The sequence below is a fragment of the Leucopleurus acutus genome, assembly GCF_964270905.1.
Source record: "Leucopleurus acutus genome assembly, chromosome: 16".
NCBI classification, from domain to species: Eukaryota; Metazoa; Chordata; class Mammalia; order Artiodactyla; family Delphinidae; genus Leucopleurus; species Leucopleurus acutus.
Window position 1 is genome coordinate 57,613,534 of NC_139158.1, and position 277,936 is coordinate 57,891,469.

The following is a 277,936-nucleotide window of genomic DNA, read 5'->3' on the forward strand; positions in this document are numbered from 1 at the left end:
TAGGAGTGATGCAGGGGCTACAAAGAGGACAGAGTGATAGAGACCTAATCTCTCTGGGGCCTGAGGATTTCAGGGTAGAATGTCAGGAGACATCTGCTTTGGGCCACTCTGGCCTGGGATCCTGGGTCCATCCTGATTCAAGTTTTTATGTGACTTTTGATCTGCACATGTGGGTTTGCCCACAGGGTACAGAGGGCCTGGTCTGGCTGGATCCCCACCACTACAGATAGGCTGGGGCTGAGCTGAATTAAATTTGAGTTGTGAAACAAAGAAATGTGTTGTCACTTGGATCCAAGATTGCTTGGAGCAATTAACATCTGCCCCACACACCGAGTGCCTGGCACATAGTAGGCCCTCGATAAAATGGGCTCCGGTATCATGACAGTATCGCAGCCATGACAGGGTCTTTCCTCTGCTTCAGCGGGGGTGGGTGGGGGGTGGGGGGTGCTACTGAAATCCTGTGGGGGGTGTGGGGGGAGGGACAGTGGGAAAGGGGAGAGGGATTAGAAGCACTCCTCTAGCCTGAGGTTGGGGTCCCTGTGCTCCCCACAACTAGAGCCTGCTTCTTGGAGGGTTGTCCCCAGAGTAGCCAGGTGCAATGAGGGTGCTGGGAAGGTCCCAAAGGGCCTGGAAAATCAGCACCTTTGTCTAGGTGCCCTGTCACGCTCCCCCACCCCAGGCTGGGCTTGTCTCCTTTCCTGTTGTTAGGAGGAACAGTGTGCAGAAAGCTCCCTTCCTCCTCTCTCAGACTCCCTAAAAAGGCCAAGTGGTGCCCAAAGAGAGGGGTATGGCTATGGCTGGTGAACAGGACCCCTCAGTTCCCACTTTGCTGGATAGGAGGCTCCCACAGGGCCCAAGGTCTCACTTCTGCTTGCTCAAGTCCCAGAGTCCCAGGCCTTGAGGGGGCCTTCCCCTGCCTGGGAGGTCTTTCTGGTCTTGGTGTTGTGCAAGGCCAGCAGCTTCCTCCCTGACCAGCCTCCTGGTTGGGCAGTAGGGCTGAGGCTTTGGGAAAAGAGGAAGCAACGCCGAGGCTGGGTCTCCTCTGCAGGAGAGCCAGCAGCACCTCGAGCTCCTGGCCCTGCCCCCTCCATTCTTCTCTCCTGCAGTTTGCCAGCCTTGCATCCATCTTCCCCTGTGGAGCAGGTACTCCCATCCCTGGGCCCCGAGGGCGAGCGGAGGCTTGGGAGCAGGGCTGGGCTGGGATTTGCTGGGGGACACCTGGGTGTCCAAGCCCAAGACATTAATCAAAGCTGCACTAATAATCCAAACCCCTGCACAACCCCAAACCACCTCCAACCCACATCCCAATCCCCATCCTAACCGTCACCTTGACTCCTGCCCTGCCCAGCCCCGGTACTTATTCCAACCTTACCTCACCCTCCATTGCATCCTATCCCCAGCCATTTAGTAACAATCATCTCCATCCAGCCCCGGGCCTGACTTGCACGCTCACCCAACACCATCACTCTCAACTCCGTGCCAACCCTAATTCTATTCCAGATCCCAGTCTAACCATTACCTTCACCCCTACCCAACTGCAGCCCAACCCTCACCTTCCCCCCATTTCACTTCATTTGTTACCACTTCATTCATCTGAGCGAAGGCCCCCAGCACTGCCCAGCATAGCTTGGGGGAACGGGCATCCAGGCTAAGAGCATTTACAGTCAGATTCAGGAATGAAATGTGAAACTTTTACTACCCATTTCAAAGCCAATAGACCTCATTTATGGATAATATGGCTTTCCAAGTTAAATGTTTGGCCTATGTTTGAGGCTTTTCACTATTACGAAGATAATGTACTCCCGGAATTGCCCATCTGTACCTGATTTCTGATCTGTGGAGTAGAGCACTCCAGCTGGCTGTGTCACCCCATTTCCCTCCTTCTCCAGCCTGAATAGGGAAGTTGGGGAGAAGCTCTGGTACTGGGAAATAGAAACTGAATCCTGCACCCAGGCACAGCTGCCTACAGTAAAACTGCCTCTGCCCTTTCTTCCCCAGGCCAAACTTGGCCTCTAGGATCAGAGGTCAGGGACCTGTGGCCCAGCCGGCCCTCCCAGATGTCCTGGGACACTGGCTCTCATATAGACTTTACCCACTCACTTGCTCTCACACAGGCAGCAAACATGGGTGTCCCCCATGTGCCATCCACCCCAACCCAGTGCTGATGCAGTATATACCAGTTCTGGGAGTGGGATTTTAAACTCTGTCTTCAGAGTGCCCAAGACTTGGAGATTGGAGGATGAACCCGGGAACTGTGCTCTCCCAGATGGTCATTGCCTATGGGCTGCAGTGCTCCCTGTCCCCAGTACAGCCACCCCCTCCCCCAGGACCTGCAATCATCCCTCTGCCCCCAGGAGGTGCTGGGTGTGGGTGCCCACCAAGACACCAGCTCAAACCAAGCCCTAGGGGTACCTGCCCCTCAACACCAGGCTTTAAACAAGGACAAGGAGCTCCCTTCCTGGGGTTCTTCTTGCCCTCTCTTTTTTCCAGGAAAGTTCTCTGGGCTGAGGGTGGTCTTTGAGGTGGAACAGGCTGAGCCAATAAGCTGGACTTTGGTGGGACTGACTTCTTGGGTATTGGGACTGGGCTAAGTATAGGTGACATCTACATGATGTGATTTGGGGTGGTTCTAGAAAGGGTCCTCTCAAAAATTCCTGCTCCATTCTGGGGTCAGTATGTCTAAAATCCCACCATTCCTCCTGTAGCTTCAGCACTGCCCCTTCCAGGGCCCCAAATGGGAACATCAGGGGAGCTGGGGACAACATGAACATTGGTGACGCCCCAGCTGTAGAGGAGCTGACCTTGATGCCCAGTGTGGCTCTGGGCCCCAGGGCCACACATGCCCCCAAACATGCCCAGTAGGCTGCTGCTCAGTCCAGCATCCAGGCCATAGCATCCAGGTCATGGGCCCCAGCCTGGGCCAGCATGAGCCTCTCCTGTGGCCAAGGACCAAGTGTGGAGGGTGTGGATACATCTTCCTGGGAGAGGAGCAGGACTAGGACTGCCCAAAGAACTGAGGATGAGCCTCTGGGCCTCAGCAAATGACCAGACCTGTCTGCAGGAGCAGCCTAGCCAGGGACCCAAGTCAACTAAAGGACGGGGCTCTGCCTGTTCTTCCCTCAGTTTTGCCTTTACTGTGCTCCCTCTCTTCACACTTGGCTAGTCATCCTGACAGGCAATTCAGGCCCTATCCAGGCTCTGGGCATCTGTTCAGCCTCTCCCCAGGTGTGCCCCCTGGCAGCTACCAGAATCAGCTGGGCCCCACCCCTGAGACAGATAGGTTAGGGGCTGGGAGATGTCATGAGTTTCCTGTTCCCACTTCCAGCCTCCCCAGGCCCTTCCCGTCAATCTGTAGAGTCAGCATTTAGGACCAGGAAGGATTGCAAAGTTGGCAACATGGGTTTTTTATGTGTATGTTGTAAAATATACATAACCTAACCATTTTTTAAGTGTTTTAACCATTTTTTCAGTGTACATTTCAGTGACATTAAGTACATTCATAATACTGTGTAACCATCCTTACTGCCTATTTCCAGAACTTTTTCATCATCCAAAATAGAGACTCTATACCTATTAAACATTAACTCCCAGTCCCTCCTCTCTCCAGCCCCTGGTAACCTTTATTCCACTTTCTGTCTCTACGAGTTTGCCTGTTCTAGGTACCTCATATAAGTGGATGCATACCATATTTGCCCTTTTGTGCCTGGCTTATTTCACTTAGCATAATGTTTTTAAGGTTCGCCCATGTGTGTAGTATTTGTCAGAATTTCATTCCTTCCTATGGCTGAATACTATTCTGTTGTATGGATATACCACATCGATCTGTTGATGGACACTTGGGTTGCTTCTACTTTTTGGCTATTATGAATAACTCTGCTATGAACATATGTGCAAGTATCTGTTTAAGCCCCTGTTTTCGATTCTTTTGGGTATATAACCAGGGGTGGAGTTGCTGGATCATATGGTAAGCTATGTCTGACTTTTTGAGGAAACACAAAACTGTTTTCCAGAGGGGCTGCACAATTTTACATTTCCACCAACAGTACCTGAAGCTTCCAATTTCTCCACAGCCTTGCCAACACTTGTTATTTTCTGGTTTTGTTTGTTTGTTTACAGTGTGAAGTGGTAGCCCATTGTGGTTTTGATTTGCATTTCCCTAATGACTAATGATGCTGAGTATCTTTTCATGGGTTTATTGGCCATTCGTATATCATCTTTGGAGAAATGTCTATACAAGTCTTTAGCTCATTTTTTTGAATTTGGGATGTTTGGTGTGGGGGGGTTGTCCTTGAATTGTAGGAGTTCTTTATATATTCCAGATGTTAATCCCTTATCACCTATATGATTTGCACCTATTTTCTCCCATTCTGTGGGTTGACTTTTCTCTCTCTTGATAGTGCCCTTTGATGCAAAAAAGTTTTTCATTTTGATCAAATTCAATTTATCTATTTTTTCTTTTGTTGCTTGTGCTTTTGGTGTCATACTTAAGAAATTGTTGCCTGTTATTAGGTCATGAAGATTTTCACCCACTTTCTTCTAACAGTTTTATAGTTTCAGTTATATGTGTTTCTGGCAACTCTCCCCTTTGGATTCATATCTGTTGCACCTCTTAAAGCCCCCATCTCCACCAGGGGCACTCTATGGCGGAGGGCCTGCCTTCTTGTGCATGGTATACAGTAGGCATTTAACTCCTGTTTGTAGGATATATGTTGGGCAGGGTCCTTGTGACCCCTGTCACACCTAGACTTGCCCTGCCACCAACTCTAAACCACCAAGGACCACACCCTTCTCTTGCCCACTACTGCCGGGGGGCTCTGCACTGCTGCAGGACACATGTCCTCAGTCCCAGGTCCTGAGAAATGGGTGCTCACAGCTACCAAGGACAAGGCAAGCACAGAGGTGGCTCTGGAGTGGCTAAAGACCCCAAAGGGGAGGTTTCAGCTAGAAGCCACCTTGAAGACTGAATAAGATTTCAGCAGGCTAAGATCATTTGTGGTGAGGCCAGAGCTGGTCAGCTGGAGAGCTCATGGGCAGACAGGATTGGCCCCACAGTGGGAACTGGTTCCAGGGTGGCCCCAGGGGGAGCAGGAAATGGGGGCAGAGCTGGGAGTAGGAAAGGAAGAGCTTTCAGGGTTGTATGGGGAACCACATCTCACGGGCAATGGGGAGCCACAGAAGACTTTTGAGCAGGGGAGTGACTCTTAAAGGCTGCACTTTCGTAAGTGCTCAGTCAAGCCCCATTATGGTCTATAGCTGGTAAGACTGGTGGTAGGGAGACAAGTCTAAAATAAGAAACCATCATTTTTGCTGGATGCCTTGGAGCAAGTCACTGGGCCTCTCTGGGCTCCAGTTCCTGGTGACTTGGGTGGCAGGGAGGGGGCAGGGAAGTGGGGGAAAGGAAGAAACAGCTGTTCATCCTTGAGGGGCCTGGGAAAGCAGAACTTAGGGCGGGGCCAAGAGACAGACAGAGGACTTTCTGGGGCATGCCACCAAGTGAGGGCATTCCTGGGTACAGCCTGAGCTGGGAACACGGGCTCCTGGCTTCCAGTGGCAGCTGCCCTGCCCTCTCACTGGGTTGGCCAGCATACCATGTGAGGAAACAGGGCTGGGCTCCCAGCAGGCTCTGAGATTGAGGTTCCCCAGGAGGCCTCTGTGTGCCCAGCCAGCACAGTGCACACCACCCTCTTAGGCACCAGAACCAGCGTGAGAACCTGCTATGGACTTCCCGCTCCAGCTCCTCCTCCTGGCCTCATCCATCCCAGCAGGTAACGTTGCTGGCCTTTTTCTTCTTAGAGGGCCTGGCTTCAGTGAGTCCAGCCCTCTGTTGGCCTGGGCAGACTGGACTGTGTCTGGTCACAGGTTTAGCTGCTGACGTTGAAGGAGGGCATGGGAAGGCAGTGACAGGGAACAGTGACCCTCTTTGGGGTGCCCAGAGGGGCTGCATTGCTGGGGGCACATCTGGGGCACCTTCTGTGGGGCAGAGCATGGGGCTTTGCAGTGACCCCAGGCCTGCATCACGCTCCTCCCTGTCCCGCCCCCCAACTCAGGCCTGACCTCATGGGGCGTCTCCAGTCCCCAGGCTGTGCAGGGCGTAAGGGGTTCCTGCCTCGTCATCCCCTGCATCTTCAGCTTCCCTGCCAGCGTGGAGGTGCCCCACGGCATCACAACCATCTGGTACTATGACTACTCGGGCAACCGGCAGGTAGTGAGCCATTCCGGGGACCCCCAGCTGGTGGAGGCCCGTTTCCAAGGCCGTGCCCTACTGGTGGGGCGTGCCGAGCACAAGTCGTGCAGCCTGCTGCTGAGAGACCTGCAGCCCGAGGACGCGGGCTCCTACAACTTCCGCTTTGAGATCAGTGAGGGCAACCGCTGGTCAGATGTCACAGGCACAGTGGTCACCGTGACAGGTGAGGAGCAGGGCCACTGCCTGGAAGGGACTCCCAGACTGCTCCTGGCCCCACTGGCTCACAGACCCAACGCTGGTCCTAAATCCAAATGCAACCTCAATCTTGGCCACAGTTCCAGCCCCAGCCCTGTGCCCCCTGGCATTACCCCCAATGAACCCCTCGCATCCTCCTTCCCCTTGAAGCCCCCCTGCCCCAGGCTGGAGTTTCTAGGGCAGGAGGTCTCAGGTGTAGTGAAGGGGAGTCCCTAGCCTCCTGTCTTTTTCCTCAGAGGAGCCCAGCATGCCCACCATTGCCTCACCAGCTGAGCTGCGCGAGGGCATGGAGGTGGACTTCAACTGCTCCACTCCCTACGCGTGCCTGCAGGAGCCAGTCAGTCTGCAGTGGCAAGGCCAGGACCCCACCCGCTCCGTCACCTCCAACCTCCAGAAGCTTGAGCCCACGGGCATCATCCACCTGGAGACCCTCCACATGGCCCTGTCCTGGCAGGACCATGGCCGGACCCTGCGCTGCCAGCTCTCGGTGGCCAACCACAAGACTCAGGGCGAGATTCACCTCCAAGTGCAGTGTGAGTGTGCTGGGGGCCACGCCCTCTTTACTGAGCACACGTCTGTGGCTCCCTCGTGGAAACAGTCCCTTCTCCAGCCTGTAGAAACAGCCAAGCTGCACTCGGACCAAAGGGTGGGGCAGGTGGAGAGAGACTACTAAGCCCTAAGGGCCACATTGAAAGGCTCTCTTCCACCTCCAGTCCCCGAAGCTGGGCTGGGCAGAGAAGAGGAGACACAAAAAGCCAGAGAATTGGGGGTCGAGCAGCAGGGGCCCTGGGATTTAGCCCAGCCCTGGAGGTTGCCACGGAGGCAGGGGTTTACCCCTTTCCTGCCTAAGGCCACTCATACTCGTGACCAGGGTAACACCCAGACATGGCAAAGAGGCAGTGGGAGAAAGTCCGAGTTTTCACTTGGTTATGCAACTTCCCATCACAGTAAAACAGGGCAGCCTGTTCTAGAACGACTGCTGTACACAGGCATCAGGCTGGCCGCTGGCTCCGCCATCAACTAGATGAGCAAACTTTGGGCAAGTTACTTGCCTCTCAGAGCCTCTGTTTTCTCATCTGTATAGTGGAGGTAATAGTAAATTCTTTCTATCTCACAGGATTGTTATGAAAATTAAAGGCGTGCTTGGTACCTATTAAGCACTCAAAAATATTAGCTTCTATTATTTTCATATTTACATAGATTAAGCACTTGAAAATATTAGCTTTTTTTTTTTTTTTGGCCACACCTCACAGCTTGCTGGATCTCATTTCCCTGACCAGGGATTGAACCTGGGCCACAACAGTGAAAGCCCAGAATCCTAACCACTAGTCAACCAGGGAACTCCTGAAAATATTAGCTTTTATTAGTATAGTTACATAGAGAGAGGCTTTGGAACAAGATTTAAAGAAGTGCAGTTTCTTTGTATTGTATTTGTATTTCTTTGTTGTAACTCAACAAATGAGGTAAACATTCTGAGTGAATTTGACTCTGCCTTTGGCCCCTCCATTAGGTGGTTGGTCCCTTGCCAACAGCTACCACAAGCCACTAAAGCAAGCAGTGTGTCCATGACTCTCAGATAGAAGAGAGGTAATGGACATGTCATGAGGCAGAAAGCCATAGAGGGCAGCGTAGGCTGGACGCTAGGCCAAGCATCACAGCATCAGGCTGTCAGTGGAGAAGGAAGGGATCAGGACTCCTCGCAAGGTGGGGGGCAGTGCCTGCCCTGGACGGGGGAACTAATGGGACTTATGATTTATCTGGGTGGGCTTCCTTAAGGCAGAGTGTTGAAAGAGGAGAGGAAAAATGCCCCCTGCCTTCCCTGAGCACCATATTCGACACCCCCCATCATGCCTTGCAGATGCCCCCAAGGGTGTGAAGATCCTCCTCAGCCCTTCGGGGCGAAACATCCTTCCAGGTGATCTGGTCACACTCACCTGCCAGGTGAATAACAGCTACCCTCAGGTCAGTTCCGTGCAGTGGGTCAAGGATGGGACGCACCTCAAAGACCAGAGTCGTGTACTACAGCTGCCCCAGGCAGCCTGGGCCGATGCTGGCATCTACACCTGTGAAGCTGGGAATGGCGTGGGCTCTTCGGTCTCACCCCCTGTCAGCCTCCACGTCTTCAGTGAGTCCTGGGTGAGCCTGGGTCTTGACCAGAGGGCAGGGAGGTGTCCAGGCCATGGCAGCTGAGGGAAACCAGGCCAAGGTGCCTCCTGGGATGCCGGTAAGGAGTCCCAGCCTTGTGTCAGACAGATGACAAACCTCCCTGGCAGTGAACAGGGCAAAGAGATGCGTGGCCATTCCAGGAGGCTCCTCTGCAGAAGGGGCGTGATGTAGAATGGGCAGAGATTTAGGCTGATTGGCTGCAGCCCTGAGGGTTTTGACCTGGAAGTCAGCTGGGTATCCCCCAGTGTGCCCTATGTTGCCCCCCCAGTGGCTGAGGTCCAGGTGAGCCCAGCAGGCTCCATCCTGGAGAACCAGACAGTGACGTTGGCCTGCAACACACCTAAAGAAGCGCCCAGCGAGCTGCGCTACAGGTGGTACAAGAACCACGCCCTGATGGAGGACACTCACAGCCGCATCCTCCAGCTGCGCTCAGCCACCAGGGCTGATACAGGCTTCTACTTCTGTGAGGTGCAGAATGCCCAGGGCAGCGAGCGCTCTGGCCCGGTCAGCGTGGTGGTCAGCCGTAAGTGGTGGGGGGGTGGGGCACTGGACCTGGGAGCAGGGCTAAAGAGTAGAGCCCCCTGCAGAAGGGTTGGGGTCGTGGGCCCAGGAGCCCTTGAGCTCACATCTGGTCAAGGCTTTGACATCCCCGGCCTTCAGTTTCCTCCTATTTAAAAAAACTTTTGGGCTTCCCTGGTGGCGCAGTGGTTGAGAGTCCGCCTGCCAATGCAGGGGACACGGGTTCGTGCTCCGATCCAGGAGGATCCCACGTGGCGCGGAGCAGCTGGGCCCGTGAGACATGGCCGCTGAGCCTGCGCTTCTGGAGCCTCTGCTCTGCAGCGGGAGAGGCCACAACAGTGAGAGGCCCGCGTACCACAAAAAAAAAAAAAAAAAAACTTTTTATTTTGAAATAAGTTCAAACTTTAAAAAAGTTGCAAGAAGAAAACAAAGAATTACCATATACCTTTAACCTAGATTCCGCATTTGTTAATATTTTTGGAAAATTGATTTTCTCTCTCTCTAACTATATATTATATGTGTTTGTATATATATGTGCTCACACATGCACACATATACATGTATGTATGTATATATGCACATATATGTGTGCGTGCATGCACACATTTTCCTCTACATATATACTCTCTATCCACATGCATACATACATATGCACTCTATAGGTATACATACACACATATTCTATCATCTATCTATCCATCCATTTGTATTCCTGAAGTTGCAGGCATAATGCCCCTTTACCCCTTAATTTCTCAGCATGTATTTCCTAGGGTCACTCTCATGCATAATCACAGTACAACGATTGTATGTAGTCAGGAAACTTAACATTGATACAAGGCCATTGTCTAATCTACAATCCATATTTAAATTTTACCAGTTGGTCCAATAATGTCCTTTAGGTAATTACTTTTTTTCTGGTCCAGGATTCAATCCAGGATCCTGCATTGCATTCAGTTGTCAAGTCTCTTTATTCTCCTTCATTCTGGCATAGCTCCTCAGCCTTTCCTTGTCTTCCTTGACATTGAGCTCCAACGAGCACAGGCTAGTTGTTCTGTGATGCTCTCAGTTTGTGTTGGTCTGAATGGAGCAGACCGAGCCAGTGCACGTGGGCAGGGACACCGTGGATGTGATTCTGTGTCTGTCTCCCTGTGTCACATCAAGAGGCACATGGGGTCAGTTTGTCCCATTGCTGGGAGTGTTCACTTTGATTATTTGGGGCAGTGCTGCCCACTGCCAGGTTTCTTTGCCAGTTTTCCCACCTTTAAAGTGGGGTCCCTGGATCCCCACTCTCAGGGTGGCCACAAGGATTGACTGGGATGACAGAGTGATTTGCCCAATCCGGGATAGACACTCAGGAGCTGCTGGGGTCACTGCCCCTTTCCCAGGGCATTATGGGACAAAGTGGGTTCAGGAGTCATAGGCTATAAGGGGAGATCCAGGAATGCCCCTGTTGAGGGTAACAGGTCTGCCCCTCATCTTCACACAGACCCACCCCTCTCCCCGGACCTAACTGCCTTCCTGGAGACACAGGCAGGGCTGGTGGGCATCCTCCAGTGCTCTGTGGTCAGCGAGCCCATGGCTACTCTGGTGTTGTCACATGGGGGCCTCATCCTGGCCTCCACTTCTGGGGAGGGTGACCACAGCCCACGCTTCAGTCTCTCCTCTGCCCCCAACTCCCTGCACCTGGAGATTCGAGACCTGGGGCCAACTGACAGCGGAGAGTACACGTGCTCAGCCACCAACTCTCTTGGGAATGCGTCCTCCACTCTGGACTTCCATGCCAATGGTAAGATGGCCCCAGTGAGGCTAGTGGAAGGAGTCTGAGGAGAAGGCCTTCTCTGGCACCTTCCTCCTGGGAGCCCAGAGGGGTCAACTGAGGGCCTGAACTAGTTGGCTAGAAAAAAATCACATCAAAGATATGAGGTATACAGTCATCCCAGCCTCAGAGGTTCCTAGAAGTCAAGGCAAAAAGGGAAACATGGCAGATTGAGTTATTCCTTTAGTACCCATTCTGACTCTGAGCTTGGAGGGTTCTTCAACGCGCATTCATTTGTTTTTTATTTATTGAACATTTGGGGCAGACTCCGTGCTAGGAGTCAGATGCAGAAGGCCAAATAGAGAAGCTGGGTCTTGGTGCATGTGCTGCCCTTCCCTCCTTCTGAGGCAGACATAGCTAATTGATCAAGCCAGGTTTTTGACATAAGCCTGGGATCTGGCTCAGAATCCTTCCCAGCCATGCTTTAGCCAGCTACTACCAATAAGAGCTGAATTGGCATTCAAGACCAGACCCTCCTGGATCATCAAGAGATTCACAGAGCTGATGCCACGATGCCCAGAGCTCCCTACAATTGAGTTGGGAGAGGGGAACCCGGGGGCGCTTCCTGTAGTGGGTGGCATGAAGCCACAGGCATGCAGGGGAGCTGAGCCTTCCTCTCTCCCTTTCCTGCTAGCAGTCCGCCTCCTCATCAGCCCGGCAGCAGAGGTGGCAGAAGGGCAAGCAGTGACACTGAGCTGTAGGAGCAGCCTAAGCCCGACACCTGACACACGCTTCTCCTGGTACCGGAATGGGGCCTTCCTTCTCAAGGGCCCCAGCAGCAGCCTTCTGCTCCCCGCTGCCTCCAGCACTGACGCCGGCTCATACCACTGTTGGGCCCAGGATGGCCATAGCACCAGCGGGCCCTCCTCACCTGCTGTCCTTACCGTCCTCTGTGAGTAGCCTTCCCACCAGCCCGTGGCTGCCGTGAGGAGGATCAGCCCATTGGAGTCCATCAGCCACCCCCACCTCCTCCAGGCTCTCCTGGCCCCGTCCTGCCCTGGGGTCTAGATGAGGAAGGCAGCCACGAGCCTAGACATCGCGGACCTCGACACCCAGGAGTGAAATTTGGAGACCGAGGCTGGGGAATCTCATTTCCCAGCCCCAGTTCCATTAGGGCTCTGCCTCTAGCCTCAGGCCCATCATTGACACCATGTCCAAACTTTGTCCTCCAGAGCTGGGCCCTGGGACACTGTACTCATATATGTGCACACACCCCATAGGCTGTGCCCTCACAGGTGCAGACACGAAGGCAGAGCCTCTCCGCACAGGGACTGCGTCCTGTCAAGGGTGGATGCTTTTGAGGGGCTGACCAATGTTCAGGACATACTTAGCTTCCAGAACACTTTCCCTGACATGTGCAGGAGTCATGTCCGGGGACTGTCAGGAAGAGCAGGTGCCTCTAGGGGGTTTTCTAGTGTTCAGGGTGAGATGACATGGGGACTTTGGCCCCAATCTTCAGAAACTTCTAGGAAGAGGGCATTTTAGGCATTATCTATTCTCACAGGAGCTGGCTTGGAGATCAGAGATAAGAGGCAGGAAGGATCTTGGGGGAAGGGATGGGGTGCAGAGTGGAAGCAGAGAGCAAGACACCCATGGATTGCTAGGTAGGCACCTGCTCAGGAGCACCTGGAGGTTATGCAAGGTGCTTGCCTATATGGTACCTCTGTCCAAGCTAGAAAATGGCACTCCTTCTTCTGAGAAGATGCAGTCCAGTGCTAGGGCATAGCTTAGCACAAGGGGCATGGGCTGAGGTCCTCCCACCCTTGTCTGTTTGTCCTTGTGTCGTGCACAGCCTGCACAGCTGTTTGCGGCAGCTCTGGGTACCTGCCTTTGCTCGGTGTGTTCTGGGAGCCTCGCCAGCCTTTAGCGGACCTGTGGGACCCTGGCAGAGGCTGTGGGAGAGTGCCCATGCTCCTCTCCCTACAGATGCCCCACGCCAGCCCATGTTTACCGCCCGGCTGGACCTTGATACTGCAGGAGCTGGGGCTGGACGGCGAGGCCTCCTCTTGTGCCGTGTGGACAGTGACCCCCCCTCCCAGCTGCGGCTGCTCCACAGGGACCGTGTCGTGGCCTCTTCCCTGCCATCCGGGGGCAGCTGTAGCACCTGTGGGGGCTGCTCCCAACGCACAAAAGTCACCAGGGCCCCCAACCTGCTGCGTGTAGAGATCCAAGACCCGGTGCTGGAAGACGAGGGCATGTACCTGTGCGAGGCCAGCAGTCTCCTGGGCAATGCCTCTGCCTCGGCGACCTTCGATGCCCAGGGTGAGGCGGGTCAGGGAAAGAGTCACTCAGGGTCAGGGGCTGGTACTCGGGACCCCATTCCTTTGCAACCCCCAGCTCTAAGGTGGGTCTATTGGGCGAAACCACCTTTGGTCAGCAGTGGGAGATTGCTTTCCTCCCCATGCCCCATGGGCACCCCAGAGGGCCTCCTTCCCACCCCCTCCAGGCAGGGAGGCTGGACCACTGGCCCCGGGGTCTGGGGGGAAGACATCAAGGTGAGGCCTGTCTCAGTAGGCCTGTGCTGCCTGTTCTCCAGCCACTGTCCTGGTCATCACACCATCGCACACGCTGCAGGAGGGCACTGGAGCCAATCTGACTTGCAGGGTGGACCGGGAAGCCGGTGGCCCTGCCAACTTCTCCTGGTTCCGGGATGGGGCACTGTGGGCCCAGGGCCCCCTGGAGACCCTGACGCTGCTGCCTGTGACCAGAAGGGATGCTGCCCTGTATGCCTGCCGCATTCTCACCGAGGCTGGTGCCCAGCTCTCCACCCCTGTGGTCCTGAGTGTGCTCTGTGGGTGATGGGCAAGGGCAGGTCTGGGCCCTTGGAGGGTGGAAGGGATGGTCTGGGGGAAACAGGGCTGAGGTTGGGTTTGGGGAGGCAAGAACTTGGCTCGGGTGTGGGCAAGTGCAGGACGGAACTGCGTGTGTGTGTGTAACGGAGTGTGGCAGGTGAAAGGTGATAAGCTGTGCTGAGGGTGGCCTGAGCTCCCCACTGTCCCTGCAGATCCCCCAGATCCTCCAAAGCTGTCAGCTCTCCTGGATGTGGACCAGGGCCACACGGCTGTGTTCATCTGTACTGTGGACAGTCGCCCTCTTGCCCAGCTGTCTCTGTTCCATGGGGAGCACCTCCTGGCCACCAGCTCAGGGCCCCGGCTCTCATCCCGTGGCCACCTCCAGGCCAAAGCCACGGCCAACTCCCTGCAGCTAGAGGTCCAAGACTTGAGCCTGGCGGACTCTGGCAGCTACCGCTGTGAGGCCACCAATGTCTTGGGATCAGCCAACACTTCCCTCTTCTTCCAGGTCCGAGGTGAGTGTCAGTCCTCTGAAGCTGTGGTGGACCCAAGTGCCCTGGGGGCCACTCTGCATATTTATGTATAGATGTATAATATATAATATACAAATGTGAGTATATATACATATATATACACATGCATATGAATATATTCATATTCTTCATTTATCTATCTATATTCTTCTGTAATAATCCTCCTTAAGTGAATAAACCAGAAAAAAGGAAAGTTAATATCAATAATGCTGCAAAGGCCAAAGAAAAACACATTTTTTTCTACCACAATGACAAACATCAGTTTTTGAACATTTTCCTTGGGCTTTGATTCTGTAGAGAAATTGAAGGGGCTTGCTCATGGTCACGTGACTGGTCCCTGGCACAGTCTGGGCTCTCAGTCACCACTCCGGCTGTCCCTCCTTTTTACTCCCTCAACCCTCGTCTCCTCGTGCCTCAGACCCAGGGGGCACTAGGGACAGCCCTTTGCCCGGTCCCCAGTTCCTGGGCTCTCATGACTTAGAGGTTGGGTGCAGAGTTGGCTGGAGAGAGCTGAAAAGAACTCAAGATTACACAGCTGCTAACTTCCCCTTTTAAGCACTTGGTCACCCATGCTGAGGCCAGCTCATGATAAGGACAATGGCACTTGGCATGACCTAAATCCCTACCATTTCAGTGCTTTATGGGATCAAACCAACATTTGTCAAGAGCTAACATGTGCAGGTGCTGTGCCTGGCACTGGGGTTACAGGTCACACAAGCTGAGGGGCCAGGTGAGGCTCACCCTCTGGTAGGTGAAATACGATTGACAAAGCAAAACCATAACTCAAGGTGGTGGGCAGTGAATGCTAGGTCAGAACCAGGGCACGAGAGTCAGGTGCAGGAGAGGAAGAGGCGTGGAACTGCAGTGGGGCCCTCAGTAGTGGTCTGGTTGGGGAGCTGTGGCTCTGGGACACGGGCTTGGGGTCTTGCAGTCCTCATGTGGACACACATGTAGTCCCAGAATGTGGGACGGTATGGCGGAGGGCCCTCACCTGCTCTTGGTTTCTCCCTGCAGGAGCCTGGGTCCGGGTGTCACCATCGCCTGAGCTCCGAGAGGGCCAGGCTGTGGTCTTGAGCTGCCAGGTACCCACAGGGGTCCTGGAGGGGACCTCATACCGCTGGTATCGGGATGGCCAGCCCCTCCAGGAGTTCACCTCGGCCACAGTCCATTTTGCAGCCATAACTTTGAGCCAAGCTGGGGCCTACCATTGCCAAGCCCAGGTTCCAGGCTCAGCCACCACGAACTTGGCTGTCCCCGTCAGCCTCCACGTGTCCTGTAAGCACTTTTATCTCGTTTGTGTTTCCTGGGGGATGAGGGAGCCAAGGGCATGACTGGGGAAGGAGATGCCGAGCCCCAGGTCCTGGGCTCTGCCTCCGAGAGTCCTAGATGAGGGACCACCTGGTTGGGCCCTGACCACTGCCTGCTTTGTGTAGATGCCCCTCGCCAGGCCACACTCATCCCCCTGATGGACACAGGCCCTGGGCGACTGGGCCTCCTCCTGTGCCGTGTGAACAGCGACCCTCCAGCCCAGCTACGACTGCTCCACGGGGACCTCCTCGTGGCCTCTACCCTACAAGGTGTGGGGGAGCTTGCAGGCAGCTCTCCCCGGCTACAGGTGGCTGTGGCCCCCAACACGCTGCGTCTGGAGATCCACAATGCAGTGCTGGAGGATGAGGGCGTTTACACCTGTGAGGCCACCAACGCCCTGGGCCAGGCCTCGGCCTCAGCCACCTTTGATGCCCAGGGTCAGTGTAGGGGTGTGAGTGTGTGTGTGGGTGGCTCCTTTAAGAGAAGAGGAGGTTGGAGAGGGTTCTGGAAGCCTGGGGCACAGGCAGGAGGGTTGAACATAGGACAGTCTGCATTCCCACCCTCCTTAAGGGCAGCAGTCTCCAGACCTGGTTTTCATGGAAAACCTTTTTTATTTTTATTTATTTATTTTAAAAATTTTATTATTTATTTATTTTTGGCTGCGTTGGGTCTTCGTTGACTGCGCACGGGCTTTCTCTCGTTGCGGCGAGCAGGGGCTACTATTTGTTTCATTGCAGGGTGCAGGCTTCTCATTGCGGTGGCTTCTCTTGTTGCAGATCACAGGCTCTAGGCGCACGGGCTTCAGTAGTTGTCGCGCACGGGCTCAATAGTTGTGGCTCACGGGCTTAGTTGCTCCGCGGCATGTGGGATCTTCTCGGACCAGGGCTCCAAACTGTGTTCCCTGCTTCGGCAGGCAGATTCTTAACCACTGCACCACCAGGGAACTCCCTGAAAACCTTTCTTAAAAACAGAATTTTACATGAATGCCCAGTGGATAAAACTAATCAGAAAGGGGGCACTCAAGGAGAAACCACAGCAGGGCAGATGAGGCCTGTAGGGGTCAGGGTGCCACAGGGAGAACTCTGCTTGGGACCACCTGACAGATGATGAGCCATTTCCTAAGCTCCATATCTGAGCCCCACTTACAGGTGGGTCACCTGTGCCTCCCAGAGGCCGAGGGGCTTCCCACCCTCATGGAGACAGTTGGCTTGCTTTACACAGCCTTCGGTATTCCCTGGTGTCCCCATGCCCTCCTTCTCTCCCCAGCTGTGAGTGTGCAGGTGTGGCCCAAAGCCACGGTACAGGAGGGGCAGCTGGTGAACCTGACCTGCCTTGTACGGGCTACCCACATGGCCCAGCTCACCTATACATGGTACCAAGATGGGCAGCAGCGCCCAGGTGCTGTCCACTCCATCCGCCTGCCCAACGTCACGGTCATGGATGCTGCCTCCTACCGCTGTGGCGTGTTGACCCCTGGTCAGGCACTCCACCTCTCCAGACCCGTCACCCTGGACGTCCTCTGTGAGTGTGGCTGGATGCAGGGTGGAGCTGGGAGGAATGACAACAGCTTGCAGGGATCAGGGCATGGCCAGAGCCTCACAGGCATCCACCCCAGGAACTCAGTAACGAGCTGGCTGATGGAGTACTGGACAAGGAGTTTGGGACCCCTGGGGCAGAGAAGCAGTGCCCCAGATTGGGCAAGTGGAGGCCTTTGGGGGTGGGGAGCCAAGGTCCTCTTGGTTAGAATGCCACCTGAAAACTGGCCTCCTCACCACTGTGGTCCCTGAACTCCTTCTATGCCTTCGTGCCTCCGTAGATGCACCCCGCGGCATGCGCCTGACCTATCTCCTGGAGAGCCGCGGCGGGCAGCTGGCCCTGGTGCTGTGCACAGTGGACAGCCGCCCACCTGCCCAGCTAGCCCTCAGCCACGCTGGCCGTCTCCTGGTGTCCTCGACCACAGACTCTGTCCCCAACACCCTGAGGCTGGAGCTGTGGGAGCCTAGGCCCAGTGATGAGGGTCTCTACAGCTGCTCGGCCCGCAGTCCTCTGGGTCAGGCCAACATGTCCCTGGAGCTGCGGCTAGAGGGTGAGGCAGGGCCCTAGCCAGGCCCACCAGGGGTGGGATCAGTTATGGTGACTGGCCAGCCCAGCTGACCATGTCTTCTTGGTACAGGTGTGCAGGTGACCCTGGCTCCGTCAGCCACTGTGCCCGAGGGAGCCCCTGTCACAGTGACTTGTGAAGACCCTGCTGCCCGCCCACCCACACACTATGCCTGGTACCACAACAGTCGTTGGCTGCAGGAGGGGTCAGCTGCCTCGCTCTCGTTCCCGATGGCTACACGGGCTCACGCGGGCGCCTATACCTGCCAGGTCCAGGATGCCCAGGGCACACGCAGCTCCCAGCCCACAGCGCTGCATGTCCTCTGTGAGCGAGTGTCCTTGGCTGGGGGTACCCAGGGTGGATGGAGGGTGCTTCTGGGCCCTGGTGTGGGTGGGCATAGGACTGCAGGGAACCTGGGAATGGACACTTGGGGGAAAGAAAGACATAGGTGATGAGGGAAGATTCCTTAAGGTCCTGTGAACCCTGTCTGGAGGAATCTGCCCACAGGACTCCTGAGAAGCTGTCACTTCCCAGAAGTGACCATTTTCCCAGAGGTTTCAGCCTCACCAATGCCAGGCAGGTGGACAATGGATAGCACAGGGTTTCCAAGCAAAGCCCTCAACTCTGCCCTGCCCCACAATGCAGATGCCCCTCGGGATGCTATCCTGTCCTCCTTCTGGGACTCAAGGGCCAGCCCCATGGCCGTGGTACAGTGCACTGTGGACAGCGAGCCACCTGCCGAGCTGGCCCTGTCCCGCGATGGCAAGGTGCTGGCCACCAGCCACGGGGTCCACGGCTTAGCAGTGGGGACGGGCCACGTCCAGGTGGCCCGCAACGCCCTGCGGCTGCGGGTGCAAGATGTGCCCTCAGGTGACAAGGACACCTACGTCTGCACGGCCCGCAACTTGTTGGGCTCAATCAGCACCATGGGGCAGCTGCAGGCAGAAGGTGAGCAGGCCAGAGCGCAGGAGGGGTGCCAGTGCTGTGGGGTCTGAGTCCATGTGAGGGGTGGGGCTCCCACAAAAGGGGACTGGCTGGCCTGACCTGGTGGGGAGGAACAGCTCCCCCTGGAGGGGGTTGCCCAGCCTGAGGGGGAGAAACAGCCTGGCCCTTGGAGAGCTCCCTACGGAGCGGGCGGGGCGTGGAGGTATGGCAATGTCCAAGGGGAGCTTGGGAGCAGGGGAGACATAACCTTGCCCTCACAGGGCCCAGACTGCAGGTGGGAGCACTGATCTGCCCTAGGGAAACGAGGGATGGGAAGACAGACATAACCCTACCCTCAGGGAGCTCAGTTTGAGGGACAAGGTGCAGCCCCACCTTGGGGAGTCCAACCTGAGGGCAAGACACAGCCTCATCCATCGAAAAGCTTGAATTGATGAGAGAGGGAGGCAGAGCTTTGCCCCGGAATTCCCCGGGGCAAAGAGGAGAGATAGCCCTGTTCTCAATCTGATGGGGGAGACACAGTCCCACTTTTGGGGATCCAGATCCCAAGTCAGATCAGGCTTTCCCATCATGCACAGAGGCCAACCCAGAGACTCCGGCTCCTACAGGCCTACAGATCCCTAACCACCTCTGGTCCTGCAGGTGTGCGTGTGGTGGCTGAGCCAGGGCTGGATGTGCCTGAGGGCACAGCGCTGAACCTGAGTTGTCACCTCCCTGGCAGCCCTGGGCCCATGGGGAACTCTACCTTTGCTTGGTTCTGGAATGGCCGGCAACTACACACAGAGCCTGTGCCCACCCTCGCCTTCACTCATGTGGCCCTCGCCCAAGCTGGGATGTACCACTGCCGGGCTGAGCTCCCCACTGGGGCCACCACCTCTGCTCCAGTCATGCTCCGGGTGCTCTGTGAGTGTGACATCCTCCCCCTGCCCCAGTCTCCCCACATGTCACACGCCCACTTCAGGTCTTCCTCCTCTTCTGTCTGCAAAGAGCAAGGACTTCATAGGAATGGAGTCCTGGGTCAGAGGATTCCCAGTGACTGATGTGTGATCTTGTGCATCCCTGCCTTGGCTTCCTTATCTGTAGAATGTCAGTCCCCTCACCTTGTGAGGAGTACACAAGATAGTACACAGTAGGCCCTCATTAACATTGGCCCCCTACTTTATTCTTCACCGGGGACCCATACCGTATCAGTAAGCTATTGCTGTGTAATAAGCCACCCCAAAACCTAGTGCTTAAAACGACAGCCATTTTTCATTTGCTCACAATTCTGTGGGTCAGAAATTTGGGCTGGGCTCAGCTGTGCAGTTCTGCTAGTCTTACCTCATGTGGCTGCATTTGCCCAGTGGCTGAACAGAGGCTAGATGGTCTAGGATGGCTTCACCCTCATGGCTGGCAATTGGGGCTGGCTATAGGCTGGGCCACATGTATCCAGCAGGTTGGCCTGGGCTTCCCACATGGTTGTTTTCCAAGGACAGCAGAAGATGCAAGGCCCCTTGAGGTCTAGCCCTGAAGTCATACAATGTTATTTCTTCTGCCTTCAAAGTGAGTCACAGATTTAAGGAGTGAGGAAACAGGCTCTCCCTCTTAATGGGTGGAGCAGCAGTCATCTTGCATGGGGTACAGGGAGGGGAGGAATTTGTGGTTGTTTCTGCAATCACCACACTCCCTGTCTTCCCACAGACCCTCCCAAGACACCCACCATGACGGTTTTTGTGGAGCCCGAGGGTGGCGTCCAGGGCATTCTGGACTGCCGAGTGGACAGTGAGCCCCTAGCCAGCCTGACCATCCACCTTGGCAGTCGGCTGGTGGCCTCCAGCCAGCCCCAGGTTGCTCCTGCCGAGCCACACATCCACGTCTCAGCCACCCCTAATGCCTTGAGGGTGGATATCGAGGAGCTGAAGCCCGGTGACCAGGGGGAATATGTGTGCTCTGCCTCCAATGCCCTGGGCTCTGCCTCTGCTGCCACCTACTTTGGAACCAGAGGTGAGGGGAGCTCTATCTCTCAGGCCACTCTGCGCAGAGGCCCAGTTCTCAGGTCCAAAGGCTTCCTTCTGAGGTCTTTTCTGAATCACTTCTGCTGCAATCAGCTTGTCTAGTCTAGACTGATTTCTTGAAGCTCCTTTGCATGGGGATGCTTCTGAGAGAAAGTGAAACTTAGGTTTCATCTTGGGGGAGTCACCTTAGGAGGGAGCATTGGAGGCCTGGAGCCACAGCCACCCCTAAACCCCACCCCTGTGTTCCAGCCCTGCATCGCCTGCATCTGTTCCAGCAGCTACTCTGGGTCCTGGGGCTGCTGGCAGGCCTCCTCTTCCTACTGTTGGGCCTGGGGGCCTGCTACGCCTGGAGGTGGGTCTGGAGCTAGAAGGTGGACAGAGTTACCTCATCCTTCCCCCATGTTCCTCCCACCAAATTTACAAGCTCCATACTTCCTAGCCTGTCCCTCTCTTTGCTCCAAATTTGGAAAGCCCTTCTAGAATCGTCTCTAAATCTATCTTTCTGTAGTTTTCTTCTTTTCTTATCTCTGCCCTCTCACTGCTGAAGAAAGGGCTGGGGAGGAAGAAAGTAGCCTACTCTCCACAAATCTCCCCAGCGCTCTGTGTAGTGAGCAGTCTGGGGTGAAGCTTACAGGGTGGGGGAAGGGAATGGGGGCAGGCGGGGGAGGGGAGAGGCTCTCTGAGTCCACTTTTACCCTTGCAGAAGGAGGCATTTTCATAAGCTGAGAGTGGGTGAAAATTCAATGGAGATGGCTTCTCAGAAGGAAACCACACAGGTATTCGTTCACCATGTGGGCACATGCAGACACAATGCTCGGCTAACCCGCACTGCGGGGCTGGCACCGAGAGATTACTCTCATTTATAGGATGGTATCTGGGGCTAGGCAGAGACTAGGGAGAGAGCATAGTGACCCAGCGCCCCCTGAGAAGACAGGGGGAGCCATATTCTGACTGGGGCAGAGCAGTCACGTGCTTGCTGCATGGCTGCCTGAATGACTGGAGCAGACATTCTGAACTGAGCAGTATCACCTCTACTTCCAGGACACATCTTGTAACACGGGACCCCACCTGGGTTTTAGGGTCTCTCTTCCCCACTCCTGATTCTGCCCATCACCTGGGCAGGAGTGAAAGTCTGTTTCTCCTCCCCTGTGATGTGTCCCCTTCTTCAGATAATCCATTTGGTGGGCCAGGGCTCCCAGCCACATTTCCAGTCATGCACACTCTCACCAATCCCCTTGGGACCCCTACCCAAGGCTGGGGACCTGGGGGACTGCCCTCCAGAGTTAGAGGTCAGGTGATGACTACTCCCAGAGTCCTCCAGTGACCAGAGTTTTCTCTGTGGGAAGCTCATTGATCCCGGTGCAGCCACATTTGTGACCTCGTCCTGTGCTCTGCCCCTGAGCTGACCTGTAGCATTTCCTGCCTTCAGGGGGAGGAGGTTACCGGAATCTGTGACGACTCGGGCCCTGTGAACAAGGCAGCGTTGGGTCCTGCCTGCCTCCATGAAAACAGCCCTGTGGCACCTGACTTTCTATGACCTGGCTCCAAACCCCAAGAAAAATGGGTGGTGAGAGGTGGAGGTGAACATCAATCTACCAGGAAAGGTGTTGACCCTGGGGGACTCTGAAGAGAAATGAATTGACCATGTCCATGTCTCTTTCTCTTTTCTCTGGATCTCATCTCTCCATTGATATTCCAGTGCATTGCCTCTTCATATCTTTCTCCTCCAAGCTTACCCTGGACATTTGAGATGGATTAGAATAGAAGAAAAGCTTTCTACATCATCACAGGCTGGTCAAGGCACTCTGTACTAGCTAGAATATAAGCTAGGCTACTCTAACAAGACCAAATACAGTAACTTCAACGTGAGAGAATTTGATTTTTCTCTCCCATACTAGTCTGGGAATGTTATGGTGGTTTAAGATGTTGGAGCTCTGGATCCTTCTATTTTGTTTTTCTCCATCCCTAAAATGTTGCCTTTGATTGTGAAGTTCACAGTGATGCCATTGCATTCACACTTCCTCCAGCAAGAAGAGGGAAGAGTGGAAGTTAAAGGCATGCCCATTCCCATTGTGGCTACAACCCATTAGTTGCGCAGGTAATTTCCACTTACTTCCCATTGGCTGGAATTTAGTCATATGGCCATGCCAAGCTGCAAGGGATTCTGGGAAATGTAGTTTTTAATTATATATTCAAAGGACTCCCAACTATCAACTCATCCCTGAGACTTTGACATTGATGGGAATGCTGCCAGCAGGCCACGTTCTGTCTCAGTGCCCATCTACTGAAGGCCAGGGTGCGTCTTTGTCTATTCTGGTCATGGGCTTCCTGGAGGAGGTAGTCTCTCTCACACATTAAGACTGGGAAATCAAGAAGGTTTCATGGTCCCTAGGGAGAGGGAATCCCAGGCAGTTGGGTTGCCTGAACAGGCATCTTGTGCCAGATCTGGCTTCTGGAAGAAGAGATGCCCCCATTCCCACTCCCCCAGCCCCAGAGAATGGGGAGCAGAAATGGTATCAGCAACCTTGTTTCTGCTCCAAGTGCATTCCTGTCCATGATCAAGTGAGCTCATGTCCTCTTCCTGGAAGCTTGTGCACCAGGGGCTGTTAAGACAAACAAGGGTCACTAAGAAAGAATAACATGCCCCTAGGGAAGTCAGTGCCTGAGGGGAAGCAGTTCTCAAGTGGGCTAGGGACTCCCCTGGTATCCTGGTGGCAGATGGTGGGAGGAGCAAAGAGCCCACCACTCTGGGATTTGAGTTGAGAAATGTGAAGAGAAGTGGGGAGTTGGCATAGGAGCTAACAGGTTGGGAAAAAATTGGAGGCCAGGTGAGATTTATGTAGCCGTGGCTGGACCCTTCCAGTCCCAGGTCCTATACTTATTAGTGCCTGATTGCCAGGCTCTTCCTGAGAGTCTATCAGGCATGTCCTCCCAGTAAACATCCATCCTGTGACATAACTGGAAAGAGTCTCTTTCTTGCAATCCAAACTGTTGGACTGGAACACAGAGGATTCGAATGTGAGTAGGGTTTATTCTGGGACACCATCTGCTGGAGGTGGCAGTGGGTGCAAATTATATGAGCTTTACCACAAACTACTTTATGCTCAAGCAATTCGTGCCCCTTCCTTCTCCGTGAGGCTCTGGGCACTGCTCACCTCTGCTGCACACATGACCAGCACTGTGCTTGGCATGCAGTAGGTAAGCATTTAATAAACACTGTTTTTTCTACATTGCTCTCAAGTGGGAGGGTGGAAACTGTGGGCTAAAACCAGAGATGGGACAAGGAGAGAGCAAGCTAGATGCAGCCGGATGTTTTGAAACTAAGGAAGAGAGGGTGATGGGAGGACCACGGGTAGCCACAGAAGGGATGGCTACTGGAGGATTTGGGAACATTTGACTTGGAGTCTTCATCTGCTTCTGTGCACCTCCAAGGGGACGTAGGTCCACCTGGGATTGGAGGGTTCTCAGAGGGGTTAGTTTTGTCCACCCTTAGTGGTCTGAGGCTCCTCAAGGCTTTTAAATAAACTTTTAATTCAAGGGTAGCACACATACAGGAAAGTGCACACATTTTAAGTGTACAGTTCAATGACTTTTCACAAAGTGAATATACCCGTGTAACCAGCACCCAGATCAAGACACAGACCATTACCAGCCCCCAGAGTCTCCCTTGTGCCCCTCTCTCCAGTCGCAAGCCCCCAAAGGTAACTAGTCCTGACTTCTAACACCATAGGTTTGATGTGTCTGTTTTTGAACTTTATGTGGGAACCATACAGAATGCAGGACGACTTTGGAAAACTGTTTGACATTATCTATTAAAGCTAAAATACCCCTGTCCTATGACCCTGAAATTCTACCCCTGGGTATTTGTTCAAAAGGATTAAGGGCTTATATCTGCTGTGAGACTTGTACCAGAATGTTTATAGTCACCGTTTTCCGGGTCACTCTTCAGAATGAGTTCTGTTTACAGATGGTGGGTGTTGCCCATTACACAAACACTTCGAAGGCTTAGCTCTCACTGGCTTTCTTCCCAGGACACTTCCAGATGCCCCTCTGGAGAGTGACACTAACACACCATCTGATAAATCATCTTTCCCACCGTGTCATTGGTCACGAACACCAAGCTGATGAGTGGCACTTCTAGGACCCTTCTTCTTCAACTTTGGTCCAATGACCCCAGCCCCTCCTCTGCAACCTCCGAATGTAAACAAAGAGTTGCTCTGAGATTTTAGCAGAAAATTCCTCTTACATGCTTGGACACAGCTTATCTGAGTTTGGGAGGCATCCACTTTGCAAGGACTCCAGTCCCTCTATGGCTTTTAAGCTACGTGTCCCCCTCATTTTATTAGCACTGACTGTGTGCCAGGTCCTGTGCCAGGCAGCGAACATTGTCCCAGAGCCTACAGAACTTAAGGTCTGGAGGAGAGAGACAAGGCAATGGGCAAGTGCATTGCTGTGTGAGATGTGGTGCAGTGAGAAGGATAGTGCAGGGGACAGTGGCCGGCTTCGAGTCAGGGAGGGCCCCTGGACAAGAAGACACCAAGGCCACGGTCTGCAGTGTGAGTAGGAGTCAGCCAGTGTGCTGAAGCCTCCCCTCTGCCTTCAGAGTCTGGCTGCCCTGGAGGTTGCTCTGCTTCCCTGGCCCCCAGGTCATGGGACATGCGCCACCTCCGGGCCAGGGTGCACATTGGTGTTGTCCTGCCCCTGTGACCTCTGGAGCTTTCTTAGCTGCCCCTCTCTTCTTCCTCTTCAGGACTGTTTCCTTTATCATGGTCGGCACTTGTATCTTCCTAATTTGCCCTCTTTCAGGATCCACATTCTCCTTTGGGATCTCCAGTTGAGCTCCTGTTTCAAGACGGAAGCCTGGTCTCTCTGTTCACCCCTACTCCTCCCCAAAGCCTCTTCGGATGAGAAAAGAGATAGCAAAATGGACCAAGAGTGTGACAGGATGCCTTACTCTCTGCCTCTTGGTCATCCAGCAGGAATATCAGGAATTCTGTCCTGGAGGGGTGGCCTCTGCTGCTGTCAGTCCCCAGGACAAAAAGAGCCCCTCTCTTTCCCCGTTCAGGGAGGATGTGGGGAAGAGTAGGGGTGGACAGAGAGGCCCAGGCTCTTTCATCTTGAACCAGGAGCACAACCAGAGATTCCAAAAGAGAATGTGGATTCTGAGAGAAGGCAAATTAGGAAGATACAAGTCCTCATCCACAGGGGGAGGGGTTGATGCCTCTCCAGCCTGTCTACACTGGAGCACCCATCATGACCAAAGCCATCTATGTCTGTACTAGGTCTCGTTCCCCATTACAAGGTTTCATGTGCAAGTGACCTATTAAGAACGTGTTCCCAAAAAAAAAAAAAAAAAAAAAGAACGTGTTCCCAGGGGAGACCAGTAAAGGGGTGGAGGAAGCAGGACAGGCAAAGGGAGGAAGCTAAGGACCCATGCATATGAATGTCCACAGCAGCATTTTTTATAACATCTCACAACTAAGAACTACTCAAAGCTCCAGCAACAGTAGTGTCAGTGAAAGAAAAGTGTGGTTATAGTCACACAATCAAATGTTACTCAGCAATGAGTATAACTGAGCTGAAGCCACACACCACAGGCTGGATACATCTCACAAACTGGGGAAAATATTTGCAACTCATACTCCAGACAAAGGGTTCATCTCCCTTATATACAGAGTTCCTTCAAGTTGTTAAGAGAAAGACCCAACAGAAAAATGAGCTGTGGATATGAACAGGCAATTCAGGGAAAAAGAAATACAAACGGCTCTTAAATGTTTGAACAAATATTCAACCTCACTCATAAGACAAAATGCAAATGGAGACTGCGCTTTCACTTTCAGACTAGCAAATATTACATTTTGATAATTGTGTTGGTAAGGTTGTGGGAAAATGAGCACTCCAGATATTGCTGGTACAACTGTGAATTGGCACAAATCAGAGGGCAATTTAACTCTATCTACCCAAATCACAAACACACATATCCTTTGACCCAGCAATCCTGCTTGTAGGAGATCATCTCACAGATGAAGTTGTGTATATAATTATCCATTACAGCATTGTTTGTAATAGTAAAGGGACTGGAAACCATTTATATGCCCAAGAGGAGACTATGAATAAATGATAGCATTCAGCTATTAAAAATGATGAGAATGCTGCATACTCATTAGAATGGCTAAAATTTAAAAGGTTGGGGACTTCCCTGGTGGTACAGTGGTTGAGAATCTGCCTGCCAGTGCAGGGGATACAGGTTCGATATCCGGTCCAGGAAGATCCCACATGCTGTGGAGCAACTAAGCCTGTGTGCCACAACTACTGAAGCCCGTGCGCCTAGAGCCTGTGCTCCGCAACAAGAGAAGCCACTGCAATGAGAAGCCCGCACACTGCAGCGAAATGAAGAATAGACCCCGCTCACTGCAACTAGAGAAAGCCTGTGTGCAGCAATGAAGACCAAATGCAGCCAAATAAATAAATAAGTAAATAAAAATAAAAGGTTGACAACACTAAAATGTTGGTGAGGATATGGAGAACTCTGACACATTGCTAGTGGGAATGTAAAATGGTACAGACACTTTGGAAAATAGTTTCTTTAAAAAATTAAACATGCCCTTTACTGTATGACCTTGCAATTCTACTTCAAGGTATTTACAGATGAGAAATGAAAACACGTTCATACAGATTTACACAGCAATTTGTAGCGGCCATATTTAGAAGAGCCCAAACAGGAAAAGAACCCAAATGCCTAGCTGGAGAATAGAGAAACCGTGCTTCCCCCTTACCATGGAACATAGCACTACAAAAGAGCAAATTACTGCTACATGAACCAATGCAAATGAATCTCAAAAACAAAGAGGGAAGGAAACCAGACACAAAAGAGTACATGTTTTATGATTCTACTTGTTTGAAGTTCTAGAACAGGCAAATCTTATCTATAGACAGAAAGTATATCAGTGGTTGCCTGGGATTAGGAGTGGGAGAGATTGACTCGGAAGGGGCACAGGAAAACTATTTGGGGGTGATGGAAAGGTTCTATCTAGATTGTGGTGGTGATTACATAGGTGTATAAATTTATCAAAACTCATCTAATTGTACACTTAAAGTAAGTACATTTTATTGTAATTTTAAAATCCAAAGTAATCATAGTAGAATAATAGTAATAATCATAAGAATAGTGTTGGGACTTCCCTGGTGGCACAGTGGATAAGATTCTGTGCTCCCAATGCAGGGGCCCAGGTTCGATCCCTGGTCAGGGAACTAGATCCCACACACATGCTGCAACTGGGAGTTCACATGCCACAACTAAGGAGCCCACCTGCTGTAACTAAGACCCAGCACAACCAAATAAATAAATATTAAAAAAAAATAATAGTGTTAATGTGGACTTCCCTGGTGGTCCAGTTGTTAAGACTCTGCACTTCCACTGCAGGGGGCACAGGTTCAATCCCTGGTCAGGGGAACTAAGATCCCATATGCTGCATGGCAAGGCCAAAACAAGAAAGAAAAAGAAAAAGAATAGTATGTTAAGGAGACCACTGATAGGAAGGATCTCCAATGGTATTAAGTGAAAAAACTCAAGGTACAGAAAAAAAAAGAGGAAAAAAAGTGTTTGTATTGTCGTGGACATGCATAAACTAATCTAAAAGCCTATACAAGAAGCTTATAATAGCTTCCTGTTGGAGGGGCGTGGTCTGAGAGGATGGGATGTCCCCTATACCTCTCACCATACTATTTGATGTTTGAATGAGGCCAACATAGGTTACCTTCCCCACTGCAACTCTTACTAACTGAACTGGCGCATTTTGAATTCTCATAAACAAACAGATTTGCTTAAATTTAACATCCCTCGCTATCGGAATACTTGCTATTCGCTATCCGAATTTACTACTCAGTACACAAACTTTTTAAAACAAGAAACAAAAGCCAAAAGGCTCCCGCACGTGTGGGAGTCTATGGCTTTGCGCCATTCCTCGCCCCACCCCCACCCCCCGGCCACCACCAGGGACAAAGGGTTGCACCCCTCTCCGCCCGCCCGCCTGTTCCACCGCCTCGCCTTTGCCGTGCAGGGATCCCGCAGGACCGCGGCCTCCGCTCGTCCTCCCGACCGACCCGCGCACCTCGGGCACAGGCGCTGGCGGCCACCACGGAACAGAGACTAACTTGGGGCCTGGCCGCACCTGCCTGTCGCGGTCGCCCGGGCATCCCTTCTCCTAGGGCCCGCCAGTCTCTCACCCGGGCGACTCTGGGCGTGACTGGTGTCAAGGCGAGGACAAAGGTCCGATCCAGGAGACCATGGAGGGGGGCGCTTCCTGGGCAGACCGGAGCAGCAACAGGTGGCCCCCTAGCACTGTCCCCGCCTCCCCGCTCTGGTCCTCAAAGGCCCTTCCCGAGGGTCCCTGCCCCATCTCCACTTCCCACCCCAACGAATAGGGGGCCCTCTGAGACCTATGCGGCGGGTTGGCTCGCGAGGGTCTCCCGCCCCACCGAGCTCTAACCCCTAGACGCGACAGGGTGGTCCCGGCTCCCCGAGGGCACACGCCGGCCGGGGTCAGGACTGATGGGCTGAGATGGTGGCGCGGGCAGGCGGGGCTCCGTGCGGGGTCGCGCGAGAAGGGGGTTGCGGGCCAGGATGGGGGTGCGGGAGGGTTGGGAGGCGGCGGGACGGCTGCAGAGGGCGTGGGTCGGCCACGATCCAGCCGGGGCGGAGCCGAGAGCTGGGAGCCACAGCTCAGACGCTAGGCGCTCACAGCTATGCGCCCGGGGTATCGGAGAGCTCGAGGGTCGCCGGCGTTGGGGCTGCTGCTGCTACTGCGACTACCGTGGCCGGTGTGGGGGGCTGAGGCGTTTCAAGGTGAGTGGGAGTGCGCCGCGAGGTCGCTGTCGGGGATGGAGGGTCGGAAATCCCCGGGGATCGCGCGGTCCAGGAGGACAGGCCATGGGGAGGGTTTGGGAGAGTCTCTGTGGGAATTGCCCAGGGACTCTCAACTGCAGTTGTGCTGGCCTCAGGGCCCAGACTTGCACACTGTGCCCAGATACCCTGTGTCAATGGCGAAGCAGAGTGGCAGGGCCCCTTCCCTTCAAGCAGCCACTTAGCAGCCCCAAACCCCTCTGGATTCTCTGTTGTGGCCCCATCCGCCAGTATGAAGGTTCCTGCACCTTCATCTCCTAGGGTTCAGCGGGCCTCCATCCTCCAGGAAGTCCGAGACCACCGGTGCCCTGGAGTCCCTGTTGCGCCCTCACACTAAGGGACTAGCTGTGGCCTCCACACTCATGCATCATTCCATGTTCACCCCCTCATCCCAGGGCCTTGGGGCAGTGTGTATATTGTTTATATTGTTGCCTTGTTTGGTTAGATAGAAACGGCTTCAAACAGAAGGTGTCTGTTTAGCAGGGCCCTGGGGGAAGACTGCAGCTCTGTCTCTTCTCAGTTTGACCTCTACAAACTCTGTGAGATGGGGCTGATGAAAACCTCTCCCAAAGGGTGGGAGGATTGGCGGAGTCCTGTACATCAAGTGCGTGACAAGGCGGGCAGGAAGGGCCGGGCAGCCTGGGGACAGTGGGTTCCAGAGCACTGTGCAGGGGTGGGGGGGCGGGTGGCAACAAGGATAGGGTCCTGCCCTGTTCTGGGGCGTGGAGGGGGAGGGATGACAGACCTCATGCCTTTGGGGATGGTCCCCAGGCATTCCGCTGCTCCCTCCTCTTCAGCCTGGGGTCAGGGGAGGATGAAGGGACCCCTGGGAGGAATGGAGAGGGACTCTATGCTCCCCAACACCACACTGGCTCCTCAGTTTCCACTCCCATCCACCTAGTCACCACAGCTCCATCTCTGCCTCCTTGTCCCCGTCAAGGTGCCAATGGCCAGCGTGTGTGCACAGGGCCAGGAGGAGAACCCACACTCACACATGCACACAGGCACACCTTCCCCTCTCCACCCTGGGAAACCCAGGGCCAGCTGGACCTGGTGTTCCACGCCGAGTTAAGTCCTCTCTAGCCTGAGACCGCCCCCACCCCCCACCCCGCACTCAGACCCCTCCCTACACTGGCCCTTCAGCCTCAATTCCAAGGCCCTGCAGCTCCCCACCCTCACCCCCATCTACCTGATGGAAACTGCTGATCCAATCAAGGAGGGCTTCTTGGGAGAAGGGGACTTCCTGAAGTGGCTGCGATTCCAGGTCTTTGATGATGGGGTCTGCAGGAGGAGGTGGAGAAGGAGAAAGGAGTCGGTGTGGCCTGGCAGGAGTTGAGCCACTTCCATGGGCAGCCATCTCAGCCTGGGCAGGGCTGGGGCCAGGGCTGGGCGGGAGTTGGGGAGCTGTCAGTTTTGGGAGCTGGGCTTCCCCAGTGATGGAGGGAAGGCTGCCTGTAGGCTCTGGGCAGCCTGAGGTCTGATTCCTGCAGGGCGGGTGTGGTGAGAGTTTCCGGGGTCCACTTGGCAGGGGGGCTGGGAGCATTCCAGGGGAGCATTCCAGGCACTTTCTGAGTAATGAAATGCTTCACTCTGGTATTCCTCCTGGAGCCCCCCTTAAGCATTCCCGTCCTGGGAGCACTCAGGCTCTGTCTCCCAAACAAACCCCCCCACTCTTGAAGACTCGAGGAGGGGGCTTCTGGGCCAGTGTCCCTGGAAGCCCTGCCCCCAGCATGAAGCCCCCAGAGGGAGCTTTGGGCAACATCTGGCTGTTGTTTTTCTCAGGTGGTGGGGGAGACACAGGCGTCCTGTCTTCACACATCTCTCACCCTAAAAGCATCTGCTGCCCAGTCTAAAAATACCTGAAGCTGCCTCCCATTTCCTTTCCCCTCTGTATTAGGGGCCTTGGTCTCTTCCTTGTGATCTTTGACCAATTCTCCCCTCCCAAGGTCAGTGGGTCTCCCAAGTGCCCAGCTGAGCAGTTCTTCCCAGGCTCCTCTGTCTCTCTTCTGCCACCTCCCTGGTGGCTCCTCAGTTCCAAGGATGCCTCATGGGTGGCCACCCTTCTCCAGGCTAAACTTTTTTTTTTTTTTTTTTTTGTGGTACACGGGCCTCTCACTATTGTGGCCTCTCCCGTTGCGGAGCAGAGGCTCCGGACGCGCAGGCTCAGCGGCCATGGCTCACGGGCCCAGCTGCTCCGCGGCACGTGGGATCTTCCCAGACCGGGGCACGAACCCGTGTCCCCTGCATCGGCAAGCGGACTCTCAACCACTGCGCCACCAGGGAAGCCCCAGGCTAAACTTTTGAGTATTGAAGATGGAGTCTCCTGTTCCTGCCTGCTGACATCCTCTAACTCTATCCCTCTGTTGTCTCCAATTTCCCTATGTCCCTCAGGTTCCCCTCACCCTGTGCTCTGTCCTCTCCCCAGGAAACACCCCTGGAGAGCCAGTCACCCTGCACTGGGTTCTGGATGGACGACCCCGGCACATGGTCACCCTGGAGCAGCCGGTCAGTGCCAGGTCATCCCTTACTCTGCAGAGGCCCAGGGTCTCTCAGCCCCTTTGCCCCTCCCCAGATATCAGCGTGGCAGTTTCGCTGGGGTCCCTAGATCCCCAGAGTCCTTCAGGCCCCTCCCCGAAGGTTTGGCAGGGGCAGGTGGGAGACGTCTAGCTGGAGAGAGGCTGCACACATGGAAGTCATTTTCCAGTTTCCTCTCCCCCACCTCCTCCTTAACCATCTCTTCCCAGTGTTATTCAGGCCACCTCCACCCCATCAGGCAGAGGTGGGGCCAGAAGCTTTTCAAGGACCTCTTTAAGAAAACACCAAAATATCTTCCTTTTGCGAAGTTTACCAGAACATGTGACCCTGTGGATGAATTGCTGTCCTCTCCAGGACCCTGCCATTTAGGGGCCTGAAACTTGTCTCACTGGCTCACGCCACTTCTGCCCAGTAGTCACTCTCTCCTAGTGCCCCCAAATGCAAGCCCACCCTGTTTTGCTTCTTCTGGATGCTCTGTCCCAGTCTCCTCCCAACGGCCATCCATCACACACTTTCAGAATAACCTTGCCCCCATCTGTATGTGCCACACAGCTGTGCTGCATGGAGACCAACAGCCTTTGTATGCCCATTTCACAGAGGGGCAAACTGAAGCCCAGAGAGGCTGGAGAAACTGCCCAAGGTCACACAGCTCTTTAACCCAGAAGAAACCATTGGCCAATGTTCCCCAAGCCTGGAGCACCCTTTTCATCATGAATTTTCAGGAAAGAGAAGACAATCCACTGTCCAAGCCTGCAAGGAGGAAGGCAGGAGAGCACTGCCGTGTAGGCCGGGGGGCCCCCACAGGCCCAGCAGCTCTCAACCTAGGGCCCTCACTGGGTCCCCCAGACCCTCAGGGCCCCCATTCAAGGGGTCAGCATGGTGCCAGCCCGAGCTTTGAGATTGTTCATCACTGGCATAGGGGAAGGGACATCACATGCTGAGACCACCCTGACTGCGGACGTCCCTCTGGGCCTGGCCTGGGCTGTGACCAAATAGGAGGGGAGTGCCAGAGGGAATTTGCTTTCCTCAATTTTTCTGTCCCTGGGAAGCCTGCCAAGATGAGGACAGCAGACAGAGTGGCAGGGTGTCCTGTCCCAGAGGCAGGAAACACCTACATTTTAGGTTGGAGATGGAGTGCATGGTGAAGGGCAGGGTCACCAGGAGGGCAAGAAATGAGGACAGCAGGGGCTGCAGAGGGACAGAGAGAGGGATGGGGGTGGGGCAAGAGGAAGCTTTCCATCTGGGCTGCCTCCTTTCCTCTGTGCAAATCTTTCTCCAATAAAACAAGTGGCATTCCGGCCACATGAGCTCATGCTTGGGGCCTAGGGCGGCCTTTGGCTGGGGGAGGGGACTATTTGCTCCCCACCTGCAGAGGAAGGCCCCCTCCATAAGACTCTGAGCCTCTTGGCCTGGGGCCCAGGCCAGTGCATTGTGGGATAAAAGGGAAGGGCCAGCAAAAGTGGGGGCCAGCATTCCAAGGACACAGCTGCTCTCCAGGAGGCTCCTGGCCCGCTCCAGCTCTGGGCCCCCAGCCAGGGAGTGGACAAAGCGGGCAGATGGGGTATTCCCACAGGGTGGAAGCGGCAAAGAGGGTAGGCGAAGGAGAGGTGGGCAGGCTGGCCCAGGCCCACCCTCCTGACATCTAGCCAAGAAAACCAGAGTTTTTCTCTTGGCAAGGCGTGTGAGTCAGTGTTTACCTCACGGGCTCAGTGAAGCAGGTGTGGGGTGATCCTGCTAGAGGCGTAGGAAAATTTGGGGGGGTGGGCAGCTAGTCAGCATTGGAGGTGGAGGTACTAAGTCTGAATTCTACAGGGAGTGGGGAACAGCAAGGTACAGAAAGGAGAGGTTGTGAGGAGGCCTGAGCCGTGGCTACCCCACTCTGCCGCATCAATGTCTTCAGGACCCCACTCTCCTCCCTGCTTAGAGGAAGGCTTCTGGGCATGAAAGAGGAGGGAAGACCAGAGGAAGAGACCAGTAACCTTGGGCAAGGCATGGCATCTTTCTGAGACCACTTGTCTCTCCAGGGAGGATGTGGAGTGCACCTAGCAGGCTCTGTCAAATGGCTGCTGTCAGAACAACAAACATTCTGAGTTTGAAAGCACCTTTGCAAGTTCTCACCCCACACCCATCCACACCCACAATGGCAAGTGGGGGCCTTCTGCCCCGTGCCCCTGTGCTCTCCCCATGAACTCCCTCGCCAGTCAGCTCCACATCCTTCCTGCTTCCTGGCAGGCAGGGGACCTGGATGCCCGCCCTCTCAGCCCTACACTCCTTCTTGCCCAGGTCTCGAAGCTAGAAGTGGGGCTGGTGGTCTTGAAGGCTGAAGGCCAGGAGCTCCTGCTAGAGCTGGAGAAGAATCAGTGAGTACCAGGCCGGGGAAAGAGCTGGGAGCCAAGAATAGCCCCTCTCTCTGGGGAGGGTTCAGTGCTGGGGACAGAGACTGATGGGAACCCTAGATGGAGGCTGGATGGGGTGAGAACCCCAGAGGAGGAGGTGCAGGTGACAGGGCGAGTCATGCTAGCCCATGACTGGCTCCCTCGAGGCTGAAGTGGGCTATTGAGGCTGGGTCAGCCCTGCTGTGGGGCACATCTCTCATCCCGGCCCCAGAAACATCTTGTCAGCTTCCTGCCAGGAATGAGTGAGCATCACCTGGTGGGTGCTCACAGGGTGTGCTGAGTCAAAAGAGAATCCAAGATGGATTCCAAAGATGGGTGGGTGCTCCAGGCTTCGGGAATGCCAGGGACAAAGGTACACTGGCTACATAGGTCAAGGCACATTCAAGAGGGCGTGCCAATTTGTCTGGCTTGCCTGGGGAGTCTCCATCTGAGGGAGGGGAGCAAGGGGAAACAAATTTGGGGAGTCCTAGCAGGGCCAGATCACAGAAGGCCATTTTGTTGCTGAGTGTCCAGGATGGTGCAAAGCCAAAGATTCTGAGCTGGTGAATGAGCAGGCAGAGCTGGGCTGGGTGAGGTGAATGTCTAAGATGGAGCGTGGGTTCGTGAAACCATCTAGACTGTGTTATCAACAGCTATCATTTATCAAGTGCTTATTTCATTGCAGGCACTGTTCTGAGCACTCTACACATGTTTTATTCTCCCCCATGCACTGGGAACAAACTCAGGTGGAACTCAGGTTCCACCATGCCTAACCATAGTTTCTCTGGGGTTCAATGTCCCCATGTGTTAAAAAGGGTGATCAGGGCTTCCCTGGTGGCGCAGTGGTTGAGAATCCGCCTGCTGATGCAGGGGACACGGGTTTGTGCCCCGGTCTGGGAAGATCCCACATGCCGTAGAGTGGCTGGGCCCGTGACCCATGGCCACTGAGCCTGCGCGTCTGGAGCCTGTGCTCCGCAACGGGAGAGGCCACAACAGTGAGAGGCCCACGTACCGCAAAAAAAAAAAAAAAAAAAAAAAAAGGGTGATCACATCACCTCCCTCCTAAGGTTGAGTGTGTGGGTGGAGTGGGGGAGCAAAGCTGGAGGAGGAAGTAAGACTGGGAAGTGGAGAAGCAGGCATCACAAGTCTTTGGGGGCAGTCTGCGGGTAAAGAGGCCAAGGTGAGGTGGGGTGAAGGATTTTCTTTAAAGAAGAGAAATTTACTTATGGTTGATCCATCTTCGTGGGAAGGATCCTGATGAGATGGAGCCCAAAGATGAATTCAATTACTTGAGTGGGGTCTGGAGAAGGAAGGGAGGAGGATCCCTGCTCAGACGGGCAGGGCAGGAGCAGGTGTGGATTCTGTTTTCTCTGGAAGCAGGGGGTGAGCATCAGTGAAGGACAGGTGGGGAGATATGTGGGACCTGGGGGCCTGAGGAGAAGATTTGAAGGAACTCTGAATGGGAGGAGGTGGGCTAGAGGGTTGTCCAGATGCCCAACAAGGGTAGGCAGCAGCCAGGGCCACCTAGGGAGTTCACACACTTCCTTGGCTCCAAGTCGCACCTCCTTGGCAGTGTCTCTTGACTCCTCTCCTCCTGCCCAGTCTCTTTCTAACACCCCTGACCTGTGGATCCAGCTGCCTGTCACAGGTCCTAGGGGAGCCACAAACGTTCCCATGTTCCTGTTCCTCCCTGGTGCTTCCCACACGCCCATTTCCACATCTAAGCCATTACCAAGGCTCCTTCCTGACCTTCACCTTGCTCATTCTAGCCCAAGATTTTTCTGAGCTGAGCAATGCACAGTCACTCCTGTCCCTTCCCTAAGACGCACTTCAGCTGCTTCCTAAGTGCTAGCCCTGTGCCTCACTCATAGAGCTACTCAATTAGCTGTCAGGGAGGAAGACCAGAGGGCATCCTGGAGGAAGCAGGGCTGGATTAAGTAATTTCTGCAACACTCCCTCCCAGCAGGCTGCTGGCTCCAGGATACACAGAAACCCACTACAGCCCAGATGGGCAGCCAGTAGTGCTGTTCCCCAACCACACGGTGAGATACTTCAATGGACTCTGAGGACAGGGTGAGGAGTGCTGGGGTATGCACCCACCAAGGGCCTCTCCACCATTTCCCCCATTCTCCTCCTGTTCCTAAGGAGAAGCTGGAGCCAGTCCCCCACCATGCTTTTTTTCTTGCCCCTCCCACCTCAGTCCTGGCTGAGATTTGGGGCTGGGTCCTTTGCTCTCCAGGATCATTGCCACTACCATGGGCGTGTGAGGGGCTTCCTGGACTCCTGGGTAGTCCTCAGCATCTGCTCTGGGATGAGGTGAGGAGTTCTGGGGGAAAGGGCTGGGCCTGGGGCTAGGGAAAGAGTTCCCTTACTGCCCACCCCTGTACCCCTTTGCACCCTAGGGGCCTGATCACACTCAGCAGCAATGCCAGCTATTATGTGCATCCTTGGCCAGCTGACTCCAAAGACTTCTTGACCCACAAGATCTTCCGGACGGAGCAGCTGCTCAGCTGGAAAGGGGCCTGTGGCTACAGGGACCCTGGGGACAAAAGGGACATGGCCAGGCTTTCGTGTGCCACCCAGATCAGGGTCAGGAGCACGGGCAGGGGTGGGGGTAGGAATGCAGTATCCAGAGCCCTTTAAAATCAGAAGAGACAGGAATGTGCAGCCCCAATTCAGGGCCTCCTGTCCTAACATTTTTATTTGGAGGCTGAAGGAACAAGTTCTAGCAAAATTTTATAGTTAACTTTGTGCTTTCTGGGAATTGGGGTTGGTGGTCAGGGCTCAAGCCCAGCAGCCTGCCACTCAGGGTCACCATTGCCGCCTCCCCAGGAGAGGCGGGAGTCCTTGGGGAGCCCGAGGCACCTGGAGCTGTACATAGTGGCGGATCACACCCTGGTGAGAGAAGCCCCAAGGGGGTTGGCAGGCCTGGATGGGGTGAGCGCAGCCCATCCTCACACGCGGTATTACTTGCTGTTTTTCTAGTTCTTGACCCAGCACCGGAACTTGAACCACACCAAACAGCGTCTTCTGGAGGTCGCCAGCTATGTGGATCAGGTTGGGTCGGTGGGGGGAAGAGCACTTGTGGGGTGACCACGACAGGGGCAGGCTTGGAGATGGGGAGAGGGAACGGAGGGGAAGAAAGAGGGGCGCTCCCATGGAGGAGCACGGGCACCGCGGCGGTCCCCCACTTCAGCCCTGCCCCGCCGCGCCCGCAGATTCTCAGGACTCTGGACATTCAGGTGGCGCTGACCGGCCTGGAAGTGTGGACCGAGGAGGACCAGAGCCGCGTCACGCCAGACGCGAACGCCACGCTCTGGGCCTTCCTGCAGTGGCGCCAGGGACTGTGGGCACGGCAGCCACATGACTCGGCTCAGCTGCTCACGTGGGTGCCTCCGACCCCTACGCGGTCCCGGCCGGGCGGCCCGGACTCCCGGCCCGCCCGGTCAAGCCGCGCTCCTCCCTCAGGGGCCGCGCCTTCCAGGGCGCCACCGTGGGCCTGGCGCCGGTCGAGGGCATGTGCCGCGCGGAGAGCTCTGGAGGCGTGAGCACCGTGAGCGCCACCTGGGACGGGAGGAGGAGGAGAGGTGCCGGGGGGTGGTCTCCACAGCCCGCAGTGACCGTCCCCACGCCCTCCCAGGACCACTCGGAGCTCCCCATTGGTGCTGCAGCCACCATGGCCCACGAGATAGGCCACAGCCTCGGCCTCAGCCACGACCCCGACGGCTGCTGCGTGGAGGCAGCGGCGGAGCAGGGCGGCTGCGTGATGGCCGCAGCTACCCGGTACCGGCGCCGGGGCGGGGGCGGGGCTGCAGGACAGGCTTCGCGGGACCCGGGCCTTCCTCAGCTGCATTTCTTTGGGCGAAACGGTTATCCCTCAGTTTCTTCTTCTGTGAAATGGGGATGATGATAATAGTGCCTGCCCTGAGGGTTGTTTATGAGGCTGAAGTGTAGGGAACGCAGGCAAAGTGGATTCTCATGATATGATAAATTATTTTCGGACAAACTTGCGAGGTGACTCCAACGCCGGGAGGAGAGGCGCTGGGTTGGGATTCGACCTTGGGTCCTGGGCTGCTCGCTCTTGGCGTCACACGCTCCCGCCTCGCGCTCGCCGTGTGACTTTGCGAGAGTTACTTACCCTCTCTGGGCTCTGCCTCTAGAGAATTCTAGCCGCCAGTTGCTCAGGCGGTGTTCGCGCATCCGGCGGCTGCGTAGCCAAGCACCTGTGTGCCGGGGGGAGGGGACTGGAGCCCAGCAGGGGTTGGCAGGGGGTGGTCCCCGTATGCCCGACGCCCTCCCCCGCCCGTAGGCACCCGTTCCCGCGAGTGTTTAGCGCCTGCAGCCGCCGCCAGCTGCGCGCCTTCTTCAGCAAGGGAGGGGGCGCGTGCCTCTCCAACGCGCCGGACTCCGGGCTCCTAGTGCCCCGGGCGCACTGCGGGAATGGCTTCGTGGAAGAGGGCGAGGAGTGCGACTGCGGCGCCGGCCAGGTCAGGTCCGCACGACCAGCCCCGGGGGACCAAGCTGGTCCCCGCCTGCCCCCTCCCCGGAGGTCTGGGCGCTGCACCCTCACCTGGTCCCTCCTCGCCTTTCCGGCTCCAGGAGTGCCCGGACTCCTGCTGCCATGCCCACAACTGCTCGCTGCGTGCGGGGGCCCAGTGCACCCACGGGGACTGCTGCGCACACTGCTTGGTGAGGGTATGGGAGGCTCGGGGGTGAGGGTTGGGGGCACTTGGGAGCCAGCCTGTTGGTCTTGGCTAATCGGCGCCCTCCGGTCCCCCTTGCGGGTGCTGGCTCTGCTCTGTGCGTGGGTTCGCCTGGACCTCCCCACAGGGCTCTCTCATGTCCGATTGGCGCTCTCGAAGTGGATCTCTAACTGTTCGTTTTCTCTCTATGCCTCGCCGCCTTCCCTCCACGCGGGTCACCTGCGTAGCTGAAGCCGGCGGGTGCGCCTTGCCGCCGGTCAGCGGGCGACTGTGACCTCCCTGAATTCTGCACGGGCGTCTCCCCCTATTGCCCCCCCGACATTTACCTACTGGATGGCTCGCCCTGCGCCAGAGGCCGCGGCTACTGCCGGGACGGCGCGTGTCCCACGCTGGAGCATCAGTGCCAGCAGCTCTGGGGGCCTGGTGAGACCAAGGGCGCGCCCTCCGCCCGCATCCTCGGGCCTGCTCAGTTTAATGCTCTAGGGGGAGGTGGGCGGGGGAAAACTGAGGCAGAATGGGAGTGGTTCAGGTCTGGGCTGCCGCCCCTAGTCCCGCCCATGCTTCCTCAGGCTCCCGCCCAGCCCCGGAGGTTTGTTTCCAGGTTGTGAACTCTGCGGGAGACGCCCATGGGAACTGCGGCCAGCAAAGCGACAGCAGCTTCGTGCCCTGTGCGCAGAGGTGGGGAGCAGAGGGAGGGGAAGCTGGGGAAGAGGGTATGGAGAAACTCCACGCTGTTTGACTACCCTGCACTTCGTCCCTAGCGATGCGCAGTGTGGGAAACTGCAGTGCCAGGGCGGGGAGCAGAGTGCACTGGCGCCACACATGGTGCCGGTGGACTCCACCGTACCCCTAGGCAGCCGCCAGGTGACCTGCAAGGGAGCCCTCGTGCTGCCCGGCACCCAGCTGGACCTGCCTGATTTGGGCCTGGTAGAGTCAGGCACCCAGTGTGGACCTAGAATGGTGAGCCCTGCCCACCCGACCCCTCCCTGCCACTTGAGTCCTGCAGGCCAAAGCATCACTCCCCCTCACTGCCCAGTGCACACACTGCCCATAGGTGTGCCAGGAAAGGCGCTGCCGGAACACTACCTTCCGAGAGCTGGAGCTCTGCCTGACCGCCTGCCATGGTCGCGGGGTGAGTGGCCTGAAAGGTGTGTGGGGGGTGACCTTGGAAGTCCCTGATCTCGTGGGACCCTCCGTTTCTCTTTTCCACTGCAGGTTTGCAATAGTAACCGTAATTGCCACTGTGCTCTGGGCTGGGCTCCGCCTTTCTGTGACAAGCCAGGGTTTGGTGGTAGTGTGGACAGCGGTCCTATGCAGCCTGAAAGTGCGTCCATGGGGGGCAAGTGGGGAGGGCCCCTGTGATGCACCTCAGGACTCAGCCATGCCCTGTCCTCCACAGACCAGGACACCTTCACGCTGGCGGTGATCCTTAGTTTTCTGCTGCCTCTGCTCCCTGGGGCCGGCCTGGCCTGGTGCTGCTGCCGGCACCCGGAACTCCGTCTCCAACAATGCCTTTGGGGCTCAAGGAGGGACCCCACGTGCAGTGGGTAGGCATTGAGGGCTAAGGTTCCTGCTCCTCAGAGCTCTGCTGGACCTGGGGCAGCTGGGGTGGGGTCCTCAGGCCTTGCCCCCAGGTGCACAGAGGCAGGCAAAGGCAATGGAAAGAAGCATTGAGCAGAAGGCCCCAGTGGCCTTCCAGTGAAGCCAAAGGCGTGGATCCATGCAGGGCCCTCTACCCTGGTCCCCACTGCTGGGATTCAGTACCTCTTGTCCATATCTTTTCTCCCACCAAGAGGCTGCCTCATCCTTGACTTTGCCCTGTTTTTTCACCAGCTTATAATGCAATTCCTGCTCCAATGTACCCTTCAAGGCCTCTCCAGCTTCTCTCTCATGAGCTTTCAGCCTTCTGGCATTTCCTCTTCCTAAATCTCTGCTGTTACCCCTTCAAGTTCCCAAATGCAGGGCCCAGCACATCTTTCCTTTCGCTACCACTGGGCAGCTATGGTGCTGGCTGCCCTTGTGCCAAGGGCCTGCCCCTAACCCAGTTCTCCACGACCTGGGATGAGGGTCACATGATACCAAGCATGGTCAGTCTAGGGCTGCCCCTTCACTGGGCGCTGGGCAAGGCATGAGCCCTATGACCACATCTGACACAGCCTAGCCTTGGGAGCGTTCTGGGCAAGCTGAGGGAGAGGGCAAAGTTTGGGCTGGAGATGGAGGAAGAGGGCATCCCAAACAGGGGCAGGGCACCAGCTGAGAGGGCCTTGACACAATTAGTGTTGATTGTGGGTCTGTGAGCAGAGGATCAAGGTGGTCAGAGCTTGGTGTGTCATCACTGGGGGCTTACAGGGGGGGGCAGCAAACACATGTCATCAGCCAGGTGAAGTATTGAGGAGACTGTTTCCAAGAGACATCAAAGGAAGTGGTAAGGCCCTGGGAGATGGGATGTGAGCAGCTGAGCATAGCTTGGAGTCATCAAGGGCAGCAGGGCCACCCAATGACAAGGAGCACAAATACAGGTACCACTGGGGAAGGAAGTCCGCCCCTCTTTGGGACCTGAGTGATGCCAACATCTGGAGGATGCTGGGGTGGTTCCAGAGCTTAGGAGAAATATCAGGGCTGGAGAGAGGAAGTGTCAGAGGCCCTGGGAAAGCATGAGTCTCAACTGGAGCCTGGACCCCAAGGGCTCCTCTCAGGAGGGAGCAGGAAGTGAGCTGGACAGAACAAACTGGGTGCAAGCCTCTGGCTGCAGGGAAGAAGCCCCAGGGTCCCTACTAACGGTCACTGTCTCAATCTCCTGGCCTCTCATCCACTGCTCAGACCCAAAGATGGCCCATGCAGGGGCCACCTCTAGGCAGTGTTCACCCAATGGAGTTGGGCCTGACAGCCACTGCAGAGCCCCAGGCCCTGGGTGCATGAGGCACAGTGGGAGATGGGGAGGGAAGGAAAGGGACACGCTCTTGTCTTCTGCCTCCTTCCAGATGGGCCCCCTCCTCTCCACTTAGCACCCAGCCACCTTGAGCCCCTGTGCCCCACCCTGCATCAGGGACTCCTGCCACCTATGTTCACAGCACTCTTCCCCCACCTATTGCTCCGCAGACCTTGAGAACTCTGTCAGAGCCCAACAGCCACCTTGAGAAGCCTGTGACCCACGGCCCTGCTTGTACCCCCAAGGTAGGTGGGGCCCTCCACTTCCCATTGCTCACCCATCCACCTCTTGCCCCTCATCTCACAGTCCCTTACTCTGAGTTTTTTTTAATATTTATTTGGCTGCGTTGGGTCTTAGTTGCGACATGCAGGATCTTTGTTGTGGCACGTGGGATCTTTATTTGCAGCATGTGAACTCTTAGTTGCGGCTTGTGGGATCTAGTTCCCCGACCAGGGAGCGAACCAGGGCCCCCTGCAATGGGAGTGCAAAGTCTTAGCCACTGGACCACCAGGGAAGTCCCACTCTGAGGTTTTTGAGCTTATAGTATGGAAATGAGACAGGCCACGTGGAGAAGCTGTTGTCTGGGGCCAGATGCTGGAGGCCCCTGGGGCAGGGGAGGAAGTTCTGGCTCTTCCTGGGTCACTGGTTTTCCCTGAGGGAGGACAGGGGGTCCCTGACGCATGACTTGCAGTCTGGGGTCCCAGCCCTCAGGGGATGATGCCCCCCCCACCCCATGCCATTCTCAGCAGGTAGAGTCCAAAAGCCAAGATCCTGTCTCTGGTGAAAAGTGACTCCTGAGATGAGAAGACTTAAGGACAGGTGGCTACTGACAGCCACACCAGGAACTTGGACCCCGCCCCCCAGGGGCGGAGCCAGCGAGTCAGCAGACCTCTTGCACCTTTGGGCAGCTTCGAAATTTCTTCCCTGAGTTACCGCCACACCACCTACTCCAGGACCCTGGAGCCTCATCAAAATTTGCGCAGTGCTGTCCCCATTCCTTAGGGCTGCGGGATCCTGCTAGGGTACACCCTCCAGCTCAAGCGAGAATCCATCAGTCCCAGGAGGGAAGGTCATGTAGTCACTGACCTCCTGTCACTAGGGGGCGCTGGGTCATGCTGGGCACCCAGAGAGGCCTGTGTCCTGGCAGCCTAGGTGTGTCTGCTACACTCACTTTATTCGGACCTAGCTCTTTGGAGGGCAGTGACTGCTGGGACAGAAGCCTGGACTCCAGGGGTCCTACATTTCAGACTGAGTCCACTTCCCTGGAGCCTGGCCCCTGCAAAACAAACAAACAAAATCCTTGGGACCTTCCTTCCTGCCATCTCCTACCCTCTCTTTTCCCTCAGATGCTTCCTCAGCCCCACCCCACTCCTAGTCCTTAGGTGAGGTTTCAGAGAAGCATGGGGCCTGCTGCAGTCCCCTTACTTTGGACATTAATCAGCCTCTCCTCCATTCCATGGGAGGGGACAAAGGAAGCCATTTTCGAAAGGACACCTAAGTAGAAGTCAGAAGAGAGACATGTTGCCCTGGGACTTCTGTCTTTTCTGTCTGTAAATTCAACACCATGGCGCTCCCTGAGGGTGACAAAGGGTGGTGGCTGGTGGGTGGAGCCTCAGATGACAGCCAGGCCCCGTATGTATGGGGCATAGGATGGTGTTGCCTAACTTGAATGTTCCCTTTGCTCCACCTCTCCTGCCTCCCCTGGACACCCTGAACAGCCATTTACTCTCTCCCCTTGCTTCATGCAAAAGTTGCTGAGTGACCTTCTTTATCAGCTGTTGCTACATAACAAAACCACCCCAAAACTTAGTAGCTTAAAACAATAACCAATTCTGTGAATTGGCAAGTCAGCTGGTGGTTCGATTGGTCTCAGCTCAGCTCACTTATACATTTGCAGTCAACTGCTGGTCGCTGCTTCTGGGGTTGGCTGGCTGTTGGCTAGGGTGATGGGGATGAGCGGGCTAGCCCAGGCCTGTTCACATAACAGCTGGGGAGGGTTCTAAGCGAGCAGGACCAGGATTAGAGTGAGACAAGGGAGGCATTCACCGTGGGCACAAAAAGTAATCAAGATAAGAAATATTTTAATGTAATATTTTTAAAGATCAAAATTAATACAAAAGTCCACGATGAACAAAATATCAAAAATTTAACTAAAGACAGGATCAGTTACCATACCAAGGCATTTCTGGAGCCTGAGGCAAAAAGAAAAATCAGTAGTTGTGATCCTGAGGCAAGTACCTCACTCATCTCCTCTTGCAGAAGAGTATGTGGAAGCTTGTCAGGCTTCTTGAGAGCCCATGACTGGCACATTTACTTCCATAACATTCTGTTGGCCCAAGCAAGTCACAGGGCCAGCCCAGGTTCTAAGGGATTGGGAGGCAAACCCCACCTCCCCTCCAGGGAGGAGAAGCAAAATCATATTTCATAGGGTGTGAAGAATTGGGGAATTTTTGCAATCACCCACTGGCAGCAGAGAAGTAGCCCCAAGGCTCAGGCCTTGCTTTCACTCTACCAGCTGAAGGCACTGAATGAGACTGTTTGCTAACGCCCACTCCTGTGTTCGCTGTGGGATTCTGATTTATAGAGACGACACAGCAATGAGACAGAGAAGTTAATGCCACTGAAAGAAGTTTTTATGGCTTGCATTTCCCTCGAGAAGGGGGACTGCCCACCGTGCAGGGCCACATAGGGAAGCACCCAGTTTGTAAGGAAAGACTGAGGAACTACCACAGATTGGAAGAAACTAAGGTGACATGACAACTAAGTGCAATGTGGGATGCTGGATGAGATCCTGGAACAGAAAAAGGACATTAGTGGAAAGACTGGGGAAATTCAAAGTGGTCTATAGTTAAGTGTCTTGTACCAACATGAATTTCCTAGTTTTAATAATTGTACTATGGTCAGGTAAGATGTTGATGTTAGGGGAAACTGGGTGAGGGATATAAAGGGAACGCTAGCATTTTTGCAATGCTCTAACTTTTTTGCAAGTCTAAAATTAGCTAACAAAAAGTTAACAATAAAACTATAAGAGACGGAAAAGAACAGTGTTGTTTCATAGAGTTAATGGTTTAGCGTGGGAGAGACAAGGTCTCCTTGGGTTGTTGTGTGGGCGTTGCTGTGTGTGTGTTGGGGGGGTGTGGTGGGATCCATCTAGGCACATTCTGGCACTGGATTCAGTGGCTCCCAGATCTGCGTGAAGGCGCAGCCTGGGTGGGGACTCATTGGGGGCGGGGAGTCATTCCTGATGCAAAGGCTCCTCCCCCCCAGAAGAGCACGTCAGCACAGACACTTGGGTTTCCATCTCGTTATGGCTCAGGGGAGCTGGGAAGGAGGCACCTGTCTGACTGGGGCTCTGCCTCTCGTCGTCCTCTCCTCTGTTTGCTGCCCAGCATGGCCAGCTGCTTGGCACCCCCGTTGCTGCTGCTACTGCTTCTAGGTGAGTGCCTGCCTCCTTCCCGAGACCTCTGAACCTCGGCTTCTCTGTCCCTGATCCTCTTCCCTCCTCAAGCAGAAGGCAAGAAGGTGATTCTAGGAAAAGCTGAAATGCAGGAAGGGGCACCAATGAGACACCTGTGCTCGAGGTGTGGGGACACAGCACCCCGCCTCCAGCTTTTGGGTCCCACAGAGCCACGGCCTCCTAAGTCTCCCAAGTCTCACCTTGGTAGCTCTGCCCCAGAAACTTTCTTTTTCCTATTGCCTGCTCTCCAGGCTCTATTACCCTTCCCCCAGCCCCAGCCCTCCACCTTCAGTCTTGCAGCTTCACATTGATTCCTTGCCCTGCATCTTCAGTGTCTCCATGCCATGCATCTGCTGTTCCACCTGCTTGGACTACCCCTTCCTCACCTGGGTCATCATGGAGGGAGGGGTCACTTTACCAGGTGGTGTAGGTTGAAGAGAAAGGAATCTGGCAAACGTTCAAGGCAGAGGAGATTTTGGAGCTGAGATGTGCTGTTTTGAGGGTGAACATGAAGTAAGGGTGCTCCTGGTGGAGGGAAACAGGTAAGCAAAGGAACAGAAGTGGAACCAAGATCTCAGGAGACACTAGGTGCTGCTGTGTGTGGCTGCGGCCTGGGGATGGGAGGGCTTGGCTGAGAGAGAAGGGCAAAGTTTGCCTGCTGCTCTGGAGTCCTGGAAGGGAGGGAAGGAGACTGGAGGGGAGGAAAGGAGAGAGAAAGGAAAGGCTTCCCCCTCTCCTGTCCATCCCGTCCACTTACAGACCTATTCCAAGCCCTCAGTGTCTATTCTACCTTCCTCCACAGCCACCCAAAAGAGACGGCCAGTGCCAGACACACACACACACACACACACACACACACACACACACACACACACACACACACAGAGCGAGATGGGTGTTGAACCAGGTTGCGAAACTTCCCTCAAACTTTGGTGCCAGAGGCTTCTCACCTGAGCAAGGTTCCTGGAGGCTGAGAGCACCGAGGGGCGGGGGTAGCCTCGTTTTGTGACTGAGGTCCTAGGAAGGGGCTGCCAAGTTCTGACCTCCAAAGACCCTAGCTTGGCTGGATTTAGATGTGGCCCATAGCACTTCTGGATAAAGCTCACCCTCTGCCCAACAGACCCCTGGTGTGTGACTGGGCTGTGCCAGGCACACTCTCTGCCCCCAGTGGAGTGCCCTGTGGCTAAGGACAGAGCCCTGTGGCCTGCCATCTGGGACTTCTCTTGAATCCACACCCTGGCAGCCAGGCCTAAATTGCTCCAGTGCCCAGAGCCCTAGTGGGGAATCTTTTTATCTGGCTAGTGGAGAGTGGAGAGCCCAGGAGGAAACCAGAGTCCATCCAGATGGGGCAGCAACAGTTAGATCGGTGAGGAGGGAGCACCAGAAGAGGATGGAGGGGGAAGACGCAGAGGCAGGGGGCAGGAGGAGGCACAAGAGAAGGTCAAGAAGAAAGGAGAACCTGAAACCTACAGGCCACTCAAAGGGTCTCCAAGGGGGAGGGGGAAGGAGAGGAAAGGAAGAAAGGTCAGGCGTCCCGGCATGTCAGAGCAGAAGAGGAGCGGCCACTGTCCTCAGCACCATTTCTGATAAGTCTCCATGAGTCAGGTCCCAGAAGCCTTGCTGTTTTCCGTGTCAGATGGGGCCCAGGAGAATGAGAGGAATCTCATGGACCCCTCTTTGGATGGGCGAGGGGTGGTGCCTGCGGAGGGTGGGCCTCAGCTTCTGCGGGAGGCCAGGCCCAGCCTCGACGCGCCCCATCCACCCCAGACGTGCTGCAGGAAATCCCTGACCCCGCCACTGCCCAGCTCCACAACGGAAGGTCAGTCAGTACCAGTCGCTCACGCATTCGGGTCACATTCTGCCCACCTCGAGTTTTGAGCATCTTCGGAGGCCCTGACTGGGAGGCGGAGGTGAAGTGTGTGTGTGTAAGGAACGTCAACAACCACAGCCTGCCCGCCGCTCCACCAGGGTCACCGAGCGCTGTCGCACCGAACCGATGCGTGGACGCGGCCGACGCGTGCACCGCGGATGCGCGATGCCAGCGGTTGCGCACCGCATACGTGGTGCAGTGCCTGGGTCGGGCCGCGCCGGGGAGCTGCCCCCGCGCCCGCTGCCGCCGCGCCCTGCGCCGCTTCTTCGCCCGCGGGCCGCCCGAGCTTACCCACGCGCTGCTCTTCTGCCCGTGCGGCGGCCCCGCATGTGCCGAGCGCCGGCGCCAGACCTTCGTGCCCTCCTGCGCCTTCTCGGGTCCTGAACCGGCCCCGCCCTCCTGCCTCGCGCCCTTAGACGCCTGCGAGCACAGCCGGGTCTGCAGGTGCTGGAGGAGGTGGAGTAGAGGGAGGGGGCGGGGCTGGCGGGTGGGGGGCGGGTCCCACTTACCTCCCACTCACCGCCTTCGGACCGCCCCGCGCAGGCCCCGCCTCTTGGCCTTCCAGGCTTCCTGCGCGCCTGCCCCCAGCAACCTGGACGGCTGCCTTCGAGACCAGATCCCCAGCTGCCTGCGCGCCTACGCCGGCCTCGTGGGTATGCACCGCCCAGATCCCTGCTGGGGCGGGGGCTCTCCTGGGAATGCCTCTATCCGGGTGGGCCGATTATCCTGCTTTCGGGGTCTCGGCAGGCACCGCCGTCACCCCCAACTACGTGGACAACGCTAGCGCGCGCGTGGCACCCTGGTGCGACTGCGGAGCTAGCGGAAACCGGCGCGAGGAGTGCGAAGTCTTCCGGGGGCTCTTCACAAGGAACCGCTGCTTGGGTGAGGGGCCCGGGCGGGGCGGGAAGGGAGTCCAGTCGGGGCTTTCTGCCCCCTCCCAAGCTGCCTAGCTGGCGCTGAGGAAACTGAGGCCCCCAGAGGCAGCCTTGTAGGCCCACTTACCCCCTCTGCTGTCGTCTTGCCCCTTGGGCAATCTGCGCCCAGCTGGTTCCGAAGACCAAGTCACAGACCAAAGTAGAATCCTAGGGTAGTCTAGGCTGGTGCCCCTGCGGGCAGGAAGTGGGGGCGGTTAAAACAAGTTTCCGAGGCCCTGGAATGGAACAAGGCGAGATTCCTGCTTCCGCCACGCATAGCCAACTCCCCCCATTAAAGATCTTGCCTTTCGGGTCTGAGTAGCTGGGTGGTTCGCTGACCACTTTGGGAGTTAGAGGGCCTGGGTTTGAAGGCTGACTCTGCCACTTACTTAGCTGAGAGTTAAATTCCTCTAAGCCTTTTTGTGTCCATCTGTAAAATGGGGATGATAATTGTCAGGCTCCTGTGAGGATAGAAGACTACAGTATGTAAGGCACTCTTAACACAATTGTTTTTATTTTGTTATTCCTCGCCCAGCACATTCCATTCCAAAAGCCTTGCGGACGTCCTATCTTCCCATTTCTATCTGGGGAGGGCCCACGCAGGATGCCAAGGGTCTCAGTTTGTCCTTCAGGAGCTGGGCCCTGTGCTAGGGTTTCTCAGCCAAGCCCATCCTGCACCCCTCCCTCCATAGATAGAGCCATACAGGCCTTTGACGGTGGGTGGCCCTCAGTCCTACACGACCAGCTGGACCCCCACCAGGACCCTGAGCACAGCCTCCTACAGGTAGGTTCAGGGAGGGGATGGTGAGGTGGCAGCTCCTGCACTGCCTCTTTCCACCCTTCCATGCCAGTTGGGCCTAGATGGAGGCGTGAATGGCCTGGGATAGTGGGGGTGGCAGAGAGCAGAGCCAGGCTTTTGCCCAAGTTCATACTCTGCTCTCATCTGCCAAGGTGTCCTCTGCAGATGCGTCCCTGGAGGGGAGCTCCATGCTCTCCGTGCTCCCTGTTCTGGTTCTCCAGCCCCTGCTCTGATGAGAACAGCAGACCTTGGACAACAGCCAACTGTCCCACCCTGCCTGGGATACTGGGCCTCATTGGTGACCTACTGCCCCACTGAAAAGGGACTGGCTTACCTCCCAAGCTGGCCCCAGTGCTCTTGCCTTACTGCCCTTTGCAGGTCTGGACACTTTTATCATGCTTTAAGGGTAGACTTAAACAGACTTGTAGGCAAAACTCCCTCTGAACAGACTTGTAGGCAAAACTCCCTTTACTACTCCAGCCGTCATGGCATCCTCCCAGTTAGGCACCACCCATCATGATAGCCACCTGCACCCCATAACTAACGTTGTCAGAGTGTTTCCTGTCCACGATATGCTGCTTGTGGGACACCACCTAGAGTGAGAATCCAGTTCCCTACATTGCACTGGTCATATGGCCATCTTCCCAGTGGTTCAACCTGGCACTAGGAATGGCATCCATAACTCAATAAATCCATGTGCACTGAGACTGGCCTTGCTTTCATGTGATCTGTGTCCTGGGAGGCTGGAGACCAAGGTCAGCCACAGGGTGTGCCTCTGCTGGCCTCCAAGAACTTGGGTGGCCTCAGAACCTCTCCAGGCATCATCTTCTCACCTGTGGATGCTGAACTGAATCACCTCTCAGGTCCTAGTGGCAGGGACTTTGGTTGCTTTTGTTTATTCTTTCATTCTCTGCTAGTAATCAGATAAACACAGTACATGTCCCAGCCTCCCTTGCAGTTAGGGGGTGTTCATGTGACACATTTCTGGCCACTGAGTGAAATTCACAGACAAGCCTTCCCGGAGAGCTCTTTAAAAAGGAGTAGACTTGCTGACTGGGCCCTTTAGCCTCTGGCCTCAACCCTCCCCTTTTTTTGCCCAAAACTTGGAGGCAATGCCTGGGAGCATGGGCACCATCTTGAAAGTGGAACCATATGACATTGTGGCTCACCAGCCCGTCTACCTTCCTCTGGACTTTATTATGTGAGAAAAATTATACCCCTAATTTGTTTAAGCCAGTTTCTCCCCAGGTGTCTGTTATTTGCAGCCAAACATAGGCCCTGATTGACACACTTCCACTTATGGTGTTCCTGGGAGCCCCGGGATCACGTGCTGTTCTCACTTAGGGAAGCCCTACCTCCGTGCACACAGAGCCTCGCCCTGATAGACACTTGAAAGATGGTGGTTTTGTTTTTTGATTTCTGCATAATTTATGTTTCTGTCCACTTGGAGCGTCAAATTCTTTCCTTGAGCTGAGGGAAATTTATCATAAAGCTTTTTATAAACACTGTGGCCAGTGTGGACCCAGAGAATACCAAGGGCATCGTGTTAAATTGCAGTTCTGTGGAGGAGTTTTGGGCGGAGAGGGCAGAACAATGGGGGCAAGGTACTAAGCCTTCCTCAAAAGCTTGGGGACTCCTGATGAGTTAACGTGTCTCTGGACTGCTTCTTCTCAAACTTGGTTGAGATTTGGCAGGGACTGTTGCCAAACCTTGTCTCCCTATGCACCGATGCTGAATAGAAATATGGAGACAGAGATTTGGAAGATAAGAAATAGAGAGGCTTTTTTCTTTGCCAGGCAAAGGGAAGATACAGTAGGCTAGCGCCTCAAGAACTGTGCCCCACCTTCCTTGGGGAATTACAGGGATTCTTATAGGGGGAGTTCACAGTCCTGAAGTGAGTGATAAGTATCAAAATACTGAAGTTCTTGCATTCTTCTTCTTGCACTATTTCAAAACAGCCACTGCTGGCGTCAGGCAACCCAGTAATTGGGTCTATTAGTCTCTGGGTTATCAGCCTGCGACCTCCTTTCTGAAATGCAGACAGCTACAAGGGGTGATTTGCTACAAGGGAGTGCAGGATGTAATTCACATAGTGTTAAAGAGTGATAGGTTAGGACTTTCCTGGTGGTGCAGTGGCTAAGAATCTGCCTGCCAATGCAGGGGACACGGGTTCGAGCCCTGGTCCAGGAAGATCCCACATGCTGTGGAACAACTAAGCCTGTGCACCACAACTACTGAGTCTGTACTCTAGAGCCTGCGAGCCACAGCTACTGAGCCCGTGTGCCACAACTACTGACCTCGTATGCCACAACTACTGAAGCCCGTGCGCCTAGAGCCCGTGCTCCGCAACAAGAGAAGCCACCACAGTGCGAAGCCCGCACATGGCAACGAAGAGCAACCCCTGCTCGCAGCAACGAAGACCCAACACAGCCAAAAAAAAAAAAAATAGATAGGTTAGCTTTGTGAAGTACAAATCTAGTTACGCACTACAGATTAGTAACAGTTAAAATAAAACTAGGAGTGATTAACTCTTTCAGGCCAGGTTATGTTTCTTCTCTAGCCTCTTCACTGTTCCCTTTATTTTCCTTGTTCTTAGGAGAGGGAAAACATTTTTAATTTTGCTGTAACAGGATCACAAGACAGGTTGAAGTGGAGGCTTTTGGTGCCTTGCTCAGAACTCTCTGGGCCAGTGCAACCCATCCACAAGCTGCTGGGGATGTTGGCTGCTAACACAGCTCACAGCTGACCCCTTTTCTAGAAGAAGTGCCTATAAGGTTACACTCTGCTCCCAGAGGTGGCCAGTGACTGACTGAGGCAGGAGTTCAGAGGCTTGGCCTGCGTGCCTCGGGGGATAGTTATGTGTGCCAGTCATGCTTCAGAGTTCCCTCTGGGATCAGGCTGAGGCTGGATCCCAGCTGAGACCACATCCTACTTCAGCTCCTTCCCCTGCCCACTCCTGCTTTCCTCACTTACAGGTTCCCCTGAGGGCACTCCCTCCAATAAATCATGGTCTGAGAATCCCTGTCTTGGGCTTCACTTCTGGAGAACCCGACCTAAGCCACAGGGGTTAGGTACAGACCACGCCGAAGCCCAGGCCTGGGGCTGCCCTGACCAGAAAAAGAGCCACTGGCTCTGAGACTGTAGTTAACAACTCATACCAAACCCACAGACACTGCACGGGGCAGCTGTCAACCAGCCTCCAGGTTCAGCCAGTACTCTCCTGATTGGAACCAAACAGATCAAACTGGCTTGGGCATCTGAGCAATTTGGGCTTCAGGTACAGCTGTCTCCAGGGGTTCAAATGATGTTACCCCTGCTGGTCTGTGTTCCCCTCTGAGGCCAGATAGGCTCTCACCACAGGGTAGGCAAGGATGCTACCAGCAGCCCCATATCTACAGTCTCTCCTTTAGCACTCTGCAGCAGAGAAAGGCGCTTCTCTTTCCAAGGATTTGTGGCCTGGAGAGTGATGTCAGCCCACCAAGATCACATGGAATGGGAAGGACAGTTTTCCAGTGGAAAAAGGAGGGGTGTTGGACAGAGCGAAGCTCAGAGTCTAACCTGTTCCCATTTCACAAAGGAGGAATGTTCTCAGCCACCTACACCTGTGTGGGAATGGACACCTGGAGCAGAGTGGGGGGGGCAGGGGTGTGTGGTCAAGTGAAAGCTTTGCCTTACCCTGTTTACCACCACTGTGTGGTAGCCCAAGCACACAATGCTAAGTTATGTGCTTTATGTGAGAGTGTGTTAAACTCTACTACTTCCATTTCTTACTCAGATAGAGTGAAATATAGGCATATGCCTTTCAAAAGACTGGGAAGATAAAAGTGAGTGGAACGTAATGGAAAATAGCAAAGTTGTTCCATAGCAGCTGGCTGTCTTCCTTCAGTACTTCTCTCCAGCTCAGGCATGGGGTTTAATCAAATGGAGCCTCTAACATCAGACAACGTGCAAGGAAAATAGGCTTCCTTGTTGGGTGCAGGGGGAAAATGAAAGGTCACAGGGCCCCCGTGTCAGCCTGGCTTTCTGGTTTTTTTCCCCAGAGTGAACATTTCCTGTGGGAGGCTTGAGGCTGTCTGGGGCATGGACCTAGCCAACTCTGGAGATAGAAGCCAAAAGAAGGGACAAGGCCCTGTGACATGCAGAGGCCATCGTCTTGCCACCTCTGGGACAGTTGACTTTTGTAGGGTTTTGTTGCTGTAATGGGCTGAATGGTGGCTCCAAAGATTTGTCCTTACCCTAATCCCTGGAACCTGTGGATGTTACCTTATTTGTAGGCAAAAGAGTGAATATTACCTTCTATGGCAAAAGATGTGATTGAATTAAGGATCTTGAGAGGAGGCACTTATCTTGGATTATCAGAGGGAGCTGTAAATGCAGTCTTGTGCATCTTTGTTAAAGAGAGGCAGGGGGAGATTAGATAGACATACAGAAGAGAGGGTGCTGTGAAGACACAGGCAGAGACAGGAGTGATGTGGTCACAAGCCAAGGAATGTGGGCAGCCACCGAAGCTAGAAGAGGCCAGGAATGGATTCTCACCTAGAGCTTCTGCTCTGGGAGGAGCGCAGCTCTGCTTACACCATGATTTTGGACTTTTGGCCTTTAGAGCTGTGAGAATAAATTTCCGTCATTTAAAGCCACCAAGGTTGGGTAATTTGTCACAGCAGCCTCGAGAAACTAATGGAGTTGTCTAAGGTGGTCTGAGTTTGGTTTCTGTTGCTTCCATGTAAAACGGTCCTGACTCGTAACGTGTAGAGTCTGGCCAAACACCTCAAAGCTGAGTCCAGTGGCCCCCACAACCATGAAAGGGTCCTGCCTTGCTCCACATCTGAGTATTGGCCTCTGTGTCCTGCCAGGTAGCCTGCTTGCTATCACTCTTTCACATGCATTCTGGGAAACTGTAGTTCTGGCCCTGGCCTCATCCCCGTGGCTGGGTCTCTGTTAGCTGTTGTCAACACTGAGCCTCTAGCTGGCAGGTGGCTAGGGATGGGACAGGCAGAAGGGCAGGTGCTGGAAGCATCCATGGATTTATGAGTGGAAACTTCATGGTTCATGAATGCCGGCTCTGGCTTGGAGCCTGTTGTCTAAGGTGCAAGGTTGGTACGAAGCACTGCCCCCCTCCTCTCTCCACCCACCCCAACTGAGTCAGGTGCGGCCAAACTCACAGAACTGGCTTATCTTTACAGGAATTGTGGACACTGGTGGGTGAAATTTCCAGAGAGGCAGGAGGGAAGGGGCTATGCAGGGCTTCAGGAGAGGTCCCCAGCTGGATGGCAACTTGCCAGTAAGCTTGGCTTGCATGTGAAAGGAGGCAGATATGTGGCCCTGCCTTGTTGGGTTGCAGGCCTGGGAAGGCCTGGGTTGAAGGATGTCTTGGGAAGCTGTCCTGCCGGGGACATGTCACCCCACACCCAAAGGAGCCTCCAGTCCAAGGCAGAAGATACAGAGGAAAATCAAGATGAGTATATGCACAAGAAGATAAAACATGTACAAAACCTCAGAACCTGAGCCCTCCAGGGACTAGGATTACACAAATGAGGAGGAAAGACCTACAGCATATGGAAACGGGCCCCAGCAGCCAGGGTGGATCCCCAGCTCCCTGTGCAACATGCTTCATACAGTCATCAGCATCATCTAGTCTAGTCCCTTCCTCAGGTTGGGGACACAGGATGCAAGAGAATCCTTGCCAGGCATGTCACACAGCTAGTAATACAGGGCTGCAAGGTGTATGTCTGTTCAGATGCAACCCACAGAGATGTGTGGGGTTGGGGACTCAGATACTAGGAGTGACATTGCAGTTGGTGACAGAATTTTTCAGGCCCACCAACTAAATCATAGTGGTGCCCCTCTGAATGCAATAATCAAATTGCCCCTCGTCTTTCCAAGATGTCCCCTAGGGGAAGCTCTGTACCGCTGAGAACTACTTTCCTGCAGGACCTGGCTGGCCCCAACTCCTACCACTGCTCTTGGACCCATTTTGCCCCCACAGCCCCCATGCCTTGCTGCTGCGCACACCCAGCAGGCACGCTGCCTCTTCAGGGCCTCTGTACCTGCTGCTCCCTCTACTTGGAGTACTCTTGTCCCAGGTGTCCATGTGCCAGCTCCCTCCTTCAGTGAGCTCTACCCCACTGTCACCTTACCACAAGAGCCTTCCCCAGCCCCCCCAGCACACCCCCCAGCACTGTCTACCCCAACCCCTACCCCATCCTTGATTCACAGAAATTATTACCTGGCCTTGTCTTTATTTTTGTCTCTCCTACTAGATTGTAGACTGCACCAGGACAGGGATTTGGTCCGCATTGTTCACTGTTAAGTCCCTGGACTCCAAACAGTGCCTGGCCGACACACAGCGGCCGGATGGGCAGGAGGAGGATGGCCGACACACTGCAATCACTGGCCTACAGGGACTTTGAAATCCTGCCTCGAGGTGGGGGAGGTTCCCGACCAGGCCCAAATCTGCTCTCTGGCCACATCTGAGGTGGCACTGGGTGGTGGGCCTGCCTTGCACAGCTTTCACAACCATCTCCCGCCTGTGGGTGGTTCTAATTAAGACTCTCGATAGTCACAGGGTTGGCTGTTCTCATTTTTTTATGGTCAAGCTAATGGTTTTCTTGGCAACATAATTCCCTCAGAAACCTACGCTTTTTATTTATTTACCAGGCAGGCCCAGGGTCAATGACAGCATTCCTGGTTCTTTCCTGGGCACAGTTCTCAGGTTCGCTTTATTTCTCTGCTTATCCACATGACTCCCCCTCAAGATGATGGCCTTAAGGTTATGAGGCTCAAGCAGGAAGACCACACCCTCTATGTGATTCTTACTCGGAGGCCAAGTCACTGTCTCCCTGGGCCTTTTTTTGCTCATAAGCATGTCTTACTGTTTGGAGACTGGAAGCAAGACTACTTGGCTTTTCCAACACTTCACAACTCTGGATTTCAGGATTCTCCACCCCCTTCACTTCTGCTTGTAAACTGGCTAATTTTTTTCTGGAACTCAACTCTGTCTTGCCAAGTAACAATCAACATATACCACATTCTGTTTTTCTTCCAGCTTCTTCCCCTTGAACAAAAAAACTCAGTAAACACAGCAAAAAAGTAGTTTGCTTTAACAAGCTATCCACACCATAGCCATACCAGATGTTTTGCCACCACCTGACAGGGATCCCCAGCTGTTCTGCCTGCTGTGTCTGTTTTCTCATTGCTGCCGCCTCACCACTAACTAAGCCAACGCCACATACCTTAGGCTTTGGTTATAGTTGCCTTGTACTTCAAGGTGCCAGTTTGTGTATTAATAAGAGTAAGAAAAGCTGCCAAAATGCCAAATCTCAGTGGGTCGGTAAAGTTTGCTTTTCAGACGCACAGGCCAGCACACAGCTCTTGCTGGTCAGGTGGTTTGCCTTTAAGTGGTGACTTGAACCCTTATTATCTCCAGTGTCTTTAACACGTGACCTCCAGGGAGTCCCATGTGGGAGCATGGTGTTTGTGCAAAGTTTGGAACTTGAATATATCACTTCTTCCAACATTTCTTGGCTAAAGCCCAGTTTATGGCCCCAACCTAACTGCAAGGGGGCTGGGCGATGCTGTTGATGCTGCTGTAGCAAACTGCCCCAGTATCACTCAATCACAGGTTTCTAGCCAGAGACACTTGATGGCTCCCACAACCCTCCCCGGAACAGTTTCAAGGTCCTCCCCAACCTGGCAGTGGCCTCTAGTTCAGTTCTTTCCCACCCTGGCCGAGGCCCAAGCTCTGGTAGGCAGGCCTCCTCCAGCCTCCTGGGCTGGACCTGGTGCCTCACCCACCCTCCCCTGTATGAACCACAGCCCTTCCTTGTGCTTCTTCTGGACTTTCTCAACTTACTTTATGCCGATCTTATCCTTCTAGACCTTTTGCACTCTGTACCAGGGCGCTGAAATGCACTGTTCTGACCCTGTTCTGAGGGCAGGAGCCGCATAACGTGGGGCTGGGCACGCAGAAGGCCTACAGACAAGACTCTGTGAATGGACATATAACTTCATCAAAATTCAAGACCAAGGACAACGCTGTGGCCATGGAGGACTAAACCTATCAGCATACCTGAGGTTTAGCAGGAGCCCATGAGAGTACGAGTAGCTGAATGACCAAGGGCAGCTGGCGAGGCACTGGCATGGGCGTGATGGTGCCTGGGCAGAGCTGTCCCACACATGAGTCTCTGTCCCCAGCACTGGTGTGTTGAGGGCAATGTAGGCCACAGTGGGGATGTTGGGGAGTCTGCTCACAAGCTGCTCAGGGCTCCTCCCACACCCCAGGGCTCAGTTATGCGCAGAGGTGTCTGAGGTGCCCACCCTGTTGGTTTACACCTCAATCATGGACTGCCAAGTGCTTCCTCTGAGGCAGTCTGAAAACTGGTAAACTTTTTAAAACATGTTTTTCCCCTTTTCTTAAGGTTCTAATGACCAAATTGTAAAAATAATTGAAACAAAATCAAACTCTTAGAACAAAACCCACATTTTTATCAGATCTACTTTTATTTCAGAAGGAAGTTTGTATTATAGTATTTACTTTTGTTTATATACAGGTTCTTCACATTTGTGTTTAAAATGCACAGACCTCCCTTAATTCTCTTGTTCTGGCTTAAATTAGCTGTTATTTTACAATACAAAAAATACCAAAAAATTGCAGTCCTAAATGTATGTATAACATCCACAATCCCCAGCAATGAAATAGTTTACAATACTTACTCCATATTTACATGAGTGCAAGAGATGCTAAATTATACATATTAACAAACTAAACTTGAATCCAAACCAAAAACCCCCGAAACAAAACCGTAAATAACTATAAAACATTTCCAGAGCCAAAATTAGTTCAACAAAACAGGCTTCACTAGTGTTTAGAATGTTTTGTGCACAAATTCAGTTATTGAAAGTCGATTCCATTATTGCCTTTAAAAGAGAAGGTGCCAGTTTTCCTCTGCACTCCCAAATCGTCTCCCTGCAGGCGAGGGTGTTTATAAATTTGGACAACTCAGGGGAAATGTCTCTTGGTGGGCTTCGCTATTTACAAACCATCACGGTGATTTTTATGGTTTGAGCCATTTGGTAAATTTGGTAAACATTTCAGGCTGAGAGCCGGTACATGGCCTGAGGCCAGACCCTCTGCCTTCCTGGGTCTATCCTCAGGTGGCCAATTCTCACAGAAACCACGAGGAAAGTTCTCCTGGGATGACAGGTTTGAGGAGCTGGATTCTGTTGTAATTCTGAAGAGCAGCTTTTCCATCTCAGTCACTGCTCTAGTGTTAGCTTAGGTTGTTAGTAAGTAGTGAATATTTGTTGAATGAATGGATGAATGAACGAAATGTAAGGATCAAAGGTGTTAATGAAAAGGATACCACCACCCAAGGAAGTGAATCACTCCCATCCCATCTCTGAATATACTCTATTAAATTGAAGGAGCAAGATTTGCACTGAAAGATAAAATGTATTTTTCTACAGATAGTGCTCTGGTCTTTCCATTTGCCCCAGATTTCCCGGTGCATCTCCAATCTTGCACATCAGGCCTTTTGCTAACAGTCTCTGTCCAGGGCTGCTTTTCTTCCAGGTTAGCTCAGGGAGTATGTGGTTGCCTTCTCTGCACACCTCCTCCCACACTTAGAGGTGATCCTCACAGGGAAGCACAGACCTCTCCCCAAACAGTGTAGGAAGGGGGCAGGAGGTGGACAGGAGGCCAGGGTGAGGTTCTCCATGGGGAAACAGGAGCTATTTATCAACAAAGCAGCCACGCCCAATCCCACTCCCAGTTTTCAGTATAGTAAACTATGGTCCTGGGAAATGGTCATTAATAACTTAGACAAAACCACAACAAAATGCAGCCCGGAAAAGCCCTTTTTGGAAAATCTGACTAGATCTACAGGTATAGTCTTGGAGTCTAAAGACTAAGAGGAGCATTTCTCAGGACAAGATTGGTCTTCCCTGGGCACCCACTGCTCCGAGAAGCTGACAGGAGAGTTACAATGCACTCCCAGAGCCAATGACAGGGGCAGAGACATCCCGGCTGCCTTTGAGTCTCTTCACACACTGCCCGCATTTTCATATGTGCACTGACAGATGATTCCTACTTTAGAAGCTATCCAATCAGTCCCATTTGAACACTTGGGCACAATGGGGATGCCTTTCGTGGCTTTGTTATCGTATCAGGGCATAACGAGAGGACTTCTCTGAACCTGGATATCCAATATATGGCACAAAAACATATTAGGTCAAACTCAGACATCATTATGTTTAATAAAAATACATTAAGATATTTTTCTGTTTTATGTACACTCCAAATGTCTGAACATTCAGACACTACTGTATAGTTATGTACAAGTGCAATATCGATGTTTTCATAACTATTTTAATTTATATACAGGCTCTGAAGTTCCACATGACTTCCTCTTGATAACTGACTCTAAGCTGAGTGCCTCCTTCTCCTGCCACCCCCTTCCTCTGGCCCAAGCCTGAAGGAAGCTGTTTGCTACTGGCTGCAAAGAAGAAGCAGGTGGATTCAGTTGTTTCTCCACTGTTGGAGCAGAATTAAACTTCACTTGCTCTTTCCTTCCTTTTAAAAAATAAACATTATCTTTTAGAAAAAAGAAAATAACCAGGTGGCTATGGGACATGGTGCTTATTATTTCAAGGCATGGGACTACCATGGGGAGGAGGCTTCTTTGCCAAGGAAACACCAGTCCTTTGAACAAACAAGGACTTCCCTTGTGGGAGGGTCCTCTCCAGTGGCCTTTTGGTAATCACAGGGGTGAAGGGCCAGTCCCCAGCAGGCTCTCTGCGGGTACTGTGATCTGGGGCAGGGACATGGGGAGCTTGTAAGAGGAGGGGTCTTTTCTAGAACCATCTGCTCTTTAACAATAATGTGAAAAAGCAGCATTTTGAGAGGCAAGTCTCAAAGTAGAGGTGTTTTGTGCATCAGTGTTTTATGGTTCAACATCCTTGAAAACATCTTTCCAGGCAATTCTTCATGGGAGTGGGGTTAATGTTGGGGAAGAGGTCATACTCCCTCTCTAGGCACTGCATATAAAGGTGAAATGCCACAGTTTTTGCTCTTTTGAGTATTGATTTCTCCGAATTCACAAACTTGAGCATTGTTGTCTAAAGGTCTACGCCCCCAGGGTAATGCCATAGAACACTGGGTTTTGAAGCATAAGAGAGATCTTGGGAGGCTGCTGCATAATGCCAGAATACAGAGCACCATGGACGGGGACAACACACCATCCAGGCAGTGCCCTGGGGAGAAGAGCAGGGACTGGCCTGCTCCACTTCAATTTGGTCACTACTTCAATTTGGTCACTTTTCATTTGGCATAGTTTTCTCCCCTTGTCCATTTTTCCCATGTGCTTTTCATCCTTATCGTTCACTGCCCTCCCCACAGCTACCCGTTGGGTCTGGGAGGGAGCATGGGAGGCCTAAGCCCCTCCTAGGGAGGAGGAGAAAGACGGCAAACAGCTTCAGGTTCTCCTCCAGGCTTTGGGCAGGTTCTGCCCGACAACAGGAGACCGACCCTCTCCTGGCACTCCACCTGAGCCTGAGAATGAAGAATGACCCACCAGCTCAAGCAGACTACAGGAACAAAGAGTTGCCCTTTGATTAAGGGGTCCCAAGTGCTGTCATGCTCTTTTCGGCTCAAGGGAGACATGTAACATGAGTGAGCCCCTCCCTCTGTGATGCCTTGGCAGGAGCACCCAGAAGGGCTGAAGCAAACATCAGGCCTAGAGTGACCTGGGGCAAGGAGGCACGTGGGAACATGCCTTATTTAGTGTCCTTTTTGACAACAAAAACAGGAGCTTTGACAGTTAGGTCATTTCTGTTTTCCTCTCAATCCCTGCTGCTACGTTAAATGTTTCTCGGGGTGAGAAAACTGTTTTCTGGCGGCAAATTAGGTTTTAGAAAAAGAGCAGATTGCCAATGATAGCTATTTAAGTTTTATAAGAATGTAGGAATGCAATTATGTAAAAACTTATGCTTACTAACTTTCCAATTGCTAGATCTATTTAAAGTCTAGGCACTTAGTGTGTGTGTGTGTGTGTGTGTGTGTGTGTGTGTGTGTATGAGTGTGAGAAAGAGAGACAAAGACAGAGACAGAGAGAGATAAAGAGGAAGTGAAGGAGAGAGAGGGAGGGAATGAAAGAGGAGAGAGAGAGAGAACTTCAAATGGATTCAGACTAAATTAATCAAGTTGCTACAGAAAACTACCCATTATATCAGTTGGCATTCCAAGTAACACTGCTGACCTTGACATTTAAAATAGCCTCTTCTATCTTATGATTCAAAAGAGAGGGACCATTATTAATTCTCAACTAGAAAAAAAGTTACTCCCTGAAAGAGAGATATTTGCCTAAATTGTGCAAGAATAAATAGCACATCTTTTAAAAAAGATAGCAGGCTTCAGATGAAAACAAGTTAATTCATCTGACTAGTTTTTAAAAGACCATGTTCAAGAATGACTGATGACAAATGTCTACTTGTAAACACTACATCTTTGTTTTTTGCACTGTTGAGACAGTCCCAAGAACAGTTTTCCACACGTGAACCTGAGTGTCATTCCTAGCTCTCTCACTCGCTCTACACCGGCCTCCTCCGTCAACAACTGGATCATCCCTGGACCTGTAACTAAATCAATTATTTCCTATATGAAAGTAAAAGGTTAGATGCTGGAGCACAGTTGGGAGAAACTGTCAAAGAAAGCTTGTGAACATGCGGATGAGGTGGATGTTTCGAGAGTTTCCAGTCTTCTGCCCTGCACAGTGTCTCCCTGCCTGCTCCCTCTTTGCAGACGGCTCTGGCACGCCACTCCTTGCTCACAGGGAGTCCTGGCCCCAGCATCAGATGCAGGTCCCAGGCTGTGCAGGGGGCTGCTGTTTCCGGTTTCTCACTGCTCCTGACTTCTCTTTGTATACTATTGGCATCTGCTGAGAAATGTCCACCAGGGCGCTGGCCACTGCGAGACCTTGGGAGAACCCACAGAGGGAACACATGTTAAGGGGCAGCTCGCTTTTATTAAAAAATAATTTTAAAAATTTCTTCTTACATTCACATGGTGCAATAAATAAATAAAGTACATACATGGGAAAAATCTTACCTCTAACCTGTGTCTCCCTCCATACTCCCCACTTCCATCAGAGTAACTTCTTTAGTTTGTATATATTCTTTCAGGGTTTATTTGTATAAATACAAATACATATTCTCCTCCTCCCCCATTTTTACACAAAAGGAGTACCTTACTTTTCAGCAGATCTACCAAGCAAAGTGCCCTGCCTCGTGGTGGGAGCATCTAAATAAGATTGCAGACATGCTTTAAGCACTAAGTTTCTCCTGTCTTTTTCTCCAAGAAAAAGCTTCACTCTTTATGATGAAATTCAGATTCATTCCACACTGCCCAGATAGCACTAGTTATTTTGATATCTACACCATGATAAGGGTTAGGATAGACTCTGGGGCCAGACTTTGGAATAAGCAAGGTTCTTTAACTTCCCTGTGCCTCAGTTTCCTCTTCTGTAAATGGGGAACAGCACAGGGCTTGTGTGAGAAGTCAATGAGTGAACTGATGTAAAGTCTTAGAATGGTACCTGGCTTATCACCCCACCACCCCCGCTACCACCTTTGCTTTGGGGACTGGTGGGTCCATTCTCCTTTTTGTACTGGTAATTGATTAACTTGATGTTCATTAGGGAAGGCACAGTCCTGGGGGAACTGGATTCCTATGCATGGGAAAAGGCCGGACAGGCTCAGAGCCCTGCTGAGGCCCCCAGGAGCCATGTTAGAGGAGCTTCTTACTCCACCTCACTGAGCCTATAAAATGGGGGAGGGGGGTAGCTTTTAAGTGCCAGGTTTAGTACCTGGCATGGAGTGGGGAATCCACACCAGTGACCACTGTAATAGCAAAGACAGAGCCAGGCGCTTCGGGAGTCCAGAGAAGGGCACCATTTAAAACGGGGGGTAGATCCTAGTCACAGCAATCAGATGAGAAAAGGAAAGAAAAGGCATCCAAATTGGAAGGGAAGAAGTCAAACTGTTACTATTTGCACATGCCATGATACTATATATAGAAAACCCTAAAGTCTCCACCAAAAAACTATTAGAACTAATAAATGAATTCAGTAAAGTTGCAGGAGACAAGATTAATACACAGAAATCTGTTGCTTTTCTATACACTAATAATGAACTGTCAGAAAGAGAAAGCAAGAAAATAATTCCGTTTAAAATCACATCAAAAAGATGGGCTTCCCTGGTGGCGCAGTGGTTGAGAGTCCGCTTGCTGATGCAGGGGACACGGGTTCGTGCCCCGGTCTGGGAAGATCCCACATGCCGTGGAGAGGCTGGGCCCGTGAGCCATGCCTGCTGAGCCTGCGCATCCGGAGCCTGTGCTCCTCAACGGGAGAGGCCACAACAGTGAGAGGCCCGCGTATCGCCAAAAAAAAAAAAAAAAGAATAAAATACCTAGGAATAAACTTAACCAAAGAGGTAAAAGGGGCTTCCCTGGTGGTGCAGTGGTTAAGAATCTGCCTGCCAATGCAGGGGACATAGATTCGAGCCCTGGTCTGGGAAGATCCCACATGCCGTGGAGCAACTAAGCCCATGCGCCACAACTACTGAGCCTGTACTCTAGAGCCCGTGAGCCACAACTACTGAGCTCACACGCCACAACTACTGAAGCCTGTGTGCCTAGAGCCCATGCTCTGCAACAAGAGAAGACACCGCAATGAGAAGCCCACGCATTGTAATGAAGAGTAGCTCCAGCTCGCTGCAACTAGAGAAAGCCTGCGCGCAGCAACGAAGACCCAATACAGCCAAAAATAAATAAAAATTAAAAAAAAATTTAAAAAGAGGTGAAAGACTTATAATCTGATTAACTACAAAACATTTATGAAGGAATTTGAAAATGATACAAAGAAATGGAAAGATATCCTGTGTTCTTGAATTGGAAGAACATTGTTAAAATGTCCATACTACCCAAAGCAATCTACAGAGTTAAGGCAATCCCTATCAAAATAACCATGACATTTCCCACAGAACTAGAACAAATAATACTAAAATTTATATGGAACCACAAAAGACCCTGAATGGCCAAAGCAATCTCGAGAAAAAAGAATGAAGCTGGAGATATCATGCTCCGTGACTTCAGACTATACTAAAAAGCTACTACAGTAATCAAAACGTCATGGTTTTCCCACAAATACAGACACACAGATCAGTGGAACAGAATAGAGAGACATGAAATAAACTCATGCACTTATGGTCAATTAATCTATGACAAAGGAGGCAAGAATATACAATGGAGAAAAGTCTCTTCAATAAGTGGTTCTGGGAAAACTGGACAGCTACATGCAAAAGAATGAGATTAGAACATTTCCTCACACCATATACATAAAGACCTAAACCTAAGACCTGAAACCATAAAAATCCCAGAAGAGAACATAGGCAGAACACTCTTTGACATAAATCATAGCAAATATTCTTTTGGATCTGTCTCTTAAGGCAAAAGAAATAAAAGCAAAAATAAACAAATGTGACCTAACCAAACTTAAAAGTTTTTGCACAGCAAAGGAAACCCTGACAAAATGAAAAGACAACCTACTGAATGGGAGAAAATATTTGGAAATGATATGACCAATAAGGGGTTAATATATAATATATAAATAGCTCATAAATTGAATATCAAAAAACCAAACAACCCTATTAAAAAATAGAAGACCTGAATAGACATTTTCCCAAAGAAGACATACAGGCACCATACAGATGGCCAACAGGCACATGAAAAGTTGCTGAACATCACTAATCATAAGGAAAATGCAAATCAAAACTACAAGGAGGTATCATCTCACACCTGTCAGAATGGCTATCATCAAAAAGACCACAAATAACAAATGTCAGTGAGGATGTGGAGAAAGGGGAACCCTTGTATACTGTTGGTGGGAATGTAAATTGGTGAAGCCACTGTGGAAAACAGTATGAAGGTTCCTCAAAAAAATAAAAGTAGAACTACCATATTGCACTCCTGAGTATACTTCCAAAGAAAACAAAAATACTGATTTAAAAAGATACATGCACCCACAATGTTCATAGCAACATTCACAGCATCATTTATAATAGCCAAGATATAGAAGCAACCTAAGTGTCCATTAACAGATGAATGGATAATGAAGATTTTTTTTACACACACACACACACACACACACACACACACACACACACACACACTGGAATACTACTCAATCATAAAAAATAATGACATTCTGCCATTTGCAACAATATGAATGAACCTAGAGATTATTACGCTTAGTGAATAAGTCAGACAGAGAAAGATAAATACTCCATGTTATCACTTATACGTGGAATCTGAAAAAAGAGAAGAAACGAATGCATATAATGAAACAGACTCACAGATATAGAGAACAAAGTGTTGGTTACCAGTGGTGAAAGAGAAGGCAGGAGGGGCAAGACAGGGGTATGGGATTAAGAGATACAAATTACTATGTATAAAATAAATAAGCAACAAGGATATATTGTATAGCACAGGGAAATATAACCATCATTTACTTATTTATTTAAAGAATGATTTTAACTGCAGGCGAATGGCTGGATGGAGGTGTGGGAGGGGGTTGGGGCTGTGATTTTAGAGGTCAAGGGTAGAAGAAGCAGACTACAGGGGAGAGATGGCAGCTGAGGTTAGATGAGAGACGTGGTAGAGTAAATGAAACAACGTGGAAGAATGAGACTCCAGATGTAGGACCAGCAGAACTCGCCCGTGAATTATACATAGAGAGGTGAGGACTGCCTAGGATGACTCTTGAGTTTCTGGCTTGAGCAACTGGCTGAATAATGAATTCCTTTACTGAGATGGAGATCAAAGGACCAACTGGTTAGAAGGAGGGCAAGCTCCATTTTGGACATTTTAGGCTTGATAAGACCTTGAGGTATCCAAGTGGACATTTCAAGTAGGCAATCGAATAATTGGGTGTGAAGCTTGGCAAGGAGGACAAGAATTAGAGATATTAACCTGGGAAAGACAGTGATTACTTTATTTTTGGGAATAATAAGCTCACAATGAAAAAGAAAAAAGCCCAGCGTTTAGCAGGAGAAACCTTAAGGTGTAGAGACTGGAAAGGAGATTAGCCATTATTTTGTAATAACTTTAAAGGCAGTACCATCTATTAAAAATATTGAATCACTATGTTGTGCACCTGAACCTAATATAGTACTGTAAATCAACTATACTTCAATAAAAATGAATGAATGAATGAATGAAATGGGGGATACAGAAGGGGTGGCAGGGATGGCCCCACCCTTGGGGTAGCTCTCAAGTAGTGAGCAGGTCTTCGTCAGGAGTCCAGGGGGTTGGGGCACATCAGGCAAAGTCTGGCGCAGGAAAGGCCACAGTGTTGCAAGCCTGTCACCGCTCCCCTCCCAGCCCCAGCCAGTACCTTGCCCTCAGGGAGCACCAGTCAATGTCTGCTGAGCTGGGCAGGAGATACTGCTCCAGAGTGTCAGGTTAATGGGTCATTCTGCCCTCAACATGGACAAGGCCAAGTTAGGGGCTGAACTCACAGGAATCCCTAGATGAGGGCAAATCAAGCCATTCGCTTATGAAATGAAGACAATAAATCCTGACCTGGCCACGCCTAATATCCTCCCTCATAAGAACACCACGGACACAGACCTTCTGAAAGCTGAGTCGAGTGGAGGCCTGCAGAATCATCTCAACTGAAAGTTGTCTAAAACATGTCTGAGGCATCCCTCCAAAGTACTCCATGATTAATCAAAATACTTCCAAAACTATATTCCATATTTCCTTCATGTTCAACAGTAAAAGAATGTTTATCTAAATTATGATTCAAGTATTTCATGGAGTAGTGTAAAAGATGGATAAAACACTATATAGTAAGTTGTAAAAATGTTTATGATAGTTACATGAAAAAAGAAGAATAAAAATTAGTTATACAATCATTGCAACTAAATTGCTGATAAGGGCTGGAAAGGAAACAGAACGGTGAAAATTGGTGGGTGTTGGATGGTAGAATTGTGAATAAATTTTCAAAAACTTCCTTTAGGATGTTATAATTGTTGTTTGTGCCTTATACTTAGAGTGAAAAAGAAAAAGAAATACATAAATACAGAAAAAGAAATAGTGTTAGAAATACCAATTTGAGAGCCACTAGCTTGAGGGAGCTAGCTGGAAGCCATGAGAGTAAGTAAGATGATTGAGGAAGAGCATATGGAGTGAAGAGGGAGAAAGCCTACATTTAGAGGCAGAGCAAGGAAAAAGATAGTAAAGGAGCAACACAGACGCGGGGGACTGGAAACACTGGCGGCAAAGAAGGTTTGGCCAGAAGCATCAATACCACTGGCAGGCTGAGAAGGCTGGGGCAGTGAGGAGATCCAGATTTTTCCCAGGAAGGAATGGTGACCTCAGGAAAGATAGGTTAGGAATACAGTGGCAATGGGATCATCTCTCCAAATCCTCACAACGACAGGAGGCAGGGCCTACAGGTATACCCCACTTTACTGTGCCTCACAGATACTGTGTTGTCATTGTTGTTTAACAAATTGAAGGTTTATGGCAACCCTGCATTGTCAGATAATAGTTAGCATTTTTAGCAATAAAGCATTTTTAAATTAAGGATGTACCTTGTCTTTTTAGACATAATGCTATTGCACCATAACAGGCTACAGTATAATGTAGACATAACTTATATGCACTGGGAAACCAAAAAATTCATGTGACTCGCTTTATTGTGATATTTGCTTTATTGACGTTTTCTGGAACCAAACCTGCAATATCTCCGAGGTCTGCCTGAATGCAATATCGCTTTTATAACCAAGTTCTCTACAAAAGGGAAGGAGCCTTCACACATCTAAAACATAAACCTCATTTGTCAATGACCCTCATCTACTCACCCGACTGCCCAGGAGGAGGGATTCCACCGAGGCCTCGAGGGAGCCTCACAAACACAGAGAGGACAGCAGCTTTGTTGCCAAAACATGGCTCCAGGGCAATGGGCTTGGGAACAGTCTGGTGGAAAAAAACAAAGAATTACCTAAAGCAGCGTTTCTGAAGAAACACCTTCACCAGCCTTTAGATGTGATTTTTTTTTTTCTTTGCGGTATGCGGGCCTCTCACTGCTGTGGCCTCTCCTGTTGCGGAGCACAGGCTCCGGACGCGCAGGCTCAGCAGCCGTGGCTCACAGGCCCAGCCGCTCTGCGGCATGTGGGATCCTCCCGGACCGGGGCACGAACCCGTGTCCCCTGCATCAGCAGGCGGACTCTCAACCACTGCGCCACCAGGGAAGCCCTAGATGTGATTTTTAAAGATGCCCCTATATTAGTTTCTATTGCTATGAAACAAATCACAAACTTCGGTGCTTAAAGCAGCACCTATTTATTATCTCAATTTTGTAGGTCAGAAGTCCAGGCAAGAGCTCTGTAGGGCTCTCTGCTTAGGGATATAGGTCCTATTCATGTCTTCTATGAGTTCTGGAAAAATTCTCAGCTCTATCTCACAAAAGTCTCAAGGGTCTCAGCTCTTGTCTTCAGAAGGTGGAAGTCAAGTTATCAGCTGCATTCCACTTTTACCAGGAGGCACTGGGGAAGAACCTGCTTCAAAACTCATTAAAGTTGGCAGAATCCAGTTCCTTCCATCTCTAGGTCTAAGGTCCCCATTTCCTTGCTAGCGATCAGCCAGGGGCCACTCTTCTCTTGGAGGCCACTCACATTCCCCCCTACCTGGTCCCTCCAGCTTGAAACCACTAATGGTGCTCAAGTTCTTGTCATGCTTCCTCTTCTGCCACCAGCCAGAGAAAGCTCTCCTTATATCTTAATATCAACTACCCTCAGACTTTAATTACTTCTGCAAAATCTCTTCATAGCAGAACCTGGAGTAGTGTTTGATTGAATATCCATAAGACAGGAATCTTGGGAGCCATCTTTAGAATTGTGCCATCAATTTCTTCAAATTGAAGAAAATCATTTCCAGAACCACTGTGACTACAGCACAGGGAAATGAATAGATGAGTGAAATGGCAGAAGTGGGGAAACCAGTTATGAAGCAACTGCAAAAACCTAGGTGGAAGAGGATAATGGCCTAGATCAAGGTGATAGGTAACAGTGGTGGAGGTGGTACACAGTGGTCAGGAAATATTTTTGAAGATAAAGTCAAAAAGATTTGCTGATGGACTGGCTATCCAATGAGGATGAGAGCAAGGACGAGTCAAGGACAATTTTGGCCTGAGCAACTAGGATGATGAGTTGGGGAAGTTACGCCAGAGGAGCAGGTGTGGGGAACAGTATTTAGAACTCAGTTTTGAACATGTTAAATTTGTTAAGATGCTTATTAAGACATCCAAGTGGGAACACTGAGCAAGCAATTTGATATATGAGTTGGATACTCACAGGAGAGGTTTGAGTGGAGAGGTTTAAATATCATGGTGTTTAAATACATGATGGATAAGATCACTGCTATGGTCTGAATATTTGTGTACTCCCAAAATTCATATGCTAAATTTTTTTGGGGGGCTGCGCTGGGTCTTCGTTGCTGTGCGTGGGCTTTCTCTAGTTGCGACGAACCGGGGCTACTCTTCATTGTGGTGCGTGGGCTTCTCATTATGGTGGCTTCTCTTGTTGTGGAGAATGGGCTCTAGGCGCAGGGGCTTCAGTAGTTGCAGCATGTGGGCTCAGTAGGTGCGGCACGCAGGCCCGAAAGCAGGCGGGTTTCAGTAGTTGCAGTACGTGGGCTCCACAGTTGTGGTGCATGGGCTTAGCTGCTCCGCAGTATGTGGGACCTTCCCAGGCCAGGGATCAAACCTGTGTCCCCTGTACTGGCAGGTGGATTCTTAACCACTGAGCCACCAGGGAAGTCCCATATGTTAAATTATAATACCCAATGTGATAATATTTGGAAGTAGGGCCTTTGGGAGATGATTAGGTCATGAGGGCACAGCCCTCATGAATGGCATTAGTGCCCTTAGAAAAGAGACCCTGAGAGCTCCCTCACCCCTCCTACAACGTAAAATTACAGCTAGAGGGAATTCCCTGGTGGTCCAGTGGTTAGGACTCTGCACTTTCACTGTCAAGGACCCAGGTTCAATCCCTGATCGGGGAACTAAGATCCCATGGTGCAAGCTGTATGGTGTGGCCAAAAAAAAAAAAAAAGATTACAGCTAGAAGTCACTATCTATGAACCAGAAAGCAAGCCTTCCCCAGACACCTAATCTGCCAGCACCTTGATCTTGGGTTTCCCAGCCTCCAGAACTGTGAGAAATTAATTTCCATTACTTATAAGCCACCCAGTCTCTGATACTTTTTATAGCAGCCTGAACAGACTAAGACAATCACCAATGGTGTAGGTGTAAAAGATGTGAGAAGAGGCGCAAAGACTGAGCCTGAGATGGCTACGACTGTTAAAAGATGTTGGGAGATGAAGAGGGTTGAACGAAGAATACAGAGCACAGAACAGCCAGAAGGTGTGTGGTGTCCTGACAGGAAAGTCAAGACAGCATTTTAAAGAGCAGCCGGCTGTGCCGTATGTGTGACACGGGGTGTCACTCAGGCTTGTCTATTCTTCTCAATCCCACAAATTATCACTATTTTATCAGGACAACGTTTGCTTAGATTTAGGCACATGTTTACCATCTGATTTACTCACTATTCCCTCTTATTCCACCCTCCTGGGGTAATTTCCCTCCTCTCTAGCACATCCTTTAGACATTTCTTTTATACACGCCTGTTGGTGGCAAGTGCTCGGTATTTCCCATAATCTGAGGATATCTTTATTTTATCCTTGTTCTTGGAAGGTAGTTACTGGGTACACTAACCTAGGTTGGCAGTTCTTCTCTTTCAATACTTTGAAGACATTCTTCTCTCTTGTAGCTCCTGAGAAGTCAGTCAGCTGTCACTCTGTCATTCCTTTGTAGGTGATCTGTCTTTTTTTCCCCAGTTATTTTTTAATGTGGTAAAATGCACATAACAAAATTTACTATCTTAACCATTTTTAGGTATACAGTTCAGTGGTATTAAGTACATTTATATTGTTGTGCAACCATCACCACCATCCATCTCCAAAACTCCTTCATCTTGGAAAACTGAAACTCTATACCCATTAAACGGCAACTCCCCATTCCTTCCTCTCCCAAGACCCTGGCAACTACCATTCTATTTTCTGTCTCTATGAAGTTGACTACTCAAGGTACCTTATATAAGTGAAATCATACAGTGTTTGTCTTTTTGTGACTGGCTTTCACTTAGCATAATGTCTTCAAGGTTCACCTATGTTCATCTATGTAGCATTGGTCAGACTTTCTTTCCTTTTTAAGGCTGAGTAATATTCCATTGTATATATATACCACATTCTGTTTATCCATTCATACCTCAATGGACACATAGGTTGGTTCCAACTTCTAGCTACTGTGAATAAAGCTGCTATGCACACGGTGTGCAAATATATCTTCAAGACCCTGCTTTCAATTCTTTTGGATATATACCCAGAAATAGAATTGCTAGATCATATAATAAATAATTCTATTTTTATTTTTATTTTATTTGGTACACGGGCCTCTCACTGTTGTGGCCTTTCCCATTGCAGAGCACAGGCTCTGGACGCGCAGGCTGAGCGGCCACGGCTCACGGGCCCAGCCGCTCCGCGGCATGTGGGATCCTCCTGGACTGGGGCACGAACCTGTGTCCCCTGCATCTGCAGGCAGACTCTCAACCACTGCGCCACCAGGGAAGCCATATTTTTATTTTTTTGAGGAAGAGAAGTACTGTTTTCCACAGCAGCTGCATCATTTTCATTCCCACTAACAGTACACAAGGGTTCCAATTTCTCCACGTTGTAGTGATCTTTTTTTGTTCTGGCTAATTTTAAGACATTCTCTTTGTCTTTGGAGTTCTACAGTTTCACTATGATAAACCCAACTGTAGTTTTCTTTCACCCCTGCCTTCCCTCTGCTTTCTTTCCTTACTCCTGCTTACAATATGTTTTGCTAGAATCTGTATAATCATGTCTTCCATCAGTTCTGGAAAATTCTCAGCTCTTTGAATATTGCCTCTCCTCCATTCATTTGTTCTGGGACTGTGATAATATATATGTTAAGTTTTCTCATTCTATCCTCCATATTCTCATTATCTGTCATATTTTCCATCTCCTTGTCTCTGTTCTGCAGCCTGTGTAGTTTCTTCAGAGTCATCTTCCAGCTCAAAAGCTCTCTCCTTACTTGTGTCTGATGTGCTGTTTAACATGTAAACTGAATTATTTAAAAAATTTCAACTACTGTATTTTCCATTTCTAACAGTTCCATTTGGTTCTTTTTCAGGTGTGATTGGCCATTCTTGACTCTCATGGCTTCCTTATCTTTATGATTCTATCTTTCGTTTCTTTAAACATTTCATACAGAGCTATATTATATTCATTAGGTGCCACTTCTGTTGCTTCTGCTGACTCTTATTCATGGCTTTTCTCTTTTGTCCTTGGTGATCACTGATTCCTTGGTCTTGATCTATGGGAGTCCTACATGGCTGAATTGGGTATGTTTTCCCTCAGACAGGATCTGCATCTACTTCAGCTGTGAGATGTGGGGTGTTACCAGTCTAGAACCACTTTAGACCACACATGGCTCTGGTTTTGGTTCATGGTTTGTTCTTTTTTGGAGGAGGGAAAGGAGAGTGGTCCCTGGAAATCTCACATACTTCCTGTAAGCTCAGTAATGCTTTAATAAGTATGTTAGGACATACAGGTATATATATATATATATATATATATATATATATATATATATATATATATATATATATATATATATAAAATATATACACATACATATACATATGTATATATGTGTGTGTATACATATCTCCACGAACATATAGCTGTTTCCCAAGAGTATCTGAAATATTTCATCATTTTGTTAAAAGAGAAAGTCTTATCATTTTCTTCATCATGGTGGGGGGATCAGAATTATTTATTTTGACTACAGAATTCATAGTCAATCATGATTTTTCCCCTTTTAAAAAATCCCCCAAAATACTTATAAGGAACAATGGTTCAATTTAGCTATTTTCAAGTTTTCAAGTATTACGCCACAGAAAACTTACAAGAATATCAGACAAGTTATTTACATTTTAAAATTCCCTGAATATGAGACTGCTTAACAACATGAATCAAAGATTAGAAAATGAAAGCAAAAGAATACCTGACACTTTCAGTGTGTGGACTTACTGTTAAGAAGAAAGAGGGAGGATAACATAAGAGGCAACAGAATGAGGCTCTTGCTCTCTCTGGTTCCCCAGACTTAGAAGCATGAGTTTTGATAAGTTAAGTCACAGGGACTTTTGAAATACAATCTCACCTTTATACTTCCCCCAATAAGATCAGGAGGCTCTTCATCTGTTTCCAAGGCAACATTTACAGAGGCAAAGGGACGACTGGCCATCTGCTGCATCTCTCGAAGAAGTTGCTGATAAGTAATACAGCAATCATTAATGCAAAGAGTACTGAGGGGATTTTATTAGAGAATACTACATATTAAAAATACCTCATCCTCCCTGATTCAAACAAATCAAGTCCAAAACGATATTTTTGAGACAGCTGGGGAAAACTGGACATGGACCAGGTATTAACATTTTAATTTTGTTGGCTGTGATGACAGTATTGTTATATTAAAGAAAAAGTCCTTATCTGTTAGAGATACATACTAATGTACTGATGGATATAATGCTATGATGCCTGCTTATTAAACACATAAAATAAATTATCCTATCTCCTTACATTTTTATTACTAGATTAAAGCCAGGCTTTCTTTTTTCCTGCTGAAACTTGAACCAAGTATTTACACAGCAACAAAAACTATCCTTTGTTATACAGTAGATAGGAACTGAAAGAGCTCTTTATTCAGAGAGGTGGTATAAGCTAAACACAAAAAACCATGAAGTTTTGCAGAGCAGAGGGACAACTAGGGGCTCTGGATTTAGGGAGGCTTGGATATGAATATCTGCTTCAACACTCTCCAGCTGTGTGACTTTTAAAAAGGTGTTTAAAGTCTCTGGGTTTCAGTTCCCTCCTCTCTGAAATGGGTTTTTAATCCCATAAAAGTATCAGTAGGGTTAAATGAGATGCTTTAACTAGCACAGTGCCTAGTACGTGGTGTGTTGTCAATCATATATCATTAGGGATATCAGAAATCTGGGCATGTCACTGAAGCTCTGAGGTCATGCTGTGGAAGACAATGAGGCCCTACTTCGACCACTTCCTTGGAACTATTGTAGGAGACAGAATCTTGGGCTGGATAGATCATGGCTCTGTTTTAGAAGGGCATTTTTATATTAAACATTGTGTTAACATGTCAATAATCACATTCCTACATCTCACAAAGCTATTGGTCCATTTACTCAACAAATACATATAACAACAACCCTCCTCTGGGTTCTCTGCTATTCTAAGTGTGGAGTCACAGTGAGACAGTTCCCAGTCTAGTTCCTTTATGACAAGGAGATAATGTGAGTAAAGGCACTTAAAATAGGGCCTGGTATGTAGCAATGACTTAAGCAGTACTAGCTGCTATTATTTTTGTTATAAAAAATATCACATCACTTTTCTACAGTTCTGAGAGGGATAAATCATGAATGATATTTTAGAAAAGATAAAATATATTTTGAATGGTCAGGTTCACAGTAACAGAGAAATTTTAAGTCACAAAGGTAAAAGCTTAGTTTATTGGTTGATCAACTGTGTAATAAGCATACTTTTTTTGGGGAAAACCTCTTCTCTGCAAGGTGTTCATCTTATTTTCTTTCATGTACACTGCAAATATTTTCCAGTTGGTTGTTTGTCTTCTATGTTATTCATTTGTTTATTTTTTATATACTTTAGTAATTTTATGCAGGTAAATCTATATGATGTTTTAATCATCTTATATGAAAATAATAATTTTATTCCCTTTCCGAAAGTGACAAAACTTCTTATTTCTATTTCTCTTAGTGCAGAGTCTAGAATACCCAGAACAAAAGTAAGTGACTATGGGGACTACTTTGTGATTAGAAACATGGTCTGTGAAGATAGAAGTCCTAAGTTTAAAGCCCAGTTTGGTGTCTTTATTGTAACTGTGTGGTGATGGGTAAGTTACTTTGCCTCTCTGAGCCTCAGTTCCTCTATCTGTGAAAAAGGACTAGTGTCACTATTTTATAGGGTTGTTGTGAGGATTAAATTAGTTAATCTATATAAAACCTCTTACAACAGTGCCTGCAATTTAGAAATGCTCAAATGTCAGTTCTTAATATGACTAACTTGTCTGGATTTTATTGGATACAAACTCTAGTATTTTTTTATCATGGGTGATGTTGGTTATCTGGTTATTCTTCAGAGTGTTGAGGAGGTATTATTTTTGAGTTTACTAAGAGTTTTGTTTTTAAACTAGGAATGAGTGTTAATATCAATAAATGACTAAATGATTACTTGGCCACAACCGAAAATTTAGGTTTTATTTTTTTACCTACTGATATAACATATCCTAGTAGGTTTTCTGGTGTGAAATGATCCCTTTTCTACACTGGTAAACTAGACTGCTGCACGTACAGTCATTATACAACTGGTCTTTACTTTTTGGTGTTACATTTCTCAGGTTTTGGTTTCAAGGTTTCGAAGCATAAAATGTATCAGGATTCTTTTACACTTCCCATCTTTTCCTTTACCCTGGAACCGTTTATATATTTTGGAAATAATTAATTCTCATAAGCACCCAAGAAGAAATAGACTATTATTATCTCCATAAACTCATCTCAAATTGAAACTCCTTGGGTCTAATACCCTTTGTGGAGAGAGTAATATCTTGACAAGTTTTTGATTCCTTCCTTGGTACTAGTTATGGCTTCTCACTTTTTTATTACACATTTGGATAACATATTTTTTCAGAATACTGTGCTATTTGTTGAGATTTTAAAATATCTTAGTAATAGAGCTATTAAAAAGAAAAAAACCTCTGAATAAGTTATCCACTGAATTTTTAAAATCATAATAAAGAGGGTGTAACGCTACCTCTATGATAACATCACCTTTACATGGGTCAGAAAAGGTGTCACGGCCCCCAGGAAGAGGCTCATATCCTGAAGCCTATCTTAACCCCATTACAGACACTAATGTTCTATGAACAGTGCTGCATGCTTGTGAATTTTGATTTTAGATATTTCTGTTCTCCTCTAAATCTTGTCTATAGATCAAGTTTTATATAGAAAACCAAAGAGCACAAAGTCTAGATCTTAGTGCACTTCTATTTAGCAACAATGCAATAGACATGATGACTAAAAGGCAGAGTAAATACACAAGTGAAAGTTGCAATAAGCAGTTTTTGTGTTGTAATTTTTCATCAAGTTTATTTGATTTGCCAATTATAAATATTTTCTGGACTTATTAATATTACTTTCGGAATGGAGCTCTGGAAATAAATCAACACTCATTAATAAATAGAACTCAAGCAAATACTTAATTAGACACACATTTATCTTTCCTTGAATAATGAGAAACTTTTGATACTTTACTCTCATCCTCATGAAAGGCTCCTGTAAAGGCTGTGCTACTAAGCCTTCAGATCTCCAGCCTGAGTTAAGGAACCAGCTTCTGGTAGGAAGGATAAAAAAACTGACTTCACCTGTAAGTCAATATGATTCTTAGTTTCCTTTTAGAAAGTTAAAACCATGTGGTGCAGAATGAACTATAGCTTACATAGCACTGATTGAAGTCTACTGACCATACATTACTCTCTCTATAGATATATCCATCAATTATCACTAAATAGCAAAACTGACTTGCTTAAGGGAAATATGAAGGAAAAAGTTCTTACAGGGATTCATTAATCTTTAACCACTGAGGCTTACCTCTCTACGTCTGGAAGCCCAACAACTTTGTTTGATCTTCCAAACCACAGCAGCCACCAGGAGCAAAGAGAGGAAACAACTGTGAGAAAGGAAAGGAAAGTACTGAGTTATTATCCCAACCCCCAGAATCAGCACACTGTCATCTACACCCCATGTCAGGCAGGGAAACAATCCCCCAAATACCAACTCCAAGCTCCTTTCTGATGAGTCATCACAACCATGTCCTGGTTCACAGGAAACAAAGTGTGAGAAGACTTTGATAAGCTGGGCTTCCCGACCCAACTAGACAATACTGTCTCCACAAGGTACTCTGAGAGGAGAGCCTTGATTTCCTGCCGGCCTTTATCAGAATGGTCCATCATGGCTTATCCCAAATAATAAAAACAATTCTATGATAATTATGACAAGTAACAAGCATGCTATTTAATCAAATTAGCAAAAATCTACTGGTAAAGTCTAAAAAAGTGAGAAAAGTTAACTATCAAAGTAACAACCAGCTTTTCATAAGGAACAATAAATTTATATGTAGTAATATATATTCAAAGTAAATACCTATTTTTTAAATAAAATAAAACAACTAAATTCAAGCCAACAACTTTCTTAAAAGTATTAGGAGAAGACGAAGTCCCAGTGGTCTTATAACTGCAAATGATTTCAATGTTCTCTCAAGATTCAATGCCTCTTAAACCAGGCACCGAATGGTTTGAAAAGCTACTGTGACAGCAAAGAGAATGACTGACTTCTGATTAAAAGGACTAATGAGCCTAACAAATAAACCTCTTAGTAACCGCTAAATAATTTTAAAATTGGCATTTTCACTCATTAACTTGTAAAAGGGGCTTGTTACAGAGTACTGTTCCAGGGTGTTACAAGCAGACACAAGGCTTTCCGCCCCTGTAGTTGGGTACTCTCTTGCTGAGCTCTGTGTTTGCAGGATGGGGTTGGCTTTACGAGAGGCAGCTTCAATGCACAGATCGCTGAAGACAGGCCTCCACAGCTGGCTGGTAACAGGTCCTCTAAGGTGCTAGGAGGACTGAGCTTCTGCCCTTTCAGAAATAGAAATTAAGCCTCCCTCAGCCCACCACTTCCCTAAGAGGCACAGAGTGCAGACCCCTCCACTGGGTCCCCTGACAAAAGAGAAGCTCCCCAGGTTATCACTCAGTGGAGAGTCTTCAGTTCCTATCTTGCTGGTCCTCCCGGCTGTCCTGACACTGATGATCCTTCCTCCTTTCTGACAGTTTCTATTTTTCTTTTTATCAGTACTTTATTGAGGCAGGTCCTGTTCTAGGCTCATGGAATACACCAGTGAACAGAACAAAAGACCACTTTTCCCATGGAGTTTACATTTCAGCAGATGGAGGTAAACAGTAAACAAAATAAGTGAGTAAATTATAGAGCATGTCAGAAGGGAGTAAATACTACACAGATAAAAAGATGTTAAGGGTAAAGAGGTTCAGGAGTGACAGTGGCACTCTAAAGCAGAATGGTCAGAGTGGGTGGGCCTTAATTCTTGAGAAGGTGACATCTGAGCTAAGACATAGAGGATGTGTGGGAGGTGGCTTGTGAAGGTCTGCAGAAATGCACCTGGGCAACCAGGGTCAGCCAGTGCAAAGCCTGAGGCAAGGATGTGCCTGGGATTTCTTGAGGCACCTCAGGAGGCCAGTGTTACTGGAGTGGGGGAGGGAAGTTAGGCCAGGGATTAAGACACAGAGGTAAGAAGAGGGCAGATCACGAGGGCCCGAAAGGCATTATAATGGTGTTGGATTTTACTGAGTGAGATGAGCCAGTGCAGGTTTTTGAGCAGAGAAGTGTCATGATTTAATTTATGCTAAGGAGACCATTAAGGTAGCAACGCAGAAATAGAAAGAACAGGAGTCTAGGTGAGAAATGAGGGTGGCTCAAACCAGGATGGTGGTAGCAGGGGTGTGAAAAGCACTTTGGAATCTGGACATGACTTGAAGGTCAAGGCAATAAATAGGATTTCCTGATGGGCTGGATGTAGGGTATAAAAGAGAGAAGTCAGGGTCTGAGGAACTTGCCATCAAACCTGGACAGGGAAGACTCTGAGGGGAGCAGGTGCGAGACAGCAGAGAGTTTAGTTTTAGACATGTTGAGTTCTGAGACATCTACCTGAAAGCTACTGTGGGCTGGTTACCAGGTCTGGGCTGGAGACAGCATTTGAGAGTCATCAGCATATACATGGTATTTGAAGTAATGAATCTGGATGAGGTCATCAAGGGGATGAATACAAATAGAGAAGAGTGTCTTAGGGGCACCCCAACACTGAGAAGTTGGGGAGAATAGGAAGAAGCAGTAAGGGAGTCTGAGAAGAGTAACCTTCTTTAGTCTTTCATGGTTTCCATGCATAATCCTGCTTTTTCCCCCCCATCAGCTTGCTTTCTGGTACTTTTATTCTAATAGATAGATAAACACATGGTGGCAGCAAATCCACATGGAAGAACATGAAACACATGAGTTGGTCAGGATGCTGCTGATGCAGCTGAATACAGGGCTGGCCTCAGAGGCAAGGAGTCTGGTGTCACTCAGGGGCCTCTCTTGGACTACCCTCAACACAGAACTGTGAAACAGTGCAGCTCAGAAGGTCTGTGCCCCTTATCCTTGAGGGGCTTCTGTCTTCAACGCAGACCTGTTAGAAACACCAACAACCCAGTTTCTTCCGCCTGTTCCAGTTTTTCTGAGAGACATAAACAGCATACCGACACACAATGATTGTTCCTCAAAGCTGACATGTGCATGATTTCTCCAAGGGTAACACAACAATGAAGAATTTACTAGTTATTTCAAAAAAGGTGGCACTTGCTGATACCCCTCCCTTCTTTTTTTTCCTACCACTAATCTGGGGACAGGTGGGGCTGTGACTCTGTTCATCTTACTGCAGTTCCTCTTATCAATTGTTTTCTATAGTTTTTAATACAAATGTAATTTTTTAAAAAATCATGGAAATTTTCAAACATACACAAAAGAAGAGAGACTGATCCAGTGAATCTCTATGTGTTCATTACTCAGCCTTGCAATTATTAACATTTTCCTATGGCATTCAAAGATCATTCTTAAAGAAGTGTATTTCTCTCTTTCAACACAGGGACACTGGCCCCAGGCTAAGGGTCTTTCACTTCTTTTCAGCTCTGTACCTAGGAAAAAACAAGAATCCTTTGTCCTTTTTTGTCCTAAACCTGTCCCTGCTTATCAGAGGCTTACACTTTCCTGAGACTATGCTCAGAAATCCATGTCTTGACTCTAGGTCTTTCTTTCCATCTTTTGTATCAATATATATCTTTGAAAACTCACAATATTTTCTGAGAGCTCTGTGTTTGGGGATGTTTTTCACCAGCTTAACTGTAATTGTGTAAGTAGAATGATACTTTTGAGAGTGTACTGAACTTTGCTTTTCCTGTCCTTGCAAGTCTAGCCTTTCTAAAACTACACATTCGGGACTTCCCTGGTGGCCCAGTGGTTAAGAATCTGCCTTCCAAGGCGGGGAACGTGGGTCCGATCCCTGGTCGGGGAACTAAGATCCCACATGTCGCGAGGCAACTAAGCCCACGCACTGCAACAACTGAGCCCGTGCCACAACTAGAGAGCTCGCATACTGCAACTAAGACCCAACTAAGCCAAAAATAAAAATAAATAAAATAAAAACAAAAAAACTACATATTCACTTCTTGGCCTGGCCTTGACCTCCCAACCAATCTAAAACAGAGACACTGCTGCTTCTTCCCAAGTTCCTGTGATGTGCACTTCACCATTCTGGTTTGAATTAGATCCAGAGTGGTAGTACCCCATATCACTTCCATCTTCTGGAAAATGAAATGATCAACAAGACATGGATGTGTCAAAATGTCTGCTGTCAATCTGGCAAGGACCTAAGCAGAAGTTCAGATAATTAAAAGTTTTACAAAAACATACCTTGCCAATATCAGGAATTCCCATTACAGTCCCTCCTATTGGTCAGTGCCTCCTATTGGACATCCCTTGCTTCTCCTTTTTATTCTCACCCAAATGCTATCTTCTAAGGCACCTCTAACTCCAGTGACACAGATGTTCAGAGTGTTAGTCTGTCTCTCCCTCTTCTACTAATAATCATTATCCTGACCACACTACCACATCACTTTCAGATACAAAGCTCTTTCACACGCATCACCTCATTTGATTTTCAGAGAAAGCAAGCAAATGGGTCTTATTATTTCCCCCTTTATACACACAAGGCTCCTACTGGAGTCTGGGAGAGCATCTCAATTAAGACACAAAGAGGGCTTAATGGATTTATCTGGATCTAGAGATTACTCTTCACTGTGCCCAAGTCTGGGAGTCCTTTTCTAACTTATCTCACACTGATATTTTCTCATTTGAATCACTGAGCTATCCCCTTCTACCCCCACCCCAACTCTAATTCTCTCTTCTGTATTCTATGAGCTATTCTTCAGAGTGCTTAGAATTATCTGTATACCTTTCCTTCTCTCATGTTTCATGTATATCCTTTTGGACCTGGTTAACTTGCTCTGGGAAAATATTTTCTTCCTCATGCTCATGAAAAGGACTCCATTCTCAGCTAAAAGCTCATCATTTCTACTTCCCAAACAAAATCCAGAAAAACCAAAGTTCTGCAGTCTTTTTTTTTTTTTAATATTTAGCAAAAGTCCTTTATTTTATTGTCTTTGAATTCAATGGAAGCTTAGTGGAAATTAAATTAAGTTTAATTTTTTAAAATTAATTTTTATTGGAGTTTAGTTGCTTTACAATGTTGTGTTAGTTTCTATTGTACAGCAAAGTGAATCAGCTATGCGTATACATATATCCCCTCTTTTTTGTATTTCCTTCCCATTTAGATCACCACAGAGCACTGAGTAGAGTTCCCTGAGCTATACAGTAGGTTCTCATTAGATACCAAAGTTCTGCATTCTTTTCCAAAGGTTCCCACATTCAAAAAAAGGGAGAAGTGATGAGAACACCATCTGTCCTTGTTTTCTACACAAGATTCTGTGGTCCCTGATCGATTCTGATGGTGTCATTCAGTCTTCCACCAATCAGCTGAGGTGACTAATCCTCACTGGGTTGGTACTTGGCAGCTGAGTCACCTCAGTCTGTACACATGGTCCAAGAACATAACACACCTGCTAATCGGAGCTACTGAGTTAGCATACGGCCTCCGCATTCCTATCAGCAGCACCACGAGCTTTTTTCCCCTCAGAGAGGTTGGTGTCTATGGTCCCTCATGGCTCTGCGCTTCTCCTGAAGGTCTGCTTTACTTTTCACATATATTGGAGCATGACTCTGTGCTAGATGCTGAAAGTGTGTGTGTATACAGGGGTGAACAAAAGAGACACTGTACCTGCTCTCCCAAAGCTTAGAGTCTCACTGTGGAAACATAGTACGCAAGTACAGAACTGTGATAAGTACCGTGATGAAAAATAATACAGTTCCCTGGGAGGGTAGAACAAAGGGAGAGAATTTAGTTTGGGGGTTCATTGATGGAATCTTGGAGGAAGTGACACTGTGCCGAAATTTGAAGGATGAGTGTGGTATAGTAAGAAATATACATATGGTCTTTGTCCCAAGTTCCTGGCACAGGGCTCCTAAAACCCTTGAAATCTCCTATGTGATAGGAGCATCCTCTCCCCTCTTTTTTACACAACTGTTCATAATGGCTTTATTTGTAACAGTCAAAAACTGGAAATAACCTAAATGTCTATCAGGAGGTGAGCAGATAAATTGTGGTTTATCTTTACAGAGAATATTACTCAGCCTTAAAAAGGAAGAAACTATCTTTTAATTTTGATTTAAAAAATCTTTAAAATGTATCTTTACCAGTTTTCTACACAATGTAATTTATATAATACAGAAGGGTATAAAAAAACGACAGTGGCTTTGAGTCTGAATTAACTTTTTTTTTTGTTTTTTTTTTTTTGCAGTACGCGGGCCTCTCACTGTTGCGGCCTCTCCCGTTGTGGAGCACAGGCTCCGGACGCGCAGGCTCAGCGGCCGTGGCTCACGGGCCCAGCCGCTCCACAGCATGTGGGATCTTCCCGGGACCGGGGCACGAACCCACGTCCCCTGCATCGGCAGGCGGACTCTCAACCACTGTGCCACCAGGGAAGCCCTGAATTAACTATTTTTTATAACACGTTTATGGAGATGTAATTCAGGAGTGTCTTTTCTCCCCTCATGGGAGGGAAGGACCTAAATAGCTTCTGGACGGGGCTGACCACCAGAAAAACGAATTATGTGATTAAAGGGTTAGACCATTCAGCCCCCCAGCACACCTCCCCTCCACAGGAGGGTAGAGGGACTGGAGATTGAGTTCAATCACCAATGACCAGTGATTTCACCAATCATGCCTACTCAATGAAACCTTGATAAAATGTGGAATGATGAGGTTTGGGGGGCTTTCAGGGTTGGTGAACACATCGATGTGCTGGGAGTGTGTCATGCCCAGAAAGAGCATAGAAGCTCTGTGCTCTCCCTCTTGCCTTCATACCTTGCCCAATGCAACTCTGGGTTGTTGAACAACCACTGGGTTGCTCCTGAGTTGTATTCTTTATAATAAACCTGCAATTTTAAGTATGGTGTTTTCCTGAGTTCTGTGAGGCAACAGCAAACTGTTGAATCTGAGAGGGGTCACAGGAACAACCCAAACTTGTATTTGGCCAGGCAGAAGTATGGGTAGCCTTGGGACCCATTTGTGGTTGACGTCTGAAGTAGGAGCAGTCATGTTGGACTGAGCCCTTAACCTGTGGGGTGTGCACTGATTTCACGTGTTTAGTGTCAGAACTGAATCGTAGGACAGTCAGTTGATGTCAGAGAATTGGTTTTTGTTTGGAAAAACAAAGCAATGGGTAAAAGTATACAGGTAAAGGGTAAGGAGAAGAACGTTCCAGAAAGAAGGAAAAGTATGTGCAAATGCCATGAGGTGGGAAGGAGCTTGGTGCTTTCTAAGAAACAGAAGGAGGCTCATGTAATGGGAATGCAGAACAGAGTAGCGTAAGGTGAAGGTGGAGAGGTGAACAGAGGCCAGTTCATGCAGGACCCTGGTTTTTATTTTAGATACAATGCAGAGCCACTAGATATGAGATAAGTGGTTAGATACAAACTAATTCATGGTTTTAAAGGTCTCCTCTGGACTTTTTGTGGGTTGTAAAGGAGCTAAAATCAACTGAAATAGTACTAGCGAGATTGTGATGGTTAGGGCTAGGGTGGGGAGTAGAGGTAGGGCAGGTTGCTAACCGTAACTGCTGGGATGTGGCGACGGAATGCCTTTTGGGTGTGAAAGGGAAAGAAGTGACTTGGAATCAGCAGCATGATTTGCCAATTAGTGATGTGGGGAAGACTGGTGAGGAAGGATCAAAAAGTTCATTTCTGGGCATGTTATGCTACAGATGGGGATGGCAGACTTCAACCTGAGAACACACAGTAAGGAGATGGCCAGGGTCAAGCTCTGGAAGAATAGCAACAATTATTAGTTGAATAGAAAAGATAGTTCAGCAAGGGAGGCCAAGAAAGAGCAGCTTCAGGGCAGTATGGACTCACAAAAGGCAAGAAGAGTCTCACTGATGGGGTGATCAGTTGACTGATACTGTTGCAAAGCCAAAAAGATAAGAACTAAAGACTAACTTTTGGATTTAGCAATAGAGATGTGCTAGCTGCCCTCAACAACAAAAAAATTAGATGCGGTGTTGGGATGGAAGCCAGATTAGAGAGAGCTAAAAAGTAAAAAAGGGGCTCCATTTTTAGGGTAGTAAAAATACTCTGATATTATGAAAATGGATATGACATTACACATTTGTCCAAACCCCACAGATGTACAACACCACCAAGTGTGAACCCTAAGGTAAACTATGAACTTTGGATGATTGTGATGTATCAGTGTAGGTTCATCTTTAGTAAAAAATGTTTAATTCTGGCAAGTGATGTTGATAATGGGGGAGGCTATGCATGTGTGGAGGCAGGGGGTATATGGGAAATCTCTGTACCTTCCTCTCAATTTTGCTGTAAACCTAAAATTGCTTTAAACAAATAAAGCCTCTTAAAATTAAAAGAAAGGAAGGAAGAAAGGAGGGAAGGAGGGAGGGGGAGAAAGAGAAAGAGAGAGTGAGCGTATGAGAGAGGGAAAGGAAAGGGGGGAAGGGAGGGAGGGACGGAGGGAGGAAGGGAGAAGGAAGGAAGAAGTCAGTCAGTCAGTCTAGAGTATACGGATACAAGGAGGGAGGGGGTTCTGGAGAACTGCCAGAGTGCTGGGGGGGAGCTGTATTCAGTGTGGCCACACCAGATGGTTTTTTCCCTTCTCCCTGCTTGTGCTGAGCAATGGAAGAGAGCAACTAAGGCAGTGAGCTCTGGTCCTGGGGCTAGAGAGGCCAGGCAGGATGGATACTCTCTTATACATAAGACAGACTAACAATATACCTGACCCAGCAGCACACTCTGCCTCCATACTCCATACTCACTGGAGGCTGTGACAGACGGAAATGGCAACCATACAAAGGTAAACACAGAATCTTCAACATAATCAAAAATCAGACATTTTGAGGAAAACCAGCATTGTGAAAGAGAGGTACCAAACAACAACAAACAGCATCTGAGGAGACAATTATTAATAACACAAAATAAGACTTCAAAATAAAATAATAACATTTATTAATCTCACAAAGGAATATGAAAGTAAATTGCATTCATAAAATTGAAACAGGCTACAAGGAACATATATTAGAAATAAAATGCAAATGTTAAAATAAAAAAAACCTAATCAGATGACTCAGTAAAAGAAATGGACCCAACACTAGACTAAATTAATGAGTTGAGGAGCTCACCAAGAATGTAGTGGAAAGGAAAATGAAAAAGAAATGAGAGTTCAGTTAAGAAATATGGAGGACAGATCCAGAGCTGTACTCATTCATCTACTAGAGAAGTCCAGAATGCAAGCAAATAGAATTAAAGGTGAGGAAACAAAGAAATAGAAGACAATGTTGCAAAACTCAAGACTCCAGTCTTCAGACTTTATAAAAGGTCTTCCCCAAGTATCAAATTCTTTCTCAGGTCTTTTCTGAGAGAATGACTCTAGGATATAGTTCTGCATAACAACAACATCCAACAAAGGACAGGACATGGGACACATTCAATGGTGCAAGAAAAAAACCAGTAGAACTTAAAAAAACTGTTCCTATATTATGTAAAATAATTACAGTCTAGAATTTAAATTCCAGATAACCTCTACCCAGGTGGTGGTCACTGGCTGGTGGTGGGGGAATAATTACAGGGCTCTCTCAGAGCCCTAAAGCCGCCTGCTCTTGCAGGAACGGGAATCACGAAGCTGTCAGCTGAAGCCATGCTCACATCCTCTCAGTACTTAATGATCTTTTCCATCTGACCTTCTATGCTTTAGCTTGCATATTGATGGATGTAATACTGCCCCAGCCCCTGAATCCACACAACTTTCAGCTAACTCAGGGGTTTTTAATGCCAGCTGAACATAAGAATCACTGGAGAGCCTTTAAAATACCATGATGATAAGGTCCCATACCAGACCAATTAAATCAGCATATCTCGGGGCAGGGCCCAGGCTGCTGCTTCTTTTTTAAGCTTCTCAGGTGAATTCTAAAGTATAGTTAGTGCTGAGAGTCATACAAGAACTGTTTCAGGCTCTCAGAACCCAATTTAAAACTTGTAGGAGAGGCCTCTAATTAGCCCTGTTCATCTTCGCATGTCAAATTACAGGTTCATTTGTATATGGGCTGCCCTTAAGTGCCAGACTGTTAAATAACTGCATTAAAGCATGATTATGTGTATAATAAAAACATGGGTAGGGTGGAGTCCAAGAAGAGGTGGACTATGGGGTGAATGTGCCAGAAGAAGACTTCATAGAGCAGACAGGCTGGGTTCTGAAAGAGTAAGAATATGACAGGTCAGTGGGATCAGGTAAGTACCCGTGAGGCAAATGCAGAGGAGAACTATTTAAGTGGGTCACCCTCCCAAGCCCCGATGCTCACATGGCCAAAAAGGAAGGGGATGACAACTATCTTGGAGGGACTTATAATTTGGTGGAAGTCACAGTGCAAAGATTCAAGAAATATTGAATTTGCAAGAATATAGGAGGATTCATTGGTTCCACTCTGGAGGAACTGTGGAAGATGGTTGGTGTCAGTGAGTGAGCATAATAAAAAAATGTTGGGAGGGGTCAGAAAAGATTTTGAGATTTTAATTTTTCTGTGGTTAACATCAGAGAGGGCAATTTCCTTTTGAAACCTATATTTCTGTGGAAAGACGATACCTCCTTGTGAATGGGAGAAAGTGTAATCACATTTCCAGCATTCCATATTGCTGGCATTGCATCATTTAGGACAGAGCTCCAATGAACTAAGATGGGCATACTCTGAAAAATAAAACAGAGAGTGAATTCCTGGCCTAGTGGATGGTGTGGCTTTGGAGTTGAGGTAATTAATACCCTTCTTTCATTCACTGACAAGTTTCTGAAGCCTATCCATATGGAAATATAGTAAAGCTATAATTCAAACAGATTCAAGAGAGATAAAGGAACACCTAAAAATAAAAAAAAAAAAAACAATAGATTAAATGCTCATGAAGAAAATATAGGAAAAAACTGACACATCTGCTTGGTGAAAAATACCATAAATGGGGTTAAAAGATGGTCCTAAACTTCATTAAGAAAAAGGTGAAAAGCCCAGTAGAAATATAAGCAAAGGATACAAACAGATAATTCAAAACAAGAACTATAAGGTATAAGAGATTAGTAAACATCACTTATAAATAAATACAAATTAAAACAAGGTACCAATGACACCTGCCTGATTGGCAAAATTAAAAATAATGAAAAATAGTTAATGGTAGTAAGAGAAAGAGGCAGAAATAGTAAGAGAAATTACATTCCTGTTGTAGAAGTGTAAATTCATGCAACTGTTCTGAGGGGCTATTTGATAGTGTTTTTGCATTTTGATATAGCAATTTTAGGATGAAAATTATCTCAGAGGTATCACAGAAAAATGCAAAGACACTGGCAATAAAAATTAAGGACAATCTGGGCTTCCCTGGTGGCACAGTGGTTAAGAATCCGCCTGCCAATGCAGGAGACATGGATTCGAGCCCTGGTCCGGGAAGATCCCACATGCCTTAAATCTGTGGTTTTTTCGATATTGAGCTGCATGAGCTGTTTGTATATTTTGGAGATTAATTCTTTGTCAGTTGCTTCGCTTGCAAATATTTTCTCCCATTCTGAGGGTTGTCTTTTCGTCTTGTTTATGGTTTCCTTTGCTGTGCAAACCTTTTAAGTTTCATTAGGTCCCGTTTGTTTATTTGTTTTTATTTCCATTTCTCTAGGAGATGGCTCAAAAAGGACACTGGGTACTGGTAATACCCTAGGGGGAAAAAAACTCTTGTCCTGGGTAGTGGTTACATGAGTATGTTCAATTTGTGATAATTCACTGAGCTAGACATTAATGATTTCTAAGTGTTTCTGTAATTTTATATTATACTTCAATATATTTTTTTTAAAGAGAGAAGACAGATCCCATATAAGGAGTGGTTATTATAATGGCACTAACCTTCTCAATATTAATACTAGAAACAAGAAGAAACAGCAAAATGCTTTCTCAATACTTTTTTTTTTGGCCATGGTGCGCAGCATGCGGAACTTCCTCGAACAGGGCTTGAACCCATGCCCCCTGAACTGGAAGAGTGGAATCTTAACCACTGGCCCATCAGGGAAGTCTGCGCCTTCCAAATTTTAATGGAAGATGTTTCTAACCTAGAATTCTGTATTCGAATTTTCAATCAAATGTGAGGGTAAAATTAAAACATTTCCAGACAGGGAAGGTCATAGAAAAGTTACCTCCACACGTACCTTTTCTCAGAAACTTCCTGCAGAATGTGCCCCAATATAAGGAGGAAATAAACAGGGAGACAAAGACATGGGATCGAGGAGACAGAGACTTTAATATAAGAGGAAGACAAAAGAAATTCCCAAGATGACAGCCTGTTGTGTCGCAGGCCTCAAAAACAACTAGTGCACTTGGGAGCAGCAGGCTAGGGTTCTAGGGCAGAAATCTCCAAGAGAAACTAAAACCAGGAGAGTACTTGCTTGTGTTTGACCATACTGAGAGATTGTTCAGTTCTGTCAGAGTACAGGGGTATATCAGGAGTAGCCACATAGAAAACCAAACAATAAAAATCCCCAAATATGGCAAATATTACATTTAGGATAAGCAAAGAGTGATTCCCCATCCAAAAAATGGGGAAGTATAATTATAGTTCAACTCAGCTGCAAACAGGAGTTTTTATGATTATAACAACATAAATAGGGACTCCTGATTTAGCCAAATATTGTGATGTAACTATACTACATGAGTGGGAGGAAGGGGAAGTTGTATGTGTTTATAGTGTGTGGGGGGGTCCTGGCAGAGGTAACATAAGATAATAAATCCTTCTACAGTAGGACATCAAAAGATAACTGAATTGAAAAACCAAGAAAGAGTGTAAGCCACTGACATGGATGCCTCTAAAGGTTGAACATACTCAAAATCCATTAGGCAGAGCAAAACGTTAGGAAATTATGTTAATTAGGGTAAAACCTAGTGGGATTTGTCAGAAGATTGGGCAAAGAGTGGGTAAATTGAATAAGTTTACCCTATCTGTTCCAGCCATGAAAGAAAGTTATATTGTACCCAACTGCATAATTCCTTGTCTAATGTTGAAAATACTTTATGGTAATAATGACTGTGATATTAAGTGGTGAAATAGAAAGGAATGCAATGCTTTAGATTAAAAAAAAATCAGCATTGGATTTTGAAATATATTGAATATCCATTTTTGCATTTATCTAAATTAAATAAGTTTTCTCCTTTGGAAAAAAAAAGTATAAGCATGGAGAAGTAAAAAACAATTAAAATAATTTAAATGTGGACAATGAAGATGGGAAGGTGTGGGGCAGGATGCTGTCACTTTCTCTTTGCACTGTAGCACTTTTTCAATTATGTGTAATAGTATTTTCTTAAAAATAAAATTAAACTGAAAAAAACCCTATAAAAACAAAAGAACCTCAGGGCCTAACAAATCACTTTTAGCTTTAAAACTCTAGATAATGACCTGAAACATCTTGTGAACAAGAAGAAGCATATATGTAGCACACACCAGTAATCATTATTATTTTTTTTGCGGTACGCGGGCCTCTCACTGTTGGGGCCTCTCCCGTTGCGGAGCACAGCCTCCAGACGCGCAGGCTCAGCAGCCATGGCTCACGGGACTAGCCGCTCCGCGGCATGTGGGATCTTCCCGGACTGGGGCATGAACCCGTGTCCCCTGCATCGGCAGGCGGACTCTCAACCACTGTGCCACCAGGGAAGCCCCAGTAATCATTATTAATTACATGTCATTTCAACCCCAAATCCTCCCCATATGAAGAGCTAAACTACCTACATTTAGTATAGGGTACATGAAAAGCTGCCTCAAAAAGCCAGAACATACAAACCAAATGTCTTCATTTTATCAGATTAGATTGAATTCACAGTATTGTAACTGACATGTAACTTTTCAGGAATACATATAAAGTTAGTTTGATCAGTTGTGCAAACATAGGATTATTCATTTATCTTTTATGGGTTGATAATTAATGAAATTAAGTGCCTGAATCAAAAGAACAGATACAGTTTGTATAAGTGAAATTACCTGAAGAAGGTCACGAAGAACTGTACCAGGTCCATAAAATTGCTGTGCTGGGAGAAGGCAATCTGTGACAGAAAAACACGTAGAGTGATTGGGTTATAAGAGAGCACCATTAACTCAGCCTTCTCGTTGAAGCAGAAAGACGTTAACATTTCAAGAAGAGATTAATGAAATTTTTCACTTGAGGAAAAGCACCTTATCCCTTTAGTTTTTCTTGCTTAATTGCCACACAAAAGTGATATTCTGAGACTCAACACAAACCCCTACAGTCCCCCTGCTCTTGACAGCAGATCTCAGTTTTTAATCTGACCTCGAAGACTTCTCAGACTCCTGCTAATGACCCCAATGACAAGCAAGTCAGGTTACTTCCTACCTCCTTGTGCCCTTTTCAAGACAAAATACTCTCCTTGTTTGCTTCAAATTCCAATTCTTGGATCTACCGTCAGGTGGGCAGCTTCCTTTTATGCCGTTCATCCCTTTGTCACTTAATGTACTCACTTCAAGATAACATCCTTTTTAAAAAAAAACCTTATCCCAAGCTTCACTACACTGAATATCATCTGACAATATAACACCAATTTGAACTTAAATAATTTTATACCAAGAATATTATAAAATTCCTAATGTAGTTCATCAAATCTAAGACACCACTAAAACAGGCATTATTTTGTGTACTATTAAGAAAACACTGCCAGTTACACTATGACACATTGCTTTTAAAATCACTGTAAGATGTATCATGATTTCAGAGAGATTAGAGCATGAAAAAATATACACCTTAGAATTTATTAGTAAGTATGATAATTGTGTCCTTACTACCCTATGACACACATGGTGCTAGCCAGATGTTATGGTGTGTTCTCTGCTTATTTTTAAGGGACCACAGCCCTCCTTGGAGAGATAATGGTACTATAAATGAAACAATTATTGAATAAGATGGTAATTATTGAAATGAAGGCAGTAAGTATGACAACAGTCACATAAGTAAATGATTAGCGTCTTCTTTTCCTAATCCCACCCTACCTGCCCCCCCCAACCTACTCCTGTCAACTCCCATCCTACAACAATACAAGGAAAGTGCTACAGCCTAGGCCCCAGCACAGTAACAATCCAGTGCTTTGCACTTCTTTTATAGTCAGACTCAACAGAGGCAGAAGAGAGGAGAAGCTTCCACTGCTTTTCTTTTGAATGCTCTTATTTTCTTTTTGACATTTAAATAAAGGTCCAATATTACCTTTTCAGGCCATAGAATACTATGGGGCATAGAATCTAAAGTTTTTGTATCCTCCCTCTAGCCACCATTTATAATCAGAAATACAAAGATACATAGATTTGATATCATAGACAAGGAGAAACCATATTCTTTGCTTTCCTTCATTTATTACAGTAATCATCCTAAATAAGAAGGCTCCTTGAGAGAAGGAAAACTGCAGAATATAGCTACAGTCCTCTCATAAAGGTTTTTAATAAAACTGGGGAAAATCAATTATATAAACGAGGTTACTCAGTCTTGAGGAAAGAAGAATCCAGGTTACAAGACATAAAGAAGGAGAAGGAAACAGATTTTAGTGCATCCAATTCTGTTTAGATTTTAAACTTTTAAAACATTAGTATGGGAGGAATCGGGAAGATGGCGGAAGAGTAAGACGCGGAGATCACCTTCCTCCCCACAGATACACCAGAAATACATCTACATGTGGAACAACTCCTACAGAACACCTACTGAACGCTGGCAGAAGACCTCAGACCTCCCAAAAGGCAAGAAACTCCCCACGTACCTGGGTAGGGCAAAAGAAAAAAGAATAAACAGAGACAAAAGAATAGGGACGGGACCTGCACCAGTGTGAGGGAGTTGTGAAGGAGGAAAGGTTTTCACACACCAGGAAGCCCCTTCGTGGGCAGAGACTGCGGGTGGTGGAGGGGGAAGCTGCGGAGCCGAGGAGAAGAGCACAGCAACAGGGTTGCGCAAGGCAAAGCGGAGAGATTCCCAAACAGAGGATCGGTGCCGACCGGCACTCACTAGCCCAAGAGGCTTGTCTGCTCACGGCTGGGGCGGGCGGGGACTGGGAGCTGAGGCTCCGGCTTCGGTCGGAGCGCAGGGAGGGACTGGGGTTGGCGGCAGGAACACAGCCTGCAGGGGGTTAGTGCACCACTGGCTAGCCGGGAGGGAGTCGGGAAAAAGTCTGAACCTGCCGAAGAGGCAAGAAACTTTTTCTTCCCTCTTTGTTTCCTAGAGCGTGAGGAGAGGGGATTAAGAGCGCTGCTTAAAGGAGCTCCAGAGACGGGTGCGAGCTGCAGCTAACAGTGCGGACCCCAGAGACGGGTATGAGACGCTAAGGCCGCGGCTGCCGCCACCAAGAAGCCTGTGTGCGAGCACAGGTCACTATCCACACCTCCCTTCCGGGGAGCCTGTGCAGCCCGCCACTGCTAGGGTCCCGGGATTCAGGGACAACTTCCCCGGGAGAACGCACGGCGCGCCTCAGGATGGTGCAACGTCCCGTCGGCCTCTGCCGACACAGGCTCGCCCCGCATCCACACCCCTCCCTCCCCCAGCCTGAGTGAGCCAGAGTCCCCGAATCAGCTGCTCCTTTAATCCCGTCGTGTCTGAGCGAAGAACAGATGCCCTCCGGGGACCTACACGCAGAGGCGGGGCCAAATCCAAAGCTGAGCCCCCGGAGCTGTGCGAACAAAGAAGAGAAAGGGAAATCTCTCCCAGCAGCCTCAGAAAGCAGCGGATTAAACCTCCACAATCAACTTGATGTACCCTGCATTTGTGGAATACATGAATAGACAACGAATCATCCCAAATTGAGGAGGTGGACTTTGAGAGCAAGGTTTATTATTGTTTTCCCCTTTTCCTCTTTTTGTGAGTGTGTATGTGTATGCTTCTGTGGGAGATTTTGTATAGCTTTGCTTTCACCATTTGTCCTAGGGGTCTATCCGTCCGTTTTTTTCTTTTTTAAAAAATTTTTTCTTAATAATTATTTTTTATTTTAATAACTTTTTTATTTTATCTTATTTTATCCTCTTTCTTTTCCCTCCCCCGCCTCCCTCCCTCCCTCCCTTCCTTCCTTCTTTTTCTCCCTTTTATTCTGAGCCGAGTGGATAAAAGGCTCTTGGTGCTGGAGCCAGGAGTCAGTGCTGTGCCTCTGAGGTGGGAGAACTGGTCCACAAGAGACCTCCCAGCTCCACATAATATCAAACGGTGAAAATCTTCCAGAGATCTCCATCTCAACACCAACACCCAGCTTCACTCAAGGAGCAGCAAACTACAGTGCTGGACACCCTATGCCAAACAACTAGCAAGACAGGAATAAAAACCCACCCATTAGCAGAGAGGCTGCCTAAAATCATAATAAGTCCACAGACACCCCCAAAACACACCACCAGACGTGGACCTGCCCACCAGAAAGACAAGATCCAGCCTCATCCACCAGAACACAGGCACTAGTCACCTCCACCAGGAAGCCTACACAACCCACTGAACCAACTTTAGCCACTGGGGACAGACACCAAAAACAACGGGAACTACGAACCTGCAGCCTGCAAAAAGGAGACCCCAAACACAGTAAGATAAGCAAAATGAGAAGGCAAAAAAACACACAGCAGATGAAGGAACAAGAAAAAAACCCACCAGACCTAACAAATGAAGAGGAAATAGGCAGTCTACCTGAAAAAGAATTTAGAATAATGATAGTAAAGATGATCCAAAATCTTGAAATAGAATGGAGAAAATTCAAGAAACATTTAACAAGGACCTAGAAGAACTAAAGATGAAACAAGCAATGATGAACAACACAATAAATGAAATTAAAAATACTCTAGAAGGGATCAATAGCAGAATAACTGAGGCAGAAGAACGGATAAGTGACCTGGAAGATAAAATAGTGGAAATAACTACTGCAGAGCAGAATAAAGAAAAAAGAATGAAAAGAACTGAGGACAGTCTCAGAGACCTCTGGGACAACATTAAATGCACCAACATTCGAATTATAGGGGTTCCCGAAGAAGAGAAAAAGAAAGGGACTGAGAAAATATTTGAAGAGATTATAGTTGAAAACTTCCCTAATATGGGAAAGGAAAAAGTTAATCAAGTCCAGGAAGCACAGAGAGTCCCATACAGGATAAATCCAAGGAGAAACACGCCAAGACACATACTAATCAAACTTGCAAAAATTAAATACAAAGAAAACATATTAAAAGCAGCAAGGGAAAAACAACAAATAACACACAAGGGAATCCCCATAAGGTTAACAGCTGATCTTTCAGCAGAAACTCTGCAAGCCAGAAGGGACTATCAGGACATATTCAAAGAGATGAAGGAGAAAAACCTACAACCAAGATTACTCTACCCAGCAAGGATCTCATTCAGATTTGATGGAGAAATTAAAACCTTTACAGACAAGCAAAAGCTGAGACAGTTCAGCACCACCAAACCAGCTTTACAACAAATGCTAAAGGATCTTCTCTAGGCAAGAAACACAAGAGAAGGGAAAGACCTACAATAACAAACCCAAAATAATTAAGAAAATGGGAATAGGAACATACATATCAATAATTACCTTAAATGTAAATGGATTAAATGCTCCCACCAAAAGACACAGACTGGCTGAATGGATACAAAAACAAGACCCATATATATGCTGTCTACAAGAGACCCACTTCAGACCTAGAGACACATACAGACTGAAAGTGAGGGCATGGAAAAAGATATTCCATGCAAATGGAAACCAAAAGAAAGCTGGAGTAGCAGTTCTCATATCAGAGAAAATAGACTTTAAAATAAAGACTATTACAAGAGACAAAGAAGGCCACTACATAATGATCAAGGGATCGATCCAAGGAGAAGATATAACAATTGTAAATATTTATGCACCCAACACAGGAGCACCTCAATACATAAGGCAAATACTAACAGCCATAAAAGGGGAAATCGACAGTAATACATTCATAGTAGGGGACTTTAACACCCCACTTTCACCAATGGACAGATCATCCAAAATGAAAATAAATAAGGAAACATAAGTTTTAAATGATACATTAAACAAGGTGGACTTAATTGATATTTATAGGGCATTCCATCCAAAAACAACAGAATACACTTTCTTCTCAAGTGCTCATGGAACATTCTCCAGGATAGATCATATCTTGGGTCACAAGTCAAGCCGTGGTAAATTTAAGAAAATTGAAATTGTATCAAGTATCTTTTCCGACTACAACGCTATGAGACTAGATACCAATTACAGGAAAAGATCTGTAAAAAATACAAACATGTGGAGGCTAAACAATACACTACTTAATAACAAAGTGATCACTGAAGAAATCAAAGAGGAAATAAAAAAATACCTAGAAACAAATGACAATGGAGACATGACGACCCAAAACCTATGGGATGCAGCAAAAGCAGTTCTAAGAGGGAAGTTTATAGCAATACAATCCTACCTTAAGAAACAGGAAACATCTCTAATAAACAAACTAAACTTGCACCTAAAGCAATTAGAGAAAGAAGAAGAAAAACCCCCCAAAGTTAGCAGAAGGAAAGAAATCATAAAGATCAGATCAGAAATAAATGAAGAAGAAATGAAGGAAATGATAGCAAAGATCAATAAAACTAAAAGCTGGTTCTTTGAGAAGATAAACAAAATTGATAAACCATTAGCGAGACTCATCAAGAAAAAAAGGGAGAAGACTCAAATCAATAGAATTAGAAATGAAAAAGGAGAAGTAACAACTGACACTGCAGAAATAAAAAAAGATCATGAGAGATTACTACAAGCAACTCTATGCCAACAAAATGGACAACCTGGAAGAAATGGACAAATTCTTAGAAATGCACAACCTGCCAAGACTGAATTAGGAAGAAATAGAAAATATGAACAGACCAATCACAAGCACTGGAATTGAAACTGTGATTAAAAATCTTCCAACAAACAAAAGCCCAGGACCAGATGGCTTCACAGGCGAATTCTATCAAACATTTAGAGAAGAGCTAACACCTATCCTTCTCAAACTCTTCCAAAATATAGCAGAGGGAGGAACACTCCCAAACTCAGTCTACAAGGCCACCATCACCTTGATACCAAAACCAGACAAGGATGTCACAAAGAAAGAAAACTATAGGCCAATATCACTGATGAACATAGATGCAAAAATCCTCAACAAAATATTAGCAAACAGAATCCAACAGCCCATTAAAAGGATCATACACCATGATCAAGTGGGGTTTATTCCAGGAATGCAAGCATTCTTCAATATACGCAAATCAATCAACACCATATCAACAAATTGAAGGAGAAAAACCATATGATCACCTCAATAGATGCAGAGAACACTTTCGACAAAATTCAACACCCATTTATGATAAAAAACCCTGCAGAAAGTAGGCATAGAGGAACTTTCCTCAATATAATAAAGGCCATATATGACAAACCCACAGCCAACATTGTCCTCAATGGTGAAAAACTGAAAGCATTTCCACTAAGATCAGGAACAAGACAAGGCTGTCCACTCTCACCACTCTTATTCAACATAGTTTTGGAAATTTTAGCCACAGCAATCAGAGAAGAAAAGGAAATAAAAGGAATCCAAATCGGAAAAGAAGAAGTAAACCTGTCACTGTCTGCAGATAACATGATACTATACACAGAGAATCCTAAAGATGCCACTAGAAAACTACTAGAGCTAATCAATGAATTTGGTAAAGTAGCAGGATACAAAATTAATGCACAGAAATCTCTGGCATTCCTATATAGTAATGATGAAAAATCTGAAAGTGAAATCAAGAAAACACTACCATTTACCATTGCAACAAAAAGAATAAAATATCTAGGAATAAACCTACCTAAGGAGACAAAAGACCTGTATGCAGAAAATTATAAGACACTGATGAAAGAAATTAAAGATGATACAAATAGATGGAGAAATATACCATGTTCTTGGATTGGAAGAATCAACATTGTGAAAATGACTCTACTACCCAAAGCAGTCTACAGATTCAATGCAATCCCTTTCGAACTACCAGTGGCATTTTTCACAGAACTAGAACAAAAAATTTCACAATCTGTATGGAAACACAAAAGACCCCGAATAGCCAAAGCAATCTTGAGAACAAAAAACGGAGCTGGAGGAATCAGGCTCCCTGGCTTCAGAGTATACTACAAAGCTACAGTAATCAAGAGAGTATGGTACTGGCACAAAAACAGAAATACAGATCAATGGAACAGGACAGAAAGCCCAGAGATAAACCCACGCACATATGGTCACCTTATCTTTGATAAAGGAGGCAGGAATGTACAGTGGAGAAAGGACAGCCTCTTCAATAAGTGGTGCTGGGAAAACTGGATAGGTACATGTAAAAGTATGAGATTAGATCACTCCCTCACACCATACACAAAAATAAGCTCAAAATGGATTAAAGACCTAAATGTAAGGCCAGAAACTATCAAACTCTTAGAGGAAAATATAGGCAGAACACTCTATGACATAAATCACAGCAAGATCCTTTTTGACCCACCTCCCAGAGAAATGGAAATAAAAACAAAAATAAACAAATGGGACCTAATGAAACTTCAGAGCTTTTGCACAGCAAAGGAAACCATCAACAAGACCAAAAGACAACCCTCAGAATGGAAGAAAATGTTTGCGAATGAAGCAACTGACAAAGGATTAATCTCCGAAACTTACAAGCAGCTCATGCAGCTCAATAACAAAAAAAACAAACAACCCAATCCAAAAATGGGCAGAAGACATTAATCGACATTTCTCCAAAGAAGATATACAGACTGCCAACAAACACATGAAAGAATGCTCAACATCATTAATCACTAGAGAAATGCAAATCAAACATACAATGAGATATCATCTCACACCAGTCAGAATGGCCATCATCAAAATATCTAGAAACAGTAAATGCTGGAGAGGGTGTGGAGAAAAGGGAACCCTCTTGCACTGTTGGTGGGAATGTAAATTGATACAGCCACTGTGGAGAACAGTATGGATGTTTCTTAAAAAACTACAAATAGAACTACCATATGACCCAGCAATCCCACTACTGGGCATATACCCTGAGAAAACCATAATTCAAAAAGAGTCCTGTACCAAAATATTCATTGCACCTCTATTTACAATAGCCAGGAGATGGAAACAACCTAAGTGTCCATCATCAGATGAATGGATAAAAAAGATGTGGCACATATATACAATGTTATATTACTCAGCCATAAAAAGAAACGAAATTGAGTTATTTGTAGTGAGGTGGATGGACCTAGAGTCTGTCATACAGAGTGAAGTAAGTCAGAAAGAGAAAGACAAATACCGTATGCTAACACATATGTATGGAATCTAAGAAAAAAAAATGTCATGAAGAACCTAGGGGTAAGACAGGAATAAAGACACAGACCAACTAGAGAATGGACTTGAGGATATGGGGAGGGGGAAGGGTAAGCTGTGACAAAGTGAGAGAGTGGCATGGACATATATACACTACCAAACGTAAAATAGACAGCTAGTGGGAAGCAGCAGCATAGCACAGGGAGATCAGCTCAGTGCACTGTGACCACCTAGAGGGGTGGGATAGGGAGGGTGGGAGGGAGGGAGATGCAAGAGGGAAGAGATGTGGGAACATATGTATATGTTTAACTGATTCACTTTGTTATAAAGCAGAAACTAGCACACCATTGTAAAGCAATTATACTCCAATAAAGATGTAAAAAAAATAAAAATTAAAAACAAAACATTAGTATGTCTTCAGTGTTTTAACGAAATCCACGAGGTGATTTTATACTGACTGTAGGGTGCCAAAAATTTGGATGCTAATTGCACCTTCTGGAGACCCATCCGGTGTCTGTGTGCCCTGTGCCACATAACACTCCTAAGGGCATATGGGATCCCAACCATTAGCCTGACTTCTTGCTAAAGTAGAGCCACACCACATTCACGTCCAAGTTAAAATCATAAAGAACCTATATAGGGCTTCCCTGGTGTCGCAGTGGTTAAGAATCTGCCTGCCAATGCAGGGGACACGGGTTCAAGCTCTGGTCCAGGAAGATCCCATGTGTCGCGGAGCAGCTAAGCCCATGAGCCACAATTACTGAGCCTGCGCTCTAGAGCCCATGAGCCACAACTACTGAGCCCGTGTTCCACAACTACTGAAGCCTAGAGCCCATGCTCTGCAATGAGAAGCCACCGCAATGAGAAGCTCCCGCTCGCCGCTGCTAGAGAAGGCCCGTGTGCAGCAATGAAGACTCAACGCAGCCAAAAAATAAGATATAAATAAATAAATAAATGTATTAAAAAAGAACCTATATAAACTTGCTGCCAGTGTGGCTGGTCCCCAAGACTCACATTACTCTAAAAGTGTTTTTCTTTTGTTGAATGTTTCTCATGTAAGTCTCCAAAGTTACAAGGTTTCAAAGAGAAGCAAAGGTTCTTTTTTCTTCCTTCAGAAAATGTCTGGAGTTTATATTAGCTATACAATTTTACAGAGCAAGAGCAGTAGTTACAAGCTCTTTTCAAATCAAATCCCTGTCTTGGAGTATTTCTGCCAACATTTCTTTTCTACCCTCCCAGTGGAGAACACCCCTCTGCTACTGTGAAACTCCGACTGACGGTGACAAATGATCACTCAGTACCATTCGATGAAAAGGTGGCCCTGGAATTCTTCTGGTTCCCTGTTTGGTTCTTGCTACCTTACACAGGATGGGAAGCCTTGCCTTACGTCCTGGGCACTGGGGTGGGTGTAATTAGGAAAATATAACTGGGTGTGGGAAAGCCAGGTGTGTTGTTTCCTTTAAATAAAGTTTGCTCCACAGATGGGGCATCTTTGCTTCCTCAAGGCAAAACAGCAGATGAACCCAAAGGGGATCAAAACGATGGACAAGAAGATGCCCAGGAAGGTGAAGGAGTCCTCCAGAACCCCGAGCCTGCAGACAGGGCAGCCTCCAACGACAACGATGGAAGTGGCAGGGTGCCGGGTGACATTCCGACTGTGGATGTTGCAGACCCTGGGGTGGTGGATGGGTAGCCCTGTGAGGAGGTAGGGGTAGGGCGGTGGCTGGGAGGGCGCCGTAGTGGTGTGGGCTATGCACAAAGTAGCCCTGGCCACCCTACAGGTTGTAGGCGGGAGGCTGCTCCTGCAGCAGGGGCTTGTGGTTCATGGCGGGCGGCGCCCACTGCGCCCAGCCTGGTTCCCGCTAGCGCCCCCGCTCCCTTTCGGACTCGGCTCCAGCTCGGACTCACGGGGACTCCCAGACGCCCGGCAGCGGATCTTCCCCAGGGGTGGGTGTGGGGTGAGGAAGTGGGGGTAGAGGAAGATGGCCTGGCCCAAACCTCAAAACCAGGAAATGGAAGGAAATGAAGGAAATGGAGAGGATGTTTTAGAGTTTTGAAAGTACAGAGAAATAAGGAGTAACTGCACGGTAGGCCTTGGTGAGGCTCTGAAGCACCAGCGATTATTCTGCACCCAAGCCTGTCACATATGGGAGTGAGGACAGCTGCCTTCAAACCTCATGGCCATGGGCCAGGGCACCAGGAGTAGCAGTCAGTGAATGAAAATCTCTGGACTCAGAGATTTCTGCATGTCTCTGAGGGAAGGGGACGGGGCTCTGTGGATACAGGCTGAGAATGAATTTCATCAACTATGTTGGGTATAGGCTGAGCCCAAGCTTACTGTAAAAATAAGTGAATATGACACTTATCATGCTCAACTGCCACAAAACAATTTTTTTAACACTGGTGTTTTGCATCTATACGTACAATCCACAAAGCAGTTACAAATGAATGAATGAATGAATAGGGAAAGATCACTGTTTAATATAGAAGGTTTGAAAAAGGAGAACCTCTAATTTGCCTTTATCTTCTCCACCAAGAACTATCTTCACTGTTACAAGCATTTAAGTCAGGGAGAGGATGGGAAAGGATAGCTGGCTGCCCCGTGAGGTGAAGTTTTCTAGCTTCAAGGCAGCACTCGTCAGGCTTTAAGAAAACCCAAGGTCTATATGCACATGGCAGAACCTCTGTGGGCTGCTCCCTTGGCCGCCTGAGGCCAGCAGCTCCACCAGGGCTCAGCTCCACCTGGCCAGGGAGCCCTTCCCGACTATGGCCCATCTGCTCCTCAACTCTCCCCAAGAGGCCAGGCTCTGCAGATGCCGAAGACCTGACATTAGGACCAGAGAGGGCTTATAAGTGGTCATGGCTGCCCTCTGGCTCCTGGCTCCTTGCCAATCTTGCCACGTAACTCTGAACACTGCAAGGCCAGGAGAGGACTGATTCCTCCCATAAGAACTTAGGCCTGTTTACAAACAGCTTTCCAGTCTAGGCCTCAGCTGTGCCAAGGATGGAAGATTTTATGACTACTGGCTGAGCATATCCTAACTTGAGTCTAGTGCTGCTACTGCCGTGAGTTTTGCCGTGACACAAAACCACTTTCTTTTTTTTTTTTTTCTAAACCTAAGTTCTATATGGAACTCTATGTTGAGACCATAGGCCCTGGACTGGATCCCAGTGACCATCACCTAGCCTCACACACCACCCACCTAATGCTGGTTTGTGCAGGCACAGAAACTATATACCCAGGCTCTGGTCAGAGCCTCAAGACTGGGTAACACTACCAACCCGCTCATTCCTGACATGTAAGCTAACACTCACCATCTGTCCACTGTCAACCTCTGGGCTCTCTTCCTCAAATTTCCTTCCAGCCATTCATTTTCACCACTCTCCAGAATCCCTATTTCATTCTATCATGTTCATCAATAATTTAAAAACCATTAAGAACTACATATACCTGGCTGAAATATCAACAATCAATGATTCCTCCCCACCCCCTCCTCTTTTTCTTTCTTTTTTTTTTTGCGGTACGCAGGCCTCTCACTGTTGTGGCCTCTCCCGTTGTGGAGCACAGGCTCCGGATGCGCAGGCCCAGCAGCCATGGCTCACGGGCCCAGCCGCTCCGCAGCATGTGGGATCCTCCCGGACCGGAGCACGAACCCGTGTCCCCTGCATCGGCAGGCGGACTCCCAATCACTGCAACAGCAGGGAAGCCCCTCTTTTTCTTTTTAATTAATTTATTTATGGCTGCGTTGGGTCTTCGTTGCTGCGCACAGGCTTTCTCTAGTTGTGGTGAGTAAGGGCTACTCTTTGTTGCAGTGCGCGAGCTTCTCATTACGGTGGCTTCTCTTATTGCGGGGCATGGGCTCTAGGCGCGCGGGCTTCAATAGTTGTGGCATGTGGGCTCAGTAGTGTGGCTCATGGGCTCTAGAGTGCAGGATCAGTAGTCATGGAGCACGAGCTTAGCTGCTCCACAGCATGTGGGATCTTCCCGGACCAGGGCTCAAACCCGTGTCCCCTGCAGTGGCAGGCAGATTCTTAACTACTGTACCAACAGGGAAGTCTCCCTTCTTCTTCTTAAGGCTTCTCTCCAGAGGCCCTCACCTTTAATTAGATTTCTGTTCAGTTCTTCTGGGGGGTTACCTTTTTATCACTAATAAGTTGGCTTTTGTTTTGTTTCATTTTGTTTTTTGTTACTTCTTGATCTAGTTATTTTAGACATCACTTACTAACTTCCTACTAGATTAGAAGGTGATTTAGGCCATCACCCCCCCACCCCCCAATCCCCCAGTAGAATTATATCACTATTTTTACTGCCTCTGTTATAATTTATAATTTCTATGTTGTTATCCTGAGGGTGATGGTGATGGAAAGATGCCAAAACAGACAGGAACTGGATATAATACCCTTGGATTCAGGGAGAGGATGTGCCTTGCACCCACAAAGGGCTGTAGGAGCAGAAGACAATATAGCTATGCCCACTGGAAAGCAGCTTCCCAAACCTCACAGGCCCATGGGGAGAAGCCCTCAGGCCTCTGATGCACCCTTGCTTGTGAGGTGGGGAGGAGAAGTCAGTAGTTTTCAGGGAAGCTCCCTTTGCCATTTTCACCAGGGTGAAGCATGCTGGGCTGAGGGAGAGGAGGTTTTTCTCCTGCCCTCTGATTGTTCTAAAACTGCCCGACAGGGGCTAATAACTGGTAAAACTCTACTACAGTGCTGTGTGCTTCCTGCAAAGGAGAACAGAATGTCAGTTCTGAGATATGTCCCAGCTGGCCTAGGCTGCAGGCCCAGCTGAGGCATATTCTTGCAGCTAGTTTTGGGAGGTTAAATAATATATTTGGACCTTTATTTCTTGTTCAATCATCTGTATTATCCCTAAAAAATTTTTTTTATTGTGGAAAATATTAAACTTTTTAACAAGTAGAGAGAACAGTATAATGAACCCCATGTGTTTATCACCCAGCTTTAATAATTACAGCTCATGGCCAATCTTATTTTATCCATCCATACTCTACCCATTTCCCCGTGATCATATTATTTTGAAGCAAATCCCAGACTTCCTATCATTTCATTCTTAAGTATTTCAATATAGCCAGTATTCCTTAACTACCCTCTTTGTAAAATTAGGGATGTTTGTGTCCTCATCCTTCCCTTTTCTTCTACTTCTCAACTCTTTTGAGAGTTTGACAAGATTCCAACCTAGAACAATTCAATCTTCTAACACCACACTATGTAGACTGGGACAATAAATTCTTGGTCTCTAACCCCTGCTGGCTCTTCAGCACTGGTCAACAATCATGCTGACAATATCAGAAAAAAGCTGCCATTACCTATATAAATGTTACAAAAGTTGCCAAAAAACCCAAAGTTCTGATACCGAGAATAAAGCTCTCATCTACAACTATGCGTTCATCTAGTGCACATTTATGGAGTGTCTACAGTTGATTAACACTATGCTATGACACAGAGGACACAGAAATATAAAAAAGCTCTTGCCCTTAAGGAAATGTTTGTAGAGTGAAAAACCAGACACGTCTATGACTGCAGAGGCACAGACGAGGAAAAGAAGCTGCTATGGGATATGTCGAAGGGTCATCAGAGGGACCTCTCCCCTGGGTTTCAAAATAAGACTCCCCAACCCAGCCCTGGTCCTTCCAATCCATTTTCGTAACTGCTGCCAGAGGCATCTTTCTAAAACACTGATCTTGGTCACTTCTTGGCTTAAAGCATTTCAATAACTCCCAGTGGTTTTCAGGCTACAGTGTAAATTCCTCAGCTGAAGCCCCAGTCTCTTCATGACAGCTTTGGTCTGCCCTGCTCTCCAGCTCCTTACTCACAGAACAGGCACTTCAGCTCAGCTAAACTCCTAGTAGTTCTGGAAAGTGACTGGACATGCCCCTTCCCCACCCAGAACACTGAACTCATGTTTCTTAGGGCTCAGCTCTGGTGTTGCCCCAGCTCGTGCAGACTCAGGCACCACAGGGCACTCCCTTCTCCTCCCAGGGTGTCCACGAGCACGGGGGCACCTCCCAGTATCTGGCATGGCTCCTGCTGTCCCCTCATGGCTGCCTCTCTGTGTCAGAAAGTCAGCTAAGTGAGTGAATGTTAAAGGAAGTCTAGTGGGTCCTAGCTATGGAGATCACAGGAGAGAGTTCTACTAGAGAAAGATTTGCCCATCCCAGCCATAGGTGGGGTTCATAGATGGTGTGGATGGGACTATCCAGGGAAAAGGGCCCAGAGGAAACCCAAGGGAACAATGGCACTGAACTGAGAAGAAACATCAAAGCCACAGCTGAAAAGTAGAAGAGAGGAGACTTTTCAGAAGATGGAATAATAAATAATGATCATGATGAAAACCATGAGGTTGTACAGGAAATTTAAATGCCATCTGAAACTAAGAGAGATTTATACTTTATTTTAGTTATTTTTTTTTGGCTGCACCGTGAGGCATGCAGGATCTTAGTTCCCCGACCAGGGATCGAACCTGCACCCCCTGTGTTGGGAGCGTAGAGTCTTAACCCCTGGACTGCCAGGGAAGTCCAGATTTATACTTTAAGTTTAGCTCTAAATGTATTTCGTGGCTTTATAATTTTTTAAATCCTTAAGGTACAGACATCTAATACCAGAAGCTATGTGTATACATTACTATCATAAAATAAATATAAACTTTAGAAGTATATCTGACTATTCAGAACAGCTAAAGAGTGAAAACAACCCAAGTATCCATTAACAGATGAATGGATAAACAAAATGTGGTTTATCCATACAATAGACTATTATTCAGTCTTAAAAAGGAATGAAGTACTGAAACATACTACATATGGTTGCACCTTGAAAACACTATGCTAAGTCAAAGAAGCCAGTCACAAAGGACCACCTATTACATGATTCAATTTATATAAAATGCCCCAAATAGGCAAATCCATAGAGAAAGAAAGTAGACTGGTGGTTGCCAGGGGCTAGAGGAAGGAAGAAATGAGAAGGGACTGCATCTGGATATGGGGTTTATTTTGGGGGTGATGAAAACATTCTAAAATATTCTGTGAATATATTAAAAACCACTGAATTGTACACTTTAAATGGGTGAATTGTATGGTATGTGACTTATATCTCAATAAAGCTGTTACTAGAAAAAGTACATCTGAGTGAAAACAAACAAAAGTTTCATACATCCTTTGCTTAGTAATGCAATCCTATTAGCATCCATAAACATAACTCTGACATCTAAATGAATGCCCAGTTCTCAATATAAATTCTGTGTTGCCTTTACTTGTGAACACTAGCCTCTCACATAAACGAGCAAATGAAACACCCAGCATGGAGAGGACTTTAATATTAGCTCTACATTACAATAACCACCTCTGTTGCAGAGCTTGTAACAAGCCAGAATCCCAGCGCCACCACCCATCTTCCCACCTCACACACAATGTCTACCTGTGCATTCTCTATTTTGAATACCTACCCTCCCAAACTATAACCATGGCTGAAGCCAGGTGAGTCCTGCTGACTCGGGGGAACATCTAGAATCACGTTTTGAAAGCAGAGGCTGAGCAAGGGGCACTCACCCACAAGAGCAACCAACCAGAAACCAGGCACAACTGACCCAACACACCCACCACCCTCTGACACACAGGCCTTTTCAGTCTGGGTGGTTTTTTACAATTTTAAACTGAATCTACAAAGATTTTTATAGTTAGTTGCAAACTCCCTCAGTTAGCAGTTGTAGGTTTTGATCTGTTCCTAATTATGGAAAAGAATCCTGGGGTCAGTTCAGAGTGAAAGAACTTGAGTTTACCATTACCATTTTTAAAACACTAATATTTACATGAATTTCTGAGTAGAGAATTAAATTGCCTCAGTTATTTTGCTTTAAAAAATGAGAATCAAAGACAAAAAAGGCTTTTGTCTGCATTGAAAGCCGTACTGAAATTTAACTGCATGACCTACATTGAACCATTTAGACATTTTCCTATTCTCTTCCTTAAATAAGTCTCTACATTTTAACTAAATCTATATGGTCTCTAAGTGTGTATTTAAAAGCTAACTACACCTAGAAAGACTAAGGCTCTGAGGAATATAAAGCAATACAGAAAGGTACAGCCCCCTCTGTTGAGAACATACCCACATCTGCCCAGGAAGATGCAAGCTCAGCCTGCCACACAGCACACACCCAGATACAGTCCCAAGTATAGAGAGAACCAGCATTGATCAGGTTCTTTTGAGAAGACACCAAGAATACATGATGCCAAGGGTCCAGTCACATTGTTCGTGAATACTGCAGCTATTTGTAACAATGAGCAAAATGACATATTTTCAACAGAACTTACCTGTTTTTTCAAGGGAAGCCTGGCAAACTAAATGGTGAGCATGCTATCATTTATTTTCGAAAGTGCTCCTGAATGCAGCTTTCATAAGTGGATCTTATTCAAGTGAGTGATCCAGTCCAGGTAAAGAGGACCAAAAAATCAGGTAGAAAATCATCTCTTTGAGTCTTAAACTTGAAAAAAGTATTTAAAAAAGTAAGTGTGGGGAAGAGATCCCTCCAGAAGGAAATGCCCATTTCAGTGACTTTCAGAGGGTGGGGAGCAACAGGGCAATGGGAGGAAAAAAAAAAACTGGAAGTCAGAATTGGCAACAGCAACGCTATCTCCAGCACAAAAGCCTGTTTATACGCACAGAGCCCTCTTTCCAAATGGGAAAAACACCAGCAATATAAGTCAAGGTTTTCACTAAGAATCTTAAAAATATTAATCAGTTTTCAACTATAAGAAACAAAGCTTGAAGTTCAATCGGATTTGGAATATAATAAGGTATGTCAGTATGAAAACAACCTGAACTTAAAACAAGTCAGTAAATTATATTTACTAGAACCCAAATAAAATATTTTACAATTGTATGTGATCTGTAACTTGGCAGTGTTAGCAGACATTATCAAATTGAAATTGTACTGACTAGAGCCTAGAGCTCAAATTCCCTGGGGTTAGAGAAACAACCTAACCCTGCTAGCCCCACTCCAAATATAGCCAGTGGCAGAGAAAATTCTAATATGGCTCCTAAGATTCCTACTATATTGATGTGCATATCCTGTATAATCCCCTCCCCTTGAGAGTGGGTGAGTCTGACCTAATCTAATGAACCCTTTGAAAAGAGGGTCAAGAAGAAGTCAGAGAAAGTTGAAGCTTCAGTAGGTCTGTATCTATTTTTGGTCTAAAATTTTTATTTTCAAATGTTACATAAATGGAATCGTGCAGCATGTACATTTCTAAGATTTTTTTTCCACTCAGCAAAACTTCCTCAGATGCATCCAAGTTGTATCAATAGTTTGTTTCTTCTTATTGCTGAGCATTACTCCATGATATGTATGTAGCACAGTGTGTTTAACCATTCACCTGTTGAGAAATACTTGGGTTGTTTCCAGTTGGGGCTATTATGAATGAAGCTAAATATTGCTGCTGTACAGGTGCTATAAACATTGGTATACAGGTGTTTGTATGAACATCAGTTTTCATTTCTCTGGGATAAATGCCCAGGAATACAATTGCTGCGTTAAGTATAGTAAGTGCCAAACTATTTTCCAGACTGGCTGTGCCATCTTATCAGCAATGCATGCATGATCCAATTTCTCTGCATTCTCTCTAGCATTTGGTGTTATCACTATTTTAAATTTTAGCCATTTGATAGGTGTGTAGTGATATCTCATTCTCACTGTGGGGTGGTTTTTTTTTGGCTATGCCTCGTGGCTTGTGGGATCTCAGTTCCCTGACCAGGGATTGAACCGGGGCCCTCGGCAGTGGAAGGGTGGAGTCCTACCCACTGGACCACCAAGGAATTCCCTCTGATTGTGGGTTTTGTTTTTTTTTTAATGAAGATGTTTACAATAGTTTATTTTAGGTTATTTCCAATTTTTCACCAGTTTAAAAAATTGACCAACTCAATGAAACCTTGTGAATACAATGTTCTCATTGTGGTTTTCATTTTTTTTAATGGCTTTTAATACTGAACATCTTTCATGTGGTTATCTGCCATACTTATATCCTCTTCGATAAAATGTCTCTTCATATCCTTTGTCCATTTTCTAATTGGATTGTTTATTTTTTTAATGTTGAGTTTTGAGAATTCTTTTTATATTCTAGATGCAAGTCCTCTGTCAGAAATATTTTTCCAAATATTTTCTCCCAGTATATAGCTTATCTTGTTTTTTTCTTTTTTTAAAATTAATTAATTAATTAACTAATTTACGGCTGCACTGGGTCTCTGCTGCTGCACGCGGGCTTTCTCTAGTTCCAGCGAGCAGGAGCTACTCTTGCGGTGTGCGGGCTTCTCATTGTGGTGGCTTCTCTTGTTGTGGAGCACGGGCTCTAGGCACGCAGGCTTCAGTAGCTGTGACACGTGGGCTCAGTAGTTGTGGCTCACAGGCTCTAGAGCGCAGGTTCAGTAGTTGTGGTGCATGGGCTTAGCTGCTCCGCGGCATGCGGGATCTTCCTGGACCAGGGCTCGAACCTGTGTCCCCTGCATTAGCAGGCAGATTCTTAACCAATGCATCACCAGGGAAGCCTTATAGCTTGTTTTTTTTCATCCTCTTACCAGTGTCTTTCACAGAGCAAAAGCTTTTTTTTTTTTTTTTGCAGTACGTGGGCCTCTCACCATTGTGGCCTCTCCCGTTGCGGAGCACAGGCTCCGGACGCGCAGGCTCAGCGGCCATGGCTCACGGGCCTAGCTGCTCCGCAGCATGTGGGACCTTCCCAGACCGGGGCACGAACCCGCGTCCCCTGCATCGGCAGGCGGACTCTCAACCACTGCGCCACCAGGGATGCCCCAAGCTTTTGATTTTGATGTGGGTAATTTATTAATTTTTTTCCATAGGTCATATTTTTGTTGTCAAATCTGAAAATCTTCTGCCTAGCTTGAGGATATGAAGATTTTCTCCTATTTTTTTCCTAAAAGTTTTAGTTTTGCATTTTACATTTAAACCTGTGATCCACATTGAATTAATTTTTGTGTAGGATGTGAGGTTTAGGTCAAAGTTCATTTACTTGCCTATGGTTGTCCAATTGTTATAGCATTATTTGTTGAAAAGGCTATCCTTCTTCCACTGAATTGACTGCATCTCTGTCAAAAAACAGTTGGATGTTTTTATGTGGTTCTATTTCTGGGTTCTTTATTCTGTTCCATTGATCTATGTGTCTATCTCTCCAACAATAACCACAATGTCTTGATTACCATAGCTAAATAGGAAGTATTATTAATATTTCATATAGCAATTCTTCCCACTTTATTCCTCTTTTCAAAACTGTTATAGCTAATCTAGAATCTTTGCTTTTTATATAAATATTAGAATCAGCTTGTCATTGTCTAAAAAGAACCTTGCTTTTTACAAAAAACTTTATTTTTTTATACAGCAGGCTCTTATTAGTCATCAATTTTATACACATCAGTGTATACATGTCAATCCCAATTGCCCAATTCATCACCCCCCCACCCCGCGGCTTTCCCCCCTTGGTGTCCTTACGTTTGTTCTCTACATCTGTGTCTCAATTTCTGCCCTGCAAACCGGTTCATCTGTACCATTTTTCTAGGTTCCACATATATGCATTAATATACGATATTTGTTTTTCTCTTTCTGACTAACTTAGCTCTGTATGACAGTCTCTAGATCCATCCACGTCTCTACAAATGACCCAATTTCATTTTTTTAATGGCTGAGTAATATTCCATTGTATATATGTAACACAACTTCTTTATCCAGTCATCTGTCAATGGGCATTTAGGTTGCTTCCATGACCTGGCTATTGTAAATAGTGCTGCAATGAACATTGGGGTGCATGTGTCTTTTTGAATTGTGGTTTTCTCTGGGTATATGCCCAGTAGTGGGATTGCTGGATCATATGGTAATTCTATTTTTAGTTTTTTAAGGAACCTCCATACTGTTCTCCATAGTGGCTGTATCAGTTTACATTCCCACCAACAGTGCAAGAGGAGGTTCCCTTTTCTGCACACCCTCTCCAGCATTTGTTGTTTGTAGATTTTCGGATGATGCCCATTCTAACTGGTGTGAGGTGATACCTCATGGTAGTTTTGATTTGCATTTCTCTAATAATTAGTGATGCTGAGCAGCTTTTCATGTGCTTCTTGGCCATCTGTATGTCTTCTTTGGAGAAATGTCTATTTAGGTCTTCTGCCCATTTTTGGATTGGGTTGATTGTTTTTTTAATATTGAGCTGCATGAGCTGTTTATATATTTTGGACATTAATCCTTTGTCCGTTGATTCGTTTGCAAATATTTTCTCCCATTCTGAGGGTTGTCTTTTCGTCTTGTTTATGGTTTCCTTTGCTGTACAAAAGCTTTTAAGTTTCATTAGGTCCCATTTGTTTATTTTTGTTTTTATTTCAATTACTCTAGGAGGTGGATCAAAAAAGATCTTGCTGTGATTTATGTCAAAGAGTGTTCTGCATATGTTTTCCTCTAAGAGTTTTATAGTGTCTGGTCTTACATTTAGGTCTCTAATCCATTTTGGTTTTATTTTTGTGTATGGTGTTAGGGAGTGTTCTAATTTCATTCTTTTACATGTAGCTGTCCAGTTTTCCCAGCACCACTTATTGAAGAGACTGTCTTTTCTCCATTGTATATCCTTGCCTCCTTTGTCATAGATTAGTTGACCATAGGTGCATGGGTTTACCTCTGGGCTTTCGATCTTGTTCCATTGATCTATGTTTCTGTTTTTGTGCCAGTACCATATTGTCTTGATTACTGTAGGTTTGTATTATAGTCTGAAGTCAGGGAGTCTGATTCCTCCAGCTCCATTTTTTTCCCTCAAGACTGCTTTGGGTATTCTGGGTCTTTTGTGTCTCCATACAAATTTTAAGATTTTTTGTTCTAGTTCCGTAAAAAATGTCACTGGTAATTTGATAGGGATTGCATTGAATCTGTAGATTGCTTTCAGTAGTATAGTCATTTTCACAATATTGATTCTTCCAATCCAAGAACATGGTATATCTCTCCATCTGTTGGTATCATTTTTAATTTCTTTCATCAGTGTCTTACAGTTTTCTGCATACAGGTCTTTTGTCTCCCTAGGTAGGTTTATTCCTAGGTATTTTATTCTTTTTGTTGCAATGGTAAATGGGAGTGTTTCCTTAATTTCTCTTTCAGATTTTTCTCATTAGTGTATAGGAATGCAAGAGATTTCTGTGCATTAATTTTGTATCCTGCTACTTTACCAAATTCATTGATTACCTCTAGTAGTTTTCTGGTGGCATCTTTAGGATTTTCTATTTACAGTATCATGTCATATGCAAACAGTGACAGTTTTACTTCTTCTTTTCCAATTTAGTATTCCTTTTTCTTCTCTGATTGCCGTGGCTAGGACTTCCAAAACTATGTTGAATAACAGCAGTGAGAGTGGACATCCTTGTCTTGTTCCTGATCTTAGAGGAAATGCTTTCAGTTTTTCACCATTGAGAATGATGTTTGCTGTGGGTTTTTCATATATGGCCTTTACTATGTTGAGGTAGGTTCCCTCTATGCCCACTTTGTGGAGAGTTTTTACCATATATCGGTGTTGAATTTTGTCAAAAGCTTTTTCTGCATCTATTGAGATGATCGTAAGGTTTTTATTCTTCAATTTGTTAATATGGTGTATCACATTGATTGATTTGCATATATTGAAGAATCCTTGCATCCCTGGCATAAATCCCACTTGGTCACGGTGTATGATCCTTTTAATGTGTTGTTGGATTCTGTTTGCTAGTATTTTGTTGAGAATTTTTGCATCTATATTCATCAGTGATATTGGTCTGTAATTTTCTCTTTTTGTAGTATCTTTGTCTGGTTTTGGTATCAGGGTGATGGTGGCCTCATAGAATGAGTTTGGGAGTGTTCCTTCCTCTGCAATTTTTTGGAAGAGTTTGAGAAGGATGGGTTTTAGCTCTTCTCTAAATGTTTGATAGAATTCACCTGTGAAGCCATCCGGTCCTGGACTTCTCTTTGTTGGAAAATTTTTTATCACAGTTTCAATTTCATTACTTGTGATTGGTCTGTTCATATTTTCTATTTCTTCCTGCTTCAGTCTTGGAAGGTTATACCTTTCTAAGAATTTGTCTATTTATTCCAGGTTGTCCATTTTATTGGCATAGAGTTGCTGGCAGTAGTCTCTTAGGATGCTTTGTATTTCTGCGTGTCTGTTGTAACTTCTCCTTTTTCATTTCTAATTTTACTGATCTGAGTCCTCTCCCTCTTTTTCTTGATGAGTCTTGCTAATGGTTTATCAATTTTGTTTATCTTCTCAAAGAACCAGTTTTTAGTTTTACTGATCTTTGCTATTGTTTTCTTTCTTTCTATTTCATTTATTTCTGCTCTGATCTTTATGATTTCTTTCCTTCTGCTAACTTTGGGTTTTGTTTGTTCTTCTTTCTCTAGTTCCTTTAGGTGTAAGGCTAGATTGTTTATTTGAGATTTTTCTTGTTTCTTGAGGTTGGCTTGTATAGCTATAAACTTCCCTCTTAGAACTGCTTTTGCTGCATCCCATAGGTTTTGGATTGTCGTGCTTTCATTGTCATTTGTCTCTAGGTAGTTTTTGACTTCCTGTTTGATTTCTTCAGTGATCTCGTGGTTATTTAGTAACGTAGTGTTTAGCCTCCATGTGTTTGTGTTTTTTACGTTTTTTTCCCCTGTAATTCATTTCTAATCTCATAGTGTTGTGGTCAGAAAAGATGCTTGATATGATTTCAATTTTCTTAAATTTACTGAGGCTTGATTTGTGACCCAAGATATGATCTACCCTGGAGAATGTTCCGTGTGCACTTGAGAAGAAAGTTTAATCTGTTGTTTTTGGATGGAATGTCCTATAAATATCAATTAAATCTATCTGGTCTATTGTGTCATTTAAAGCTTCTGTTTATTTATTTTCATTTTGGATGATCTGTCCATTTGTGTAAGTGAGGTGTTAAAGTCCCCCACTATTATTGCGTTACTGTCCATTTCCTCTTTTACAGCTGTTAGCAGTTGCCTTATGTATTGAGGTGCTCCTATGCTGGGTGCATATATATTTATAATTGTTATATCTTCTTCTTGGATTGATCCCTTGATCATTATGTAGTGTCCTTCCTTGTGTCTTGTAACATTCGTTAAAGTCTATTTTATCTGATATGAGTATTGCTACTCCAGCTTTCTTTTGATTTCCATTGGCATGGAATATCTTTTTCCATCCCCTCACTTTCAGTCTGTATGTGTCCCTAGGTCTGAAGTGGGTCTCTTGTAGACAGCATATATATGGGTCTTACTTTTGTATCCATTCAGCAAGGCTGTGTCTTTTGGTTGGAGCATCTAATCCATTCACGTTTAAGGTAATTATCAATATGTATGTTCCTATTACCATTTTCTTAATTGCGTTGGGTTTGTTTTTGTAGGTCCTTTTCTTCTCTTGTGTTTCCCACTTAGAGAAGTTCCTTTAGCATTTGTTGTAGAGCTCGTTTGGTAGTGCTGAATTCTCTTAGCTTTTGCTTGTCTTTAAAGCTTTTGATTTCTCCATCGAATCTGAATGAGATCCTTGCTGGGTAGAGTAATCTTGGTTGTAGGTTCTTCCCTTTCATCACTTTAAGTATATATGCCACTCTCTTCTGGCTTGTAGAGTTTCTGCTGAGAAATCAGCTGTTAATCTTATGGGAGTTCCCTTGTATGTTATTTGTTGTTTTTCCCTTGCTGCTTTCAATAATTTCTCTTTGTCTTTAATTTTTGTCAATTTGATTACTACGTGTCTCAGTGTGTTTCTCCTTGGGTTTATCCTGTATGGGACTCATTGCGCTTCCTGGACTTGGGTGGCTATTTCCTTTCCCATGTTAAGGAACGTTTCAACTATAATCTCTTCAAATATTTTCTCTGGTCCTTTCTCTCTCTCTTTTCCTTCTGGCACCCCTATAATGTGAATGTTGTTGAGTTTAATGTTGTCCCAGAGGTCTCTTAGGCTGTCTTCATTCCTTTTCATTCTTTTTTCTTTATTTTGTTCTGCAGCAGTGAATTCCACCATTCTGTCTTCCAGGTCACTTATCTGCTCTTCTGCCTCAGTTATTCTGCTATTGATTCCTTCTAGTCTAGTTTTCATTTCAGTTATTGTATTGTTCATCTCTGTTTGTTTGTTCTTTAATTTTTTTAGGTCTTTGTTAAACATTTCTTGCATCTTCTCGATCTTTGCCTCCATTCTTTTTCCGAGGTCCTGGATCATCTTCACTATCATTATTCTGAATTCATTTTCTTGAAGGTTGCCTATCTCCATTTCATTTAGTTGTTTTTCTGGGGTTTTATCTTGTTCCTTCATCTGGTACATAGCCCTCTGCCTTTTCATCTTGTCTATCTTTCTGTGAATGTGGTTTTTGTTCCACAGGCTGCAGGATTGTAGTTCTTCTTGCTTTTGCTGTCTGCCCTCTGGTCTGTTTTTTTAAAGTTTAAAAAATTGGGGCAAATATATATTAAGATAAAATTTACCATTTTAACCATTTTTAAGTATATGATTCAATACACTTAAGCACAGATGCTGCCAAGATAAGAGGACAGTGTGAACAACTTTGTGTCAATGCATTTGAAAACATATGAAATAAATTAACATCTAGAAAAAATTATCTTAAGTAATGCAAACAGAGAGAGAATATCCAAAACATCCCGTAACTATTAAAGAAGTTGAATCAGCAATTAAAAAAGAAAAGAAAACTCCACAAATAAAACACCAGAATCAAATGATTTTACAACAGGGATCTATCAAGTATGCAAGGTTCATATATTCATATAATTCTAATCTTATATAACGTCTTTCAGAAGTGAGAAAGAGAGATAACTCCTCAATTTATAAATAAAGGTTAGTTTAACTTTGATATAAAAACCATAACAAAGACAGGAAAGGAAAATTACCAGACTTTCTCACTCATGAGATAGATACAAAATTCTAACCAATATATTAGAAACTGAGTCCAGCAACAGATAAAGTAAAAAATCATATATCATGCCAAGTCAGGTTTATTCCAGGAATGCAAATAATTTCCAGGGTCCTGGCTTATGCAATAGGACAAATGGTGGTGCCATTCACTAGAAAGGAAGCAGAGGGTTTGGGGCTAAGATCACAAGAATAACTAACTCCCTGAGTACAGGGAGCCTGTGAATGTCCAGGTAGAGATGCCTAGGCAGCAACTAAGAACACTGGTCTGGAGTTCAAGTGTAAGCAGGGCTGAAGACAGAGTACTGAGAATCAAAAGTACAGAAGTAGTACAATAAGTCTTACAAGTGGGATAAAGACAGAGGAGAACCATGGCCTGAATCTCAGACAACCTCAGTGTTTAAGGAAGAAGATTCCTTAAAAAGACAGGCTAGAGAATCAGGGAAAGGACCAGGAAGGCAGGAAAGATGCTGACTCAAATCATGCAATGAGAAGGAGAAGGGGACTAAAGAATTCAGTCACTGGAGTCCACCGTGGCAGTCAGCTTCAGGATGTGGTGAAGGAGGAAGGTAGACTGTTGCGGGCTGATGGGTGAATGGATAAGAGGAAACAAACAGGGAGTGTGGTCAATGCGTACAAGAAGGCTAGCTGGGAAGGGAAGCAGAGAGTGTGCAAGAACAAAGGAAGAAGCAGATTAGAGGATAAACAAATCTGTGGACCATCTAAATAGAAAAAGAGGGTGGTGAGAAAAAAATACAACACAGAGCCTGTCCTCCACATTCCAGAAAGGAAAAGAGTGACTGACTGTTCTTTAGTTACAGTCCCAAGGCATGAACACATACCCACCAGAACAAGATTTCAAGCCCATCCCAAATGATCAGTGGCGACTTGCTTCACTTGATCACACTACTGAAAGTTGGCAAGCAGCCAGAGCCCCAGTCTAGTGACCACGTTTCCACGGCTAAAGGTGAATCAGTCGTTCCTAAGTCCACCCTTAGACACAGATGTAGAGAACAAACGTATGGACACCAAGGGGGGGAAAAGGGTGGTGGTGGTGGTGGGATGAATTGGGAGATTGGGATTGACATATATACACTAATATGTATAAAATAGATAACTAATAAGAACCTGCTGTATAAAAAATAAATTCAATTAAACAAATAAACAAAAGTCCACCCTTCCCGGAACTCCACACCTTTACCCAAAATGAAGGGGGTTAAAGCAGAAAGTACTGAGGCAAGGCCTCAAAGACATAGTGACAGATGATTATAAAGAGCATAAATGGGGCCATGGGTCAAGCCTGGATAAGAGGGAGTGCACTGGTCCCCTGGGAACAGAGAAAAGGGGCAGGTTGATAGCAGCAGTGGCTGCAGCAGGCAACATGAACCCTTAGACCTACCCTTTCAGGTCACATGTACAAAGAATCTGAGTCATGGAGAGCCTACAGGAATTGTACAAGAGCAAGCCAGGGCTCAAACCTGCATCTGTCTGACTATAAGGCCTAAACCCTTAAGGTGACCTTATACTGTCCTCCACTGTGTCCCCATTACCCTCCATCCTATGCTCCTTTAAGACCTGATAGCATTTTGGGGATCTTCTCATATGGCACTTTCCATACGCCAGCTTTCACTGGTTATGTGTGTTTGCTTCATTTATATGCACCTTACTCATTCCAGAATTGAAGCTCTTTGTGTAGCTCTAGAGGCTTTTTAGTGACAAGTCCTTAATGAAGAAATAAATACAGTTGTAATTACCAAATCTGTTATATATCACTTGCTTTCAAAAGTGCTTACAGGGACTTCCCTGGTGGCACAGTGGTTAAGAATCCACCTGCCAATGCAGGGGACACGGGTTCGATCCCTGGTCCAGGAAGATCCCACATGCCGCGGAGCAACAACTACATGCGCCACAACTACTGAGCCTGTGCTCTAGAGCCCACAAGCCACAACTACTGAGTCCACGTGCCACAATTACTGAAGCCCACGCACCTAGACCCTGTGCCCCGGAACGAGAAGCCACTTCAGTGAGAAGCACCGCAACAAAGAGTAGCCCCCGCTCGCTGCAACTAGAGAAAGCCCGTGTGCAGCAACAAATACCCAACTCAGCCAAAAATAAATAAATAAAAATAAATTTATTTAAAAAGTGCTTATAAATTTCCTTCATAAGTGATTTAAGGCAGCCCCACTACAATCTTCTTTTATGGTATGTGCTCAGCACTCCTTTACCACAGATATTACAAAGGCAAAACAATATTAATATTGTACATTTCGTTTACCGCAAGTTACAGATTAGTGAATTTAGTTTCACTACAGACATTTCACCATCTTTGCAAGTATGAGACTAAAAAGCACTTCTTACCTGAATTTTGATGGGCCAGGTGAAATTACTGACATAAACAAAGAAAGTGATATTTGGGTGGTTGCGAAAATCAAACTTCTCATTAGAGAAACTATCTTTGTACTCCTTAATGTTTGTTTTTGAAACAACAGGCATCTCTTCTCCAGCCTGGGTTCCAGCTGTTAGGAAGAAAAGAATGAAATAAAGAGACTTTTTAGGGGACCGAATCTGCCCTCACTAATAATAATGATAATAGCATTTATTAAACACTATGTTCCAGAAACGGCCTTTAAGAGCTCGATCTCATTTAATTGTGACAACTATTATCCTCATTTACACATCAGAAAACTCAGGTTCAGGAAAAATAAGTAACTTGGCTCAGGTCACATAGCCAGGAAGTAGAGTTGGGATTTGAAGCTGGGAGGGCTGATACACAAGCCTATGCCCTTAACCCAGATGACTTTACCAGGATCCCCTACAACTCCTCCCACAGAAACAGGCTACATGTGGCTTTGAAAATCCAGATACCACTAGAATCCTATTAACAAGCAATGGCATTCATTCTGCCCACAACACTTCACTTGCTTTGCACTGCCCCCTTAAAGCTGTTTGGCAGTGCTCTAGATCCCCCATACCAGGGACACGGATTCAGCCCTCACTTTTTAACTAGCAGTGACCGCAAGTCTCAACAGCAGCAGGGAGGAAGGAGCTCTAGGGGTCACTCAGTCCCTTCTGCTACCAGCTACAACTGACTCTAAATCCCTCCAATCTGATATAAACCTATCCTATTCCCAGGCAGTCCTTCAACATTCCACATTGTCCCTCAGCCAGGAATTCTAGTGTTTATAAAGATTCATGAAATAGGCTTTTCCCATGTCTGAGTTAAATCCTGTGACTGAAGCCAGATTGGCTGGTCCTCATTGAGACTGTCATTGTAAATCAATCACATACTCAGGGATGCTACCTTTCTCCAAACAAAGGCTTTGATAATTCAGACTTTTTCTTAAAGACCTCTCCTCACTGCAAGTTTCTGAACCTTTTCTGAATTCTACACAATCTTTTAAGATATGATGAACACAAAGTGATGTGCAAAGTAATGTTTTTATTTTGTTTCAGTCTAACTGATTGTGTTTTGACCAAAAAACAGTATTGTGATAGTAATAATGATGATGAAACATAATTACCATTTGATGAGAATATCCCATGTTTCTAGCACTTACACTGAGTACTTCATTTATTATCTCATTTAATTCTCAGAACATTCTACACGGCTGTTTTTATTATCCCATTTCATACCTGCGGAAACTGGCTCAGAAAACAAGTAACAGGGAGAATTCAAATCTAGGTCTGCTGAGCTACATTCTTAACCACTACATCAGGGCCACCCTTTCTTTCTTTAGATTTTCTGCTCAGAGGATCTTTAGTAAATCACTGTAAGATAAACAAGACAGCAAAAGCTGTGCTCTTAGAGTTTTATTTAATTCCCAAAGTACATTTTCCCCTGTACCTACTAAAATCTCATTCTATTAAAAATGTTTCCTTTTCTTGAAACTGAGTCAATTGCATTTTTCACTTCTGAAGCATGGATGGAGATGATGATGGCAGCACCACAGCAGAGGCTGCAGCAATGGTATTAATGGTGGTAGTAGGGCAGGGGTCGTGAGCATGTACTGATCTTGATACCATGGCAGGCACTGACAGGTATAGCCAAATTTAATCTACAGTATAAGTATTATTACCTTCTCTTTAAGATGAATAACCCTAAGGGTCTAGAGATAGATTTTAGAAACTTGCTCAAGGTCTTCCAGCTAATAAGTGGCAAAAGTGGGTTTCAAACCCATCTGTCTGTCTCCAGAGCCCCTTTTCTCAACTCTTTCTCAATCAATTATCTCCACTCGGAAGGTCTTCTCTAGGTATGTCTTTACCTGAGAAGCTGGCAGCCCAGGTGATGTTGAGGTTGAAGTTTTTGGAGGCATTGATGAACATGTCCAAATCCCTATTTTGCTAATGAGATGTACAAATAATTAGAAAATGAATTACTGTAACAGTTTCCTGATTTTAAAAGAAAGCAGTAGTTAAATTTTACTACTCTCAACTTTCTTAATTACAAAAAGATACTTTAATGTCTTAAGAGAAACTCATGCTTATAGAACAGCAAAATTTCTAAGCTTAACATAAGCAATATACCCCAAACAAATTTCATTTCCCTCCCATAAAAGTATATGGGATTTAGGGACTTCCCTGGTGGCACACTGGTTAAGACTTTGTGCTCCCAATGCAGGGGCCCCGTGTCTGATCCCTGGTCAGGGAACTAGATCCTACATGCATGCCGCAACTAAGAGTTCTCATGCCACAACTAAGGAGCCCGCCTGCCATAACCAAGACCCAGTGCAACCAAATAAATAAATTAGTTGAATTAAAAAAAAAGTATATGGGATTTAATGCTTTATCAAATGCCTAACTCCATGAAAAAGTATCTTTTAAAAAGACCCTCACCAGAGCACAGTGACCTACATCCCGTGACCTATGTTAGGGAATCAGCCTCTTAAGGATCCTCTGGGCAGCCCTGTCCAAATGTCTGAAGAGTAAAACACTTGGTCAAGTGTCTCAATTTATATTAACTTATAAATCAAACCTATGTACTTCTGAACCCATAGATTATATACAGTGTAAAGTTCTCCAAAATGGAAGTGGTTTTTTTTTTTTTTGTTTGTTTGTTTGTTTGTTTGCAGTACACGGGCCTCTTACTGTTGTGGCCTCTCCCATCATGGAGCACAGGCTCCGGACGCGCAGGCTCAGCGGCCATGGCTCATGGGCCCAGCCGCTCTGCGGCATGTGGGATCTTCCCGGACCGGGGCACAAACCCCTGCATTGGCAGGTGGACTCTCAACCACTGCACCACCAGGGAAGCCCAATGGAAGTGGTTTTTAAGGAATAGCACATAAAGCTGAAATAAACTAAATTTAAAAACTTTAAATTGTCTTCATCCATGATTAAGAACATTTTTCTCTCACTAAAAATATTATTTCAAGAGAAATATGACAGAATATGTCTTATTACCTTTGAAAACTTTGTATACCACTTAGAGATACAGCAGTTTGAAGAGCTAGTTTAATTTATTGTGACTCTCGGTTTTAATGACTGAAAAAGGTATCTCTGAGGAATGTGTTGGGCCAGCTGGAAGAAGAGCACTGTCAGTAGTGTTGGGTAAATCATGATACTAATTTTTAGTTTTCCCTGAAATTTGGCTAATAAATCTCTTTCTTGGGGTCAAAAAATTGTTTTTCCAAATGAGTCAGATGTTGCATTTTATATTTTTGAATCCAATCCTGCTGAAATTCTTCACATTGAAAGATTTTTAAAACAGGTTAGAAAATTAAGATTTTAAAGAGCATTCTTTTGATAGTTTTTACAGCACAAAAATTACAACAATAGAAGCATTTCCAAACAGCTATTTCCAAAACGTGATCTCCAAACCAGAAGTTTCTCTCATAAAGCAGTTACCTTCTCATTTATTGATAAGGCCTCACCATCCTCTTAAAGGGACAGCTCAAGTGTTTATTTATTTATTGAGCTGCATCACGGCACGTGGGATCTTAGTTCCCTGATCAAGGATCGAACCCGTGCCCCCTGCAGTGGAAGCATGGAGTCCTAAACACTGGACCGCCAGGGAATTCCCTATTTTTTAATGTTTGCTGGTAGCACATTACTAGCAATTACTTCTTTCCCTGGAAAGGATTAATAACCTTGAAATCTTGATGCTTTTGTAAAAGACAGGACACATACATTGTGTAACTATTAAATATTCTGTCATAAGAGAAACAAGGCAGTAAATAAATTTCATGTGTGGTACTTTTGCTATAGCCTTATCCTAAAAAATTTAAAAAAAATTCTGGTCAGTACAGCCACTGAAATGATATACCAACACAATTTTTCCACAAAACATTTTCATTGAAAGTCATTTATTATTTTTACTTAAAAAGCTATTCACTCATGAGAATGTATCTTCTCTAGTACATCTCTTCTTAATTTTATCATTGAAGTGGAATACAAAAAACAAATCTTACTTTCATTTAATTGTGAATATCCCACACTGGACTTCATTTTACTACTGATTTATTATTTCTTAAATTTAGCAGTGCTTGTTGATAACATCTGTTATCAAAGGAATGCACTTTGGCTTATTATCATATTGTTTTCCATGTATTATTTGTTACATTTATTGTAATTTTTGTTTTGTTTTGTTTTTTTGCGGTATGCGGGCCTCTCACTGTTGTGGCCTCTCCCGTTGCGGAGCACAGGCTCCGGATGCGCAGGCTCAGCAGCCATGGCTCATAGGCCCAGCCGCTCCGCGGCATGTAGGATCTTCCCAGACCGGGACACGAACCCGTGTCCCCTGCATTGGCAGGCGGACTCTCAACCACTGCGCCATCAGGGAAGCCCCATTCATTGTATTTTTGTAATGGTAAATGGCTTTGTGTATGTTGATGAGAAATAAGAAACCTCCAAGGAGGCCCCTAAATAATTTACCATTAGGTTTAGTAAAATTTCATTATGTACCAGAGTAGGTATTAAATGACTTTATGTTTCACTGAAGAAATCATATAGGTGCGTGTTCATATTCTAGATGCTTTACTTTTAAATGTCATACTGTGTTGGCTCCCTTTTACCTCTAGGTAATACCTTATGGCAGGTTGGGGTTTACCATTAACAACAGTAGATATAAAAATACATTTCAAATAGTTACCTTAGTAATTTCAATTATTTCTGGCTTACTTCTTCACTGTTTTTACCTCCTAATGAGGATAGGAACTCATTCTAGGAGCATAAATGTCACCTCTGTCTTGCATCACTGGTATTAATTTCCATTCTGAGAGAGTAAATCTCGGTTCTGACACTGCCCCCCTAACAGGGAAGTTCCCCTTGCAGTCTCCTTTCCTTTCCTGTATGGGGCTGTGATGGGCTGATGGGCAAACCAAGTATGTGTGGAGTCAGTGTCACTCTGTATATCAGATCATGGTAAATCTTAACAACATGGGGCTTCCCTGGTGGCGCAGTGGTTGAGAGTCCGCCTGCCGATGCAGGGGACACGGGTTTGTGCCCCAGTCCGGGAAGATCCCATATGCCGCGGAGCGGCTAGGCCCGTGAGCCATGGCCGCTGAGCCTGCCCGTCTGGAGCCTGTGCTCTGCAACAGGAGAGGCCATAACAGTGAGAGGCCTGCATACTGCAAAAAAAGAAAAAAAAATCTTAACAACATGGTAAATCTTACCTTTTAAATACAAAGGAGATAAATGTAGATTCTAACATTTCTTTCCTGTACCTCTAAACATCATCCTGTGGACTCCACTTCTGGAGACCGCTGCTAAGGCAGTGCTTCTATCCATAGTGACCAAGAAAAAGTTCCACACAAATTCAAAACAAAGTAAGAAGACTTTTAAATCTTACTTCATCAGGTGTAGCCACAAAATTGATGGCTGTGTAATAGCGGTCATCTTCCTGGGATAGGCTAAAGGTGAACTGATAGTCAATAAGAAGAGTATCTATGGAAAGAAAGAAATGTGTATTTAACAACTGAAACAAAACAAAACAAAATAGGTCTCTAGAGATACAGATTGATTTTCTCATAAACATTCAACAGCCAGGAAAGCACTTTTGGCAAAGTCTGTGGGTAATGTCATTTTGTTTGAGTTAACACCAAAACCTCCTTGTATCATCACCCTGGTTGAGATTTTAGGCTCCAAGCTAACTTACCTAGAAATATTAATTGAGCATCTATTTATGCTTAAGGATACAAAGCTATAAATTAATGGTATAAAAGAAACCAAGACTCCAAGTAAAAATGGTTGATTTCAGGTTTGGGGCAAGGAATATGTGCCTCAGTTATCTTATTCTAGAAAGCAAGAAAGCATTCAAAGACTAATGTAATGTAGCAAAAGAACATAGCTTGAAAAAGAGCCTACTGGCTAAAGATGGTATAATTTAATTCTAAGAAGTACTGTACAATTCAACAACCCGATTTAAAAATGGGCAAAGACTTGAATAGATAGTTCTCCAAAGAAGATATACAAATGGCCAATAAGCACATGAAAAGGTGCTCAACATCAATGATCATTAGGGAAATACAAATCAAAACCACAATGAGATAACACATCACCTGTAGTAGGATGGCTACCACCGAAAAAAGTGTTGGTGAGGATGTGGAGAAATTGGAACCCTTGTGCACTGCTGGTGGGAATGGTGCAGCTGCTGTGAAAAACAGTATGGCAGTTCCTCAAAAAATTAAAATAGAATTACCAAATGATCCAGCAATTCCACTTCTGAGTATATACCAAAAGAACTGAGAGTAGGATCCTGAAGGGCTATTTGTACAACCATGTTCATAGCAGCCAAAGAGATCATAGCCCAATGGTGGAAGCAAACCAAGTGTCCATCAACAGACGAATGGATAAACAAAATATGGTATATACATTCAATGGAGTATCACTCAGTCTTAAAGAGAAAGGAAATTGTGACACATGCTACAACATGAATGAACCTTGAGGACATTATGCTAAATGAAATAAATGAATCACAAAAAGACAAATACTATATATTTCCACTTATATGAAGTACCTAGAATAGTCAAATTCATATAGACAAAGTAGAATGGTGGTTGTTAGAGGGTAGGGGAAGAGGGAAATGGGGAGTTGTTGGTAAGTTTATTTTTAACTGTTCAAAAAACTGCCAAATGATTTTCCAAAGTGGAAAACCATTTTATATTCCCACAAAAAATTTAAAAGGGTTTCACTTTCTCCACATCATTGCTAAAACTTGGTATTGGCTTTTATTTTTCAAGATAGAGAAATATAAGGTACCAGATTACAAAAAATTAATTGATATGGTTTCAGGTTTCACATTATAAACTAACCTTTCTTTTTTTGGCTGTACGTGGGCCTCTCACTGTTGTGGCCTCTCCCGTTGTGGAGCACAGGCTCTGGACGCGCAGGCCCAGCCGCTCCGCGGCATGTGGGATCTTCCCGGACCGGGCCACGAACCCGTGTCCCCTGCATCGGCAGGCGGACTCTCAACCACTGCGCCACCAGGGAAGCCCTAAACTAACCTTTAAGATATGACCAGTTGCCTGGCTTTGATATGGTATCAAAAGATAATACCCAGTTACCTGAAAAGGTTATTAAAACACTCCATCCATTTCTAACTATATGTCTGGTGGGGCCAGGTTTTTTTTGTGTGTACTTTAACCAAAGAGACATAGTGCAACAGATTGAATGCAGAAGCATATATGAGAATCCAGTTGTCTTTTATTAAGCCACTGTATTGGCTTTTGATTCTAGTCATTCTAGGGGTGTATCTCACTGTGTGTTTGGTTTTTTTTTTTGGCTGCGTTGGGTCTTTGTTGCTGCGTGCGGGCTTTCTCTAGTTGTGGCTAGCGGGGGCTACTCTTCGTTGCGGTGCATGGGCTTCTCATTGCAGTGGCTTCTTTTGTTGCAGAGCACGGGCTCTAGGCAGGCGGGCTTCAGTAGCTGTGTTGCGTGAGCTCAGTAGTTGTGGCTCACGGGCTCTAGAGCACAGGCTCAGTAGTTGTGGCACATGGCCTTAGCTGCTCAGCGGCATGTAGGATCTTCCCGGACGAGGGCTCGAACCCGTGTCCCCTGCATTGGCAGGTGGATTCTTAACTGCTGCGCCACCAGGAAAGCCCCCTCATTGTGTGTTTTTTTTTTAATTTATTTAATTTATTTACTTTTGGCTGCATTGGGTCTTCGTTGCTGTGCGTGGGCTCTCTCCAGTTGCAGTGAGCGGGGGCCACTCTCCGTTGCAGTGCACGGGCCTCTCGTTGCGGTGGCCTCTCCCGTTGCAGAGCACGGGCTCCAGGAGCGCGGGCCTCAGTAGTTGTGACACGCGGGCTCAGTAGTTGTGGCTCGTTGGGCTCCAGAGCGCAGGCTCAGCAGTTGTGGCGCATGGGCCTAGTTGCTCCGCGGCATGTGGGATCTTCCTGGACCAGGGCTCGAACCCATGTCCCCTGCGTTGGCAGGCGGACTCTCAACCACTGCGCCACCAGGGAAGCCCCCTCATTGTGGTTTTAATACACATATCCCAAATGTCTAATAATGTTACACATTTCTTCAAGTGCTTATTGGCAATTCGTCTATCTTCTTTGGTGAAATGTCTATTCAAATCTTTGTCTGTTTTTAACTGAAATTGTCCCCTTATCCAGTTGTAAGAGTTCTTCATATATTCTAAATATAAACTCTTAATCAAAGATACGCTTTGTAAACATTTTCCTTAGTCTGTAGCTGGTTGTTTACTTTTTTAAAAATTAATTTATTTATTTAATTTTGGCTGCGTTGGGTCTTCATTGCTGCGCGTGAGCTTTCTCTAGTTGTGGAGTGGGGCCTACTCTTCGTTGCCGTGTGTGGGCTTCTCACTGTGGTGGCTTCTCTTGTTGTGGAGCAAGGGCTCTAGGTGCGTGGGCTTCAGTAGTTGTGGCATGCAGGCTCAGCAGTTGTGGCTCGCGGGCTCTAGAGCACAGGCTCAGTAGTGGCGCATGGGCTTAGTTGCTCCATGGCATGTGGGATCTTCCCAGACCAAGGATTGAACCCGTGTTCCCTGAACTGGCAGGCAGATTCTTAACCACTGCACCACCAGGGAAGTCCCTTGTTTTTTACTTTTTAAACAGTATTTTTTAAAAACACAAGTTTTAAATTTTGATAAGTCCCAATAAATGAGTTTTTCTTTTATGAATTGTGCTTTTCGTATCACAACTAAGAACCTTCCCATATACAAGGTCATGAAGTTTTTCTCTTGTTTTTTACTAGAAAAACACATTTATAGGTTCTAGCTGGACATGAATTTTGAGTGGACATTATTTTACCCAGAAAAGCCAGTATATAATTATAACAGAATGTGAAAACAATAGCTCATTTTCCTTTGGTTCCATAATCTGACCTAGTATGTGGATTCTCCTACAGGAAGAAAATGCATTTACCCATAAGGACCTGGTCACCTTTCCAGATTTACTGTTCACTGTAAGTTAGTCACTAGATATTTTATTTTACATATTAGTTCCTAGAGAGGTGGTTAACACAAATCAGTTTCAGAGGGAATAACTTCAACTATATTTTAAGAATTCTGTTTTTGATCGATCCTAAAATATGACATACAATGACCCCAACCACATAATGGCAAATGAAATAAGGTTTCAAGAGAATATAAATTAGGAAAGCCAGAGACGTATATCTCTGTACTCTTCCCTGATATCTGCTATGGACATACTGATATAAACCATAACCAGAATTAAAGCAGCCTAAAATAGTTTACATATGTATTAAATTTAATAGACTGTAACACATCAAATTAGGCGACACTTCTATGGGTGGTTACTATATTCCTATAGCACTTATCATTCTCAAACCATGTTAAAGAAAATAATGTTTTACTGAACTACTTTGCTTCTAGACAAATGAGAACTGCAAAAACACTTACAGTAACATGTTCCTTTGAGAGGGTTTCCTTGGTATCGATTTTCTACTTCACATCTAGGGGGAAACAAAATGAAGATTATTTTCTGTTGTTACTTAAAACAGAATCAACATTCACTTTAAAATCAAGTAGATCTTTTTATATAAACTACCAGTTTTTGAGTCAGTACAATTACATTCTTCACTGTTACTCAAATCAGATGGACTAACAAGACTTTGCATTCATTTTCAATGCTGACTGCCCAGCAGTTCACACCACCACCAACTGATAAACATTTGCCAAAGCACATGAGATAAATTCAAATAAAATAAAATTTAGATCCTATTATCACGAAAAACACATGTTCACTTTTGTATGGACTAAATATTCTTCTACAAGTGCAGTTAAAACATTTTTCAAATTGACTTACCTGTGGTTAGTTGCTAATAAAGTAATTAAGTTTTTATCCATTTTGGAATGTGTGGGTGTGGATGAGACTGTGGCAAAGGCAAACTGTTTAGAAGAGATTATGCCAAAAGATGTAAATGGTGGCTAAGTGGAAGAATGGCTATCTTACATGTGTTTTTCTCCTAGGGCCATCTAGCTGTCTGTTTTTATTACTGCAATAAAATCAGAGCTGTTACTGAAAAAAAAAAAAAAAACATTTTTCATATATTCATTTTTCACTTTTCCTGGATAAATTGAACCTGTTCTTTAAATACAAGTGAGAGAAGGCTAAAAACCAAGAATCACTTAAAAAATAAAAAACCAAAAACAACCCTTGGACATGGTTCATCAGTCTGGAGAAAAAAATAAGTTCTAGTAAAAAAGAATTATTAATTTCCTCATAAATATCATCTATGAACATCAGTAAAACCCAGGCTCCCACTTTACAAAGTGATTCAGGCAGGCACAATAGCTATGAACTGTGAGGAAAGGAGGGGAAAACTTGGGTCAAGTACTTTTGCCAGATAAATAATACAAGGATGTTGTGTCTTTTTATCTAGAGTGATTATCAGCACTTGTTTATATTTAAAATTTCCTAAAGAGAAAGTCTTTCACTAGACCTACACTTCATTTCTTTGTTGTATACCATTAACTGAAGGCAGGGGTGATTAATTTTGCTCTATTACATTTTTCTATTTAAAGGAACCTAGATTTAAAAATTAAATTTAGAGCTTATTTTATGAGGTTTTCTGGTGAGGGAGAGAGAAACTGGGGAATAATCTCTCTTGTTTCAACTCACCAGGACACTAAAAACAATTACCACTAGCCTCACTATTGATAGATGGGGAAAATGAGGCTTAACACCTCATTTTAAGTGATTTGCCTCAACAGCACCCTACTCAGTGGAGGCACAGCCAGGGCTGAATCCCCACATCTGCCTGATGCTGTTTGCATCCTCATGGATGGGAACTCCAAACTCTTCCCCGAAACATGTTTGACATACTTCACCAAGGAAAATGCTAGAACAGGGAGGGTGTGTTAAAGGCAAGATGACCTCTCTACTATTAGACAACCAAAATGCCAAATAAAATACTGTCCTGGAATACCAGCTCTTCTAACTCTATCTTTTAGGAAAATCTCCTGACATGACAAAAATCAAGTCGTTACTGAAGTTAAAAGACTAATCCAAGTCAGCAAGCAAGGAACTGTCAGTGTCACTCAAACATAAAATTGTGATTTAAAGAGCCATTAAGGAATTACTGCTAAACTGACAAACTTCCCAGTACGAAGGGTGACTAAATTACACCTATCTGAAGTAGAAAGGGCAATTTCAAATCAGTCAACTTGGGGATCCCTCAGAGCCCACGGCAACAAGGCCCAGAGAAAAAAGGGTGGCTCTTGGGGTTCAGGCAGTTTCACAGCCCCTCGGCCCTCCCTGATGAGGTGTGGCCTGTGGCAGGAGTCCCGGGAGTGTGGTACTCACAGCTGGCACTCGTCCCCCTTGACACCCTTGGTGGTGCAGAAGCACTTGCCCGTGTTGGTATTGCACAGCGACGCGTGCCCATTGCACTTGCATGCTGGGGAGAAGGAAAAGGAAAGCAGGTGGTCACAACTGGCTTAAAAGATTACCACTATTAGAGACTTTCCCTAAAACAAATAACATTATCTCAACTGGATTCAACAGGAAAGGCAGGTAAAATAAATGCATTCATTTAAGGGGTACAATTCTTGTTTTTTAGCTAGTGATTTATCTCAAATAATGTCAAGGCAACAGTAAAGAAGCCAAAGTCACAGGCCAGGAGGAAAGAGAAATGTCAGTGTCTGCTGCCAATGAGGTCATCCCTCTGCAATAGACTTTGCAAACATCTTTGCAATAGACTCTGTTTTTCACTATCACCATTCTCTCATTCACTCAATAAACATTTCTGAAGCATCTCCAGTATGGCACACAGACTAAGTCCCCGTCCTCAGAGACCTCTGAGTGATGACTGCCCTCTGGGGGGAGGGTTGGTCTGGCTAAGCTCTGACTTAGCTGAGGAGACTTCTCCACAATGGCCACGCTTCTGAGGCAGGATTCCAATGGCAGGTCAGTGTTTCAGCGGCCCTCTAGGATTCACACCCTTGTCTGCCTTCTTCTTCCTTAACAGCAAATGACTCTTTTCATCTCCCTCATCTAGCCACCAACACATCTCCACCTTCTTTCATCCAACACATAGGTGTGAGCTATGACAAACTTTATACTCCAGGTGAAATAAATGAACCCTTTTGCTCAATACCTTTTCACTCTACAAACTGTTTTTCTGTGAATAAATTAAAAGTATTAGGCTGGAGATAGGTGTACTTTTAAAAGAAATCCGGTGGGGAAAAAAAATCCAAAGAAACCTATGAATAGAATAGTGCAGTGGGGAAGAAAATTTATGCTGGAGTAAGAAACACTAGCGTTCAACTCTGGGCTCTACTGAGGATGGAGAGAGGTGCAGTGTGTTAACAAAAGCAAAGGCCTAAAGTTCAGTTTGCCTGAGTTTGAATTCAGGTCCCTCCACTTAGCTCCCTTTCTAAGTCAGCCTCCTCATCCATGTGACAGGGATAATAACAGTGCCTATCCTGTAGGGTTTTGGGGAGGATTAAATGAGATAACACATGAATAAAACACAGTAAGCATTCAAAAAATCATCGCTGTTATCCATAGCTTAAGGACTATACAATTCTAAGAAGAAAACATTAAAGACTTGGTGTCACTCACAGTATTTTTAAATCATGCTTTCTATTATGGATTGCGACTCTGAAAAATAAAGCTACCTCTGAGTTCTGAACAACTGTACTCGGGCCCCACAGATGCCACAGAGGAGAATGTAATTTTTCTAAGATGAGAGCTGAAGATATGGGGACGATGGTACCCTCACAGTGGCACAACCAGGCCCAACAGCTAAAGTCACACATCCTGGATATGGTTCTCAGCATGGCCAAATCTCAGTGAGACCCTGGGCAGGCTACTTGATCCTGGGGATAATAAAAGCAGCACTGTCTCAGGTAGCTACCAGCACAATGCCTTGTATATACTCACCACTCAATAATGTCAGGTACTCTGATTTCTGTCTAATGGATGAAATCTATTCACAAAGAGTGAAAAAAGTTTTACTTAATACCTTTTAATCTGAGCAAGAAATTTTACTTAAGAGTGGTAAGAAAGGACATCAGAAGAGTAATAATAATTGCTCACATCTACCTGTTATGTCCTGCTGACTGCTTTCATTTCAACAACCACCCTACTATCCCCATTTTACAGATGAAGGAACTAAACCCCAGAGAGGTTCCACTAGGACACTAACTCTCTTCTGGATGCTCTGGGGTCAGATTCTCAAGAACCATGCTAAGGAGTTTGGAGGTGGGATGTGACGAGTAGGTAGAGATTTTCCTTTCTTATTTATTTTCCTACTCAGACCTGATGGGTCTTTCCACTATAAACTAGAACAAACCAAAAAGTAGTTTATTGGTATCACTTGTCATTTTAAAAAATATAATTTGTGTACTAACAATAAAGTGTCCTACTACTTACAGGAATCTATTTGACATGTATGGGGAAACATGGGACTACTTAAATCTTTAAAAATAGTAGAAGTATTGAGGAGTCCAGCTCCTGGTTAAAAACCTACATGTGATTTTTGAGGCCAAACCATAGACAATGACAAAGGCTTTCCCTGGTGGGCCATACCAGGAAAACTGCCCTCCCCACACCAGCCTGGGTGGAAGTCTCTGAGGGGGGCTGAATCAAGGTCTCAGATCACCTGGCCAGCCACTCTCTTTCACATATTTGCATTCCTAGCTCAGGAATCTTCATTCCTAGGTCTCTTTATCTGAAGCCTTGGGCAGAGGTCTTCTTCAGTCACCTCTGCTGAGTTTCCATATGGAGGAGGAGGGGAACCTCAAAGAGGCTTTACCCACTCAGTCCCAGGTACTTTTCCACTCTTAGTCCTTCCCCTTCACCCTCCCTCCCGACCCCAGGGGCCATAAAAGGCTTTTTGCTGGGCCTTTTGGTTCAGGGCTCCCTTAACAACAAGTTTTCCCTGAAGCCTATGCTGATCCACTTGACGCTCAACCAGAGCACCATTCCAGGAGGGATAGCGGAACAAGGGGAGTCAGTGCTTTCTCCAGTGTAAGCCTCTTGCTTATACCATCAGAGTAAGTGATTAAAGGCTTAACTTCCTCATTTTTTTCTTTTTAATATTTATTTATTTGGCTGCGCTGGGTCTTAGTTGTGGCATGCAGGATCTTCGTTGCCTCACAGGGGATCTTTAGTTGTGGCATGCAGGCTCATGTTGCGGCATGTGGGATCTAGTTCCTTAACCAAGGATCAAACCCGGGCCCCCTGCATTGAGCGTGCAATCTTAACCACTGGACCACCAGGGAAGTCCTTCATTTTTGACTAGTTGCTTTAATGGCTACTCTGACACCAGGCAGCTCTGCTCTCTCTCCCCCAACTCAGCTGAGCTCCTGACAAGTATAACTTAAGAAATGCAATATCTGAAACCAAGTGGCTTTTTTCCTCCAAGATATACAAGTCAAACAGATGCATTATGTGCCACCTGGTTTGCAATCAGTAACCCTGAAAAATTTGACTTACGTTGACATTTTCCCCCATTGGTCGGATCACCATAGAAGCCAGATATGCAGGTCTCACAATGCTTGCCCGTGGTCAGGTTTTCACACTTCTCACAGATACTCTGATTAATGCATTTGCTGTGGCCATTGCACTGGCAAGCTGAAAGAAAGAATTTTAAGGGGCTTTTCCTATGGTAGAGCTGGGTGGAGTACGTTCCACAAGATTTATTTGCAACTATCTAAGTTCCTTATTGCTTCTAAATAATCATCAAAACTACTAAAAACTAGTTTGAGAAATAAGATCAAAACATCAAAAAAGAGCTAATTCAGGAAAATCAGAAATATACCAAGCAAGGTGAAAGTCCAGAGCCATTAAAAAAAAAGTTTTTGTTGTTATTAATTGTAAAAATAATATATGCTCATGATAGTAAATTTGAAAAATACAAGGAAAGGGAAAAAAAATCATATACAATTTCACCACCCAGAGATCACTGTCCACATTTGGATCCTTCCTTCCAGTATTTTTTTCTATACAGTTTTACACAGTTGTGTTCATATTAATATTCAATTTTGATTTTTTAAAATGTAGATCACAATTATTTTACCACATTATTTTACCTATCATAAACAAAACTTTAAATGGCAGAATGATTTCTATGAAGCCAGTCACTTAACCATTACATTTTGATATTTAGTTTGCTTTCAATTTTTCATTTTTAGAAAAATAACCATGTTTATATGTAAACATTTCTATAAGTGGAATTACTGATTCCTGATGCATACAGGAGTTTACAACTAGAAAGGCATATGAGGCCTGGACCTCTCAGGGCTGCTCAGGACAGTTGTGCACTGCATACTTCAGGTGGGGCCACTCATGTAGTGCACAACCTGTAAGCAGACCTGTCTTTTTTTCTCCTTAGCTCTATTGAGACATAACTGACATATAACATTGTGTAAATCTAAAGTGCACATTTAAAGTATACAATGTGTTGATTTGATACACTTACTGCAAAATGATGACCACCATAGCTATAGCTAACACCTGCATCATGTCACATAATTACCATTTCTTTTTTGTGGTGAAACATTTAAGATCTGCTCTTTTACAGATCTGTCTTGGTTGGTCAATGTCATACAGTCTCCACCTTGACAACTTTCCATGGCCTTGCACCTGTTCTGTTTACCCACCTGCTTTCTACCCCATCCCTGTAGGTATTTGAGTTGTTTTAAATAGACTGCAACTGAAGAACTTAAAAATGACTACATCAAATATTCCACCAAAATTGCTTAAGATCTGGGGACTATACATGTTTTTCCTGTGAAGATGAGCAACTGTGCACATAGCAAAAGGGCAAAGCACAACACACAAAAAATGTAATACCTAAAATCATTTACCAAAATATCTGTATTCTGGTTCAAGATAAAAAGATTGAACAAATGCTTCTCTCTCTCTTCCCCTTCAAGATCTCACTGAAATTACAGAAGAAACGTAAAAACAAGGGTTAGGGATAAGAGGAAAAGGCGCTATGAGAAGTACTGAGAGATACTTCTGAAGCACTGAATTTCTAGCCAGAACGCCCGAAGTGGGGAGGCACACGGCACAACCATGAACATGCCAAATGCATCCACACACCTGGTCCGTTGCTCCTTCCTTCCTCCACTGTGTAAGGAATGCAGACCATTCAACAACAGCCAGAGCAGACCAGAGCTGGAGAGCCCTGGTACTAGCTAGTCAGCCTCTCCCTTAGGATATCACACCACACCTTCACGACACCCAGTACGCATAAGCCTAGACATTCAGTTATAAATACAAATCAACCTTGAGGAATCACTAGTATGAGAAAATCATCAACCTAAAAGCACCACCTAGATAAACACACAGAACGACTAACTCTGAAGGAAGGATTAATGCAAGAAACTTAAGAGAATGAAAAATACTAATTTTAGCAAATTCAAGGAGGTTTCAGAGATCACTGCATTCATAAAATAAGAAAGCAAGCTCTGGAACAAACCTTCACAATATTTAGAGACCTTGCAAAATGAAAAGGATAAAACAAAATCAGATGCAAAACAAAAACCCTTCAATAGATTAAACAGGAGAACACATATAGCCAAAAAGCTACTTGCCAGAAAATAACAGGAACAGCTGTATGCCAACAAATTTGATCACTTAGATGAAATAGAAAAATTCCTATAAAATACAGGTTACCTAAACTGACTCAAGCAGAAATAGAAAAGCTGCCTGTATTATACTTTACTTACCTATACTAAGAGATTGAATGAATAATCAAAAATCTTCCCACAAAGAAAAATCCAAGCCCAGATAGCTTCACTGGTGAATTCTACCAGTACTTAAAGAAGAATTAATACCAATCCTTTTGCAAACTCTTTCACAGTAAATACAAGAGGAGGGAACACTTCCCTACTCACTCTGAAGCCAGTACTACCCTGGTACCAAAGCCAGACAGTCATAACAAGAAAGAAAATTATAGAACAGACCTATATCTCTCATGAAAATAGACACAAAATACGCACCTAGCAAACTAAATCCAGCAACACAGTAAAAAGGATTATGCATCATAAGCAAATGGGCTTTATCCCAGGAATGAATGACTGGTTTGATATCCTTAAATCAATTAGTATAACGTAATATTAATAAACTAAAGAACAAAACCACATCACCATTGTGATACAGAAAATGCATTTGACAAAATCCAGCACCCAATCATGACAAAAGCCCTCAAAAATCTAGGAATAGAAGTAAAATTTCTCAACCTGATAAAGGACAAGTACGAAAAAACTAAGGCCAACATCATACATAATGGAAAAAGACTGAATTCTTTCCCTCTAAGATCAGGAACAAGAGAATGATGTCCACTCTCACCACTTTTATTCAACATTGTACTGGAATTTCTAGCCAGGCCAATTAGCACCCCCAAAATTTTTTTTTAAAAAGGTATCCAGATAGGAAAGACAGTAAAACTGTCTTTCTTAGTAAACAACACAACCTTGTATATAGAAAACCCTAATCCACTAAAAAACTAGTAGAAATAATGAGTTTAGCAAGGTTGCACAATACAAGATTAACATATTGTATTTCTACATATTAACAATGATCAGAAAACTAAATTAAGATAATTCCATTCACAATACCATGAAGAAGAATAAAATACTTTGTATAGTAAATTTAACAAAATAAGCATAAGATATATACATTGAAAACTTTATAAAACACTGCTGAAAGAAAATAAAAAACTAAAGAAATGAAAGACATTCCAGGTTCATAAACTAAAAGGCTTAATTAATATTGTTAAGATGGTAATATACCCCCAGTTGGTCTACAGATTCAATGCAATCTCTATCAGATGTCAGCTGGCTTTCTGTTGATGTTACTGAAACTGACAAGTTCATCCTAAAATTCATATGGAAATTCAAAGAACCCAGAACAGCCATAACAATCTAGGAAAACAAGAACAAAGTTGGAGGACTCAGACTTCCCAATTTCAAAACTTACTACAAAGCTACAGAAATCAAGAGTGTGATATCAGCATAAGGACAGACATATAGGTCAATGCAATAGAAATGAGAGTCCAGAAATAAGTTCTTACGTTCAACTGATTTTCAACAAATGTGCTCCCAAAATTCAATAGTAAAAAAATAGTCTTTTCAACAAATGGTACAGGGACAACTGATTAACTACATGCAAAAAGATAAATTTGGACCCCTACCTCACACCATACACAAAAATTAACTCAAAATGAATTATGGAACTAAATACAAAGAGATAAACCTATGTAACCTTAAAGAGAAAACACAGGAGTAATTGTGATTTTTGGGTTAGTTAGGCACTGACTTCTTAGATACAATACCAAAAGCACATGGGATAAACGAAATCTTTTGTATTTCAAAAGATACCATCAAGAAAGTATGTAAAGCAATTATACCCCAATAAAGATGTTAAAAAAAAAAAAAAAGAAAGTAAAAAGAGGGCTTCCCTGGTGGTGCAGTGGTTGAGAGTCCGCCTGCTGATGCAGGGGACATGGGTTCGTGCCCTGGTCCGGGAAGATCCCACATGCCGCGGAGCGGCTAGGTCCGTGAGCCATGGCCGCTGAGCCTGGGCATCCGGAGCCTGTGCTCCGCAACGGGAGAGGCCACAACAGTGAGAGGCCCGTGTACTGCACCCACCCCCACCCCCCCCCCCAAAAAAAAGAAAGTAAAAAGAAACCCATGGAATGGGAGAAAATATTTGCAAACTGTATAACCAATAAGGGACTTGTATCTAGATTCATAAAGAACTCTAATACGTCAACAGTAAAAAGATAATGTAATTTAAAACTGGGCAAAGAATTTGAATAGACAGTTCTCCAAACACATATAAATGGCCAATAGGATGCTCAACTTCATTAGTCATTAGGGAAATGCAAGTCAAAACCACAGTGAGATACCATTTCTCATATACTAGAACAGCAACAATCAAACAGACACATGTATTGATAAGGATGTGGAGAAATCTGAACCTTTCTATACTGCTAATGAGAATGAAAAATGGTACAGCTACTTTGGAAAACTTTGTGCCCATTATTCCCCATTTCTTTCCCTGGCCCTAGGCAACCACTAATCTACTTTTTGTCTCTATTTATTTGCCCTTTTTTGGACATTCCATATAAGTGATATCATATAATATATAGCCTTTGTATCTGACTGCTTTTGCACAGCATATTTTCGAGGTTCATTCATGTTGTAGAATATATCAGTACTTTATATTCCTTTTTATTGCCAAATAGTATTCCATTGTATGAATGTACCACATTTTGTTTATCCACTCGCTGGCTGACAGACATCTGGGTTGTTGCCACTTTTGTCTATTATGAATAATACTTCTATGAGCACTCCATACAGGTTTTTTTTTTAATTAATTAATTTATTTATTTTTATTTTTGGCTGTGTTGGGTCTTTCTTGCTGCGTGTGGGCTCTTCTCTAGTTGCGGCGAGTGGGGGCTACTCTTTCTTGCGGTGAGCAGGCTTCTCACTGCAGTGGCTTCTCTTGTTGCGGAGCACGGGCTCTAGGTGCACGGGCTTCAGTAGTTGTGGCTTGCGGGCTCTAAAGCGCAGACTCAGCAGTTGTGGTGCACCGGTTTAGTTGTGCTGCGGCATGTGGGATCTTCCCGGACCAGGGCTTGAACCCGTGTCCCCTGCATTGGCAGGTGGATTCTCAACCACTGCACACCCAGGGAAGCCCCTCAGTACAAGTTTTTGTGTGGACATATATTTTCAATTCTCTTGGGTATATACTGGGCTATATGATGGATCTATGTTTAACTTTTTGAGGAACTGCCAAATTGTTTTCCAAAGTGGCTACAGAATTTTACATTCCTACCAACAATTTATGAGGATTCCAGTTTCCTAAATGATGTTGAGCATATTTTCATGTGCTTATTTGAGTTTAAAGAGTTCTTTATGTATTCTGGACATTAGCTTCTTATCAGACATATAATTTGTAAATATTTTCCTATATCCTGTGTATTTTCATTTTACCTGATATATTCTTGATATTAGTGGAAAAGCACAAATTTAACTATTTCATTAATCAAACCACTAGTAGATTAGAAATACAACTGTAGATCCTCCAAAATCTTAGGAAAAAAGGAACAAAGAGAATTTAATCCAGTTCTGTAGATAAAAAGCTGGTTTCTCATTTTATTTTGCATTTTCCTGCTCTACTTCCTTTTCTGAGAATGACTTTATATACTTTTGATAGGAACAGGATAAAGGGAGAAAGTAGGTGATTAAATAGTTAATCCCACTAGGGGACTGTAAGTGGAAAAAAAAATGAGAGACCCCTGTAAGTTAATGATCACTCAAGAAAGCAGGTTTGCTTAACCACAAAACTAAGCAGGCCTGCTTAGCAACAAAACCATGCAACAGAAGCATGAGACACGCCCCAAAACAATAAAACAATGGTGGCATGAGACCCATATCCTGCCCAGTAAGCTCGTAAGTTAATGACCCCTAAGACATGCTCTCTGCACACATAAAAAACAATAATTTATGGAAGGGTGACATTCAAAGTGAAAGACCCTTATTGTACTGAAACCTAAAATAATTTTTCTATAATGTCATGACAGTCCTGGCTTGACCATGTAGGGACAAGAAAACTCCCCTGCCCAACCTGGAGGAGGAGCTTATGATGGAAGCCTGATGTCTACTCAAGAATGAGGAAGAAGGTGGTCTTTTCCCCCACCCCATTTTTCCTTTGATTATAAATCTGTAGCCCACTAAGTTCTCGGAGTGTGGCACCCTCTTGCCAGCTCACTTGTAAGCCTCGCAAGTGTCCTATTCTAATAAATCCCTTCTTATCTATCACTTAGCACCTAGATGAATTCTTTCTGTGCTGAGACATAAAGGACTGGAGCTCCTTGGAGCGCCACGGTGCTCACCCCCAACCCCCGGGGGAAAAGACACCTAGCAGTTTCACTTTGCCCACTTTTCTGTTGGGTCCACATTCAGCTTTATTTTTCTGGAGGGTAGAGGTTTACATACTCTGGATGATAATCATTTGTTATATACCCTGCAGATATTTTCTTCCAGTCTGCCTGTGGCCCTTTATCTTTGTTTACAGTGGTCTTTCCCTTATAGAAGTCCTCACAAAGAACCCAGTGCTCAGGGGCAATGTCTGGCAGGTTCTTGGAGATATTCTTATCCACTCATCTCTTGGGAGTCTTTGCACCTGCTTAGCATCTCCCAACTGCTCTGGAGGCCCATCAGTACATTCCTGAGATTTACTGAAAGTTTGAATCAAAGGTCAATTTTTCAGGGTTGGTTTCTCAGGACAGCTACCATAGCAGGTCTAGGATCAAGGTTTAGGTCAACTCAAGGTCTGTTCCTTCTGGCATCAACCATTGGAAAGGATAGGAAGGAAGGAGAAGGAGAAGGGAAAGGAGAGAGGGAAGGAGTGGGGAGGGGAGAAGAGGGCAAAGAGAGGGGAGGAGGGAGAGAGGGAGGCAGGCAGGCAGGCTGAATTTTTCCTTTTTTCTTCATGTCAAAGGGAAAGAGATGGTTTTCCTTCTCCCTTTTCTTAGAGCATTTCAGTAAGAAAACCTGTATTAAAAAACCCTTCCTGTTCCTTTGATATGTATATGTATGAAAATTTTTAAACCTAAATAAGCCTCTAGTCAGCACTACAAAGCAGAGATGTTTTTCTTAAGTGCTTAAAAGCCATCTCTTTGAAATGTACACATCAAGGGAGCCAGCCCCCCTCCCCTTGCTGTGGGAATGGGTCCAAACTGTAACCACCTGCTTGCCTTAAAGATACAAGTTTGTTTTCTCCTTTGGGTAAAGGCAATTAACTAACCTAGGTGGCCTCCCCAATTACCAGGTAAATTCAGAATGAACTGTGAAAGAATGTAGAGCAAATAGTGCTGTCAAATCCTCACATGAAGACAAGTTATCTTCATTTTGAGAACATGTATATAATGGATTATATACGCTGGGATATTTAAAAGGGTAGAATTTCCCTCTGTTTTTGCAATCTCATTAGTGGATTGCTGCAATGTGGGCCACAACCTGGTTTAATGCTTATTCAATAATAAAACTGTTTCTTTCTTTTCTACATCTGTGGAGTGGAATTTCTGGGTTGGCAGTAGATTTTATTTTTAATTTTTCCCTACAACTGCCACAATGTATTTTTAAGTAAAAAGCAAACTGTAGAACAATATATCATATGCATAGTGTACAGCATAGTATTTTTATTTTAAAAACTATACATCTAGAGGTATCTATATTATACTGTTAAAAGTTTTTCCTTCTAGAGACGAGAAGAGGAATTCTAGTTTTTATTTTACCTACATCTGTAATAGTCGATTTTTTACAATGAACTCATTTCAATACTTTTGTAATGAAAGTTAGCAAGACAACTCACTTAAAGTCCTTAGTATTTTCATTAATTGACATTAAAAATATTTTTCACATGAAACAAATAGTTTCCTAAACTATCTGTTATTTTTTTCTTAAAGAAATCCATATAAATAATGTAGCTTTCAAGGCTTTATTCTTTGTAAATAGGTAGTGAAACACTTGATTTTGGATACACAAGACATCTTACCTGGACAATGAATGAAAGACCAGTTGTATCTGCTGTCCTCCAGACACATGCTGGAATTGAGAAGGGGCTGTGGATAGGAATTTCCTGTAGGGGCCTGAGAAGGCATTTTCACTGGTCCTTTATAGGAGCCCTCTGTGCATTTCCCTTTGCCAGTATTGCTGGGATCAGTACACCAGCCACAGCCTGGTTGCTCCAAGCAGTGACTACAGGTACAGTAGCCTGAACAATTTTCAGCTGTAAAAAAACATACGTTACAATTCACTATCATATGTAGTCTTAAATTCATTGTATTTAAATTACCTTTTTCTTTAACAGACTATTCAACTTCTGTGAGTCAAAATTCCTATTCTATTGTGATTGTTTAAATGACATAATAAAACTTTAAAAAGCCCAATATCTTGTCCAACATATAATAGAGACTCCTCCCCTCCTGTCTCAATCTCAGGATGTTTAGAGATCATCTCCTGGAAATCACTTCTTTATGAATTAGGAGATTAAGATGTCGAGATATTACATGGCTTGAGCAATACTGAGGCTGGGCAAATTATTTCTGTACTCTGTGATCCATCCTACAGTTGTTTACTTGTGTCATTGTTCTTGGTTCTGTATGCGGGTTCACATCAGGCAGTCTCTGGACAGTCCTGAGCAGGAGGTCAAGTCTGGTCTCATCCCTAGAATTTTCAGAGGCTGACAGCACTGCCCTACACACAGGAGTTGTCACCCATACTGCCTAGAGCTCACTTTTCACTCACGGGGGCAGCTGCTCATGGTATACCACTCCATACACTGGCCAAAAGGGAAGGAGGCCACGTAGGCATTGGAGTCCACGCACTGCTTCATGTTGCTGCACCACATGCACTCGGAGCTGCCGCTGGTACACTCCCCACATGCCGTCCGCAAGGCACACGGTGTCCGGCACTGCTTGGCACTGTGGTTCGCTGGGAAGTAAACCGAAGAGAGACACTTAGAGCTCCCACTATGTCAGCTAAGGTCAAAGGTTTTTCAATGTGGGTTGTGACCCACTAGTGTGTCATGAAATCAATTCAGTGGGTTACACTAAATGCAGAAGAAAATAGAAAGTCTTAGGTCATCAAGTACTATTTAGTCAAGTATATTTATATACTTGGGGGAAAAACAGTTTTTCTTTTCCAAGAGCATTAAGGACAGACATGAGGGAACAAGCTAATCTTTCCATATGAGTAGAGGTTCTAAAGCTCCTTATAATATAGGAGACCCAGGATGAACTTCAGGGGTTTTACAACCCACCTGAATATACAAAATTGCATCTTTGTATATTCTGGGGGAAAAAGAACCACAGCATTCATTAAATTCACCAAAGCACTCAGGATCCAAAATGGCTGAAAAGTTTCCCTAGATATTACACTTTAAGGTGACCCCTACAGTGCTATGAATTCTCTTCCACACCTCTGTATTCCTCAGACAAATGACAGTACCTTCCTAAAATAAGACATGATGTCAATGGAGTCCAGTCTCCCAAAAGCAGCCACAGAATTCCAACTACTGCTTGTAAGTACCTCTGCAGGAGGAGGACACTGGTCTAGGGCTGCAAATGCCACCCCTGTGCCTGCCTTTAGGAAGCCTAAATGTGCCCAGAGAGCTTCAAGCCTGTGAAGCTACTCCAAGTGTCCGGTCCTTCAGCACCCTCCTGCAGCTTTATAATGCTGAAGGTTTGCTTCTGCTTCCTGACACAGAGCTACTCCCATCATTTTTCTCCCCACTGACACTATCTTTCTGCCCATTGTCCCTGCAGTGATCTGCTTGCTTTTCTGATCTTTTCTTTGGATTTTTTGTTCTTTCTTCCACAATATTTCCCTGCCAACACCAAGAAATTTGCCTTTCAGAGAAATTATCAATACTTTTTGTGGTCAACAAACCAATCAATCTCATGGTTAATCAGAATATTAGTGTTAGTTGTTTTTGGTTTTGTTCATGGCTCACACTATTCAGAGTCAAACACTATTTCCTTCTGCTTTAAAAATTCTGTGTTACACTCTGCTTCATATGCTTGAAATCAATACTCCATCGGTTTTTCATGAAAATTTCATAATACTTAACTATGCCTTCTACAGTTTCTCTTTCGACGAACTTCCAGTAACGCATAATTCACCCATATACTTACCAGGTCTTTCACAGACACTACCATTGAGTGGGTTGATGCAGGTTGCAGCTTTTAAGCCCGAAGTACTGGGTTCGGACAAAATTCCACAGAATCCAGCATCACTGGGCTCAGATGGCATCCACTGTAGCAAACTATTTGTGAATGGGGACATATCTTCCCAGCACCAGTAGGACACATTGATCTTCCGAAGGCCAACCCACGGGGTTAAGGTGAGCTTGGACTGTAGGCAAAACAGGCACAGCTATGAATATAATCAATGTCTTGACCAAAACTGGATTCTAGACAAAAACCATTAAGTTACATACATCCAAAAGATAAAGGAAAACCTCCCTATCCCGATTCAGCCATGGTAGATTACTGCAGACCATCATTTTTCTGTTACATATCATGCCTGGCACTTTAATATGGCCATTTTACAAAGGACAGAAATATAGTTCGGAGAAGACATCAATATCAAAGTAATAATCAAGTTCCTAAATTTCTACATGCTATGACAAATGCTATGAAGGAATGACCAAACCCAACTTGGTTTAAATGTCTATTTATACGTGAAATCATTGTATCGATATTTATGAAATACCGGTTATATGCCTATCATTATCTAAGCCTGTTTTGGAAGCTCTGGCTAGTTCAGGCTTAGATAAATGATGATTAAAGATTCCCACCTTCAGCTGGGGAGGTGGGGGGTATTGGCTGTCACCGAATTTATAGAGAAAATAGGAGAATGAATTCCTGGGAAAGTCTGTCTCAGATGCCACATGTAGCCAAAACCCAGACCCCACTTCCTATGTCCTTCCCAAGGAAGTGCTTCCCATTCCTCCTACCTGCTTGACATTTCCCCCTAACTGTTCTATACCAAAGACAATGTTGTTGAAAGAGCCGTTGTCTTGTATCTACTTGACTGAGGGTAGGACCACAGTTCTAGGGCTCTGGACTAAAAAAGACAAAATGTGACTGTGGAATATCAACTACAAGCTGCCTGAGAGTACTGGGTGGACAGGAGGAGAACTTGGGGACTTTCTGTGCTCAGAAACTCCTGATAAGAAGATGCCCTCTCCTTTTGGCTTGGTCAGACCTAAGAAAGACCCAAATGGATGTCTATTTCTTAGGATGATTAGCATTAAATCATATTACACACTGTAATAATACCTGAAATCTGAGAGACTCAGGTGGCTTAATTCAGCTCAGCTAATTAGTAATGGCATTCCCCTCCCCCACCCCAACAGAACCTAGGGATAAAACAGATATGAAATCATCTACTGATGTCACAGGATATGTGCATATGTAAACATGCTACTGTTCAATACACATGTAATTATTGATATATCTTATAATTTAATGAAATATGACTAATAAAAATAAGGTGTTGGAAATTTAAAGATAAGAAAGAATTTATTAAAAGAAGAGAATTTGACAGTGCAGTTCCATAGTGTATTACACTGCACCTACTAGCATTCCTCCTGCTGCCAAGCACATCACAGGTAAGCTGTAGTCATGCTGTCAGTAGAAGGATGGATACTAGAAACTTAATTTCCAAAGATTTTAACTCACCATGCTCTGCGATGACTGCATGATTCGCAGCTGCTTAAGGACAAATTCCACCTTCTTCTGGGTTGTAAGAGAAGCCAAAAAGGCATTGTGGTTCCTACAGGACAATTTTGCATTGTCATAATTCTCTTTGGCAGTAGTAATTTTCAGACATGAGTTTCCAACCAAATGCCAGCCAATGCCACAGATATTTTCTTTATTAAAGAGGGGAGAGAAAAACAAAGAGTTTTAGAAATCACACAAAACTACGTATATTAGCAGCTTGAACTGCTGAAAACCTAAAGGGCTTTTGTGAGCTGAATTCTAGATACTTCATTCAGATGTGGTGAGTGCATCAGACACATTACTAAGAACCAAATACAGAATACACACAAGAATTTTTTAAATGTTTATCAGTCATATTTCCTGGATCTCAAGATGCATATTCTGAGGTCAACCCTCCTATGTTTTAGAGGAAAACATTTGTTTGATGTCACTGTTAAACTTATAAACCTCCTTTTGAAGAAAAATCAGAAACAAGGCTAAAATCCTAAGAGCAGAAAAATGAATATGCATTATTGGAAAGATGGGGTGGAAAACTGCAAGAACAGAAATGAGTTGGTGAGTGAGCAAGCTGCACTGTTTTCACATCAAGTGAAACAAAACATCCAAAAAGTGAGGTGGAAAGAGGATTTTTGGGAAATAAACCGAAGTGCTACAGTACACCAGGTAAGTTTGTAATCTGCTACTGTGACCTCCCTGTACCCACCCAAGGAACTGCAGAAGCTATACATGCTTCCTGGAAGACAGTGCACAAGCAAAGCAACTTCACTGGAACCAAAGTACCCTGGAGATGCCCTCAACAATGTTCATCAACAGCCAGTGAGATAAACGGAAGGTGCCACAGAAAAGGGATCATTTCAGAGCAGATAAAGACTTGTTCCTCAAAGTGTGGCATCAGTGTCATTGCTCGCTGAAATGCAGATTCTAGGGCCCCACCACAAATCTGTGCCAGAATCTGGCTTCTAGCAAGACCCCCAGGTACTCTGCTATGCCCTAAAGTTTGAGATGCAATGAGGTAAAAGAACAAGAACCCCACTCTAGCAAGCTGAATCAAGTACTTCCGAAGGATTTCAAGAGGGGCCCCAGTAGACTCCAGCTACCCTGTACTTGTGTTGCACAGAGCCAAAGAAGTCCCCTTCCTGGGCTTCCTGGTTGAGCAAATATATCATACAGTTTCAGCCATGGCTGGCTGGCTTCAGGCCCCCAACTCATCATCCTGAACCTCAGAAGTGCTATAAATTGAGGTATCTGGGGCTGGGGTCATCCCAGGAGGTGCTGCTGACAGAGACATCTCTCCTTTCCTTCTTATCAGAAGGTGCTGAAAACCTGATCCCAGTGGTCAGTAAGAAGTACTCTTCATAAAGTGTACAGCAGGGGCTTCCCTGGTGGCGCAGTGGTTGAGTGTCTGTCTGCCGATGCAGGGGACACGGGTTCGTGCCCCGGTCCGGGAAGATCCCACATGCTGTGGAGTGGCTAGGCCCATGAGCCATGGCCGTTGAGCCTGCATGTCCGGAGCCTGTGCTCTGCAATGGCAGAGGCCACGGCGGCGGGAGGCCCGCATACCGCAAAAAAAAAATAAAAATAAAAAAATGAAGTGCCCAGCAGACTGGCTGCTGAGACTGCTGCTTTCTACTCCCAGGTTACCGTAGAGTGGGGTAGGGACAATGGAGAGTGGGGTTGGGACAAGAGAGCAGGCTCAATGACACAGAGTCAAGCTGTCCTTGATTCTCCACAGCAGCAGATGACGCTTCACTTTCTTTCAAAGGATGGTAGAAGTAAATACTTAAGAACTGTATTTCTGCTTTAAAATATAACAAACCACAATAGTGGTGACGGGGAATGAATGGATAAAATGAGTTCGCCCCTTTTGCAGGGTTCAATCTAGGCTGCACAGTACTGAGGGTGTGTGCGTGTGAAGTCTTTGGACCCACACACATCAAGATGCCCCTGGCAAGGCCTACCAGGCAGGGCAATGCACTCCTGATTCCGAGGCTCCCACTGGCAGTTCTGGTCCAGGGCACAGCTCCTGCAGCTGGTCTTCTTGTTACAGTAGTACATGGGGTTATCCTTGGGGCAATGATCGTACCTGGAAATGGAGATCTAGAATACAATGGACAAAAGCTTTTCTCTTATATCCACAGAGAGAACTCATGGCAAGAACAAATAGGATACTAAAAACAACAGTCTAACTGAGGAAGCAAACTACAAATACATACATACATAAATAAATAAATAAGATGTAGATGAAGCAGCACTGCAGTGGAAACACTATAGTGAAATGTTCTGTTCAAGGACATGCCTTTACCTGGCAAGGAAGCAGTGCATTCTTTTAAGCACCATGCTTCAACTTGCTTATCTGCAGAATGGGAATGTTGAACTTGCTGCTTTTTAAATGTCTCCCAAACATTCTAAAAGTTTTTAATTTTATGAGCTGCTTTACAGACTGACAAATAATGTCTTATAAACAGTCAAAAATTATAAACGTTGAGTCATCATATCTTTTTTCCCTTATAACCTAAATAAAAAATCATAAATGGTAAGCATAAATTATGTTGAGCCAAGATATAACATAAGACAAGGAGATTTTGCAAAGTCTATTATTTCCACAATTCAGTTTGGCTGCTGCTACACACCTGTCTCACTTTCACTCTCAAGTCCTAAATTGCTCCCCAAACCCTGCATATGTAGAGGGAGCACACCATTACAAACTTCATGCCAAGAATCTAGTACTTAGCCATAGCCATGCATAGGGACTGGGGTGTACTCAGAATAATAATCTTGCCTTCTTCTAAAACACCACACATCAATCCTCGTGGCTAACAGAACCTTTGGAATTAGGACATACAGAGCATCCCTTACTAAAAGAAACTTGAGCAATAATAAAATCCAAATCTACACTGAAGGTTTCAAAGATAACTCTGGGCTATACCATACGCTCTAAAATATACATCTAATCCCACTCAGGATTTTTCTATCCTCTGAAATCCTTTAGAAACAGCCTCTGACCTGGCCTTCTGTGCAGCTGTGGTTCATAGGGACACAATGGTCATGGCACCAGTGGCAGTCATTTGTGTTGGCCGTGCAGCTGTAACAATCCGTGTGCTGGTCACATCTGTCATGGTCAAGAGCTGTGAAGAGAAGAAAAATTCATCAACTGTGACAGCTTCTCCTCAGAAATGTCACAGGCCATTACAACTGCTGTTGAGCAAGATATGACACTGAGGCAAAAAAAAAAAAAAATAAAATAAAATAACAAGCCTTGGGAAGTAAAATGAGGAGTGAAACTGGCAGGAAAATATATTGGTGTGTTCAGGTCAAAACAGTAAATAAGTAAACAATCTGAAGAAAAGTAAATAAGTAAACAATCTGAAGAAATGCCATTTTGTACTCCACCCTCCTAACAAAAGTACACAGAAAGTGAAAAACAAAGATAGAATAATTCAATGATGTGATATAAAGGAAATAGGTCTGGTTCTTCCAATATTTTTCTTTTCAAGAAAGAAATCAACTAGCAGTTGAATGAACACCAAGAGCAGCCCAGGGGCTAAACAAAGAAATGTAGGAGACCAAGCCATTCCTCCAGCTATAAATGCAAGGCTGCTCTGGGCACAGGAAGCAGGCAGCACCACAGAACCCCAAAGAAGGCAATACACATATATGTAAGTCCAAGAAATTCTGGGCTACTAGAGACCTGTTGATCTCCTACTGACCCTAGACAGGTCAAGGTCAGCAATGAAAGACAAGCCACACAACAGTGCTGCCTCATCTATTGAACCATTCATGGACATGGCACATGGTAGAATCCATGGACAAGAAAAGGCAGGGCCACCCTCACGAAGACCCCAACAACCTGCTCCTTAGGCTGTTCTTCCTGCCCTGGTCATCACCCCATGGACTGGGCCCACAGAGAAAGCAGAGTGAACCAAGGAAGGTGACATCTGAGATGAGTTCGTAGCAAATGGGTTCATAATGAACCACCTAAGGTAATTAAATATTATTTCCTATAAACTTGCACATTTAATTTGAACTTTTTAAATATGGTTAAAAAATAACTATTTCACTGATCGTATCCCTTTTAGGAGACAGTGACTAACCCTACCAAGTTCTGGTCATGTTAGTTCTCCAGCACTCACCAGCCCACCAATGAACCTGTAAAGCTGCCTGGGTGTTCTTACTGAGGATTTATGTTCAGCTTAATTTGGAGCATTCCAGGAGAGTGAAAGCTGCCTCTATCCATCATAACTCTCAAGGTAACTGCTACACCAACCCTAATAGTTAAGAGATTCAGTCAACATAGTTTAAATTAATTGAAGTGAAACAATATTTTTCAGAGACATTTTTCTTACTTTTAAAGGACTTTCTCACATATGACTTCATTGTATTGCACTGTGCTATTATGTCAGAGCAAAAGGGTAAAAGGAGCTGAGTAGGTAAGATGAAGAAAGCTTGGACAATATAAGGGGTGATTCTAGAAGGAGGGATCACTGTTCATCCTCAGCAACTGTCTGCCTTGCTATCACTGCTGCGCCCAACTAGAGAAGCTAGAAAAGAATAATACCTCTATCCACTAGAACAATCTACTCCAACATAGCTTTTCTGGATTGGCCCTCTTAATCTCATCCTTAATGTTAGAACTGCATAATCCAATATGGTAGCCACTAACCACATGTAGTTTTTATTTATTTATTTTTTGGCCATGGTGCGTGACATGTGGGATCTTAGTTCCCCAACCAGGGTGGAACCCATGCCCTCTGCAGTGGAAACGTAAAGTCTTAACCACGGGACCGCTGGGGAAGTCCCCACATGTAGTTTTTAATTTAAATTAATTAAAATTTTAAAATTCAGTTCTTCAGTCACACCAGTCTCATTCCAAGTGTTTGATAGCCACATATGGCTAGTAGCTAACATATTGGGACAGCGCAGATATAAAAAGTCCTACCAGATTGCAGTGCCTCAAAACAGCTGAAACTAGGTTCTGGAGTTGGTATACAAAGGCTATACAATGCTAAAAGGTTTTGTCTTCATCATTAGCAAACAGCATACGTGGCACGTTCCTATCCATTATAAAGATGTTTACAATCCAATTTTCAAACACCCATAAAGCATTTGCCCAAGTTATTACTGAATAATTTTGGATAATAAAATGAACATTAAAAGTACACATTGGATGGGCTTCCCTGGTGGCGCAGTGGTTGAGAGTCTGCCTGCCGATGCAGGGGATACGGGTTCATGCCCCGGTCCGGGAAGATCCCACATGCCGTGGAGCGGCTGGGCCCGTGAGCCATGACCGCTGGGGCTGCGCGTCTGGAGCCTGTGCTCCGCAATGGGAGAAGCCACAGCAGTGAGAGGCCCGCGTACCGCCAAAAAAAAAAAAAAAAAAAAAAAAAAAAAAAAAAGCACACATTGGATAAGAGACTTCACAATTCAGATAAAATGAGATCTCAAAGTAATTAAATTTTAAGAAGAGATAAAAACATACTTCCTTTCGAAAAACACTCTGATTTTAACTTTTCTTCTTGTGCTTCAGTCGCCAACTCCCAGGAGACACACTGAGATGACCCTGTGTCCCACACACACCGGATGCCAGGTCCTGCTGCTAGACAAGCAGCTTCACTCTGGTGTGCTTCACACTGTTCTGAAGTAAATACCAGGATGTCACTGAGGAGGAGACTATTGAAACCACCAAATACATACATGGTGCTAAAAGAAAAAAAAGAGAGAGAAAGAGTTCACTGGAAACTTACATAAACAAATGCATGATATACTTCTTATAATCTTTAAACGAATCTCACATATCAAAAGTCCTGTAAAAAAGTTATTTTCAAGACCTCAAAAAACATTCTTATACCTTTACTTCCCAAATTCCAACCTTTCACAATGGCCTGTGACTACCCAGAATAGTTCCAATAATCTACCTCCTCTTTACAGCTACTATATTAAAAAGTTCTCATGATAAGTGAGTGACTTTTAACCAGGATTCTTCAAAATATTTTAGTGACAGGGCAAGCTAGCATATTTTAAAATTATACACATAATCCTATATCTACATGTTTTTAAATATTAAAAATAAGTATGTACAATTTAAGAAGTATAGATAAAGGCTCTCTAATCAAAACTGTGTAATGAAAACACAGACCAATAAGAAAGAGATAAAAGTGCATATGAAAATTTAGTACACAGTACAAGTCACATTTTAATTAGTGGAACAGATGATTTCAAGCATTTCTTTCAACTCTGAGATCCTATAATCCACCAGGAAGTTTAGTACTAACCCACAATGAGGTATCAAATAATTCACTCTCACTGTGCCTCAATTTTCCTCAATCGACAGAGGATAACTAAAGCATAAATATTCTGTGGTTGTATTTTTACTATATCTGAAAACTGACATATTTCAGTAACCAAAAATGAACACCAGGTTTAATTTTTAACTTCATATTGGTTTACTTAGTATCACATTATATAGTCTGGTTTCAGCTAGTCAATTTATTGCTTAAACCAAATAAGCTCCATCGGCCTCTCAGTACAGCTGGTGTTCTTAGCAATTCTGAATTCATCTGGTCACATCGGCTATGTGAGGGTAGGCAAAGTCCTTCAAAGAGGCTTGGAGCAGGGAACTGAAAAGAACAGCTGCATCTGCAGCAGTCTCAATGCCTCACAGCCCACTCTTCTTCCTGCCTCCCTCAAAAACCACAAGAACAACGACTAAGTGAAGCACAGCTGGCCCAATGCAGATGCTCGATTAAGGGAACCATCATTCAAAATGTAGAAATCACATGAATCAAAGTTTCTCTTTAGGTAAGTTACTTCACAAAATTAAACTAACCATTACAGCAGAAATTAACACAACACTGTAAATCAACTATACTTCAATTTTAAAAAATTGAAAAAAAAATTAAACTAACCATGGTTTTTTACTACATGACCTCCCTTGTCATGCCCTGTCCCCCTCCAACCCTGGCCCATTCATACATATACTCACATATAGGCTCAAATACTCCACTGGAATTATACAAAAAGAAGCAGATTATTATAACGCAGGCAAGCCATTCCCAATTTTGATTCATGGTTAAATTACATCTTACGGTAAACTTCTGTCAACTTCTCTGACTTTATATAAAACCTCCGAAATGTTTTGATAGAAAATCCATTTATTTGCTAATTATCATTATGGTACTAACAGCTGCCATTTAGCAAATGCCTATTATGTGCCAAATCTTATGCTAGGAGAACACCATGAATATAAAGATGAACACAGCTGAGGCCAGGCACTCACAGGCAAGATGATGACAAAATGGACCCACTGTTTTTCAGATGAAGAACATCAAGAGGCACTTACTAGAAAACTTTAAGCCTTTTCCTTACTGAGGAAATATCAAATTACAATTTAAGATAAGACTTCAGGGACTTCTCTGGTGGTCCAGTGGTTAAGAATACGCCTTCCAATGCAGGGGACACAGGTTCGATCCCAGGTCTGGGAACTAATATCCCACATGCCATGGGGCAACTAAGCCCACATGCTGCAACTACTGAGCACGTGAGCCGCAACCAGAGAGCCCACGTGCCACAACAAAAAAAAGATCCCGCACGCTGCAATGAAGATCCCACGTGCCACAACTAAGAACCAACGCAGGCAAATAAATAAATAAATAAATATTTTTAAAAAAGATAACACTTCAAATTAGTAGTCAAAAATTCTTCCATTTAAATCTATACCTATCAAATATTCCCACAGTAAAACCGTATTTATTGTTAAATTTCAGCTGTTTACTTTGTGAAAGATGTCCCTTTTTCCAGTATCTAAGTGTTTGAATTCTGTCAATTCTTCCTTCACATCTCCACGATAGGTTGCTTTCTTATCTTTCTTAATCCAAGGTGAATTACCTCATCTAACTTTCATTATCACAACAGAAATTTTGAAAATGAAGGGAATCCTAACATAATATACATAGGCATTATGGCATTTAAATAGTTTCAGGATTGATAAGGCCTAGAATTTTAAAAGGTGAAGTAAACAGTAATCAGAGAAGAAACAAAATGAGAAAAAATTAACAACATGATTAGACTATTTTAACAAATGAAAAAATCGGTAAAGCACACTATAAGGTATAGGTCACATGGCCACTCTGGAGCTCCCTTATATGAAAGATGCTTCTCCAGGGGCAGATTTGTGAAGAGCTCTATTAGTTTGGGCCAGGCACTTCTGAATGATGCAATGAAATGCAGTGCAGACTTCAGATTATCCAAAGACTTGATATATATGAAGCACCACAGACTTGACCTATATGAAGCATCAGAATCTCCACCTCTGTTCCCATATCTTATCCCTTACCTAAAGTGCCCTCTCTCCTTTTTTTCAAATCTTTCTTCACCACTCAGACAAAAGCACCACAAACAATAGCAAATAGCAGAGGGCCTAAGACAGTAACTGCACACAACTTTTGTTGTCCCATGCACTCAGACAACACCAAACATAGCTTACTCCGGCATGCTAACAAAACTACATCAACAAATATGGCATTAGAAGTAATTCAAATCCACATCAAATATTTTAAATATAGATCAGGAAATTCATACCTAACATAATGCTATGAAAAAACAATGGGATAAGGTAATCCTATGAATAATATGTAAGTCCAATATCACTTCATATTTTACTTCATTTTCATTTTAAACACAAGAGAAAAGGAACAAGCACTTCTTCTTCAATTACCTGTTGTATAAGACTGCTGAATGGCCAAATCTGTTGACATCATGGTGGAGATCAGGTCTGGGAAGCACTGACCATCGGTCACAAGCTAGGAGCAAGAAAAACACATTTCAGAAGGGACTGTCACTCATAATCAATAGGGACTGGCATTTTCTTTGGGAAAGAAGACTGTAATAAACACAAATATATCTCTCAGTTTTTCTTAGTCACACCATTATTTCTGAAGTAAAATGCAGCAGCAACAGAACAGAAGGGCAAGGAAGAACGGTAGGACTCTATAGCAATTCTAATTAGTGAATGCACATTCACATCACTCACTCTGTTGCCTATCAATATTACCCACTAGAATGTTTTTTTTTTTTTTTGCCATACGCGGGCCTCTCACCGCTGCAGCCTCTCCCGCTGCGGAGCACAGGCTCTGGACGCGCAGGCTCAACGGCCATGTCTCATGGGCCCAGCCGCTCCGCGGCATGTGGGATCTTCCTGGACTGGGGCACGAACCCGCATCCCCTGCATCGGCAGGCGGACTCTCAACCACTGCGCCACCAAGGAAGCCCTAGAATGTTTTTTAACTTAAGCAAATTTTACATTTTTCAAAGCTTACATAAGTAAAACATGTGAATTCCATAATTATTTTTCATTCTATATTGCTTTGCCCAAACTCAGTAACTAAAATAGAAATGTACAGGTGGAAAATTAAAACTAAAAAAAAAAAAAAAACCAAACTTTATCTACTTTTTAAAAGGTCCTTTCCTAGACCCCCTAGATCTACTAATTTCCCTTTGTTCTGATTCACGCTAGCAACTTCTCTTCTGGACCTCAATACCAACAGGTGCTGCTGAACCATACCAACCTCTGACTCACTGTCTTCTGTTCCCAGACACACAGACTTTCACACTCACTAAACAAAGGTTCTTCCACTCAATCTGGACATTTATTCAACCCTGACAACAAAAGCTTTCACTTTCTTCTCCTACCCAGCCTAAACTCTGTGGTCTTCCTCACATGCAGAACAGAGGCCATCAACTCCCACAGCTTCCTGACCACCCACCTTGCTTCCTTCCCTAAAACCAGTGTGGCAGGAGCCCTTCCTCTTATCCCACCTGACTTTTACCATAGTATTTAAATATGCCCAAGGAGGCACTCAACTTACCCCTTTTCTTCCCTTCACAGACAAGGGTTTTTTTTTTTAATTAAAACGGTCAACATTCACTGTGTACATCTCACCATATATTACTTCTCAGCCTCCTGTAATCTGGATCATTCCTCCATGTCCAGAGGGTAGTAACTGATCTCTTTGTTGCTAAATGTGAAATACTCTCCAGTCCTTATTTTACTTAATCCCTCTGTAGCCACTGTTAACTGCTACCTCTCAGGTCCCCAGTTTTGCCTCACTTTCCTCCTATTCTCTGACATGCTTCTGCAATCTCCATTCTCTTTAAGACTTCTTTATGTATCTATTCCCTGGCTCTTTGCTTGTCCCTGATGACACATGCTCCCTACAGAAGTTCACCCCCTCCTACAGCTCCCCACTGATCTCTGTACTGCTCTGTCCCACAGTCATCTCCAGCTGAACATGCCCCCAAATCCAATTTACTCACTTCCTCCCAGACCCTGTCCCTCTACTTCTATTTCCAGCCTTGGTAAAAAACACCATCTACTGTGGCCCACACCAGATACCAGATAAGGATGCTGTCACAGCTCTCAAAACACACTCGGGACAATCCTCGGGTTCCCAGTAATTCTCAAACACATATGTCTCTTTATCCTCATTGCCACTTCCACAGTCTTTGCTCAAACCCTCCTCAGGACTTCATCAACAGCCTCCTAACTCCCATCTAGCCCCTTCCCAACTACTCATCACAATGCCACAAAAAGATCTTCCTAAGACACAAATACAATTCTATCACCTCTTCTGTAAGATTCTTCAAAAAGCCCAAACCCCTCAGCATGACATAACAGGTCCCTCAAGATCTGACCAGACAACTGCTTGCTTCTAGTTCCACTTAGAGCCACTCTTCGCTGATGTGCTACTAGAATACAGCCAAAACTAAATACTCATAGGCCCAAAGTATGTGGCATGGTCTCTTTCCACCTCTGTGTCTCTAAACATGGGCTTCCTTTGCCTGATAAGTCCTGCCTAACTTGGCCCAGCCAACTTCCCAGTGCTAGGACCCAGCCTGGATGGCCTCCTCAAAAAGGCTTTCCCTGACTGTACCCTTTAGCCCTCATGAACTAAGGGATGCTCACAGGTGCTCTCATATGTTCTTCTCAGAGCAAGTAACACCCTGAATGCAATTATATTGTCTGCTCAGTTCTCTGCCTCCCCCACCATGAGGCCAAGGACTGTAACTTATTCCTCTTATGATCCCCAATGTATAAGTTCAGTGGCTGGCACATAAATGTCTGTTAAAAAAGAACATCTGATGATATTTATATTTATATCATATGATATATGATATTAAAGAATTTCTAATATCTGTTTTGCATGAATCAATATTGCCCTCTTCTGGTCAGTACATTACCACACCAAATTCTTAAAAAATCGCTGTCCAAGTATTACATCAAGAATGTGTGAAACCAGTTTCAAGGGAATAAGATAAACTTAAACCAACTTAACACAATGCTGGTGGTCACAACTACGTAACACATATTACTATGTAAGGCTTTTATCTGTGACACAGGAGAGCCCAATCACCCCAACTCATCAAAGGAGGGACTTCAAAAAGAATTTAATATAGAAGTAATGCTTTTTAACAGATTACAATATCAGTCAAATTAACATAAAAAATTCCATTTGGACCTCTTTCAAATAGCTTGACCATTTTTAACTAGAAATATTTTGTTTCTTTTAAAACGTTGCTTACAGACAAAAAAGATTCTTAATGCTAAAATGGCTTTGGGAAACATACCAATGTCGTAAGCCATGAAATCTGAAGAGAAGCATTTGGCTCCATGGCTCATGGATGTGTCATTGTGTGTGTTTCCTCCAAACACCAGCATGGTTCCACTCACTATCACAGCTGTGTGCAAGTAACGGAAAAATCGGCTGTCCTTAAGAATAGTCCTTTTAAGTTTATTTAAAAATAATAAATACAAGGTTAGTTCTTTAGAATATTTATCATCTATTTGCTAATACAAACATAACCATTTTCTTAACTTCAGATCCAAGTGTGCAAATAATTCTAGATTTTTCTCTGTATATAAGTAACTTTCTCAACAATAAACATGTAAAATTGAAAGACGTATGAGAATTTTGATAAGATATGTTAAGAGCCTTAAAAATGTTCATACTCTATGTTCATACTCTATAATTCCAGTTTCTGAGTAGATATTATGTGAAATATGGATTGAAGCTTACATGTTTTATTAATAAGACAAGAGCTAGAAACCAAAACTTCCAACTGTATGGGCTCAGGATACCCACATGATGGAGTATTACACAGTCACTAAAAATGAAAATTTTAATGACAGACAATGTAAAATGGTGTCCACAGCATGGTCTCAAATATGTAAGGAAATATGAAAAGAAACCATTGCTTTATAATTATATTATTTCATAACTCAAATGTGCTTTACATTTTTTAAGATTAGCATACTTTATATAGACCAGTATATAGTAGAGTGAGGACAGCTCTAATCTTTTAGGTACTGAGACCACCTCTGTTTGATGATTTCATGGAATGATGCCAGTAACTGACCCTAATGATAACACCTTGGTCAACAAGAAAAGGTTAAAAAGTGGATATATTCTACTTAATTACAATAGTGTGCATAAACTCAGCTATGTAGAACAATTTATTCCTTAGGATTCTGAAGAGCTAAAATTTTACAGTGGTACTGAGTGTATGAATATTGAAAAACAGAAAAAAAAACCAACAAAAAAAACCAAGATTCTAATCAACCTACTACAAAATTATAGATACTACTACTTTATTACCTTCTGCTTATTTCACAATTTCTGTTTACAACGATGAAGAGAATTATCTGCAAGGCCTGAAAACAAAAATGTAGCACAATTTTCCCAGCAACTGCCAGAATTCCCACCTTAAAGTGAAAGCTCAAGAAAAAAGCACCCACCACATCTGGGTGTCCACATTGTATCTGTAGAGATCATCTGCAAGCCGGTATTTATTGGCACTGAAAGCCTTGTAGCCTCCATGAATATACAGGGACCTGGTCCTGTGGTCATAGACACTGCTATGGCCATAGCCCCCTTGGACAAGGGCACCCTGGGTATGTAATATACTCCATGTGTTCTTACCTGGAAAGGGCAAACAGTTAAAGGCAAATGTTGCAGGCTCCTCCTAATACTTAAAATTACCAATTAGCTTAAGACAAGAGAAGAGATTTCAGGAGACTTGATACATGTAACTTTCTTTAACCATTTTATTTTTAAAGGAAGGCCATCTAAAACTTGTAACAAATCCAGGTGGCCAAACTTCAACCTGTTAAATGTTCTGATGTTCTAATATGTAGGAAAAGAATTACATTAAATTTAAAAGACTCAGATCCCCCTCAATTGAACACTTAATTCCCCATGACCTTTACGGACCAATTTGCAGATGTACTTTACGGGCCTACTTTCTTAAAATATCATCCACATCCACAAAAACAAATATAATAAAATTTAACCAAAGGAAAGATTATATACTAAGGGGAAATCACACTCCATTAAACCAATCTCTAAAGGGCTTTTCAAATATTTTTTTTTCTTCAGAAGTATTTGTTGTTTCAAACCCTTTTTATTTATTTTATTTTCAACACTCATAGCATTTAGTGCTATTTTTGGCTCCTTGCCAAACTGACAGTAACAAATATATACCACATAGCACCATCAATAATCTAAACTTCACTGGCAATTCATCAATGCTAACTGTATCTCAAGATCAAGTACTGGGTCAATGTTAGGTTGAATTTTGTTAAACAGTCATAATAATAAGAGTAAAATTTTAAATCTGACATTCAAAAACGATTCACTGAAAAAAATATACGTACCCAAGTCATACTCCTGCACATTGCTAATATATCCATAGAGAGGGCAGTGACCAAAGATAATCAGCATGACCACTTGGCCAGTTTTCAATGTGACAATGTGTGCTGAGTGCCCAACCACTGCATACTGCTCCTTTGCTTTAGGGGACAACAATCCCCATGATTCATTATGAATATGAAACACTCTCAACTCATTGGTCACATTCCCTGTTGAATCAATTTTTCCTCCGTACATGTAAATTTTATCCTATGGAAAAAAATGTAAACAAAATTCTAAAAAACATCAAAAGGGTCAAATCTAAACACAGAAAAAGGAACAGTTCAAAACCTCAATATTATTCTTAGCTTAAAAAGTGTTAGTGAAAAGCACCTTTCAGTGAATTATTAGGTAAAGGATGTAGAAAGAACAAAATAAAATAAATCTAACCTATATCCCTAATACTTTGCCACTTTTCTTGGACTTCCTCACACAAGATCTTTTACAATATAAAATGGCTTGGAAAAATAAAGTTGAAATAAACTAAAAAACAGGGAAATGAAAATGATTACTCAGTTACATTGTAAAGTCGCTATCCTTGGCTAAACTTGCTAATGAATGTAAAAGCTAACCTATACTAGATTAATTTTTAACCATTTAGTATCACAATCATAATATCCCAGTTTGAATATGAATCCATTTAAATCTCTCGGGTTAAAGTAGTTTCAACTTTAATTTCCACTTATAACTTAGCCAATTATATACCCCCCACATTAGAAAGTTTTCCCCCAATTAAAAATCAACATGGAAGTCAAAATCAGAGACAGAAAGTAGAATGGTGGTTGCCAGGGGCAGGCAGGAGGAGGGAATGGGGAATTATTGCTGAATGGGCATAGAGTTGCAGTTTTACAAGATCAAAAGAATTACAAAGATGAAAAACAAAGCAAAAAAAAAAAAGAATTACCAAGATGGATGGTGATGATGGCTGCACAACATTATGAGTGAAATTACTATCACTGAATTGTACACTTAAAAATGGCTAAGTATGTTATACATACTCTACCACAATAAAAAAGATTAGAAAAAAAAATCCAACACTAAATAGCTATTTCAATCACATAATATGAGAAAGTGAAGAGTTCAGTTTCTAGCTTAGTACAGAGTGGAGACATTTTACCTTGTATAATGCTAAAGAATGACCATATCTAACAACCACATTGTTCACAGAACGGTTCAGTGCAAGCCACTCCCTAGAAGCAAGGTCATACCTACAAAACAAACAGATCATATTTTCACCCAAATGACAAAACAGAACATCTTGAAGTCTTTATTTGTGATCTAATCCACTTTGGAGATGCTCGTTAAATCTGCAATGGATATAGTGAGGTACCTGGGCAAACAAACCTAACATCTGGGCCTATGGGGCACATGAGAACTCAGGAAGGGGGAGCTGGGTTCCACAGCTCTGGGATGAGAAAGAAAATCTACTGGAATTTTCTAATGCTTCCTGAAAACCTCTTCTACACACTAAATCACTTGCAGGTTTGCATTATACTCAAGGAACTTTTATTACTATAACTTTTCTTTCATTTAACCATGCAAAAGTAAAGACAAATACTGAAAAAGGGATGATAACTAAGTTAAAAAAAATTCTTAGCCTTTCCTTTTATCTAATTTATTTTAAAAAGTAATATTTTCAAAAAAACTAGAATATCATTATAGCATTTCAATTATACTATGAATACACTTAAAGACCTTTAAAATATAAAAATGCCCAGAAGAAAATCATTTATACTCTTACATTGCAGCATTAATCACATTCAATATCTTAGAATATTAGTTTTGTTTTTGAGGAAAACATCATTCTATTGTTTTTATTAAAATTATACATACTCACTATAAAAAGGGTAATCAATGCAAAAAAAACAAAGAGCCAAAAACTTAAAAATGACCCCAGGGCTTCCCTGGTGGCGCAGTGGTTGAGAGTCCGCCTGCCGATGCAGGGGACACGGGTTCGTGCCCTGGTCCGGGAAGATCCCACGTGCCGTGGAGCGGCTGGGCCCCGTGAGCCATGGCCGCTGAGCCTGCACGTCCGTAGCCTGTGCTCCGCAATGGGGGAGGCCACAGCAGTGAGAGGCCCGCGTACCGCAAAAAAATAAATAAATAAAAAATAAAAATGACCCCACATTCTGTCATCTAGAAATGAATATCATTAAGTAAACATCATTCCAGACATTTTCTATGCATACATACAAATAGAAGAATAGACTGATAATATACATTTATACAAAGAGGATCCTAATATAGGTGAATTTTAATAAACAGTGTTAATTTTAATTTTATGTAATTTAATAGAAAAAAGAAACCAAAGGAAAACCAATAATACTGTTATATTTTAAATGTTTTTCTATAAGTTTCCCTGAATACAAGATTTTTAAATTATGAAAAACATTATGTAAACAAGAACATGTAAGAAAGTTTTATCACAACGTAATAGCAAAAAAGGGAAATAAATATCCATCAATAGAAAATGGATTAATAAATTATAGATATCTATATAACATTTATAGAGTGAATATACTCAAGCACTGTATTATTAACACAAATCTTGAAAAAATGTTAAGCTAAAAACGCAAACTGCAGAATACTGTTCCTGTAAAGACTAAAACAAGAAAATTTATTAACTCTAATAATGTTCATATATATTAAAAGTCTAAAGATAAGTATGTGAACAAATGACATCACAATATCAGGATATTGATTATCTCTGGGATTTCAGAGGGGCATGTGGGATCTTAACTATATTAGCAATGTTTTATTTCCTAACCTGGATGATGAATGTATTAGCATTCATTATTTTTCTCTAAACCTTTTCCTTTGTTTTAAATATTTTATACATGATTTGAAGAAAACATAAAATAGTGACATTCATTAAATATGAATAACACTTAAATCAATACCAGCTATTATTTTATGTATTTTTTTGAATATGCTACATTTTTAAAATACATGAAAAGTTATTTAGAGAGTAAACTCCCTTTAGTTTTAAAATTACATGTAATTTAATTTTGGACAGACTCCACTAACTTCCTACTTTGAAAGTTGAAAACATTAGCACCCACATTTCCTCCCATTTCTTCTCCCAATTTTTGTTATATAATTTTTACATTGTCCAGGTTCAAAACATGCACATCCCATTCTATAATTTCATAGTTATTTAGTACTGGATCTGTATTTTAGTTGAATCAGTCTCCTCACAGTCCTCTTACCACAACTTCTCCTTCTTGAGTCTTTAATTCTTAATTGGCTAGACTGCACTGTCAAGTGGTTATTCCTAGTGGAGATTATACGTGCTCCTCCCCGTAAATTCTTTCATGTTGAAGAATATCTGCTTGCTAGCTTTAGAGGTGAATGACATCTTGGCTGCATATAATACTCATGGGCCATCCTTTCTTTCCCGCACAACTTTGCTGACGCTGCTCCCTTGAATGTTGCTGGTATTGAATGCTGCCAGTGGAGGTCTGAGGCCAATCTGATTTTTTTCCACTTTTGTGTGGTTTGCTTTTCTGCTTGGAAGTCAGAAGTCTCAACCATTCTCATTCTCTCTCCCCCTCCTTTCTTCCCTCCCTCTCTCTAAATAAATAAATATACATAAATATATATATGTATTATATATAAATATATATGTATTTCTCTCACTGTTTTTTAAAGACACAATATTGTACTTTACTTATGGTAGAAATAACTTAAATCCATCCAGGTAAATGTTTTAACAAAATGGACTGCATACTACTGCAACTTTTATGGCATTCTGGAAAGTGTTTCCTAAGAAGAACTAGCATGGCTTCTGAAAAACACATATATACCATATGTTCCATATGTTCAAGCCAAAGGCCTGTTTCTTTAATCTTGAAAGAAAGGAAAGAAACAGAGGGAGCACAGAAACAAGTCTCCACGTGACCCAATCCATATCTCTTTCAAGTAACATGGAAGGTGCTCAATCTGTATCTTAATGCATTTTACTCTTCCTCAATCAATAACGTGTCAGCCCAAGAGCTGGTCAGAGACACTAAGGTGCCGGCAGGTGCTCAAATCTGGTTAAGATGAACTGCCAAAAGACACTTACATAACAGGTTGTCACTCTTTTCACAATACAGAGAAGCAAACACAAGACAAGAACAATGTTGAGGCAATAAACTGTAAGAAATGCCACGTGCCAAATAAACGCTCCTTCTTCTGGGAGCTGAGTCCAAGATAAAGGAATATTGAACAATTAGTTCTAAGATCTGGACATGCAGTTAAGCAAAGACAAACCTCAGGAATTCAGAAGTAGGTGTCTTCCATAAAGGTGCAGCCACCTCTCTCACAAACTCCTCCCTGATGGCTGGTAACACAATGTCCATCATGCCACAGGGCACATCCTCTGCCCCTCGCAGTGGCCTGGTATTCCAATTACAGTGTCTGGCCATCCAAAGACCACAGGAAAGGCTCTACAGAAATTGAACTTGACCCCAGCCAGCAGGAGTCAAGAACTACCTGAGGCTTCCCACCCAATAATTTGCCGTTTATCCTACAAGTTCAATAATTTGATCAAATCAGGTTTTGTCATTGAACAACTATAATATTTTTCCTGAAACATCTTGTACTATTTCAATCCACTTGTTCTATTTGTTAGGTTCTTTTCTTCAGTGACAGCAATTATCTGTATTATATTGGACCTTCTGTCTCCCATGTCTTTGCTTTTTCAAACTATTTAACTTTTTCATCTGTATTCATTGGAATCATGTCTACCAAGCTGGCAGCAGTTCGATTTTCATTGTAGTTTTTGCTGTGTGTAACTTATTTATATTTCTTTACATGTGTACTCTCCCATTTCATCTCATTGTTATTATCTTCTTGCTTTTCAGCTTGTTTTTCTGAATTCAAATTCTCATTATATTGATCCATAGCACAAAGCAGTTGGAAGGAATACTTTTCCTCTATGATCAGTTGTTGTCAGTTTTACAGGCTGTGTTCTTTCCTCTTTACCTTTTCACCATAGATATTTGCATTTGCTACAATGTCACTTCTTTTGTCTTGCTTGTGGTTAGACATTGCTATCCAGACATTACATTTGCAAACTGTGGGTGATTTCTTAATTCCTTTTCTACTGTATCTAAGACAAGTTTATCTTTGCATCCTAGCTTTAGTGTGAGAGTTGGCATTTTATGTTATGTCCACTTTTCTGAAGTCTGAAGAAATGCTGGGGCTCAGGTGGGGGTGGGGGTGTGCAGTCTATTTGAATAAAATATCCAGAGTCTATTCGCCTCTGAGATTTTGTTTAAGTGTCCTATCCCAGGGTTCAAATTTTGGGATAGCCAAATTACATAGGGGCCCTGACTTCTGGGCAGACTCAGCCACTTGATCAATTTCCCCCTTTTTCACTTGATCCTCCTTAGCAACTATTTCTTACACTACTCAGTTAAAAGGGCAAGAAAACAATGATATCCACTCAGTTTGCTTCTCTCTAGATTTGGGGCTATTAGTGAGAACTCTCAGAATTTCACTCATATGGTTTCTGTGGGGGCTTGCTGTTTCTGTGTGTCTGTTTTAAGTTTATCAGATTAGGTGATACTCCTTACCTTGTGTGGTTACCTGTTGCTCAAATTTCTTACTATTATTTTTTTAGCTTAAAAAAACCCTATTTTTTTGCTCAAGGGAAGGAAATTCAGTGACATTTCAATTGGAAATCTTAACCAGATGACCAAGATAATTTGTTTTGCAAGAGGACCCTTGGGTGACATAAAATGGGAAATGCTTTTTAATGCAACTTAAAAGTTTTGGGTTAACAGGGTTGTGGAGAAAATAGAGAGGGCAATTCCTGCAATATGCTTATATAAGAGTATAGACAATGATAAAATTTATGATCTAAGTTCCAGAAATACTCCCTCTAAAAGGAGTCACTATATTCACTTTTCATGAGTTAGTAAAAATTTATTTGAAACTATATTAGTATTTACACAAAATACATAAAGCTGTAAAAATCATGTTTTGATCAAGTACAAGAAGAGAAATGTTAAAACCTAAAAAATAAACGTGGAGATACATTCGTTAGATTACTCCTTTCTGCACGTGGACGCCGCCGAGTAAGCATCATTGACATCTTCCCTCTCCACTGCCGTCATGTCTAAGTCAGAGTCTCCCAAAGAGGCCAAACAACTGCAGAAGCTCTTCATCGGAGGTTTGAGCTTTGAAACAACTGATGCGAGTCTGAGGAGCCATTCTCAGCAATGGGGAGCGCGCACAGACTGTGTGGTGATGAGGGATCCAAACACCAATCGCTCCAGAGGCTTCGGGGTTGTCATGTATGCCACTGTGGAGGAGGTGGGTGCAGCCATGAAGGCAAGGCCACACAAGGTGGATGGAAGAGTTGTGGAACCAAAGAGGGCCGTCTCAAGAGAAGATTCTCAAAGACCTGGTGCCCACTTAACTATGAAAAAGATTTTTGTTAGTGGCATTAAAGAAGACACTGAAGAACATTATCTAAGAGATTATTTTGAACAGTACTGGAAAACTGAAGTGACTGAAATCATGACTGACTGAGGCAGTGGCAAAAAGAGAGGCATTGCTTTCGTAACCTTTGATGACCATGACTCCGTAGACAAGACTGTCATTCAGAAATATCACACAGTGAACGGCCACAACTGTGAAGTAAAGAAAGTCCTATCTAAGCAAGAGAAGGCTAGCGCTTCATCCAGCCAAAGTCGTCGAAGTGGTTCTGGAAGCTTTGGTGGTGGTCGTGGAGGGCGTTTTGGTGGGAATGACAGCTTTGGTCGTGGAGGAAACTTCAGTGGTTGAGGTGGCTTTGGTGGCAGCCACGGGGGTGGTGGCTATGGTGGCAGTGGGGATGACTATAATGGATTTGGTAATGATGGAAGCAATTCTGGAGGTGGTCGAAGCTACAGTGATTTTGGCAATTACAACGATCAATCTTCAAATTTTGGACCCATGAAAGGAGGAAACTTTGGAGGCAGAAGTTCTGGCCCTTATGGTGGTGGAGGCCAGTACTTTGCCAAACCACAAAACCAAGGTGGCTATGGCGGTTCCAGCAGCAGCAGTAGCTATGGCACTGGCAGAAGGTTTTAATTACTGCCAGGAAACAAAGCTTCGCAGGAGAGGAGAGCCAGATAAGTGACAGGGAAGCTACAGGTTACAACAGATTTGTGAACTCAGCCAAGCACAGTGCTGGCAGGGCCTAGCTGCTTCAAAGAAGACATGTTTTAGACAATACTCCTGTGTATGGGCAAAAAACCCTCGAGGACTGTATTCGCAACTAACTGTATAACAGGTTATTTTAGTTTCTATTCTGTGGAAAGTGTAAAGCATTCCAACAAAGGGTTTTAATGTAATTTTTTTTTGCACCCATGCTGTTGATTGCTAAATATAATCGTCTGATCATGACGCTGAATTAATGCGCCTTTTTTAAAAACGTGCTCTGTAAAGTTAGTCTACTCTGAAGACATTTTGGTAAACGACTGCAACAGTGTGAGGTCAGAATTTCTTCAGGGTGATGCCAGGTTCCATTTGAAATTTATTCACAACCTGCTTGTGAATAAAGCCAGCATCTTCAGAAACTTGGTGTAGTTGAACTGACAGTTACTGTGTTGTGACCTGGAGTTCACCGTTAAAAGGGTCACCCAAACAAAGTCATGAAGTTTTTTGGTTATTAATATGATTGTTGGCACATCCTATGTAATATATCTAAATAGAATTATTATGGTACAAGATAAAGTTATAGATGGGAATGAAGCTTGTTTATCACCCATTATCATGGGTAATCAATAAACTATTTAATACCCTCTTAAAAATAAATAAAATTAAAAAAAATAAACATGGCTTACAAGGTACACCTGTCAAAAGTAGTAGGTAACATCTATATTTCTAAGAACAAATATTTGTGAAAGAAATAAGATAATTCATTTACTCTCTTATTCATTTGATAAATACTTATTTGAGCACATTCTATGAGCTAAGCCGAATTGAGTAAACAAGGTCTCTAACCTTGGAGAACATATAGTGGAAAAGGCAGAAAATGAGCAAGCACAGCAATGGGCACAAGTAGAATAAAAATTATGAACACTGCTCTAAAGGAAATGAGAACTATGAAAAAAACCAGGGAGCACCTGTCTGAACTAGCTGATCGGGGAGGATCTCACTATGGGACATTTAACTGACAGGATACGTAAAGGAAGAAACCAGCCCTGAGGTACAATGGCAGGAACAGTCTAGATAAAGGGAAGAGCAAGCATAAGGAGTTTTAGGTAAGGAAAGAGGGCTGATGGGGCAGGAGGGGAGCAAGTTGAGTATGGGAAGGTAAGCAGCAGTCACATCAGGTAGGATCATTAAGTCCCATGGGAAGTCACTGAAGGGTTTTAAGAAGGTAGTAAATGATAAAATGTATACCCTAAAAAATCACCCCAGTTGATATTTAGAAAATGGATTAAGCAGAATGAATGGAAACAGACAGACTTTATAGGAACCTACTGCTGAATCCTAGATGAGAGATATTGGCAAGCTGGTCTTAAGAGAGAAAAGAATGAATATGACATGTATTTGGTGACAGAGTTGATGGGCTTGACATGAGATTATGCTATGAGGAGGTAAAGGAGAGGAAGTATCAAAATGACTCCCAGATTTCTTACTTCAAGGGAGGATGATGCCAGGAAGAAGTACAAAAATCACATAAATGGTAGAATATATGACTCATAGTATCTAGTATAACAGTGGAAGGGACAATCACCTTTACACCTTTAATTTTACCTTTACTTCTCAGGGTGGCAACACTAGAAGTAGTGAGAAGTGGTTAGATTAGGGATAGATTTTTTTTTTTTTTTTTGGCAGTACACGGGCCTCCCACCGCCGTGGCCTCTCCCGTTGCGGAGCACAGGCTCCGGACGCGCAGGCTCAGCAGCCACAGCTCACGGGCCCAGCCGCTCCGCAGCACGCGGGATCCTCCCAGACTGGGGTACGAACCCGCATCCCCTGCATCGGCAGGCGGACTCCCAACCACTGCACCACCAGGGAAGCCCTAGGGATAGATTTTAAAAGAAGAGCTAACAAGATCTGCTGACATATTGTGGCAGACAGACACTAGGGTGGTCTTCATGATCCCTGCCTCCTGGTGTTCATACCCATGTATATAATATCCTCCCCTCGAGTGTGAGCAGGATCTATGACTTGCTTCTAACCAACAGAATATGGCAAAAATAATGAGATGTCATTTCCATGACATCTATCCTGCTAGCAGACTCAGGCCAGAGACTCTCCCTGTGGCCTGATAAGTAAGCAGCCATACTGGGGAAACCCTACCAATAAGGAACTCTGGACAGACAGCCTCCAGGAGTTGAGGTGGCCTCCAGTTGACAGACAGCAAGAAGCCAGGGCCCTTAGTCCTACAACCACCAGGAAATGGGTGAGCTTGGAAATGGATTCCTGCCCAGTTGAACCTCTAAATTAGAACACAGGCCAGGTAACACCTTGATTGCTGAGAACCCAGTTAAGCCATGCCTAGAACCCTGACCAGCAGACACTATGAGGTAATAAATGTGTGTTGTTTTAATCTGCTAGTTTGTGGTAATTTACACAGCAAGAGATAACTAATACATATACTGATATGGAGTGTGAAAAAACAAGAAGTCAAGAATGACTCTGAAATTTTTGGCTTAAGCCAAATAGAAGAATGGAGTGGTCGTTTACTGAGATAGGGACTTCTGGGGCAAGAACAGGCTTGGAGGAAAGATCAGTTTGGGACACATGGAGTTTTAGATGCCTATTGAGATGTCAAATAAAGAGGTGGGGATATGGGAACAGGTGATAAGTCTAGGATGCAGATATAAATTTGGAAGTCACCAGCATAAAGGCCAAGATATTACATGAGATCACCAAGGGAGTGAATACACACTCTCACGGAAGGGGACCAAGGACTGAGCCCTGGGGCACATCATCAGGCTAAGGAGCCTGAGAAGGAATGGGAAGTTAGAAAAAATGTCAAGGAAGTATGGAGTCCTGGAAGCCAAGTGAAGAAACTGTTTAAAAGAGGAGGGAGAGACTAGTTTTATCGAATGTTTGTGAAAGATCAAGTAAGATGAGGAATAAGAACTGAAAATTTAAAATCCACTCCTTAGTCATACTAGCCACATTTCAAGTGCTCAATAACCACATGTGGATAGTGACATGACAGTGTAAACACAGAGCATTCCCATCATAACCAAAACAGAAACTGTCCACTGAACAGTTCTGATGTAAAGAAACAGAAGACAGAAAAATGAGCAATATGTAGGTAACTGCTAAATGTGGTGGTGGGAGTTTGTGGAAGTCCTCTTTTGATAACCTTTATCTTTCAAAACAGAAATGGGAAACAAGGCCACTAGCTGAGCAGGAAAACAGGAGAAAATGTGGTGGAGATCTAAAAAATGAAAAGACAGTATGACAGCTGAGCAGGAGAATGAGAGATGGAATAAGAAAGAATTAATGAAATGTAAACTCCTGTGGGAGTTGGGATTGTTGGAGTTCACCTAACCTCTTGACTCTGTACATGCATATCTTTTGCCAAACTTGGGCACTTTTCAACTATTATCTCTTCAAATACTTTTTCATACACACCCTCTTCCTCCTCTTCTTCCAAGGCTCCTCTGGTGACAGAAATGTTAAGATTTTTTGTTACAGTCCACAGGTCTCTGAAACTCTGTTCATCTTTTAAATGTTTTATTTTCTCTGCATTGTTCAGATTAAGGAATTTCTATTGTTCTATCTTCAAGTTCACTGATTCTCTCCTCTGTCCTCTCCATTCTGTTGTTGAGAGAACTGCTGAAGCATTTTTATAATGGCTGCTTTAAAATCTTTGTCAGATAACTCTAATATATGTGTCACCTTGGTGTCAGTATCTCTTGATTGCCTTTCTCATTCAAGTTGAGATTTTCCTGGCTCTTACCATGACAAATGATTTTCAATTGAAATCTCAACATTTTGGGTATCATGACACGAGACTGGACCTTATTTAAATCTTCTGTTATAGCAGGCCTCCTCTGACACCACCCCAGTGGAGAGAGGGAAAGTCTACTCATTACTGCTGTTGCTGCCAGACAGGCGTAGAAATCCAGGCTCCCCACAGTGTCTCCACTGATGTCACAGGGGTGGGGGAGGCCTCATTAATGCCTGGTGGAGAAGTAAATCTCAGCTCCCTATATGGCCTTCTCTAACCCTACTCTGGTGGGATGAGGGGTGGTGGTTGGAGCACCTCACTTTATCCTGGCATAAGTGGAAATCTAGACTCTATACTAACACTTTGCTAGCAGGGGTGGGGGTGAAGCCACAGTCCTTTCTGTGCTGTTTGTCTAAGGTCGAGTGGTTATTTTCTAAAAGTTTTCTGTCTTGCTAAGCTGCCCCTTTCCTGGTCCTCGGGCTAGAGAAAACAGGGTTTTCTTGGGGCTTTTTCAGCTTATACCTATTAACATTTCCAGACTGCTGATTTTTCCAACATCAAGTCTGAGATATATGAGACTAAAGGAAAACGCTTGGAACTTACGATTATGTCATTTTTTGGGTCTTGAGGTCCCTAATAAGACTGCCTTCTTCAGAGTTTTCTTATGTTTGTTTTATATATAATGTCCAGGTTTTTTAACTGTACTTATCATACAAAGAATAGGGGAAAATGACCTTCATTTATTTATGATTTTTTAAAATTTCCTTTTTCATATTCTATTTCTTTTTTTTCATATTCTATTTCTAAAGGAGTATCTTTTGTGTTTATTTACTCTGTGTTCCTTCTAGGTTTGTCTTTAAATCTGAAATTATTTTAAAATTCTTTCCTAACTTCTATCATCTCATTTCTGAATTTTTCTAGTCTTGGTTATATTGTTCTTTCATGTATTTTATCATTTTCTTATTGTATGTTAGCTTACTTTGGAATACTAAGTTATAATTTTTGTCAGTTTTTCTATTATGCTTTCACATTGAAGGGGTATTATTCTACTTATTCTCTTCTTTTTTATAATAACTTTCTATGAGATTTGACCTTGATATTTTTTCTGTTGCTAAATTTTAATTTTTTTAATTTAATTTTTTTGTAATTTAAAAAAAATTTTCCTGAACCCTTATAGGAGACGCTTGATTTAGCTAGTTTTTCTAGCTTCTCAGCTCACTAGCTCCTCTTCTGTTGTAGTGTAGTGTCCAACTATTTGGCACCTTACTTGAGATCTCCTAGCTCTGTTCCCCTCTCAGACTGTTATCTGGACTTTCTTTCTCTGCTGTCCCTGTCCTGTTCAATTTGAATTCTATTCCCAGCAGCTTTTCTTCAGTGTGGGACTTTCTCCTACAAAGAGTCTTTGGCTGGTTTTTTGAAAGTTAATAAGGCACAAACTGTTCCAGCACCTTCAGATCCTACTACAGATCCCTTGAGCTCATCCCCACTACTAGAACATGCAAAATCTTCCCAATTCCAGCTGCTGTTCTCAAAGCAGCTTGCTGAGCTTTCCAGCGGGTCTTTGGGTTTACTGCTGGTGGGCCCACCGCTCCCCTTTGCTTACTCCTACATAGATACTGATAGCACAAAGGTCTTGTAGCTGTCAATGGTTTAACCCCACCTATTTGTGTGGATGCCTTCTGACCAAGTTTGTTATAGATACTATCCATGTGTTTTTTATTTTGCTATCCTAGTTGTTCTCTGTGCTTTAGTGACTATGTTTGGGGGATTCAGAAACTATACTATTACTGCCATATTTCCAGAATTCCTTAAAGAACAGATGCTGATTTTTGACAATCTTCATTAGTAGAAAATGTTTAGAAAAACTTTCCAGGGCACAAAATCAGCACAACTGTAGGTGTTCAAAAATTTCTCCCCAAAGTCAAACTCCATAGCTAATTCCACTGTGAAAACATACTCTCCCTTCAGGATGAGCAGCATGGAACCAGCAAAAGACCTTGAACCCTGGGAAGTATTAAAGAATGGCATAATTTCCACTAGCAAACTATAAATGCAAGCCGTTTAACCTATAGAAATGTTAATTAAATTAAGAGGCAAAGCAATCCCCTATTTATATAGAACCTATTATATATATCTAACACAAAATCTGAAAGACAGTGTCTGGAAAAGATGAATTGTTCTTTATTACAGCAATGAATTCTTTGTGGCTCCCAATTTCAAAAACTAAGAATATGTCCCCAAAAGTCTAGAATACAACTACTAAAATACTAACAGAGATTTTCTTCAGGAATGCAATTACTAATGATTTCTTTTCTTTTTACTTATCTCTACTTTAAATATTTTCAAAATGGAAAAGTAAGCTTCTTGTAAAAATTTTAAAACAACTTACGCTAGAACCATGTTGTAATCTGAGTGGTTGAACATATATCCTCCAACAACCCACATTATATTTCCATTGACCACAGCTTTGTGAGAGGCTCTGGGGAGCTTTAGGTTAGAATATTCCTCTTGTGTCCAAAATGACTGGTTAGCTGGTACAGGAACTGAACATCCAGGACCTAATAAAACATAATAAATTAGCTTCACAAAATGCAGCTTTAAAATTACTGCAATTCAGGAATTCCCTGGGAGTCCAGTGGTCAGTGTCCTGCACTTCCACTGCAGGGGGCCTGGGTTCAATCCCTGGTCAGGGGAACTAAGATTCCCACATGCAGTGCAGCAAGGACAAAAAAAAAAAAAAAAAGAAAACTACTGCATTTCAAGTTTGAATCATCTAAATACAACAAATTATCTAAAGAATATTTACAGTCTTTCCTTTAGCATCTAAATATCAGACATATCCCTTTAATTTGTGCTTTCAATTTACTCAAAGGTAGTGACCAAGGGTAATCTCTAATAAAATTCAAAATCACATACTTTCTAATGAAGACCTGACCATATCTAGGTTAGGATTTTTTAGTAATGAAATACTTGCTTAAGCAGCTCTCAGAGGAAAGAGTGTACAAAGGAATTATTAATTCAAATGAAAAACTTTAGGGACTTCCCTGGTGGTGCAGTGGTTAAGAATCTGCCTGCCAATGCAGGGGACATGGGTTCGATCCCTGGTCCAGGAGGATCCCACGTGCCGTGGAGCAACTAAGCTCGTGCGCCACAACTACTGAGCCCGCGCACCTAGAGCCTGTGCTCCGCAATAAGAGAAGCCACTGCAATGAGAAGCCTGCGCAACGCAACAAGGAGTAGCTCCCACTTGTCTCAACTAGAGAAAGTTCACATGCAGCCAGGAAGACCCAACGCAGCCAAAAATAAATAAATTTTTGAAAAAAAAAACAAAAAAAACTTTAGAGCTAAAATGTAAAGACTAGTCCTGGGAGTATTACAAACCATCCATTTCCAAAATCAAGAAACTCCTTTTTTGAGAGGTTTGGCTTCTGCTCCAACATTTGCAAAGTGGTAGGTAGTCAAATACTTCAATTATTTAACTGCTCAATGTCAGCCAAACCGAACAAACTAAAGCATCTAAACAAGCACATTTCTGGAAATTCAAAATAAATGTGTTCAAGAAAGGGGTAAATGTATTAAAAAAAACCCAAAAAACTAAATCAGTAACAGCTGCTATCACCCACCCCTTGAAGAATTTGCTAAAGGGCTTCTTTAATAATCTGTATCTGCAGATAATTCCAATAACTGACTGCTTTAGGATTCTACTGTATAATCAACCCCAATTTTCTCTGAATTTATTGAAAGTTTCTGTGGAGAGACCATTATTGTCAGCTCTTGTTCCACCTCCCAGCTTGGTTCTCTATGTCTTATGGCTGAGACCAAGTTCTCTAAATTCATGAATGAACTGCAAAGACTGTTAAACTGCTCCACATCTCTAGAGACCACAACCATACATCTATGAATTCAAGGATTTGTAAGAAGCTGAATAAAGAGATATGAAAATTTAAACGCTTCCTGATATTTGATTAACATAAATGGTACAGATATTAGGAATAAAGTCAATCTACAACTTATTAAACTAGAAACATTCTGTAAATTGAAAGAAAAAAAAAGAAACAAAGAAGTTCCTACCCTGCCACTCTGAGAAGCAGGAGCATCCTCTGACATCACTTGAATTGCAGATGCCTCGATGAGGAAAACCACAGTTATTTACACAGTGAGGGATGTCACATGCTTCACCTTTCCAGTTTTCAGAACATTCACATTGAACAGTGTTGCTGCTATTACTGATCTTACATTCTCCTCGGCCTGAGCAATTATTCGGACACATGTCAAAACTATAAAAATAGTGGGGGGAAATTAAATCAACACAAAGCAACATTTTGATTAACTTAGCAGAACTTCCTCCTACACAAGGCTTAAGAAATCTTACTGTCTAGCCAGTTCATTCACAAGCGTAATTGCAGTACTTACCATTTAGCCTAAATGGGATCACTCAACCCTGCAGAACTAGGGCAAGTAATAAAATCAAATTAAACCTGTTGGATTCTCATAAGAGGAGACAGTTAAAGAGATTACAAGAAGAGAAGAGATTCTTGCAAAATATCCAGGCTTAGCTCCTTAAGGACAGGATGACTAAACTAATTCTTGGTAGCCCACAAATGGTGAGCATTATAAAATTGCCAAATGCATGCTAGCAAGGCTGGAGAAGAAAAGGATAAAACAAATTGCAAACAATACACTACCATCCTCATTCCTCTGGATAGTCTCTAAAAGTTTACAGAATTTGCTTAAGATTATTGCTCAGATTGGTGTGTATTAAATTCCTTAGCAAGTTTATCTACCCATCTCAGATGCAAGAAAAGGGAGGGGTAGTTTAACTTAATACATGAGTTTAACTTAATACATGAGTTTAAAGTGTTGCATAGTAACGTGACAATGATATTGACAACACTTTGAAAAGACATAATTCTGATTTTAAAAAGGGGGGATAACAGGATTAGCAAGATACTGTAAGAGTGTAAAGAAAACTAAAAAGGAATTTTGTAGCAAAGCATGCCAGAAAATCAGGAATCAGTTACAAAACAAGCTAATTAACATTCACACCTACACCCTAACGTCAGTTCACGATACATTTATAATAAAATTTTATAAGTATGTGTATATAGTATTTTTATAATCTATGTTATAATATAATATAATAAATGCATATGCCTACTTTTCAAACCCAGGCTTGTGATGAGCTGCCCAGGCTGCTAAGTCACAAACCTTGGGTACCTGAAAAACTGAATCACCATACCAATCAAGATAAAGATGGCTTTAACTAGGGTTGAAAGACTACTGAGATTCTGAGAAAATGGGCAAGAAAAAGAACCCAGTATAAAGGTTACACATGGGGGTTATCAGCTATACCAGGAGTTGTCAAACGTATTGTGTAAAAGGCCAGATAATATATATTTTAGGTTTTGTGGGCCACAGAAGTTCTTTATCACAGACCCCCTGCTTATGGCATTTTATGAATTTAACTACTTCTGAAAATAAACATTTCTTAGGAAAAAAAGGTAAAGACAGAAGTTAGCTTCTCTCCTACTGCAACAAATTCCAAAAGCTGCCCAGAGTCTGTCTGTCTACATTTCCTTTGTAACCTCAACTAAGTTGTCATCAATGGGCCAACTACTGAGTACATGAAAACTACTAATATTTGTTAAATTGTACTTAGCAAACTCCTCCAAAGTTTTTATCCATTGGCAGGAATGGATAATGCCCCTCTTTTCCAGGAGACGCTCAACAGCAGCAAGACCTGGGTTGCAACTCTGGTCCCACTGCTTTGACAATTTACTTTACCTTTTCCTGCCACTTGCCTCATTTATAAAAGAAGTAGAAAAACAGTGGCTGTAACTGAGTTTTTAAAAGAACTTTAAATGAGAAAATTCATGCAAACTGCTTAGCATAATGGCTGGCACACTGTAAACCCTCAATATGTTAGTCATTATTATTGTTAAAACAAAGTATACAGTCTTCTGAAAAAAATCACAAATATTAGACTTAAATATCTTACTTGTAAGTGATATTAAATCCAGTCAAATTATAAGCAGCATCACTAAAAAAATGCAGCAGGGCATAACCTGATGTGGCAACGACCTCTGGGACAGTCTCGTTGCCATCTCTCTCAGGAACAATGAGGCCACTGAAATGAAAACACATGTCTTATAAAGGGAAGCATAATCACAGACACATCACATGGTGACAGAACACGAATTCAACTGGATTTCACCCTTGCAATTTAAAAAGCCACTTATAGGAAGAGGGCCAAATTCCTGTGATAAATGCACAGGAACAGATCTGAATCTTTTGCTAAGCTCTTCTCTATTGTAGGTTATATATATATATATATATATATATATATATATATGTTTTTTTTTTTTTTTTGCGGTACGCGGGTCTCTCACTGTTGTGGCCTCTCCCATTGTGGAGCACAGGCTCCGGACGCGCAGGCTCAGCGGCCATGGCTCACGGGCCCAGCCGCTCCGCAGCATGTGGGATCTTCCCTGACCGGGGCACGAACCCGTGTCCCCTGCATCGGCAGGTGGACTCTCAACCACTGCGCCACCAGTGAAGCCCCTAGGTTATATTTTAAATGAGATTTGAAACCGACGACCCTATTCTTTTTTTTTTTAAGTAAAACATTTTATAATACTCCTTTGAAAAACTGAGTAAACCTCCACAATCACAGAAAGTAACAAACTTTATGAGTTCATGGATACCAAACATATACCATTGAAAGACATGAAAAGTAAAAATAGAAATAAAAGTTTGATATACAAACATCCATCATCCCAATACTATTAGCATTCTGATGTACTTTCTTTGTTTAATTGATACCATGTTACATATCATATTCTATTTTACAGGTAATATACCATAAGCATTTCTATGTCTCTAAGAGCTCCCTCAGAACTTTTAGAACCTTACTCAGAGCTCAGCCCACAACAGTATCTGTTGGGTGTCTACAAAGAGAAAGAATTACCGAGTCAAAGGTCTAAATGATGGCTTTAAGGCTCTTAATCCATATACCAATTTGCTTTCCAGAAGAGAGATGGTGACTTGAAATCCCACCGATAGAGAATGAAAGGGTCCATCCCACCTAACCCCGCCAACAAGGAGAATTACCAGTCCTACTTTAGTTTTGCTAATTTAATATGTGAAAGTGATTTTTTTAACCTGTGGTTTTGAGCTTCTCTTATACTCCTGAGGTTAATCATTTTTCCTATGTTTACTTGCATCTTTTGCTTTTCTTCATATGCTCCTATCTTTTGCCCAGTTATTGTTCAGTACCACCATCATCTCACTCAGTTAAAGCCTAACTCCTTACCAGGCCCTGTGCAATCTGTTCCACACACACAATCCCATCCGATGAACAAACGTCTCATGTATTACAGATGGTCCCCGACTTACAATGGTTCGACTTACAATTTTTTGACTTACAGTTTTTTGACCTACAATTTTTTGACTTTACAATGGTACAAAAGGGATACACATTCAGTAGAAACTGTACTTAGAATTTTGACCTTTTCCCAGGCTAGCGATATGCTGTTGATACTCTCTCACGATGCTGGGCACCAGCACAAAGCTGTAGCTCCCAGTCAGCCACACGATCACAAGGGTAAACAACCAATACATGTACAACCACTCTGTACCCAGACAACCTTTCTGTTTTTCACTTTCAGTACAGTATTCAAAATTACATGAGATATTCAACATTATAAAATAGGCTTTGTGTTAGATGACTTTGCCCAACTGTAGGCTAATGTAAGTGTTCTGAGCACATTTAAGGTGGGCTAGGCTAAGCTATGATGTTCGGTAGGTGAGGTGTATTAAATGCATTTCAACTTACAATATTTTTAACATACAATGGGTTTATCAGGACATAATCCCATCATAAGCCAAGGAAGATCTGTACTCTCTTCCTTTCACTGGCTCAACCCCAGCCACACGGGCCTCTTTTCTTTCCTAAAGCACATACTTTTGGGCTGATGACTATCTCAAATGCTCATTCATTATGACCTAGCAATTCTATTTCTTAGTAGAAGAAACACTTGCTCACATACACAAATATATAAGAATCCTCACCGCAGCACTATTCAGAATGAGAACAGGTTGAAAACCACCTAAATGGTCATCTGGGAGCTGGATGAATGAGTCATTACATACGTTAGGTCTGCAGGACTGACAAGGCGCTCATCAAGGCATTCTGATGAGTAGGAATAAAAACAAGCTGCAAGACGATGGGCCTAGTATATGTGTACATTTATGTGTATTTATACAAGTGCATATAAAAATGAGTGGAAGAGCATATAAGCAGGGTGTGAGGAGGAAGAAGGGATGGGATTTTCATTCAACAAGTTTTTAATATGCAGGCAGAACTAGGGGTTGCAAAACGGTGAAGCATTTTCTACTATGCATTCAACTAACAAATACTAAGTACTTACTACAAGTGAGGCACTGTTCTAGGTACCAGGAATACAACAGTGAAGACGTCTCTGCCTTTACTGGAGTTCATGCCAGAGAAAGAATAAGCCTAGATACGAACCCCCAACCCCTGGCCCACAGGTGTGTATATATAATGCCAGGTAGAGGTAAATACTATGAAGGGAAATAAAACAGAGTAAAAGAACAGAAAGTGCTACTTTAGAAAGGGCATTTAGGGAAGGACTCTTGGAAGAAATGACATTTGATCACAGACCTAAATGAAGGTTTCAACCATCATCATGCTTTCATCAGTTTTATATACCAGAATCCCCTAAAATGATGAGGGGTAAGTACTTGCAAGAGCAGGGCCACCTAGAAACACGTATGTCAAAAGCAATCTTGCCGTAAGAAATACTGGCACAGTAAAGGACTGGGGGACTCAGTCACATGTAGGACACTCTGTTATCTTAGCATGAGCTTCAGGGTCAGAGACGTGAGCTCCAATTCTTGTTCCACAAGCCTGTGCATGTCACTGACATCTCTGAGCCTTAGCTTCCTCAAAAGCACAATGAAAGAAATCCTATCTACCTCACAGCAATGTAATGAGAAACTGTTAAAGCATGTGAAGGGCTTAAATAGCATCTCACACTAGTAGGTGCTCAATAAGAGATAGCTAATGGTATTTATTATTTATATGGTGGGGACATTTAAATGTATAGAACGAATGGCAGAATGGGTGGAGGGAGAAAGAATGGAGAGTCAGAAGGAGTGGGAGGGCCACCTGCACTAGATGACCACATTGCTGGAGAAAGGGGATCAGCTTCCCTACTGTCAGAGAGACTTAGGCATTTGCTTCTTTTCACTTCAAAAACTTGTGACAGCTTCAGAATGTGCTTTTTCCCAGTGTGAAAATAAAACAACTGGTTTATGACAAAAATAAACTTTGTACAGAATAAATGAATATAAACCTCAACCCAGTGTGCAAGGCAATAGAAAGTGTGTGGGTGAGAAAGTGATGCTGCAGGCTTGCCGTTCAACTGTCACCCTGAGCTGCCTCCACCACCCTGTCCCCTGCCCCTAGGCAGGTAAATAAATGCAGGCTCAGTTTAGGCTGCAGCCAGCTGTTCAACTTGAGAAAATCAAGAACTGCTTGCCCTGGGGTTCTTCATAATCTTATATTGTAAACACAGAGTACCATTGTTTAGAACCATTTCTGAAAATCGCTGAACTAAAGATACTGTCTTAATTCAACATAACTGTCCCAGACAGATATAGGCTCTCTGAACACACCTGGGGCACAGCCTGACTTTCCCAACTACACTATGTTAAGTTTACATAGTTGGCAAATCCTCAGTTTGACACACCTCTCTCCTTGCAAAACTATACACGCAAGGACAGGCAGATGTGGAAGGTAAGCCAGATTTTTAAAGTCAGGGTTAGGAGCCTGGGGATGGGTCCAAACAGCATCTATACTTCTGAGTGGTGAAGGAGGGTCCACAGCCACAAAAGAGGTGCCTGCCTTTGATTACCTGCCACAAACTGACCACGATTTCCATGGGGTGCTGGACAGGCTGACTCCCGCTTTCACGAGACTTCCTCTAACAGCTCTGCATCACAGCCTAAACAAATGTCTCATCAGTATTTGACTTTCTTAAAAATAACAACAAAAACCTCTAGAAGGAATAAGAATTTCCTCAGAGAGGAAAACTATTCTCCCTGCTCTATCACCACTACCACCTCTGCATCTCCCTACCAACAGATCTGAGCAGAGCGAGCAGGTACTCCACAAAGGTGCTGCACTTATGCATTTGTTGAAGTGAATGCACCACAAAGTCATAATGTTGTGCAGCTGGAAGAGACTTGCTCTAGTGGTTCTCAAATTTGTCCAGTAATGGAACTCTGTTTGTTAAACAAATTTTATTCAGAATTTCAGCATATAAAAGATAATGTGATCAACCAGTTCAGAGTCAAATTAAACTTCATGGACTGCAATACACCCAGAGAAAACACAGTACAACACCTTCATTTTAGGCTTCAGAAGATGAGAACTAGAGTGCTTAAATGAACTATTCAGACTCATGCAGAGCCTTGGGCAGAACGCAGATTAAAAGTCCAAATCTTCTGAATCCTGTGTGGCTCTCTTTTTCTTTATTTGGGTGAACTATCTGCCGCCAGGCTCACTCCACTCTGGGCCCCCAGCACATCACCACTGGGTTGATTCCTCTATCCAAAGTCCTCCTGACCCAACAGCACTCCTCAGCTCCCCATCTTGTGACATTGCCTTATGACCTAAACAGTTATTTTCAAATTCTTCCGCACATCAATGCTTCAGGGGTTCTGTGTTTCAGGTAAATTTCAATTATTAAACATACATTATCTCACTATGATTTTAGAAAATGCACACTCAATTATGTCATAGGTTAAATTTTAACACAATCAATGCATTAATTTATACATTTCAGTAAATAAACTTTTTTATAGAAGCTTAAAAATCCTCCTGTTGTCTGTACATATACTGTGGCTTCTCTCAAAAGTCACTGACTAAAACAGTTATACCCTTCTGCTTGTTTTGTGGTTGCTGTTGGTTCACATGTCTGCTCATTAAATACACAGTCTGGGTGAACTACAGGGTTATGCATACCCTCTTGGCAGATGTTCCCACAGGGCTATTGGCAAGCTGATTCAAAGTGCCTGGCACATAAAGAGAGGACTCCATGAGTTTTGATTAACAAATGCAGTATCAAGTAAACCTCCAACAAGTACTATTATCATGATAACATCATACTACAGATAGTTTTTGTGCTGTGTTAAAGTTTGGGGTGCCTCTTGCTATAAGACAAGGTATGAGTCAAATTCTGGCATAAAGATGTATATGCCCAACATGTAGCCAATATTTTGATGCTTAGCATGGCCTATCCACGCTGTTCTTTGGCCCTCTAAGTGAATCTCTAAAACCCAGAAAATGGCCTTGGTTCTCAGTTCAAAGACATGTTGCAGAGATTTCTAAGCCAAAGGGAGTAGAGAAATACAAGGGCACATTAGTTCCCTGATCTCAGCTGTCCTTTGCCTCCTCATGTTCTGTTCACTCTCTGTTATCTCCTCACCTACAAGAGACATCAACCAGCCCCATGTGAGGAATACAAAAAATATTTGTTAAATTGATTTCTTTTAAAGTCAGGGAAATCAAATATTTGAGGGAAAGAAATCCAGAAAGTCAGCTGACAACTATGACTCTCTAAGGATACACATTTTAGAAAAAATATATTTAAAAAATCCTCTATCAAGTAAAAGGAAGAAAAATAAAACAGTTTTGAATTTGCATGTGGTCAAAAATATAATAAACAACACAGCTACTTACTGTTAATAAAAAGTAAAATGTCAAAACAATTCAGAGCACCCCATGTATTTGGTGTTAAGCTGTTTAACAACAAACACAGAATATACTGTAGAAAAAAAATCACAACACGTAACTGGAATGTTCCTCATTCTCCACAGGTAACCACTGTTCATTTTATGTATACTCTTCCAAAACTTTTCCCTCACCCATATTAAGGTATATACATAATTACACATCACACACACACACACACACACACACACACACACAGAGCTATATCTGAATTCAACAAATAACTCCTGAATGCCTATGCAATGAAGAACACAACAAGGATCAAGATAAACATGGTTCCTGATTTAATTTTTCACAGAAATAATATATTCGATATATTGCTCACAAAACATTTTTAGATGTAAACTTCACCACCACCACAAGAAGTAGGTAAATTTGATACTACTATCACAACTTTATAGATCAGGAAACTAAAAAGAGAGGTCAAGTACTCTGCCCAAAAACTCACCCAGAAGCTACAGGAAACCAAGTTAGGACTAGCACACAAGTGATAGGACTCCATAACTAGTACTCTTTCCATGAAGTAAATGTTTTAAGTGATAAAAAAGGTGAATCCAGTAAGAATACAATCTAGGAGATACATAAATGCAGAAATCAAACAATGGTTAACCAGTATTTATATGACTGAGCTTACCTAAAGGCAGCAACTAGAGGTGCGTAAATTGAGTCCCCATCATAAACATATAAATGGTCCCAACTACACTCTGTAGCAAAATGATTGAAACGAAGTCTCATTATTCTATTTGGCCTGAAAAGAACAGAAAAAAGTAATTTATAATAATCATAATCACTATAAAACATTTGAGAAAAAAATATAGATTTTTAAAGAATTTATATATAAAGAAGAAATTAATAGTATGTAATCAGTACTCCTTCACTTGTCAAAGATTTCCTTAGTACTTTCTATGTGCTAGAGACCACTAAATATGCAATGGTAAACAAAATAGACATGGTCTATGCATCTTTGGGCCTTATAGTCTATACAGCGGCCATTCTTTACCAATCCATCAGCCTTTCTTATTCAACTTAAGATTTCATACTACATCATTTTACAAACACACCTGCCAATCCTCTAAACTCACCTGCCCCTCTGCCTTTTCATGGAACTCCCTGGAAGAAGCCCTGGTACAGAGAAAACCAAGCCATGCTGGAGAAAGTCACAACATTGGGTAGGCTGGTTCCAATACTGGTGCTTCGATTCTGCCAGCAGTCCTACTACTAGTTCTCAATTTCTATTTCAGACCACCCAGTCCCACCTCCCTGCTTATGCTCAGCACTCAGACAAAAATTTCTCAAATTCCCACTTTCTAAAATAGATACATCTACCTACTTTTCCTTCCATCTCTCAAATATTTAACATCTCCGTCTCATCTGAAACTTCCAAGTCCAGACTTAAATCTCTTTAAGTATCACATATTTTACAAAAAACAACAAAACACAAAAAACTTTAAATCCCAACTCTCCTTCCAGCTACTATCAGACCTATCCCTTTCTCCTCTGAAACTCCTCAAGAGACTTCGGTTTTCTCCATTTCCTCACATCCCACTCACCTTTTTACTCTCCAACCTGGCTTTAGGCCAAAGACTCTACTCCAAAAGTTCTTGGTAATATCAACACCATCTATATACTGGTGATTCCTAACTATATGTCTCCAGCCTGAACCTTTCATCTACCCCATACTTCTTGTCTAACCAAACAATTAAATAAATACATAAACAAGTTAACTCACATGGTGATGAATACTGGGAAGAAATTAAAGGAATGTGATGTAGTAGTACAACAGGTGGTGGGGAGATACCCCAGAAAGTTTTGGAAAAGATCAGAATGGCGAGAGATAAGCCATGTGAAAAGTCTGGGGGGACAATGTTTCAGGCAGATAGAATAACAGTCTTAAAGTTTTAGACTTTAGAAGTTGATGTGTCCAAGCAACGTGAAGAAAATCAGCATGTCTGAAACATAGCAAACAGAAGGAATAAGATAAGAAGTGAGTGAGAGGTGGGCAAGGGGCAAAAGTAAAAACCGGAGGCCAATTTCAAGGCTATTACGTGGCCCAGGAAAGAGAGGATGGCTGGTGGTTCTTAAAATAACTGTAGAGTTGAAGATGAAGAGGATTGGGGAGATATTCTTGAGGGGAAAACTGATAGAACTTACTGACAGGCTGAATATGTGGATAAGGAAACGGAGGATTTGAAGTTTTTTGCTTAGTTTTATGCTTAGGCTGAGGTGGAGCAACCACTGACAGCACACTCAGAGCAACAGTGGAGAAGAACATCAGATGGGAGTGAACTGGTAGAAAGGGCAAGGGCAGACAGCTCCTTAGAGCAGCAGTTCTCAGAGTATGGTCCACACAATGCCAGGGTCCCTGAGGCCCTTTTAGGAGGTCCAAGAGGTAAAAACTATGGTTATTTAGACTTGGATATCTGGTAGATATTTTCTTGAAAATGAACAAAGCAAGCCTGTATTTGTTGCCAAAGAAAATATAAGCTTTCAAGCAATAATGAGTTTTGGAAAATTTGTACCTACCACCCAGATACAACTTCCCAATACTTAAAATTTTCTGATGAGATTGATGGTGATTTTTAACTACGGTGATGTTTTAAATTTCATATAATGAAATATATCGACATCTGGAAGACCTGCATAATTCAGTGAACCAATATTTTCTGAATGTTACAAAATCATGCATGGGTTAAAGATCTATTTAAAGTACAAGAAAACCAATTAAAAATTTTTTTTTTTATTTTTGGCCATGCCACACGGCATGTGGTATCTTAGTTCCCTGACCAGGGATCGAACCCATGCCCTCTGCAGTGGAAGCGTGGAGTCTTAACCATTGGACCGCCAGGGAAGTCCCATAGAAAACCAGTTTTAACTTAACAAGTTCTAAAAGTTCATTAGGATCATTTCAGATTCCACACTGCAATTCAGTTTTAAGAAATTACCACTTGTCCAGTTTTGGTCCAGTCTTCTAAGACCGTCCACAATTATTTTAAAGGGTTATTAATGGTTGCAATGCGAGTGAATGCATGTGACACTTTCTGCAAGAAGCTTTTAAGAAGCAGGTCTGCTTTCTCCGTACTTCCTCCTTCCCCTCCTGCTGGCTGCAGTTAGCCAACAGTGAAGCTAATGAATGAATGGCAGAGCTTGGGTCCTACTACCAATGGGAAGAAAGCTGCCTGCTGACCAGGAACACCTGCCTTGGAACTGTTATGTGAGGAAGAAATAAACTTCCATATGTTAAATCACTAAAAATAGTAAATAAATAAATAAGTAGGCCTATTAAAATCTCTTCCCTTCCCTACTACATATTCAAGTGAAGTCTAATCTTCTTCATATACCTCAACCATAATAAAATATTGTAACAGTTTTTTAACTATTACAACTGAAAATATACAAATTTCTGGTGTGTATAATTCATTTGCAAATCAACACAGAAGTTTTTTTCAATTAACATTGAAGATTAAGAAAAATAAGAAAATCAAATTCACTTGTCAAAGTAAAGGTTACCAAATAAAAAATATTTTAAGTTGCCACAGATTGTTAATTTTACATGTTGGAAAAGTAATCTCACAATGAGCTCTATCCTGAAGAAAAAAAAAAAAAACTTAGCCATTACTACTTACTGTCCTTCAATGAGCCATGTGCACTTTGTTTTATATTTATAATTTCCAGGTCCATCTGTTATAAACCCAGAAGATCCAGTTAGTCTGTAATTCAAAAAATAAAAAAATTAAAATGCATCAAAATTTCATATATTAATAATATCTTTCTTAATTCTCAATACAATCCAAGTGGGTACACTGATGCATACTATGACCAGAAGAAAAAGACTGGATAGTTATACACAGATTACACAAATCTGGATGAAACAAATTCATGCCATATACTTAAGAAAAGGGGATACAAATACATTAAAAACAACAGGAATGAACAAAAACATACATCTTTCTAGCTGAGATGGGAAAATCACACTTTGTTTCCATACAAATGGCCACAAGAAGTTAGTTATAAATATCAGTTGGTTTTTAAAAAACAAGGCCACACAGTTACCATTACAAGTAAAATGTGTAAATGCAATAAATAACGCTGTGGCCAGCATAACTATGATGCGCAAGCACATCAATCCACAACACACAACAGACCCACCACAGCTATTTAGTTGCTTCTTCTGAAGTGGCAATCTACCACACTCTGTGAGCAGTGCACATCAGCACCTGACTTCCCACACACATGCCAAGCTTGAAGTTTATCAATATTTTTAGGTCTTGCCAATATGACAGGTACATCTTAGTATCTCATTAATATTTTTACTAGTACTAACCCTAATGTATGAAGATTCTCATGTGTTTTGGTCATTTGCATTTTCTCCTTTGCAAATTAAGACTCAATATTCTTTACTCACTTTGCTACCAAGTTATCTTTTTCAAAATAATGTTTAAGAGCGCTATTTATATTAAGAAGCTCCCATTTGTATGGTAAATGTACTATAAACATATTTTCTCAGTTTATGTCTAGTATATATTGTAGAAATATATACTAGAAATGTAGAAATTTTTAATATTTAACAATGCTATTTCTTTCCTCTTTGCTGTTTCCAGATCACTTTTCCTCCCTCTTCCATCAACAATGTCAGCCTTTCTGAAACAAATGCTCTCTTCTGGATCTGCCTCCCTTACTTTCTGAGTTACCTACTGACATCCCAATTACTCCTCTCCACCCACTCCAGATATCAGCATCTAGCTCACTGCCTTCCATTCAGCCACATCCAAGATGTCCCATCCAAAGCCCAGCCTCTCCATTTCTTAACTTCACCATTAACAATTTTTTCCTCTACCCCACTTTAGTTACCCACTCTTTTCAGCCCTGCTGTTAGGAGTGAAAACTCTACCATAAAATCTCCATTTAAAGCGACCTACACTCTGACCACCATCTCTGCTCTCTCTACTTCATTTAGCCTAATTCCCCCTCTCCAATGAATCTTCAGCCCCGACCTCCAATCCACACAACTATCACTTCTTTATGTTCATCACTCACACATTTCACTTTCTCAGTTACCTAGGTATGATTCCAGGGTCCATCACAATTATCATCCCCTGCAAATCTCTTGACTTCTTTGCATTCTCTCTCTCTCTGCTGTACTTGCCTGATATAAATGTCTCTGTGTCTTACTCCCCAACATCCATTCCATTCCCAAAATATTAGTCTAAGCCAATCATGGTTTCCTGTGCCCCTTGCCAATTAGAAATGTGTATTAGTTAAGATTAAGTTCTAATGCAACTGACAGAAAAACCTAAATAGTAATGGCTTTAACCAAGATATAAAGCCCTGGGCTTCCCTGGTGGCGCAGTGGTTGAGAGTCCACCTGCCAATGCAGGGGACACGGGTTCGTGCCCCGGTCCGGGAAGATCCCACATGCCGCAGAGCGGCTAGGCCCGTGAGCCATGGCTGCTGGGCATGCGCGTCCGGAGCCTGTGCTCCGCAACGGGAGAGGCCACAACAGTGAGAGGCCTGCGTACTGAAAAAAAAAAAAAAAGATATAAAGTCCAAACATAAGCAACCTGGAGCACATAAAGCATTTCTATGCTCATCAGGGAGCTAATTAACGTTCTGCCATCTTGTTGCTCCGTCATCCTCAACATGTGCTTCCACCTCATAATCCAAGATGGCTGCACAAACTCCAGTTATTATTTCCATATTCTACACAGTAGGAAGGAGTTGAAAGAAAACAAGGTACATACCCCTGCCCTCTAAGTCAAACATGACAATTCAACTTACCCCCTAGCCAAAAATTAGACATACCTAAATGTACAGGGAGGCTGAGAAATATAGCCATTATCCCAGATGACCATATACTCTGTGAAAAATCAGGACTCTTTACTAATGAAGAGAAGACTACTACTTCTGTCACAGCATGTAATCTAATCTTAGATGTGAGGGGAAGTCTGATGGAGGGTTTCTAGGAAATATTTCCTCATTCCTAGCTACGACACCTAGATCTCCTCTTCAATAAGACTTGTTGCCAGCTGCAGAAATGAGTGTGGTCAACAGACAGCATCCAGCTGTCAGTTCCATTGGAGCTGCCTTGCCCTAGGTCATGCCCTTCCCAGCACAGCCCACACAGAGTGGGTATAAAGGCTGGGCATTTTTCAGTCTAACATGGGACAACTCTGGCAGGCAATCCTTACTCCAGAACTCTCCTTTGTCAGGCCTGCATTGAAGCTCAACTTCTTCCTTTGCCCAGTTCTGCTTCCTGCCCCTTCCTCTCACAGATGCTATAATTAACTTGTACCCCAAACTCCATTTCAGAAAATGCTTCCAAGAAACCCAGCCTATGACAGACAGACATCCAAAGAGACCATCCTTCTTCCTCTGGACTTTGCTATGTTTGGATTTTACTTCAGCCATCACGCTATGAGTCTAAACACAAAGCCAACACCAAGGATGACAAATCAAAGGAGTGCCAAGGTCCCTGAAGAGCCACACCAAACAGCCACAGAGACCACCCCAGGTTTACAGGTAAATAAATTTCCCAGTAGTTCAAACAGTTTTGTGGCTTTCTACTATGCTTCTTTTGTTTCTAAGAATTTCTACAGACTTCACATGGACATGTTCAGATATTTGCAAATCTGCATCCCTTTTGGAGAAAATATAGGTCAATTTTGAATATTTACTTCATATCTTTAAACATACATATTTACATAATTTTACAGGTAGTGAATAGATATGATCAGACAGGCTTTTTTGGGTCAACTAAAGGACAATTCTCCCTTGTCCACTGATCTCCCCAAGCACTCCACCCCTTCTCCCCACCAAGATAAACATTTAACAGAATTTCCATCCTGTTCCGCTGATCTATATTTCTGGTTTTGTGCCAATACCATACTGTTTTTTTAATGGTAACATTTATATATATATATATTTTTTAGTTTATTATTTATTTTTGGCTGTGTTGGGTCTTCGTTGCTGCACGCAGGCTTCTCATTGAGGTGGCTTCTCCTGCTGCGGAGCACAGGCTCCAGGCACATGGGCTTCAATAGTTGTGGCACACGGGCTCAGCAGTTGTGGCTCACGGGCTCTAGAGCACAGGATCAGTAGTTGTGGTGCACGGGCCCAGCTGCTCTGTGGCATGTGGGATCCTCCTGGACCAGGGCTCAAACCCGTGTCCCCTGCATTGGCAGGCAGATTCTTAACCACTGTGATACCAGGGAAGTCCCCATACTGTTTTGATTACTGTAGCTTTGTTGTATAGTCAGAAGTCATGGAGCCTGATTCCTCCATCTCTGTCTTTCTTTCTCAAGATTGCTTTGGCTATTTGGGGTCTTTTGTGTCTCCATACAAATTTTAAGATTTTTTGTTCTACTTCTGTGAAAAATGTCATTGGTAATTTGATAGGGATTGCAATGAATCTGTAGATCACCTTGGGTAGTATAGTCATTTTGACAATATCGATTTTCCCAATCCAAGAACATGGTATATCTTTCTGTCTGTTTGTGTCATCTTTGATTTCTTTCTTCACTGTCCTATAGTTTTTGGAGTACAGGTCTTTTGCCTCCTTAGATAGGTTTATTCTTAGGTATTTTACACTTTTTGATGCAATGGTAAATAGGATTGTTTCTGTAATTTCTCTTTCTGGTCTTTCCTTGTTAGTGTATAGAAATGCAAGAGATTTCTGTGTATTAATTTTGCATCCTGCAACCTTACCAAATTCATTGATGAACTCTAGTAGTTTTCTGGTAGCATCTTTAGGATTTTCTATGTATAGTATCATATCATCTGCCAACAATGAATTTTATTTCTTCTTTTCCAATTTGGATTCCCTTTATTTCTTTTTCTTCTCTGATCACCGTGGCTAGGACTTCCAAAACTATGCTGAATAGAAGTGGCAAGGGTGGACATCTTTGTCTTGTTCCTGATTTTAGAGAAAATGCTTTCACCTTTTCACCATTGAGTATGATGTTAGCTGTAGGTGTGTCATACATGGCCTTTATTATGTTGAGATATGTTCCCTCTATTACAACTTTCTGGAGAGTTTTTATCATAAATCGGTGTTGAATTTTGTCCAAACCTTTTCCTGCATCTACTGAGATGATCATATGGTTTTTATTCTTCGATTTGTTGATGTAATGTATCACAATGACTGATTTGCGGATATTGAAAAATCCTTGCATCCCTGGGCTATATCCCACTTGATCATGGTGTACAATTGTTTGAATGTACTGTTGGATTTGGTTTGCTTGTATTCTTTTGAGGATTTCTGTGTCTATGTTCAGCAGTGATATTGGCCTGTAATTTTTTGTGTGGTATCTTTGTCTGGTTTTGGTATCAGAGTGATGGTGGTCTCATAGAATGAATTTGGGAGTGTTCCTTCCTCTGTGATTTTTGGCAATAGTCTAAGAAGGATAGGTGTTAACTCTTCTCTAAATGTTTGATAGAATTTGCCTGTGAAGCCATCTGGTCACGGACTTTTGTTTGTTGGAAGTTTTGTTTGCTGGAAGTTTTTAGATCACAGTTTCAATTTCAGTACTTGTGATTGGTCTATTCATGTTTTCTATTTCTTCCATGTTCAGTCTTGGAAGATTATACCTAAGAATTTGTCCATTTCTTCTAGGTTGTCCATTTTATTGGTTGCTTATGATCCTTTGTATTTCTGTGGTGTCATTTGTATTTGAGACCTCTCCCTCCTTTTCTTGATGAGTCTGGCTAAAGGTTTATCAATTTTGTTTACCTTTTCAAAGAACCAACTTTTAGTTTCATTGATCTTTTCTATTGCTTTCTTCATCTCTATTTCATTTATTTCTGCTCTGATCTTTATGAATTCTTTCCTTTTACTAACTTTGGGTTTTGTTTGTTCTTCTTTCTCTATTTGCTTTAGGTATAAGGTTAGATTGTTTATTTAAGATTTTTCTTGTTTCCTGAGGTAAGACTGTATTGCTATAAACTTGCCTCTTAGAACTGCTTTTGCTGCATCCCATAGGTTTTGGATCGCCCTGCTTTCATTTTCATTTGTCCCTAGGTATTTTTTGATTTACTCTGATTTCCTCAGTGATCCATTGGTTTTTTAGTAACACTCTTTAGCCTCCACATGTTTGTGTTTTTTCGGTTTTTTTCTTATGGTTGATTTCCACTCTCATAGTGTGTGGTCAGAAAAGATGTTTACTATGATTTCAATTTTCTTAAATTTACCAAGGTTCACTCTGTGGCCCAGCATGTGATCAATCCAGGCGAATGTTCCACGTGCACTTGAGAAGAATGTGTATTCTGCTGCTTTTGGATGGAATGCTCTATAAATATCAATTAAGTCCATCTGGTCTAATGTGTCATTTAAGGCCTGTGTTTCATTACTGATTTCCTGTCTGGATGATCTGTCCACTGATGAAACTGGGGTGTTAAAGTTCCCCACTATTATTGTGTTACTGTCAATTTCTCCTTTTGTGGATGTTAGTATTTGCCTTATATATTGAGGTGCTCTTATATTGGGTGCATATATATTTACAATTGTTATATCTTCTCCTTGGATCATTATGTAGTGTCCTTTGCCTCTTGTAACATTCTTTATTTTAAAGTCTTTTTTGTCTGAAATGAGTATTGCTACTCCAACTTTCATTCCTGTTTGTGTGTAATACACTTTCCATCCCCTCACTTTCAGTCCATAGATCTGAAATGGGTCTCTTGTAGACAGTAAGAGTCTTGTTTTTGTATCCATTCATCCAGTCCATGTCTTTTGGATGGAGCATTTAATCCTTTTACATTTAAGGTTATTATCAATATGTATGTTCTTACTGCCATTTTGTTAATTGTTTTGGGTTTGTTTTTGTAGGTCTTTTTTCTTCCCTTCCTCTCTTGTTCTCTTCTCTTTGATTTGATGACTAACTTCAGTGTTGTGTTTAGATTCTTTTTTCTGTTTTGTGTATCTATTGTAGATGTTTGGTTTGTGGTTACCATGAGGTTTTGATATAGCAGCCTATATAAACGAGATGTTTTAAGTTGCTAGTCTTTTAATTTCAAATGTATTTCCAGTATCCTGCATTTGTTCTCTCCTCTTCTCACAATTGCTGGTTTTGATATCATATTTGTGTGCAGATGATTTCTTACCTTTACATATGTTTGCCTTTACCGGTGGGCTTTTTCCATTTGTAATTTTCTTGTTTCTAGTTGTGGCCTATTCTTTTCCGCCTAGAGAAGTTCCTTTAGCATTTGTTGCAAAGCTGTTGTGGTGGTGCTGAATTCTCTTACCTTTTGGTTGTTTGTGTGACAGCCTTGCTGGGTAGAGTATTCTTGGTTGTAGGTTCTTCCCTTTCATCACTTTAAATATATCGTGCCACTCCCTTCTGGCCTGCAGAGTTTCTGCTGAGAAATCAGCTGATGACCTTATGGGAATTCCCTCGTACATTATTTGTTGCTTTCCCCGTGTTGCTTTTAATATTTTTTGTCTTTAATTTTTGTCAATTTGATTACTGTGTCTCAGTGTGTTCCTCCTTGGGTTTATCCTGCCTGGGACACTATGTGCTTCCTGGACTTGGGTGACTATTTCCTTTCCCATGTTAGGGACATTTTCAACTATTATCTCTTCAAATATTTTCTCAGGTCCTTTCTCTCTCTCTCTTCTCTTTCTGGGACCCCTAAAATGAGAATGTTGGTGTGTTTAATATTGTCCCAGAGGTCTCTTAGACTGTCCTCATTTCTTTTCATTCTTTTTTCTTTATTCTGTTCCATGGCAGTGATTTCCACCATTCTGTCTTCCAGCTCACTTATCCATTCTTCTGCCTCAGTTATTCTGCTATTGATTCCTTCAAGTGTATTTTTCATTTCAGTTATTGTATTGTTCTTCTGTTTGTATGTTTAGTTCTTCTAGGTTTTTTTAAACATTTCTTGTATCTTCTCCATCTGTGTCTCCATTTTTTTCCCCACGGTCTTGGATCATCTTTACTATCATTACTCCAAATTCTTTTTCAGGTAGATTGCCTACCTCTGCTTCACTTAGTTGTTCTTCTGGGCTTTCCTCTTGTTCCGTCATCTGGATATATTCCTCTGCTGTCTCGTTTTGTGTGACTTTCTGTGATTGTGATTTCCATTCTGCAGATGGCAAAGTTGTAGTTCTTCTTGCTTCTGCTGTCTGCCCCGTGTTGGATGACGCTAAGAGGCTTGTGCAGGCTTCTTGGTGGGAGGGACTGGTAGCTGCCCAATGGGTCTTGGGAGCTGGGTCTTGTTCCTCCGGTGGGCAAGGCCATGCCAGGGGGTGTGTTTATTGGGCAGCTGTTTATTCAGGAAGACTTTAAGCAACCTGTCTGCTGATGGGTGGGGCTGTGTTCCCACCCTGCTGGTTGTTTGGCCTGAGGCATTCCAGTACTGGAGGCTACAGGCTGTTGAGTGGGGCCAGGTCATAGTGAGAAAATGGCAGTCTCCAAGAGGGCTCACGCCTATGAGTCCTACCCAGAACTGCCCCTGCCAATGTTCTCGTCCTCTCAGCAAGTCACAGCCACTCCCTGCCGCCTCTGCAGGAATCCCTCCAATACTGTCAGGTAAGTCTGGCCCAGTCTCTCATGAGGTCACTGCTTTTTTCCCTGGGTTCTGGTGCGCACCAGATCCTGTGTATGCCCTCCAAGTGTGGAGTTTCAGTTTCCCCCACTTCTGTGGAATTCCTGTGATCAAACCCCGCTGGCCTTCAAAGCTAGATTATCTGGGGGCTCCTCCTCCCGTTGCCAGGCTGCCAGGCTGGGGAGCCTGATGTGGGGCTCGGAACTTTCACCCCTGTGGTATAATTATTTTTATAATTATTTTCCAGTTTGTGGGTTGCCCACCTGGCATGTATGGGATTTGATTTTATCGTGATTGCATCCCTCCTACCATCTTGTTCTGGCTTCTTCTTTGTCTTTGGATGTAGGGTATCTTTTTTGATAGACTCCAAAATTTTTTTGTCAGGGGTTGTTCAGCAGTAAGCCATGATTTTGGTTTTTCCATGAGAAGGGGGGAGGTCATGTCCTTCTACTCCACCATAGGTCCTGGAAAGCACATGGCACACCTGGGGGCCACAGTGAGGTCAAGGGTAGAGAGCAAAAGTTTGTTTCTTCTGAACAGGACGTGGTTAGGTTTTGTTTCTCAACCTAGTCTGACAGTTTTACTGACACAGTATAATCTATTCACATTTAGAATAATGACTGCTATACTGATTTGACTCCTTCCAACCAAATTTTTAAATCAACCTTAATGAGGAGTAATTTATATATAATAAAATGCAGCCAACATAAATGTACAATTTGGTAAGTTTTGACAAATTTATACACATATAAACCCCAAAACAAGATATAAAACAGTTCTGTCACCCCCCAAAGTTCCCTCAGACCTCTTTGCAGGCACTCCTTCTCAACACTGATCTTGTTTCTATCATTGCAGACCTGATTTATAGAACCTGATTTAATGGAATCATGCAGAGACACTTTTGTTCCTTGCTTCTTTCGATCAGCATGTTTCTGAGTACAGTGTGTATCAATAATTTGTTCCTTCCTATTGCTGTGTGGTATTCTACTGTATGAATATACCACAACACGTCTATCCATTTTCCTGTTGATAGACACTTGGATTATGTAGTTATAGATGCTTATGAACAAAGCTGCTAAGAACACTTGTGCACAAGCCTTTGTGTGGACATTTCTCTTGGATAAAAACATAAAAAAGGAATAATTGGATCAAAGTATAGATATACACGTAAATTTAAAGAAACTGCCAAATTGTTTCCTAAGTGGTTATACCATCTTACACTTCCATCATCTAGGTATAAATCTTCTCTGCTCTCAGGTCTCCCAGTATTCCCACAGCCTCAGCAATATACCCCTTCAGCAATATATTGGACTGTGCAACTCCAAGATGAACATGTTTTTCTTAACAGCTCAGATATCAGGATGCATTGTAAAACCAATGGCAGTTCGTAGTTTAAATGTTTTTTCTTTCTTAGAAGTACATAAGGGTGCATTTTACACTCAATAGTATCTTAATAAACTGCAGTTATACATATGGCAAACCCTAAACCTGACTGAATCCAACTCTCTGCTTACTCTGTATATGAAACCAAGCAGCTAAATAAGGCTAGTGACACAACACTGTGCTGACTGGTCTCACTTTACATTTATAAACACATATCTCAAGTAGGTTCCAAGCACTGTGGGACAATCAATCCTTTCATTTCCCTGGCCAATTCTCTTATACCTTATTATCTTTCACCTTTCCAAACCCTCTTCCCTCTCTTCAATTTTAGCTGACGATCAATTGATTACTTCACTTGTTTCACATCTATTTACCACCAGTGGAATGTAAATTTCATGACAGCAAGGACTTTTGTCTGCTTTGTTCATTATTTCTAGTGCCTAGAAGTGTGTCTGGCATCCTAATGACACAAAGTGAATAGCTGTGGAAAGAAGAAATAAATCAGGAGAGACCTATATTTTCTTACCATTACTAAATGCAGGTACTTTGCCTTAACCCTAGTTACAATGGATAGGGTCACACCCTCTACCTGGGTGCAGAATTCTAAAACTCTACTCAATCAAGGGCCTCACCAGAACAAACCTAATTCTAAACCCCATGCTATATTTTTTCTATCTACTGGATAAGCCTAAGACTAGCTGCTGGATTCCCTTCTTAAAAAACAAACTCCCTTCTCATGTTCTCAAGCTATTCCCTACTTTTTTTTTTTTTTTTTACTTTTACAACAAAGGTCTTCTTAAGAATTATCTACTGTTGGGAATTCCCTGAGGTCCAGTGGTTAGGACTTCATGCTTTCACTACCAAGGGTGTGGGTTCAATCCCTGGTATGGGAAATAAGATCCTGCAAGCTGCACAGAGCAGCCAAAAAAAACCCCAAACAAACCAAAAAACAAACAAAGAAAAAACCATAAAGAATTATCTACTCTCGCTGACAATACTCTTACCTTGTAATTTCTTAACCCCATTCCAATGGGGTCTAACCCTCACCCCTCCTCTGAAATCCTTCTGTTAAGGGATAGAGGAGTAAATTCTCAGATCCCTTATTTCCTTCTCAGATCCCTTCTTACTTCACTCTCTTACACATCTGAAGTAGCTGATGACTCCCTCTTTATTTTTTTTTTTGCATTTAATCTTTTGTTTTCTTCCAATTTTATTGAGATAATTGACATACAGCACTACCTAAGTTTAAGGTGTATAGTATGATTTGACCTACATAGTTCATGAAATGATTATCACAATAAATTTAGTGAACATCCATCATCTCATATAGATACAATATTAAAGAAATAGAAAACAAAGTTTTTCCTTGTGATGAGAACACTTAGGATTTAGTCTCTTAACAACTCTCATATATAACATACAGCAGTGTTAATTAAATGTATCATGTACATCCTTAGTACTTATCTTATAACTAGAATTTTGACCTACTACTTCATTCAATTCCCCCTCCCCCCACCCCCTGCCTCTGGTAACCACAAATCTGATCTCTTTTTCTGTTTGTTTCTGAAGTATAATCGACCTACAACACTATGTTAGTTCCTGTTACACAACATAGTGTTTTAATACTTCTATACATGTCAAAATTATCACAATGATAAGTCCAGGTACAATATGTCATCATACAAAGATATTACATAGTTATTGGCTATAGTCACCACGCTGTACATTTCATACCTGTGATTCATTTGCAACTCTAAGTTTGTGCCTCTTAATCTCCACTTATTTCTCTCCTCCTCCACTCCCCTCCCCTCTAGCAACCATCTGTTTGTCCTCTGTATATACAACTCTATTTGTTTTGTTTTTTAGATTCCACATGTAAGTGAACTCATACAGTATTTGTCTTTCTCTTATTTCACTTAGCATAATATGCTCTAGGTCCATCCACGTTGTCACAAATGGCAAGATTTCATTCTTTTTCCAGCTGAGTAATATTCCATTGCATTTATACACCACAGCTTTATCCATTCATCTATTGATGGGCACTTAGGTTGCTTCCATATATTGGCTATTGTAAATAATGCTGCAGTGAACATAGGGATATATATATATATCTTTTCTAATTGGTGTTTTCTTTTCTTTGGATAAAATACCCAGAAGAGGAGTTGCTGGATCATATGGTGGCTCTTTTTAATTCTTGAGGAATCTTCATACTGTTTTCCATAGTGGCTGCACCAATTTACATTGCACCAACAGTGCACAGGGTTCCCTTTTCTCCACATCCTCACCAATTCTTGTTATTTGTTGTCTTTCTGAAAACAGCCATTCTGAATGGTATGAGGTGATATCTCATTGTGATTCTGATTTGCATTTACCTGATGATTAGTGATGTTGAGCATCTTTTCATGTGCTGTTGGCCATCTGTATGTTTTCCTTGGAAACACGTCTATTCAGATCCTCTGCCCATTTTTTAGTCAGGTTGTTTCTTTGTTTTTTCATATTGAGCTGTATGAGTTCTTTGTATATTTTAGATATTAACCTCATATTGAAAATACCATTTGCAAATACCTTCTCTCACTCAGTAGGTGGCCTTTTTGTTTTGTTGACAGTTTCCTTCACTGTGCAAAAGATATTTAGTTTGATGTAGTCCCATTTGTTTATTTTTGCTTTTGTTTCCCTTGCCTGAGGAGACATATCCAAAAAAACTAGGAGTGATGTCAAAGAGCATACTGCCTATGTTTTCTTGTAGAAGTTTTATGGTTTCATGTCTTATATTTAAGTCTTTAATTCATTTTGAATTTATTTTTGTGCATGGTGTGAGAGTAGTCCAGTTTGATTCTTTTGCATGTAGCTATCCAGTTTTCACAATACCATTTATTCAAGAGGCTGTCTTTTCCCCATTGTATATTCTTGCTTCCTTTATCATAGATAATTGCCCATATAAGTGTGAACTCACTTCTGGGCTCTGTATTCTGTTCCACTGATGTATATGTCTGTTTTTGTTCCAGTATCATACTGTTTTGATTACTGTAGCTTCGTAATATAGTTCGAAATCAGGGCGCCTCCCTCTTTCTTAAAACACTTTCTCCACTTGGTTTCCCAAACCCTACACTCTGGACTCACAGGCAGCTTCTTCTCAGTCCCCTTTAGTAAGTCCAACTGCTTATCCCAATATCTAAATGTAGGAATGCCCCAAGGCTCCAACCTCAGTCTGCTTCTCTACCTAAATTCACTGGGTAAGTGATCTCAGACTGTCTCAAAGCCTTAAGTACCAACTGCATATATTTTTTACAACGAAACTATCATCTCTATGATTGGAACACCATTCTCCTGGTTATCCCAGGCAAAAACTATGAACAATACAGGCATATTATCTGTAAAAAAAATTACTATTTTATTTTCTTCTAACATTTTAATTATATTTTGTTATCTTCTTGTCTTATTACAACTGGTTAAGATCTCCATTATTACACTGAAAAGAACTGGTAATGGTAAGTATCCCTGTCTTGTTCCCAATCTCAGGTGAAAGCTTTCAATATTTCACACTACAGTGTGATATTTACCCTAAATTCTTTGTATGAAGTCTTCACCAGATTAAGGAAGTAATTTTCTATTTTTTCTTTCTTTCTTTTTTTAAATTTATTTGGCTACACCAGGTCTTAGTTGCAGCACGTGGGATCTTCGTTGCCACATGCTGGATCTTCGTTGCAGCATGTGGCATCTTTAGTTGTGGCATGTGGTATCTTTTAGTTACGGCATGTGGGATTTTTAGTTGCAGCATTGGGATCTTTTAGTTGTGGCATGCGGGCTCTTAGTTGCAGCACGCAGGATCTAGTTCCCTGACCAGGGATCTCCCTGACCAGGGATCAAACCCGGGCCCCCTGCATTGGGAGTGCAGAGTCTTAACCACCAGACTACCAGGGAAGTCCCTATTCTTTAAACTAAAGATTTTCTTTTTTACCACTAATGAGTACTGAACTCTATTTTCTTTTTAAAAAACTGTCCATCTAATGAAATGATCATTTGGTTTTTCTCCTTTATTCTGTTAAATCGACCTTGAATTTCTCAAATCTAAGAAACCCAAAGTTGGGTTCAATTTGGTCATGATTCTTTTTATATTTTGCTGGATACAGTTTGCAAATATTTTTTTAAATTTTTTTTAATATGTTTGTAAGTTAGACTGACCTGCTGCTTTCCTTCTTTGTCAGGTTTTGATAACAAACATATGCTGGCTGCATAAAAACAATGGATTTCACCTCTCTTCCTATGTTCTAGAAGAGTCTGTGTAAGATCGGTCCTATAAAAGTTTGCAAGAATTCACTATTGAAGTCATCTGGGCCTGGAGTTGTCTTTTTAGTAAATTAGTTTTACTAGAGTTTACCACTCCATTTAAATTTTTCAAATTTATTGGAATAAACTTGTTAATAATATCCTCGTATGATTTTTCCAATGTCTGTAGGATCTATAGTGATGGCCCCTTTATCATCACTGATATCAGTAATTTCTGTTTCTTTTTCTCTTTATCAATCTCTCTAGCAGTTTATCAATTTTACTAGTCTTTTAATGCTTACCTTTGTTAAGCCTCTGTATTGCATAGGTTTTATATTAATTTTTCTCTTATCTATATTATTTCATTCCCATGGCTTTATATTTTGTAGTGCTTTTTCTATTTTCTTGAGTTGGTAACTTAGATCACTGATTCAATCTTTCTTCTTTTTTAATGTATGCATTTAAAGCTGTAACTTTCATTCTCAGCATGGCACTAGTGGTATCCCAAAGCTTTGAGATAAAATATTTTCATTACCATCCGGTTTGAAATATTTTCAAATTACTGGGGTGGTTTCTTCTTCGATTCATGAACATTAGAAGAGTACAGTAACTGTATAGTGCAGTATTCTCTATATGTCAATTAGGCCAAGTGTTTTCAAATCTTTCTTCTGTTAGTTACTGAGAGAGGAGTATTAAAGTATTTTTAATATCAATGGATGTAAAAAAGCAGGAAGAAAATCTGACGAGGAGCAGGATATGTGCATGGTCTTAAAGCGTCTCCTCACATATTGCTTAACGGTTGCAAGGAGGAATTAGTGGAAAAATAAGACAGTATCTCAAACAGGAAAATAAAATATAAAAAATAAGGGACAGATAGGCATTGTATGCCTCCACATGTGATACCATGAGAAGGATACCTCCCCACCTAAGCAGCATCCCAGCCAAGGATGCATAACTTGAATCTAACCATGAGGAAACATGAAACAAAAGCAAAATTTTAAAAAGTGAATAAAACCGGGGGGCTGTATTTATGAAAAAATGCCAATATCATTAAAAAGAACAACAAAGAAAGGCAGTAGAAATGTTTTAGATCAGGAGCTGGCAAACTATAGTCCTTGGGCAAAATCCAGCCTGCCATTTGTTCATGAAAATCTTATTGGAACACAGCCACAATCTTTTGCACACTTACTGGCAATGGCTGCTCAGTGCTACAATAGCAGAAGTGAGCAGTTGTGATCGAGACAAAGCCAAAAATACTTACTATTTGGTCCTTTACAGAAAAGGTGTGCTGACCCTTGTTCCAGATTAAAGCAGGCTCAAGAGATATGACAATCAGATGCAATACCTAACCCTAGACTGGATCTTGTACTGGAGGCAGGGAAATGACAGAAAGGTCATTATTCGGTCAGTTGACAATGGGGAGTACAAACAGTAGATAAAAGCATTATATCAATGTCAGACTTACTGATGGTGAAAACTATACCTTAAGACTTAAATCTTACGTCTCTTAATCACTATTCTTAGAAAATACATGCTAAAGTATTTTAAAGGGTCAAGAGCCATGATACATACATACACATACACACACACACACACACACACACACACAGAGCTCATTCTCAAGTGCTTCAAGGAAATAAACTGTGTATGTGAGTGTGTTTGTGTGTGTGAGACAGAGACACACATACAGAGAGAGGGAATGATCAGGTATTTTTCACCCCTTTGTCTCTCTGTATTTCTGTCCAGTTATTTTATTCCTATATATTTTGCAACCCACTGATTTTCTCTTCATCTGTGTCTAAGGTTCCTAAAATCAGTAAATGTATTTTCAGTTTCCACTAATTTCTTTTCTATACTTTCTAATTCTCTGATGAAATTGCTCATCTTGTCACTTAAATTCTTAAAAATAGTTATTATTTATCTCAAAGCCTGTTTCTAATCATTACGACTGCTGGCTTCCTGGTGTGTGTGTGCCTCCACTAATGTCCTTTTCCTGTTCCAAGAGCCAATCCAGAATCCTACACTGCATTTAGTTATCATGTCTTCTTAGTCTCCCTGAGCCTCTTTTTTTTAAATAATTTAAATTTTAGTTGAAATAATAGATTCACATGCAGTTAGAAAAAATACAGTGATTCCTTGTACACTTTAACCAATTTCCTCAAATAGTAACACTTTTCCAAAACTACAGTATAATGTTACAACCATAATACTGACATTGATAAATCAATCTTATTCAGATTTCCACAATTTTACTTATGTGTGTACATGTATGTGTGTTTGTGTAAGTTCTGTACAATTTTGTCACCTGTGTAGACTCATGTATCCACCACCACAGTCAAGATATGCACAGTTCCAAAAATACATGGATTCCTCATATTGCCCTTTAATAACCACACACACCTGCCTCCCACATCTTCCTCACACACTCACTATCCTTAATCCCTGCCAATGTTTAATCTGTTGTTTTTATCTTTATGTAATGTCTCTCTTTGTCTCTGGCAATTTTCTATACTCTAAAATCTAATCTATAAAATATTAATAAAGCCATTCCTGCTCTTTTTAAAAGTAATGTTTATATGGTATAATTTTTCCATTCTTTTACTTTCTACCTACTACATTGTTGAATTTGAAGTGACTTTCCCAGAAGCAGTATATAACTTGGTCACGTTTTTTCATCACTACTGATATGTTAAGGCTTAAGTCTCCACTCTATCTGTTATTTTATATTTGTTTTCTCTGGATCTCATTCTTCTGTTTCTCTCTTTTGCCTTCCTGTGGGTCATCCGAACATTTTTAAAGATTTTACCTTGACTTATGTATACTGTTTTTATCTTTTTGTATAGTTTTCTCAGTGGTTACTCTAGGTATTAGAATATACATATGTGATTTATAACAATCTTTTTTTAAAATAAATTTATTTTATTTATTTTTGGCTGTATTGGGTCTTCATTGCTTCACACAGGCTTTCTATAGTTGCGGCGAGCGGGGGCTACTCTTCGTTGCAGTGCACAGGCTTCTCATCGCAGTCGTTTCTCACGTTGTAGAGCACAGGCTCTAGACAGGTGGGCTTCAGTAGTTGTAGCATGCAGGCTCAGTAGTTGTGGCTCGTGGGCTTTAGAGCACAGGCTCAGTAGTTGTGGCACATGGGCTTAGCTGCTCTGCGGCATGTGGGATCTTCCCAGACCAGGGCTCAAACCCATGTCCCCTGCACTGGCAGGCAGATTCTTAACCACTGCACCACGAGGGAAGCCCAACAATCTTCTAGTAATAACGTTTTACCACTTTGAGTGGAGTATGGAAACCTCACTTCCATTTAGGTCCTTTATCTTTACTACCATCATATTTAGTATCAAAGGGTTTTATGTTTTTGATTCAATCATCAATGACTGCTAAAATTCAGGAGGAAAAGGAGAGTCTATTATTGTATGCGTCGATATTTCTACTCTCTCCATCATCTCTTTCCTGACGCTCCACGATTCGTTCCTTTATTGTTTCTTTAGGTCTGCTAGCAACAACAACTTTTAGTTTTTCATCACCTGAGAATGTTTTATTTCCCTTTATTTCCTGAGTGACAACTGTGCTAGATACAGAATTCAAAATTGACAGTTCTTTTATTTCAGCACTTGAAATATTGTGCCACTTCCAATGGCGCCCATGGTTTCAAATGAGAAATCTATTGTTATTTGAATTGATATTCCCCATAGGTACTGCATCATTTCTACCTGGCTACTTTCAAGACTTTTTTTTTTGTCTTTAGGTTTCTGGCCCTCTACTCTATTCCACTTATCTGTCTATTCCTTCACCAATACCACAATGTCTTGTGGTACCATTGTAGCTTTATAGTAAGCCTTGCTGTCAGGTAGTGTCAGCCCTCAAACTTTGCCCTCCTCCTTCAATCTTATGTTGGCTATTCTGGGTCTCTTGTCTCTCCATATAAACTTTAGCATCAGTTTGTCAATATCCACAAAATAATTTGCTAAGATTCTGAATAGGATTACATTGAATTTATAGATCAAGTTGGGAAGAACTGATCTTAGATCAAAAGACAACACTGAGTCTTTTGATCCATGAACAAGCAACATCTCTCCATTTATTTAGTTCTTTGTTGATTTTGTTCATCAGAGTTTTGTTGATTTCTTCATATAGATCTTATACATATTTTGTTAGACTTATCCCCAGTATTTCACTTTTGGGAGTGCTGATGTAAATGGCATTGTTCCTAAGTTCAAATTCTACTTCTTCATTGCTGATACACAGGAAAGCAGTTTACTTCTGTATATTAATCTTGTGTCCTGTGCCTTTAGATTTCAAGAGTTTAATTCAAGATGCATTTGGTGTAGATTTCCTTGGGTTTATCCTATATGGGATTTGCACAGTTTCTTGGGTCTGTAGATTTGTTTCTTTTGCCAAATTTGGTAAAATTTCAGCCATATTTCTTTCAAATACTCTTTCAGTCCCATTCTCTCTTTTCCTTCTGGGACTTCAATAACACGAATGCTGTATCTTTTGTCCTCATAGATCATTTTCTCTAGTCTGTTTTCTGTTTAGATTGGGTGAATTCTATGGTTTTGTTCTCAGGTTTACTGATGCTACCGTCTATTATTCATGGTCACTCTACTATTGAGCCCATCCAGCCACTTTTTCATTGTTGTTGCTGCTACTGTGCTTTTCAATTCTAAAATTTCCATTTGGTTCTAATATCATTTTAAATTTGGTTCTAATTAATTTTATTTGGTTTGTTGCTAAGATTTTGTTTTTTTGTTTCAAGATATTTTAAATTGATTTTGAAGCATTTTTATAACAGCTAGTTTAAAATTCTGAGAAAATTCCAACATCTGATTCACCATGTGTTGGTGTCTGTTGCCTTTTCTAATTCAAGTTGCAGTTTCCTTTGTTATTGGTATGATGAGTGATTTTCTATTGTATCTTGAATATTTTGTCTATTATGTTAGAACATCACTAACATAGGGTCTTATTAAATCTTTTATTTTAGCAGGTTGTCACCCTGTTTAGTTTTAGCATGTGGATCTTGGCCTACTTTTCTGGGCTATTGTTCAAATGGCAGGTTAATTTTCAGAGCCTTTGTGGTCTTATTTGGCTTGCTTTGTTTAACTGGTACCACTGGGCTCCTGCTGGTCCCTGCTAGTGCTGCCTGAGGGGGTAAAAGGAGTGTTGCCAAGTGCCTCTTGGTGGGGAAAGTCTGTAATGGCCCTAGGTTTCCCCTCAGTTTCCAAGTGTCTCTGAGTAGTAAAGGCAAGTCATGAGTCCACAGAGACAAACAGGCTTCCCAGAATGTGCCCTTTGCTACAGCTGGACCCCTCTTGCCAGTTCCACCCATCTGCCCCTGTGTCTCTTGGGCAGGGGAGAAGCAGCTCAAGCCCACACAGCCAAAGAGACTTAGGACTAGGCCAGTTGTAGCTGTGTCCTTTTTGCCAATAGTGCCCACCTTGGGGTCTTTGGGTTGGGGAGGAGAGTCTCAAGCCCTCAAGGAGAAAGATGCTTCTCAGACTAGAATGCTTACTGTAGCAGAGTCTCTCTTGTCAGTTCTGCCTACCTGCCTTGATATCTCTCAGCAGAAAAGGGAAGTCTCAAGACAGGTGGGAAGGAGTATGCTTCTTCTCAGCACTCATATTCAGTGGGGGCTCATAGTTGATCCCCCTTGCCAATGGTATCGAATTTGCATGATGTTTTCAGAGGGACTCCCATTTGATTCAGGGGAGGCATGAACCTACCTGGACTGTGTTCTGTTGTTAGGTCAGGATGGGGAGGCCAGGAAACACCAGAACTAAGTGGCCTTCTTTTGTGGGGGGAATGCAAAATGCTATGGCTATGCTGTTCTTTCAGTCCTATGGTCCCGAACCAGATCACCTTCCTAGAACCATTCACAGTTCTCCTTTGGTTGTCTTCTGCACAAATTCCAGGACTTATAGTTGGATTTAGCTGGGAAAAATGGGTATATACCATCTCATCTGTACTGGAAGTCTCCCTATGGGTCTTTTCAATTATCTATTTTCTCTCTTGATTTTCAGTCAGTTCTTTCACTTTTATACATCTTTTTTTAAATTGAATGCCAGACTAAGTTTTATAAATATTTACCACATTATAAATATATACTATATATAGTTACATATAAATACATCATATATTATCACTAAGTATATAAAAACTATACAGATAACCTGAATCAATGATTGATGACAGTGTCTTCCTCCAGAGAAGATTTATATCTGCTTCTAGCAAGCAACAAAGCTAGGAACAGATCTTAATCCAATCAAGGATTGAGGTGATTTGAAAGCTTGGCTTCAGCTTTTTTTGAGAGCTGATCTATTTTGAGTTCACCCTTAAGCATAAAGTGTAGTCTATCCTTAAGGGTTCTCAGCTAAAAGCTTGGGGTGTTTTCCAGTGCCTGTCATTCTTTGCAAGCTCTGAACTCCAATTCTGTCCCCCAATTCTGCATGACTACCAAAATCTCTGCTTAGAATCTCAGCCTCTCTGCCACCACTTTCTGCTCAACCTCTTAGCTATGTTTCAAATCAGCCAATCACTCCATGGGGAAACCTATACCAAAAGTTGGCCTCACCCCTCTGTGCTCTCCTTTTCTCCAAAATTTTGGCCTCTCAAGTCCTTGTTGTCTGCCTTGCTCACTCTCCAAAGCCTCCAAACAAACTTTAAAAAAAATATTTTTCCAGCTTTTCTAGTTGTTCTCAGTTGGAGTGCTGCCTTAGAAAAAGCTATTCTGCCATTGATAGAAACAGAAATCTCCCCAATAGCTTGTGATGTGATACGATAATACGTTCCAGGCTCATACTATAGATTTTCTGACTCCAACCTGAAATAAGACATTTTTCCAATGTACCCCAGGTTCCTTCTAGTGAGAACTATTTTTTAAGAGAACAAAGTCTGACACTAGAAGTGCTTAATGCTACCTAGCTTAATTTCTGAGATTTTTCAGTAGAGAGAATTAGGAAATACATTTTTAAAAGGGAAAAAATACATCATGAGCTCATACTGACATTTCCAACTCAAATTTAGGATCCTAGAATTCTTACCCAACTCTCTGATTATATCTCTTTTCCATTCAAAAATCTAGGGTCTCAATCCAATATAAGTATTCACTTGTTTACTTTATGATACACACCTCCAGAATAACAATACCAATATTACTACCAGTTATACGATTACTAGAAACCGTTTATGATATCTTTGCAGTTCCTTATCCTTGGGAGTATATACCACTAGAAACATCCAAATTACTGTACTTCAAGGTGACCTGAAATAGTCTCTATGTGCTTCAGCCTCAAACTTGATATACATTTAGGTTCACGTTTCATTTTGCATTTAGGAATTACCTTTTTTCTCTAATTTTATTTCATTTTTGTTTTATAATATGGTAAAGCATTTGCATGATTCTAAAACCTAATCTACAAAGTACATTCAGAAGTCTAGGTTCTATACCTGTTTCTGCCACCCCATTCCCTCCCTTTCCTTAGAGTAATCATTTTTCTTAGTTTTTGGTTTATCATTCCTTTGTTTGGTCTATGTATATACACAACAATGTAGGTGTATATATTTGTATAGCCCCCTTATTTGAAAACTAGTAGCATACAATGCCATTGTTTTGCTCCTTGCTTTTTCCATTTAACAATATAGTCTTGAGATGACCACATAACTGATATGTAGATTATCCTCGTTCCTTTTTATAGCTAGTCCATTTATAGTACTCCATTGTGTGGACATACCATATTTTTTTTAACTAGTCCTCTTAGTAATCTGAGCTCAGACTAACCTGCTATTGAATTTTGTTTCATAATTCAAGTTCACATAAAAATGCAAGTAGTCTCACTGAGGAGGACAGATCAACTAATCTGCTGGTATTCTGGCCTCTGCTGTCACAGTATTAAGCAAAGAAGTTAACTATATAACCAAGAAAAAAATACACTGACAAATTTAGCCCCTGCCCAAATCCATGATATAGGGTTCTCAACTGGAGTATACAACAAAATCACCCATAGAGGCTTAAAAAACAAACGATAAATGATAGGGCCACAACACTAACCACTCTCAGATGGGACCCAGCATTGCATTAGTGTCTTTAAAAGCTCCACAAATGATTCTAATACATACTCTGAATTAAGAACAAATCTTCCACATACAATCTTGGAATCTAGGTGTTGAAGTAAGTGGCTGAATTTTTGACACCAATACTAAAAATATTTCTACATTCTAAACTTTCATTTTTAGTTAGAAATTTTTGATCTAATAATTCTTTAAAATCAACATACAATGAGAAAAGTTCATCATGAAAATTTATAGTAATAGCCCTAAAATGTAACAGATTAAGCACATGTCCTAATTACTTAAAAATAATAAATCTATAACTATCATGAGTGCTATATGCTTTAATGTTTAGAATATCCTACTATAACCATCCATAATGATAATCAAAACTACCACAAGGTAATATGGATCCCTCACATTTGTAAAAAATAATAAATCATCTACCTTGAAAGACTCCATAAAAGGGACAATTCCTTTGCTCAAATCCTGGGCTCTGTCCTTGGAGTTGTCCTGAATCCAGTTCTCTATGATCCCCCTAGATGCAATCCCATATGCATTCACAGCTTCCTCTAGCGTCTATATGATAACAACTGCCCAAACTATATTTCTAGCACAAAGCCAGACCCCTTTCAGACTAATATTTCCTGTATTAAAAATTTAAGTAATTAAAAAAAAATTAAGTAATTAAATCCACTTCTTTTTACCTCTTGGTTTTTCTTTTTTCCCCCCACAATTTTGTCATCATCCACCCTACCTTTCAAAACTTATCAACTCTTCCTTTACCTCACCCCATTCACTCAGCCTACAAAACCACTCCAATTTCTGTCCCTCTTCTCTCCCCATTTTGTCCCTCTTCTATCCCTAGGCCAATGATGCCCTAGATTAAATTCTCATCCAAGCTTATTCCTACAGTAGCTCAGCCCAACTCCCTGAACTGGCCAGTCTTCTATACAGACGGTCTTAAATTCTGTCCCCAAACATATCTGCATTTAAGGGTGAAGACAAAATAAAGACAATAGACAAAATGTGATACCCTTGCCAAAAGAAAACCTCATGAACATAGATATAAAAACCCAAAACAAAATATTACCAAATCAAATCCAGAAAATCTACATTAAAAAATATATCATGGCCAAATTGAGTTCATTTCAGGGATATTAAGGATGGTCAAACAATTAGAAAGTCTATCAGTGTAACTTAACACATTAACAGATTAAAGGACAAAAGCTATATGATCACTGGTCACCTACTATGTGCCAGGCACTATTCTAGAAGATTTCTTTGAAGTCAGAAACAAGACTGTTCAACAATGTCCTATAGACCTTAAACAATTCAATAATTAGACAAGAAAAAGAAGCACAGAGTATACAGATCAGAAATAAACTATTACAGGCTTCCCTGGTGGTGCAGTGGTTAAGAATCCACCTGCCAATGCAGGGGACACGGGTTTGAGCCCTGGTCCGTGAGGATCCTACATGCTGCAGAGCAACTAAGCCCATGCGCCACAACTACTGAGCCTGCGCTCTAGAGCCCGTGAGCCACAACTACTGACCCTGCGTGCTACAACTACTGAAGCCCACACACCTAGAGCCCATGCTCCGCAACATGAGAAGCCACTGCGATGAGAAGCCCGTGCACCGCAATGAAGAGTGGTCCCCTCTCGCCGCAACTAGAGAAAGCCCGCGTGCGGCATTGATGACCCAGTGCAGCCAAAAATAAATAAATTTATTTTAAAAAAAGAAAGAAACTATTACAACTTATTGGCAGCATGATTATCAACATAGAAAACTTAGTAGAATTCACAAGCTCTAAGTACTACAAGAATTTCAGAAGGTTTCCTAGATATAAGTTCAATATATAAGAAAATCAATTCTGCTTTTGCATTTCTACCATCACAACGATGGTAAGAATCGGACAGTTTCTGGTTCAAGGAGGATTAGAGAGTTTCGACACCCCATCCCTACCAGATAAGCCCAGCTAAGCTCCTGCCTAGACCCATACAGGTAAACTCACCAGAGATCAGCCAAGTCACCCAGATAACCATAGAGACTTATGAGCTAAATATTGCTTACTGTTATAATGATAATACTGATAAAAATAAAAATAAAAATTTCATTCCTATGTACTACAGTAATCAATTAGGTTTAGCAACAGCAACAAAATTATACATCTAGGGGTAAATCCAATAAAAGTATGTGAGACCATTTGGAAAAAAGTTATAAGAATTTACTTAAAGACATAAAAGGTATCTAAATAAGTGGAAATATAAAGCATGTTCTAGATGATAAGACTCTATTGATAAACATGACGAACTTCTCCAGGCTAATCTCAATATCAGGTGAAATTCCAATCAAAAATCTCAACAAGGATTTTTGTTGAAATAAAAGGAACAAAGGGCTAAAAACAACCAGGAGAAATTTGAAGTTTTATGTAACTAAGGTGTATTTCAAATCTGTAGGGAGGAAAGTATACTATTATATAAATGTAACTGGGACAACTGCTTACCAAATAAAAATAACTAAATTAGGTCATAACAAACTATACATAAAAATAAATTACAGGTAGAAGAAAGATCAAAAAGTGAAAAAGCAGGGCTTCCCTGGTGGTGCAAGGGCTGAGAGTCCGCCTGCTGATACAGGGGACACAGGTTCGTGCACCGGTCTGGTAAGATCCCACATGCCGCGGAGCGGCTGGGCCCGTGAGCCATGGCCGCTGAGCCTGCGCGTCCGGAGCCTGTGCTCCGCAACGGGAGAGGCCACAACAGTGAGAGGCCCGCGTACCGCAAAAAAAAAAAAAAAAGAAAAAAAAAGTGAAAAAGCAAATATTTTTTAACGTTGAGGAAGAAATACAGGAGAATATCTTGACAAGGTCAGTAAAGGAAAGGAATTTTTTAATATAACAAAAAGAGCACAAACCATAAAGGAAAAAAAGTGATAAAATTGACTACATTAAAATTTAAATTTCTGTTAAAAACACACCATAAAGAAAGTTAAAGACAAGCCATAATTGCTGGTGGTAATGTAAGTTGGCTAAATCTCTATGGAAAGCTTTTTGGAAAGCTTTTTGGCAATACCTAACAAAATCTAAAATGCACATATCCCTCTGATAAAGCAATTTTACTTCTGAGAACTAAACCTAAAAATACACCCAGAAATGTGTGAAATGACATGGATACAAGGTCATTCAACACCTTTATATAAATTAAGACACAACCAGGCAATGGAATACCAAAGAATTTTTTTTTCAACTGTACTGGTATGAATCTCTAAGATATGCTGCTCAGTGAGGATGGAGAGGGAAAAGCAAAGTACAGATCATTGGGGAAATATGCCATTCTTATGTAAAAAGGAGGAGGAAGAACATACAAAATATGCAATTGTTTATATATGCTGCTAACATATCTGGAAAGCTACACAACTGATGACAGACTATTCCCAGAGAGGGAAAGGAAAACTTTCTATCATATATCCCTTTGTAGCTTTTGAATGCATTACCAATTTAAGAAAAGACCATATTTCATCTGTTCAAAGACATACCTTTCTTTTCTCATTTAATATCTCTGAAATCAAGGTGCTTCTTAGAACTGATACCAATATCTTAATAATACTAGACACATTTTTCTTTCTTAGTAGTACATAAAATAATGGTGTATCTTATAATTGATGGCATCTTAGATTCAACAAAATTAAGTAAAAATTTCTTAATAAATTTTTTAAAAATATAATTTTGGATTTACAGAAAAGTTGCAGAGATGATACAGTGAATTCCCAGACACCTCTTATCCAGTTTCACCTAATGATAACATATTAAATTACTATGATACATTTGCCAGACTAAGAAACCAATATTGGTACTTTTCTATTCCCTAAACGCCAGACTTTATTCGAAGTTCTCCAGTTTTTACACTAATATACTATTTTCTGTTCCAGGATACCACATTACATTTATTCATCATGTCTCCTTTGTCTCCCCCCTGGTCTATGACAGTTTCTTAGTGTTTCCTTGTTTTTCACGACCTTGACAGTTTTGAGATAGTGTACTATCAAGCATTTTGTGGAATGTCCCTCAATTTGTCTGATGTTTTTCTCATGATTACATTGGGGTTACGGAGCTTTGGGAAAAACGCCACAGAAGCAACATACCCTCCTAATCACATCATATCAGGGGGCACATGATATCAACACATTTTACCACAGCAATGTTAACCCTGATCATTTGGTCAAGGTAGTGCTTGCCAAGTTTCTCCACTGTAAAGTTACTATTTTTCCCCTCTCCATATTCTACTCTTTGGATAAGAGTCACTAAATACTGCCTATACTTAAGGAGGGCAGTGGAGAGAAATTAAGCTCCGCATCCTAGACAGGGAAGTATCTGCTTATAATATTCAGAATTCTTCTGTAATATTTGTTCCTTCTTATCAATTATTTATCCAATCAATTATAGGTAAAATTTTTGAACTGTAAAATAAAATAAGCCATTTACTAAAAGAAGATCATTGCTGCATATATAATCCCAGGATTAATATACAGAATATATGAAGAACTCCTATAAACTAATTTAAAAATCAACCCAAATGACAAATGGGCAAAAGGCAAGGAAAAGCAATTCAAATGAACATAAATGAAATATGGCCTTTAAACATATTGAAAGATAGTCACTCTTACTAGTAATCAAGAGAATGCAAAATAAAACCACCATATACAATTTCATACCCATCAGATTGGAGTGAAAAAAAAAACTAGAACACCCAAACATGAACGAGTAAAATGAACCCAAACATGGGAGTAAAATCTAGACCAATCCCTTTTAAGAACAATTTAGTAATATCTAAAATTGAAGTGCTCTGACCCAGCAATTTTACTCCTAATGACTAGGTAACAAATCCTTTTGAAAGTCAGGTGGTTTCCAATTTTTTGCTTACAACAAAACTGAAGGCAGATATAACTCAGCTGTTGCCTGGTACATACTTAAAACGAATTTTCGATGAAAGACTATCATTTGACTTTTGGCATATAATTTAAAAGGAGTTCAAATACTTGACAGACCCTGCCACAACAAAGTTTCTTCCATTTAAAGATACTTATTTGGGACTTCCCTCGTGGTCCAGTGGTTAAGAATCTGTCTTGCAATGCCACATGCCACAGGGAAACTAAGCCTGCGTGCCACAATTAATGAAAGATCCCGCGTGCTGCAACTAAGCCCCAATGCAGCCAAAAAATAAATAAATAAATATTTTTAAAAATAATTTTAAAACTTATTTATGTTAACAAGTTTTATTAGTTTTACATTTACCAAAAGGGGAAAAGGGATTAATATTTACACTAAACTCTGTCTCGTTCTAACAGTAAATTATTTCATCACAGTTTTTTTTTTTTTTTTTTTGGCTGCGTTGGGTCTTCATTGCTGTGTGAGGGCTTTCTCCAGTTGCGGCGAGCCGGGGCTACTCCTCGTTGCAGTGTGCGGGCCTCTCACTGTGGTGGCTTCTCCTTGTGGAGTACAGGCTCTAGGCGCGCAGGCTCAGTAGTTGCGGTGCACGGGCTTAGTTGTTCTGCAGCATGTAGGATCCTCACAGACCAGGGCTTGAACCCGTGTCCCTGCATTGGCAGGCAGATTCTCAACCACTGTGCCACCAAGGAAGTCCCTCATCACAGATTTTTAAAAGTACTATCCATCTCAACAAGAGATGCTTTTCCAATAAAAAATGTTTAAAAGTTTTTTCAAAAAACGTGTATTAGATTTGTGTCATTTGCTCAGCTATATACAAGTAACTGTAATAATTAGTTAATTCAGAAGAAAATCTTCAGCATGTGAGGTCTCATGGTCATAGAAAGCTGAAAAAAATCATTTATTTACAAATCCTTATTACAGAAAAGATAGGATACTCAAACTATCTTCAAGCATAGAACTATATTAGAATAAACTTCTATGGGGGAAATACACGTACACACACAAATTAGTGCACGTAAAACTGGTGAAATCTGAATAAGGTTGATGGACTGTATCAATGCCAATATTCTGGTTGTGCTCTTGTACTATGGTTAGGCAAGATGTTACTATTAAGAGAAACGAGTGACAGATATAAGAAATCTATCATTTCTTAGAACTGTATATGGATCGACGATTATCTCAAAATAAAACTTTTTTAAAACTATATATGAAGATTTTGAAACTTATTACAAAACTACTTATTACAAACTAATCAGGATGGTCTGGTACTGACATAACAACAAACATATAGGTCAATGGAGCATAACTGTGAGTCTAGAAATAAACCCATTCATCTAGAGTTAACTGATTTTTGACATGGGTACCAGGACCATTCAATGGGGGAAAAATAGTCTCTTCAATAAATGGTGCTGGAACAACTGGATATCCACATGCAACAAAATGAAGTGGAACCACCACCTCACACAGCATGTACAAAAATTAATTCAAAATGGATCAAAGACCAAAATGTAAAAGCTAACCCTATAAAACTCTTAAAAAGAAAACACAGGTGTAAATCTTCATGACCTTGGATTAGGAAATGGTTTCCTAGATAAGAAAGACACTTAAAGGACAAGCAAATGAACAAAAAAAAAAAGAAAAGAAAAATTAGACTTCATCAAAATTTTAAACTTTTGTATGTAAAAAGCATTATCAAGGTTGTTCTTGTGAAAAACAACCAACAAAATAAGAGGAAATTATTTGCAAATCATATATCTGAAAAGGGTCTAATATCCAGAACATATAAAGAACTCTTACAACACAACAATAAAAAGACAAATAATTTTGAAAATGGTCAAACGATTGGAGTAGACATTTTTCCAAAGGAGATATACAAATGGCCACACAGGCACATGAAAAGATACTAAAAACTAATAGTCATTAGGGAAATACAAATCAAAGCCATAATGAGATACCAGCTTGTACTTACTAGGATAGCCATTCATTCATTTATTTATATAAATAATTTTATAACAATAAATGAATGGGACTTCCCTGGTAGTCCAGTGGTTAAGAATCTACCTTCCAATGCAGGGGACACAGGTTTGATCCCTGGTTGGGGAACTAAGATCCCACATGCCATTGGGCAACTAAGCACGCGCGCACAACTAGAGAGCCCACGTGACGCAACTACCGAGCCTGCGCACCACAACCAGAGAGAAGTCCCCACGCCACAACTAGAGAGACGCCCACGCACTGCAACGAAGAGCCCTCGCTCTGCAACGAAACATTCCACATGCCGCAACAAAGAGCCCGCGTGCTGCAACTAAGACCAATGCAACCAAATAAATATTTTTTAAAAAAATAAATGAATGAAAAGCTCTCTGCTCCTCCCGTTCGACAGACAGCCGTGTCTTGTGTGCAGTGCCAGCTGCGTCCCGGAGACAAGATGGTGAAGGTCGGAGCGAACGGATTTGGCCGTATTCGGTGCCTGGTCACCAGGGCTGCTTTTAACTCTGGCAAAGTGGACATTGGTGCCATCAATGACCCCTTCATTGACCATCACTACATGGTCTACATGTTCCAGTATGATTCCATCCATGGCAAGTTCCATGGCACAGTCAAAGCTGAGAACGGGAAGCTTGTCGTCAATGGAAAGGCCATCACCATCTTCTAGGAGTGAGATCCCACCAACATCAAATGGGGTGATGCTGGTGATGAGTATGTGGTGGAGTCCACCGGCGTCTTCACCACCATGGAGAAGGCTGGGGCTCACTTGAAGGGTGGAGCCAAGAGGGTCATCATCTCTGCCCCTTCTGCCGATGCCCCCATGTTTGTCATGGGCGTGAACCATGAGAAGTATGACAACCACCTCAAGATTGTCAGCAATGCCTCCTGCACCACCAACTGCTTGGCCCCCCTGGCCAAGGTCATCCATGACCACTTTGGCATCGTGGAGGGACTCATGACGATGGTCCATGTCATCACTGCCACCCAGAAGACCATGGATGGCCCCTCTGGGAAGCTGTGGTGTGATGGCCGAGGGGCTGCCCAGAACATCATCCCTGCTTCTACTGGCGCTGCCAAGGCTGTGGGCAAGGTCATCCCTGAGCTGAATGGGAAGCTCACTGGCATGGCTTTCCACGTCCCCACCCCCAACGTGTCCGTCGTGGATCTGACCTGCCGCCTGGAGAAACCTGCCAAATACGAGGACATCAAGAAGGTGGTGAAGCAAGCGGTGGACGGCCCCCTCAAGGGCATCCTGGGCTACACTGAGGACCACGTTGTCTCCTATGACTTCAACAGTGACACCCACTCTTCTACCTTCAATGCTGGGGCTGGCATCGCCCTCAACGACCACTTTGTCAAGCTCATTTCCTGGTATGACAATGAATTTGGCTACAGCAACAGGTGGTGGACCTCATGGTCCACATGGCCTCCAAGGAGTAAGAGTCCCTGGACCACCAGCCCCAGCAGGAGCACGAGAGGAAGAGAGAGGTCCTCTGCTGCTGGGGAGTCCTTGCCCCAACTCCGTCCTCCAACACACTTGAGAATCTCCCGACCTCCACGTGGTTTCCATCCCAGACCCCCTGAGGAAGGGGAGGAGGAGGGGCTTAGGGAGCCCTACCTTGTCATGTACCATCAATAAAGTACACTGTACCCAGAAAATAAATAAATAAATAAATAAAACTTCAGAAAATAAGTATTGATGAGAACGTGGAGAAAATGCAACTCTCATACACTGCTGGTAGGAATGTAAACTAGTACAGTTGCTGTGAAAAAGTTTGGCACTTCCTCAAAAAGTAAACATTGAGTTACCATGGACCCATCAATTCCACTCCTAGGCAAACACCCAAGAGACATACCCATATGTCCACTCAAAAATTTGTACATGAATGTTCACAGCAGCATTATTCATAATAGGCAAAGGGTGGAAGCAAGCCAAATGTCCATCAACTAATGGATGGAAAAATAAGATGTGGTATATGTATACTATGGAATATTATTCAGCCATAAAAAGGAATGAAGTACTGATATATGATACAACATGGATGAATCTTGAAAACATTACACTAAGTAAAAGAAGTCAGTCACAAATGACCACAAATGCCTAGGACAGAAAATCCATAAGCAGAAAGTAGACTGTGGGTGTCAGGCACTGGGAGGAAGGAGGAATGGGGAGTGACTGCTAACAGGTACAGGGTTTCTGTTTGGCATAATGAAAATATTCTGGAATTAGATAGTGATGATGGTTGCACAACTTTATGAATACACTAAAAATCACGTAACTGTACACTTTAAAATGGTGAGTTTTATGTTATCTGACATTTAGATCAGTGGACAGAATTCATAACCCAGGGGGGGAAAATTGTACAGAGGAATTAGAATGAAATAAGAAGTTAGGCAAAAAAAAAAAAAAAAGGGACACTGAAAAAATTGACTGTCGAAGAAGACCCTAAATGCGTATTTTTAAAAAGAGTGAGAATGAGGGAGCTGGAAGAGGGAAGAGATATGGGAACATATGTATATGTATAACTGATTCACTTTGTTATAAAGCAGAAACTAACACACCATTGTAAAGCAATTTTACTCCAATAAAGATGTTTTAAAAAAAAAAAGAGTGAGAATGGTTAACAAACTGCTATAAAATTTGCAGGTACCCAATAAATTTTGTAAAGTAATATAATGGATTTTTTCAGTAACTCTATTTATAATACACCAGAAATGACATTCTTTGCAACTACATAAAGACCTTTTTTAAAAATGGTGTATGTCAACTGCATGTTAACCTAAAAGTACTCAAGGAAGTAAACAGAATTTTTAAATATTTTGGAGGTACTTCAAAATTTGAAGATCAAAGCCCTAGAGAAAAATCATACACAGGTACACAAAGAGATATGTAAAAATGTTAATTGTAGCACTGTTTATAACAGCAAAAGCTGGAAAAATCTAAATGCCCAGCAGCAGAAAACTAGGTAAATAAATTGGAATTCTGTAATGAATATAGCTATGAAATCAACTAGTACTACATTTATCAACACAAACATCTCAAAAGCATAAAAAAATAGGTTTAGGAGTGGGAAAAAAACATATTACAGAATGATTACTTTTTATAAAGTTTGAAAACATGATCTTGTTTTTGGAAATAAGACATTTGTGTGTGTGTGTGTGTGTGTGTGTGTGTGTGTGGTGTGTGTGTGTGTGTGTATCTGTAGTGAAATAGAAACATACAAGAGAAATAATAAACATCAACTTCACCACACTAGTTACCTCTGGGGAGAGTTAAGGTAAACAGAATGAGGAAGGAGTAATATAGGAACCTTGGTGATATCTGTAATGCTTTATATTACACAACTTATATAATTATGTAGTAATATTAATATGAAGGAATTCAGAAGAGCTAGGTTGCAAGTACACAGATGTTCATTTTATTATTCTTTGTATCTCTTCCACAAGCTTAAAATATTTCATGTTAAAAGGAAGTTAAAGTTAGCTCAGAGACTGAACCAGCACCAAATACATGCACCAAAGCAACCAGTTACTTGGTCAGGGCTGGTCAGTGTTTCTCAACCAGGAGTCCAAATGATGTTCCAATTAAAAGACAGTAATGGTATCTATTAAAAGAGACGCATAAGACATGATATTTAAATACATTTTAGGGAAGGGTACGAAATGAACCTAATTCTGCAAATTTGCCACAAGATCATCTTGCTAAACCTTCTGATTAAAATCCTTGTATAGGGGAAATCCAGGAAGATGGCGGAAGGGTAAGACGCGGAGATCACCTTCCTCCCCACAGATACACCAGAAATACATCTACACGTGGAACAACTCCTACAGAACACCTACTGAACGCTGGCAGAAGACCTCAGACCTCCCAAAAGGCAAGAAACTCCCCACGTACCTGGGTAGGGCAAAAGAATAAAGAGAGACAAAAGAATAGGGATGGGACCTGCACCAGTGGGCAGGAGCTGTGACGGAGGAAAGGTTTCCACACACTAGGAAGCCCCTTCGCGGGCGGAGACTGCGGGTGGCAGAGGGGGGAAGCTTCGGAGCCGAGGAGGAGAGCGCAGCAACAGGGGCGCGGAAGGCAAAGCGGAGAGATTCCTGCACAGAGGATCGGTGCGACCAGCACTCACCAGCCCGAGAGGCTTGTCTGCTCACCGGCTGGGGCGGGCGGGGACTGGGAGCTGAGGCTCGGGCTTCAGTCGGAGCAAAGGGAGAGGACTGGGGTTGGCAGCGTGAACACAGCCTGCAGGGGGTTAGTGCACCACGGCTAGCCAGGAGGGAGTCCGGGGAACAGTCTAGACCTGTCGAAGAAGCAAGAGACTTTTTCCTCCCTCTTTGTTTCCTGGTGTGCAAGGATAGGGGATTAAGAGCGCTGCTTAAAGGACCTCCAGAGACAGGCGCGAGCCGCGGCTAACAGCGCGGATCCCAGAGACGGGCATGAGACGCTAAGGCTGCTGCTGCCGCCACCAAGAAGTCTGTGTGCGAACACAGGTCACTATCCACACCACCCCTCCCGGGAGCCTGTGCAGCCGCCACTGCCAGGGTCCCAGGATCCAGGGACAACTTCCCTGGGAGAACGCACGGCACGCCTCAGGATGGTGCAACGTCATGCTGGACTCTGCCGCCGCAGGCTCACCCCACACTCCGTACCCCTCCCTCCCCCCGGCCTGAGTGAGCAAGAGCCCCTGAATCAGCGGCTCCTTTAACCCCGTCCTGTCTCAGCGAAGAACAGATGCCCTCCAGCGACCTACACGCAGAGGCGGGGCCAAATCCAAAGCTGAGCCCGGGGAGCTGTGAGAACAAAGAAGAGAAGGGGAAATCCCTCCCAGCCACATCAGAAGCAGCGGATTAAAGCTCCACAATCAATTTGACGTACCTGCATCTGTCGAATACCTGAATAGACAACGAATCATCCCAAATTGAGGAGGTGGATTTTGAAAGCAAGATTTATTATTTTTTCCCCTTTTCCTCTTTTTGTGAGTGTGTATGTGTATGCTTCTGTGTGAGATTTTGTCTGTATAGCTTTGCTTTCACCATTTGTCCTAGGGTTCTATCCGTCCTTTTTGTTTTTTACTTTTTAAAAAAAATTTGCTTAATAATTATTTTTTATTTTAATAACTTTATTTTATTTTGTCTTACTTTATTTTCTTTTGTCCTCTTTCTTTCTTTCTTTCTACTTTTTCTCCATTTTATTTCGAGCCGTGTGGATGAAAGGCTCTTGGTGCTGCAGCCAGGAGTCAGTGCTGTGCCTCTGAGGTGGGAGAGCCAACTTCAGGACACTGGTCCACAAGAGACTTCCCAGTTCCACATAATATCAAATGGCGAAAATCTACCAGAGATCTCCATATCAACACCAACACCCAGCTTCACTCAACAACCAGCAAGCTACAGTGCTGGACACCCTATGCCAAACAACTAGCAAGACAGGAACACAAGCCCACCCATTAGCAGAGAGGCTGCCTAAAATCATAATAAGTCCACAGACACCCCAAAACACACCACCAGATGTGGACCTGCCCACCAGAAAGACAACATCCAGCCTCATCCACCAGAACACAGACACTACTCACCTCCACAAGGAAGCCTACACAACCCACTGAACCAACTTTAGCCACTGGGGACAGACACCAAAAACAACGGGAACTACGAACCTGCAACCTGCAAAAAGGAGACCCCAAACACAGTAAGATAAGCAAAATGAGAAGGCAAAAAAACACACAGCAGATGAAGGAGCAAGATAAAAACCCACCAGACCTACCAAATGAAGAGGAAATACACAGTCTACCTGAAAAGTAATTCAGAATAATGATAGTAAAGATGATCCAAAATCTTGGAAATAGAATGGAGAAAATTCAAGAAACATTTAACAAGGACCTAGAAGAACTAAAGATGAAACAAGCAACGATGAACAACACAATAAATGAAATTAAAAATACTCTAGAAGGGATCAATAGCAGAATAACTGAGGCAGAAGAACGGATAAGTGACCTGGAAGATAAAATAGTGGAAATAACTACTGCAGAGCAGAATAAAGAAAAAAGAATGAAAAGAACTGAGGACAGTCTCACAGACCTCTGAGACAACATTAAGTGCACCAACATTCAAATTATAGGGGTTCCCGAAGAAGAGAAAAAGAAAGGGACTGAGAAAATATTTGAAGAGATTATAGTTGAAAACTTCCCTAATATGGGAAAGGAAATAGTTAATCAAGTCCAGGAAGCACAGAGTCCCATACAGGATAAATCCAAGGAGAAACACACCAAGGCACATATTAATCAAACTGTCAAAAATTAAATACAAAGAAAACATATTAAAAGCAGCAAGGGAAAAACAACAAATAACACACAAGGGAATCCCCATAAGGTTAACAGCTGATCTTTCAGCAGACACTCTGCAAGCCAGAAGGGACTGGCAGGACATATTTAAAGTGATGAAGGAGAAAAACCTACAACCAAGATTACTCTACCCAGCAAGGATCTCATTCAGATTTGATGGAGAAATTAAAACCTTTACAGACAAGCAAAAGCTGAGACAGTTCAGCACCACCAAACCAGCTTTACAACAAATGCTAAAGGATCTTCTCTAGGCAAGAAACACAAGAGAAGGAAAAGATCTACAATAACAAACCCAAAACAATTAAGAAAATGGGAATAGGAACATACATATCAATAATTACCTTAAATGTAAATGGATTAAATGCTCCCACCAAAAGACACAGACTGGCTAAATGGATACAAAAACAAGACCCATATATATGCTGTCTACAAGAGACCCACTTCAGACCTAGAGACACATACAGACTGAAAGTGAGGGGATGGAAAAAGGTATTCCATCCAAATGGAAACCAAAAGAAAGCTGGAGTAGCAATTCTCATATCAGACAAAATCGACTTTAAAATAAAGACTATTACAAGAGACATAGAAGGACACTACATAATGATCAAGGGGTCAATCCAAGAAGAAGATATAACAATTGTAAATATTTATGCACCCAACATAGGAGCACCTCAATACATAAGGCAAATAATAACAGCCATAAAAGGGGAAATCGACAGTAATACATTCATAGTAGGGGACTTTAACACCCCACTTTCACCAATGGACAGATCATCCAAAATGAAAATAAATAAGGAAACACAAGCTTTAAATGATTCATTAAAGGAGATGGACTTAATTGATATTTATAGGACATTCCAGCAACAGAATACACATTTTTCTCAAGTGCTCATGGAACATTCTCCAGGATAGATCATATCTTGGGGTCACAAATCAAGCCTTGGTAAATTTAAGAAAATTGAAATTGTATCAAGTATCTTTTCCGACTACAACGCTATGAGACTAGATATCAATTACAGGAAAAGATCTGTAAAAAATACAAACACATGGAGGCTAAACAATACACTACTTAATAAAGAAGTGATCACTGAAGAAATCAAAGAGGAAATAAAAAAATACCTAGAAACAAATGACTGGAGACATGACAACCCAAAACCTATGGGATGCAGCAAAAGCAGTTCTAAGAAGGAAGTTTGTAACAATACAACCCTACCTTAAGAAACAGGAAACATCTCGAATAAACAACCTAACCTTGCACCTAAAGCAATTAGAGAAAGAAGAACAAAAAAACCCCAAAGTTAGCAGAAGGAAAGAAATCATAAAGATCAGATCAGAAATAAATGAAAAAGAAATGAAGGAAACAATAGCAAATATCAATAAAACTAAAAGCTGGTTCTTTGAGAACATAAACAAAATTGATAAACCATTAGCCAGACTCATCAAGAAAAAAAGGGAGAAGACTCAAATCAATAAAATTAGAAATGAAGAAGGAGAAGTAACAACTGACACTGCAGAAATACAAAAGATCATGAGAGATTACCACAAGCAACACTATGCCAATAAAATGGACAACCTGGAAGAAATGAACAAATTCTTAGAAATGCACAACCTGACAAGACTGAATCAGTAAGAAAATATGAACAGACCAATCACAAGCACTGAAATTGAAACTGTGATTAAAAATCTTCCAACAGGGCTTCCCTGGTGGCGCAGTAGTTGAGAATCCGCCTGCCAATGCAGGGGACACGGGTTCACGCCCTGGTCCTGGAAGATCCCACATGCCGTGTTGCGGCTGGGCCCGTGAAGCTATGGCCACTGAGCCTGCGCGTCTGGAGCCTGTGCTCCGCAACGGGAAAGGCCACAGCAGCGAGAGGCCCGCGTACCGCAAAAAAAAAAAAAAAATCCTCCAACAAACAAAAGCCCAGGACCAGATGCCTTCACAGGCGAATTCTATCAAACATTTAGAGAAGAGCTAACACCTATCCTTCTCAAACTCTTCCAAAATATAGCAGAGGGAGGAGCACTCCCAAACTCATTCTACGAGGCCACCATCACCTTGATACCAAAACCAGACAAGGAAGTCACAAAGAAAGAAAACTACAGGCCAATATCACTGATGAACATAGATGCAAAAATCCTCAACAAAATACTAGCAAACAGAATCCAACAGCACATTAAAAGGATCATACACCATGATCAAGTGGGGTTTATTCCAGGAATGCAAGCATTCTTCAATGTACGCAAATCAATCAACATGATACACCATATTAACAAACTGAAGGAGAAAAACCATATGGTCATCTCAATAGATGCAGAGAAAGCTTTCGACAAAATTCAACACCGATTTATGATAAAAACCCTGCAGAAAGTAGGCATAGAGGGAACTTTCCTCAACATAATAAAATCCATATATGACAAACCCACAGCCAGCATCATCCTCAATGGTGGAAAAACTGAAAGCATTTCCACTAAGATCAGGAACAAGAGAAGGTTGCCCACTCTCACCACTCTTATTCAACATAGTTTTGGAAGTTTTAGCCATATCAATCAGAGAAGAAAAGGAAATAAAAGGAATCAAATTGGAAAAGAAGAAGTAAAGCTGTCACTGTTTGCAGATGACATGATACTATACATAGAGAATCCTAAAGATGCCACCAGAAAACTACTAGGGCTAATCAATGAATTTGGTAAAGTAGCAGGATACAAAATTAATGCACAGAAATATCTGACACTCCTATACACTAATGATGAAAAATCTGAAAGTGAAATCAAGAAAACACTCCCATTTACCATTGCAACAAAAAGAATAAAATATCTAGGAATAAACCTACCTAAGGAGACAAAAGACCTGTATGCAGAAAATTATAAGACACTGATGAAAGAAATTAAAGATGATACAAATAGATGAAGAGATATACCATGTTCTTGGATTGGAAGAATCAACATTGTGAAAATTACTATACTACCCAAAGCAATCTACAGATTCAATGCAATCCCTATCAAACTACCAGTGGCATTTTTCACAAAACTAGAACAAAAAATTTCACAATTTGTATGGAAACACAAAAGACCCCGAATAGCCAAAGCAATCTTGAGAACGAAAAACGGAGCTGGAGGAATCGGGCTCCCTGACTTCAGACTACACTACAAAGCTACAGTAATCAAGACAGTATGGTACTGGCACAAAAACAGAAATACAGATCAATGGAACAGGATAGAAAGCCAAGAGATAAACCCACGCACATATGGTCACCTTACCTTTGATAAAGGAGGCAGGAATGTACAGTGGAGAAAGGATAGCCTCTTCAATAAGTGGTGCTGGGAAAACTAGACAGGTACATGTAAAAGTATGAGATTAGAACACTCCCTAACACCATACATAAAAATAAGCTCAAAATGGATTAAAGACCTAAATGTAAGGCCAGAAACTATCAAACTCTTAGAGGAAAACATAGGCAGAACACTCTATGACATAAATCACAGCAAGATCCTTTTTGACCCACCTCCTAGAGAAATGGAAATAAAAACAAAAAATAAACAAATGGGACCTAATGAAACTTCAGAGCTTTTGCACAGCAAAGGAAACCATCAACAAGACCAAAAGACAACCCTCAGAATGGAAGAAAATATTTGCAAATGAAGCAACTGACAAAGGATTAATCTCCAAAATTTACAAGCAGCTCATGCAGCTCAACAACAAAAAAACAAACAGCCCAATCCAAAAATGGGCAGAAGACCTAAATAGACAGTTCTCCAAAGAAGATATACAGACTGCCAACAAACACATGAAAGAATCCTCAACATCATTAATCATTAGAGAAATGCAAATCAAAACTACAATGAGATCTCATCTCTCACCGGTCAGAATGGCCATCATCAAAAAATCTAGAAACAATAAATTCTGGAGAGGGTGTGGAGAAAAGGGAACACTCTTGCACTGCTGGTGGGAATGTGAATTGGTACAGCACTATGGAGGACAGTATGGAGGTTCCTTAAAAAACTACAAATAGAACTACCATATGACCCAGCAATCCCACTACTTGGCATATACCCTGAGAAAACCATAATTCAAAAAGAGTCATGTACCAAAATGTTCATTGCAGCTCTCTTTACAATAGCCAGGAGATGGAAACAACCTAAGTGTCCATCATCGGATGAATGGATAAAGAAGATGTGGCACATATATACAATGGAATATTACTCAGCCATAAAAAGAAACGAAATTGAGTTATTTGTAGTGAGGTGGATGGACCTAGAGTCTGTCATACAGAGTGAAGTAAGTCAGAAAGAGAAAGACAAATACCGTATGCTAACACATATATATGGAATCTAAGAAAAAGAAATGTCATGAAGAACCTAGGGGTAAGACAGAAATAAAGACACAGACCTACTAGGGATGGACTTGAGGATATGGGGAGGGCTTGGAAGGGTAAGCTGTGACAAAGTGAGAGAGTGGCATGGGCATATAAACACTACCAAACGTAAAATAGATAGCTAGTGGGAAGCAGCTGCATAGCACAGGGAGATCAGCTCGGTGCTTTGTGAGCACCCAGAGGGGTGGGATAGGGAGGGTGGGAGGGAGGGAGACACAAGAGGGAAGAGATATGGGAGAAAAAAGAAAAATCCTTGTATAACTTTGCAAGATGTCTCCAGTATTTCAAAAACCAATGCGAAAGGGGAAAATTAAGTGACAATTACAGCCAGTTTGGCCTTTTCATTCAATTTTGAAAAACCATCCACACAGGAAGTATGCTATTTGCAAAGGAATGCTTACATACAGCTGAAAACCACTATCTTTTTATCATTTAGAAACAAAACACAAAAAAATTCTAAGAAATAATTTTTAAAGCACAAATGGATGAATAACAAACATGAGGACAGGAAAGTTGTCTATTTCTATAGTATAAAGCAGAGCCAAATACAATCTCTATTTTAATATATATTCGATCCCCAAACTAAATGTCACTTTTTATTTGTGTATAAATAATGCTTCTCCTTACTCAATTAATTTAAAATACATGTTAAAGAGGGAAAAGAAATTTTTCTTTTTATATTATGAATATCATTACAAACTGTATTCAAAATGTATGTTATAATGTTTAATAGGAAGTTACTTTTTACTATTTAAAATCACCTTATCAAAAATAGGATACATTTTTTAATGTGTAATTAAGGTAGTCCACAAGATTATACATTTTTGTGAAAGGATTTGTGAATCAAAAAATATAGGAAACACTGGTCAAGAGGTTACTTTTGTGTCCCTTAACAGCACCTGACACAATTTCAGCCTCTAATGCTTATAGGCTTATTAATAAACAAATTAGAAAATCCTTAATTAGAATGTAAAAAGTACCAAGAGGAATTAATTGGAAAATTCATTCAACTTAATAACTGTACACCGTTAATGTCAAATTCTAAAACAATAAAGAGGCAATTCAGCCATAACTAAAATTGACTTCTATAAGTGAAAGAGAATTCTAGATAAGTAAACACGTTAATAAATAGCCTGAATTAAGCTTCACTCAAAATGTACTTGAAAAAAAAAATGAAAAAAAAAGTGTACTTGAAAAAACAGAAAACTTAAAGAATTAAAATCTGAAAGGATGAAATCAAACCACGGTCTCAGGTGTTAAAAGAAAAGCAGTTAAAGGGATATGACATCAATAAAAGGAGGAGAAAGAAAAAAGCAAGGGAAATAAAAGAAATTCACCCTAAGGAGGAAAAATTAGAAAAAGTCAGGCTAACAATAAAGGGCCAGTTTGAAAGTATAGGGAGAAAAGGAAAAATGGAAGGAAGAAAGCAACAAAACGAAGGATTAGATTAGTATATAACATATGAATAAGAGGCAGTTTTGCCATCATGCATTTGGGAAATCACAGAAAATAGTAAAGAGTATAAATGAGAAACAAGTTTCATAATAGGTTAGTGGCTGATGAATTTCTAGATACAATCATTAGGGAAAGTACAACCACAGTTTCATTTCAGTTTTAGGAACAAGATTGTATTTAAAGAGAAAAACCAATATGATTTCTGTTCAACCACGCTAACAGGTACCTACTTCTATATTTAATTCTCAAGATAAAGATAACCTACAAATTTATTAAATAAGTTAATCACAATTAGTAAAAACTGTTTTGATCATAAACATACTCTGCTTTTTTCCTATATATTTATCTGTCTTCTATACTGTAGTAAATAAAATGCATTTGCCTATCTTGGGAACCTTTCACAGAGGTAAAGTTTAAATGTCAGATACCTGCTTTCAAACATATTAGGCAATTATATTAAGACATTCATGCTAAATTTTTCTTTTTACTCAATAAACATATTTTTACCTTTTCATCTAAGTAAACTCTTCCAGGAATCAGCCAAAAGCTTGAAAGGTCTGTTATGTATTTTATATAAAGTTTCCACCCAAAATAACATAAATTCACACAACATAAGCACATATTTTGTTGATTCTTCCCATAATCCTCTCTTTTTTCCCTGTCACATATCAAGGGATGAATAACTGCCATTCAATGACTTGGCTCTCAACACAGAACAGTCTTCACTGCAGTAACCTCAACATTCCACATAGTGGGTCCCTCATGGAGTGAATTTCTGATAAACTGGGGGACCAGCATGATACGATATTTTCCAGACCATTCCCAATTTTCATCATCAACACTTACTGAGTATTCACCAAACAGCAGGTTCTAAGAATAGGCAGCGATGTCACTGTCCTCACCCGCCCGGTACTGGCCCCACTTTCTGGTGACAGTGTGTTTTCCGTTTTCCTTCCCCTTTCTCAGTCCTTCCATCTATGAAGTTGGACCCTCATCCCCCAGCTCCAGAGAGGTACTCAACTCAGGTCTAATCAGTCAGAACATTCCCAGGACACTAGCCACAGTGACTGCTTCAGTAAAGGACAAGGGACCAACCAGCGAGACTCTCACTCTTCCTTATCTGTTACACGCTCCTAAGGAAAAGTTACTCTTTTCCAGTGTGATTTAGCTCCTGGAGACATCACATGAAGAGAGCCTGCCTGAAAGTGAGGCCAGTAAAGAGAGGAGAGAGACCAACTGGTCACCTGGATCTACCCACATATGAAGCCAACAATATCCCCTGGACTTTTCTGTCACATAAACCAATAAATCTCTCCCATTTTTTTCTCTTAAGCTTGTCTGAGTTGGGCATCTGTCACTAAAAGAACTTTGATAGAAATTGTATCCAATACAATTTACAAATAGAGTGACAATTAATGAGCCTCTGAATGTGAAACTAGATAAAAAGAGCTAAAGTACAGGGCAGTGAGAACAGCCTGATCCTGAGCTGGAAATTGGCAATCCCAGTTATGCAGTATCAGAGAAACAAGTTAAAACTACTGCCCGCGGTAACAGGGTTTGGATCATGTGCCCAACATGATTGGAACATTGGGAGATTCGGTATTAAAAAGTCAGTAATTTAGACCATGTTATCAATTCCAAGAGGATAAGGCCCAGGTAGGGGTAAAATAGGTGAAGGGGATTAAGAGTTACAAACAGCCAATTATAAAATAAATAAGCCACAGGGATGTAATATACAGCATAAGGAATATGGTCAATAATACTACAGTAATTTTGTATGGGAACAGATAGTTACTAAACTTATCATGGTGATCATTTCATAATGTACGCAAATGTCAGATCACTATGTAGTACACCTGAAACTAACATAATATTGTACATAAATTGTATTTCAATCAAAAAACAAAACAGGGAATTCCCTGGTGGTCCAGTGGTTAGGACTCTGTGCTTTCAGGGCACGGGTTCAAACCCTGGTCAGGGAATTAAGATCCTGCAAGCTGTGCAGCATGGCCAAAATAAATAAAATAATAAAATACAAAAACAAAACAAGAGGATAAGGCCCAAACTCCTTGGTATGGAGTTTAATGATCTGGCCCTAGGTCCCTCTGTATGTTAGGAAGGTTTCTGAGCAAGACAGTGATACATGTTCTCAGGGGATTATATGACACAGGGTAGAATGTATTCTGGAGGTGCAAGAAACCAGCCAGGGTGCAACAGAGGCAGGTCAGCAATAAGGTGAAGGGCCAGGTGCACTAGGATGGCAGCAGGAAAAATGGAAAGGAACACATTTCTAAGACTTTAGAGAAGGGAGAACAAACAGAAGGAGCAAAAGATTACTCCTAAGTTTTGACCTTTGGTTATCTAAAGTAGAATTTGCTACTGAAATAAGGAAGTACAAAGGAGAACACTATTTTTTTCAATGAGGATAAGAAGTTTGGTCTTCGATGTGGCTTAGTATGAGGTGGACAGCACAACATCCCAATAAAGATTCCCAGCAAACAGTGGAAGACAAGACAATGAAATTCAGGAGAAATAAAAGGACAAAAGACAAACACGGCAGTCATATAGGTACAGATGACTTTTTTTTAAGTCATAAAGAATATATAGCAGAACTTCATTCCTTCATTCAACGATAGTTATTGAGCACTATGTCTCAGCCACTGCTCTAGGCTCTGGGAATATAACAGTGAGCAAAACAGATAAAAATTCCTGCCTCATGGAGCTTATATTCTACTGGGAAAAACAGACAAGTCTAAATTTGATTCATGAACATAAATTTAGAGCTTCAGGTTAATACTTCTTAGTAATTACTGTAAGCAAAATAAGTATTTATTTTACCTTCTTATATCAAATTTTATTTTCCAGAATTTTCACTTCACTAGTTAGAAAAACATATTTATGTCCTCAGGCCAGTAGCCAGACAGATTCAAGTAAATTAAGATTTTTTTTTTTATGCTAGCTTTCCTATTGTAACAAACCTATTTTCCCTCCTTTGTTTCTCAGAGTGTTGGGATTATGTCAGCCCTTCCAAATAATGTCCATAAAGGATGACTCGACTCAGAAAAAATGAGAGGCCAAATGGTATAAAGGAAAGCATATGTTTGGGAATTAGACAAGGCCTGAGTTCAGATCTCAATTTTTCACAAGTTGTGTAACCTTGGGCAAGTTACTCTGTATCTCCAAGCTTCGGTTTACCCAACTGTGAAATGGGAATAACTTCACTCTAAGGATTAAAAAGAATAATTTCTAAAAGGCCCTTGACACAACACCTGGAAAAAATGGAGAAATGCTAGAAAAATGGAAGCAGCTACTGCTGCAACTATTACTACTACTATTACTGCAATGTGCTGTGCACAAAACAGATGCTGAATAAATGCCTTTCTTTTTCTTCTATAGACAGTATTAATATCATGGGCAACTATAAGGCTCTAATTCAGCAGGTTATTGTATTCTAACCTCCCAGAAGTTGTATACAGGAACTTAAAAGAATTAAATGCGTATTAATTTCATAAATGAGCTTAACATCTTTATTTTCTAACTTAATGTGATATATTTATCCTCCAAACAAAAGTTTCGATGGTGATATCACAAGTAGAAAAACATGATTACTGAATCACATAAAAATGAATGGAAGTGGCATTGCTTTAGAAATCATCCACCAAAGATTTCATAGTTATTTTTATTAAACTGACACCATTAACTTTATCCTCTGTAATTAATCATTTCTATAGTATCTTATATTTGGAAAAAAAATTAAGTGATTTTCTAACTATAACCACACAATAATCCAAATTGTAAACAACACCCTCAGAGTTGTCCTGAAGATTAAATGGCACAATATACATGAAAATGCCTGATCCAGTCCGTGGCATGTAGTATGGACTCAGTATGATAACTTTAGTGAAATCTAACCCTCTTATTATCCTACATTCCTTTCAATTAATAAAAAGGACCTTATAACAGCAATTGTAACACAGGATTTATGGAACTAAAAGGCTTAAAAATCACACCAACCTAATGCTGACCCAAACCAGAAAGGTATTCATTCTAATGTCTCGAAGTTTAATAACAAAGAGGTTTGTAAGTTAAATCAAGACCCATACCAACACATAATAAAAACCAACATTTCACTCTTCCCCTAAAAAATCCTACAACTAAAAATTTAATGAAAGGTTTTTTTTAAAGCCTAGAAATGTAAGTTCCTCTTACTTTCACTTTTTTAAAATATTGCTTCTTTTTTTTTAAGATTTATTATTTATTTATCTTTGGCTGCATCGGGTCTTAGTTGCAGCATGCAGGATCTTGGCTGAGGCATGTGGGATCTTTTGTTGGGCACACGGGCTTCACTCTAGTTGTGGTGTGTGGGTTTTCTCTCTCTAGTTGTGGTGTGCAGGTTCCAGAGCGCGTGGGCTCTGTACTTTGCGGCATGCGGGCTCTCTAGTTGAGGTTTGCGAGCTCAGTAGTTGTGGTGTGGGCTTAGTTGCCCGTGGCATGGGGGAATCTTAGTTCCCTGACGAGGGATCGAACCTGCGTCCCCTGCATTGGAAGGTGGATTCTTTACCACTGTACCACCAGGGAAGTCCCTTACTTTCCTTTTTTTAAAATGCAAATTCCAGAATCCCACAAAATATAATGAAATTATCAGAATAAAGGTCATAACTCTTTGCCCAGGAAAGAGCACTGATACCAGCTGGAACTGGCTCAAGTGGAGTGTCCACAACAACCAGGGGTGCCCCTTCACTCACGGATGACGCCATTTGAGACAACCAGTGTCAGGACTGGATGTTCCCCCTAACAAGTAGCTTTTCTCCAATCCTCTGGACTGTCCACGTGAACACTTGGACCTGCTTTCTCTATATGTAGATGACTCCAATACTTACACCTGTCCCACAAGGTAGAAACCCTGTAAACACTCCAATCTCAGTATGTGCAAAATTAAACATCTCAAATCTGCTCCTCCTGTGTCCCTGTGTCTGTTAATGGTAACACCGTCCTCTCAATCAACTAAGATAGGATCTAGTTTTCTTTCCTTCACCATCCCCCTCTCTCTTCCCAAGAGCAAGCCAGTTTCAGAGAAAGATCTGTCATTCACCTCTACAATACCACCGAGCACCTAACCCTGCCTCCATTCCCACAGCTTATCTCAAGTTCTCGTTACCGCTGTCCTGACCCATGTCAACAGTTCCAATCTAGTTGCCCACCATCTCTCATGCTTAAAGTGAGTCCACCTTCTCTGAACATTAGACAGACTGATCTAGCTATATATATCCCTCCCCACTCTGTGGGCCCCCACGGTCTACTAAGGCATCCCAGATTTTCAGAACTTGAAGAACTCTCCTCTGACCCAACCATCCATTCACTTGATCGTGGAAGTTCCTCAAATTCAAAATGGTCTGGCCCCATCTTCAAAGGCCATTCCTGCTCTGGCGCCAATCTAAAAGCCTGTAATGTCATGAAAACAAGATGAACTATGCTATTCTACTGCTCACAGGCTAAAGGTCAAAATTCTCAACCCAACCAACAGGGCTCCACAAGGCCTGGCTCCTATCTCACCAGTCTTGCTCCCCTTTACTCTCTCTGCTCCAGCCACCTGGCTTTCTATCCATCCTGCCATGATCCCTCTCATCTCCAAGCCTCTGTACGTACTGGACCCTCAGCACCCCACCTCCCATGTAGGTGGTGGCATTTCACCCTTCAGATCTCAACTCAAAAGCCACTTATTCAGACACTAACCTTACCTTTCCAAACTAAATCAAGTCCTCCGTTTGCCCCCTCCTATTCACTTCCATAGCTTTAAGAAAAATCGTAAGGAATTGATTACTGTTCCCAAGCTAGAATGTAAGCTCCGTAAGAGCAGGACTGTGTCTGTCTCGTTAACCACTGTAATCTCATAACCCAACCCAGAGTAGCCCTCAACAAGTTTGTGTAGATTAATGTAGTTCATAAACCAGAACCACATTACCCAGAACCCTAAGTAAAGGTACAAGGCTGGCCCTACAGTACACTAGTCTTGAAATCACTTGCTTTCTCCATAACGACAAAGAGCTCAGCTCTTCAACGTTCTCCGTGTTCCCTTGAAGATCTGACATTACGTGAGTCTATAATTCTACGGTTCCAAACTTCTCTCTCGCAATTCTCTTCTATATACCCTGGCACTAGCAATACTTTACTTTCTGGTCTCCACAATTTTGTTTCCATCCTTTGTTCCATCTGAAATTTTTTTCCCAGTGCCACACTTCCAAATCCTACTATCCTCAAGTACTCAAATCCAACGTCACCTCCTCCTCAAAATATCCCTTGTACCCCCTCAGCTAGTCACACCCTCTCTGCCCCTGAATTCCCACAGGTTCTCCCTTACCTCATTCAGGTCTCAGATCAAATGTCACTTCAAATGAGTGCCTTCTCCTAAAGTTACCAACTGGTTATAATTGTCTATCAGGCCATCCTGACTTACCTTCTTGACAGCACTTACCATTACCTAAAATTATTTGTTCTTTTCTTTCACTTATTTATTTACTTCTTGTCTGTCTCCCCACTAGAATGTAAGATCTATGAGAGCAGGGACCCTGCCTGTCTTGTTCTTCATATTTCCCCACTCTTCCCTATCTGACATCAAAAAAATTCAGTAAATATCTGCCAAAAGCATGAATGACTCTGTAGCCCTTATGATTATGGTTATCTACGTACAAATCTTTCTCTAGCTATATTCCAAACTCCTTGTGGACTAGGCCAAAGTCTGGCTAATCTATTTGTTTGTATTATCCAGAAATCCTTGCACAACTAAAGCAAATAATACTTAACTACTAATTAATCAATGAGTGATCTCTCCAAGAGGTACTGCCCTGAACCAGGCCAACTCAGAACTCCATATTCTCCAGAAACCAGGGCAAACAGGAACCTCCTTCGATGCCCTCTCCATGACAGACCTTGTTCCAATCCGCCTCCTCCAGTGAGCTTCCAAAGGCTAGTTTCTTCACTTTCCTTTAGCCAATAACCGATGGTTCTTCTATCTCTAATATCTCACAATCCTACCCTTTTCCCTTCTATCTCCAGACAACGAAGCTCTCCCAGGGCCCTGTTTCTTCGGAGTACCCCACATCTCCAATCAGTCCAGGAACTCATCAGGCTCTAGAGAACGAAGGGTTGTTCCAAAGAAATGTTTAAGGAAGACTGGCTCTCTCACCTTTTCTTTTATACCTCGTTTTTCCAAAAGAGGCCCAGTTTCAGAGACTGGCTTTGAAACTCTTCGGGATCCTAAGCTTTCGTCCCATGTAGTCCGCCGCGCCCAAACCCCTTTGGGGTGCCCCCACCCTTGCCTCGAACCTTTTCAACTTCTCTTACAGGAAGACCCCAGGCCAGAGACGATGACCTCCCAGGAAGCAAATGGTCTTCAAACACCATGGGGCGGCCCTATCCCCCCCACTTTCTGTCGGGCAGCCGCCTCCGGCCTGGGGCCGTCTCGAGCGGCCCTTAAGCCTCGGCCTCTGGCTGAGCCCTACCCTCCGACACCCCCCCCACACCACTCACCTGAAGCGGCCCCCGCAGTGCTGGCATTGCTCGCCCACCCAGCCGGCGGGGCAGACGCACTGGCCAGTGCCAGGATTGCAGCGGCCGCCGTTGACACAGGGCCGGTCGCATTCCTTGGCCTCTGCTGAGGCTGAGCCCGACACCGCCGTCGCTGCCGCCGCGGCCTCAGCCGCCCAGGGAAGCAGCAGCAGCGGCGGGAGCAGCAGCAACAGCAGCAGCCGCCGCCGCCGCCGTGGGAGGCGCAGCCGGGTCCCCAGCCCTGGCCTCCCAGCCCTGGTCGCGTCCCAGTCCCGGCACCGCCTGCTGTTCCTGCTCCCGGGCGCTGGCGTCGCCACCGTCCTCCTCCTCAGCCTCGCCTCAGTCGCCGCCGCCGCCGCCACCATCTTCCCGGGGCTGAGACGGTGCCCCACGAACACATATACATACACACACACACACACACACACACACACAAACACACTCACACACACACAAACACGCGCGCGCGCGCACACCACAGGGCACAACCGGCTCTCCTTCCCCTGGCCGTGCGGGGCGGGGCTGTGCGGACGGTGGCTCGGGCGGTCAATCCTGAGGGCGGGGCGGGAGCTGCGCGGGACGAGGGGTCGGCGCATGCGTGCGTGGGCGGGGCACGCGGCCCTGGAGGCAGACCTCTAACGCGGATCCTGGGATAAGGCGAGGCCTTTCCGACCTCTAACGAAGCGCCCTAGTGCTCTAGTTTTATCGCTTAGACCGGCGAGGCAGACCCTGCGTAGCGGTCCTGAAGCACCCTTTTCCCGTTCGCTGCCTCGGATCCGGTCCCTCTGCTAACCAAGCCAGCAGAGTTGAGCCCTGCGGTCCCGAAGACCCCGGCGCCGGTCATCGCTCTACCCCAACTCTCGCTGCGGGGCAGAAAGGGCCTAGGAGTCAGCGTCGTGGTGTGACGCTAAGTGCGGTACTGTAGCAGTGCTGCTTTTGAGCTTCTGCTTTGTCCTCTGTAGTATAGGGTTAACGAAGTAACACCTGTGTTAAGAACCTAGCGCATTGGCTATGCTCAATAAATGCCTAGAACTGAAGACACAGTGCGCCTCCCTTGATACAGGCTGATTAAGTAGCAGACCAGACCACACACCTTTAATCCTGTACAGGAAGTTTGAGGTTACCTTGCTCCCCGCTATTTGCCCTCCAATCATCTCTGAAGAAAGGGCAGCATAAAATTAGGAACTGGAGCATCCCCCCTCTCCCCCCCTCATACACAGTTCTGCTCCTGGAGCCCTTCTTGTCAGGTAGTTTGTTACTTTGGTGCCCCCCAGTGAAACATGCCTCCTGGCAGTACAACCTTGTGTGGTCCCTGACCCTGGAATCTGGACAGACCTGTGACTCGATTTAACTGAAGAAGAATGTGGGGCAAGTGATGATGTGCCAGTTCCAGTTCTGAGCCTTTAAGAACAACCTAGCAATCTTGATTTTGAGCTCTTGATAGTCCTGAGCTGCAGCTGCTCTTCCACCTTGCTGCAGAGAGACCACATGGAGGAAAAGTAGGAACCCAGTTATCACCAAGAACTGAGATCCCAGACACAAGAACCTGGTGGACCCATCCCAGCTGAGGGACAAAGTCACTGAGGGAAGAAGCCATTGTTCCAGCCATCTCAGCCGTTCCACATTATGTAGAACAGAGAGAAGTCTTTCCTACTATGCCTTATCCAAAATCCTGAGAAATTATAAACTGGCTGCTGTTTTAAGCCTCCAAGTTTTAGAGAGCTTTGTTACTCACCAATAGATAACCAGAACATTGACATAAGCCTTGTGGTGGGATGAATATTCCCATGGCAGCTATCTCATAGTTTGGGCACCTTGCAGTCCGTGGGAAACAAAGAAAGGCCCTCATGTACCTGTGAAGCTTCTCTTCACAGAGCACAGAATTCTAAAATTCTACGATGTACCTCATACCCAGGTCCTGACCTTCTTCATTCTGCATCCCCTTAAGCCTGCTGAAGCTGAACTGCACAACAGCCGGCTCTCCACCCACACATCCCTCCTATTCCTACGTGAAACCCGTTGTTCAGCCTAGGCCCTAGCACTGGCATTCTGGTTTGCAGGTTATGTTTTGCTACAGTTTCCTACATGGCGATGTGCAGGATGAGACAGGAAAATGGAAGACATGGCCCTACCATGGGACAGGCTGACATGGAGCCATGCCCTGGCCTCAGGAGGCACTGCTCCTCCAGGCCAGAAGTGGAACCAGCCTATTCCACCACTCCCCAGAGCAAAACTGAGCTCAGGCTGTGAAGTTTCACGTGACTTTACCAACACCTGAGGTTAACAGGAAATGGCTCGCATCTACACAGCAGCAGTATGGCTGCTCTCCAAAGCTCTCAAAACTTGCTGCAGCAAACGTTCTTTTTCTTACTTCTTTAACCTACTCCCTCCTCTGATTCTTTTTCCTTAGCCTTCAAACATGCTCAAATTATCTTGTCCTTAAAAAACAAAATCTTTTCTTGTGACGGGAAGTATTGATATTTTCTTTCTCCTTTACTGTTGTTGTCAGAGTCCACTACACTTTCTGTTTCTGTATGGTGCATTAAAGATGGCTACAAATTCTTTTACACTATTTATGTGGGGAGGTGGGGACTAATCCCCCCACTCCTTGAATCTGTGGTGGCTTTAATGATTTGTTTAACCAGTAGACTATGATGGAAGTGATGTGTTGAGACTTTTGAGTCTAGGTCATAGGAAGTTTTGCAGCTTCCTCCTGAGTGTCTTGGAACACTTGCACTGGGGAAATCCAGCTGCCTTAAAAGAAGTCTAGCTACTCTAAGACTGCCATGCTGTGAGGAAGCCAGCCCACAGCCATTCAAGTCTTCCAAGTTGAGGCCCCAGACATTCATGAAGCAGAGGGGTATCACCTCTGCTGAACCCACCCCAAATTACAGGTATACGAGCAAAATAAATAAGTGTACTTTTTAAGGCACTAAATTTGTTACACAGCAATAGATTACCAGAATACTGTGTAACTTGCTTCCACCAAGAACAAGTCTTGTGAGGTAAACTTGATTAAGAATTGATCAAGAATGGCTGTATAATTATGTATACAAATATCATGTATAGCTAGTCATCTGTATATAATACTAAGTGGGTTCTGGTATAATATCCAGTCACTCCTTACGAAAGGGATCACTGCAGCTCTGGAAGCACTTCTGTTCGACTCCTTATTCCTTATCACCAAGGTACTGTGGCTGTTCTACCTGAAATCCCATGCCACCTGTTTCTCCACTAGTCCTTATCAAAGCAGCCACCTCCAGGTCCCAGAAACATTAATGCCAACAGCAAAGAATTCTTAGCCTTTGATCTGGAACTGTTCTAAGTCCAGACTCTAAATAACATAGTTCTTACTAACAGCATGGCCAGGGACATTTGTTACTAAGATGGTTTGAAGTTGCCTCTGCCGGTTTTTTGGTTTTTTGTTTTTTTCACTCAAGAAAAGCATTCTCTCCGTGTGGCCCTTCTGCTCTCTCTGATTTCATGTCATCATTTTCTATATCTTTACTTGCATTATAACATTGTCTCCAGGTCATGGACATGGATGAATTTTTATATTTTTTTATGCATGCAGTGTCTTAGGTCTGTTTCCCTAGGAGCAGACCCTGAAACAGGATTTGAGTGCATAATTCATTGGGAGAGTACTCTTAGGAGAAAGGCAATAAAGGAAGCAGGATAGGGCAGGGAAGGTAGCTGATAAGATGTGGTCTTATTTGGAGCTTCAGCCTGATCTTATGGAGAGCTGTGGAGCATGAATTGTACCATAGAGTTGATCCCACCTTGAGGCAAAAGGGCCAGGATTTAGCAGCCATCACTCACAGTAGTAAGAAGGATCCAGTAAAGGAAATTTGGGAGGGGTACCAGCAGTTTACTACATACAACGAATATTTATTGAGCACTATATAGCAAGGATGAATGCTTCCCTGGTAAGATCTATCTGATCAGCTGTCTGACCTTCCCTAAGCATCAAAAGACCTTTCTCTGAACTGTTTGAAACATCAACATATTTTAGTATGCCAAAGGTCTTCTTATGCTTTTAGTATACATGAAATGAAGTAATTCCCTGATTACATGTGTCAGGATCTCACCTAACAGGTAAGGTACTATATTGCCTGTGAAAAAGGCTGATCCTGAAACTTTGGAACAATCACAACTGGGAGGGTTCTATGTAGGAATGAAGCTTATTGGGTTGCAGCTCCCATGTGAGGGATAGGTTAACTTACAAACATAAGATCCCAATACTCTTTGGCAGGCTCTAAGGGAAAGTGTTTAGGGATCCTGGACCTGGGAATGCAGAATTAGCCCCCTGAGCTATGGCAGAGCCCCTGTGGCCTCCATAGACAAGCCTCACAAATATAGGAAGTGACCTTTACATCAGCTCAAGGGACAAAACCCAGTCTTGGGAAGACATAACCAATTTAAAGGCAGAGGACTTGAAATTTCTATTGGATGAGCTGGATGCATGCCCCTTTCCCCAAATTTCTATGATAGAAAACTAAAAGCCTTCTCCTGTACATAGATTAGATGTTATGAAAACAATAATAACATTAAAAGACAACTGGCCTTGCTAAATAGTACACCCATGAAGAATGACTTCAAATTAGAGCTTCCCAAACTAAAGCCATTTTCCCCCAATTTTATTGAGATATGATTAACATACAGCATTGTATAAGTTTAAGGTATACAGCATAATGATTTGACTTCCATACATCATGAAATGATTATCACAATAAATTTAGTGAACATCTATCATCTCATACAGATATAAAATTAAAGAAATAGAAAAATATTTTTCCTTATAATAAGAACTCTTAGGATTTACCCTCTTAACAATTTTCATATAACATACAAGAGAGTTTATTATATTAATCATGATGTATATTACATCCCAGCACTTATTTATCTTATACCTGGAAGTTTGTACCTTTTGACCACCTTCATCCAATTCCCCCACCCCACAACCTCCACCTCTGATAACCACAAATCTGATCTCTTTTTCTGTAAGTGTGTTTATTTGTTTGTTTGTTTTTCAAGTATAATTGACCCACAAAACTATTAGCTCCTAGCGTACAACATAGTGCTCAGTATTTCTTTTTTTTTTTCTCCAGCTTTATTGGGATAGAATTGACATATAACATCATGTAAGTTTAAGGTGTACAACATGTTGATTTGATACACTTATATTGCAAAATTATTACCACCATAGTATTAGCTAACACCTCCATCCCATCACATAATTACCATTTCTTTTTTTGTTGGTGAGAACATCTAAGATTTCCTCTCTTAGTAACTTTCAAGTATATAACTCAGTATCATTAGCTATAACATAGTGATCAGTATTTCTATACCTTCTAAAATGATCACCATGATGTCTAGTTACCATCTGTCACCATAAAGATATTACATTATTATTGACTGTATTCCCCACACTGTACATTTCATACCTGTGACATTTATTTAGTAACTGGAAGTTTGTCCCTCTTAATCTCCCTCATCTATTTCTTTCATCCTCCCACCCCACACCCGAAGCCATCCTTTTTGATTAAAACTTCTCAGAATTATGGGTAACAGCCTGTATTAGTTTTCTGTGAGTGTTGTAACAAATTACCAAAATCTTGGTGGCATAAAACAACAAGAATTTATTCTCTCACAGTTCTGGGTTTCAGCAGGGCTGCATTCCCTCTGGAGACTTCAGGGGAGAATGCTTCCTTGACTGTTCTAGCTTCTGCTGGCTGTTGGCATTCCTTGTCCTCCGTGGCTTGTGACCACATCACTCCAATCTTTGTCATCACATTGCCTTCTCCTCTGTGTTGTCTTCTTCTGTGCGTATCTCTCTTATAAGAACACTTGTCGGGCTTCCCTGGTAGCGCAGTGGTTAAAAATCCACCTGCCAATGCAGGATGCAGGGGACACGGGTCCGAACACTGGTCCGGGAAGATCCCACATGCCGTGGAGCAACTAAGCCCATGAGCCACAACTACTGAGCCTGCGCTCTAGAGCCCGTGAGCCACAACTACTGAAGCCCACATGCCACAACTACTGAAGCCCATGCGCCTAGAGCCAATGCTCTGCAACAAGAGAAGCCACCACAATGAGAAGCCTGCGCACCACAACAAAGAGTAGCCCCTGCTCCACTGCAACTAAAGAAAGCCCGCACAGCAAGGAAGACCCAACGCAGCAAAAAGTAAATAAATAAATAAATAAAAATAAAGTTCCCTTAAAAAAAAAAGAACACTTGTCATTAGACTTAGGGCCCACCTGGGTAATCTAGGATGACCTCTTCATCTCAAGATCCTTAATTAATTTCATCTACAAAGACCCTTTTCCAATTATGGTAACATTCACGGGTTCTTGGGTAAGGATGTGGACAGATCTTTTGCGGTACCACTGTTCAGCCCACTACACAACCCTATACATGAAGTCAACTCATTCAATTTATTCATTTATGCAACTAATACTCATTGAATGGCTACTATGTACCAGAGATTGACCTAGGCTCTGGGAAGGCAGCAGTGAAAAAGCATATGAAAGAAAATCCCTGCTCTTCCTCACGTCCATTAGAATGGCTACTATCAAACAAATAAACAAACAAACAAAATCCAGAATAACAAATGGCAAGAATGTGGAGAAATTGGAATCACCGTGCACTGTTAGTGGGAGTGTAAAATTGTACAGCCACTGTGGTAAATGGTTTGGCAGTTCCTGGAAACATTAAAAATAGAATTACCGTATGATCCAGCAATATCACTTGTGTATATATATATATATATCCAAAATAATTGAAAGCAGGCTCTTGAAGAGATATTTGCATACCCATGTTCATTGCAACATTATTCACATTAGCCAAGAGGTGGAAGCAGCCCAAGCATCTATCAATGGATGAGTGGATGAACAAAATGTGGTAAATAGATACAATAGAATAGTATTCAGCCTTAAAAAGGAAAGAAATTTTGACACATGCTATAACATGGATGAACCTTAGAAACATTATGCTAAGTGAACAAAAAGATAAATACTGTATGATTCTACTTACATGAGGTAACTGGGAGGAGGGGAAAGTGGGCAGTGGTTGTTTAATGGATATAGAGTTTGAGTTTTGCAAGATGAAGAAGTTCTGGACATCAGTTGTACAACAATGTGAATATGCTTAACACTACTGAACTGTGCACTTACAGATGGTTAAGATGGTAAATTTTATTATATGTGTTTTTTTTAACCACAACAATTTAAAAATTGTGTTAAAAAATCCCTGCCTTCATAGAACTAATTAGGCATACACACACACACACACACACACACACACACACACACACACACACACATATTTTTTTTTTTTTGGTGCACCACTCAGCTTGAGGGATCTGAGTTCCCTAACCAGGGATTGAACCCCAGCCCTGACAGTGAAAGTGCCGAGTCCTAACCACTGGAACACCAGGGAATTTCCTCTTCTGACTTCTTACACTATAGATTAGTTTTGCCAGTTTTTTACTTTATGTAAATGGAATGCTACAGTATGGACACTTTTGTGACTGGCTTTCACTTAGCATTATGTTTGTGAGATTCATCCATATTGTTGTATCTAGTAGGTCATTTATTTTCATTTATCTACTATGAACAGTCTAGGAATCTAGCACAGGTCACTTGGTGAACATACGTACACCTTTCTGTTGGGTATATACCAGAGATATACTGATAAATGTTTAACAACCAGCTTGCTAGGGGGAAAAAAAGCTTTCATGTGTAGCATTTGTTGATTCCTACAGTGTAAATACTCCCGTCATGACCTATTTCAAGCTACCAACATGATGTCACTGAATGTGGGGCTAGGAAGGTGGTGCACAGAATCTGCTCCCACAAGCCAGTGGGAATCAGCTCCAGCACTGTGAATGCCTGGGAGGCCTACCAAGAAACAGACAGATGCCAAAACAGAATTAGTTCAAGAGACTTATTAGGAGAAACATCTGTGAAGGATAAAGAGAAAGGAAGCAGGAAAAGGCAGGAAGAGGAATCAGACTGGAATAAAAAACTGACAGCTGTGAAGGAAAGGGGGAAAGCAGGACTGGTTAAGAAGAGTCTCAGACTGCAGTGCAGTTCCAAGAAAGGCTTGTCCAGGCCAAAGGTGAGTGTTGGAGCCAAAGTTTCCTGTTGGAGTGGCCCTGAATTTCACAGGAAGAGGCCTACATTAGCACAAATGTGGTGGTGGAGCCAGACTGGCGGCCGTTGGGCTGCCAGTCAGTTACACTCCACACAGCAGGAGATCTGACGATTGTATTTTCATGATCTCCACAACTGACAATATTCCTTCGTGCCACCTCCCTGGAGATGAGTGGGATGGCTTCTCAATCAGTGTCTTCTCTACACTTACTTTTCACAAGTTAGATGCACAACCCTGACTTGGCTGACTTGTTTGGAAGCTGGACTGGCCACTTTAGACTGAATAAGCCCCAGGTTTCTTGGGTAATTCACTGAAAGAGAGGGATTCTAGAAGAAGACATTCTAGGATTTCCTCCTAATAAGGGCAGATAAGTGTTCTAGTTATTAATTAAAGTAATAGGAGTTGACCATACTATATTCCTAACGGATGGTTTGTACCTTACTGATTACTTAAGGAAAGAATAGAAAAATGGAGTAGCTAGTCAGAAATAGAAGCTGGAAAAGACCTTATAATCCAAGTTATAGTTAGCTATTGAACTAAAAGCAATGTGGTACTTTTAAAAAATGTCCACAAATTCTTTGATACTCCCTTTATCTTTATAAGTTGAAGTTTAATTCCTCTCCTAGAATGTAGGCCAGGTTTTAGTGACTCACTTCTAACAAATAGAATGTGGTAGAATGCAACCATACAAAGGATAGTCAGTCTCTCTCTCTCTCTCCCCACCATCCCACTTCTTTTCCTCTCTCTTCACTTGCTTTGGAAAAAGCCAGTCATCATATCATGAGGCCACTCAAACAGCCTGTGGAGAGGCCCAGGTGGTGAGGAACTGAGGCCTCCCATCAAGAGCCAGCACAAACTTGCCAGATACCTGTGTGAGCCAACATGGAAGTGGATCTTTTAGTCCCCATCAAGTCTTCAGATGATGGAAGCCCTGGCCAACATCTTAACTGACCTCTTGAAAGACCCTAAACCAGGATTGCCTAGTCAAGCTGCCCTCAAATTTCTGACCCACAGGAACCATGAGGATAGTAAATTGTTCTTGTAAGCCACTGAATTTGGGGGTAATTTATCTCATGGCAATAAATAACTTATACAGGCAACAAGAGTTTGGAAGTCCCCCTGCATACAACCAATGCCATAACAGAAGATATTAGCATTGAGACAACATGGCAAATCCATGGAAGATGTCCATTTCCTCATTTCCTGCTTTGGCTCAGAGAGAAGCCGTCTCCTCTCCGAGCTGACTCCCATCAAAGTCCACTGTCCTGGTGCCACTAGAAACACCATCTCTATTTCTAGAGCTCGCCCAAGGCCATAATACAGATTATTGCCAGGGTTGTGATCAAGGCCTCTGTTGCCTATGCAGGGGTCCAAGTTTCATGTTGCTGCTAAGCCACTGGTACCAGCTCCCATCATCTGAGAAGCCACTGGCAGTAATGCAGAATTCCTAACAGCGAAGTGGTTCTTGCATTCGCTTGTACTGTGACTGTGGCAGGAACCCCAAGGTGGGTGAGGAGCAGCAGGTAACCCTGTATACAGAGCCAGCTGACCAAAAGCCTGGCCTGTGACTAGAGGTATTGCCCAGATTGCAGTGTTTACCAAGTTAAACAGGCTAAAGCCAGATCAGCATATAAAAAGTGGCTCAAGGAACAGGGAGAGTTTAGCTATGAACCCCAGCAAGTCAGGGCCAAGGGTATGGATTATGGACAAGATTCAAAGAAGACAGAAAAAAAGCAGACCTGCAGGATGTCCATGGGGCAGCTTTGAAGCCTCTGCCTAAGGCCATGGTCTGGGCTTCCCCACCTGCAGCGCTGGCTTGAAACCATCAGGGCCCTTCTTCCATATACATTTCAAGGGAGTCTAAAGGTTTTTTTTCATGTGGGAAAAACTCCCCACAGAGTTGCCTGGGTTCAGACTTTGTATCATGCTGGCAAGGAAGCTTGAACATTTTATGTTAACTTAGGTTCCCTCAGAAGAAAGCCCTGAGGCGAGTATTCAAGGTTACTGTGGGAGGTAATCCTGGGAAGCTGGTAGGGGAGTGGGGAAGTGAGACATGGAAGGGAAGGGAAGTCAACACAGGGTGCTTTACCAAACCAGTTTCTGGTTTCAAGGGAAACTCTGGGAAATGGTGTAGGACACAAACCCCAGGGAGGCAACAGGACTGGCGTATTTGGGGGTATTTATACACCAACTCCAGTCAGCCATTGTTGAGAGCTGCTAGGGGAAGAGGTGTCAATTACTGTGGTGACCAAAACAGAGTTGCAGATATTGGTCGATCAATCTTTTTTTGTTTATTGGTCATTTAGGTGAATTGTGCGTTCATATACTTTTTGAATTGTGCGTTCATATCCTTTGCCCATTTTTCTATTGGTTTATAGTTTTATTATTGATTGATATATTTAGATACTAATCTTTTCTTCATTATATGTGTGACAAATACCATTTTCTAGATTTTTGTTCAAATTTTCACTTTCTTTATGGTATCACTCAATAAAGAGTCCTTATTTTTAGTGTAGATTAATTTATCAATTTTTATAGTCTGTGCTTTTTGAGTCTTGTTTAAGAAATCCTTTCCTGGGTCTTCCCTGGTGGTCCAGTGGTTAAGACTCTGCGGTCCCAATGCAGGGGGCCCAGGTTCAGTCCCTGGTCAGGAAACTAGATCCCGCATGCCACAACTAAAGATCTTGCATGCCGCAACTATGACCCAACACAGCCAAATAAATAAATAAATATATATTTTTAAAATCCTTTCCTTTCTTGAAGTTACAAAGATGATAATTTGCCAGGCATTTTTTGCTTTTTACAGATAGTCTTTAACATACCTGGAAAGTATTTATATGATGATGCAATATTTAATTTTTAGAGATTCAATATTTAATTTTTATCATGGAAAACATCAAACATACACAAAAATGGAATAGTACGATGAACCCAGTACCCAGCCTCAACAATTATTAACTTGTTTTAGTTGATCACTGCTGTGCAGCAAATTATGCCCCAAACTAGCAAATTAAACCAATAATAAACATTTTTATCTCACACAATTTCTGTGGGTCAGGGTTTCAGGAGTGACTTAACTGGGTGGTTCTGGCTCAGGCTCTCTCATGAGGCTGCAAATGGTTGGCCTGGGCTACAGTCATCTGAAGCCTTAACTGAGGCTAAAGGATCTATTTCAAGGTGGCTCATACCTATGGCTGGTAAGGTGTTAGCAGGAGGCACCAGTTTCTTGTGGCCTGGGCCTCTCCTAGAGCTGCTGGTGTGTCATCATGGCATGGTGGCTGGCTTCCCCCAGAATGAATGATCCGAGAGACAGCAAGGTGGAAGTTGCAATGCTTTTATAATGTAGTCTTGGAAGACATACAAGATCACTTCTACTACATTGTATTCATTAGAAATGAGTCACTAAGTCCCATCCACATCCAAGGTGGGGGGTGGGAGGGGTTAGGTTCTACCTTTTGAAGAGAGGAATATCGAAAAGTTACTGGACATTTTTAAAACCAGCACATAACTCATGGTTAATCTTGTTTCAGCTATGCCTTTATCCACTTTCCTTTACCAACTGGATTATTATGAAGAAAATCCCAGGTATCATATCATTTCATGTATAAGGACCTTAGTATGATTTTCTGAAAGGTAAGTCCAGAAGAATCATAATGACTATACCATTATCTCACAAAAAGTTAACAATATGACAATAATTGCTTAGTATCACCCAACAGCCAGTTAGCATTTCAAACTTCCCTGATTTAGGGACTTCCCTGGTGGTGTGATGGTTAAGAATCCATCTGCCAATGCAGGGGACACGAGTTCAAGCCCTGGTCGGGGAAGATCCTACATGCCGTGGAGCAGCTAAGCCCGCGCACCACAATTACTAAGCCTCCGCTCTAGAGCCCATGAGCCACAACTACTGAGCCTGCGTGCTGCAACTACTGAAGCCTGCGTGCCTAGAGCACGTACTCTGCAACAGGAGAAGCCACCACAATGAGAAGCCCGCGCACCCCAACAGAGAGTAGCCCCTGCTCGCCGCAACTAGAGAAAGCCCACACACAGCAATGAAGACCCAATGCAGCCAAAAATTAATTAATTAAAAGAAACTTCCCTGATTTATTTTGCCCTTCTCCCCTGCCCCTCTCCCTTTACACAGTTTGTATCAGACACCTCTGTGCATAACTCCAGATCCTCTGGGGATCACCTGTCTCTTAATTCAGCAGTTGTTGCCTAGATCAGTTCTGCACAGCCCTGCACAGTTCAACACACAGGTGCAGCCTGGAACCTGCTCCTGGCTTCTCTTTAATGCTGCAGTGTGGGCTACTGTGGAAATCTGCTTGGCACCCAGGCATGCACAACCCAGAAGTGCCAAGGACTTAACACTCTTTGAGGTAAACTTTGACCAATGGAGAATGAGAACCAATGAACAACTGTTTCCCTTTCATCCCCAGAGCAACAGTCCTAAGACACAGTACATGCAGCCTCTTAGGAGGTCTACAGGATTAAGGAATCACCTTTAGTGGTGGCCATCTTGATCATGCTTTCTTGTGTTGGATTTCCCTGTTTCCTTGTTTCACTTAGCATCCCTCACTCCTGCTCCCTGAGGTCACACTGCTAAATAAAGTGTGTTGGCACAGACAGAGGAATGGATAAAGAAGATATGGTACATATATACAATGGAATATTACTCAGCCATAAAAAAGAATGAAATAATGCCATTTGCAGAAACATGGATGGACCTAGAGATTGTCATACTGAGTGAAGTAAGTCAGAGAAGGACAAATATATGATATCCCTTATATGTGGAATCTAAAAAAATGTTACAAATGAACTTATTTACAAAATAGAAATAGAGTCACAGATGTAAGAAAAAAACTTATGGTTACCAGGGGGGAATGGAGGGTGGGAGGGATAAATTGGGAGATTGGGATTGACATATACACTGTACTATATATAAAATAGATAACTAATAAGGACCTACTGTTTGGCACAGGGAACTCTACTCAATACTCTGTAATGACCTATATGGTAAAAGAATCTAAAAAAGAGTGGATATATATATGTATAACTGATTCACTTTGCTGTACAGCAGAAACTAACACAATGTTTTAAATCAACTATACTCAAATAAAAAGAATTTTTTTAAATAAATTTAGTTAGTTAGTTAGTTTTGGCTACATTGGGTCTCCGTTTCTGCATGCAGGATTTCTCTCGTTGCAGTGAGCAGGGGCCACTCCCCGTTGCAGTGCACGGGCTTTTCATTACAGTGGCTTCTCTTGTGGAGCACGGGCTCTAGGCATGCAGGCTTCAGTAGTTGCAGCACGTGGGCTCACAAGTTGTGGCTCATGGGCTCTAGAGTGCAGGCTCAGTAGTTGTGGCACATGGGCTTAGCTGCTCCACAGCATGTGGGATCTTCCTGGACCAGGGCTCGAACCCATGTCCCCCGCATTGGCAGGTGGATTCTTAACCACTGCACCACCAGAGAAGTCCCTCCAATAAAACTTAAAAAAAAAATTGAAGCAGAAAGAGGGACGCACACAAAGGGACCCATGACTGAGACAGAAGAGCTGGTTCCTTCCAGTTGTGGTCGAAGAAAGTCGCCTGCCATATCAGTAAACAAAGGATGTTGCGTCCATCTAGCCATCAGCCACTAAAGCCACCCTGAATGTTCACCCTGAGGGGATTCAGTATGGAAAAAAACAGGATACTGGCCCTAGATAGTTAAGGTGCATATCAAAGGAACGATTTCAATGAGCCCAGACTCTTGCATGTTCCCATACAAAGTGCTAAATTCATTAACTCGAGATATCTGGTTTTCTTTAATTAACAGTAAACTATTGATGCTGACTACCTGGTTTTTCTTACAAAAACTCCTATAATCCTGGCTCCTCACTTACCTCTTTGGAAACATCCCTCAGAGCTGAGAGGCTGCCTCCCAGGCTTAGGTCCTCAGTGTGTCTGCTGAAGAAAACATAATTCACAGCTTTAAAAAAAAAAATCTATGTGTTTGCACATAGATTTTTTTAAATTATTTAATTAATTAATTTTTGGCTGCATTGGATCTTTGTTGCTGCATGCGGGCTTTCTCTAGTTGTGGCAAGACGAGGCTACTCTTCCGTGAGGTGTGCAGGCTTCTCATTGCAGTGGCTTCTCTTGTTGTGGAGCACCAGCTCTAGGCATGCGGGCTCAGTAGTTGTGGCACTCAGGCTCAGTAGTTGTGGCTCGGGGACTCTAGAGCACAGGCTCTGTAGTTGTGGTGCACAGGCTTAGTTGCTCCGCAGCATGTGGGATCTTCCCGGACCAGGGCTCAGACCCTTGTACTCTGTATTGGCAGGCGGATTCTTAACCATTGCACCACCGGGGAAGTCCCGCACATAGCTTTTTTAAAAATCAGGTTATGCTTTCTGGGGGACCAAGACTAAGACATAATTGGTTCCAAATAAGGTCCACCCTTTGCATTTGACTGGTCTGACTTTTAGCTCTCTAATCTACAGGTTTCATGCCCTTCCATTTCTTATCTCTTGAACTTATTTGGTTATCATAATAAATCATATTGTTTGTTCTGATGAGTTTACCACATTCTAGATTTTGCTGATCTCTTTTGCTATGGTGTTGTTTATCATGTTCCTCTGTTTCCTATGCTTCCTAAACTGATAGTTAGATCTAGAAGCTTGATCAGATCAGATTCTGGTTTCATTTTTTGGCAAGAATACTTCATGGGTAGTATTACATACTTCCTGTTTTATCACATCAGTAGACATAACGTCTGTTTGTCTCTTTTTATGATTTTAAGATTAATCAGTAAATTCTTTTCTCCCCCCGCCCCAACACTGCATAGCATGTGGGATCTTAGTTCCCCGACCAGGGATCAAACCCGCATCCCCAGCATTGGGAGCTCGGAGTCTTAACAGCTGGACCGCCATGGAAGTCCCAATCAGTACATTCAAGGGTAGTCACTCTAATCCATCCATTATAAACTCCCCACCAGTCTTTCACCTAATGATTTTAACAGCCAAAATGAATCATGCCATAGAACTGTACTGTCCAATACAATAGCAACTAGCTACATGTGGCTATTTAAATTGAATGAAAACTGAATAAAATTAAAACTTCAGTTCCTTAGTCACACTAGCCCCATTTTAAGTGCTCAGTAGCTACAGAGGCTACTGTATTGAACAATGCAAATATAGAGTATTTCCATCATCCAGAAAGCTATATTAGACAGAACTAGCCTAGAGTCATTATTTCATTTTAATTATAATATATATAATTTCTAATATTTCATACTATCATCCTTTATGCATTTGTTAACTGTGACTGTTCTATAAAGAATAATATTCCTCCATCAACTATTTAGTTATTCTGAGGTATAGTTTGTACAGTAGAAGTATGATAAGTGCTTATGAGCCTTTGTTTACCAGTATTCAGACCAATGAAATAATTCCCTGGCATCCTCCAAAGCTGATCAAAGCATTTTGTTGTTCTATTGTTTTGAATATCATTATGAACTCATGTGCAACATGTTTGATGTCTTTCAGTTCATTATAATCACTCTTCTTTTTTTTTTTTTTTTTTTGCGGTACGCGGGCCTCTCACTGTCGTGGCCTCTCCCGTTGCGGAGCACAGGCTCCGGACGCGCAGGCTCAGCGGCCATGGCTCACGGGCCCAGCCGCTCCGCGGCATGTGGGATCTTCCCGGACCGGGGCACGAACCCGTGTCCCCTGCATCGGCAGGCGGATTCTCAACCACTGCGCCACCAGGGAAGCCCTCACTCTTCTTTTTGATTCTCAAATTGTCCCATATAGTAAGTCAGCTCCTACAGTAGTATTTAAAGTCTGCCCCCCCCCCGCGCCCCCCATCCCTACCCCAAGCCAAGCGAGGCTTGTGGGATCTTAGTTCCCTAACCAGGGATTGAACCCAGGCCACGGCAGTGAAAGTGCACCGAGTCCCAACCACTGGACCACCAGGGAATTCCCTAAAGGTTTTACATTTCTAATGCAAGATGTTTCAGGTCATCTTGTACATTTTCTGCCCTAGACATGGAATCATTTTTTCAAATAGTCCTGGTCCCTTTTAGAGAAAAACAGTATTTAGAGATCACAATCTAGGGGCTAGGGGTACTCATTCCTAGAGACATGGCTGTTTTTGTTTTTAGTATACAGAGCTAGAAAAATTTTGTTTGTTTTTTTAAAGAAAATTCATCTTAAGTTCATGTCGATTTCCAAGTTCAAATTTAGGGCAACAAGGTTTCACAAAATTTTGATTCTATGTTTGTATCTCTGAAAAGAGATACAGGAGAAATTCTGTTCTGAGAATCTTGATTCCTAATGTTATCAACACAAGTACTCATTTTCTTTGTCCTATAATACCTATAATAATTTCTGATTGAGCTGTGTCCATAATGTACTGATTGTTAAATATCTTGAATATCACCCTTACCTTGTGACCTTCAAATTCTGTGAGTTAATTGTTCTCTCCCTGAATTTCCTCATTTGGGGGGAACTGCTATTTTCCTACCCGTGATTTAGTAAACCTGTCAGCCAAGGAACTTGGCCTCCCCTTCTATAGGAGTGGAAAAGAATCCCAGGTCATGAGGGAGTTAACACCACATGTGTGAACTTTGGCCAGTGTAAGAAAAGAGACAGGAGAGAACCAGGAAATAATCTTTCTTTTTCACCCCTCACTGGAACATTCCAAGACATGGCGGGTTTGCATAACTTTTAAAGAAGACTCCTGTGTAACTAAGCAACCAGGTATGTTTTCTTGATGCTTTGGTGAGCCCAGCAATAGACCACCTTGCATTTGCTTTCTTTCCTTCCCCTATTTCTATCTTTTGTTGCTCTGGGATTGTACCTCCCATTAAGGCCCCACTATGAAACCTTTGCCTCCTGCTCTGTTCCTTAGGGAATCCAGGCAAAGACAATTTCCCAGGATCTTTTCCTTTAGAACAGTGAAGAGCAGTGCTGGGAATTTAGGTTTTTAATAAGCACCCAATTGAGTCTTACGATCAGGCAAGTATGGCTGACAATACCTTAAATCATCCTAAGGCCTCAGATCTCACATCAACAGGAAATGACCTGCTAAAGCTGTACAGAATTCAGAAGGGGATCCATTCCAGAAACCTTTTAGATATGGCCATGGAGGACAGCACAGAGAGTAGCCAGGAGGCAGTGAGATGGACTGACCAAGGAACATTGTCAGCTGTCAAAGCAAAGAACACTTGTATCAATTGTAGGTAGTCATTTATTTGGGAGGTAAAGGAGAATACTGGTAGAAGTGTAAGGAAGTGACACAGGAAAAGTAAGAGAACAAATATAGGGTGTATTATAATGCCAGTTACCATTGTGTACAATTAGATCTTAATCCCACGGTAAACTCTGGGAGCCACTGTAGGACATGCACCACAGTGTTTTTCCACTACAAAGAGTAAGGGAGCTGAAGTGTTTGTACATCAACTCCTGTCATCCATTGGTTGAGAGCAGCTCCCAGGAAGGGAAAACATTAATTCCTCTGTACTTCTGGCCTGCTGTTTAGGTGACAAAATAGGGAACAATCAGAGAAAGACCTTATTCAGAGAAGCACACATACTGGCAGCTGGAAGTCAGGCCAGTATGCACTAAAGTGGTAAGGACAAGGGACTTTGGGAAAGGCAATGACAGCATCTGCTGCAAGAAGTGAAAGAGTTTCTCTTCAATCGTGAGCTAACTGCATTATCTTAGATGGGGGCATTTAAAAAGTTGTAGGCATGTGTATGTGAGTTCTAAAGGGAACAGCAGACAATATCTGATTCTGCTTTTCAGAATCGCCCTTCTCCCATTGCATATGATTCTGGTGGGGCTGTCACTCAAAAGGCTTATCTCCTTTGTCACAAGGCATACAAATGACCCAAGTAGGCCAATCATGCTAAATCATTGTAGTAGACACTGTTGGCACCGCAGTTAGATTCCCTTTACTGATCAGGGCACCCATCCTTCAGTTCAGGTGAGTGTTGCTGACAGCTGCACTTTTCTTCAGAGAATTGCCTGCAGCAGGAGAGGGCCGATTTGCACACCACAGCCCCCCCCCCACCCTCATCCCCATTCCACATCTAAAGATAAAGAGACCCAAGGGAAGAGAGGAGAGACAATTCTGCATAATGATTTATGCTTCAGCGCTCCCCAAGAGATCAGGTTAGACTGCAGCTGGACCCTCACCTTTGCGTAGTCTCTTCCCTGGCCCTATTCTGTTTCCCTCACTCCCTTATAAGATTTTCCTGAGAGCACTCTTCAATCAATCAGGTGCAGCTGAATCCCTGGCTCAGGCTCTGCTCCTAGGATACCCAACCAAAAACCCATTCAGTGAGATACAATGATGGATTGGCCCAGGGGAAGACACAGGCCCTGGCATTGCTAGAGTCTTTGGGCACGTTTTTGGGCACGTTTTTGGGCACATTGATATGGACTCCGGGAAATCTGTCTGTCTTTAAAGTTATGAGCTACATTTAAGAACATTGTGGTAGATATATGTTTACTCCCTAACGTATATTTCACTCTTCCTCATCAAGGATGAGGGAAACCTAGGGCTGCTGGAGGCCATAATGAGGAACCTGAGTATAAAGCCAGCACAGCAGAAGGCAGGATACTGTGGAGGGAGTGAAATGAGTCCTAGTTGATGTTGTTGGAGCTCTTAGTTCAAGTTCCACTTAGAGAGTCTTACTTTAGATTACACCTCTTTGATTACACAGGCTAATCAGTTCCCTTCTTTGTTTAAACCAGTTTGGGCTGGATTTTATAACACTTACAATCAAAACAGTTATGACAAATACAATGAGGGCAGCCCTTAGCTGCAGGAAAATATATTGCTGCCATGTAAAGAGACCCTTGGTGACAACGAAACCTACTCATAAGAAAGAAAGAATTCAAACTAAGAGATGGAGAGAAGGAGAGCAAGCAATTGCTATGGGCAATGTCTAAGCACCATAATGCTGCCATTCCTGAAATATGTTGCTCCTTTGGGTTCTCAATTATTTGAACTCAAAAATTCCCCACTCTTTTCCTTAAAGGAGTACGAGTTAAGCTTTATTACTTTCAAAGGAAAGAGTTCTAACACAATACCCTTTTCTCATTTTTCCTTTGAGCCGTTTTATTTTTTCCTTACTGATTTGAAGGCTTTCTGTATATATTCTGGACTTGATCTTTTGTCCATTGTTTGCTGTAAATAATATCTTTTACTTTGTTTATGCTATTTCTCATTATTGAGAAGGTTATGGTTTTATGGAGCTTAAATCAACAAGCTTCACCTTTATCATCTTTGGATTATTGGACATGGTTCTTTGGTTGAAAGTGATGCAAGCCCAACTCAATCTAGTTCTGATAAAAAGACAATTTATTGGCTAACAAAATTGGGAATTCTAGAGGTATTTAGTCCTAAGCCACAACTAGAATCATAACTCCAACCATGTCATTAGGACCATTTCTCTCTTGGTCTATCAGTTCCCTGGGCTTCTTTCCCACTGAAGCTTCCTTCATCTTTTTGGAAACATGGCCCATATTATTACACTTCCTGGTTCCAAAGGAAGGGAGAAGGACTCTCCTGATGGATTGGGCATAGGAATTCCAGGAGAACCTGCTTGCTATTATGGGCACCCTGACCAGTATGTATTATATATCTATTCCTGTGTCTGGTGGCTTGTTCAGTCATTTCAGACTACTCAGAATGTGCTCCACATGGACTGAAAGAGTTTGGTTATGGAAGAACTGGAGGAGGGAAAACCTGGTAAGCATATGATAGCTACCATACTCACCTCCATCTTTTGTGTCTTGTTTATGGAAACCTTCCTTTTCCCAAATTATATTTGTATATATTTTATATATATGTATGTTTATATATTTTTTAATCTGCTCATTTTTTTACTTTTAAAAAATTGTTTTTTTAATTTCAGATCTGTATTCCATCCAAATGTATTTTTATTTATGGCATGAGGTAGATATCTAACTTAATTTTTTTCCCATATGTAAAACCTATTGTCCTAAAACCATATGTTGAATAGTCTATCTTTTCCCCACCAGTTGTAAATGTCACATTCATTACAAACTAGATTCTACATTTATATAGTTCTGTTACTTGACTATGTATTGCTCCATTGACCTGGTTTTCTATCCCTGTAATAATTCCATGTTGTTTAAATGAGTTAACTTCATTGAGAAGCCCTGCTTTTCACCTGCCCCTAAACTTCTGGCAGGCATATTTTGGGCTCTGGTTCTCTTTGATCCTATCTCCATTAATCTGATTCTTTCAATTTTTCTTTATTCAATAATTTAAAATTTCATTTAGGGAATTCCCTGGCAGTCCGGTGGTTAAGATTCTGCGTGCTTTCACTGTACAGGGCACGGGTTCAATCCCTGGAAGGGGAACTAAAAACAAAACAAAAAAAGACAAGAAAAGAGAAAGAGAGAAGGAAAGAACAGACAAACAACAGGCCCACTGACTTATTTTGACTGTTTTGTCAGTTGCTGAGAGCTCCTGAGAGAAGTATGTTAAAATGGCTCACCTGAGAGGAGTATGTTAAAATGGCTCACCATGATTGAGCACATATCTATTTCGCTTTCAAGTCCTATCAATCTAGCTTTTTTTTTTTTTTTTAAACATGGACTAAGCTTTTTTTTTTTTCAGATGTTGGGGGTAGGAGTTTATTAATTAATTAATTAATTTTTGCTGTGTTGGGTCTTCGTTTCTGTGCGAGGGCTTTCTCTAGTTGTGGCAAGTGGGGGCCACTCTTTATTGCGGTGCGCGGGCCTCTCACTATCGCGGCCTCTCTTGTTGCGGAGCACAGGCTCCAGACGTGCAGGCTCAGTAGTTGTGGCTCACGGGCCTTGTTGTTCCGCGGCATGCAGGATCCTCCCAGACCAGGGCTCGAACCCGTGTCCCCTGCATCGGCAGGTGGACTCTCAACCACTGCGCCACCAGGGAAGCCCCCCAACCTAGCTTTTAACATTGAGGACCATGTTATTAGGTGCCCACAAATTTATGATTATTATATCTTCCTGGCAAATTGCACATTTTGCCATTATGAAAAAATCTCTATTTCTAGATATTGTTTGCCTTAAAGTTTATTTTGTCTGATATGAATATAGCTACAGTAGCTTTCTTTTGGTTAACATTTGCATGGTATGTATTTCCCATCCTTTTTTATTCAAATTTTCTCAGTCTTTCCTTGTTTTCTTGACCTTTCTCTGTGAAGAGTACTGACTAAATATTTTGTAGAATATTTTGTCCTTTAATTTGGGCTTGTCTGATGTTTTCCTCATGACTTGACTGTGGTTATAGGATTTGGGGATAAAAAACACAGTGGTAAAGTAACCTTCTTATCACATCATATCAGAGACACATACCAACACAACTTATTACTGATGATATTAACCTTGATCACTTGGTCAAGGTGGTGTTCTCCATTGTAAAGTTACTATTTTTCCCCCTTCCATGTTCTATCATTTGGAAGTAAGTCACCAAGTCCAGCCCACACTCAAAGGGGACAGTGAAAGGAATTAAACTCTACCTTCTGCAAAGGGAGAAGCATGTCTATGTGTATTATTTGAAATTATTCCTTAAAGGAGATTTATCCCATCTCCCCCATTTGTTTATGTATTCAATCACTTTATTGATTTAAGGATCAATAAATATATATATCAAGTATATTTATTTTATACTCTGTGTTATAATTCAATATTACACTATTTATTTTGTTTCCCAATTTGTTTCAGGTTTGGCCATTAGGAACTCCTCCAAGTTGGCTCTGGTATCCCTTTGACTTGCCCCATATTTTGTTGTTGTTGTTGTTGTAGTTTCTGAGCAATTTCTTTATTTCTGGTTCTATAAAATTCTCTAGGATCATTTTGTAGTTTCTTGACCCCAGACCTAAATTCAGTCCATTTCTCCAAGGAATTCTGGTTCCTTTGATTGGAGAATGATATTAGAAACCAAGATCTCAGCACTGGGTGTACTTGTTTCTATTGTAGTGTCAGTGCTCCCAGGATTTCTCAGTAGAAAGGGGAAATATACATACGTATACTAACCCATGTAGACATGCATTTATTTCTAAAGTTATTTCTGTATCTATTCATCTGTATATGTGTTAAACTAAACATGAGTTCATTTTTTTTTTTTTAATTTTTATTTATTTATTTTATATTTATTTTTGGCTGTGTTGGGTCTTCGTTTCTGTGTGAGGGCTTTCTCCAGTTGCGGCGAGCGGGGGCCACTCTTCATCGCGGTGCGCGGGCCTCTCACTATCATGGCCTCTCTTGTTGCGGAGCACAGGCTCCAGATGCGCAGGCTCAGTAGTTGTGGCTCACGGGCTTAGCTGCTCCGTGGCATGTGGGATCTTCCCGGACAAGGGCTCGAACCCGTGTCCCCTGCATTAGCAGGCGGACCCTCAACCACTGCGCCACCAGGGAAGCCCATGAGTTCATATTGATTGCCTGGGTTTATATTTTTAAATTCATTCATTATGCTGGAATCCTGATGAGACCTTTCCAAGCAGAAGCTTCAATTTTGAGATTTGGATTATATTCTTGAAAGTTTCTTCCCACCATTTTCTTATTTCTCTCTCTGTCTCTCGTCCTTCTCTCTCTCTCTCTCTCTCTGTTCTATCTCACTATCTTTGCCTCTGTCTCCCTCTGTCTGAATTTAACTGGTATTTCAAGGATGTGCTGGCCAGGTGCCTATTTGCTTATATATCCACTCCCTGCCTGCCCATCTTGTGCTTTCAGGGGACTGACCCTCATAGCTTCTCAAGCTCCCTTGGCCTGTGGGAGGCACTGGCAGGAGACTGGAAGGTGGGAAGAATTTCCTCAAGTTCCTTTTTTCAGTTTGTTTAGGTCTCTGATTTCCATGTTAGCAGCTGTTAGGTGACCTATGGCCATCTGTTCATATACACGTGAACTAGAGTTTTAGGTTTGTGGATGGAGTTTATTGATTGTGGCCTCATAGTAACAAATGAGCAGGGCCCTGGAAATCTCCTAGGGGGACTCCCCCAAAGGTCAATTTCTGTAGGTATTTTTCTCTGGGCTGGCCAGTTTCTCTAGAGAAGGCTCCTCCTATGATCTGCCTGGTAGGGGACAGTGTATGTGTGAGTAGAAGGGAGACAGTGGATAGTGGTAGAATCCGCATGGCTCAGAGCAGGGGATGACTTCACTCAATTTCCCCATATCCACTCCAGCAGCATCACCCTCAACTGTGCCTGATCTCCCTAAGCCAAGAGCTTTGGGATCCAACCTTTCCAGATGGCAAATTCTAGTTTTCTGTCCTGATAGATGAAGACCAAGATTTTCAGCTATGTCCCCCATTCCCACCATGAGATGTGGTATTTCCAATCTCTGAGCCTTTCTGGAGTACTAAAGCACAAACTGGTTTTTCCTCTTGTTGGCTCACCCCAATTTACTTTGCAGAACTGAGAAAACTGAAAGCAATGTTAAAGCAAAATTCTAAAACGAAGAGATTGTGAACATTTATCAAAATTAGATTTAATTCCTTAAGGAAAAAAACAGCAAGTAGAAAAAAAAAAAAGGGCTGGTTTTCCAGTGCTTGAAAAACAGAAGTGTGTATGTGTATAAACAGACACTGAGTTAGAGTTAATGAAAGGAATTCCAAAGACAGTTTGCTAGGTAAGATTCGAGACCGGTTAACTTTCTACATGGCATTAAAATCCTTGTGTTTAACTATACAACCAGGCTGTAAAATCATAGAATCTGTTGGTTTCTAAAGTTAAACTATAACTATAGTAGACCATAAAACTGTCTGTTCCTTCAATAGCTGTGAATCAATTAGACATCTTGTGGCAATGGATTACATTCCTCAGGACTCTAGTTTCAGCTTTCATTCAAACTGGTCATTTAAGGTGTTTCCTCGAGGTATCAGGAATTGATCAATCATAATTTTGCCTTTTTTTCTGAGCGTGGAATCATTTTCTCTTTCTCTCCTATGTCAGGTAAAAACCATCTAAAATACTATGGGCATCACTAACCCAGTCTTGCCTCAGTGCCTGTTCTTTTTTCCTTGTGGGTTTTGTGTTTGTTTTTGTTGTTTTTTCTAATTTACAGTTATTTTAGTGAGGTTAGGAGAGGAAGCAGGCATTAACACATGAGCTCAATTCCTCCTTTTTTGAAACACACATTGCTTTCTGCTCTCTATCTTCCAGGAGTTTCTTAGACTGTCTGGCCTATTGGTTTTTCAGTTTCCTGATGCTTCTATAAAACTATTAGTTTCTCTTTTTCATGTTTTTTCTGGATTTCATTGGGATACCACCAGGGATGACACTGTATACTCCTGCATTCTATATGCCATCCTGATCTAGGCTTTTTCTTAATTATATCAATGTTTGGTTCCAGATATCATCCCCACCTTTGGGGATAGAAGCCAATGGTTCCCATTATTCAAAAAAACATTGCTGTAAAGAAAATAGTAGCTATCTCGCCTCCCAGCCTCTACACTTCTTACTCAACCCTCTCTACCCACGGAAGACAGACTTGCTGGTATTCTGGTCTTCCTTGCCTCAAAGGAGCAGCCTTTTCACATTTTAGGATTATTGCCTTGGCGGGGGGTGGGGGGTGGGGACCACTGTTAACATAAACCCCTCAGATGGTCCTTTGGAAGGGCTTCTCTTCAGCCTTTAAAACTTTAATGGACATAAGTAGCACTAGGGGGAGCCAGTTATAAAGGCAGAACCCCAGACTCCACTCCCAGACAATGGAGAAGGTGCCTTGGAATCTACATTTTAAAGAGAGCCCCATGTCAAATCTGAGGTCATGCCAGCCGCAAATGAATAATGCAGAATGGGTTATAATATATTGAGTAAAAAGGAATCCATCCATCTATACTGATATGAACTCAACACATTTTAAGGGAGATAAAAAGGAAAGTTCTTCATAGAAGATTATCAACTAGTCAATGTGGAAGGAATTATAGAAATGGAAAAATCATTTTATAAGAATTCTAGTAATAATTGATTCAGACAGGAATCATCAATGAAAGATAAAACCATTGCAATGAAAGAGTTTGGGGAAAAGATATTGAAAAGGTCTGAAAGTGTCACCCTAAAGATATTTACTAATTGCGAAGAGGAAAAAGTACCATTACCGTAGAGAGATCTGGTAGTCACCATCTTGATCAAGGGATTACACTTAGCATCACCACTAATGTGACAAGCTGACTGATGTGATGCACTGAGATGGATACAGTATCACTTAATATTTCTATCAAAAATCTGAATCCAGTTTTATTTTTAATAAAATCAGATGAAATCAAGGCCCTGTGTATCATGATGTCATAGTGCTTTTAAACACAATGTCTTATTTAATGGATATGATCAATACTTTGAAATTTTCAGTTCCGTTCTACCATAGCCTCCCTTATTTTCTGGAAAAGACCAGGGAAGACTCTTGTGTAATCCCCTCAGAATCTTCCATTCTTCCTCTGGAAGTGTTACCCGCCAGGCCTCTGTCGTATGAAAAGAATGAGCATGGCCTCTGTCCCATTTCTTATATCGTTGTGAAATGTGTCCAATGACAAGATCACTCTGTGTTGAAACTGCTGAAATATACCTTAAGGCCGCTTTCTTACATGATGGTCCTAAAAGGACTACTTTAGACTTGCAGCATCTCACCAAGATTTTATGTGACAACCACTCAGTTTTTGTTCTCTCTCCTGTGTCCCTAGGACTGAGGAATGGGTCCATAGGCACTTGCCAGAGGAAAGTGGCTGAGTCAGCACTGTCTTTTAGACTTGCCTTCTGAGGCACAGGCTTCTCCTTCCATCTACCCCTCCCCAGTCATCCAGCTCACTCTGCAACTCTCTCACCAGCCCACTTGACACCTTAGAGTATCATAACACAAGGAATTGTTCCACAAGAAGACACAGAGGCCTGTGGATGGAAAGGTTGCCAAAGCAGAAGCGTGGAACGTGAGAGATTCAGTGGGCAGCAGCCTCCTTTACCCTCATTTCTCTCTGTTCCTCCAACAGGACGTTCCTGTGTTTCCCTGGGACCTCAAGAAACAGGCTTTCCTGCAAATTCCCTGTTTCCCTCGGTTATCAAAACTCTTTTTGTTTATATTAATGATAGAACAATAGGCACATAGTTCTACATCTTGATTTTTTTCTTTTAATGATGTATTTTGAAGATCATTGCTTATCAATACCTGTGGGTGTTCCTCATTCATCTTTCTTGCTACAGAGTATTTTATTGCATGTGTGTACCATCACTTATTTACCCTGTCTTCTGTTGATGGACGTTTAGATTGTTTTCAATTTTATTGGTATTACAAACAATGCAGCAATTGATATTACCATAAAAATCTTTTGATTCAATGAGGATTGCTTTTGGCTCAAGGTAAAAGAAAACTCAACTTTAAAAAACTTAAATAGAGTGTATTTTTCTCTTACAGAAAGGAGTCCGGAGGAAGGAATTCCAGAACAGAGACAGTTGCTCAATGCCATCTTCATGAAGCCAGGCTCCTCCTCCCCTCTCTGCCTTCCTTAGTGTATGACTTTCATCTTCATACTTACAGGATGGTTGCTGCTCCTCCAGGCATTGCTTCTGCATTCCAGACCAGAAAAAAGAGGGCAAAGAGCCAAAAGACAGGTCCATGAGTTCTGTCCTTCTCAAAGAACTTTCCTTGAATTCCAACCAATGTCTTTTGCTTATTGACCATAATTGAGTCATGTGGCTACCCAGGCTGCAAGGTGATATGTTTTTATTGGGCTTATTGTCACCTTGAACAAAATCAAGTTTCTTTTATAAGAAAGAAAAGGAAAATGGATATTGGTAGATAGCAGTATCTGCCACATACTTAAACAGATAAAATTTCACACATATATGAAACAAATCTATAGCATAGATTCCCAGAAGTGGAAATTTCTAGGTCAAAAGACATGTCCAGTGTGTATATTTGTGATTATTTTAGATGTCAAATTGCCCTCCATAGACCAATAGTACCAGTTTCTACATTACCAGCAAATATGAGTGCCCATTGTCTTAACTTTGCTAATCTTAGCAAAAATTAAATTTTAATTTGTATTTCTATTATAAAAGATGTTGAATATATTTTCTGTGTACAGTTTGTTTATATCCTTTATCTTTGTCTTCTATACCTATCTTTTCCAATTTTATACTTTAGATTTTTAAAAATTTATTAGCTAGTTGTCAAGAACAATATTAAATAATGGTGGTGATAATGGGTGTTTGTTATTTTAATGAGAATGCTTCTAGTGTTACACTGCTGGTTTTTGTTTTTAGATATAAATTATTAGTCGTTTGGGAATTCCCTGGTGGTCCAGTGGTTAGGACTCGGTGCTTTCACTGCCTAGGGCCCGGGTTCAGTCCCTGGTCAGGGACTGCAAGCCGTACGGCACAGCCAGAAAAAGAAAAAAATTTATTTGTCATATTAAGATGAATCAATTAATATCTGCCTAATTAAGAATTATGTTAGGAACTGATGTTACATTTTTTCAAATGCCTTTTCAACATCTATGGACATGATTAGATATTTTTTCTTCTTTGTGTTATTAGCACAGTGAATTATATTAATAAATCTTCTAATATTTAACCATCCTTACATTTCATAAGCTTGCCTGTAGTGTGTAATTCTTTGATTTGTGGCTGACTTTTATAACCAATATTTTTTATTGTGATAAAATATACATAACATAAAATTTACCAATTTTAAGTGTGCAGCTCAGTGGCATTAAGTACATTCATATTGTTGTACAACCACCACTGTCATCCATCTCCAGAACACTTTCACTTCTCCAGTTGAAATTCTGTACTCATAAAATAATAAGTTCCCATTTCCTCCTCCCCAACCCCTGGCAACCACCATTCTACTTTCTGTCTATAAATTTGACCACTCAAGGTACCTCATATAAGTAGATAAACAGTATTTCTGACAGGCTTATTTTACTTAGCATAATGTTCTCAAGATTCATCCATATTGTAGCATGTGCCAGAATTTCCTTCCTCTTTAAGGCTGAATAATATTCCATTGTATGTATAAGGACCTTTACCTGCAGCCCAAATTATCCACGTCATAGGTTGAGTTCTCTGGAATCAGATACTGAGATGGAGTTTGGGGTGCAAGACATTTATTATGGAAAAGAAGGGGGTAGAAGCCAGACTGGGCAGAGGAAGAAATCAAACTATGATGCAGGCCCAGTGGAGCCTCAGCTAACCTGGCAGGGAATTTTTGAGAGAGTACTGCCCATGAAAGTGTCCCACATTAGACCAGAATAGCCAGGCCTTTACACCTCCACCTGACCCAGTCACGGCACATAGGCTGACTTGGGAAGGGCATGACCATGGAAGGGATGGTTTTTTCAGCTGAGGCAGACCCTGAGGGAGCTGACAGTTGGAGGCTGGCTGCTGACATGCTCTCTGAAGCTGGGCAGCCAGTCCTTCTGGAAGGGGGATCTGAGCAACACATCTCCATGTCCACCACAATTCATCCCTCCTGGTGGGGTGCTGGTGAAGATTTGATTTTTTCCAGGACATAAACAAAGAGGATTTTTTTTTCAACTTTGGACATTCACAACAGTTTTGCTGCATATCAATAGGCTCCAAAGCAAGGCATTGTCGAGAGGGAAATAATTTTCTAAATTCCATTAGCTCCATTTTACATAACAATAGCTATCTGATTGAAGCATTTCCTCCATAGTGTGCTTTCAAAACCTAGGCCTTGGCCTGACAGTATCATGGAGAAGAAAAGGAGGGAGGGGCTGCAGAGAGAGGATATGGAATTCACAGGCTCTAGCCTCTCTGTTCCAGACTTCAGCCTGGAGAAAGAGTTCAAGAATTCAGCTATGATTCAAGGGTGGGAGAAATCACCCTATTCCCTATTTGGGGTTCTGGGAGGAGGCCACCATGTAGAGGAGCAATGCTTTAACCTGCTAGAACCTGCTAAAGAGCAATGTACAGAGTGGCCAAAAAGGGATGCAGCTTTTCTTGGGTTCCTGTCATGACTCCCATGATCCTTGGGTGGAGCAAATGCTAGGTGAGAGCCAGTGGGTCTGTCATGGGGCAGCAGGGGCTGATGGGTGGACTGACCACCACGGACAGGGACAGAGGAGACAGGACAATGACTCAGAGTTGTCCAAAGACCAAGTAAAACCCAGTGGGAGGCTAAAGACACCAGACCAAGCTCAAACTGAGAAAGAGAATTGATCTCATCAGCTATAGATGTCAGCAGGTAGGAGATGAACACGTAAGTCCACCTCCCCATGGTCATCCACATGTCCTCTTTGAAAGTGAGATGGGTGCAAAAAGCTAAAACTCTGACCATTTCTTCTTAAAAAGACACTTTTAGTTATACTCCTGCTGCACAACAATCCTAAATCACGGTGATTTTTAACAGCAAGCTTTGATTCCTTACTCATAGGTTTGAGGTTCAGTTGAGCTCTTTTGGCTTCAACTGGGATCATCTGAACTTGGCTCCAGGCCATGAGTAGGATCCAAGTCTGTTCCACAAGTCTCCTCATTTTGGGGCCAGCGGCTACTGTAACATGCTCTTCTCATGACAGAAGACAGGGTTGCAAAAGGCCAAGCCGAACCACACTCACATTTAACGCCTCTGCTCATACCACATCCACCAACATTTCACTAGCCAGTGTAAATCTTATAGCCAAGTCCAAAGTCAATGGGTCAGGAAGTATAATGTATATTAGGGAGGGAGTGAAGAATTGGGAACAAAAATCCAATCTACTGCAGGGACTAGGTATTACCTAAAAGGACCATCTAAATTATTACATTAGACTAAGGTTTCTGGACAGGACAAATTGTCTTGGGTCAAGTTCACTAGAAGGAGAGCCTGAGATGGGGATTCTTGTGCACATAATGAAAGATATATATCAGGGAAGCAGTAAAGAATATGGTCTCAGCTGGAGTCTAGTCTCAGCCTGATCCCACAGGGAAGTTCTGGAGTGAGAATTGTACCACTGAATTATCCACCATGAGGCAACAGTTGGGCTTTTTTACCTCATGTCAGTAAACCGTTGGCTGTCTGTCTCTCCCCTGGAGTGGGTATAACCTCCCAGGCACTTCTTTGTGATGTAGCAGCTGTAGGCCAAAGACAATTCTTTGAAGAAGGTAGCAGCTGTAATCTGAGATCAACCAAAACTCACAACAGCTAGGGATTGTATGTACTACCTAGGTTAACGGAACCTGGTAAGGGCACCTACAACATCTAACATATCGTTCATGAAAGACCATATCAAAATAAAATTACAGAGGCTTCCCTGGTGGCGCAGTGGTTGAGGGTCCGCCTGCCGATGCAGGGGACACGGGTTCGTGCCCCAGTCCAGGAGGATCCCATATGCCGTGGAGCAGCTGGGCCCGTGAGCCATGGCCACTGAGCCTGCGTGTCCGGAGCCTGTGCTCCGCAATGGGAGAGGCCACAACAGTGAGAAGCCCGTGTACCGCAAAAATAATAATAAAATAAAATAAAATTACATTTTCTCTACATAACAAATACTGCTATTTCTTTCCTAATATTCATTCTTCCCTATTTCCTTTACCAAAAAGAAAAACAAACAAGATAACTTAGCTGAACCAGAATAAAAATTACATTTCTCAGACTCCCTTCTAACTAGGCATGTCCACATACCTAGGTTCAGGACACCAGATGAAGGCAGAATGTCATATGGAAGCTTCCAGGAAGCCTCCTTGAGAGACAGCTATTGTCATCCTTTGCTCTTTCTTCTTTGTCCTTTCCTCTATTCTGCTGTGTGATGGCTGGAGCATGAACAGACATCTAGGGAATGAAAGCCAGCAGATGCACAATTAGAAGGGACCTTGGTTTCTGACATCACTGTGCCACAGCCACCACACCTTCAACATAGAAAGACTCTTCCACCCAAGGCTAAACTACTGTTAATTAACTTTTACAGGGTAAAATTCATTCACAGAGTAGTGTAATCCTAATCAGTCCAATATTCAAGCCAGATTGAAAAAGAATTTGAGAACCTGCTACATATATTTTGCCAGAGAGCCCTCCGGCAAGATTGTACCCATTTTTACTCCATTTAGCAGATATCAGAGTGTTTATTTCTCCACACTGCTTGTTATTTTTTTAGGATGGATTTATTTAAGAAGCAAGAAGCCATCTTACTGTTGTTTCAATTTTCCTTTCCCAGATTTCTGGTCAAGTTGAACATATTTTCATCTTTTTTATTTTGACCATTTGTATTTCTGAAACAGGAGGGAAGGGGGCAGGGCACAACTTTTAAAAGAATACCACAGCCCAAAGACATGTCATAAACTGATTAGAACCAAATAGGTCCAAGATGGCAAACAAGTTGACTTCCACTAGACATTAAGCCTCAGGATACACTCACTGTAAATACATCAGCAAGCTAAATGACACACCCACAGGTGCCATGACCGTTCCAAGGCTGACCATAAAGGTCAAAAAGTAGGCGATGGCCTAATTTCTGGAAATCCCTACCCCTTCCCAAAAATAGCTGGAATATTCCTCCCACTCATTAGCCTATGAAATTACCCACCTTTATAAAAACTGATAACCCCATACCCTGGGGTTGCTCTTGCTTTCTGAGATGGCCTATACTCTGTCTGTGGAGTTTGTTTGTTTCTCTCTAAATAAATCTACTTCTTAACTATCACTTTGTCTCTCACTGAATTCTTTCTGTGAAGCTCAGAACCTGAGCTTCATTAAGTCCTGAGACCAGGTGTGTGATCTCAGTTAAAAAATTGTGGGTTTGGGGGCTTCCCTGGTGGCGCAGTGGTTGAGAGTCCTCCTGCCAATTCAGGGGACACGGGTTCGTGCCCCGGTCCGGGAGGATCCCACATACCGCGGAGCGGCTGGGCCCCTGAACCATAGCCGCTGGGCCTGCGCGTCCGGAGCCTGTGCTCCGCAACGGGAGAGGCCACAGCAGTGAGAGGCCCGCGTACTGGAAAAAAAAAAAAAAGACTGTGGGTTTGAGTCCCAGTCTGGGATTCGGCTGGATTCAAGTCCCAGTCTGAGATGCACAGTTTCATTTCTTCCTTTGTAAATTGCCTGTTCATATCATTTGTCCATTTTCTATGGGGGAGGGGGGTTATATTTTCATAGTGATTTAGAGGTTCTTGTTTATTTGAAAAAGTATAAATATGTTGATAAGAATAAGGAAGGTTGATATAAAAAATTACCTGGGTACCAATCACCCAAATGAACAAATGTTGATATTCTGTCATATTTGATTCAAATCTTCTTTTAAAGAAATAAAACATTGTAGATGAAGATATATTCACCAAGTTTACCTTCCCCAGTCTCAGAAACAACAACTGTCATATTTTTATACTTTTGCTGCAATATACATGATATCATTTCAGATATGTTTATTTTAATTTACATTAATTGTGTTGTGGTGGTTAACTTTATGTGTCAATTTAACTGGGTCACAGGGTGCCCAGGTATTTGATTAAATAATCTTTCTCTGTTTATCTACGAGGATGTTTTGGGATGAAATTAGCCTCTGAATCAGTAGACTGAGTAAAGCAAATTGCCCTCTGCAAGGTGGTTGTGAATCATCCAATTAGTTGAGGGCCTGAGTAGAAAAAAAGGTGGAGAAAGGAAGAATTCACTCTCTCTGCCTGACCACTTGAGTTAAGACATCAGTCATCTGCTCGCAGACCGGAATTTTTATACCATTAGCACTCCTGGCCCTCAGGCCGTCGGAACCAGACTGAAACTATACTACGGGCTTTCCTGAGTCTTCAGTTTGCAGACAGCAAATTGTGGGACTTCTTGGCCTCTGTAATTGCATGAGCCAATTCTTTATAATAATATGTATATAAAACTGGTTTGGTTTCTCTGGAAAGCCAAAACTATTACAAGTGTCATATAGAAAATATTCTTTTGTAGCTTACTGAACTCTGTGTTTTTGAGATTTATCCATATTCATTTAATTGTATAATATAACATTGAATGAATATTCCATATTTGATTCATATTTCACACCTGATCCCCTACTGATGGATATTAAATCCCCCCTCCCAAATTTTACTATTACAATGTGGCATAAACATCTATGGACTTACTTCATATATTCCCATATGAAAAAAATTTTTTGAAGTGGAATTGCTGGGTTATAGGGACATGTAAGCATCTTTACTAGATATTAATAAATTGTGGTGTAAAGTGGTTATATGAATTTATACTCCCACCAGAAGCATTCAAGAGGTTCCGTTTTTCCATATCCTGACAACACTGAATAATGTGAAGCTTTTTAAAGTTTTTTTCCCCAAATTAATAGGTGTGATGATATCTCATTATTTTAATTTTCTTCTCCCTCATTACTAATGATGTTGAGCATATTTACGTATGTTTATTGAATTTCCTCACCTTTGAAATGTCTATTCCAATTCTTTATGCATTTTTATATTGGGTTGTTTGTCATTTTTATTGCTTTACAGAATTCTTTGATATAATCTGTCAATAATATTCACTGCAAATATCTTCTCCCAGTGTGTGGCTTACCTTTAAAAAAAAAATTTTTTTTTTAAAGAAATAATTCAGGGACTTCCCTGGTGGTGCAGTGGTTAAGAATCTGCCTGCCAATGCAGGGGACACAGGTTCGATCCCCGGTCCGGGAAGATCTCACATGCCACGGAGCAACTAAGCCCGTGTGCCACAAATACTGAACCTGCGCTCTAGAGCCTGTGAGCCACAACTACTGAGCCCATGTGCCACAAGTACTGAAGCCCACGCACCTAGAGCCTATGCTCCAAAACAAGAGAACCCACCACAATGAGAAGGCCGCGCACCACAACGAAGAGCAGCCTTGGTTCGCCGCAACTAGAGAAAGCCCGCTCGCAGCAACAAAGACCCAATGCAGCCAAAAATTTTAAAAAAAAGAATTCACATACCATGAAATTCACCCATTTAAAGTATACAATCTGGGCTTCCCTGGTGGCACAGTGGTTGAGAGTCCGCCTGCCAATGCAGGGGACACGGGCTCGTGCCCTGGTCTGGGAAGATCCCACATGCCGCGGAGCGGCTGGGCCCGTGAGCCATGGCCGCTGAGCCTGTGCTCCGTAACGGGAGAGGCCACAAGAGTGAGAGGCCCGCGTACCGCAAAAAATAAAGAATAAAAATTTAAAAATAAAGTATACAATCCATTGCTTTTTTAAAAAAATATTTATTTGGCTGCATTGCGTCTTAACTGGGCACACAGGCTCTTCATTGCAGCACGCGGGCTCAGTAGTCATGCTACACCGGCTCTCTAGTTGTGGTGCACAGGTTCTAGAGCGTGTGGGCTTAGTCACCCGTGGCATGTGGGATCTTAGTTCCCCAACCAGGGATCGAATCTGTATCCCCTGCATTGGAAGGTGGATTCTTAACCGCTGGACTACCAGGGAAGTCCCTATTGGGTTTTAATATAGTCACAAAGTTGTACAATCATCACTACAATCTAATTTTAGAGTATGTTCGTCATCACCCAAAGAAATCCAGAAGCAGTCACTCTCCATTCCCCCTCTCCTCCAAGCCGCTGGCAACTAATAATCTGCTTTCTGTCACTACAGATTTGCTTATTTTAGATCTTCCATTAAAAAGAAATCAAATAGGGCTTCCCCAGTGGCACAGTGGTTGAGAATCCGCCTGCCAGTGCAGGGGACACGGGTTCGAGCCCTGGTCCGGGAAGGTCCCACATGCCGCCGGAGCAATTGAGCCCGCCAGCCACAGCTACTGAGCCCGCGTGCCAAAACTACTGAAGCCCGCGTGCCTAGAGCCCATGCTCCACCACAAGAGAAGCCACCGCAGTGAGAAGCCTGTGCACCACAACGAAGAGTAGCCCCTACTTGCCGCAACTAGAGAAAGCCCACGTGCAGCAACGAAGACCCAACGCAGTCAAAAATAAAATAAATAGATTTCTAAAGATGGCGGAAGAGTAAGACGTGGAGATCACCTTCCTCCCCACAAATACATCAGAAATACATCTACATGTGGAACAACTCCTACAGAACACCTACCGAACGCTGGCAGAAGACCTCAGACCTCCCAAAGGCAAGAAACTCCCCACATACCTAGGTTGGGCAAAAGAAAAAACAGAGACAAAAGAATAGGGAGGGGACCTGCACCAGTGGGAGGGAGCTGTGAAGGAGGAAAGGTTTCCACACACTAGGAAGCCCCTTCACGGGCGGAGACTGCGGGTGGCGGAGGGGGGAAGCTTTGGAGCCACAGAGGAGAGCGCAGCAACAGGGGTGCGGAGGGCAAAGCGGAGAGATTCCCGCGCAGAGGATCACTGCCAACCAGCATTCACCAGCCTGAGAGGCTTGTCTGCTCACCTGCCGGGGCAGGTGGGGGCTGGGAGCTGAGCTCGGGCTTAGCAGGTCAGACCCCAGGGAGAGGACTGGGGTTGGCTGCGCGAACACAGCCTGAAGGGGGCTAGTGTGCCACAGCTAGCCGTGAGGGAGTCTGGGAAAAAGTCTGGAACTGCCTAAGATGCAATAGACCTTTCTTTTGGGGTGCGCAAGGAGAGGGGATTCAGAGCACTGCCTAAACGAGCTCCAGAGACGGGCGCAAGCCGCAGCTATCAGCGCGGACACCAGAGATGGGCATGAAACGTTAAGGCTGCTGCTACAGCCACCAAAAAGCCTGTGTGCAAGCACAGTTCACTATCCACACCACCCCTCCCGGGAGCATTATGCAGCCCGCCACTGCCAGGGTCCCGTGATCCAGGGACAACTTCCCCGGGAGAACACACGGCACGCCTAAAGCTGGTGCAACTTCATGTTGGCCTCTGCCGCCGCAGGCTTGCCCAGCACTCCGTACCCCTCCCTCCCCCCGGCCTGAGTGAGCCAGAGTCCCCTAATCAACTGCTCCTTTAACCCCGTCCTGTCTGAGCGAAGAACAGATGCCCTCAGGCGACCTACACGCAGATGCGGGGCCAAATGCAAAGCTGAACCCCAGGAGCTGTGCGAACAGAGAAACGGAAATCACTCCCAGCAGACTCAGGAGCAGCGGATTAAATCTCCACAATCAACTTGATGTACACTGCATCTCTGGAATACCTGAATAGACAACGAATCATCCCAAATTGAGGCGGTGGACTTTAGGAGCAACAATATATATATACATTTTTCCTTTTTCTCTTTTAGTGAGTGTGTATGTGTATGCTTCTGTGTGTGATTTTGTCTGTATACCTTTGCTTTTACCATTTGTCCTAGGGTTCTGTCTGTCCTTTTTTTTTTTTCTGTAGTTTTAGAGCTTGTTATCATTGGTGGATTTGTTTTTTGGTTTGGTTGCTCTCTTCCTTCTTTCTTTCTTTCCTTTTTTTAAAATTATTTTTAAATTTTTAATAATTACTTTTTATTTTAAAAAGTTTATTTTATTTTATTATTTTTCTTTCTTTCTTCCTTTTTTCTCCCTTCTATTCTGAGCCATGTGGATGACAGGGTCTTGGTGCTCCAGCCGGGTGTCAGGCCTGTGCCTCTGAGGTGGGAGAGCCGAGTTCAGGACATGGGTCCACCAGAGACCTCCCAGCTCCACATAATATCAAAAGGTGAAAATCTCCCAGAGATCTCCATCTCAACACCAAGACCCAGCTCCACTCAATGACCAGCAAGCTACAGTGCTGGACACCCTATGCCAAAGAACTAGCAAGACAGGAACACAAGCCCACGCACTAGCAGAAAGCCTGCCTAAAATCATAAATAAGGTCACAGACACCCCAAAACACACCACCGGATGTGGACTGGCCCAACAGAAAGACAAGATCCAGCTTCATCCACCAGAACACAGGCACTAGTCACCTCCATAAGGAAGCCTACACACCCCACTGAACCAACCTTAGCCACTAGGAGCAGACACCAAAAACAATGGGAATTAAGAACCAGCAGCCTGCAAAAAGGAGACCCCAAACACAGTAAGTGAAGCAAAATGAGAGGACAGAGAAACACACAGCAGATGAAGGAGCAAGGTAAAAACCAACCAGACCAAACAAATGAAGAGGAAATAGGCAGTATACCTGAAAAAGAATTCAGAGTAATGATAGTAAAGATGATCCAAAATCTTGGAAATAGAATGGAGAAAATAAAAGAAATGTTTAACAAGGACCTAGAAGAACTAAAGAGCAAACAAACAATGATGAACAACACAGTAAATGAAATTAAAAATTCTCTAGAAGTAATCAGTAGCAGAATAACTGAGGCAGAAGAACGGATAAGTGACCTGGAAGATAAAATATTGGAAATAACTACCTCAGAGCAGGATAAAGAAAAAAGAATGAAAAGAATTGACGACAGTCTCAGAGACCTCTGGGACAACATTAAACACACCAACATTTGAATTATTAGGGTCCCAGAAGAAGAAGAGAAAAAGAAAGGGACTGAGAAAATATTTGAGGAGATTATAGTTGAAAATTTCCCTACTATGGGAAAGGAAATAGTTAATCAAGTCCAGGCAGCACAGAGAGTCCCATACAGGATAAATCCAAGGAGAAATACGCCAAGACACATATTAATCAAACCATCAAAAATTAAATACAAGGAAAAAATATTAAAAGCAGCAAGGGAAAAACAACCAATAATATACAAGGGAATCCCCATAAGGTTAACAGCTGATCTTTCAGAAGAAACTCTGCAAGCCAGAAGCGGGTGGCAGGACATATTTAAAGTGATTACAGGGAAAACCTACAACCAAGATTACTCTACCCAGCAAGGATCTCATTCAGATTTGATGCAGAAATTAAAACCTTTACAGACAAGCAAAAACTAAGAGAATTCAGCACCACCAAACTAGCTTTACAACAAATGCTGAGGGAACTTCTCTAGGCAGGAAACACAAGAGAAGGAAAAGACCTACAATAACGAACCCAAAACAATTAAGAAAATGGTAATAGGAACATATGTACTGACAATTACCTTAAATGTAAATGGATTAAATGCTCCAACCAAAAGACGTAGACTGGCTAAATGGATTCAAAACCAAGACCCGTACATATGCTGTCTAGAAAAGACCCACTTCAGACCTAGGGACACATACAGACTGAAAATGAGGGGATGGAAAAAGATATTCCATGCAATTGGAAATCAAAATAAAGCTGGAGTAGCAATTCTAATATCATATAAAATAGACTTTAAAATAAAGTCTATTACAAGAGACAAAGAAGGACACTACATAATGATCAAGGGATCAATCCAAGAAGAAGATATAACAATTGTAAATATGCACCCAACATAAGAGCACCTCAATACATAAGGCAAATGCTAACAGCCATAAAAGGGGAAATCGACAGTAACAAAATCATAGTAGGGGACTTTAACACCCCACTTTCACCAATGGACAGATCATCCAAAATGAAAATAAATAAGGAAACACAAGCTTTAAATGATACATTAAACAAGGTGGACTTAGTTGATATTTATAGGGCATTCCATCTGAAAACAACAGAATACACTTTCTTCTCAAGTGCTCATGGAACATTCTCCAGGATAGATCATATCTTGGGTCACAAATCAAGCCCTGGTAAATTTAAGAAAATTGAAATCATATCAAGTATCTTTTCTGACCACAACACTATGAGACTAGATAACAATTACGGGAAAAAATCTGTAAAAAATACAAACACATGGAGGCTAAACAATACACTACTTAATAATCAAGAGATCACTGAAGAAATCAAAGAGGAAATCAAAAAATACCTAGAAACAAATGAGAATGAAAACACGACCACCCAAAACCTATGGGATGCAGCAAAAGCAGTTCTAAGAGGGAAGTTTATAGCAATATAATGCTACCCTGAGAAACAAGAAACATCTCAAATAAACAACCTAACCTTACACCTAAGGCAATTAGAGAAAGAAGAACAACAACAACAACAAAAAAACCAAAGGTAGCAGAAGGAAAGAAAAAAGATCAGATCAGAAATAAATGAAAAAGAAATGAAGGAAACAATAGCAAATATCAATAAAACTAAAAGCTGGTTCTTTGAGAAGATAAACAAAATTGATAAACCATTAGCCAGACTCATCAAGAAAAAAAGGAGGAGACTCAAATCAATAGAATTAGAAATGAAAAAGGAGAATTAATAACTGACACTGCAGAAACACAAAGGATCATGAGAGATTACTACAAGCAAATATATGCCAATAAAATGGACAACCTGGAAGAAATGGACAAATTCTTAGAAAAGCACAACCTTCTGAGACTGAACCAGGAAGAAATAGAAAATATCAACAGACCAATCGGGGCTTCCCTGGTGGCGCAGTGGTTGAGAGTCCGCCTGCTGATGCACGGAACACAGGTTCCTGCCCTGGTCCAGGAGGGTCCCACATGCCGCGGAGCAGCTGGGCCCATAAGCCATGGCCGCTGGGCCTGCGTGTCCGGAGCCTGTGCTCCGAAACGGGAGAGGCCACAGCAGTGAGAGGCCCAGTTACCACAAAAAAAAAGGAAAAAAAAGGAAAAACAGACCAATCATAAGCACTGAAATTGAAACTGTGATTAAACATCTTCCAACAAACAAAAGCCCAGGACCAGATAGCTTCACAGGCGAATTCTACCAAACATTTAGAGAAGAGCTAACATCTATCCTTCTCAAACTCTTCCAAAATATAGCAGAGGGAGGAACACTCCCCCACTCATTCTACAAGGCCACCGTCACCCTGATACCAAAACCAGACAAAGATGTCACAAAGAAAGAAAACTACAGGCCAATATCACTGATGAACATAGATGCAAAAATCCTCAACAAAGTACAAGCAAACAGAATCCAACAACACATTAAAAGGATCATACACCATGATCAAGTGGGGTTTATCTCAGGAATTGAAAGATTCTTCAATATACATGAGTCAATCAATGTGATACACCATATGAACAAATTGAAGAATAAAAACCATATGATCATCTCAATAGATGCAGAAAAAGCTTTTGACAAAATTCAACACCAATTTATGATAAAAATCCTCCAGAAAGTGGGAATAGAGGGAACTTATCTCAACATAATAAAGGCCATATATGAGAAACCCACAGCCAACATCATTGTCAATGGTGAAAAACTGAAACCATTTCCATTAAGATCAAGAACAAGACAAGGTTGCCCACTGTCACCACTATTATTCAACATTGTTTTGGAAGTTTTAGCCACATCAATCAGACAAGAAAAAGAAATAAAAGGAATCCAAATTGGAAAAGAAGAAGTAAAGCTGTCACTGTTTGCAGGTGACATGATACTATACATAGAGAATCCTAAAGATGCTACTAGAAAACTACTAGAGCTAATCAATGAATTTGGTAAAGTAGCAGGATACAAAATTAATGCACAAATACCTCTTGCAGTCCTATACACTAATGATGAAAAATCTGAAAGAGAAATTAAGGAAATATTCCCATTTACCATTGCAACAAAAAATATGTAATACCTAGGAATAAACCTACCTAAGGAGACAAAGGCCTGTATGCAGAAAACTATAAGACACTGATGAAAGAAATTAAAGATGATACCAACAGATGGAGAGATATACCATGTTCTTGGATTGGAAGAATCAACATTGTGAAAATTACTATACTACCCAAAGCAATCGACAGATTCAATGCAATCCCTGTCAAACTACCAATGGCATTTTTCACAGAACTAGAACAAAAAATTTCACAATTTGTATGGAAACACAAAAGAGCCCGAATAGCCCAAGCAATCTTGAGAAAGAAAAATGGAGCTGGAGGAATTAGGCTCCCTGACGGCAGACTATACTACAAAGCTACAGTAATCAAGACAATATGGTACTAGCACAAAAACAGAAATATAGATCAATGGAATAGGATAGAAAGCCCAGAGATAAACCCATGCAACTAATCTATGACAAAGGAGGGCAAAGATATACAATGGAGAAAAGACAGTCTCTTCAAAAAGTGGTGCTGGGAACACTGGACAGCTACATGTAAAAGAATGAAATTAGAACACTCCCTAACACCATACACAAAAATAAATTCAAAATGGATTAAAGACCTAAATATAAGGCCAGACACTATAAAACTCTTAGAGGAAAACATAGGCAGAACACTCTATGACATAAATCAGAGCAAGATCCTTTTTGACCTACCTCTTACAGAAATGGAAATTAAAAAAATAAATAAACAAATGGGACCTAATGAAACTTAAATGCTTTTGCACAGCAAAGGAAACCATAAACAAGACGAAAAGACAACTCTCAGAATGGGAGAAAATATTTGCAAATGAAGCAACTGACAAAGGATTAATCTCCAGAATTTACAAGCAGCACATGCAGCTCAATATAAAAAAAAAACAACCCAATCCAAAAATGGGCAGAAGACCTAAATAGACATTTCTCCAAAGAAGATATACAGATTGCCAACAAACACATGAAAGAATGCCCAACATCATTAATCATTAGAGAAATGCAAATCAAAACCACAATAAGTATCACATCACACCAGTCAGAATGGCCATCATCAAAGAATCTAGAAACAATAAATTCTGGAGAGGGTGTGGAGAAAAGGGAACACTCTTGCATTGCTGGTGGGAATGTAAATTGATACAGCCACTATGGAGAACAGTATGGAGGTTCCTTAGAAAACTAAAAAGAGAACTACTATACGACCCAGCAATCCCACTACTGGGCATATACCCTGAGAAAACCATAATTCAAAAAGAATCATGTACCACAATGTTCTTTGCAGCTCTATTTACAATAGCCAGGAAATGGAAGCAACTTAAGTGTCCATCAAGAGTTGAATGGATAAAGAAGATGTGGCACATATCTACAATGGGATATTACTCAGCCATAAAAAGAAATGAAATTGAGTTATCTGTAGTGAGGTGGATGGACCTAGAGTCTGTCATACAGAGTGAAGTAAGTCAGAAAGAGAAAGACAAATACCGTATGCTAACACATATATATGGAATCTTAAAAAAAAAGAAGGTCATGAAGAACCTAAGGGGAAGACGGGAATAAAGACACAGACCTACTAGAGAATGGACTTGTGGACACGGGGAGGGGGAAGGGTAAGCTGGGACGAACTGAGAGAGTGGCATGGACATATATACACTACCAAATGTAAAATAGAGAGCTAGTGGGAAGCAGCCGCATAGCACAGGGAGATCAGCTCCATGCTTTGTGACCACGTAGAGGGGTGGGATAGGGAGGGTGGGAGGGAGGGAGATGCAAGAGGGAAGAGATATGGGGATATATGTATATGTATAGCTGATTCACTTTGTTATAAAGCAGAAACTAACACACCATTGTAAAGCAATTATACTCCAATAAAGATGTTAAAATAAATAAATAAATAAAATTTATATATGAAAAAAGGAATCAAACAATATGTGGTCTTCTACAATTGGCTTCTTTTATTTAGCATAATGCTTTCAAGTTTCATCCATGTTATAGCATGGATGGTTAAGTTGGTTATACTATGTATTGTTGTACATATGTTTTGAATTTTGATTTGATCAAATGTATCAGTCTTTTCTTTAGGTTTCTGATTTTTGTCTTACTTAAGAAATCCTCCCCTTTCTCTGAGTTATAAACATTAATATATTCTTTAATAATTGCAAGTTTTGTTTTTCATATTTAAATTACCTGCAGTTTATTTTGCATGTGTCACATAAAGATTTAATTCTTTTACACATTGGTAGTCAATTGTCCAGCACTACTTATTGAATAGTACATCGATTCCCCCACTGTTTTGTATTATACAATAAGGTCTCATATATGTTTAGGACTGTTTACCCTGTGCCATTATGATAGATTTATAGTAAATCTTAAGAGAGAAAAGGCATTAAATTTGGTAGGGCAAGTGTCCTATCCTTTTTCTTCTTTTTTGCAACTGACTTTAATGTTAATGACCATAGGGATCTGTTTTTTTAAGTTCCACTAAAAATACCCTGTTAGAATTTTGTTGGAAATTTCATTTAATTCATAGAGTAATTTGGAACGAATCAACATTTTAATGTACAGTTGAATAAACATTGGCTATATTACCTCTTATTCCATCTGTTGGAGTCTCTAGTCCTCCCTTTCCCCCTGCTCAGAAGTAGACCCTGAGATGAGAATTTGAGTGTAAGTCCCCCCTTATCCTCACTTTTGCTTTCCGAGGTTTAAGTTACCTGCCGTCAACCTCAGTCCAAAAATATTGAATGGAAAATTCTGGAAATAATTCATAAATTTTAGATTGCATCCCCTTCTGAGTAGCATGATGAAATCTTATGCTGCCCCACTCTGTCCTGCCCAGGACGTGAATCATCCTTTTTGTCCTTCATATCCCGCCCAATAGTTTTGGTTATCAGACTGACTGATGCAGCATCGCAGTGCGGTGTTCAAGTAATCCTTATTTTACTTAATAATGGCTCCAAGGGCAAGAGTAGTGACACCGGCAATTCTGATAACGCCAAAGAGAAGTCGTAGAGTGCTTCCTTTAAGTGAAAAGGTGAATATTCTCAACTTAATAAGAAAAGAAAAAAAGTCAGACGCTGGGGTTGCTAAAATCTACAGTGAGAACAAATCTTCCGTCTGTGAAATTGTGAAGGAAAAAGGAAATCCGTGCTAGTTTTGTTGTCACACCTCAAACTGCAAAAGTTACAGCCACAGTGCGTAAGTGCTTAGTTAAGATGAAAAAGGCATTAAATTTGTACAATAAGATATTTTCAGAGAGAGACCACATTCACATAACTTTTATTACAGTATATTGTTATAATTGTTCTATTTTGTTATTAGTTATTGTTGTTAATCTCTTACTGTGCCTAATTTATAAATTAAACTTTATATGTATGTATAGGGAAAAATATACTATATAGAGAGTTTGGTACTATCCTCAGTTACAGGCATCCAACTGGGAATCTTGGAACATATCCCTCATGGATAAGGGTGGACAACTGTTCCTTGTTTGTGAGGTAATCACAGGAAAAATCATCAGGAGAATGGGGAAGAGACTCAGGGAAGGGAAAGCAGTCAATGGAGTACCCTTTCTCAAGCAAGTTATCACTATGGGCAATTAGCTCTTAATCCTGAGGAATCTTGAGAAATGTTGTGGAACACATGCCTCAGAATCATCCCACCTAAGGAGTGAGAAGCTGGGGTATTTATACAACAACGCCTTTCAGTCACTGAGGGTTTCCAGCAGGCATTAATTTCCCAGCCCTTCCAGCCTGCTCACGTGGAAGGTGGCTAGCATGCAAGGAAATGGTAAGTGCCAAGGAGCACCAACAGTGTCTGCTAAATCACCAAAAGATCTTTTGAAGGTTCAGATATAGCATGTCTCTCCCCTGCCTAAAGTTTTTTTTTTTTTTTTTTTTTTTACTGTAGAGGAATCCAAAATTGTTGGCATGACTTACGGTTTTCTTTCTAAAAATATATTTATTTATTTATTTATTTTTGGCTGTGTTGGGTCTTCATTGCTGTGTGCGGGCTTTCTCTAGTTGCAGCGAGTGGGGGCTACTCTTCATTGTGGTGCATGGACTTCTAATTGCGGTGGCTTCTCTTGTGGTGCAGCACAGGCTCTAGGTGCGCAGGCTTCAGTAGTTGTGGCACGCGGGCTCAGTAGCTGGCGCGCAAGGGCTTATTTGCTCCACGGCATGTGGGATCTTCCTGGAACAGGGCTCGAACCCGTGTCCCCTGTGTTGGCAGAAGGATTCTTAACCACTGCACCACCAGGGAAGCCCTGACTTACAGATTTCTATACACCAAATACCAGCTCCTTTCCCAAGAAGTTTGTTCTCTAGCCATATTGAAGCAGCTGGATCCTGCCAAACCCTCAGTTCTTTGCATTTGTTGTTTTCTCTGCCTCTAATGCTCTTCCCTTATTCTCTTCCTAGGAAACCCTTCAAAGAGGCAGAGCATTGGAGAAAGATAGAGCTAGAAGTAAAACTCTGTTCTAATAGTGCCAGTATTTGCTTTGCTTAGTGGGA

At 43.1% G+C, this 277,936-nt stretch overlaps 4 protein-coding genes and 3 pseudogenes across 10 annotated transcripts; 5 read left to right on the forward strand and 2 right to left on the reverse strand.

Annotated features, from left to right (window-relative positions):
• Positions 1-5,716: 5,716 nt before the first annotated feature.
• On the forward strand, positions 5,717-22,147 carry SIGLEC1 (sialic acid binding Ig like lectin 1; the record flags this gene model as incomplete). The annotated part of the gene is made up of 21 exons (XM_082856360.1): positions 5,717-5,765; positions 6,048-6,407; positions 6,676-6,972; positions 8,298-8,564; positions 8,874-9,128; positions 10,611-10,910; positions 11,575-11,832; positions 12,867-13,202; positions 13,477-13,731; positions 13,945-14,247; positions 15,280-15,540; positions 15,699-16,010; positions 16,840-17,094; positions 17,390-17,659; positions 17,747-17,998; positions 18,320-18,622; positions 19,259-19,519; positions 20,297-20,599; positions 20,860-20,962; positions 21,314-21,386; positions 22,040-22,147. 21 exons carry the CDS (start codon positions 5,717-5,719, stop codon positions 22,145-22,147), a joined length of 5,181 nt encoding a protein of 1,726 aa, XP_082712486.1.
• A 7,208-nt stretch (positions 22,148-29,355) lies between these two features.
• Positions 29,356-42,826, forward strand: ADAM33 (ADAM metallopeptidase domain 33; the record flags this gene model as incomplete). Its single annotated transcript, XM_082858012.1, is given in 24 exon segments — positions 29,356-29,455; positions 31,938-32,017; positions 34,331-34,407; positions 36,386-36,464; positions 36,662-36,738; positions 36,825-37,011; positions 37,255-37,320; positions 37,408-37,479; positions 37,641-37,807; positions 37,891-37,975; positions 38,063-38,205; positions 38,732-38,909; positions 39,022-39,111; positions 39,353-39,548; positions 39,695-39,803; positions 39,887-40,085; positions 40,180-40,257; positions 40,341-40,449; positions 40,525-40,672; positions 41,946-41,968; positions 41,971-42,036; positions 42,138-42,229; positions 42,232-42,299; positions 42,801-42,826. Coding segments are annotated over 23 exon segments (2,463 nt in total). The 3' UTR covers positions 42,274-42,299; positions 42,801-42,826.
• Positions 42,827-45,444: 2,618 nt separating this feature from the next.
• GFRA4 (GDNF family receptor alpha 4) lies at positions 45,445-49,327 on the forward strand (the record flags this gene model as incomplete). Its single annotated transcript, XM_082857808.1, is given in 6 exon segments — positions 45,445-45,490; positions 47,480-47,825; positions 47,925-48,042; positions 48,044-48,263; positions 48,988-49,079; positions 49,247-49,327. Coding segments are annotated over 6 exon segments (903 nt in total).
• Positions 49,328-57,585: 8,258 nt separating this feature from the next.
• ATRN (attractin) lies at positions 57,586-233,435 on the reverse strand. Of its 4 annotated transcripts, none has more exons than XM_082858005.1 (29): positions 232,894-233,435; positions 184,649-184,732; positions 181,660-181,773; positions 175,206-175,334; positions 173,279-173,484; positions 171,597-171,765; positions 159,425-159,515; positions 158,274-158,517; positions 157,356-157,539; positions 156,188-156,342; positions 153,279-153,363; positions 150,045-150,265; positions 147,572-147,693; positions 146,527-146,665; positions 144,527-144,717; positions 142,976-143,195; positions 141,588-141,773; positions 140,836-141,069; positions 132,757-132,894; positions 129,619-129,712; positions 127,713-127,765; positions 123,678-123,772; positions 120,157-120,235; positions 118,253-118,410; positions 90,657-90,718; positions 76,971-77,049; positions 73,454-73,561; positions 68,009-68,127; positions 57,586-62,064 (listed from the first exon to the last, which is right to left on the reverse strand). In XM_082858005.1, the coding sequence occupies exons 1-29, from the start codon at positions 233,274-233,276 to the stop codon at positions 61,737-61,739; spliced, it is 4,470 nt and encodes a 1,489-aa protein (XP_082714131.1). In that variant the 5' UTR covers positions 233,277-233,435; the 3' UTR covers positions 57,586-61,736. The 4 variants fall into 4 exon arrangements, with proteins under 4 accessions (XP_082714131.1, XP_082714128.1, XP_082714130.1 ...); XM_082858002.1 differs by having other exon boundaries at positions 61,837-62,064; positions 68,013-68,127; XM_082858004.1 differs by lacking the exon at positions 232,894-233,435 and adding an exon at positions 199,471-206,496 and having other exon boundaries at positions 61,837-62,064; positions 68,013-68,127.
• Positions 100,440-100,807, reverse strand: LOC309972688 (membrane protein BRI3-like; annotated as a pseudogene). The gene has a single exon. The product of its transcript is annotated as a membrane protein BRI3-like (transcript).
• Positions 164,410-165,372, forward strand: LOC309973649 (heterogeneous nuclear ribonucleoprotein A1-like; annotated as a pseudogene). Its single transcript has one exon. The product of its transcript is annotated as a heterogeneous nuclear ribonucleoprotein A1-like (transcript).
• On the forward strand, positions 213,597-214,772 carry LOC309973650 (glyceraldehyde-3-phosphate dehydrogenase-like; annotated as a pseudogene). Its single transcript has one exon. The product of its transcript is annotated as a glyceraldehyde-3-phosphate dehydrogenase-like (transcript).
• Positions 233,436-277,936: the final 44,501 nt, after the last annotated feature.

Bases quoted from the DNA above. Each gene is read 5' to 3' on its own strand.
- ATRN (XM_082858005.1), bottom strand. From the start codon at position 233,276: ATGGTGGCGGCGGCGGCGGCGACTGAGGCGAGGCTGAGGAGGAGGACG. The intron at 144,718-146,526 runs GTAGGCCTTGCC...TCTTTAATAAAG, and splicing joins GGAGTGCATTGCCCTGCCTG to AAAATATCTGTGGCATTGGC. The intron at 141,070-141,587 runs GTGAGTGAAAAG...GTTTTTTTACAG, and splicing joins TACCATGAGCAGCTGCCCCC to CTGAAAATTGTTCAGGCTAC.